This window comes from Jaculus jaculus, chromosome 14 (genome assembly GCF_020740685.1).
Source record: "Jaculus jaculus isolate mJacJac1 chromosome 14, mJacJac1.mat.Y.cur, whole genome shotgun sequence".
NCBI lineage: Eukaryota > Metazoa > Chordata > Mammalia > Rodentia > Dipodidae > Jaculus > Jaculus jaculus.
This window is the reverse complement of record NC_059115.1, coordinates 65,612,926-65,884,850: the sequence shown is the minus strand read 5'-3', so window position 1 is coordinate 65,884,850 and position 271,925 is coordinate 65,612,926. Positions and strand designations below refer to the sequence as shown.

Sequence of the window (271,925 nt, the reverse complement as noted above, 5' to 3'; positions counted from 1 at the left end):
GCCCCAGGACCCACATAAGCCAGATGCACAAAATGGCGCGTGAGTCTTGGGTTTGTTTGCAGCAGCTGGAAGCCCTGGTGAGCCTATTCTCTCCCTCTCTCTCTCTCTCTCTCTCTCTCTCTCTCTCTCTCTCTCTCTCCCTTCTTCCCTCCCTCCCTCCCTCTTTCTCTCAAATAAATAAATAAAAATAAAATATTTTTTAAAAATCTCTGACCATGTCATTCTTTTGGGCAAAATCTCTCAGTGGGCCTCTAGTCCTAGGAAGTAGAGCATAAACTTCCAGACTTGGTACTTAAAGCCAGCCCTCTTAAAGTCTAGCAACTATTTACCATGGAGATGGCATGCCTACTGGTTAGGCATACAGGCTGTGGGGCTGTTCTTAGCACTGGCTCTACCACTTGCTAGCTGTGCAGCCTTCACAGCTGATGAAATCGTGAGCCTCAGCTTCCTCATTAGTCCCCCTGTAGTAGTAATAGCCCCTGCCTTCTGTGCTCACTCTGAAGATGAAGGTAGATGTTATATGAGAAGCATCATGTGCAGGTCCTTCACACATGAAAGGAAAAGCCTGATGCAGTCTATTCTCATCCATGTTTTTCAGTGTTATCTCTTACATACCGACATAAAATTCACCATCCTTGTTTTTGTATTCTTACATTCAGTCTGCAACTTTTAAGTGGTTAAGGTGCTTGCCTGTGAAGTCTAAGGACCCCAAGTTCAATTCTCTAGTAGCCACGTAAGCCAGATTGCACAAGGTGTCACATGCATCTGGAGTTCGTTTGCAGTGGCTTAAGGCCCTGGCACGTCCATTCTCTCACTCTCTCTCCCTCTCTCTCTTAAATAATTAAATAGCCTATTTAAAAATCATACATGCTTCAAGGCTCATCTGAATTATCACCCATGATATGAAGTACTTGCTGCCTACTTTACTGGTCCTCCATGATGTTTCTCCCTCCTCTAAACTCCTCAAGCATGTTTGTTGTCTCAAGTAGTTACAAACATAGGGTTTTGAAATCACATGCAGTTTTATTAAAATGCATAAGCCTATCTTACCTCTTTGTTCTTTCATAATCTTAACCCTTATTATTAATTTTTACATTAAATTATTTCTTCAGCTTTTCTCCCTAAAGCCTTGTTTTTAGCTATGCTAGACCCCTCACTTGTCCCAAACTTTTATTGTAAAGATTTTTTAAAACACAGGATGTTTCAATAACTGAACAAAGCCAGGTGTAGTGGTACACACATTTAGTCCCAGTACTCAGGAGAGTGAGGTAGAAGGATTCCTGTGAGTGCAAGGCCAGCTTGGGGTTTGTTGCAGTCAGGTTTCGCATAACTGGCAGAAATCACCCAACCAAGAGCAGCTTGTGGGAAATAAAGGTTTATTTTGGCTTACAGACTCAAGGGGAAGCTCTATGATGGCAGGGGGAAATGATGGCATGAGCAGAGGATGGACATCACCTCCTTGCCAACATCAGGCAGACAACAGCAACAGAAGAGTGTGCCAAACACTGGCAAGGGGCAACTGGCTATATTACCCATAAGCCCACCCCCAACAATATACTGCCTCCAGGAGGTGTTAATGCCCAAATCTCCATCAGCTGGGAACCTAGCATTCAGAGCACTACCACAGTGCTACAGAGTGCATTCCAGGTCAACCTGGGCTAGAGTGAGACTCTGTCTTGAAAAAACAAAAAGAATAAGAAAAAAAAAATGTAACTGAACAATGAATAGCCTTTTCCCCACTCTATACACACGCACACACAATTGGTTTTTTGAGGTAGGGTCTCATTCTAGCCCAGGCGGACCTGGAATTCACTATGCATTCTCAGGGTGGTCTTGAACTCACAGCGATCCTCCTACCTCTCTCACCCAAGTTCTGGAATTAAAGACGTGCATCACCATGCCTGGCTACAAATAATATGTTTTATACTTGCTTTATCCCATTTGTATCCATAACACTGTGTGTCCAACAATCTGTCTTATTTTATGCATTCTGTAGCAATTGTGCATATCGGTCAACTGCACAAATCATGCATACAAGTCAGTTCTGGTCAACAAGGACTTTAAAGATGATCTAGTTCATCCTGCCAATACAGAATAAAGAACTAAGATCTGGTCTGGGGGAGATGGCTTAGCGGTTAAGGCTCTTGCCTGTAAAGCCTAAGGGCCCATGTTCAACTCTCCAGATTCCATGTAAGCCAGACACGGAAAGGTCACACATGCCCACTAGGTGGCACAAGCATCTGGAGTTCGACTGAATGGCTGAGGCCCTGGTGCACCAATTCTCTCTCTCTAAAATAAAGAAATTAAAAATTATTTTTAAGAAGAACTAAATCCTAAGCTATTAAGTCATTGGTTGATCAATGAGTATATACTGATCACTCACCATTCTGCCAGGTCTAACAGTGATGAACAAAACAAATAAAGGCTCTGCTGTCACAGAGCTGAAGCTTAGTGGGGAAGACAGATCATTATAAGGAAGTAAGTACCTGGAAGATCCAGCAACGTCTGGGTTAGAGAAGGAATTCAGAGAGGAGTCATTAGAAAATACAAGAACATCCCCAAGGGTAACCACAGAGCCTTGTTGGTGTTGATCTCCACATGCCTTCATGTGTGTCAGTCATCTGCATGTGCTGCAATAACGGATGACAAGAGTATAGGATTGTAATCAAAAGATGGGCCTCTTGCAGAGGAGACCACAAGATGAGACTTGGCCTGTGTGGGAGCACACGGGACATCGGCTCAGCAGATAAAGTAGTGAACTAGAAACACTGGCCTTTGGGGAGCTAGGGCAGAGTTACTGAGACTAGACTACTGGAGGCATAGGAACTCAGGCAGAGAGGCTCACAAGAAGTATGACTTAGGGCAGGAGCAAAGCATTGCAGATCAAAGCAATTCACTAAGAGTGGCTTCTGAGCAGGACTTCTGTTTCCTAACAGGTTGAGTACAAGTGAATGAATCGTGGCTTTCCCTGGGGATTTCTACAAGTTTCTCTCCTGGTGAATGACTTGATAGTTTCAGTTTTTCTTCTCAGTTTTTTTTTTTTTTTTTTTTTTCTGTTGTGTTCCGTTTTACCATTCTAAGGTAAGGAAATGGATCCATGACTAATTTCAAGAGGAAGTCAGAGCTGGGGAGGTAGCTCAGTGGTATAGTACTTGCCTACCATTTGTGAGACCCCAGGTTTGAGCTCCAGCACCAGGCAAGCAAGAGGAAGTCAGAGATTCACTAGAGCTCTAAAGCCAGGCGTTAGGTCTGACCTTTACACGGCTGGTGCCAGAGTCTGTTCATTAAGCTAAGCTCTTAGATTGGCAAAACACACATTCAGCAGGTTGCTGTCTCCTAAGGTGCCATTTCAAAGGGCATCGTGGCATGTAGAGAGACTAGCTTCCTGGTTCCTTTCCTTTTTTATTTACTCTGTGTTCACTTGTAGATAGCTCTCAGTGTTTGCTGAATGAATGGATGTTACCAACAGGGAAGTTTGTGAGTGGTTGGATTCCTGTTCCCAATCCTTCACTGTCCTCTCCTGTAAATTGTTGATATATTCCCACCCACTGCTAAGTGTTTTTTTTTCTTTTGTTTTTTTTGTTTTTTTTTTTTGTGGTCTCTGTGTCTCCCTGACACTGGGCTTGGCTTGAGAGCCTTCTTCAGCCAATAGCATGGATGCCAACAGAATGACTCCCCAACTGCAGCAGCTCACATGGCGCTCCTGGTACCAACAAAGATGGTCAAACACAGCCTCAAAATGGAAAGACAAGTGTAACTACACCCCAGCCAGTTTGCAGCTGCCTGCATCTGAGTGATAAATACATGTTTATGTGGTAAGAAATTGGTATTTCAGAGTTGTTTCCATACCGCAGCTGAGTGATAAATATCAACAAAAATGTATTAAGAACAGGCCTTCCCTGGAGTTTTGCCTTGAGTGGCTGAGATTTCTCAAAAAGCTAGTTTTTGAACTGGTTATTGCAACATTGCAAGCAGATGGTCTGGGAATTAAAGGAGGACAATTTGAGTGAAAGAGGGTAATGTTAGAAGGGGGTACAAGGTCTATAATGGGAAAGCAATGGTGTTTCTTTAAAATTAAAGTATTTATATTAGTTTGTTGCCTTCTCTGAACCTTGGAGCCTGGCTTCTCTCAGAAAAGCAATAGCCTTTTAGAAATGACTTAAAGAATTAATGAACAGTGAGATTTTTCTTAAATTTTGATCCTCTTCCACATACCCTACCTGAAAATAAACCCTTCTTTGAAATAGTCTACTGACACAAAGATCAATAGGCTTTCTTATTTTGTTATTTTCTTAGTTTTTTTTTTAATTATTATTTTTTCATTTATTAGAGACAGAAAGAGAGAGAGTGAGAATGGGCATGCCAGGGCCTCTAGCCACTGCAAACGAACTTCAGACGCATGTGCAACCATGTGCATCTGGCTTACACGAAAATCAAACCTGGATCCTTAGTCTTTGCAGGCATGTGCCTTAACCACTATGCCATCTCTCCAGCCCTGTTTTCTTATTTTGATGTTTGGGTTTTGGTTGGATGCTCTCTGTGAAACCCAGAGCTTTGTGCATGATAATAGGCCATATTCTCACCAAGTTATACCCCTATCTAGACTTTCTGGATTTTTATCTGAAAACATGTTTATAGATTTCCAAACCATAAAACTCCATATGGAACAGACATAGAGAAACTCTCCTACTGGAGAGGTAGTATCACCCAGCCTTGCCTCATATAACATCTGCTGAACCTCAGGCAGACAGGCATGCAGCAGGAATGGAAAATGAATACATTCTGAAGCAAAACAACCAGACTGGATTATAACTTCCTATAATTAGGCCACTATTTTGGACTCATTGATACTGCCTTTGTCCAAAATCCCAGACTATATTCTCACAATGTCCTTGCTGCTCTCAGAATCTGCTCCTCCTTTCTAAAATGTTAGGCTTGTCAGGCATGGTGGCACATGCCTTCAATCCCAGCATTCGGGAGACAGAGTTAGGAGGATTGCTGTGAGTTTGAGGCCACCCTGAGAGTACATAGTGAATTCCAGGTTAGCCTGGGATAGAGTGAGACCCTACCTTGAAAAACAAAAACAAAACAAAAAAAAATTAGGCTAGATAAAGTCTAGAGCACACTTTCAACACAGCGCACATTCCTGACTCACATACCCAGAATAATTCCCCAGTGCCTAGAGCACAACGCCAGCCTCCAGCTTATCATTAAGGCCTTCTGCAAACAAAAGCCAAGGAACATTCTGAGCTTCCTACTCCACACTAATGGTTTACTCACTGTCCCCCAATAGAACTTGCACCCCCTGCCTGTTCACCTCTACTTGTCAGGTGAGAGATGGGCTCTTGCTTTCCCTTCTGTTTGTCCAAATATCCCACCCTTCACAACCCCTCTAATGGTTTCCTGCAAAGCTATCTGCTCACACAATGGCCAAGGGTCTAGTTCATATCATTTCCATGGTGAACATGGGACAAGAGAGTCCTTTTTAAAGTGAGATTTATTTATTTGCAAACACAGAGAGAAAGAAGAGAGAGAGATAAAGAGAATGGGCATGCCAGGACCTCCAGCCACTGCAAAGGAACTCCACATGCATGTGCCACCTTGGGCACCTGGCTTATGTGGGTACTGGGGAGTTGAACCTAGGTTCCCCAGCTTTGCAGACAAGTGCCTTAACTACTAAGCCATCTCACCAGCCCATGGAAAGTCCTTTTTAAGCTCAATATTGCCTGGCTTCAAAGTAATCAAAAGAGCTTAATTTGTGATGATCATTCCTTACAGGCTAAATATCTTGAGTAGAAGGCAAAAAGACACACATTGTCTTCCAGCCTATTCCAGAAGGCTAGATTCAGCCTCCCTTTGTGCTAAGCTGGCATTCATTTATTTAAAATATGGAGCATGGAGCTGGAGAAATGGCTCAGCAGTTAAAGCACTTGCCTGTAAAGCTTAAGGACCCAGGCTTGATTCCCCAGTACCCACATAAAGCCAGATATACAAGGTGAAACATGTGCCTAGAGTTCATTTGCAGTGGCTAGAGGCTCTGGCATGCCCATTCTCTCTCTCTTCTCTCTCTCTCTCTCTCTCTCTCTCTCTCTCCTCTTAAATAATGAATAAAAGCTGGGCATGGTGGCACATGCCTTTAATCCTAGCACTTGGGAGGCAGAGGTAGGAGGATCGCTATGAGTTCGAGGCCGCACTGAGATTACATAGTATAATTCCAGGTCAGCCTGAGCTAGAGTGAAACCCTACCTCTAAAAAACCAAAATAAATAAATGAATGAATGAATACATAATAAATAAAATATAAGGATACATAGAAGCACCAAAGTCATCTCTTTAAAGCAATGGCCTTTGCCCAAGCATGTCTTGCAGAGCCTGGCATCCCATTCAGAGTTCTGAGTCTTCGGGACATGTGGATGGTCCGTCTTGAAAGAGAGGGAAGTGTGTGCATTCTTTAGGGACTCCATAAACCATGAACAGTAGTTGGCAAGCTTCATCTCTTTGCTTATTGAATAGCATTTTTAAAAGCCTTTCTCTAATGTGGAACTTAAATATGCAGGACAGATTGTAATACGTTGATTATGATTAATCAGGGACACAGGTGAGGCACACCGCTAGTTTGGTTTCTGTTGTCGCTATACCCTAAGGTGAGCCTTGTTCCCTTCCATGGAAAGCTGAATGTCTAAGAGCAGTTGGTTACTGATCTAGTCCCTACTCCCCAGGATACACAGTAGATGATTGCTCTCCAGCCTGTCTTTAAACAAGCAGCTCCACACTTCGAGAGCTAAGGTGGCCTGCTCTGTACTATGAAGAGGAAAAGGCAGACACTGGGATGCTCAGAGCGGGACCCTTCAACAGATAGTATCGTGCTCCTTACGTGGGTGCCAAAGTACTACATGTGCAATGTGGAGAGAGGCTGGGAGTCCACCCTGGATTAGAGCCCACAGCCTCCAGACTGGCAGAGCCAGGCAGGTAGGCGGGAGGGGCTCCACAGAGAGCACCTTGGAAAATAGGATTGGGCTCTCTGACGGTATCTTTATCCTTACCACCGCTTCAAGCCTGCGGCTGCTGGCTGCTTGAACCACCGTTTTAATTTTTATTTACCCGAAGTGATGGGAGTAATCTAATGAAAGATTACAGGGGCTAACCATAGAGAATATTTTAAAATGTGTCTTCTGCATAGCCATTTTGTCACTAACTCCTCCCCAGTCTCTCTTTTACATGGTGGTCCAAGGCTTTGACAGATTAGACCAGCCAGGGTCAGAAAACACATGCATTGCTCCTTGCTGGGAAAGCGGGACTTAGAATGGATGAGCATATGAAGGGCACCATAGGAATAGTCTTTATGCAAAGTTCCATATCCAGATTGAGGGCATGCACAGTGGGACAAGCAATCCTGGGTGAACGGGGAAACTGGGCTTCCTACCAGCGCTCTTCCAGAGCCTCTTGGTGTAACCCTAAGCTAAGCCAGAGCCCCACTTTCAGCCCTGACCTAGGTGTTACTGCCTTCCAACCAGCCTTGGGCCTTCAGTGGCCCCAAGGCTTGGAGACAGAAGGGAAGAGAGGAAGGTACAGCTTTACTTGAGGAAGTGACTCATTCAAAAATACAGTTGGCTCTCCTTATCCTCCTTCCCTGCGGGTTCCACATCCACGGACTGAAGCCACTGTGGGCCTTGGCTGACAGGTACTGTTGATTGCATCTGCACTGGACATAACAGACCTTTTCTTTGTCATCCTTTCCTAAACCACACAGGAGAGCAGCTATCCCTATAGCACTTGCATGATGTTACACAGGAGGGTAAGCTAGAGATTGAAAGTACACAGGAGGGTGTGCACAGGTTCTACACCATTTATATAAAGGGATGAAGCATTTGTGGATTTGGGAATCCACGGAGGAGCCCAGGATCCAATCCCCCTTGGATACTAGATACTGTGTTTCAATGCAATATGAAGGTAAAAGATGCTGCATTGTATTGTGAGTAAAGGTAGATGTTGTAGCCAAATTAAGGAAAAACAAAACTACCAAGGTTGGATTTTTGTCTTCCATGGGTCAAATGCCACAAGGTGCTAGATGGGAACATGTATTATCAGAAAGCATGAAAGAGAACATCTTTGAGAATTCGTGCAATCAGTGTGAACTGGAAAACACATCCTCAACATCAAATAGCTTTTTTTTTTTATTTTGGGGGGGTTGGAGGGACTTCTGCTGGAAATGCTAGTATTGTTCCAGCTTCAGTGGTTGGTTATGGAACACCCAGTGAGCATGCGCTGGACTGGGCAGTTGCTTGTCCACCACTGAGGAGGAGTGATTTGGGCTCCGGTAGCTAGGTGTCTACCAGTAGCTAAGAGTGTGACATGCTTGTGGTGGGATAAAGTAATGCATGTGGTCCTGAAAGGGGACTCTGCTTGGTAGTCAGACTCCCCCATGTCTGCCACCTCCCCTTTGTCCTAACCTCATTAATTTGAAGAAGTTTTCTCCCAGTTGAAATCACTCCAATCTTCCCTGAAGCCAGGCTAGGTGTGAGTCACTGAGTGAAGACATTGGCTTTCTCAAAGAGCGTAAAATCTTTCTGAAGAGAGAAGCAATCATTTAAAACAGTTTTTTTTTTTTTCCAGACTTGCATGCACATTTAGGATACTAGAATCTCAGAACTGGAAGGAATTTTGGAGGACATCAAGCCCGTGTACCTACCACAAACTTGGCATGAAGCTGTGATGTGAGGTTGGCATATACCCACAGAGAAGCAATGGAACTTCATGCTTTCAAATCCTATTACTTCAAATTTTGCAATATTATAAAAGGAACAGAGAGAGAGATAAAAGAAAAGTTAAAAGCCTATATTATTGGAAATATATAATCAAAGAGATCTAGGATCAAAGGAGAAATACAAAGTGATTTTGCTGAATTTCTAGAAAACCGATGTCAGAACTTCAACAGTATAATTAAGCTGTACTGAGAGGAAATTAATATATTACATACCTGTGTCAATAAATATTCAAATAAATGAACTACCCATGCAACTAAAAAGTAGGAAAATAACAAATGAAACCAAAAGGCAAAAACAAAGTGGAAATTAATAAGATTTTAAAAATTAATACTAATAAATTAAAATATTAACAGACCTAAACTAATCTAATAGCCAACCTATATATTTTTTTTTTAATTAGGGAAACCTCAAAGGCACCAAATAAGAAAGAAGATACAGTTTTTTTTAAATCAATTGTGACTTTACTATATGAACATATTGCATATTGGTCAGTTTAATAAACTACAGTTTAATAAACCTACATGGAATAGATTATTTGATAGGACAGTGATTCACAAACTTTTAGGGGTTTCTAAAATATTACTGATGGGCTGAGAGTATAAACAGTGCTAGGGTGAGGGATGAATATGCATGAAGCTCTAGGTTCCATTACCAGCACACACAAAAAATTACTGAAAATTCAAAGGAGCTTTTTATATCTGTGAGTATTTACTGTTAAATATAAAATTAAAGAATTAAAATCATCCATTTAAAAATAATATGTTCATTACATGTCTACATTACTAACAATTTATGAATATAATATTTTACTTAAAAATTAAGATAAAAGTGGATTCTTACCCATTTGCAGATCTCCTTAGTATCTGGCAAAAGACAGAAAGTTGAGTTCCCACCTGCTTCTGCAATCTTTCCTGGTAAAAGAAGGAATTAATGTCTTGATGTTATTATGAAGCTAACTTTAAGTCCTTGAAAAGATCTGAGAGAGAGTGAGAGAGACCTCAGACCTATACTTGAGGACATGATGCTCTAGGGAAACATAATTTACAAAACCTCTTGCTTACCAACAATTACAGAGAAAACTCCACTACAAACCAATCTCATGAATATCTATGCAAAAACTTAAAAGTACTAGGAAGTAGAGCCCTACAGCATACTAAACACACATTATCATCAAGCGACACTCACTAGAGGATGCTTCCATCTCAGGAAACCTAAGGGTAGCAGAGCTCAGTGGTAGAGCACTTACCTAGTGTGTGTGGCTCTGATTCTATCCCCAGAACCACCAAAAAAAGGAACTCTATTAATGTATTTCATTATATTATTCATAGATATAAGCAGCTGAGTTCATTCTAGTGTATAGGAATACACTAGCTGTCTGTGTGTGCTGATCTGATACCCACAATCTTACTAAGCTCATGTATCATCAATTTCTTGTCGTAGATTCTTTTGGATTCCATTTAGGCCATAACGTCTCCAGAGGATGATGATGGTGACAGCTTCATTTCTTCTTTTTCCATCCATATGCTTTTATTCTCATAGTACAATGTTGACTGAAGTGTTAATATTAGTTTATTTCCAATTTCAGGGGAAAAGCTTTCACTATTTCACTATTACATATACTATCTGCTGCATTTTTTTTCTCTGTGTTTGGCTCAGTTTTTTTTTTTCCCCAACATACACTTTAGCATATTAAGGAAATTCCCCTATAGTCTTGGTTTATTAAATTTTTTTTAATAAAAATGGATTTTATCAAATAATCTTTTCCCATTCATTAGGAAATCACATGGGATTTCTTCCTTATACTGTTAGTCTGTGAGTTCAACTACTTGGTTTCAAACTGTAAATCAACTCTTGTTACTGGAATAAAGCACACTTGGCTACAATGTATTATCCTTTTTACAGCACACTGGATTTGGTTTGCTAGAATTTTGCTTAAGTTCTAAATGAATCATGACATCCTTGCCAAGTTTTGGTGTCATTATTATATTGGCCTCATGAAATCAGCTGGGAAATAATCCCTCTTTTTCTTTTCTCAGGAAAGGACGTTTGTTAAAGTAATATTTTCCCTAAGTATTTGTAAAAGTTACTAGGGAAACAATCTAAGCCTGGAAATTTCTTTATGGGAAATTCTTTCATTTCAATTCAATTTTCAAGTCAATATAATGTAATAATTCATTTTTTCTATTTCTTATGACAGTATTTGTAGGATATGTTTTATAAGAAATTTTTTGATTTTATTTAATATTTCAAATTTATTAAAATAAAGTTTTTTAGTGTCTTACCTGTAATATTTTGTGTCTTTTTTCAAATTGTTGGTAATTCTACATTTTGTGTCATTATTTAAGCTACAACAGTTCATTTGAGATAGATATTAACATGATGTATCTTTTCTGTCCTTCTAGTTGCAACTTTTCTGTGATTTTATAGTGGTCAGTATCTTATAAGCAAAATATAATTGCAGCATTTTTAATTTTCTTTGATAATTCCTCTTTTACTTTTACCTTTAACTTTTTTTTTATTTCTACTTTGAGGGGGGGTTAGGAGAAAAAAATATCCAGGGTCTCCTGTTGCTACAAACTCCAGACTCATGCTCCACTTTGTGCATTTGGCTTCATGTAGGCAGTGGATAATAGAATCCAGGCTGTCAGGACTTGCAAGCAAACACCTTTAATTGCTAAGCCATCTCTCCAGCCCAATAATTCCTCTTTTAAATATAATTATTAATCTATTTACAGTTAAGTTAATTCCAATAAAATTGGTTTCTAATCTGTCATTTTATTTTTTTCTATTTGTTCTATAAGTCACTTGTCTTTTTTTAATTTCATGTTTTCTTTTGGATCAATCAAAATGTTCATTATTTCATCTTGTTCTTTCTGTGAGATTGTATTTATTTGATTCTTGATTTTTGTTTCATATTAGTGTAACAGTTACAGTATATATTTGTAAATGGCTTTATTGTGATATAATTCTGATTCCATATAATTCACTTTGTTGGAGTCTCCAACTCTAAATTTTAGTATGTTCATGTGGTGGCACAACTAACATTACAACCTAAATAGAACATTTTCTTTACCACCCTAGAAAGAAATCATGTATTAGCAATAACTCCCTACTCCTCCTACATTTCAAGTGATCACTCAACTTACCTTTTGTCTTTATAGGTTTGCTTATATTGTGTAGCCCATATGTAAGTGAAGTCAGACGAGATAATGGCTTTGCTTTTTTGGGTGGCAGTGCCAGGTTTGTTTTATATTGTTTTGGTGTTTTTTGATACAGTGTGTTGCCCTGTAACCCAGGCTGGCCTGGAATTTACAGCCCTCCTCCCTCTACCTCGCAAGTGTTGGGATTGTGAGTACCACTTGCCCGGCACCAAGATGTGTGTTCTTTCACTTATCATAATTTTTTCAAGATTCACCCATAGTATAGCATACATCAATACTTCATTTCTTTTTATTGCTGAATAACATCCAGTGGAATAGATGTGCATGTTGTATTCATCCACTCATTAGCTAATGACTGTCCGGGTTATTTCCCCTTGGAGCTGTTATAAATAAAGTTATCATGGAAGTTTTGAGTGAAAGTTTTTTGTGTAGACATGTTTTCATTTCATTTCTTGGATGTGTACACAGGAATGTAATCACATGGTAACCTTATTTAGCAGTTTTAAGAACTCCAGATTCTTTGTGCTTTCCAGCCCAACAGCAGTACATGGGGGTCTCATTTCATCCATCCACATCTTTGCCAACATTTACTATTGGATATCTCTAAGCACAGTCATTATAAAAAGTGTGAAGTGGCATTTCATGATGTTCATTGCATTTTCATGTACTTATTGGCCACTTGTTCATCTTCATTGCAGAAATTTATAGTCAGATCCTTTCCCCATTTTGAAATTGAGTTGCTTTTATTATAATTAGAAAAGTTCTTTATATATTCTGTATATTAAACCCTTATTACTTATGTTACATGCAAATATTTTTTTCTCATCACATAGGATGTCATTGTTATTAGTAGTGTCCTCTGAAACAAACCTTTTAAATTATTATTGGATCTGATTTGTCTGGTTTTTTTTCCTATATTGCTTGTTCTTCAGTTGTCACAAAGATTTATGCCTCTGTTTTGTTTTGGGGTTTTTTTCCCAAGAATTTTTGTTAGTTCTTATAGTTAGATTTTTGGTCTATTTTGAGTGAAGTTTTGTGTATGGTATGAGAGAAGCATCAAATTTCATTCTTTTGTATGTGGCTATCCATTTGCCCAAATGTCATTTGTTGAAAGGACTATTCTTTCTTTCATTAAATTGTTTTACCACTTTTGTCAAAACTCCATTGATCATAGCAGTGAGGTTCTTTTGGGGTTTTGCTTTTTATATTTACAACCATTTTTACATGCTTACATCATCAGAGAAGGCACAAGAAAATGTAAATTTATGTTGGCATCTTAATGGACAGCCATTATATTATTCATACTCCTCCCTTGTCGGTTAAAAGATTAATGTCAATTTCAAAGGGGAAAGTGGGGGGGGGGGTATTACCGTGGGATATTTTTTATAATCATGGAAAATGTTAATAAAAATTGTGAAAATAATAAAAATGAAAAGAATAATAAAAAAATTAATGTCAATGCTAGTTTGATGCTGCTGTACCACCTTGTTGATTTTCCTGAAATACTCTTCATTCTTTCTTGTGTGCTTATGTGTGTCTGGGATTCCTTATTTGGAATTTTTATGCTCAGTATTATCTAGTTAGTATGCCATGCATGCGTGCACACACACACACACTCACACACACTCTCACACTCAGTTGTTCCTTGGAATCCAGGAGGAATGAAACCTCCACAGATACCAATATCTGCAAATGCTCAATTTCCTTATATAAAATTAATTGCATGCACCCCATACACATCCTCCTTTATCCTTTTCATCATCTCTAAATTAATCATATTACCCAACCCAATATGATTGCTATATAAATAGTCATTGTACTGTATTATTTAGGGAATACTGGCAAGAAAAAGTCATGTACATGTTTAACACTGATGTAATTTGTTATTTCAAAATACTTTTTTGATCCATTGTTGGTTGAATCTAAGGATGCTAAATCTATGACTACAGAGGGCCTACTATATCCTGTTGGTTCTGTCTCTAGTAATAAACAAGAGTTTTTTCAGGAAATGGTTGATATTTATCAAGAAAGGGCTTTATGAAAAAATGGAGAATGCCATTATATACTTCAAAGACCCATTATGAATAATTGATATCTCTGCAAACCATTTATTGCAGGACCCCACAGAGTGCTTTGACTAAGCTGAAATACACCAAATCTTTGCTGAATGACTGATAAACGTGGAGAAGTCTCCACCAGGAAGCCATCCTGAGACCTGGTGGCATGTTGGAATCATTTGGATCTCTTGGACACACCATCAGAGATTTTAGATTCAGTAAAATCTGTCTGGATGGAATGTTACCCAGAACCCTGTTTTCATAATCATGTCCCAGTGATTCTATTGAGTAGCGGTGTGTGAAAAGAAACAGTTTTAGAGCAGTCCCTGTATCTTCAAGGCTAAGATCAAACCCAGTGCCTTGTACATGCTTTTAATTTGACATGCTGAATTTTTTTAAAGCCAAAGCTAACTTCTTTCTGCACGTCCATCAGAATTTATTTAATGTTTTATTGCTTGGAAAAGATTTCAATGTAATTCTCTCATTTGATCCTCACAAAGTCCTATATTACACATTATTAGCTAAGTCAGAGTAAGAAGGAAAGAAAAACTAGTGTTTGCTGTATTTTTCCAAATGCTGTGCTAAGGGACTTATCTCATTTGATCTTTATAACAGCCTTCCTCAAATTATTCTGGCCCTCAAGTCTTTTGCCCCAAGCTCCAATGCCTTGTTACTTGCCTAAGGACATGCAGCTGAAAATGACAAAACTGGAATTTGAGGCAGTAAAATAGTTTAAAAGTAGGTCTTCAGGAGCAGTAAACTTGGGTTTAATTCCTCGTTTTTAATTAAAATCTATATACACATGATCAGAGTTAACGCTTTCCAGTCTTTAGTCTCCCCATCTATAAATGGATGAGGATGATACCTTTTTCACTGATGTGAAGATTTGATTATGTAAGAAAAATAAAGAACTTAGTGCTCTCCTGTCTGGAACTTGATAAGCACTCCTAAGTGCTAGTTGTTACTAGGTTTAACTCCAAAGCTCACATTTGTTCCATCATATCCATTTATCTCTGAGAAAGAATGTGAAAAGGGAAAAAGTGTACAATGCCATTGGTATTTCATTATTAATGAGTTAACTCTGAAGTCCTAATACATAACTTCCTTCAACAAGAATTTCATAAGTGTGCTTTATCCTTTATTACACATTTATAATTAATATTTCCTAGCCAACACATGTTTAAATGCTTTGTTTTTACTCTGTTTCCTTTTAATTTCTTTGAGTGTCTATGTGGTGTGTGTGGATGTGTGGGTGTGTGCACATGCATGTGTGTACATGTGTGGAGACCAGAGGACAACTTTGGGTGTTAATCTCAGATGTGCTATCTATCTCTCTTTGAGGCAGGGGCTCTGATTGGCCTAGAGCTCACCTCCAACTCCCCAGTGCTTAGAATACACTTGGGGTGTACCACCACACCCAGTATTTACATGGGTTCTGTGGATCAAACTCAGATCCTCATACTTGGGAGGCAAGCATGTTACCAACTGAGATAGTCTCCAGCCTCCTGTTTCCAGATAATTTTAGATTCAGCCAATCAAGTTCCTTTTCTTCTTAAGATTGATGAAATTTTGATTTGGATTGTGTGAGGTCATTTGTGGATCACTGTCTTTTAATCCATGAACAGGATTTTGCTTTTCATTTAATTTGATATTCTTTAGCTTCTTGTAGCCATGCTTCTATTTTCCTCTTAAAGGTATGTCTTGTATATATTTTGCAACATATTTTATAAATAGTTCATGTTTTTGAGTGATATTGTGAATATACTTAATTTTTTAAATTTTCCAGTGATCCTCTGAAAGGTATCTACATAGATTGTTTTCTGTATATTGATCTTTTAACTTGCCTACTTTTAACTGGGTTATATTCTTTTATTTATTATTAGTATTAAGTGACATACTTCTATGGCCCTTTCATATTTAAGATGTGCTTTTTATAAATACTATACAGATGGGATATTTTTGGTTATAATTATTGGCACATACTAATTGTATAAATCAGTGGAATTTACTGCAGTATTTCCCTACATGCATATATCATCAATCTACCTTTCTTCTTCCCTTAGAACACCCCCAACTCCCCTTCCCCCAGTACCATTTCTAGTCCCTAGATGTTCATTCTTTTTATTTAAGATGTTTTTTGCTTATGTATGTACGTATGTGTGTGTGTATGTATGTCCTCTTGTGGTGAACTATATGCTCACTTGTGGTGGGAGTTGCTCATCTATGGTAACCCAGTTGGATCATCAGGTGTCCAGCTCAGTTGCTCTTTCACCTGGTCTTGTTTTAGCACTGGGAGTCTTTCTTTGTACTGCAAGGCTCCATTGATTCTTGGGACTCTGCTGTGCCCAAGACTGGGGTTACAGACATGTGTGGTCATGCCCAGCTGTATTTAATTATTTTGTTAATTGAGAACTGTACTATATAAACATTTTGCATATTGGTCATACTCACACCAGGTTATACTCTTTTATACCTTCTTCTCCACTCCCATTCCACTGAGGCTTTCTTCAGTGAGGTTATCAATAATTCACTGTGAGGTTATGAATGCCTTGCAATACATCTTCCCACACTGTGGCTCTTACAATCTTTCCACCTTCTCTTCCATGATATTCTCTGAACCTTGGAGTGTGTGTTTTAAGCTTCCTTTAGTGTTGAGTGCTCAGCAACCTCTAATTTTCTACTTTGATGAGTTTTGAGTCCCCTCAGTGTCTACTGACATCTCTCTGGAGAATGTCTTCAGGCTAGCAGTGGGAGCAGCACTCATATTTAATCTGCCACTTCCTCTGTAATGTTTCCTGGGCCCTGGCAGATGTGATCAGCATGACTGCTCTCATACTAGGCAGTCAGCATTCTTTTCTTGTATTAACACATCATTAGTCTCCATTGTATTTTTTTGTTTGTTTGTTTTTTTGAGGTAGGGTCTCACTGTAGCTCAGGCTGACCTGGAATTCACTATGTAGTCTCAGCGTGGCCTCTAACTCATGGTGATCCTCCTACCTCTGCCTCCCGAGTGGTGGGATTAAAGGCATGTGCCACCATGCCAGGCTTCTCCATGGTATTTGCTGCCATCTGTAAAAAAAGATATTCTCTAATCAAGAGTAAGAGCAGCATATATCAAAGGGGATAAACAAAGACATAGAATATAGAAGTCTTTGGGGAGGGAATACTGTCTTCTTTTAGCCAAAGAACAGTGGGAGCTTCCATCTAGGGTCTGTAACTTTCCAAGCCATAGGCTTCTTATTTGGTTCTCAGTACCAGGTGTTAATTCCCTCCCACTTAGTGGGCCTCGTATACAATCAGATAGCAACTGATTACTCCCATAACCTGTGTGCCGCTATTGCACTATGTGTGTACATCTTGCTTGGCTGGTTGATTTTGTAGTTTGCAGGATGCACTGCTTATTCATGCTGTTTGTGGCTTTTATCCCCCTGCAGTTTGAACAACATCGTCCATCACTATGAGAGCTAGCCAGCAGTGAGCTGGCTTTCTTCTCTGTTCCAGAATTATCTCCAAATGTCCAGCAACTCGCAGCCTGTGGTATCTTCACCAGTAGGTCCTTATCATTTATATCTGGCAGGTAACCCAGTGCTTTGACAATGTCCTGCATTATTTTTGGTGCCTCATGGGTCTCCTTGGCCAATAGCTCACTGTGGGGGATAACCCAGTTCTGACACTAGGATTTACCAGCCACAGCCTGTGGGTTTAGAGTAAAGCTTTCTCCACCCCTACAGTGTGCTGTCCAAACTATCTTCAACACTCTTATTAAGAGTCATATCCTGGGCTGGAGAGATGGCATAGCAGTTAAGCGCTTGCCTGTGAAGTCTAAGGACCCTGGTTCGAGGCTCGATTCCCCAGGACCCACGTTAGCCAGATGCTCAAGGGGGCGCATGCATCTGGAGTTCATTTGCAGTGGCTGAAAGCCCTGGCATGCCCATTCTCTCTCTCACTCTCTATGTGCCTCTTTCTCTCTCTGTCACTCTCAAATAAATAAATAATCTTTAAAAAAAGAGTTATACCTTTTAAGTAGCTAACCAAGAGGAAGATTTCTATGGTACTGATTCATGCCATCATTAGTTTTGTGCATCTCTTCCTCTGACCCTCCCTTACCTCAGTCACCCCCCAGGCCCTTCAACCCTCTGTATTCTGCCCCTCTACTTGTCTGTTAGATAGCCCTTCCTCTTATCACTCTTTGCTTCTCTTCTCTCCAAGCTTCATTTTAGCTTCCTTGCCAAAACTACTGATGCTTAATACAACTTATAAACAAATTAAACTCTTCCATGTTTGGAACTACATATGACAGTCCTAGATAATCCCTCTTAATTTGTTTCTATCCCTCCTCCCTCTATTTGGATTTTTAGAATTCTAGATTACAATATTTTATATGTACTTAGGCCATGTACATTTAATATAATAGGTATGGTGAGGTTCAAAACTATTGTCTTACTACTTGTTTCTTTGTTGCTATTTTTATTGGTTTATTTATGAGATGGGGGTCCCACTAGGCTGCCTAGGCTGGCCTTGAACTCTCAATCCTTCTGCCTCTGGTTTCTGAATAAGTGGGATTACAGCAAAATATCAGGGTACATAGTTATTGTTTTTTTTTCATTTACCTCCTATGTTCTCTGATCATTTTTTTGCTCCTTCCCTTCTTTAATCAGATTGCTTCAGCATGTGTAGCATACTGTTCTGGACCCTCCACAGACATATGGTCCATGACACTCTGTATTACCTTTTGTATTTGCTCTGACATTATAACGTGCATCTTAGTATCATCACCGCCAATAATTCCTTTCACACATGATATAGTGTATTTTCTGGTAAGAGAAAGTGATGAATTATAAAGCTCCAGGCCTCCACAGAATCAAATACTAAGCTGGAAAAAATGACCAGAAAAACTATTTCAGAACTCTGGAACCTGATCAGACATTTGCAATAGCCAGAAGAGCACTTGGTGATGGAGGAGGCTACTGAACCATGGTAGAAGATAATGGCATGTGGACTAAGTCACTATCTCCCATTACTAAGCCCATTCACTGCTGTGGGGGTGGCTTCTGCACCTCTAGGGTGCCTGGCTAGAGCCATATGGGTGGTAAGGCTGCTTTCTTCCTAAATATGGGGTGGTACAATTTGTTTAACTTGCTGATTCTCTAAAGGACTGGGCACAAGCACTTGTCTCTGTTTCAGCCTTCCTAGACTATATTGGCTTCATGGCATTTATCAGAAAGTTCAAAGAAATAAGCCTCCTCCATTCCTCTTATGCAGGTCAAAGGCTGACCTCCGAGATGAGAGAACAGAAACTTCTGCTAACTGTAGCTTTCAATACCAATCCCTGGAGACAGTGAGAATTGGATATTCAATGTACCATATTATAATATTCAAACTGCCTCAACCTAAACAAAAACCAAAGTAAGCTCAGATATTGGACTCTATAAACACATTAAATAAAGTGCATTGGGGGCTGGAGAGATGGCTTAGTGAATAAGGCACTTGCCTGCAAAGCCAAAGAACCCAGGTATGATTCTCCAGGATCCATGTAAACCAGATACACAAAGTGGTGCATGCATCTGAAGTTTGTTGGCAATGGCTGAAAGCCCTGGCATGCCCATTCTATCTGCTTGCTTCTCTCTCTCTCAAATAAATAAATAAATATTAAAAATATATTTAAATAAAGTGTGTTAAATATACTTGATCTGTTAGGAAACCATGGACAAAGAACTAAAGGAAATCTGGGGAAGAACTGCTAGAAAATGAGAAATATGAATAATAGAACAAGGATAAAAATGAAGCAAGTAGATATTCTGGAACTAAGCCTAATGGCTAAAAAGAATTTAATGCAACAAGAGTTGAACAGCAGATTTGAGCAAGCAAAAGATGAAATCAGAAAACATAAAGATAAGGCCATTGGATTAATTCAGTTTACAGAGTAGATGTAAAACAATGATGAGAAATGAGAAGAGTCAGTGTAACATGGGAATAGCATCAAATGTACCAATACATATATCATGGGAATGCTGAAGAGGAGGTTGAGGAAGGAAAATACCAAACAATGATCAAAATTTCTCAAATTTGGTGAAAGACATGAATTTAATTATAAAACTCAAAGTAGGGCTGGAGAGATGGCTTAGTGGTTAAGGCCTGCAAAGCCTCAGGACTAGGGTTTGATTCCCCTGATCCCACAAAAGCCACATGCACAAGGTGATACATGTGCCTGGAGTTTGTTTGCAGTGGCTAGAGGCCCTGGCCTGCCTGTCCTCTCTCTCTCTCTGTTTCTCTGTAATAAATAAATTAAAAAAAAAAATTAAGCTCCAAACAAAAGGCATACAAAGGTTGCAAGAAATAACTTGTTCACATACAGAGTCTTCAATAAAACCAATAATTGAATTCCCATCAGACGAGATTGGGCACGTTCAGGGTGATATGGCCATAGACTGAATTCTCATCAGAAACTCTGGAGCAGAAGTCAGTAGGATGGCTTATTGAAAGTTTTAAAAGCAAATAAATCAACCAAGAATTCTATTTCTAGAAAATTATCCTCCAAGAATAAGAAAAAATGACCTGGGGAGATGCTCAGTGAATAAAACACTTGCCACACAAGTATGGGGATCTGAGTACAGGTCCCAGCATCCATGTAAATGCTGTCCACCAGTAATCTTTGTACTTGGAGGCAGAGATGGAGGACCCTAGGACAAGCTGGCTAGCTACTCCAGCCAAATTAGGGAACCCTGAGCTTAATAACAGACCCTGCCTCAGGAAGGTGGAGCATGATTGAAGAAGACACCCAATGTTATTCTCTGTCCAACACACACACACACACACACACACACACGTGCACACATGCACTTCCATATATGCAAGTACACACATGCACACAACATGCACACACACACACACACACACACACACACACACACACAGAGTATTTTAAAAGAATAAAAGAAAGTAAAACATCCCCCCAAAAATAAAAGCTAAGGATTACTAACAGACTACTAGTAGACCTTTTTTTTTAACAAGAAAAGCTTAAGGGAGTCCTTCAAGGTGAGAGAAAGATACAACAGCTCTCAAAGCCATATAGAAAATAGAATAAAGATAATTTCCTAAGCAAAGATAAACTCCAAGATAATTCTACTGGAAGAGTTTTAGAAATCTTCCTTTTAAAATATGGCTTAGAAGACAAGGTGTGACTATTTAAATCCACTCACAGGCACAAATAAAGACTAAATCCATGGCAGTAACTATTACAAAGGGTGAGGAATGGAAATACATAGGAGTCTAGTGTTTGTATGTTCTTAAAACTAAGTTGGGCCAGGTGTGTTGGCTCACACCTTTAATCCAAGCCCTCATGAAAGATGTAGGAGGATCACCTTGAATTTGAGGCAAGCTTGGGGCTACAGGGTGAGTTCCAGATCAGCCTGGGATGGAGTGAGACCCTGCCTCAAAAACAAAACAAAAAACTATGCTGGTAATATTCAAATTATGTTGTTAGAGGCTTCAAATGTTAATAGTACTCTCCAAAGTAGCCACTGGGGAAAAAAACTTAAAAGTATACAGAAAAGGAAAGGAGAGGGAATCAAAATGCTATAAAAAAAAAAAAGAAAATTTTTGAGTCTGTAATTGAGGTATTTAGGAACAGAAAACACACAGAGAGAAAGCAATCAAAAAAGTCTTTCCTTATCAATAAATACATTGAGTAAATACTCAAACTATTAAAAGACAGAGGTTGACAGAATGACTTTAAAATGTAATCCATCTATGCATCATCTACAGAATACATACATACATATATATATTGCATGTAAGTGGTAACCAAAAGAGGCTTGGGTGGCTATATTATTACCAGATCATATAGATTTTACATGAACAAAATCTTACAGAACATATAGGCCACTGTACACATAAAAGTTTGATCTAATGAGAAGATATAGCAACTATGACATATATATGTCTACAATGAAGATCCAACACATAGAAAGCAAAAATGGACAAAATTAAAGGCAAAAAATAGACTTCTACAATAGTAGTTAGAGACTTCATCAACCTACTTTAAATAACAGATAGAAAACCAATAAGGAAATAAGACTTGAACAGCATTATAAACCAATTAGGTCTAACAGACATACATACATAAACCACCCCACCCAACAACTGCAGGGTACACATTCTTCAAAGAGTATAAGAAATATTCTCCAGGATAGACCATATGCTAGACCAGAAAAAAGTCTCAGTACATCTACAAGGAAAACACACAGAAGCACACGTGTGCTTACACACACATGTGAGGAAATTAACTTTTCCAAGAGGCAAAAAAATTATCATACTTTATTGAATGTAGTAGGAGAGTACTAAGATGTAAATTTATACATAAAACACCTACTTTTAACTGGCAGAAAAATCTCAATCAGTAACCTAACTATATAACCCAAAAAATTAAAAAATGAATACCAAACAGAACCCAAGTTATCAAAACAAAGGAAATGATAAATATTGGACTTAAGAGATACAGAATATGGCTGGGGAGATGCCTCAGTCAGGTAAGTGTTTGCCATGCAAACATGAGGACTCTAGTTCAATTCTCAGTACCCACGTAAAACCTGGGCTGGTGGTGCACACCTGTACTCCCAGCACTGGGAATACAAGAAACAGGAGGAAGGAAATCTAGGACTAGCTAATCTAGCTGAATTATAAGCTCTAAATTCAGTAAGAGACCCTGTCAACAAGTAAGAGTGACTGAGTACATGTAATGTCAAAACACATACACACTAGAATGGATCTTTCTCAATATGATACAGTCCATAGGTGAAAATCTCAGCTAACATCATACTAATGGTAAAAGCTTTTCTTCTAAGATCAGAAATAAACAAATGGATTTCTATTCAACATAGTACAAGGAGTTCTAGTCTTAGCAATTAGGTACAAGGGCTGGAGAGATACTTAGCATTTAAGGCACTTGCTTGCTGAGTCTAAAGACCCAGCTTTGATTCCCTGGTGCCCAGGTAAAGCCAGATGCACAAGGTGGTGTATGTGTCTGGAGTTTTATTTGCAGTGGCTAGGGACCCTGGAAACCTATCCTTTCTATCTCCCCACCTCTCTCAAATACATAAAATATAAAGTTGACTGAAACTAAGTGGTGAAAAATTAGTTTAAAAAAAAATTAAAGCATGAAAATGAAAGGAAGAAATAAAATATCTTTATTTACAGAAGACATGATCATATATAAAGAATTTCTCTTTAAAATATGTTAGTGGGGCCAGAGAGATGAGTTAGTGGTTAAGACACTTGCCTATGAAGCCTAAGGACCCAGGTTCAATTCCCCAGTACCCACATAAGCCAGATGCACAAGGTGGCACATGCATCTGGACTTTGCAGTGGCTAGAGGCCCTAGTATGACCATCTTCTCTCTCCCTCTCTAAAAAATAAATAAGTAAAAGTTTAAAAAAATTTTAATATGTTAGTGCTGATAAATTTAAGTAAGTTGCAAGATTCAAAAACAATTGGCAAAGCCCAGCTGTAACCAAGTACAATGTCACATTTTTATAATCCCAGTACTCAAGGAGGCCAAGGCAGAAAGATTGTGAGTTGAGGGCACCCTTGACTACTTAATGAAATCTCAAAAAAAGCTCTATTCTTTTTTTTGTTTGTTTTTTGGTTTTTCAAGGTAGGGTCTCACTCTAGCACAGGCTGACCTGAAATTCACTATGTAGTCTCAGGGTGGCCTCAAACTCATGGCGATCCTCCTACCTCTGCTAGTACTGGGATTAAAGGCATGTGCCAACACGCCCAGCTTCTTCTTTTTTTAACCTGAAGTTTAGAGAGACTTTATTAGATTAAGAGAAGGAAATGCAGAGAGCTCCCACCATATGGAAAGCAACAGGGGTGGAGAGCATGTGGGAGTAAGGGTCCACTTCTGCCATCATCCCAGCCCAACTGGGCTGAGCCAAGGGGGGCTTACCAGACCAGGGACCTGGAAATTTCAGGCATAAGAAAATATGAACAGCCAGAAAAGAGTCTGTGCCCACCTGGTACGCATCTGCTTATAAGCTATTCCTGTGGACTTCAATCTTTGGTTCAGGTGAATTCAGAGATTTCTTTTCTTTTTGTTTAATTTTTTTTAAATTTATTTATTTGAGAGCGACAGACACAGAGAGAAAGACAGATAGAGGGAGAGAGAGAATGGGCATGCCAGGGCTTCCAGCCTCTGCAAACGAACTCCAGACGCGTGCGCCCCCTTGTGCATCTGGCTAACGTGGGACCTGGGGAACCGAGCCTCGAACCGGGGTCCTTAGGCTTCATAGGCAAGCACTTAACCACTAAGCCATCTCTCCAGCCCTCTTTTTGTTTAATTTTTGAGACAAGAGTTTCACTGTACATCCCATAATAGCCTCAAACTTGCATTCCTCCTGCCTCAGCCTTCTGATTACTGGGATAAATTAGGCATGTGTGCCACAGTTAGCTGTATTTCTACACAATAGCAACTAATAACCCACAAAGAAAATTAAAACAAGTCTGAGCCTGGGTTTGATTCCTGAGTACCCATGTAAAAAGCTAGATGTGTAAAGTGGCACATTCATTTGGAGTTCATTGGTAGCAAGTGACAGGATTCCCTGGCACACCCATGCCCATTCTCTCTCCTTCTCTCTCTTAAATAAATAATTTTCTTTTTAAAAGAAAATGACATTGGGGGCTGGAGAGATGGCTTAGCAGTTAAGGTATATGCCTGCAAAGCCAAAGGATCCCCATTCTATTCTCCAGCATCCACGTAAGCCAGAAGCACAAGGGGGTTCACACATCTGGAATTTGTTTGCAGTGGCTGGAGGCCTTGGTGTGCCTATTCTCTCTCTCTCTTTTTCTCTCTCTGTCTCTCCCTCACTCCCTTCCTCCCTCTTTCTCTTTCTCAAATAAATAAATAAAATTTATTTTAAAAAAGAGAAAATGACATTGGGAAATAGTTATGAGTGAGGCATGGTGGCTCGTGCCTTCAATCCTAGAACTCAGGAGACTGAGATAGAAGGATTGCCATGAGTTCAAGACCAGCCTAAAGCTACAGAGTGAGTTCTAGGTCAGCCTGGACTAGAGTGAAACTCTGCCTTGAAAAAAAAAGGAAGAAAGAAACAATTAAAGAAAGAAAGAAACTTATTCCGCTTTAATAATACCAAAGAATAAAACAATTAGGAATAAATTAAACAAAGATTTCCATACTGAAAACTACAAAACATTGCCTAAAGAAGACATAAATATATGGAAAAGTATCCTATCTGCATAGATTGGAACATTTCAATTAGGTTAAGGTGACAATACTGACCCAAATTATATAAACACTCAAAATTATCTCTATCCAAATCCCAATTGTTTTATTTTTTCCAGTAATAGAAAAACATTCCATATGAAAATTCATGTAGAATATCAAAGAACCTCAAAAGGCCAAAACAATCTTGAAATAAGGAATAAATCTGGAGAACTTGAACTTTCTAATTTTAAAATCTAGAACAAGTCTACAAAATCAAAACTGTGTGTCACTTGTATATGGAAAGACATGGTGATTAATGGGTTAGAATTGAGAGAACCCCGATATAAAGTCTTCTAAGGCTAATTGTGCTCAGTTTTGGTGCTGAGAATCAAACCCAGGGCCTTGGTGTTGCAGTTACTTTCTCATTGCTGGGAAAAAAACATCCAACCAGAAACAGTTTGTGGGAGGAAAGGATTTACTTCATCTCACAGTTCTGAGGGGAAGCTGCATTGTGGTAGGGAAAGCACAGCAGAAGCATCATGTCTTATTGCCTCAGAAGAGAGGAAGAAGCCAGCATGAGCTAGCTAGCACTGGCAAGTGGGGATAGCTTATATGATCCTAAGGCCATCCTCCAACAACACACATCCTCCTGCAAGACCTCACTTCCCAAAGGTTCCACCAGCTAGGGATCAAGCACGAGGCTGAATCACATACATGTGAGGCTATGGGGGACATTTTACATTCAAACCACTGTACTTGCCATATGAGATAAGGTGCTCTACCACTCTCTAATGCATCCCCAGCCCTATGGTCAACTGACTTTTTACAAGTGTGCTAAGACTACTGAGTAGAAAAGATGGTCTTTCCAACAAATGACCTTAGAAGAACTGGATATCTATCTGCATAAATGAAGTTGGATACTTACCTAAATTTAAGAGCTAAAACTATTTTTAAAAAGTCTTCAAAGATTGTATATGATGAATCTTCTTTCTTAGACTTGGTAATGGTTTCTTAAATATGGTGGCAAAAGCACAGACAATAGCAACATCAAAAAGATAAAACTTGGGGCTGGAGAGATGGCTTAGCGGTTAAGCGCTTGCCTGTGAAGCTTAAGGACCCCGGTTTGAGGCTCGTTTCCCCAGGTCCCACGTTAGCCAGATGCACAAGGGGGCGCACACGTCTGGAGTTCGTTTGCAGAGGCTGGAAGCCCTGGTGCGCCCATTCTCTCTCGCCCCCTCTATCTGTCTTTCTCTCTGTGTCTGTTGCTCTCAAATAAATTAATAAAAAATTTTTAAAAAAAGATAAAACTTGGCTTAATCAAAATTAAAAGCTTGGGCTGGAGAAATGGCTCAGTGATTAAAGATGCATGCTTGCAAAGCTATTGATCTGAGTTCAGTTCTCCAGTATCCGTGTAAAACTTGATGCACAAAGTGGCACATGCATCTAGAGCTTGTATGCAGTGACAAGAAGCCCTGATGCACCCATACTCCCTCCCTTCTTATCACTCTCTTTCTCTCTTTCATTTTTTAATTTTGTTTATGTTTATTTATTTGAGAGTGACAGAGAGAGAAAGAGGCAGATAGAGAGAGAGAAAGAGAGGGAATGGGCATGCCAGGAAATCCAGCCATTGAAAACGAACTCCAGATGTATGCGCCACCTTGTGCATCTGGCTTACGTGGGTCTAGGGAAATCAAGCCTCCAACCAGGGTCCTTAGGCTTCACAGGCAAGGGCTTAACCACTAAGCCATCTCTCCAGGCCTGCCTCTCTCTCTCTCTCTCTCAAAAAAAATAAATAAAATAAAATATTTTTGAAGATGAAAATGGGACTGGAGCGATGGTTCAGTGGTTAAGGCACCTGCCTGCAGAGCCTAATGACCTAGTTTCAATTCCAGTACCCAGGTAAGCCAGATGCACATGGTGACACATACACCTGGAGTTCTTTTGCAGTGGCTAGAGGCCCTGGTGTGCTCATTTTCTTTCTCTTGGTCTCTCTCTCTCTGTTTCTCTCCTTGCAAATAAATAAAAAAAAAATTTAATGAAAAACTTGCTGTACAAAGGTTACTATCAAGGAAAGGCAACCCACAAAACAGGGAGAAATATTTGTAAGTCACATAAGTGATGAGTTTAGTATTTAAACTATGTAAATAACCTCTACAGCTCAACATCAAAAAGATAATGTGGGGCTGGAGAGATGGTTTAGTGGTCAAGGCACTTGTCTGTAAAGCCAAAGGACCTAGGTTCAATTCCCTCAGACCCATGTAAGCCAGATGTATGAGGTGGTTCACAAATCTAGAGTTCTTCTGCAGCAGCTAGAAATCCTGGTGTGCCCATTCTCTCTTTCTTTCTCTCTAACTCCCTCTATCTCTGTCTCTCTCAAATAAATAAATAAAATAATAAAATAATCTTATCAAAAACTGAACAAAGGACTTGAATAGACATTTCCCCACAGAAGCTATACAAATAAAAAGCTTGATATTTTTAATTATTAGGGAAATGGACATCAAAGTCACAATGAAATTCTACTTTGATGGGATAGAGGGAGGAAGGGGTAGGCAGGGAAAAGGGGGAGATACATAACAAGTGTTGGTGAGAATATGGAGACAGTGGAACTCAGATCTGTACTGTAGGAATATAAAGTGGTACAAGCACTATAAAATGGCCTTGCAGTTCCTTGCAAAACAAAACCAAGAATTAACCTATGAGCCAGAAATGTCACTCCAAAGTGTTATCCAAACTAATTAAAAGCACACTCAAACAGATATTTCTATTCCAGTGTTCATAGCAGCATTATTCACAGTGGTCAGAAGACAAAGCAACCCAGATATTCTTCAACAGATGAATGAATAAACAAAATGCGGTGTGTACATGCAACACATTGACAAAGTAATGGAATTCTGATTCATGGCATGACGTGGGCTGTTGAAGAACACGGTCCTCTGGGAGCAACATAGCCATTTGCCCTCTTGGACTGTCACCAGGGCGGATTACCAAGAGACTCCCACAAGATTGGACCCATTAGCATTCTGTCACAGAGGGAGGAAGGCTCAAGAGGCCACACCCTTTCTCAAGGATTCATACAGTTAAGCGTCACTAAAGGAGGAGCCCACAAAGCCCTGTCCCTTCCCAAGGAAATACAGATAGTTAACCAGAGAGAGAGGGCCAGAGAAATTTATTTTCTTCAACAGAGTAGCTACCCATAAACTGCTTGTGCTCCTATAATTATCTTGCTGGCTCACCAAGGTGCAGTACTGTATGGAATTGTTTGTGTCATTGTTGCTCTGAGATGAGTAGATGCGTGTTCCCATCTCCTTAGAGAAAGTTCACACAAGGTGGATGACTCCTGACAACGCTGCCAAGTTGATTAGGCTGAACACAAAAGAACAAAAGTCTGTATGCTCCCTCTTCTATGAGATGAGTGGAATAGGCAAATTCATAGAGACAGAAAGTAGAATAGAGGTATCCATGGGTAGGGGACTAGACAAAGAGTTTTAATTGTCACAGTTTGTTCTTATGATTTTGAAAATGAGGTGATGGGTATACAGCAGTGTGAATAGCTTAATGTCACTGAGCTCCATGCTTAAAATCGAAGTCGTTACATTATACACATTTTCTTTTGAGGTAAGCCCAACAGACTGCGTTTTTTTATGTGTGTTTGAGAGAGAGAAAGAGAGAGAGAGAGAGAATTGGCATGTCAGGGCCTCCAACCACTGCAATGGAATTCCAGAAGTGTGTACCCCCTTGTGCTCATGTGTGACCTTGTGCACTTGCATCACTACATATCTGGCTTATGTGGGACCTGGAGAGTCAAACGTAAGTCCTTAGGCTTTGCAGGCAAGAACCTTAACAGCTAAGCCATCTCTCCAGCCCACATTTGCCATATTTTAATTATGAAATTAAATTGTAAAATGTATCTGTTCTGCTGGGTGTGGTGACTCATGCCTGCCTTTAAGCTCAGCCCTCAGGAGGCTGAGGTTGAAATATTGCTGTGAGGCCAGAATGAATTCAGGTTAGCCTAGGGCTAAAGTGAGACCCTGCCTTTAAAAAAAACCTATTCCTTCCTCTTGTTTTTGTGTTATTGCTGTATACTGTTTAATTGCATACAGGTAACAAGCTATTCAATATCTGACTGTTTTTGCTTGTAACAGTAAGATACTTTTAAAGATTCACTACAGTATTATCATTACGATTGTTATTTGGGGATTTGTTTGTTGAGACAGAGATTCATGTAGCCCAGGGTAGCTTCAAATTCCCTATGTAGCTGAAGATGACCTTGAACTCCTGATCATCCTAACTTCAGCTCTCAAAAGCCAGGATTTCAGGTTGTAAACCACTGTGCCTTTTTATTTATTGTATAGCATGTGCATTGTGGGTGGTATATTCACTTGTGTGTGCACATGTGTATGCAATGACATGCACACATGGAGAGGACAGAAGATATAAGGCATCCTCTTCAATTGTTCTTCTGTCTTATTTCCTTGAGACAAAATATCTCACTGAAATTTGGAGCTCACTGGTTTGTGGTCAGACAGGCTGACCCTGCAAACTCCAGTGATTCTCATGTCTCTGCCCCCACCCCTCTCAGCATAGGGGTTACAAGCATATGCAGTCACATCCTGCTCTTTATGGGTGCTGGGGATCAAACTAAGATCCTCATGCTTGCACAGCAAGTGCTCTCATCTGCTGAGACATCTCCCCAGCCCTTACTTTTTATTTATTTATTTATTTATTTTTATTATTATTTTTGAGGTAGGGTCTCACTCTAGCCCAGGCTGACCTAGAATTAACTCTGTAGTCTCAGACTGGCCTCAATCTCACGATGATCCTCCTACTTCTGCCTCCCAAGTGCGGGTATTAAAGGTGTGCACTACCACGCCTGGCTTTTTCCTTTTTATTTTTGTTTTGTTTTATGTTTTCCAGGTAGAACAGGTTAGTCTCAAATTTATGATCCTCTGACCTCTTTCCTGATAGAGGTACAGGGGTGTACCAACAAACCAAGTGGCCTTTATTTCTTCATTTCCTTTTCTATCCTTTCATTTTCTTGGACATTAAACACCATTTAATATACACCATTTAATACACTACTGTAAAAAATATTTATGTATTTATTTATTTATTTGCAAGGAGAGTGAGCGAGAGAGAGAGAACTGAGAGAAAAAGAATGGTCATGCCCAGGCCTCTAGCCACTTCAAATGTTTATCAAGCAAATGATACATGAGCACTCTGTGAGATGGTGAGAAACCTGTTGCCAGGACATTAATAAAGGAGACAAATCATTTTTACTATTTCACCCTGGTTCAAATGAACTCCTGATACATGAGCATCTGGATTTATGTTGGTATTAGGGAATCAAACCTAGGTCTTTTGGTGTTGGAGAGAAATGCCTCAACTGCTGAGCTATCTCTCCAGCCCAATACACAATTATATTTTATAAGAAAGAGAGAGAGAGAGGAAGAAAATTGGTACATCAGGACCTCCAGCCACTGTAATAGAACTCCAGATGCATGTGCCCCCTGTGCACATGTGTGTGCCCTTGTATGCTTGCATCACCTTGTGTGTCTGGCTTATGTGGTATCTGTAGAGTCAAATATGAGTCCTTAGATTTCACAGACAAATGCCTCAATCACCAAACCATCTCTCTAGCCCTACACCACTTCTTAATACTCATGTTATATCGCTTGCTATTGTCACATAAGCCAAAAAGGCTATGTCCATTTTTTCAAGCCTTTCTCTCTGTTTCTATTACTTATTATTTGCTTCAGGCTTGATAAAGCAAGCACTGTACTACTGAGCTGCATTCCAGCCATCTTCTGTGTTGTACCTAACTTCTACAAGCTTTAAGTTTCCTGTTATTGTTTCAAATTATCTAAAATACTATTAACTTCATCCAGGGAATTTTTTTACATCATGTCCTATTTTTCAGCACTGAGAGGCCCACCAAACTTCTGTGCATCTTCAATTTTACTTTAATTATACTGATATTTTTATGTAAAACCTTGCATATGTTTATAACCAAGTTCTTGTCTGATAATTCCATCATCTCTGCTATTGTTAGCATTTTCTCCATTGGCTATTTTTTATTATAGTTTTGGGTCACATTTCATGCTTCTTCATAAGTGTAGTAAGGTTATATCAGACACTGGCATTGTGATGTTTTGTGCTATCTTCCTTTAAAGAGTGTTATGAGGGGCTGGAGAGATGGCTTAGTGGTTAAGCGCTTGCCTGTGAAGCCTAAGGACCCTGGTTCGAGGCTCAGTTCCTCAGGTCCCACGTTAGCCAGATGCACAAGGGGGCGCATGCGTCTGGAGTTCGTTTGCAGAGGCTGGAAGCCCTGGTGTGCCCATTCTCTCTCTCCCTCTATCTGTCTTTCTCTCTGTGTCTGTCGCTCTCAAATAAATAAATAAAAAATTTTAAAAAGAGTGTTATGAGGTTCAAGGGGAGGCTATTTTTATTTTATTATCAGTTTTATCCTTTTAATGACCTTTAAATTTTTATGTATGCATAGAACAATCTTAATTTGTAGTAAGTGTAGCTCTAGCTTTAAGGGTTTTGCCTTCTGTTAAAAAAAGAAAGAAAAAAAAGGAAAGAAGGAAAAAGAAAGAGAGAGAAAAAGAGAGAAAGAAAGTGAAGTTGTATTTGAACATCTCTTCCATCCGTGGAGCTCTATGGATTGCTTAATTCAAAGCACCAGAGAGATGCTCTCCCTGGTGGAATTTTCCCTTTCTATTGCTTCTTTGTCACCAGAAATCCTACTTCCTCATCCTCCTGAACACCAGGCTCTGTCTTCTCATCCAAAAAGATTCACACATTCTGCTTGAGCTCCCTATCCCCGGTCAGTAGTTCTGAAAGCTGAGGAGACTACAGGGCTCACCTTGTTTGCTTCTTCTCTTCAAGGTTACAGTCCTTTTTTGTAAGTGTCTCATGTTTGTCAACTGTTGTTTCTTACATTTAACCCAATAGGAGGTCAAATCCCACCATGTCTGAAAGCACAAGAATTAGACTCTACTCTCCAGTCTCATGGAACCATGACAGTTTGACTATCCTCACTGTAGATTTAGTAGGAGTGAGTGAGTGAGTGAGTGAATGAATGAAAGAATGACATGTGGAAAGAGAAATTGCCATTAGATCTCCCTCAGCACAGAAAAGCTACAACATGTATACTTAAACAAGTCACATTGGCATTTTAATTTAATATCCATTCTTTCTGCAAAGCTAAGCATATTCCAAAAGTTATCCCTTCACAGTGGCCTGCTAATAAGTCATTAATCCCACCAGAATGTTGCCATCAGTGGCATTAACTGTGTTTCTCCCAACATTTCAGGTTAGGAACATGAAGTATTTTTCAAATCAGCCTATTCCACTAACTAACAATAATATTCCAGCTTGCTCTAGTAACATCAGGACTAACTCATCCCACTATGCTTTCTAGGTCAGGCATACTCGTTTTCATTATAAAAGTGTAAAATTCTGCTTTGGAGGTTATGGCTAGTTTCCTCACGAATTTATGTTCAATATTTGAATCTTATTACTCATAGAAACATGGTTTGAGTGGGTCTCCATATTTTCATGTACATTTTCTGAGAGCTGGCTTGCTCTCTGAGGATTTTATAACATGCTATACACATTTTATAAGAAGGAAAAAAAACATGAAACTGTTTTCTATATAAGAATCTGTGATTTGACTTAGCTTGCATTGTCTCTACTTACTGAGCACTCTGTGAGATGGTGAGAAACCTGTTGCCAGGACATTAATAAAGGAGACAAATCATTTTTACTATTTCACCCTGGTTCAAGTGTCCATATTATTCCCAATGCTGCATTGAAGACTAGAAGAGATTGAGTTAGCAGAAGTTGTCCAGGCATGACATGTGTTATGCTTACACACTGAAAACCAGCACTCCATGTGCACAGATGTCAGGAATGTCCTATAAGCTAGGAGGCTTAACCAAGGTCAAGGAATATTTACTGAGGGAGGGCAGGAAAGAGGTAGGTAGATTTTTATGCATTTAACATTAGAGGATCCCTGAATATTTTTATAGCATAAGAATCCTATAGGAAGGTTAAAAAGATGTTAAGGTTATTTTTTTTTTTTTATAAGTCCAGTCCTTGAATTTCAGTACAACCTAGTTCTTTGACTTTATGAATGGAAAAGGTGGCATGTATCCACTGGCTTAATCTAAGGTGTCAACAATCCCTCTCTGGAGCTATTGAAATAAGGGGAGTGCCCACAGTTACTAAAGATCTTCCGGTGATAAAAGAGCAATTGCATAAACTTCTGGCTGCGTGAATCAGAATGATTCAGCGTTTCACAAAAAGCTTAATTCTATTGGCTTTCCAGTGAGATAAATTTTCAGGAATACTTTCTCCTCACATGCAGGTGAGTCACTTGAAAGGCACTGATGCTCACTCCGGCAGCAATCATGGCCTCTGAAGGCGTTCCAGAGATCTGCTGTACCAGCCCTCACCACATCCACTTTCTCCAGGATTTGCACTATTGACTGGTTGGATGACTTGGCCAGAGCAGAATTCTCCCTCCTGGCAGTAAGTTCTCCATCTAAGCAAGCTTGCAAGGGTGAGATGAGATGGCTGAAGAGGCAAAAGTCTGCCTTGTATGCCTTGTAATCAAACTAAGTCAGCTGGAAGATTTTGTGCCTGGTCTCTTGTTTATCAAGCATGCTCCCTAGGGGACCTGTTTAAGGAAGGAAAGAAATAGGATATAGGGATATAGAGGCACTGCTACAGACCTCCTAAAGCCTTTGCTGAAGCCATGCCCATTAACCTCTATCTTGCATGGTTACACACAGAGCAAATGATTGGCTCTTTAGGACCTCCAAGACTAGGGGTGTAGCCTGAATAGCCAGGATTTCTGGATAATTATGAAGCAACAGCCAAGCTTTTTAAAAGAATTATCCTGCAGCAGCTGGGGAGATGGATCAGTTGGTAAGACATTTGCTGTGCAAGTTTTAACGATCCAAGTTAAGGTCCCCAGAACCCATGTAAATGCTGGGTGTGGTGCTGTGTGCCTGTAAGCCTATTGCTGAGAAAACAGAGATGGAGGGATCCCTGAGGCTTGATGGCTAGGTAGTCTAGCTGAACTAGTGAGCTCTGGAGTCAGTGAAGAGCCCTGCCTCAGCAAATAAGGTGGACAGAGATTAAGACAACAACAGCCTCTGGTTTCCAAATGTATGTGCACCTGTACATAAAAGAACACACTTGCATTCATGTACACACACACACACACACACACACACACACACACACACACACACGTCACTTGTCCTGGGCTCACAGTGTAGCTTAGTGGTAAAGTGTGTGCTTAGCATGCTTGAGGCCTGGAGTATCCCTAGAAATGTAAAACAAATTAGCTATCCTGAAAGGAAATCATTTTGAAATTTGTTTTTTTTTCCCCCAGAAGCAGATTGGAGTACCATTTTCTTGAAGGCATACTATAAATATCAATCACAGTAATGAGCCACAATATAACAATGCCCTCGGCATCCTGAGACACAGGGATGTGTTTTTGCTGCACTAAATGGTTCCAGACTTCTGTGCCCTTTAAGTTATGAATTTTTTTCCTCCTTTGTTTCACTTTCTTTGGCTTCTCCCTCACAGATACACTCTTATTGATCACATCTTCCTGTTACCAAGAGAATTTTTTGAATACTTTTCTTACCTTGTTACTTTAAACAAACAAAACAAATATAAATCGAATGTGGCACACAAACCACTGTTGCCAGGTTTCTTGTCCAGGGCCTTTCTTATGAATGAAGTTCATTAGATTTAGAGCATAGGCTTGGTGAAGTTTATTGTCTGCTCAAGGACTTTTTTTTTTCCACTTGCTTTCTTAGAGGCAGAGTATGTATTCCAAATAGATGGAGTTTCAGGGGAGCTGAAGTAGTTGAGGTTTTAATACTGTACCACATGCACACACACACATATATCTCAATGTTAATTACTATACTGTTCAGCAGAAGAGCAAATGCTGTCAAACAGAGCCCTAAGGTCTCCACTTAAAGGCTGAGACATTCTTGGCCCCAGTAGCTGGGAGCACTGGCCTCTTGCAGCTCAAAGCTGAGTGTCTCTGTGGGATTTGCCCTCAGCCACAGGGAGCTGCTTCCCCAAAGTTATCTGCCTTCCCAAAGTGGAGCTCATACCCAGTGAACAGTTGATGTGGTGTGCAGAGGCCTAGCCTCTTCCTTGATTTGAGATAATATGGAAAGGCAATCCCAGTTTCAGAACTTCCTCTGATGCAACTGTATGGCTGTCCTCATTCCTCCAAGATGCTGCTCCTGGGAGCATTCTATCAAACCTCCTCTAGACAGACCTTTATGTCAGAGTCTGCTTTGCATGGACCCACCCTAAGAGAGGTAGGAGTAAGCTCAACCTGGCCACCTCCAGCCTATCTGTAGTCCTTCAGTTCCATGATGTGGGTATTGATGCCTGATGACAGTACCTCAGCCTTGACTCCTCTGCTCAGCTTATTGAGTCTTGTATTTTCCACAGCATTTCTTCCTTAAATGAAGATTTTGTTTAGTAGATGAGGTCATAAAAATTGGGTTTCTAAAGATAGATTATAGTATTTCCCTAGTATCTAAGAACCCTAATTGATGTCTGAAACACTGAATAGTACTAAATCCTATAGATGTTATGTTACTTCCTATACATATCTATGATAAAGTTTATAAGTTAGGCTCAGGAAGAGATTAACAATAACTAACAATAAAATAGAAAGTTATATACAATGATAAAAGTTGCATATTAATTGTCTCTTTGTGATTTGGGGCTTCTGAGATAAGGCTTCATGTCTCAAACTTACCTTTATCTGAGGATAACCTTGACTCCATGTCCTCCTGTCTCACCTTCTCAAGTGCTAGAATGACAAGCGTGCATGTGTCACCCACCACCCATAGCCTTTATAACATTTGGTCGCTTTCCTATGGCACATTTAAACATTCATTATCAGGGTTTTGGGGTCATTCATTCATCAGTAAAATAAGGATGACTTGAACAAGCACTGTGATATTGTAATAGCCTGATAGCTAAGACAACTGATAAATAACTGTGGGTGGGTAGCATATACAGCATGGATATGCTGTACAAAGGGATGATTCATATCCCATGTGGGACAGGGTGGGACTGGGAGAGACTTCATCATGATATTCACAACAGTGCATGAATTAAAAAGTTGGAATTATTTATTTATGGAAAGTTTCATTAATTGTTTTCAGACATGGTCTTCCTATGTACACATGGTCTTGAACTTAATATTCTCCTGCCTCAGCCTCCTGAGTGCTAGTATTACAGGAATCACCACCATACTTGGCCCAATCTAATATTTGGGGGCCATAGTTGTCCCACAAGTATCTGAAACTGGAAAGAAAAGCCATGGATAAACCAATCACTGCATAGGCTAATACTTATCCAAATAACTACTTCAGTGAAGAGGCGTTATGGATGCTTATCACACATGAAGTATCAGAAATATTTTATGTTATATAACATAAATATATATGAAAATGTTTGTCTTAGTATCCTCAGTGTTTTCTTTATTCTTTTAGACCAAAGATTTATGAAGAGAATATTTATGAATATATGGTTTCCCCTGTCTTGGCTTTCAACTTCCCTAGTTTTGATGTTCTTGCTGTTAAAGCTTAGGCTAGTGTTATGTATTTATTCTTTTCTTTGATTCAAGGTCTCCTTCCAACTACTGTGACAGTTGGCTCTGGTAACCTCCATATGGCATTAGTTCCAAGTAGAGGCTTTTAGTTTAAACTATTTAAATAGCTTGGTTAACCAAGTTGAATACAGGGATTAGAAAAGCCACTAAAAAATCTCAAGCATTCTAATGTTGTACAAATTTTAATTTAATTAAATCACTTATAAACAAAGAACGCACACTGCTCAAAACTAGCATATCATACACCAATATCAGTTATTTCACAGATTAACAGTCATGGAAGGGAACTTGGAGATTATCTGATCTAAGATCCTTGTTGTGCGAACAGAACCTACAAGTGGATCACTGAGTCATACACTTCAGGTAGGTACTGTAGTAACAAAAGCTAGAACCTGAAGCTGGAGCTCTCTTGACTCATGATTCAGAACTCTTTCTGTTCCACCACATAACCATGGAATTCCTCTTACTTTCTCTCCCAATCACTCCATGAACCCAGAGAATTTTCTCAACTCAATTCTTGGTGACCACAGTTATTTTAACTTCATTACTCGTTCAACCTCAAGTGGGTTTCTGGCATTCTCAGTTCCTAATTCAGTTATGCAAACCATCAGCAGAACTTAACCAACATGAGTGAGCCTGAGTGAGAAAGTATGTAGGCATTTTCATATCAATATCAGCTTATTTAAAGGAATAGCCTGATAAGGATTGGCGAGGTGGCTTAGCAGTTAAGGTACTTGCCTGCAAAGCCTAAGGACCCAGGTTTGATTCTCCAGGTCCCATGTAAGCCAGATGCACAAAGTAGTACATGCATCTGGAGTTTGTTTGCAGTGGCTAGAGGCCCTGGCATGCCTATTCTCTCTCTCTCTCTCTCTCTCTCTCTCTCTCTCTCTCTCTCTGTCTCAAATAAAAATAAATTTAAAAAGCCAGGCATGGTGGTGCACACCTTTAATCCCCGCACCTGGGAGGCAGAGGTAGGAGGATCACCATGCATTCGAGGCCAGCCTGAAACTACATTGTGAATTCCAGGTCAGCCTGGGCTAGAGCAAGACTCTACCTTGAATAAAAAACTACAAAAGAAAATTTTTTTTAAAAATAAAGGTTTTTTAAAAAAGGAATATCCTGATAAGACCTTTTATGAGCTCTAGTTGAACCCAATATATGAGGATAATTATCAGAAGACATGTGGGTTCCTTTTACAAAGTACTCATGTAACATGCAACTTGGTGTGAATCATAGTGTCACCAATAATACGTTGAAAAAGTATATGCACATTGGTTTTCTTCCCATATACTCAGACTCCATCTAAAATGGATTGGCTAACAACATGAGAAACAACCAAGTACCTGATTGTACACATATTCATCATGGAAATGCATTGAGGTGATTTTTTTGACTGGAATAAGAGTCTTAGAATTTCTCAAGAAAAATAAGTGTGGTGCCATGTAGAGGAAGCAGAAACTGACTTGGTTGCACAAATATTTTCCTTTCATATCTCTAGTCTTTGTCAATCTCTTTGGAGTCACCAAGGCAGACAAGCAATTGACAGTTTCTTATAGCAAATCATTTTGCCTAGAAATCCTGTATGGCAGGTATGCCTGCCTTAGCTGAAAATGATAATCTAGCAATGTGGTTGTGCCAGTTAGGAGGACCTGAAGGAGCATAAAGCTACCTGCTGTATTGTCATGCTATCTCCTAGAGAAAGTGATAAAGAAAATGAAAAAAAAAAGAGATAAAGCACTTTGGCATAACTGAGGGGTGAGGAAGATGATGTTTCCGTGGGCCTCTATTACAACACAAAGGACTAGACGTCCCCAGAGCTAGCCACATGGGGTAAACTACCCAGAGAAAACCCAAACCCACCTTGACTTCACTTAATAGCTCCATTCTCTAGCCATATCTCAAAGATACCACAGATCTACAAGGATGTAATGTAGAACTATTTTCCTGACTTTTTATGAAATCTCTTCAACTGGCTTCTTCAGAACTGTTCTTATTCCTGAAGTCGGCAAATCCCACCTTGCTTCTTGTGTCTGCCTAAAGAAGATAGCCTACACCACAATGACCAAGTCCCCATCATGGGCTTGGCAGGTGCTGACAGCTGCCACTCAGACTTCTCATCATTGGGGCGCTTCTCTGGAACCAGGCAGTCTCATTGAGAAATCCTTGAGCCTTTATCTATGCTACCTCCCACCCCCCGCCCCAGCATCACCATTACCAACACTAATCTCCTGCCACTTTCTCCTCCGGCACTGACATTCAGGCTGGGACCTGCTTCCTGACAAAGGTGTTTCCTTCCTATCTGGCATATCCCAGGCAGAACTCACGTTTCATAATGTTTTTCTCCTTTTGTTCTCAGATGTTCTAAGTCGGCTCCCTGCAGCTCACGTCTCCGTTAGAACACCTGGGGCAGAGCTGGCTCCCAGAACAACAGCAGAAACTTGCCAGCAAACTTGCCTACAACGTCCCTGCAGTGGAAATCTTGGGACTGGGGCCTGTTTAGAAATAACAGAGATAACATGGGAAAAGAAATGCCAATACTTCCTAGCAGAACAAGCCAGAAGACCACATTGATATTGGCTGACAAGAGGGAGCAGGTCACTAAGCCCTTTTTTTTTTTTAAAAAAAGGAAGAAGTGTTTTTACTTTATTTAATTTATTTTTTTTTTGTTCATTTTTATTTATTTATTTGAGAGCAACAGACAGAGAGACAAAGAGGCAGGTAGAGAGAGAAAGAGAGAATGGGAATGCCAGGGCTTTCAGCCACTGCAAACGAACTCCAGATGCATGCGCCTCCTTGTGTATCTGGCTAACATGGGTCCTGGGGAACCGAGCCTTGAACTGGGGTCTTTAGGCTTCACAGGCAAGCACTTACCCGCTAAGCCATCTCTCCAGCCCTACTAAGCCTTTCTTGTGGAGTGTTCACTGCTTTTGCATCTTTGGTCCCTGTTGAAGGAGGCTCTGTTACTAACCTTCTGTGATGATGCTCACTGCTTTCAGGAGCCTAAAGCCTCCCGAGAGAAGTGAAAAGACCACTGGGTGCTTGTAGAATGAGAAGCCCCTCCCTCAGCTCTATCTTTTCAATCGCTAAGAATGTTGATTCATTAAAGTCCAAACTTTTACTGGCACCATCTTGCTCTCCCATGCCCTACCTTGTCCTCTCATGGTCACCTCCTTAAAATCTACAGGTGAGTCAGCTGAAACAAGAAGAAGGAGAGAGGTGTGTCTCAGGCTCCTGCACACATGACTCTGAGCAAGGAAGGACTGCAAACAAAGCCCTCACGCTGAAACTCTAAAGGGCAGGGTGTGGGAAGGTTTGCAGCACAGGGCAAGCAAGGTTGAAGCAGCATGTTCAGCAGGTCAGACGTGTGTACTTTCCTTCCATTTAATAATTAGAAAGGAATTAAGTCTCCCCGCTGAACCGCAGTACAGCTACTGGTGTTTCTTGTGGAAAATGCCACTGAGACAATACCAAGCTTCAAAACGCTTGTGTGTCCTGGCTCAGGATCAAGCGCTCCCTCTTTCCCTGCAGTAACTTTCTTTTTGTTACCTAGTTACTCATGTTCTAGAACACTGGTCCATCACACGTGGCTTCTCTGGTTGGTTTTGTAGAGTTTTTATCCCATATTTTAAGCTCATGCATACGAACACCTGTTGTTTGACTTTCTATTACAGCCAAGGACACAGACAGGGAAGCCCTTTGATCCCATAGTTTGTGATGGCCTCAGAGCACCCTCTTCAACAGAATTCCTCAAGTTCTGCATAGCTAGCAGTTATCTGTATTGTTAGAAGAAGGCACTCTCAATCTTCTCATACCTCTGCGGAATGCTGCTAGGTAAGAAATGAGACCTGTCTACCCAAAGCCCACAGGTTCCAGTGTTCCCTCATGAAGGGCCAGCAGATATTTTATAGGAATTCTGGATTGTCATCCTTGATGTGAGGCTTAAACATCTAGCAAAACATTATGAAATCTGATTTCTATCTTGCCTGGCAGTAAAGGGGACAGTGTGGTATTCAGTTTTAAAAGCAGACATACATACATCGTGGAGACAAGTTTTAACCTGTGTCTGTATCTTGAAACATCTGCTTAAATCCTGGGAGACAAAGAGAGAAGTGTGAGCAGCTCTACCATGGTTCAAATCCTAGATCCTTCATTTACTAAGAATGAGATGATGGGCAAGTTACTTAATCTCTCTGTGCTTTAGTTTCCCTGTCTGCAAAATGTGAATAATAGTAGTTTCTGCCTTACAAAGTTATTATAAGATTAAATTATATCTTTAAAGTGTTTAGAAGTTTGCCTGTCATATAAAAGTTTTTTGTTGTTGTTGAGTAAATGTATCCATTTGAAACTATATTAGTTTGTGAGAGCTGCTGTAACAAAATACCACAGACTAGGTGACTGAAATGATCTGGAGGCTAGGAGTCTCAGGTTAAGGTACAGGCAGGGTGGGGTCTACCTGTGGATTAAGTCCTAGGCTTTTCACTGGTTACCTTCTCTCTGTGTCCTCACATTGCCTTCCTTCCTTATCTTAGCCAATTTCTCTCTTTATATAAAGACACCAGAATATTAGATTAAGGTTGACCCCAGTGATCTCTTTATCATTTAATCACCTTTTTAAAGACCCTAGCAAAATGCAATCATATTTTGAAGTATTGGAGGTCATAACTTCAACATGTGAATTTGGCGGATCTTCAATTTAGCCCATACCTACAATCTTTTATTTTTTACTGACAGCTTCCATAATTGTAAACAATAGTCCATGGTAATTCCCTCCCAACCCCTACTTGCCCCATTGAAACTCCACTCTCCATCATATCCCCTTCCCCTCTCAATCAGTCTCTTATTTTGATGTCATGATCTTTTCCTCCAATTATGATGGTCTTGTGTACATACCTACAATCTTAACTTGAGATTTTATGGTTCCAAAGGAACTTCATGGAGCTGAAGTAGCCACATGTCACAGCAGCTGCCCAACTACACTCAAAAGAGCCCTTTCATTTGTACGTATCCCCCATCCAAGTTCTATACACCTAAAAACTCATTTAAAATTGCACTTAGTAGCCATAAATTTCCCCCAAGGAATATCATTAGCCCATTTCTTTGATCTTTTAATAGATAGATAGATAGATAGATAGATAGATAGATAGATAGATAGATGGAGATATGGTATAATGTAGCACAAAATTCATCATTGTAATCATTAAATGTGCAAGTCAATACCAAGCAATTTCATTCACAGTGTTGTATCAATGCCATCGTCACCCATAGTTAAAACTTCTAACCATCTCCAACTGAGACTCCACATTCAGTAAACACTATCCATAAAAGAAATGCAATTCCTACATGTGATGAACCTGGAGAAGATTGTCTGAGTCTGTTGTAGAGCAATTTTCTTCCCAAAGGAAATATTCCATGCCAGAGGGAGGTTCCTCAGGAAGTTTGAAACTGAAACATAGGCACCTTTGGGCTCAGGATGTAAACACTTCACAGGTCTCAGGAAGCTTCTGAAACTTGCAAGATTTAGAAGTGCCATCCTCCAAGGGTAATATAAGGGGTGAGAACTACTGGGAGAAGAGACTCTGACAAGCCAAGTTGCCTAAAAGTCACTGGCATTTGGATGTACCTCTCATGAGCCATCACCTCTGCTGAGGTGGGCTTTCTGGTGATGCAGTTGCCTTTGAGTTATCCATGCTCCTATAGATAACCTCAATAAACCTACTGGTTCACTAAACTACACTTAGGTGGAATTATTTCTTTGGTCTGTTCTCAGTGCCCATTCTGGGGTGAATAGATATTTCCCTAGGAAAAGTTAATACAATCACAAGAGGGCAGACATTAGATGAGGTTCCTAAAGTTGTCAAGTCAAATTAAGAGGCACAAAGTAGAATGGTGCCTGCTGAGAACTAGGGGTAAGGGAAAATAGGGAGTTAGTATTTAATAGGGACACAGAATTTCCATTTTGTAAAATGAAAAGAGTTTTGGAGTTAGCTGTAAACAGTGTGAATAAGCTTAACACTACTGAGCTGTATACTCAGAATTTGGTAAGACAGCAAAATTTATGGTATGTGTTTGTTGACACAATTTAAACAAACAAATAAGAGGTAAATCACAGACAAAGAGACAAAGACAAAATATTGAAAGGGGATAAGACAGTGTATAATATTGAGAGAAAGATCTCACAATTTTTGCCAACTAAGCAGCACTCGCCACTGTCCCCTCCATTTGCACACTTCTCTTGAGTTGCACCTACTGTACTTACCCATCTGCTCACCTAAATCAGTACTGTTTATACCAGAAATCCTCATGGACACTAGTTTTTACACACATGCATACACGTGCACACATATACACACAGTGGCAGACCAATACCCTCCCCCAGTTTTATGTTCTCTTCTGCCCCAAAGTTCCACCATCCTTTCCTGTGTCTAGGTGACAAAGGACCCAAACAAATAAAAATGTAAAGAGAAAACTTATTTCAGCCTTCTTCCCCTTGCTTGGCTGCCAACACCCTTATGCTACTTCCAGTAGACCAGAGGACCTCAACGTGTCTAACACAAACATTGTCTTCCCAGGTCACTACCCTCACATTCCTAACTCAGTTCCTGTATCATCTCCTTCTTTTCACCATCTCTGTGTCACACAACCTTCCCTACTTGTGTCATTGTCACTCCTACACACTGTTCAAATTTGCTCTTAGGCAACTCATGCTAAAAATAGAACCAGACAGCAGAAATCTTACTGTAAGTACTTTGGGAAGATAACAGTTAATTAACAATATGTGTTCATCTCTCAAAGGATATTTGCATTTTAGCAGCTACATACATCTAGGGAAACCTTAGCCACCAGAGTCAAGCCTTTGGAAAAGCAACTTTAGTGTAGTGAGGACTTGGAGATCCCCCACCACCAAAAAAAACCCTCTGCCTTGTCTTCCTTCTTTCCTGCTCCCAGGTTTGGTGTAAATAGTTGACCTGGCAGCCACTTGAACTTCTGAGACAGCTGTTCCTATCTCAGTGATAGTGTTACCTTAGAGGGAAAAACCACTTGAGATGTTCGGATGCTTGGCCTGAGGTCAGAGTTTCACATGACACTGTCTCTGCTTTTATAGGTTGCTATACCATTTACATACTTGCCTGACTCAAAATTGTTAGAACTTCTTCATGTTTTGACTGAGAAATTCTCATTGAAAAACTTCAAAATAATGAGTTGAAACACATTTCTTAAATTCCTGGCAAATAAGTTTGGTAGCCTCTACCTTTTAGTGACCTTTCACAAATTTGCTGCCTTTGCTTAGGACAAAATCTTCAAGTTTCATTTCCTAAAATTTCTTCTGCATTTGGGCTGATATCATAGCACAGTGACACAAAGCTTACAAGGCCCTGGGTTCCATTCCTAGCATCTCTTCTGTTACACTGGAGAAGCTGAATAGCTATTTTATACTGAAACTAACTCAGTAGGACTGATCTTAAATCTCTGTGTTTCTAATATAACATGACTTGGAGAGGTGAGCCCTTGAAAAGAAATTCTCCACTGAAAAGTATTTCAATAAATGGCACACATATCCTCCTACCCAAAGTTTAAGCCCTGCGGTCAATTCATGGCTGGTATTACAGTTGATGAGGAGATTCGTAAGTCAGTCTGAAGCCTGGAACATAAACATGTCAGCTCCCTGTAAGTCTTTTTAATGAGAGCTCACCCATTGTTCTCAAGCAGCACACTCATAGATTTGAGTGACAGTCTTCACTGTAATGAATGAGCTTTCTGTTCTCCTGCACCTTGAATTATGAGAATAAAAGATCAGATCACAGTAATACGCTGTTTTTAATTGCACTTGGCTGGGATCTTCCCACCCTCATTGTCCTTTTTATTGCTCTTTTCTTGAAGTGTTGTGCCAACTAAAGCAAGAATCTCTCCTGTGGCATTGTTAAAGCCACCGCAGTTTTTGTAGCACCAATAGATAGCAAAAGAAAATTGAAAATGAGAATTTGTTGTCTAAGGAAGAACAGTGTAGATGAACCAGTTCTCTCACACAAACTATAATATGGTAAGGAAAAAACGCAAACCACGATAAATCAATGGAGTTATCTAGCCACACTTGCTGTATTGGTGATAGAGAGCTGGACTTCCTTCAAAAGGCAAATCTAATCCCAAAATAAGAGTGAAGATCATACCCCTGAGTGATCCAACTGTGTGCCCAGTAGTTCTGCTTTTTCTCTACTTTCAGTTATTTTATTTATTTATTGCTTATTATTTGTAATGGTGGCTGTCATTTGCTATGAGAACTTAACCATGGGCTCCTTAAACCTTTGCACACATTTTAAACACAAGACACATTGCATCCTTTAGAATAGTGTGGAGTTTCTTTTCCAGTGAACTGCTATAGCAACTTCCAAGGATCACATGGGACCATGTGCCTAACTAAGATACGTTTTTATTTTCTGAGATGGGGTGTTGCCATGGCCTGGACCTTGCTATGTAGATCAGGCAGAAGTGATCCTCCTACCACTGCCTCCAAAATGCTGGGAGCATAGACATGTGTCACCTCCCTTAGCTTCAACCTAAGTAAGTTTTTTTTTTTTTTTTTTTCATTTCGAGGTAGGGTCTCACTCTAGCCCAGGCTGACCTGGAATTCACTATGGAGTCTCAGGGTGGCCTTGAACTCACGGCGATCCTCCCACCTCTGCCGCCCAAGTGCTGGGATTAAAGGCGTGCGCCACCATGCCCAGCAACCTAAGTAAGTTTTTACGTATAAACAGGTGTTCTTCTTTTGCTTCTTACTATTTTTTTTCCCTTTTAAACACACTGGGAGGGCTGGAGAGATGGCTTAGCTGTTAAGGTGCTTGCCAGCAAAGCCAAAGGACCGAGGTTCAATTCTCTAGGACCCACATAAGCCAGATGCACAAGGTGGCACATGTGTTCTAGAGTTCATTTGCAGTGGCAAGAGGCCCTGGCACACCCATTCTCTATCTTCCTCTTTCTCACTCTCAAATAAATAAATAAAAATAAATCTACTAGGAAACAAAATCAGTTTTCTTTAGGCCTAAAACTTAGCCTCTATTTCAACTATTTCTTTATCTACTTGAATTTCAGTGTGTTTTGAATGAACTCCTAATTAACTTCAACAACACAATGACTACATATTGAATCCTATGAGGTTTGAATTATTTTCTTCTACCAACACTGGTGTCTTAATGTTCATGTTTGAGAGAAGAAACATAGATAGGTTTCTACAAAGGTTTGTGACTTTCAAAGCATTAGGGTGTCTACGTCTACACTATATCCTGTAATCATTGCCATCATCATCACACTGAAAAGTACTTATTAAGCCATGTGTCTTGATGGTGCTGTGGTAAGCAGGGTGTAAAGAGAACTACCCAGAAACAATTCCCATTTTTATGGGAGAGAAGGGGAAGCTGCCACGGAGGCATAATGTGAAGAACGCAGATTTATTGCAGTGGTTAGGGAATTATAAAGACTAAAGACATGTAGGCTGGGGGTGTCACTCAGTGGTAGTATAGAGGCTTAGCTGTGCAAGACCCTAGGCCCAATCTCTAGCACCAAAAAAAAAAAAAAAAAGAAAGGATGGGGTTTCTTGTTTATGTTCAGACTTAAATTCATTTAAGGGAAAGATAATCATACAACTATAGAAAGGGAATTTAAGGATCACTGGTACTGACCCTTTTATTTTATAGGTTAGGGAAACAATGCTTGGAGGGACAGAGACTTCCCCAAAGGTATTGAAAATAGAAGAGACTCAGAGTTACACAGGCTTTCCACATCTAAATTGATTGTGCTTCCCACCACACCATTTTTGTCTAGTGCTGGGAATACTGCTCAGTGGTGAAAGGCACTTGCTTGCAATGCCTACTAGCTCCAGCTAGATTTCCCAGTACCCATGTAAATAAGCAGATGCACAAAGTGATGCATGTGTCTGGGGTTTGTTTGCAGCAGTAAGAGGCCCTGATGTGCCCATTCTCTTTCTCTCTCCCCCTTCTTCTTCTCTCATAAATAGATACAAATATATTTAAAAACATACTGTTTTTTCTCCTTATCTTCAAACACACATTTATGCATTGTATATAGGTGTCAACTCAGCCAAGATTCAAACTTTATTAAGGTGCTTCATTTTAGGAGGAGAAATGACAAAGATGAGAGACCAGGAAGAGCATGTCCGTGGGAAACGAGACAAGTGGGAATGAGGGAGAAGCTGTTTGTTAAGCCCTAGTCAGTCCTTCTGTGAGAAGTAGTGCGACATATGGAAAGAGCATGGAAAACAGCACTGGAGACAGCCAGCCTGGACTGTGTCTCTCATTGGCTGTGGGACCATGGCAGGTTACTTAGCATCTCTGCAGTTTATCTCCTCTGTGGGTCACACTAAAGAGTTGGGTTGAATTCCCCAATTCTGTTTCAACATGGATGGGCACAAAACATTGGGTACTTCCAGAAAGAGAATTCTATGTTGCCATGGAAGAATAAGTAAGCTTCCCACAGGGTCACATGTGAAAATACAGTCATGCAGTAGTCATGTGCCAAGAAGCCTTCTTCGCCAAATGCCTCAGCAACTCAGAAATCAGGAAGTGTCTCAGTTACTTCTTGACTATACAGGATGAGTTGAATTTGGTCTTGATTCACTTGTGTTAGAACTATGAGAATCAGGGCTGGAGAGATGGCTCATCAGTTAAAAGCACTTGCTTGCAAAGCCTGACAGCCCAGGTTCAAATCCCCAGTACCCATGTAAAGCCAGATGCACAAAGTGACACATGCATCCGGAGTTCATTGGCAGTGGCAGGAAGCCCCATTGCACACATTTCCTCTCTCTCTCTCTATCATCCTTTCTCTTTCTTCTTGAAAATGAATTAATTAATCGGAACGTTTTTTAAAAAGAACTATGAGAACCAGAGTTTTTTTGTTATTGGGCTGTAGGCATACATACACGTAAATAAACATATACATTATTAATGTTGGACTATTGGAAAGGGAAGCTTGCCTTCCTTCCTTTGTCCCTTTCTTCTTCCCTCCCTTCCTCCTTTCCTTCATTTCTTCACCCATTTGATTAAATTCTTTCCCCTCTCCTAAGTTCCAGCTTTGGGATGACAGGTGAGTTCAGAGAACTGTTCCTTTCATGTGGAATAGATAAAATGCACTTTGCTGTTCCCTTCCATGTCTTTTTAGGAGCATGGCAAAGTTACCAGATGTGCTCATTCTTATATTAGATACTCATTCTTGCATGACCTCCAACTTTTTTTAAATGGCAACGATGTTACCCTGATTGCCTGTGTTGTGTTTTATAAAATGTTTACTAGAGACAGAGTTGTTCACTAAAATAAATTGTGCAAAGTCCTAATAAAGTTTGGAAATCCCAGGGTACAAATCTTTTTGTTGTTTGTTTTCTTATTGTCTAAACAAAATTGCAATTATGCCTATGATCATGAAGGATAGGAGCCCCAGTTTTAACATTTATCAGTACAAAGCCAGCTCAGTTCAAGCCAAGTTTAAGAAAAGCCCTGCACTTACACAGCCCATGTTCTCCAGGCCCGAGATAAGTACCACAAGCAACCAGCCAGACCGCCCCAAATGAGTGCAAGCAATCTGCAAGCTTCCACGGGGTGTCTGTGTGTTATGGGTTATGCTGTTTGGATGTTTTGTCTACCTGGCACCGAATATCTAGATATTTTGGAAAGTTCCAGATGATGGGCTTAGAACTTTTTGTTTTGTTTTGTTTTGTTTTGATGGGATATCTGTCATTACAGTCAAGAAGCCTTTCCAATCAACACGTCAACACCAGCAGCCTTCAAACAAGCATCTGGTTCATTTTATTTCAGATGGACATAAGGAAGTAAAAGACCATCTTACTACAAAGTGATCTGTGTGTTCACATTTCATGTGGAAGAATTATAGTGCAACATGCATGAACTTGAAAGAAATCGAAATGCCCCTGAAGTTTTGTTTTGGAATATCTTTGTTCATTGCCTGATTGTTGGTCTTTTTATTTTTACATTAAAATTTGATCTTTGCCTTATTGAAACTATGAAGAAATCTAAAATTGAATAGCTCTTTTTATAATACTCAGTCCTTGTTTGTGCTTGCAAAATTGGATTAAGAAATCACTGGTATTCTTACACATTATTATTATTTTTTTTGGCCAAAGAAAATTCAGCATAGTTTTGCTTAGCCTTGAAATTTCCACCAACCAGACGGGAAGATTGTGTGACACCCACACTCTCCTGCTTGGCGTTCCCCAACTCTCCAGGGGGATCTCAGCCTGAAGCCTGTGTGACATGTATGAACTCCTCTTGGGCCTTGCACTGTTACACCTGTCCTGCAGGTGAAATTAATTCCCCAGCTGTGCCACATTATGAGGCCGAGCACTTAATCCATTAAAATTAACCACCTTTTCCCATGCATGTCCCATCCAAAATCACAGATAACAGCCTGTTTTTTTTGACAGAGCACCTGTCTTTGTGACTCCCCCTCAACTTCTTACTTTCAGGCACAACACTAGGCTGTGGTCATGACATTCTCATACATGAGCCTATTCCAAAGCATGTCATGAATAAAAGTTCCTTTTTAAATTCTATAAATGTCTGAATTGTTCAACACACTGCCTTCTTTTACCTTTCCCTCTCAAATCCTAGCTTTCAATGTTTGTATATAAGTAAATAAGGGATTTAAGAGCGAGTATAAGCCAGGTGTGGTGGTGCTTGCCTTTAATCCCAGCACTTGGGAGACAGAAGTAGGAGGATCGCCATAAATTTGAGGCCACTCTGAGACTACATAGTGAATTTCAGGTCAGCCTGGACCACAGAGAAACCCTACATCAGAAAACTTAAAAAACAAAACAACAACAACAAAAAATGAATCGATGTCGATAAGAAACCATGAAAAGGGAAGAAGTGATGAGAAAGCAGGGAAGGAGAAAACAAACGTGTAATATGAAAGAGGAAAGGAGGCTACAGTGGGGGGAGGGCGGGAAACAAAAAACAAAATTTGAGGCTGTGTTGGCTCATGTCTTTAATCCCAGCATTTAGGAGGTAGAGGTAGGAGGACTGCAGTGAGTTTGAGGCCAGCCTGAGACTACACAGTGAATTCCAGGTCAGTTTGGGCTTGAGCAAGACCCTATCTCAAAAAAACCAAAGAAAGAAAAAAAATTGTTTGAAATACAGCATAATGAAACCTAATTATTGATATGGTAATAAATAAATGACTTAGAAAAAACATCTCTTACACACACCATCTTTACGGCACATACTTTTTTAAAAAAAGTGTAATAGTAGTTTGTTTTGTGCATTATTACAGAATACCTGAGATTGGGCAATTTGTAAAGAATAGATATTTAGGTGGTGCATACCTATAGTACTGGCCCTAAGTCAGGAGACCGAGGATTGAGTTCAAGGTCATCTTGGTCTACAAAGTGAGACTTTGTCTCAAAAGCAAAGCAAACAAAAGATGAGTAGAGACTTATTTCTCATAGTTACCAAGGTTCATCTGGTAAGGATCTTCTAGCTGCATCATCCTATTGTGCAAAGTGGAAGGGCCTGACTCAGCAAGAAGGTGGGGCTCACTTTTACAGCCAATAGATTGTAATGCTAATAGCATCACTTTATTCATGGACAGAGCACTCAGAACCTCAACACCTCTTAAAGGTCCTGAGAGTCACCTGCAAACCACAAAACACACACACACACATACACCAAAAAAAAAAAAAAAAGCCTCAATATAATCAAACTTAGCTAGGTGCCAGTCATCTTTGCTTTATCTGTATCTTAGCAACATTAAAAAATTGTTATGAAGGTATAGTTCAGAGGTAGATTGCTTGCCCAGAATTAGTGAAGCCATGGGTTCTATTCTCAGTACCATAAACTTACTAGTTCTGAAGAAGAATAATAAAGGAAATAGTTTAGTTATGTCACTAATAATCATAGTATGCAGGACTTTGAAGTTTTCATGATTATTTTTTTACCCAAATAATACACATATAGAAATTAAACAACAAACTCTCAACAAATACAATTCCCTTCTCCCATCCAAGTACTAACCAGGCCCCACTCCTTAGCCTCTGAGATCAGACAAGAATGGGCACATTCAGGGTGGTATGGCTGTAGACACAATTCCCTTCTCTATGCTACCACCCCAGAGTTCTGCTTCTCAATCACTTCTCCCTCACTCTCACTCTCTTCTGCTAAGTCTTCCTTTCCTCCTAATATCCCCCTTCATATTTCTAAATGATATGCTGTGCTACCTTTTTTTTAATCAATCAACTGAGGCATTGTCTAACTTGAAACCATAGAATGTATGAATTTACTACTCTTATCCCTCCCTCCACTCTGCTTTCCTTTCTCTCATTCTCTCAATACAGTTTATCATATGTTTTGCATAAATGAGCATTCTTTGTCTGTTATCATTGCCATACAACTATTGATCACAATTAAGCCAACTTAGTCCATTATAAGTATGCCCCCCAACTTTTATAAAAGTTTACTTCTCATTAGGGTTAATAATTGCCTCCTTAAAGCCGGGCATGGTGGCAAATGTCTTTAATCCCAGCACTCTGGGAGGCAGAAGTAAGAGGATCACTGTGAGTTTGAGGCCACCCTGAGACTACATAGTGAATTTGGACTAGAGCAAGACTCTACCTCTAAACATCAAAAATAGTACTAATAATTCCTCCTTTGTGTGTGCATATGTATATGCAGGCATGTGTGTACAAGGGTACAGGCACAACCTCAGGTCTTATTCCTTCAGATGGTGTCCCTGTTTTGGAGACAAGGTCTCTCATTTGCCTGGAGTTCATCACTTAGGCTAGTGTGGCTGGCCCCTGAGCCCAGGGGTCCTCCTGCTCTGCCTCTGCAGTTCTGGGATTACAGGCCTGTGTCAGCATGCTCAACTTGTGTTACATGAATTCTAAGGACTGAATTCAGGTAGTCATGCTTGCAAAGCAAACACTTGCCAATTGAGCATCTCCTCAGCCCTTTGCCTCCTCCTTTCACGTGTCTTTACTACCACCAGCCCTTCCCTATCTTCTACAGGAGAGGCGCAGAACTTGCTTCAATCCAGATGCATCAGGTAAACTACAAGTATCATTTTGAAGGGTTTACAGAGACATCTCTCTGGAAGTACTCCACCACCACCCACCTCCCCGCAGCAGGATTCCTTGTTCTTGTTGGCCTTCGGCTCAGTGTCAACCTTGCCTTTATTGTCACCATGAGAATGGCCCTTCCTTTCTCCAGGGCTGATTTCCTTGCTTCCTGGATTCTTGTTCTCTGTGTAATTAGTTATTCTACTCTTTTGTTTGAATGCATCCTCTAGTAGCTTCCTTAGAACAGATGAGTGGGAGGCAATTGAAGAAAATCGTTTTGAATATATATACCTTCAAAATAACAGAAATATTGTATGGAACATTCATATACTCTCATCTCTTCTTAACATTTGTGCCTTCTCGTTACTATTCACTTTTATATATATAAACAGAAGAAAAAGGGCTGGGGAAACAGCTCAGTGGTCAAAAGTGCTTGCTTACTGCTTACACAGCCTACAGCAAGTCTGAGTTCAATTCCTCAACAGCCACATAAAGCCAGATGCACAAAGTGGTTCATGTGTCTGGAGTTTGTTTAGAGTGACAAGAGGGTCTGGTGTGTTCATACTCTCTCATCAATAAAACAAAAAAATTTTGAATAAAATACAAGATGGAGAGGAGAGAAAGAGAGTAAAAAAATTCTGAATCATTTGGATCTCAGTTCCACACATACATATTCCATAGGATAAAGGTAACATCTTACATAATATTTCCTTTGTCCACATTGATAAATTTAGCATTAATGTAGTACTTTTTTTTTTTAGAATTTTCCTTTTTTTTAAAGTTTATTTATTTATTTGAGAGCGACAGACACAGAGAGAAAGACAGATAGAGGAAGAGAGAGAGAATGGGCGTGCCAGGGCTTACAGCCTCTGCAAATGAACTCCAGACACGTGCGCCCCCTTGTGCATCTGGCTAACGTGGGACCTGGGGAACCGAGCCTCGAACCGGGGTCCTTATGCTTCACAGGCAAGCACTTAACCTCTAAGCCATCTCTCCAGCCCTGTAGTACTTTTTTTTTTTTAAATCAAATCTCTCTTCCATAATCCTACTTTATCAATTGATCAAAAAATGTTTGCCATGTATTTCTTCCTCCTGCACAGGAGTCAGTTGAGGCTCAGGTATTTGCTCCAGCTCTCATGCTTCTTCAGTCTCCTGTCATCTGAAGCACATCCACAGACAACTTTGTCTTTTACAGCATTTCTTATAGTATAATGCCTCTTCCCTTTTATTTCATAGACGTCTCATTCTGATTCCTTTATATTTTCTCATGATTAAATTCAAATAATGCATTTCTAGTGAAACTACCACATCAACAATGGCATGTCTTTTATAGGGTATCAAATATGAGACACCTAATGCCCATCTGTAGTTCATTCATGATGTTATGTTTGGTCACTTGGTTGTACATATAGTCCTTTTTTCTTCCTCTTGCAATAAGCAATACAGGCAGTCTCTTTACAAACATGCTAAAATACTCTTAGCCAATAAAATTTCTGCTGGCTTAGTATCCATTAATGATTCTTGCCTGAGCCAATATTTATAATATGGTAAATGATTTATTCCTACACTCCTTCCACATTTACCAGTAAGACCTTAGCACTCTGCCAAAAGTGAAAGCCTTGCTGCATAGTTTGGGTTTTAGATGTTACCAAAGGCTGATGTGTTAAATGCCTAGTGCCTAACACAATGCACTAAGAGATAGCAGAAACCTTTAAGTGGGAGCCTAGAGGAAATTCAAGGACATTGGGATTGTACCCTCCAAGGGGATTGTGGGACCTTGCCTTCTCCCTCTGTCTTTCACTTTGCAACCATGACATATACAGGTTTTCCCAATTACCTACTCCTATCATGATATTGTATCCCTACACCAGAGGCCAGAAAGCAGTTGATCCATCAACCATGGACTGAAACCTCAAAAACTATGACCCAACATAAACCTTTACACTTTCCTTTACAGATGTTCCTTCCTCCTAACTCTAAAGGTGTAGACTCTTTGCCACTCTTGGTTGTCTCTTCTCCATTTGAACTTGTCCTAGTGTATTTGTGCCATTATAAAGTCTGTTGTATTGATGCTGTTTCAGTAGGGAACAAAAGGGAAGATATTTGATCCACTTTGTTTCACTAGAATGTGAGTGAAAATCTAGACCTAGATGAGAGAATTTAAGTCCAAGGTTAAAATTGGCTTTCTGGAGGGCTGCATGTGTTCCTTTCCAAAACACCTGTGAACAGTTATGAATTTGAGTGCTGTATACCTAGGTTTATTTTGTGATCAGAAAGAGTGTAAGGAGGCATTTATATCCTATTCTTTCCTAGAACATGTGATATTATATCTCATCCATGCCAGCCCACATGCCTTTGCAAGACAGACATGGGAAAACAGAGCAATTTCAAGAAAACCCAGCAAAGGAGATTGACACTTGAATATGATTCAAATGATCAGCATCTTACCATTTTAAATGATGACTCAAATATAATATAATAGGAATGGATCTAGTAGGAAATTTAACCAGAACACAGCTGTTAATCTTCACATTTCAATACCTGTTATTTTTCTGAACCTTGCTAAGGTCCTGTTTCCTGGGGTATCATTCTCATCCTCAGAAGAACACTGTTTTTCATTAAAAACACAAACAAATCCCAGTCCTGCTGTGGACCTGAGGAACCGTGATTGACTCCACAGCCTTGATATTATAAAGCAGTTGCAGAGTATAGTCTCCCATGGGCTTTGTGTTGGTTTGCCTCATTGGATTTTTGTTTTATCATGTTTGCACAACAAAATATGACTTAGGTATCTAAGGGAAGTACATTTTGTGATTCCATAACTAGCTAGAAAGCAATTTTACTGAATTAATAGCTCATTTGTAAATGTTCACTATGGTGTGTGAGACTACAGTGAGTGTACAGGCAGTCTTTGATTTCTCTGTTCACTGACATAGCACAGGGAAGGGCATATACTTTCCATGACTCATAACATAAAGGGAAAGAGAATCCAGATACCGCCCATTACTCCATTAAAACTTAACTAAATCTTAGTTAAAGGAATAATATACAACTCCTTCCCAGGGTTTATTGGCGGTGTTATAATATATGGCTCCTGAGGAAAAGAGTAACTGTAATAATAATGACGCACCTAAGGTAGACAATTCTACTTAGGTTTGTGTGTAGCATTATCATAAAAAATATCTGTCCATGTTAAGATTAACTTACATAACAGTGAACAGAACATAAAGCAAGGCAGCATAGATATAACAATCCTTAAGAAAATATTAGAAAATAAATTCAATAACACTGGGAATGTAGTTCAGTGGGAGAGTGTTTGCCTAGTATATGAAAAGGCCAGGATTTCATTCCTAGCACTGAAACAAATATATAGAAACAGCATATTAAAAGATCATTCACCTCTGCCTGAGATGCTGACATAGCTATTAAGCATCTCGAGGACTGGACAAGACAAAGGGTAGAGTAGGAGGGAAAGGTGAGGATGGTGAGGGGGAAAACAAAACTGGACCCAAATGGCAATGATACCATAAATTTCTATATCTTAAAGACAAAATAAATTGTTGAGCCTTCATCAGGTCCTTAGTGGGAACACCTGAATCATAGGACCCTGGAGAGGGTATGATGAAGACTAACCTTATTCTTCTGGGTTTTTTTGTTTGTTTGTTTGTTTGTTTTCTTTCTCTCTCTCTCTCCCTCTTCTTTCTTTCTCTTTATATTACCCATCTTTTTCTTCCTTCTTTTCCTTTGGTGCTGGCCTGTAACTCCCAGTACCAGCATGCACATCCACAATGAGCTGTTGATCAGAGAGAGCTATAAAGTTTCCCAAAAGAAGATAGATTTCTGTCAGAGTACTTAATAACCCACCAAAGGCTAACAGTAAGACCCTACTGCCGAAGACACCATGTGCAATTGGACTGAAGATGGAGTGACCTGGCTGGAATCTGGAAGATAGTCAGTCCCCACATAGTTAGCTCATCTCGTGGCAGAAGGCGCTACATGAGCAACTGGGGGGAAATGACCAACATCTGTCCAAGCAACTTGTGGTCTAAGCTACTCAGCAGCAAACAACCTGATGTGATGCTCACACAAGTACAATAGTGGCACACAGCCATGGTAGGTAACCAGCTGCTCTTGATTTGGCTAATGGATCCACACAGTGGAATGGAACCCATAACTGGATCTGGGAAACAAGTCAGAACCATATCCAAAAATAAGCCCACTCTCCATTAGCAAGCTCCTACCAATCGTGGGCTACAAGAGGGCCTATACCTATTAAATTCTCTCTAAAATAACAATGGTTATCCCATTTATCTGGTGCTAACTTCACTCCCCATTGGAGAATTTGCTTCTCTTTTTCAGATGGACACAGAACCTGAGGAGAGAATCTATCCATTGCACCTCACCAGGACCCCAGCTTAAACCATAGAGTAATTGGGGAAATGAGCAAGAGTGCTGCTTTCTTGGTGAACCCAGTACCAGCACAAGAGTGAAGGAGATAGACACAGAGAACACTCAACTCCTACCAAACCAGATATCCAGAGAGAGACACAGAGGCTCCCAAGACCTCATCACTGAAGTAGACCTAAAATGAACCCAACATGGCTCAGGGAAATTCACAGAGGAGGGGATAGAAAGATTGTTGGGTCACATGTTGGAACATTATGCACAGATGCATTGCCTCCTCCCCATAACTGATGGCTACCCCTACAATGCACGAACCACATTCCCCAATGAGGAGGATCCCTTTGGAGGAGTGAGGATAGGGAGGAGACTAATGATGATACCAATATGGCTGTATACACACTGTGTACATAACTAATAAAAAAAAGATCATTCCCCATGATCAATCAAGATTTATTCCTGGGATACATACCAATAAATGTGATGGACTCAGTAAATACAGAAGATGCATTTGACAAAACTCAACATCTTTTCTTGGTGAAGATGCTCAAAAACATACTTCAAGACAACAAAGGCTATATAGGACATACCTACAGCTAGGATTATACTCAACAGTGAAGAGATGGCCCTAGATAACATTATGTTGAGAAATAAACTGGACAAAATAAAAGGACAAATACTGTATGATCTCACTGTGTGTGGAATCTAAAATAGTCAAGCTCATAAACATAAAATGTTGAATGGTGACTATCAGAGATACAGGGAGTTGAGAGAAGGGTACATACTGTTCAAAGGACTTCAGTCAGACAAAAGCAATATATTTTAGCAATCTATTGTCTAGCATGGTGAACACAGATAATGGTGTATGTGTATTTAGTTTTGTTTGTATGTATTTGTGTGGTGTCTCTGTGTACATATGTTCATATGCATGTGGAGACCAGAAGTTTACATCAGGTATCTTCCTTGGCCATTTTCCACCATATTCTTTTTTTTTTTTTTTTTTTTTTTTTTGGTTTTTCGAGGTAGGGTCTCACTCTGGTCCAGGCTGACCTGGAATCGACTGTAGTCTCAGGGTGGCCTTGAACTCATGGCGATCCTCCTACCTCTGCCTCCCGAGTGCTGGGATTAAAGGCGTGTGCCACCACGCCCGGCTCACCATATTCTTTAAAAAAATTTTTTTTTTTTTTAGAGAGAGAGCGAGAAAGAGGCAGATAACCCAGACAATGGATATGTCTGGGTTTTCTGCAGACACATGGACCACCTTGTGCTTATGTGGGTCCTGGGGGATCAAACCTGGGTCCTTTGGCTTTGCAGGCAAGCACCTTAACCACTAAGAAATCTCTCCAGCTCTCCACCTTATTCTTTAAGACAAGATCTCTCATGGAACCTAGTTCACTGATTCAGCTAGACTATTGGCTAGTAAATCCAGGATTCCCTACCTCTGCCTTCTCAGCACTGGGATTACAGGCACATACCACCAAGACTGATATTTTATGTGGATACAGGGGATTTGAACTAGTGTCCTCATGCATGTGCTACAAGCGCATTACCCACTGAGCCATCTTCCCAGGTTCTGTATTATAAATTTTAAAATTACTATAAGAGAAAAATTTAAGTACTCTTTCTACAAAAATTAAGTTGTTGAGGTAATGTGTATGTTAATTACTATGACTTTTATCTATAAAATATTCACAGAGCAAAATATGTTTACTCTGTAAATACACAATTATTTTTGATGAAAGTTAAATAAAAAGATATTTGCTTTCTTAATTAATTGGCAGTGGTAAAGAAAGCAATTCTAAATGTTGAAGAGAGCAATGAATGAGTCTGATATGAATGAGACAGATACAACCGCGATGGATTATAACTTGGGAATTCTTAGGTAAGTCAAAATTTTTGCTTTTTTTCCTAATATTTTATTTTTATTTATTTATTTCAGACAGAAAGAGATAGAGAGACAGAGAGAGAATGGGTACGCCAGGGCTTCCACCACTGCAAACAAGCTCCAGATGCATGTACCACCTTAGGCATCTGGCTTACATGGGTCCTGGGGAATCAAACAGAGGTCCTTTGGTTTTTCAGGCAAGTGCCTTAACAGCTAAGCCATTGCTCCAGCCCAAATTTTTGCTTTTTGAGCTAGTAATTCTGTATTCGTGAAACTGCCCCCCCCCAAATAGAGACTATAAATATTACATACAAGGACATTTGTTGCAATTTACTTCTAGGAATTAAAAGTTTAAAATACCCATTATCCAGTATTAAAGGAAGCTTAAACTGTACTACCTAAAACTAAATGCTATGTAGTCACTAATATTGTGTTTTGAGAGCCAGGCATGGTAGCGCATATCTTTAATCCCAGCACTTGGGAAACAGAGGTAGTAGAGTTGCTATGAGTTCAAGGTCACCCTGATACTACATAGTGAATTCCAGTTCAGCCTGGGCTAGAGCAAAAACCCTACCTCGAAAAACAACAATAAAGCTGGGTGTGGTGGCACACGCCTTTAATCCCAACACTCAGGAGGCAGAGGTAGGAGGATTGCCATGAGTTCAAGGCCACCCTGAGATGACAGAGTTAATTCCAGGTCAGCCTGGACCAGAGTGAGACCCTACTTCGAAAAAACTAAAAAAAGAAAAAAAGAAAAACAACAATAAAAAATTGTGTTTTGAAAGAATCTTAGGGTCATGAGAAGGATATAAGATGTAAAACACAATGATATGATCATATCTCTTTACTTATGCTAAATAATGATCCATCAGATACATAAATTAATCTGAAGGCTGGGGGTATGTCTCAGTAGTAGAGTGCTTGTCTAGTATATGGGAGTTCCTAGGTCCATCCCTAGAACCAAAACAGCAACAATAATAATAAACAAATAAGTAAATTTCTTAGCATTCTCCAAGTATTCTATAATAAGAATGCATTATAGTTTATAAAGTGCATATGACATGAGCATGTTATGCACCCTTCATGTGAGGGTCTCTGTGATGTATCTCCTGAATTCTTTTCTATTTTTATCATTTACTATCTTTAGGATTTTCTATTTCATTTCAGAAATGTTCAACTCTTTGCAATCTCCTCAAATATTCCATGTTTTTTTTCCCTTGTCTCAGCATCTCTCACATGTTGGTTTTCTTTGTGTTTCTTCTCCTCTTCTTCTTCATCCTCCTTCATCATCATCTTCTTCTCCTCCTCCTCCTTTTCTTTTTTCTTGTTCTTCCTGAAATGCCCTGGGCTTAATTTTGAGAGGAAAGTAGCTCATTCCTTCAGAAGAAAGATTCCTAAGAACAAAAACAAGGCCTCAGCCCTAGGGGCCTAGGGTCAGCACCAAGATAGGAATCAGGCAGAGGGGAATAAGAGGGTGTTCCACTTAGAAGACCCACATCCCAAGAAACACATTAAATGAGTAGCCAGAACTTCTTGATGCTGAGACTTCTAATGCTGAGATAACACCCTTCCTTTCTCACTCCCTAAAGATTTTGGAGAACCCCATATGTTCATATAAAGCTGAATTTTAAAATGAAAGACTTGCAATGATTCGTACTGTCATCTGTCTTCATGAAAAGAAACGAGGGAGAATGTCTTACGTGCTTAGTCCTTACTGACTGACTCATCTATCCTCTAGGCCACCTTCTACCAAGTTTGATACAAATGTGAGCTTTTCAACCTTCCTTGCATTATACAGAACCCAAGAAATGTTCTCGGGGCATGCCGGGGTTAACCTACCAGGCCTGTGCAGACAAAGATGATCAGCCTTGGGTCTATGTGGGCCCCAGCCCTGTCCACTTCCCTTGAGGCTGAAGTGATCGCTATCACAACCTACCTGAGACACATTCCCTGCACATCAGCTCTGGTCTGCATGGTTCAAGGCAGAGGAAATCTAGTCTACCTGTAAATGTCCCCAGGAAAAGAAAGCTTTCCTCCCTTCCTTAGCTAAAATTTTCCTTTAACTTTTTCCTACTCACCATTAAAAATAGCAGCCAGAGTCTTTATTTTAAGCCTCATATTAGTCTAGGTCAGCACTGTCTTTTTTTGTTGTTGTGGTGGTGGTGGTGCTGTGGATGGAACCCACGGGCTTCACACATGTTATGTAAGTGCTCTGCCACTGAGGTGCAGCCCCAGCCCCATTGTTGCATTGTTTTTAAACACAATCTCATGGGGCTGGAGAGATGGCTTAGCAGTTAAGGCCATGCCTGCAAAACCTAAGGACCCAGGTTCAATTCTGCAAGTCCCACATAAGCCAGATAAACATGGTGCATGCGTCTGGAATTCGTTTACAGTGGTTAGAGGCCCTGGTACACCCATTCTCACTCTCTCTCTCTCCCTCTTGGTCTCTAATAAATAAACAAAAATAAATCTTAAAATCAAAAACTGGGCATGGTGGCACATGTCTAATATAAAAAAAAGAAATCTCCTTACCCATTTTTCCTTGTATATTTCTATGACACCCTAATGTAACAAGACCTTACAGTGACTAAACTGTGACTTCCATCTAAACAGATTTCATGGTAAGCATCTTTTCAATGGGGAGTCAGCAAAATTCTAGTAGGTACAGATGTAAATCATGCAAATCAGCCAAGAGGTATCTGACTACTCTTGTGTGGGGCCCTGTAATAGATCCTTCAAGAGGAAAATGTGGGCAGCAGAGATGGCTTAGTGGTTAAGCACTTGCCTGTGAAGCCTAAGGACCCTGGTTTGAGGCTCTATTCCCCAGAACCCACATTAGCCAGGGGGCACATGCATCTGGAGTTTGTATGCAGTGACTGGAGGCCCTGGCATGCCCATTCTCTCTTTCTTCCTCTCTCTCACTCTCTCTCTTTGCCTCTTTCTCTGTCACTTTCAAATAAATAAATAATTTTTTTAAAAAAAAGAGGAAAATGTGAACAAAAGAAAGAGAAGACATGGTGAGTATGTGTTCACCAGTCTCCTAGTATTTCATTGTTAATTTAAAACAGGCTCATGCCCACATTGCTTATGATCTGCTAAAAGACCTGTCCTAAAATTGTCCTTAATTTTGTTGATCATATTTGAAAGGGATAATGGATATGGGGGAAAGTATTTTTATAAAACCACAATTGAATACCTACTTAAAGATATCTTTACCGGGCTGGAGAGATGTCTTAGCGGTTAAGCGCTTGCCTATGAAGTCTAAGGACCCTGGTTCGAGGCTCGACTCCCCAGAACCCACGTTAGCCAGATGCACAAGGGGGTGCATGCATCTGGAGTTCGTTTGCAGTGGCTAGAGGCCCGGGCATGTGCCCATTCTCTCTCTCTCTCTCCCTCTTTCTCTCTCTCTGTTGCTCTCAGATAAATAAATAATAATAAACAAAAAAGTAAAAAAAAAAAAAATTTACCTAGAAGAGAGAGAGAAAAAGAGGGAGGGAGAGAGACAGAATGGATGATCCAGGGCCTTTTGCCACTGCAAACAAACTCCAGACTCCAGTGCTACTTTGTGCATCTGGCTTTGTGTGGATACTGGGGAACTGAACTCTGGCCAGCAAGTATTGCAAGCCAGTGTCTTTAACCACTGAGCAATCTCCGAAGCTCTCAACACTTACTTTTAAGAGAACAATTTAAATGCTATGTATTAGCAAACTGTATGGGTTTAATTTCTTTGCACTAAAGGCAGGGATAAACATCAAATATTTTTTACTCTTCTGGGTGGGCATAATGACTCATAACTATAACTCCAGCCACTTGGGAGGCTAAGGCATGTGAATCACAAATTTCAAGTCAGCCTGAAAAACAAATATTACGAGACCCCCATCTCCAAAATAAACAAATAAATAATGAAGGATTTTGGGGTCTTGTTAAATTTTCCGATTCCCTAAATTATCATGAGTGGCTAATGGGAAGGGACAGCATTCTAGAATTTAGAATTATTTTTTTCTTCCCCTTACCTCCTTTCCAGTGTAGACATCTTGGAGCTAAAAGTTATATAACCACTTGCCACCCAGTGCTTCCTAACATGGGATATGCATCCCCCCTTGCACTAAAAAGTGAGAGCTGTTTCCCTTGTAGGAACACTCAGTCCTCACAGTGACAGCATCAGCTTAGAAGAGCTTCAAAAAGAGGATTTAGGCAAACAACTTACTCTTTTTTTAAGAAAAAGAAATTAATTATCAAATGAAGATTTTATATATTCATAGTACATAGTATGAGGCTTTGATATGTTTATAAATCATCCAATGATTATCACAATCAAAATATTAACAGGCCAGCCATGGTCATACCTACAAATGCCAGCTAGTCTGGAGACCGAGACAGGAGGCCAGCCTAGCTATCATGTTGAGACTGCATTACAAAAAAGGTTAGTTGACATATTCACTACTACTCTTGCTGTACATTAGCTCTCAAAAACATGTTCATTTTATAACCAAAATTCTTTAAGTAACACGTCTCTATGTCTCCTACCCACGACTCTGACAACCTTCTGCTCCTTGGGTCTGTGACTTCTACTTTTTGTTAGATCATGTATAAGTAAAATCCTATAGTATTTTTCTTCATTTGCTTGACTTATTTCATTTAGCATAATGTTCCTTCAGATTCATCTATGTTGTCCAGAATGGGTTTCTATTTTATGAATATGAATAATTGTTGTATATATGTATGTATATGTTATGTATACACAACAGACACATATATAATATGTGATATATATACATATATGTTTCATTAGCTATTATCAAAAAGACAAGATATAATAAATGTTGGCAAGGGAATGGAGAAAGGGGAACTCTCACTCACTGTTGGTATATTGGGAAATTGTATGGAAGTTGCTCAAAAGATTAAACATGATCCAGCAATAGCATGACAGAGACTGTATCCAAAATAATTGAAATCAATCTGTTGAAGAGATTTCTGCACTCTCACATCCACTGGCACACCATCCATAGCAGCCCAAATATGGGTTGAATCTATGGACTCAGCAAACAATGGAGGGTCTAGAGATGTAGCCCTGTGATAAAGCACTTGCCTAGCATGCACAAAGCCCTAGGTTCAAACCCTAGCACTCAAAAACAAGTTGGATAAATAAATTGTGGTAAAAATGACTTATGCTTGTCTTGAAGAACATCTAGATTTAGGAGATACTACCTTTTATCACAGCTTTTTAACCACAAAACAAGAAATATATAGTAGCTATTCTTTTTCCGTGCATGTAAATAGTTATTTGCCTGAAGTTTATAGGATGGGATATGTATGTAGGTTTTTATATTCTTTCCTTATTGTAGTCGACATGCTTGCAATTTGGGTACCTGCCAACAGATTAGAGGTGGGGCCTGTGTTATGGCTTTATAGGGCAATCACTAGGTTTGCTTAGGCATTGTGGATAACTGAAAGTAGGGACTGCCCACAACCTAGTCAGACATGGTTTTCTTATTGTAAAATAGCTCAATTATGCCCAAGAACTGTACACCTACATATTTAGCTAAGAGAAATGAAAACATATCTTCATATAAAAATGTATACATCAAAGTTCATTATTCATAGCAGTCAAACATGGAAAGAACCCAAATGTCCATGAATTGAGTTATGGTGTCTTATTCAACTTTCTATTACTGTTTTAAAAGAGTGAAAAACTTATAAGACATTTATTTCGGCTCAGAGTTTTGGAGATTTCAGTCCATGACTGGTTGGCCCCAGTGTTTTGAAGACTGAGAAAGGCAGTATATCATATGGGGGAGTGCATGTTGGAACTTCATGGCCAGGAAATGAGAGGAAAAGGAAGGTACTGTGGTTCCACTATACTTCAAAGGCACACACTCAACAACAGGAATATCTGCCATGAGACCCTACTTCTTAAAGTTTCCAAGACTTCCCAATAGTGCTAAGATGGGGATAAAGTCCTTTTCACATGGGGCCTTGAGGGATATTTTAAAAAATACTTTATTTGTGGAGAGAAATAGAGAGAGAATAGGTGTGTCAGGGCCTCTTGCTGCTGTAAGTAAATTCCAGACACATGCACAACTTTGTGCATCTGGCTTTATGTAGGTACTGGGGAATTAAATCTGGGCCAGCAGGCTTTGCAAGCCAGTGCCTCTAAACACTGCTAAATCTTCCTAGCCTGAGTATTGAGTATTCAACATATAACAGTTGGGTAAACAAAATGTGGTGTCTATATACAATGTGGTATTAATAAACCACCACAAGGAATGAAATACTAATACATGCTACACCATGGCTGAGCCTTTAAAACATTAGGGTAAGTGAGGGAGGCCAGCTATACATTACATATTGTATAATTCCATTTTATGAAATACCCAGAATAGTCAAATCTATAGAGAATGAACATAGACTGCTAGTAGCCATGGCAGAAAGGAGGAAAAGAGAAATGAATATTTGTAGGTATTGGGACTTCCCTTGGGGGTGATCAAAATGTTTTAAAACAGATCATGGTATAGCTTGTATAAAGTGGTGCTCTGAGGCACCAGGGAAAGGGCAAGTGATTAAGTGTATTTACTTGTAAAGCCTGACATCATGGGTTCAATTCCCAGGCACCCATGTAACGCCATATGCAAAAAGTGGTACAAACATCTGATGCTCATTTGTAATGTCAAGAGACCCTGGCCTGAGCACATACACACATGCACACATGCAAGCATGCATGTGTGTGTGCCCAAATCAAGAGTCAAATCACATACTTTAAACAGGTGAATTATATGGTATTGGAATTTTATATCTTAATAAAACTATTAAATAATATGGCTGAGTCATATTTTCCCACTCCTTCAGTGTATACTAAGAACAATGGCTTCCTTTTAGAGTACAGAAGAAATGAAATTAGCAGGTGATCAAGGTTGACATGATGTAGATGTGAAGGGTGCTTACCTCTGTGGTCTTCCTCTCCCAAACCCACTACTTCCAGGACAATCATGAGGGAGAAATGTGAAAAGGACCCACTGATGAGCATTCTGCACAAAACTGTCAAGATTATCAACTAGGAAAGACCAAGAAACTGTCACAGCTAGTAGGAGCCCAAGGAGACATGATATCTCAGTATAATGTGGTATCCTATGGGATTCTGGAACAAAAGGAGGGATACAAGAAGGAACAGAAAAAAAATGAGTAAGATATGGATTCTAATAACAACATATACCAATATCAGCCCATTAATTGTGACCAATGCCTCATACTAATATAAAATGTTACTAACAAAGGAAGTATGAGGTTAACTAGCTTCTCTAGGCCTTATTTTCTTCATGTCTCAAGTGGAGGTAATGCCTACCTAATCAAATGGGGGAGGTTAAATGATTTAAGACATTAAATAATGCGTGAATAGTGCTTCAAAATGGTATTATTATTTCTGTTTTTAGAAAAATATTTTTGCAAGCTGGAGAGATGGCTTAGCAAGTAAGATGCTTGCTTGTAAAGCCAAAGGACCCAGGTTCAATTTCCTAGGACCCATGCATGTCTCTCTGTCTCAAATAAATAAATAAAAATATTTTGTTTATTCTCAAGCTGAGAGAATGAGAGAGAATGTGTGTATGGGCATGCCAAGGTCTCTTGCTGCTGCAAAAAAATTCCAGATGCATGCACCACCTTGTGTATCTGGCCAACAGGCTTCGCAAGCGTCTTTAACTGCTGAGCCATCTCCCCAGCCCATTAATATTATTTCTCTAGTTGATTCATACTTTTACATATTTTGTTTTAAACTGCAGGAAAGATTAAGAAATAAATTACATCACTGTTTCACAAGAGGTTCAGAAATGCTTACTTTTACAATGTTTATTAAATTAACAAATACTTGTTTGATGGGGGAGGTGATAGAGAATTGAGTATGTTGGAACATTTTTCTCCTTAAGCAATCAACACTTAAGATGGAAGCAGAAGGAAGTGGAACAAAGTACATACCCAAAGGGGGCATGTGAAGTTAATGCCTTATTTTGAATTCAGAACTGGTAAGGAACAAGCAAATGAGAAGTTTACCATTCCTTCCCATAGAACTTCATGCCAGAACTAGTAAACAGCAAAACCAACTAATCTGAGTTAGACTTTTTGTGCTTTTACTCCGTTTTGTCTTATAGTCATCCTCAGGGATATAAAATGTCAACAGGAAACTGCTCCAGGGGAGAAAGGCAACAAGGAAACTGTAAATAGAGTTCATTCCCAAATTTAAAAACACCCAGTTCACAAATCTTACATGCATGTACACAAACATCATATGAAGTCAATCAGAAAACATAGAGTGCCCAGTCAAATCTGAATTTCAGATAAACAGCAAATACTTTTTAGTATACATATGTCTTAAATATTTCATGAAAAGTATGCTAAATAATTATTCAAATTTAAATTTAACTATATATTTTGATTTAGTAGGCATGCATAAGGATAATTACAAATTCAATATTTATGATATTTTCTTTTGAAAATAATAAGAAACTTTGAAAAAAAGTCAAAACTCCCTTTAAATAACAGATTCATTTTCTAAATGGTAATTCTGTAATCTACAGTAAGAGTGCTTCCTTTCTATCAAAAGTCACCAATGCATAGAAAAAATAATTAGAAATCTGTCAGATCACCAGCTTTTCTATTAAAGAATGGAAATATTTTGCATAACGATTTAGAGAGATTTTTGACAAGAAAAAAATGAAGAAAATGCAAGAAATGAAAAAAAAAAGAGAGAAGGAGGACATGGAAATGGAGGATGGCCTTCAGCCAAAGAAGGGCAGACACAGCCTGGGGACATGGGCTGAGGGTGTAGTCCAGAGGTAGAACATGTGTTCAGCATGTGTGAGACTCTGGGTTCATTCCCCACTGAGGGAGAGAGGGAAAGAGACAGAGGTAGAGGGAAACAGAACAAGAGGTTGGGAATGTTATTCAGGAAGTGAGGTACAGTAGGCTCAGAGGTAAACTGTTAAAGTGGTTGTCATGAGAAAACAGAGATTCACAAGATGGGATGGGTTTGCTGGACATGAGCCAGATCAACATCTCCCTAAGCACAGGATGAAATTAAATTTGAGGGTTGAATGTGAGGTGGCCTACTTACCTTACTGCAAAAGAACCCTTTGCTAAGATGAGAGTATTCAAAAGGAAAGGAGGGAAGGGGTGAGAGAGGAAGGAAGGGAGGGATGAACTATGTAATTGTTTACCAACTCAAGAGACTTTTCAAAATGGACAGTCTTGAATTTGGATTGGAAATTTTTTCTTTTTTTATTTTTGGTATATAAGATATTAACAGAGAAGGCCTACAGACTCATTTCTTCTTGAATGTACTCACAGGATAGCTACAGTGGCCAATGGCCTTGGTGTGCTAGCCAGCCTCCAACCAGAAGGCTCCAGAATTTGTGCTGCTCTCTGTGGCCATTGATCTTCTGTCTCTCCAGGTCTTTGTGGAGCTTTCTGTCCAGAGCATTAGCCAGAACTTGACTGTATTTTCCATCTTTCCATTATTCGGTCTGTTTAAGACCCTGTCTGGGATCTTATGCTGGTGTAGATTCTATATAGTGGTTCACATGTCCTCCTTGTCCTGGGTGAGTTCTTCAACCCACGGTGAGGTCAGTGTCTACTTTCCTCCACACCACAGGAACATATTTTAGTCTCATACCCTTTATGGCAGTGATAGCAAAGGCAGCTATCTTTTGTAGCAGCAGCATATAGGTCTCCTACAGAAGAGAGAGTGGTTGTGACCTTGGCTCAGAACTTTAACTCTTTCTCTCTCTCTCTTACTTGCCATGACTAGTCTTTACATGTTTGACCCTAGTGAGTTCAAGCTTTGTTTCTAGCACCCTTGAACCTGGCTAAGTAGCAAAGGTGAGCAAAAGCTGAGTCACCAAAGATAAAGTGTAATTCAGGCAATCCATCTATAAATCATAAAGATTTCATCATACATTAAATTTTTACCAGATCTAAATAGGCAAGGTTTAAGAAAAAAAATTGAGCTATAGCTCAGTGTTAGAGCACATACTTAGTACACAAAGGGCCCTTAATTCAACTCAAAGCACATATTTCCCCAAAAGTAAAGAGAGAAAATGTAGTATTTCACTATTGAGGATGAAGAAATTTATTTCTATTCATGTATCTATTTTTAAACACATGATTATGTTCATTTTAGAGGGGGAAAAACTCCTTATGTAGTAATTGAAAAAAAAAACATGTGTGGTCCTGGTCAATGCGTGCTGGTATCAAAAGTCTGTCTTCCCTATGCCTAATTCTCCAAATAGAAAGTGCTTAATATTACGAAGCAACATGGTGAGAATAGTTTTTGGGGTTGTTTAATTTAGAAAGAAGGCTGGAAAATGGCCAACAAGTTTCTTGGCTCTAAATAAGGCCCTGGTGACATGTTTCATTTTGATTTCTGAGATTAATTAATTATGGGAAAATCTTAGAATTTAGTTAAAGGGTCACATGGGAAAAGTCACAACAGTAGAAGTGCGGTCTGAGATTGAGGAGGAGTTCCAAGATGGAATGATTGGCGTGTGGAAAATTACTAGGAAGCAAATAATGGCTAATGTTCATGGTTTACAAATTAGAAAGGAAAGATTATTTTTTAAATCTGAGTTGTATGAGTTTATTGCTCTCTATTTTTTCTTTTTTTGTTTATTTTTATTTATTAATTTGAGATCAACAGAGAGAGAGAAAGAGGCAGATAGAGAAAGAATGGGCGCGCCAGGACCTCCAGCCATTGCAAACGAACTCCAGATGTGTGCGCCCCTTTGTGCATCTGGCTTCCCTGGGTCCTGGGGAATCAAGCCTCTAACCAGGGTCCTTAGGATTCACAGGCAAGCACTTAACCACTAAGCCATCTCTCCAGCCCAGAAAGATTATTTTTGATACCACTATAGAAATTGTTAGAACTAGGCTGGAGAGATGGCTTAGCACTTAAGGTGCTTGCCTGTAAAGTCAAAGAACCCAGGTTCAATACTCCAGGACTTACATAAGCCAGATACACAATGTGGCACATGCATCTGGAGTTTGTTTGCAGCAGCTGGAGGCCTTGGTGCACCCATTTTCTCCTTCTCACTATCTGCTTCTCTCTCTCTCTCTTTCAAATTTTTGGTTATTTTTATTTATTTATTTGAGAGTGGCAAAGGGAGGAAGAGGCAATAAAAAGAGAAAGCAAGAATGGGCATGCCAGGGCTTCCAGACACTGCAAACAAACTCCAGATGCATGCACCCCCTTGTGCATCTGGCTAACATGGGTCCTGGGGAATCGAGCCTTGAACCGGGGTTCTTAGGCTTCACAGGCAAGCACTTAACAGCTAAGCCATCTCTCCAGCCCTCTCTCTCTCTTGCGTGTGCATGCTCACATAAATAAATAAAAATAATAAAAACATATTTGAAAAAGAAATTATTAGAACTTTTATAAATTTTGCAGGGAGTAGAACATGATGTGCACTGACAATGGAAAGCTTTTCTGACTTGTTCAGGGTTGTGGATCTAGCATCATGCTTGACATGTATGTATACCTGTACCTATTATAAAATACATATGGTCAGGTAGTAGGTTATATTATCAAACATTTAAACAGAAGAGAGAAGATTCAGATTCTGGTAAATGTACAAGCTGGAAGGTTTGAAATAAGGTTCAATGAAGAGAGAAGTACAGACTACTGACCAGACTCACAGTGGCTGTGCAGGATAAGTCTAGAAGATTTGCTATAACTCCTACCAGCACAAGGCCCTCAAGGATTTGCTATGACTCCTGCAGAACATGAGTATTACTGAAACATCAGTTTACTTGTTTTTATTGTTGTTGTTTGTGTTTTTTTGTGGGGGTGGAGGTGAGACAATGTCTCACTATGTAGCCTGAAATGGACTCAAACTCACTATCCTCCTGTCTTAGCTCCTGGAATGCTGCATCTGATTTTAAAGAAATCTACAATTCTTCCATTGAAATTTTAGATGCACATATACAATAATTATATGTCAATCAAAAGATTTCAGGAGATTGAAATGTTAACTCCCTTCATCTTTACACATTGTTAGACATATATCAAATTATCACACAATATCCCACACATGTGTGATTAATAATGAAATAATTATTTTAAAGAAGTTTAAAACACAAGGTCAATTTATTTTTTCTCTCTTTTCTATCTATATATCTAAGAATATACTTAATTTGCTTTTCTTTCTATCTTTTTTTGTAGCCCATAGAATAGTTGGGGGATTTTCTACTGTGAAATATCCTGAACAATGAACACAGTAGGAAACAAGGAAATGTGTTAGCAAAAGACTTCATGTAGGGAGCTAAAGTTTAGCTTGTCTTCACTTCTATTCTCTCTCCTTGCTAGTTTTTCTGCAAAAATAATAAGAATAATGGCAAAGTTACATATCTGATCACATATTCATTCTTTTCCAACTTCCTTTTTTTTTTTTTTTTTAATCTCTTGCCCCTTTGTCTCCCGGTCAGAATCCTTTTACAACACTCGATTGGTTTTTAAAACATGATATTAATGCTGACATATAAACTATTTTTGTGGAAAAATAATTTAGCCATAATTTGATTCTTTTTAATACTAAATGTCCCTTGTCTAATCTGTCTGCAACTAGCAGCTCACTTCGCATATTGCCTCACACTGTACTACAAAAAAAAAAAAAAATCATGACTTTTATGACTGGCCATTATGTAAATATTAACTCTTCTTACAGAAGATTCTGCTAAAGCCAAATTCATCCCCACCAGGAGCATCAGTGTAGACAGATATTTAAATACACAATTCATGCAAGAACCAGTTTTAAGGAATGTAATCAGTCAATTTCCAAATCTCACAAAGTAGCTTCAGTTTAATTCCAAATCAAATTTCCAGACATGGGTTATATACCACAGCACTTTCTTTTCCACTTGAAACTGTCCTTTGTAATTAAACTATGAAAAACACCTTCAAAAAATAGTCCCACAAATTCTGAGATTTGTGCCAAGAATAAAACTTTCACTTTTGTGCACAGGAATAAGTGGAAAAGTGGTCTTTAATTCCTCTCCCTAATTTAGGATGAGTATTTATTCAGTAGCTATGTTTTGTTGGCACTGTGTGGGGATACAGGTGCAGTTCACATTGTCTGGAATGTTCCATGTTTTTATCCAAAATATACTTTATGTCCTACAAATTAAAAGAAGAGTTTAGAGGCCTGAATTATCTTTCAAAAATGTGTGTTAAAAACTATCTTAAACAATTCAGTGTTTTATGCATGTTTTATTTACACTCTCGTGGCTTGTAAGATTTTCTTCCCCATCTAACCATAGAAGCAAAACCTGAATTTCCAAAAAGTTCAGAGAATATCAAGAAAAGAAAAATCACTAGCATTCTGTTCCCTTGTGCTAAGATTGTTTTTAACAACTTGATATGTTTGCTTTTGAGTTTTCAGTCAATTCTAAGTTTCATAAAAGTTGTATGTCCTGCTTTTAAATAATATTCTGTGTAACCTCCATTTTTAACCACCTCGGGTGGTAAAGCAATTTTGTTATTTATTATAGTTCCTTACACAAAATCTGGGATTTGGTTATATAAAACTAAATGGGTAGGAGACATTTCAAAATTTTTTTAATCTGATAGGTTAATTATTGATTGGTCGTGTTTAAAAAAAAAGATTAGGGCATAAGATATGCTCATTGATAAGTTTAAATAAATAATCATTCTTATTTTCCAACAACTTTTTTGGTTTTAAGAAAATCATGACAAATAAGTCTTTTCTCTTAAAATGTAGTAATGAAATGATAGTGACAAGGCCTGGCATTATAAGATTGTTGCCTTCCATCATATAATGCACTCAGGCTTCCTAATCTATTACATTGTACTATCAGTTATCAACTGTGAAGACAACATGTACCTCCTCTCACAATTGCATAAGCAAATTTGAATTCTCATTTAGGATTTAAATTAGAGAAGGTATTACAGGATAGCAAGTCTGTTCATATTTCTTAAGACAAATTACTTATTTTGGAGGAATATTTAACTAAGTGTGTTTAAGACTTCCATTAGAATGCAAAATTATATGTCTTTGGCCATCAATCTTCTGCACAGATGCATTAGCTTGAAAAATTACTCCAATTTTCAATCAAATTTATCAAAATGACACTATATATATTTTTTATTCTTTTTTTTTTTCCATTACACACTAGCTAATTTTTTAAGTTGGGAAATTTTAGCAAAGATCTAGAAAAAGAGAAAAAGGAATAGTTGTTACCAAATATAGTAAAATAATTTGTGATCATATTCTGCAAGTAGCTTATAGATGTGTATTGCAATTTCTTAATAAATATTGCTTAATTTCCCAGGCAGTTCACTGCTGAAATTAACACTCTATCCCACAATTCAAAAAAGTAATGTCACAAAGGTGAATTCTAAGATACATATTGACAATAAAGAGCTGTAAGCACATAGTGGGCAAAAGTCCTAGCAAACTTGAAAAATATTTAACTGAACAATGATGGAGCAATGCCAGAAACTAAAAGTCACCAAAGATAATTTTAATTGTTGTAGATATAATGGTGTTCAGTGACAGCTGTTTTGGAACAAAAAGGTTATTTCCTGAAAATTTCAGTAAATTTTCTCCTAAAATAAACTCTCATTGATTGTTAAAATTACCAATTGTCCTTAATGGCAAATGAACACCAAAGTTGGCTAATAGCTTTAAATATGGAGTCACTTTTACATGTTGATTTGTAAACACTATCTGGAGGAAAAATTAAAACATAATGTAGCCTGCTGTTATTTCTCCCTATGGAGAAATTACAGAGCTCTTATGTAAGAGAAGTCGTTGAAAAAAATATCTAAAGCAAACCCACTTACAAACTGCATGTTGCAATTTTCCCACTAAGTAGAGCTTCCTCTCTCCTTTCCCTTCTCTTTTTTTGGAAATGACAATAAGCTTTCCTAAACACTAAATTTTGGTAAATTTATAATTTTTAAAGTATCAGTTATTTGACAATAAAAGTTCTACAAATCAGTAAATGTGTTTTCCTGACCCAATACTATTAGAGTAAACTGCTTTTAGATGTAACAATTTATATGTTTAAAGTCAATTTTTCAGTTAAAATTTTTTTTTATTAAAAGCTTCCATAATTATAGATAATAACCATGGTAACTTCCCCTCCTTTGCAACTAAACTTTGCAACTCTCCATCATATCTCCTTATTTTTAAGTTTTTTGACTCAAGACTATAATTTTATACTTTTAATGATCAAAATAATTTTATTTATTTATTTATTTATTTTCATTCACCACTGGACAAAGCACTGACCATGGAACTATATACCCCATCCACTTTTGTTGTTGTTGTTCTTATAAACTTAAAACACGTGCTTTGGTAGTTTCCTCTTCCTTTGCTTTTTTGAAGTAGGGTCTCATTCTAGCCCAGGCTAACCTGGAATTCACTCTGTAGTCCAAGACTGGCATTGAACATACCCAGCTTGGTGGTTTGTTAAGTAAAAGTCATGAGGGGAAATGTAAAGATAAAGAGGCATAGGTGTTTTTTTGTTTTGTTTTGTTTTGTTTTTTTTTTGGTTTTTGGTTTTTGGTTTTTGGTTTTTTTGAGACATGTTCACATGTTTCCCCAGCAGGCCTCTAACTCACTAGGTGGCTGAGGTTTCTAGGCGTACACCACTGCACTCAGTTCTTTGCTGAGAATTGAACCCAGTTGCTTCATGATACAGCTCCCTAAAAGGTAAAAATTTTATTCTCAGGTCAAGAGAAATAGTCATTTCCTCCACTTGCTATTAATTCATTTTATTACTTTGTTTTTTTTCTAATTAGGAAAACTAATGTGTATCCATTATCTTAAAAACTAGAAAGTTCAGAGAAAGATAAAGAACAAAAATCATTTGAATACATACTGCCACCAAAATAGCCACTGTTAATGAATGAACTTACTTTATTTTTTCCAAGCATGTTCACGTATATGTATGTGCAAATCTATTTTATGTGGGAGTAGGCAAGATTTTATTTTTGAAAAATATTTTAGTTTCGGTTTAACAATAAGAATGAATTTTTTTTTGTTTGTTTTTTTGAGGTAGGTTTTCATTCTAGCTCAGGCTGACCTGGAATTCACTATGTGGTCTCAGGCTGCCCTTGAACTCATGGTGACCTTCCTACCTCTGCCTCCCGAGTGCTGAGATTAAAGGCGCGCACCACCACGCCTGGCAAGAATGAAATTTTTAAAAAGAATTCCCACTGTCCTTGAATATCATTGGCATTCCCACTACCCCTAGATACTTAAGATTTTTTTCTTTAATTTCATTTTATTTCTGGCTTATGGTATCCATAGCATTCAATTATATATACTCATTAGGTAAATTCAAGTATATTCTATTTAAGTCTAACTTATGTGATTGGTTTTTAAGAAAAAAACATTTACGTGGGGGCTTTTTATATCAAAATAATGCATCAAATCTATCTTAAAAAAACTAAAATACAAGAAAAAAAATTATGAGGGTTAGTCTTCTCAACAAGTAATTAAGCAAGGAAGCATTTTAATAGAATTGCCAGTGTAGGCTAATCAAGAGGAATAAAGTCATTTTTGTCTAGTTCTCTTGTTTAGAATACATTCTAAAATTTACGCTGAGGAAATCTTGCACTGGGCACTGGAAAACAAACACCACATGTTCTCACTCATATGTAGAAGCCACAAACATGGGTCTCAGAAGAAAGTAGAAGAGTAGAGGCTATGAATGTGAGGTAAGGACAGAGAGAGATTGGATAATGGTGCCAAATCACAGTTAAAGAGAAGGAATAAATTTTAGTATTTTATAGCACATTAGGGTGACTATAATTTATAACTATTCTATATTTTATTTTAATTTAATCTGGGGATTGAACCTAGGTACTTAAGCCTATTAAGCACATATATTCTACTACTTAGCCAACACCCTTGCCCCTATGAAATATTTTGTAAAGAACTAAAAGAGAGGCTGGGAAGATGGTTCACTGGGTAAAGTATGAGGGCCTGAGTTTAATCCTGAGCACCCATGTAAGAATGCTGGATGTGACCATATGCACCTGTAATCCCAGCTCTGGGGAGGTAGAGACAGGAGGATCTTTGGTGTTTCCTGGCTATCTAGTCTAGTTGAATTGGTGAGCAGTAGGTTCAATAAGATGGAGAGTGACTGAGAACACCCAGTGTCAACCTCTGGCCTCCATATGCAAGTATACACAGTGCATCAGCATCTGCACACATGTGTGTACACACATGAGTATAAACATGAGAGATATTAGCAATCTGGGAAGGGAGATGGAAGTGGAGATTGGCAAGAGAGAACAGGAACAATTTGTCCTATAGTTTTCTGTGTTCCTTCCAACAAGAATATATTCATGTAGTGGTGATATAATTATGTTTAAGTAGAATAAATTCAGGTGACCCAGCACTGTATTACTATTTAAACTGGCCCTTTAGTACTCTCTCCTAGATTTTTTTTTTTTTTTTTTTTTTTTTTTTTTTTGCTACACTAAGAACTCATCTGAGGGCCTCATGCATACATGGCAATGGTTTTACTACTGAGCGACATCTCTAGCCCATCTCATCATATCTGTAACCTTTGAATCTTCCTCTAAGAAAATCAGAACTCCTGGAGAAAATGTATGTGCTGTCCTTTACATTTTCCCCTAGCCGTAGTGCCCTTCCATAGCAGGTTCCAAGAGTGTTGTGAATGTGTGAAGTAATGACCACAAATGTGATTTACAAACTATTAATCCACCAGAGCAGCAAAGCCATTATCTTCTGGGGAGGAACTTAGAGCTCTGGATACAGATTTCATTATATGTTCTTATGGTGAAATTATAAACAAAAAAATCATTGAAGTTAATTCCCTTTTCTAGTATAATGAAAGTTCAGTTTAAATAATGTTTAACTATGCTTGGCATATAGTTTTTAAATATTTTATTAATTTATTTATTTATGAGAGAGAATAAGTGTGCTAGGACCTCCAGCCACTGCAAACAAATTGCACACACATGCACCACCATGTGCACCTGGCTTATGTGGGTTTGGGGGACTTGAAGCTGGGTTCTTAGGCTTTGCAGACAAGTGCCTTAACCACTAAGCCATCTCTCTAATCTTCTAAAAATAATTTACTACTTATGTATTTATTTATTTATTAGAGAGAAAGACAGAGAGAAAATATATGCTTTAAGACTAAGACCTTGAAGAACTGAAACTAATAATTTCCAGTGCCACACCAGGCTCAGCAGAGAGCTCTGCAGTGGGCGCCACTTTATTTTCTCCCATTGTCAAAGAAAGATCTCTAGACAACTAACTGCTCTGTGAGAACAGCCACGGATAGAAGGAAAGACAACTGGCTTTTATAGTGTGAGCTCTGGGAAGAAAAGCATAGAGCTGAGCCCCTGACATTCACCTTGAATCCAGATGAATACAACCTAGTCTGACATAGCAAGTGCAGTCCTGAGCTGCAGTTAAATGAGCAATTCAGTCTAATTTACCTTAACCTATGCTCATTATGTTAATGAATTCCAAGGTGAGAAAAGACAGAGTGGGGATTTATTGCTAGTGATTGCTCTTATTTAAAACACACTCATGTGTCACAAATAGACAAACCATTGCTGCTTTGTTTTGGTCTCTGGAATCTATTCTGGTCCATCCATATATAGAAGTTGGCTAGATAGGAACTGATTTTTTTTCTTTGTTTTGGTGCTTGGGATGAAACCCAGAGCCTTTGTACATGCTGAACAGGTGCTCTACCACTGAGCTCACCCCACTCCCATGCAATTCCCTTCATGCGTGGGAGTTTTCACTCTCTCCCTTGACTCTTTCTTTTTAGCTTATGACCATGTGCTCTTTCATATTAAAGACAAAGATAAAAGCAAAAAGATGCCTAGTTGAGAATTAGTATCCCCTTGGCAAAATCTACCTATTGGCTTCACTGACACAATGTCTCTAAAAAGAGCCTCATTGTTTGGTTATCTTCGCTCCCTCGCCCCTGTGGGTGATCAGCAGACTGAGAAAAGACAAGGGTTAGCTAGAGCTGGGCATGGTGGATCATGCCTATAGCCCTAGCACTCTGGAGGCTGAGGTGAGATGGTTGCCACAAGTTTGAGGCCAGACTGGGCTACACAGTAAGTCCCAGACCAACTTTAGCTACAAAGTAAAACCCTAGCCCACAAACGAAAACAAACTCCACACCTCCCAAAAAAAGTTACATGGAGCTGAGTTATAATCTGTGGTCTATTCCAAATGAGTTGTACAGCTCAGCCTAATGGATTTATGCACCTCAGTTTCCCAGCTGTAATTTGAGGATGACTATTTTAATAATGATTTTGCCTGACCTCAGAAGTCTGTAGGCAAATAGCACACCTTTTAATATACGTGTAGCAAGAGTTTGATAAACATTTCTGTCTGCTTCTGTCTTGGTTCCATCTTATTTGACCTGTGTTTCATATGACAGCACTGTCTTCTCCCCCAACCCCATCCCACCCTGTCATCTCATTATGTATCCCAGGGTGGCCTTGAGCTCAAAATTTTCTTCCAGTAGCCTCTTAAGTGCTGGGATTACAGGCATTTACCATTCATCACCAACATACCCATCACGTATTTTTTTAATTTTTTCTTTAACTTGTCTTCCTCTTCCACAAAGTTGGATTTTTTTAAATGTTTTTTGTTTATATTTTTATTTATTTATTTGTGAGCAACAGACAGAGAGAGAAAGAGGCAGATAGAGAGAGAGAGAATGGGCGCAACAGGGCCTCCAGCCACTGCAAATGAACTCCCAATTCATGCACCACCTTTTGCATCTGGGTCATGTGGGTCCTGGGGAATCGAGCCTTGAACCGGCGTCCTTAGGCTTCACAGGCAAGCGCTTAACCGCTAAGCCATCTCTCCAGCCCCCAAAGTTGGATTTTTTAAATCTTTCATCCTAATGCAGTACAAGGTAAAGAGGAAATGGCCCATGAGGAATTGAAAGTGAACCCCATTTAGCCGCCCCATTCAGCCCCACTAGCTGCCCTGATATCTCCGTCATACTCTTGTGAGCATAGAATTTAGCCAGAGGATGGCAAGATGGCTCAATAACATTCCAAACAATTTACCAAATAGTAAATCTGTTCTGAGGTAATTAAGAGTTAACTATATACCAGAGTCCAAGGGATCCTTGCCAAATCAATAAATTACTTGCTGTTTACTGAATACCAACTGTTTCCTCCACATACTGAATGTGTTTACTATTTCCATTGCTTGCATTTCTTACTGAGAGTAATTGGAATTAAACTTCTTTTTCCGTGAGAAGGAAAAGATTCTTTCAGTAAGATAGTATCTTATGATGGCTCTCAGATACTTTAAAAGACAATTCTTGATTGTAGCTCATGTTTTGAGCTTTATAAAGCACTTCATATATTTTTAATGGTTTACTATTTTTGACCTTTCCATCATAGAGATGATTCCCAAACTTTAAGATACAGAAGAAATACCTAAGTCACAAAAGGAGATTAAACTTCCAATTTTTATAAGAGAATGTGCTTATGAATAACCTGTGTAGTTAAAACTCACAGTATCACCTAAGATATTTCTTAAACTTCACATTCCTGGGCTTAACCAGGTGGTTCTTATTATTCCAGGAATCCTGTACTCCACCTTTCTAGGATTGGAAACAAACACACAACCAAAACAAAATACTACAAATGTGATGTGCAGCCAGGCCTCAGAACTGCTGACTATAGTTGTGTAAGTAGAAATATTTCTTAGTGATCTTAAAAGCTAATAGTTCAAAAGCAAATACTTCATAAACAAATAGGAGAAGTAGCAAAAAAGAAAGAAAAATGAAAAAAAAAACTGTTAAAGAAAACAATCAGTACAAACCCTACAAATAGTTAACACTAAACCAGAATTCTTGGATTTATTTTAGTGGTTCAAATCATACTACTTTTTTCCTAACTTCAGAAAGTTTCCCTGAGGACTATTAAGTTTTACAGTTATTAATCATCGTCTAAGTCTTAGATAGCATGAGTAAATAAGGTTGATATCCATTCACTGATTCACTTACAAATGTTGAGTACCTAAGATGTTCCAGGCCCATGAGCATTTGAATGTAAAGTATGAGTATTTGAGGCATTCATCCTGTTTGGAAAAGAGTATTATTTTTGAGCATAATAGTAATTCAATAAATGTGTGCTGAGTCACTGATTAAATTTAGTGTAGAAAATACTATTATTTCAGCTCTTTTGTAATTTACACAATAATACTGTCAAAAAAGTTGCATTGTTAGAACAAGTAACTCTCAGGAAATCCCCTTGGTCGTTGTGGTACTTCAGTGATAGCAAACATAAAAATTGTCTTAGGCGATCATACCATAAAGCCAAACACCATACTGAATCCTTTTCAAGTGAACAAAAAGAGGAACTATACAACACACAAACTAGAATGCGCTAAGAGAAGACCTGTGTTCCCTTATGGAAAGTGATATATTATAGTAAATGTTGATAGCTTACAGTAAAATGAAGCACTGGGCTTCTAATTCAAGAGGGTAGGTGTATACATTTACCAAGCCTGTCTGCCCCAAACACCCATGAAGATGATCAAGGCCACTGCGAGGAGCCACCTTTTTTCATGAAGAATGAACACATAGCTTGGCTTTCTGCCTCTCTGTTCACTTGACTGACTGCCTTCGTATAGAGTTACAAACTGTACAACTCAGGGTAACAACACATGGTAAGTGGGGTGGAAAAGGCAAAAGTAGAAACACGTGAGTTCCTGGGTAGTAAGGGGAGAATAGAAATAGTAATTTTTTATCAACTTAATTCCTAAATAGATTATTACTGAGATATAGTTAATATGCCATAAAATAACTTCTTTATTTATTTAATTAATATGTTTATTTTAATTCACCATGTATCACAGACTGACCTTGCCTTCACAATCCTCCTGCTTCAGCTACCTGACTGCTGGGGGCCACCATGCCTTGCTAAAATGTACAATTTAAGTGGGTTTTCATATATTTAACAAAATCACTCAATTGTCATAACCGTCTAATTCAAGAACATTTTATCACACCAAAACTCTGTACGTGTTATCAGTTATCCACCATCTACTTTCTAGCTCTATAGGTTTGCCAATTCTGGTCACTGCATGTGAAAACAGCATGCTTGGCAAGGACTCTTTCACTGAACCATCCACTTCCTTGTTTCTTCCTATGCCTGAATAATATTCCATGGTATAAATCAGACTATATTTTATTTATCCATCCACCAGCTTATGGATTTTTGGATTTCTACTTCTTGGCTATTATGACTATTGCTACTACAAACATTCATATATAGTAGTCTGAACTTTGATGAAAAGTATACATTACTTCTATAATTTTTTAAATACTTTTTTATTTTTTATTTTTATTTATTTTATTTTATTTTTTTTTGTTTTTCGAGGTAGGGTCTCACTCTAGTCCAGGCTGACCTGGAATTCACTGTGGAGTCTCAGGGTGGCCTCAAACTCACAGCAATCCTTCTACCTCTGCCTCCCAAGTGCTGGGATTAAAGGTGTGCACCACCACGCCCGGCTTTAAATACCTTTTAAAAGGGAAAATGTCATTGGCATAAAAGACTAGTACTATGATTTATCTTCCTTCCCCTTATATTCAAGTATCCTTCCATCCATTGTTTCATTAAATTGCTTCGAATTACCCATATATTAAATTGCTATTTTTTTGTGGCTTGTACCTGTTTTATATAGAGTTGCCTCCTTAAACATCTTATATTATGGATAGGTGGATTATCTTTTACCAGTTTTTAGAAATGTCTATAGCTATTCTAGGATTGTATTACTCAAACATCATAGTGAGAAGTAGCTATATTTTATAGACTCAGACTAAACAGTGCTCTACAAGCTATAATTTGCTTTCATATTAATAAATTATGCATTCATCTAGGCCATTGCAGTTTGTTTGGTAAAACAATTTTAAAGTAGTTATTTAAAGTTATCTTTTTTAAGACCTATGCTGAGCTGGGGATAGAGCTTACTGGTAGATCACGAGGCCCTGGATTCAATGTCCAACACTGAAAAAAAGTAAGCCTATGCTAGTGTCATCTTCATACAGCTGTAGAAATCTTTTTAATTCTGAATACTATGGACTGAAGAGATTACTAAGTGATTAAGGCACTTGCCTGCAAAGCCAAAGGACTCAGGTTCAATTCCCTAGTACCCACATAAAGCACTAGGTGGTGCATGCATCTGGAATTCATTTGGTAGAGGGACTGGTGTGCCCATTCTCTTTCTCTCTTTACCTCTTAAATAAATAAATAAACAAAATAGTTAAAAATTCTGAATACTAGTTGGGTGTAGTGACACACATCCATAATCCCAGCATTCAGAAGGTGAAAGCAGGAAGATTAGGAATTCATAGTTACCTTCAGCCTCAAAGTGAATTTGGAACTAGCCTGCACTAAGGCTACACGATACCTTCTCTCTCTCAAAGACAAAAACAATATCACACTACAACTAACCAAATAAATAAAATTTTGCATACTAAAAGACTTTGTAAAAGCATATTTGAAGAACATTGACTTACTAAGATTTTCAAGAGAATCAATCTATTTTCTAGAAGACTAAGATCAGAAAAACACTTTGGGGAGAGAAAAATATATCCATGTAAGAAGAGATGCAGCCAAAATGTTCTGTCAATAAACAAAGTATTAACCTTTAGTACAACATTCCCATCTCCCTCCCCACCTTCTACCATGCTACGAAATTTTCTAAATATATAAATTCAATGTATGACTACCATACCAGTTACCCAAACACTTAAAATCCAGCAAAAAAAAAAAAAAAAGCAAAACAGAGCTCTGGTCTGTGCCAAACATTATTCCTCAGAAAGGAGTTAAAGTGTATGAAACAATGCCACTATAAGTGACTGTACCAGGAGTGGCACCTATCTCTAAAAGGTGGAGGAGCACAGGCACCTCAAGGTTGGCTGCTGGCCTCCACATACCCTGTGGTGGATGTGTACATGAGCACATGCACGCGTACTCACACACACACACACACACACACACACACACACACACACATTCACATTCACATATAAAAAATAAATTAAATTTTAAAACTTTCCTTTGGGTATGGGGTCTCATGCCTGTAATTCCAGCACTTGAGAGACTGAAGCAGGAGGATTGTCTCAGGATTGAGGTCAGCCTGGGTTAAAGAGTAAGACCCAGTTTCAAAATATCCAATACATGCATACTTACACACACACACACATATAAGTTCAGGACTAGGGTAGTGGTGAAACATTTCTCTAGCATACTTGAGGCCCCACATTTCATCCTTGTACTGCAAATAATAATAATTGGTGGGAGGAAGAGGAGGAAAGGGAGTAGAAGGGAAGGAAGAGGAATAGCTGAATGACAACGATGAAAGATTCTTGATGCGGTCATATTTAATTAGTTCCTTGGTAGAAGGCTTGGGTTTACAAATTAAACATTAAGAATCCATCATGGATTGTCCATTTACTTGGTTGCAGGCATGGTAAGTACAGTAAGTCTGGCATAAAAAGATTAATAAAAATGTAACTTTTAGTAAGTTTTAGTAAGGAAGACTGCTCTGCAGCAAACTATGTTAACATAGAGCAAGTGTTAGACCAGAGGACCAGTACATGAGGAACATGATTACTTCTCAATGTTGTCTACTAAAACATTTCCCAAAGAAACACATCAAAGTTAGGAAGAAAAGGGTCATGCTACCCTTTTCAAACTTATATATGTATAGGCACACAATCCTACCTTGTCTGGCACAAATAAGGGGTAAAAGACAGTGACTGCCCATAAAGGATCCAGCAAAAGGGGTTGCACCCAGCTATCCTAAATGTTATGGCACCAAGTTTTTCTGTGATCTCTTGATACAAGTACACATTTTTAAAATAATTTTATTTTAGCAACTGAAACTTACCTGACTATCCTTCCTCAGGTCCAAGTTCCTTGTTCATGTCTCAGTACAAACATGCTCGTGTCCTTAGGTGCTCTGAAGCACTGTAAGATGCAAACTATTGTCCTAGCAGCAAGGAACATGGATTTCAACTCACAGATGATAGACATTAAGTCCTGAAAAAAAAAGTCAGTCAATAAACTTTTCTGATAAATCTTAAATTCCCCAGAGCAAATCATTTGTCTCAACTATTAAGTCAAAGAACCCTATTTTATACTAATTTGAAATCATATAATGAGATGCCTTATCTGGTTACAAGAGAAAGGGATGTGAGTGAGGGTTGTGATTTAGAACATGAACTAAACTTGGTTATGAGAACACGGGGTTAATTAATATTCTACTTATTTTTAAAACTTTTTTTTTATTTATTCAAGAGGGAAAGAGAAAGATAGAGAGAGTGAACGCGAGAGAATGGGCGAACCAGGGCTTCCAGCCACTACAGAAAGGCAGACACATGTGCCACCTTGTGCATCTGGCTTACATGGGTCCTGAGGAATTGAACCTTTGGCTTTGCAGGCAAGCACCTAAACTGCTAAGCCATCTCTCCAGCCCTCTGCCTATCTTTATGTATGTCTATTGTTTTCCATATATTTTTTACTTTATAGGAAAAGGCCCAGGTTTTGTAAAATCATACACATGTCCAAAGAAAATGATCCTTACTAAAATCTGGTGTTTGTAGCTATTTCAATACTTATTCATTAGACTAGTAGTTTTACATATATGACAAAAAGCGATACAGCAATAGAAAGTCCATGCACATGGACAACAAAATAGAAATGTACATGTCAGAGCCACTCAGTTTAGCAACCAAACTGTGTGTGGTGGTTTGAATGCAAAATGTCTCCCAGAGCCTCCTGTGATTCAATACTTGCTATGCAGCTGATGGCAAATTGGTAAAGTTGTGGGGCTTTTGGGAAGTAGAGTCTTGCTGGAGAAGTCATGTCACTAAGGTGGGCCTTGGGGTGGTATAATCCAGTGCTAGCTAGCTCACTCTTGCTGCATCCTTCCATCTGATGTGATGCCCCGGCTCTCCGCTGTGCCATGCATTTCCAACCATGATGAAGCTTTCCCTTGAAACTAAATGGGAATAAACTCTTTTCTTCTGTAAACTTCTCCTGGTCAGGATTTTAGTCCCAGCAATGAGAAGCTATCTGCTACACTGTGTATTAATATTAATAAGAGACTATTAGAAAACTATTCTCAATGCTTTCATACACATCTTCTTTTTTTATATTTTATTTTTATTTATTTGAGAGAGGGAAAGAGGCAGAGAGAGAAACAGAGAGGGAGAGAGAGATAATGGGTGCACCAAGGCTTCAGCCACTGCAAACAAACTCCAGATGTATGCACCACCTTGTGCTTCTGGTTTATGTGAGTCCTGGGGAATCAAAGCTGGGTCCTTAGGCTTTGCAGGCAAGCGCCTTAACCTCTAAGCCATCTCTCCAGCCCCATACACATCTTTTTATGCCATCTCATTGATGAAGTTTTGAGAATACATTATAGTTTCATCATACAAGTGAGGAAACTAAGCTTCAGAGAGGATGATTCTCTGGCTCAACTTCACAATAAACATAAGTAAAGGTCAAGGTCTCTCTCTGCATGATGCCAGTACTTAACTAAAACAAAATTTTTGCACTAACTTCAGTAGCACAATTTATTTGTTTGAGACAGGGTCTCCCTATGTAGCCCAGGCTGGCCTAGAATTTGTAGCCCCCTGAGTGCTGAGATTTCAGACATGAGCTACTATGTCCATGGTGCGGGGGTGGGGGAATTTAAGAGGAAATGACAGAAAGTAGGATGACTTGTCATTCCAAGGTAACCTTGATTATTATTCTTAAACTTTATTCTACTCCCTACTTCTCAGGGCTTAGAAGTCAATCTGATATACAAAATAGGTCCATATTTAGGAATAAAGTAGAGAAAAATGAGAGAACTGAGCACCAAAAGTACTTTTGAACCTTTAAAATAGTTCCAAATCATTAAAACCTTAAAGTTTAAATAATCTAACTAATAATTTTTGAAATTACAAAATAAAGTTTCCTTAAAATTAATGATTGCTACTATCATAGGTGTTTACAAAGTCAAATAAAAAATGTTTCTAAAAATGAATAAAAGAAAAATAAGGTATTATTTTATTAAGTATTAGAAAAAGTATTGTTGAAGAAGTGGTCTTAAAAATATGTTTCTTTTATCAGAGCCCAAAAGGATCTAAATTTTGCACTATTCAAGGAAAAAAATGTCAATTTGGCTATATTCTCTATGTTTTATTTTGTTTTATGACAGGATATCATTGCATAAACCAGACTGACCTTAAATTTGAGAACTTCTTGCCTCAGCCTCAAAGGGTTGTATTACAGATATTTGCCAGTTTAACCAATATATAAATATATTAGACTCTTACCTAATGATTCTTTTTGCTTTTTCTTCTTTAGCTTTTGATTAAACCCAGGCTTAGTGCATGCCATCCAAATGTCTTAGCACTGTTGCCAACTCCATTTAATGAGTTAATTAAACTGTACTAGTTGTTTTACTTATAGGCAACCACTCAAAATAGAAATATAATATTGAGTTAAGCAGGTATACTGAAAATCATCAGGCAATTTGAATTTAGAAGAAAGGGCCACAAGTTTTACTTTGATATGAAGAGTTTATAAAAAATAGACAAGTTGGCCAGGTATGGTGGCACACACTTTTTATCCCAGCATTCAAGAGGCAGAGGTGGGAGGATCATCTTGAGTTCAAGGTCACCCTGAGACTACATAGTGAATTCCAGGTCAGCCTGGGCTAGAGGGAGACCCTACTTTGGGGGGAAAAAAGTCATGGGGCTGGAGTAGTTAAGGTGTTTGCCTGCAAAGCAAAAGACCCAGATTCGATTTCCCAGGACCCACATAAACCAGATGGAGTTCATTTGCAGTGGCTACAGTCCCTGGTGTGCCCATTCTCTCTCACTCTCTCTCTGTCTCTCTTTTCTCTCTCTCTCTTTCTCTCTCTCTCCTTGCAAATAAATAATAATAATAAACAGACAAGTCATTGGATGCAGGATGCAAAGGACCCTAATAAAATTCAAAGTACAAGGCCTGAGAGATAGCTTAGTAGCTAAGGCATTTGCCTGCAAAGCCAAAAGACCCTGGTTTGATTCCTCAGGACCCACGTAAGCCAGATGCATAAGGGGGCGCATGCATCTGGAGTTTGTTTGCAATGGCTGGAGGCCCTGACATTTCCATTCTCTCTCTCTCAAATAAATAGATAAAAATAAAATTCAAAGTACAGGTGAGAGGTTGCTGACAAAATTCATGACTGAATTTAAAAATTACATGTGGGAGCATGTTGAGTTATTCAACTGGTAGACACATTTGTGGAAGTGTGTATTTAACCTGTTAAGCATGTTAAACTGGTTATGATTTTTTAAATTTTAAATTAAGATCTTCTAAATCACCTGGGAATGTATAATGTCCCAAAAATCTGTCAGTGGTGTCATCGATAAAGAGGAGAAACAAATGTCATGACTGTGCACAGCTGTTCTGAGTGGCTCCATTGGCTGAATGGAAATATAGCACATTAAATTTTACTAAATTCAACCCACAAAATGGCTAGACATCATTAGTAATGCCAATGTCCTGGTTTGTGGAACCCTGTGACCAAAAAAACAAACAAACAAAAAAAACTGGCATCATTTTAAATTTTATCCTTTAAAAAATAATGCTAGTTTTAAATACTTAAGAAATATCCAGTGAGGCTAGTATAAACTAAGTTGAAGGAAGATGGAAATCAGTTCACTTATGGTCACCTCCCATTATTAGACCTGTGCTTCCTTCCCAACATAATAAACATAAACATACTATGCAAATATGAACCTGGGGAAAAGTTCCATTTTTGGAAGTTAATTCATCTGTACATTTCAAATGAAAACTGAGCATTAGTGAAAAAAATTAAGTGTCATGGAACTCAACAGCAATATTTGGAAGGAATCTTTGTGGTTGGGGAAAACTGAATCAGACACAATCTTTTGTCTCTAGCAACTCCATATGGATCATACTCCATATGTGCTCTGCTGCAGGGTGGAGAGCATGTGCTGTTTATCATTTTTATCCCCAGTACTTAGCAGAGGGCCTGGCACAAAATAAGCACTCAATAAATGTTTGTGGAATGCAAGAATTCTACGCTCAGTTTATGTGGTGTTTTTCCAACTTTTAAAACTGTCATCCATGGTTAAGAAATCCATTTTACACTAACTTCTGGTACACATAAACATAGACATACAAGACAAAAGTTATAAAGCAACACTTTCTTTTAACACATGAGCCACATTTGAATTGTTTATGTTTGCCATTCAGATTTTTTATTTTACTTTAAAAGTATAGTTTATAACCCACCAAATTGATTTTATAACCCATTAGTGGGTGAAGACCAGCAGTTTGAAAGTCTATACTATCTCATTTTATATTGGTTACTCTCATGTAAGTTTCACTAATTTTAGATGCCTTAAAAATAACAAGTTTTGATACAGGAGAGTTTAGAACTATTCAGATCAACTCTCAAGTTTTGCATCATTTATGAACTCACTGAGTTGTAGAATTGTCCTTAGCCACTGTTGTCAAATTATGGAAAATTTCCCTACAAAAATAGATTGTCTCCTACCTCACATCATATGTGAAATTTAACTCAAAATGGATTGCAGACCTAAATTTATGAGCAAAGTCAATGTAATGCTCAGAAAATATATCATGCTTTGAATTTGTCTCTCATAAGGCATCCAAATTAAAAATAAATAAATGGAACTGGAGAAATGGCCTAGCAGTTAAGGTGCTGGCCTGCAAAGCCAAAGGACCCAAATTCGACTCCCCAGGACCTACATAAGCCAGATGCACAAGGGAGTGCACACATCTGGGGTTTGTTTGCAGTGGCTAGAGGTCTGGACACACCCATTCTCTCTCTCTCTCTCTACCTGCCTATTTCTGTATCTTTCTCTCCAGTTAATAAATAAAAATATAGAGAGAACTTCTAAAAAGCTACTTTATAAAAATAAACAAATAAATAAATTGCACTTCATTAAAGATGAAAACATATGCTTCAAATGACATTATTAAGAAAATAAAAGGTGGGCTGGAGAGATGGCTTAGCGGTTAAGCGCTTGCCTGTGAAGCCTAAGGACCCCGGTTTGAGGCTGGGCTCCCCAGGTCCCACATTAGCCAGATGCACAAGGGGGCGCATGCGTCTGGAGTTCGTTTGCAGAGGCTGGAAGCCCTGGCGCGCCCATTCTCTCTCTCTCCCTCTATCTGTCTTTCTCTCTGTGTCTGTCGCTCTCAAATAAATACATAAATAAAAATAAAAAAAGAAAAAAGAAAATAAAAGGACAAGTCAGGCATGGTGGCATACATTTGTAAATCAAAGACTTAGGAAGCTGAGGCTGGAGGACCAGATGAAGACTAGCCTGGGTTACATAGCAGTTGAGATTTGTTGAGGCTACATCTTTTGTCTTAGAAAAATGAAAACAATAAAAAGTTGCCCTTAATTTGAAGGAAGGGGTAAAATATTTGCAAATTATATATCTAATAAGGGACTTATAAGCATTATATGTAACTGTTACAATTTAAAAATAAAGATAGCTGGGTGTGGTGCTGCATGCCTTTAATCCCAGCAGTAGGGAGGCAGAGTTAGGAGGATCACCATGAGTTCAAGGCCACCCTGAGACTTTATAGTGAATTTCAAGTGGGCCTGGGCTACAGTAAAATCCTACCTTGAAAAGCCAAAATAAATAAATTTAAAAAGGGCTGAGAGATGGCTTAGCAGTTAAGTGCTTGCCTATGAAGCCTAAGGACCCTGGTTCGAGGCTCGATTCCCAGGACCCACATTAGCCAGATGCACAAGGGGGCACACGCGTCTGGAGTTTGTTAGCAGTGGCTGGAAGCCCTGGCGCGCCCATTCTCTCTCTCTCTCTCTCTCTCTCTCTCTCTCTCTCTCTCTCTCTCTCTCTGTCACACTCAAATAAATAAATAAAAATGAAACAATTTTTTTTTAAAAATTAAAAAATTAAATTAAATTAAAAAGACAACCAAATTTTTTAAATGGGGAAAAGATTGGGATAGACTTTTCCTCAAGGAACTACAAGAATGGCCAAAACTGCATGAAAAGATGTTCAAAATGATTAGTCATTGAGGAGATATAAAACAAAGCAATAAGATATTACTTCATACCCATTAGGTTGGCTAAAATAATAAAGGCAATAAACAGGCCAACAATAGGCCTGAGGAGATAGTTAAGCAGTTAAAGGCACTTGCTTGCAAAGTCTGTCATCCACAGATCAATTCCTCAGTACCCACATAAAGCCAGATGCACAAAGTGACACATGCATCTGGAGTTCATTTGTAGTGGCAAGATGTCCTGGAGTGCTCAGCTCATATCCTCTCCCTCCCTCCCTCCCTCCCTCCCTCCCTCCCTCCCTCCCTCTCTCTCTCTCTCTCTTTCTCTCTCATAAAAAAGTGCTACTTTTGGTTAGTGAAGCTCCTCTTTTCAGATGGCAGTGATCACTAGGGTGACTAAAAACTGGCCCAAGTGCTGAGAAGTGACAGTGCAGTGTTCAGCACTAAGTGAGACATCTCTATCACAACCTCCAAGGCTCAGGAACCATTGCGGAAGAGGGGGTGGAAAGAATCTAAGAGCCAAAGAAGGAGAAGACTGCTTACAACATTGTCATCCAGATACAAAGTGGCCTTGATTGATATTCATGACCTCATCTTACGTGGGTAGCATCAGCTACCCACATAAGACCTGCATAATAGGAGAGAAAAAAATAATGACATCAAAATAGAAGAAAGACTATTTGAAAAGAGAATGAATGCAGTGGAGGCGAGATTTGGGAGGGGGAAAGGGGATATTAGGAGTGGAATATGATCATGGTACCTTGTCTATATTTATGGAAATTGTCAATAAAAAATTTTAAAATGTACTAACAACCATTTAATGTTGTTGGAAACATAAAATGGTGCTATTTTAGGGCCAGAGGGATGGCTTAATGGTTAAGGAGTTTTCCTGCAAAGCCAAAGGACCCAGGTTTGATTCCCCAAGGTCCACATAAGCCAGATGCACAAGGTGGCACATGTGTCTGGAGTTCATTTACAGTGGCTGGAGGCCCTGGTGCACCTATTCTTTCTGTCTCTCTCTCTCTTACTCTCTCAATAAATAAATAAATAAAACTTTTTAAAAATGGTGCTGCTTTACATTCTCATTAGCAATGTCTGAATTCTTCAAAAACATAATGTGACCATATGACCCAGCAAGTCTGTCTATAGACCCAAGAGAAATGATAAACAAATAACCTTGCACATGACTGTTTATAGCTGCTCCCACATGGGCTCTCTACCCACTCCTGCCCTCCACATGGCAGGAGCTCTCTGCACTTTCTTTTCTTTCCTCTCTAAATCCCTTTATATATGTCAGGCCCAGTTCACTTCCCACATAGGCTTTCAGGCCACATGGTGTATCCATTTTCCCTTCCTTGGTTCTTGGACCCTCCATCTCCCTCATGTATTCATGAATAAAGTTGTAATGGTTCGGGCTAGAGCGATGGCTTAGAAGTTAAGGTGCTGGGGAAATGAATTCAGGTGGTTTTAGGCCCTCCTCATACTTTGTGGCAAGTGCTCTTACTTGTTAAGCCTTTTCCTCAACCCCTAGACCTCATATTATATGATTCTTTTTGTATGAAATTTCTGGAACAGGACAATCTATCCAGACAGACAGTAGATTGGTGGTTAACCTAGGGTTAGAGAGCATGACTGTTAATGAGGAGGAAGTTTCTCTATGGAGTGATGAAAATGAAAATGTTCTAAAATTAGATTATGGTGATGATGACACAACATTATCAATAAGTCAACACTCAGTGAATCTGCATTTTAAATTTATTTATTTATTTATTTGAGAGCGACAGACACAGAGAGAAAGACAGATAGAGGGAGAGAGAGAGAATGGGCGTGCCAGGGCTTCCAGCCTCTGCAAACGAACTCCAGACGCGTGCGCCCCCTTGTGCATCTGGCTAACGTGGGACCTGGGGAACCGAGCCTTGAACCGGGGTCCTTAGGCTTCACAGGCAAGCGCTTAACCGCTAAGCCATCTCTCCAGCCCGAATGTGCATTTTAAATGTATAGTGTTTGAATTCTGCATTATGTAAAATGTGTCTCAATAAAGATGTAATTTTTAAAATTTGATGTGGTGGTGCAAGCCCATAATCCAACTACTCAAGAGGCTGAGTCAGGAGGATTACCATGAATTTAAGGCCATCCAGGTGAACATAGTGAATTTCAGGACTTCAGTAAGACCCTGTCACAGAAAAGAAGGAAGGAAGGAAGGAAGGAAGGAAGGGAGGGAGGGAGGGAGGGAGGGAGGGAGGGAGGGAGGGAGGGAGGAAAGAAAGAAAGAAAGAAAGAAAGAAAGAAAGAAAGAAAGAAAGAAAGAAAGAAAGAAAGAAAGAAAGAAAGAGGAAGAAAAGAAATATAGTTATTGGAACTCAAGGATGAACAGGAAGTTGGACTCATGCAGCGCTCCTCTCTGGGGTAGGATGCTGAACCAAGTCAGCATGGCCACGTAATAACAGCCATAGAAATGGGGTCTTTCAGTGGTTAGTAACATGGGCTTCGAAGTCCCTGTGCATCTGACCTGTGACTTTTCTTATTTTAGGGCATGGGGAAGGGAAGACTTGATTTGTTGATTCAAGTTCTGAACTTTTTTCCTAGTGACATCCTCAAAAAAACTTGCTTCAGAGCACAAATAAGGACTTTCTGTACCAGAAGGAAAAGTACATATTCTTGACAAATTAAGATGCTGAAGACAGAGAAGCATCCTGAGCAAGGATACCTTCATAAGGTTTTGAAAGTATGAGGCTTTATGTATGTCTTTGTCAAGGACAGCCAGTCCTTGAATGACATTGGAAAAAGAGAAAGTCCTGATGTCCAGGACACCAGAGGCTTTCTGAATGCGCGCCCCATGAATCCTTTTGGGGGATCGGTTATGACTGAGACAGGTCGGGAAAGGAACCACTTCATCATGGGCCCAGCACGCTCCTGGGACTGAACAGTCCCCAAAACTCTTAACTTGAAAACATGAGATTCCCAAGCCCTGCAACCTCCTCACTCCTGTCAGGTCCCCCTGTGTAAAAACAAACAAACAAACAAACAAACAAACAAAAAAACAACTCTTAAATTCTGTTTATGGGTTGAAGAAAAACTTGCAATTCCAACTAAAGCTTAAGGATGGAAGCCGCCAGGCGCAAAAAGGGAACTGTGAAGGTGTGCAGCTTCACGTAGTTACAAGACTTAAAATAATAATAATAATAATAATAATAATAATAATAATAATAATAAAATAAAAATAAAAACAGATGACCCCAGAGATGGTGTTTTATATCGTCCCTTAAAAGCTCATCTCGAGAAAGTCAGACCACAAGACAGAGGAGGGGGTGGAGGCCCCCCATCACTCCCCGCAGCTCTGTAACTCAAGATGCCCCCCCCACACACACACACACACAAGTGGGACCTGACCTTGGGCATATTTCTGCTCTTCAGGTAGGTCTGTGGGGACACGGGGACCCTTTCTGGGCCTCCTCCCGGCGGGCCGGGCTGACGCGAGCGGAGGAGCCCAGGTAACCTGGCGCGGGGGCGCCAGGACGGCGGCGGCGGCGGCGGCGGCGGTGGCCTCCAGCGAGCCCGGGGCCGGCCCCCGCCGCTCCCTCCGCGCCTCCGTCCCCACCCCCGACACACTCACACACACACACACACACACACGCGCGCACGCACACGCCCTCCCCGGTCCCGGTCCGGGTCCCGGCCACGGCCACGGCCATGGCCACGGGCAGGCAGCGCCCACGGTAAGTCACTGGGAGTCGGAACCCGGAGCCGCCGCCGCCGCCGCCGCCGCCTGGGTGGGGGGAACCACGGAGCGGCAGGCCCCGGCCGGTGGCCTCAGGTCAGAGGAGGACGATGGCGGAGGGAGCGGGGAGTGAGGTGTCGCTGGAGGGGACGGAACGCGGGCTGAGGGGAGCCGCGCCGAGGGGAGCGGGGCTGAGGGGAGCCGCGCCGAGGGGAGCGGGGCTGAGGGGAGCGGGGCTGAGGGGAGCGGGGCTGAGGGGAGCGGGGCTGAGGGGAGCGGGGCTGACGGGAGCGGGGCTGAGGGGAGCCGCGCCGAGGGGAGCGGGGCTGAGGGGAGCCGCGCCGAGGGGAGCGGGGCTGAGGGGAGCGGGGCTGAGGGGAGCCGCGCCGAGGGGAGCGGGGCTGAGGGGAGCGGGGCTGAGGGGAGCGGGGCTGAGGGGAGCGGGGCTGAGGGGAGCGGGGCTGAGGGGAGCCGCGCCGAGGGGAGACGCGCTGAGAACCGACGGGCTGAGGCGCGCTCAGAGGACCGAGGGTGGCCGGCTCGCCGAGCCGGGGTGGGGTGTGGGGGGGTGACGCTCGGAGCCGGGGACGGGGGACGCCCTCACCCCTCGGGGTGATCCCGCCCGCCGGGGCCCCGGGGCGCGGGGAGCGCGTGTGGGGAAAGACCCTGTGGGCTGTGGAGCGCGCCGACTCCCCGGACCGGCAGAGGTGCGCAGGCGTCGGGGAACTTGGGTGGGGAGCGTGGGGTGGGGTTGGGGGGGAAGGAACTTGGGGGGGGTGTCCCTGACGGGCGTGGAGTCCTGACCAGAAGGTACCCAGAGCTCGGGCGGGTGCACCGTCCCCCTTCCCACCCCCCTCTCCACCGCCACCAACTCTGGGTGTGCGCCGACCCTGGAGACAAACTGAAGGGCGCGAGCGAGCGGGGATGGGGTGGGGGGACCCTGCAGCGCCTGGGCTGGTGTGTCCCCCACCCCCCGCCACCCCGCCGAGCTCTGTGCCAAGGTACCGGGATGGGGACGGTGCGGACGGTGATGGAGCCACACACTCCCGTTTCCTCACACTCTTCCCAGCCCACTCCACAGCACCGCAGGGCAGATGTTGGGAAAGTCGGGCCACTGTCGCGAGGGGTTCCCCCCCCCCCCACACACACACCCGACACACGCACACGCGGGACAGCGAAAACTGTCTCGCGTGAGGAAGGGAGGGAGGGTCACTGAAGGTCAGCGTCACTGAAAATGCCAGGCCCCCTTGCGCTCTGTGCGGGGGGGACCGGGGAAGTGGGTGTGTGGTGGCCGGGCTTTAAGGCTTGGGTGTCGGGGAGGAGCCTAAGGTGAGGAGGCCGAACCTGGGAGTCACCAACTGCTGCTTTTATATAAGGCAGCTGGTAGGTAAAGAAGGGGCCTCTCTACCTCTGCTGGGGATCAGAAGGCTGCAATTCTAAATTCTTCTTGTTATCTCCCATTGCTTAGGTGAGTCGGCCCACTGTAATTGCATATAATTTTTTGGGTTGTTTTTTTTTTTTTTTTTTTGGTCGGAATGTGTTGGTGAGATGTCCAAAATGGGCAAAATTATAATATCATCATTATTTTGTTGTATTCTTGCACAATGAGATTCTGATTCACTTGAGTCTGGGGGGGAGAACAATTGGAAAAGTAGTATGTTTTTTTTAATTTTTATGTTAGGAGAAAAAAAATGTTAAAGAATAGTTCTAGTCCTTTTGTCATGAAGAAACTAAAAGTTTTCTTCTTGTCAAGATGAAGGATAAAAATGTAAAATTGTGTAAATTATCATTTGAAAACAAAAACCAGACCAAGTGATGAACCATGTGTATGATAGCCAAGTGTTGGGGGGAAGAAAAAACTCTTGGTTTTGAAGTACATTGTTGTAATTTCAACTCTTTTTTTTTTATTATCATTCATGAAACAAGTTGTTAACTGGAGTTATTAAGAGAGCAATGAGTAACTTACTCTTGGACCTGGGCAAGTCCTCTGTAGCTATCAGGTGTTCTGTGCCAGTCTTTCTGTCTATAGCTAAGTGATAATTACTGATTAAAAACAACTAACTCACCATGCTACATGATTTAGAAATCCTTTCTAGTGTATTGACAGTCATTCACTCTGACTTCTCAAATATCTTCCACTCCTGAAAATTTGACAGAAACCCATAGATGCTAACAATTACTGTTTGGAAGGTTATTTTTCAAACATTCTTCTTCAGCTTTAAAGGTAATTTTTTTGGTGTGATCTTCCATCAGACGTGCTCTGGAGTTAGAAACACTAGCATAATATTTATTTTTATGAAACTTTGAAACTAGTACCACGCATCAGGCAAAGGGTAAAACATATTACAAATCCTTCCATTTTTCTTTCTTATTCTGTGCTTCATGTAAATTTTATCCTTCATTTAAATTAGGTGATATTTGATATTTAATTTGCTGATAACTTAGAATCAACTGGTGGCCATCTCAGTATTTTGCAGTTCATTAGAAGGAAAACAAATATTTATGGTACATTATTTTTTAATCAAAAACTCTTTTTCACATATAAAAGTTTGTTTCCAGCTCTTAGAACTTCTATAAAACCATGGCACTAGTGAAGTTGAAAGTTCTGGAGAACTCTAGGCCAAAGATTTTTTTTTTTAGACGTTGGTTCCTCATTCATTTATATTTAAAAGAATGCGTTATCTAAAAATTAAAACAAAAACATCCACCAATATCATATTCTTTATTGAATTTAAGAGTACTTAGAAAAATTTTTTTCCACTGCAGTTTTTAAAACTTACATACAATATTTTCTTTAAAACGATTAGTTTCCTTAATGCTAATTTCTTCACATATTTCAGAACCAATTTTTAAAACTCTAGATTGTGTATTTTTTTTATTACAGTATTGCAATCCCTTATGACATTTAAAATTCACATAAGGGGAAAAGTGTGACTTTAGAAGTGTGACGGCAAAATAGATTACAGAATATGTGACTGATTTTTTAAAAAATACTTATTTTCTCTCCTATAATTTTCTGAGAATAAGGATATTTGCCATCAACCTGAATTGTCAAGACACTTACATATAGGGAAGCTATATAAAAAGCTGTACTCTGAAAGCAAATACAAGTATTGGTAATGCATTTCATTTAGTTTTTAAATTATAAAATGGTTGTTAATAACAGGAGACTTGCATGAAAATGTGTTAAAATATTTTTTTGCAAATATCTTATGCATCCTAGCCCATATTTTCTCATCTTTTATAGTACTTACATGTGCCTTGTGTATATGACAGAAAATGTTGATCATTCTTGATTTAAGTGTCTTACTTCTGAATATATCGTCATCAGCGCTTGGAAATATCATATGTATTACAGGGTGTGGAAATATAGTAAAAGAAGTTTTTGCTTTCATAGGATTTCTCTAAGTAAATATTTGGTATAGAGGCTTAAAAAAAATCACTAGTCAGGAAAACTTGATTTAAGTCATTACTATGTAATCATAAACATATGCTCAGCCCACAAATTGTCAAACTGAATTTCTAACTTGCTTTTCTTATTTTTTAATAGTAAATGTCATCAATATCTATTATTTAATCCTTTTTCTCAATACCTAAAAGCAACAGAAAGAGCAATAGTTTTGATTGTTTACAAAGGTCCTTTGAAACTAATCTAATTTGACTCCATCCAAAACCAGTAAGACCTTTCATCAGCATAGATAGGCCTAGAATATCATGCTACAGTTAGTTTCATGGCATATAAGGTAAAAAATTCAATTTAAGACATGAAGTCTTCCTGGAGTTTTAATGTGCTATTTGTAGTTTTTCACAATACAAAAGTACATTTTGGAGAGCTATACAATATATATTTCTAAACCATTTTTTACTAAAAATGACATGCTTTAAATTTTATTTGCCTAGCGTACTTAACTAGTTTCTTAGAGGGAAATCGACTCAAATACAATAAGCCATATTTTGTGAAAGTTTATGATACGTGTTAAGATAACATCCACCACTGGTAGTATATATACTTTAAATAATTATCTTAAGGAACAGGTTTATATGTTCTTACTTTTTTCCTTTGACTGTAAATGCACATTGGTATTTTAATACTAAATATTCTGTTCAGAGTATAAATTTTTATATTGTTTATCTGTTTCAAGTAGCCAAGGCAAGTCACTTTTTTAAACTTTTAATTTCATATTTGTGAAATATGAATAGTATTGAAGTTATTATTTTCTACTTTTTGTATAATTTTTAAGACTTCATCAGTAAACCTGGATATCTTAAATGATAAGAGCTTGGCCCCGAGTTAAATTATGTTGATATTCTGAATACAACCTACATGGATTGAGATTATGGTTAAAAATGAGGATAATGCCTGTAATGTGTTGGCCAATTAATAAAATGTTTCTGGGAATATTTTGTTTTCAGTTTACAATTGTATTTTACGTTCCATGATGGCTCTAGACAAAAAACTAGTCTAAAACTAGTCCTATCCATACTCTCATGTTACTATTATGGTATAGCACAGATTGTGCTTTCATTTAATAAACTTCTATTCTTTACATACTTTTAAAGGCACAAGTTGAGAGATTGAATATATGTTATCCAAGTAAGCGGCTTAGAATCCTTCAGCTCCAAACATAGTTTAGTGCTGGCCCATTAAAGACCAAATATCATTCATTTGTCATTAAAATGGGATCCCTTGCAACAAGCAGTAGCCGAAATTATTACCTTCTAATGGCCTGAAAAGTTAATATCCTTGGTAATAACCCTCTTATTATTAGGGAGTAATTGAGCAAGCATATAACTGACCATGCATCACTCCAAATAATACATTTTAAATTCTCCTTAATGAATTAAATAATATTTATTATCCTGAAGTGTTTCCTACATAAGAAAGAGACTTGGACTGGATGTAGCAAACAGGGGACTCTATCCTAAGTAGAATTTTTGTGATCTGAAAGAGTTTTTCAAGTGGGGTGAAAGAGGCTTGTGTGCAGAACTGGAATTGCTGGGAAGGATTGCTCCTACCCTTTCCGGACCTATATTGCAGTGTTGTGGGAAAAGCCCTCTGCATGTTGGAAGGTGGATCCACCAGGCCAAAGTAACACCTAACTTGAAAGGATGAAATAACAGAAGGCAAAGCATGTGTGAAGCTGGTGTTTGACAGTAGCGATGAGTGGCTGCTTCATGTTCTTGTGGCGTTACATCCCTTTAGCGGTGGGGAGCGGGAACTTAACTTCTACTCTCTTAATAGTAGGCACGGTTTAGGCTTCTAAGAGTCCTCGTATTTTTGGCTATTCCAATAATCAGGCCATTTTCAACTGAGAAATCTTTTTCTAAGAGTACAGTGATTTTTTTCCCCCCTAGTTCACTTTTTAAGCAATAAAGGAAAGATGCCATTAATCCATGCAATTTAAACCAATTGAAACAGATTTTACCCCCTACAGTTGGGATGATAGGATAGTTTAGTTTATTTAATTCAGTTTAATCCCAGAACTCAAGAGGCTGAGGTAGGAGGATTGCTGTGAGTTCGAGGCCAACCTGAGACTACATAGTGAATTCCAGGTCAGCCTGGGCTAGAGTGAGACCCTGCCTCATAAAACAAACAGAGAGGGGGGTGGGGAGGGAGGGAGAGAACATTTATATTTGACTTTGTTATTTTTTTGATTTTCGTTATTTATTTAGATACTAGGAAATCAAACCTAGGCTACATGCTAAGCACCTGGCTTTATTACTGTTGTACCTTCAGGCCCCACTTTATTATTTTTGTTTTGTGTTGTGTTTTATTTTATTGTATTGTAAATTGAACCTCCAGCCTTGTGTGTTCTAGTCAAGTGCTCTCTTACTGATTTATATACTTTACTTGGTTTTAATAAAAGAAGTATACCACTAAGTTCAATTACCTCACTTTAAAAAAAAAAAGAACCTTTATTTGTGTATTCATCTGGAATTAAAAAATGGAGATAAGACACATAGAAACAAATTATCTGACCTTCTGGGAAGAGTTTAGATTGGCAAAGGCCAGGAATGAAAAAGTCCTTCACAGTTTGCCACAGATAAGAGTATGGTAGATATGAGGGAAGCAGAGAAATAGGGAAATACCCTGAGTAGGAGTGAGTAGGTGCATAACATACAAATCCCTGTATTCTCTGCTTCCACAGTTGGCAGGTAATGTGGTTATAGTGTCCTGGTATACCAGGTTGGTTTGAAAGAATTTATCCTGTTCCTCCATGACATCACAAGATTCTAAACTTTCTTAAATTCTAAAGTTGCTGCTTAGTACTGTTATTCTTTCCAGTTCTTAAGTAGCTTGAAGAGAGAATCCAGCAAAGAGAATGAAAAAATGTTAGTTACTGTTTCATCCTATACATTTAAGCAATGAAATTTGCTTATGATGAGAACAGTGGAGATACATAACTGTCTGAGTAGAGGGATGAAGTTCTGGAAACAACTTCTTAACCTTCGCCTTCCTCCTGTGGCTATCATTCTGCCACTAAAGTTGTCCTTGTCTTTTGAAGGTTTAAAGTCTATTTTTAAAGTCAATGTTCCTAGCAGTGCTAATTGAGCACATCACTATTAGCAAAACCCTGGGAAGTTAATTCCTTGATTCCCGAATACCTGAAAACAACAGGTAACACATTTGGAGGGGGCTGGAAAGAGAGAACAGAAATCTCATGTGGAGGGCTAGTCTTGGTGGCTCAAACTAGTAATCCCAGCTCTTGGGAGGTGGAAGCTGAAAGATCAAGAAATCCAAGGCCAGCCTAGGGTATAGGAGACACTGTTTCAAAAAAAAAAAAAAACAAGAAAGAAAAGAAAAGAAAAAGAAAACTCAGAAAGAAGGAAAGAAGCAAGTCATATGTAGAGTTGAAAAGGGGATTAGGAGAGAAAAAAATAATTAAGGTAATATTTGTCTAAATTTTCTCATAAGCCAGTCCCTAGCAACAAAATATGAGGTTAACCATGTAGAATAGCAGTGATAAGAAGAGATATGTTTATGGGCTGGAGAGATGGTTTAGCAGTTAAAGCATTTACCTGCAAAGCCAAAGGACCTCAGTTCAATTCCCCAGGACCCATGTAAACCAGACCCACAAGGTAGCACATGTATCTGGAGTTTGTTTGCAATGACTGGAAGCCCTGGTGTGCCCATTCTCTCTCTCTCTTCCTCTCTAGCTCTGCCTCTTTTCTATCAGTAAAAATGCAAAGAAATATAAAAAAAAAGAAAAGATATATTTGCTTTTTACATCTTTGTTGTCTTTTTCTTTTAAAAATCAAGACAAATTGCAAATGTTCCTTGAACTACTTTAGATCTGAAAGAAACAAGCAGTTATTGTGAAATACCATTTTACCTAAGAAATGTTACCAGAGTTAAGTTGTGAGTTGGTAGTTTGGTAATGTAATAAAATACCTGACTATTACCTCTTCACTATATCCTTTATTTCCTCTGTGATATCTGCTCTCTTCAAGAGTTATTCCTGCCAGATTTTTTAAGTACCTTCCTAACAGATTGAGGTAAAAGGATCTCTTCAGTCATTTTGGAACAAAAGATGCCAAACAAGTATAAATTATGCTTACTTTTTGACAGATATACAGATCCTAAAATTTCATACGTGTTCTATTTTTTTTCTTTTAGATGAAAATGGTTATGTAGAGTAAATGTACCTCTGTTAGAAACCAAAGCTTAGTAGTCACTTCAAAAGCAAGTTCATTATTTCTATGAATCAGTTAATAGGTGTTATTTAACAATTAAGAATGGCCACTCTCTTGCTCCATGACTAAGCACACTGCTTACTTGTTGTTCATGTTTTACACAATCTTTTTAGCTTATGAACCTAAAACTGAGAATGCCAACATCTTACCTTACTAAACACTGTTCCTTTCTTGCAGTGGATAATTACCTGTGTAAACAAGTTTTTGATTGTGTGGAAAGTATACCCATGTAAAATATTATCTTCTTTTATATACTGTATGAGGTTTTTAAATGACAAAACAAACATATGAATGATATAAATAAAAGTGAAGCAAAAACTTTAAAAAATCATCTGCATATGTCAATGAAATCCAGAAGGGTAAAGAAAATGCCCAGGCAGGCATGTTTTCTTAAAGCATTTGGAAGTACTTAGAAACATCCTGATTTTATTTAAAGGCAATATAATATTTTTAAATTTTGTGTTCAACAAGGTTCAAATTTGTTGACTTTTAGTACTGACGAAGTTCAGTGTCTACAAAGATACAGATGATCAGTTTCTTAAAGTACCAACTAAGTGGTCTATTCATCCCTCTGTCTCCAGCATATAGTATATTGCTTAGTAGGTGCTCATCAATAAATATTTCTAAAATATATGTGTGCTTGCATACTTGTTCATACATGTTTGGGTGTGTGTATGTTTGGGTGTGTGCATGCATGCATGTGGAGGTGAAAAGACAACTTGTGTGTCATCTCAGGAATGTCATCCACCTCTGTTTAAGATAAGATTTCTGATTGGCATGGAGCTCACCAATTTAGGCTAGACTAGCTGACCAGTGAGCCCTAGGGATCCTCCTTTCTCTACCTCTCCAACACTGCAACACTAGAGGTCCACCATGCCTGTCATTTTACAAGAGTACTAGGAATTGAACTCAGGTCCTCATGCAAGGCAAGCACTATTATAACCCCTTAACAACTATTTTCTAAGATTAAAGAACTAGTCTACTGCAGTAGTTCCTAGAATGTGGTCCTAAGACCAGAATCAATGTCTTTTAGGAACTTGTTAGACATAATTCTGGAACCCCCCTCCCCGAGACCTATTAAATCAGAAACTCAGAGGATGAGGCCTCATAAGCTCTGCTGTGGGGATTCTGCTGTAATACACTGTTTGGGAACCTCTGATTCAAGAAGATTCCTCATAGATTGAAAACCCATTTGTCAGTCTGCTTAGTCTGGATTGTATTTAGTAGGCTTTACCCTTGTCTATAGTTAAGTTCTTTGACATAGTTCTCCCCCATTCTTAGAATCCCTTGAAACCATCCTGTAAGAAACCACCCCCATTGGCTGTTTTGCTTAGAAAAACTCAATGCTATTGTCTATAACCTCTTGTCAAGCAAGGTAGGCTAGCTGGCAGTCTATAAGCTTCTGTCAGGATAGTGAGCTCCTGTCAGGGTAGATTAATTGGCTCATTTAGAATGAGTCTCACTGGCTCTTTTTGTCTTTGAATGGTAGCTAAGAAACCTGCAGTTCCAAATACAACTAGATTTTATACTATCACATAGAAAGATCTAGCCCTGGGGCAGTGGTTTATGTTAAGTCAAATTATATGATACAAATTTGTAAACCTCAATTTCAGTTTAATAAAGGAAAAAATGTACCCCTCCTAGTAATTGTTAATAATAGTTTTGTTTCTTACTCTAAACGTCTATGGGTTGGGGACTGCAGTTAGGGTTGTGGCTCAATGGTAGAGTGCTTGCCTAGCATGCATAAGGTCCTGGCTGAAGAAATTTGTATTTACGTATCTCTGATGTCACTGTGATTTAGTTCAGGCTGCTTAGAAAGTAGTTGGGCAATAAGTTGCACACTCTAGTGTTAATTCCCATTTCTGAGGTTTTTGCCAGAGGGCTAGATAGAGAATGTAGGAAAAGCCAGCTACATAAAGACTTTATAAAAGCATTGCTACAAAATCCCGTATTTGAACCAGGTGTGGTGGTGTCCACCTGTGATCTCAGCACTTGGGAGGCTGGTAGGAGAATCCTATGTTTCAGGCCAGGCTGGGTCACATAGTGAAATCCTGTCTTAAAAAGTGGTGGTGGGAGGGGAGCCGGGCATGGTAGTGCATGCTTTTAATGCCAGCACTTGGGAGGCAGAGGTAGGAGGATCACCATGAGTTTGAGGCCACCCTGAGACTACATAGTTAATTCCAGGCTAGCCTGAGCCAGAGTGAGAGTCTACCTCGAAAAACCAAAAAAAAAAAAGAAAAAAAAAGAAAAAGAGGGGGAAAAAGCCAGGCGTGGTGGCGCATGGCTTTAATCCCAGCACTCGGGAGGCAGAGGTAGGAGGATTACTATGAGTTCGAGGCCACCCTGAGACAACAGAGTGAATTCCAGGTCAGCCTGAGCTACAGCGAGACCCTACCTCAAAAAAACAAAAAAAAAAGGAGGGGAAAAAAGTCATATTTGGAAAGAACTATTCAATAGTAAGGGGAATGGTGAAGGATATTATGATGTAATAATGTAGAATATCAGTAACAATTTGGAAAACTACTAGCAGCTCTGAAAAGAATTCATCAAAAATAATAGAATAAAAATGTGTGGGCTGGAGAGATGCCTTAGCGGTTAAGGCACTTGCCTTTAAAGCCAAAGGACTCAAGCTTGATTTCTCAGGACCCACATAAGCCAGATGCAAAAGGTGAAGCATTTGTCTGGAGTTTGTTTGCAGTGGCTGGAGACCTTTTTGCACCCAATCTCTCTTTGTCCCTCTTTCTCTTTTTGTATCTCTTAAATAAATAAATAAAAATTAAAAAATTAAATGTGTGCACTATTGATTACAACCTTATATGTATACATGAAAAAGTCTGGAAGAAAGGGCATAAATATGATGCTATATTTTAGTACTGAGGGTTTTTTTTTGCAGTTTAGCTAGTAGTATGAAATTACTTTCATAATTAAAATTACACATTTTTAGTTTATGAAATTGATCAGTAAATATCAAGGTAGAGAATAAATTAAACATTAAGAATTCTCTAGCTAGTGCTGGAGAAATAGCTCGATGGTTTCAAAGCCTGATTGATTGGGCTTGACTCCCCAGTACCCATATGAAGCCAGATACACAAAGAGGAGCATGCATCTAGAGGCCATTTACAGTGGCTGGAGGCACTGGCATGCTCACAGTCACTCTCTTTGCCTGTCTCTCACATAAATTATATATATACATATATATTCGTTGTTGTTGTTGTTTGTTTGTTTGTTTGTTTTGAGGTAGGGTTTCACTCTAGTTCAGGCTGACCTGAAATTCACTGTGTAGTCTCAGGGTAGCCTTGAACTCGTGGTAATCCTCCTACCTCTGCCTCATGAGTGCTGGGATTTAAGGCATGCACCACCATACCCAGCAATAAAAATATATTTTAAAAAGAATCCTCTAGCTATTATATTCCTTTAAGGCCACTGAAGATAATTGCAAAAGCACTACCTAGTTTTTTTGTTATATCCAAATTTTATTTAAAACCTTTTTCACATAATGTATTTGCATGTACTTTTTTATTTTCATGATTTATTCATTTGTGTGAGAGAAAAGTCCTTTAAAATTCATTTCCTTTTATAGCCTTATAATGTTTACAAACTTATGTCTATAAAGTTCAATTTTCTGATTTTTTAGGGCCTATGATCTATTTGATCTTTAATGTATGCTGACAAATAAAGCTTTCCAAATGGTTTCCAGAGTTACTTCCTTTTAAAGCCCTCCTCTTACATTTTTCCTTAAAAAAATGTGTGTGTGTGTGTGTGTGTGTGTGTGTATGTATGTATGTATGTGTACGTATATATATATATTTTAATGAAGTTGAATGACCTCATGACAGTTTGGTTTTCCAATTCCTGATGATGTTGAACCTGAATCCATAAGTAACAATTGATGCAGAAATATATCAAGGTAAACTTCTATAACAAATGTCATTATGATCCCTCAGTGCAAAATGTGGTAATTTTGAAAATAACAGCTTCTAAATAGCAAGTGAATTGGAGCTTCCCCAAATCTGTGTGAACAGTATAAGATTATATATATTTACATATATATACATGCATATACGTATTTATAATATATCTATTAATGTTTTGTATTAGTACACATGTACACATAGTTCAGTAACAGCCCTTGAATTCTTCCATCATTTTTTAACATTGTTCTAGAAATCCCAGAGAAGAAAGTTAACTGTGTTTGGATTTGATCCAGGTTGTAGATTGTATTTTTCTTGTCACTTTCTTTAGGAGTATATACTAAACTTGTATCTATCAATTTTATATCTCAGGATACCCTTCTCATCCTAAAGTTTAAAAGTCTTTCAAAAGTTTTATAGCCATGATACTAAGTATTTATTTTCTCTCTGCTGCCCATGTTCCTGATGACTTTGTCGTTAATATAGGCCAGTGAAAACTATAGCTAACAAAATACAGTTGCTAGAGCCTAGAATTTGTAGGTAGAACACATTCAATATGATAGTCCCTCAAAAAACAAAGCTACTGGGCTGGAGAGATGGCGTAGCGGTTAAGCACTTGCCTGTGAAGCCTAGGGACCCTGGTTCGAGGCTCAATTCCTCAGGACCCAAGTTAGCCAGATGCACAAGGGGGCACACGCATCTGGAGTTCATTTGCAGTGGCTGGAAGCCCTGGCGCGCCCATTCATTCTCTTTCTCTCTCTCTCTCTCTCTCTCTCTCTCTCTCTCTCTCTCTCTCTCTGCCTCTTTCTTTCTCTGTCTGTAGCTCTCAAATAAATAAATAAAATACCCCCCCAAAAAAATTTTTAAGAAAGCTACTATAACCAATGCTTTTCTGTGGGAGAGGCAATGCTGGGGACTTGAACATACTAGGCAAGCTCTTCACCACTGAGCCATATCCCTAATCCCCACCTATTTAGATTCACCATTCTGTAATCAAGTTATTATAACCAGTCCCAGTTTCTCGATTAACACATTGTCTCATTACCATTTCTTTCTTTCTTTCTTGTTTTTTGAGGTACAGTCTCACTTTAGCCCAGGCTGATCTGGACTTCACTATGTAGTCTCAGGGTAGCCTCAAATTATGGTGATTCTCCTACTTCTGCCTCCCAAGTGCTGGGATTAAAGGCATGTGCCACCACACCCTGCCCCTCATTTTGGTTTTTAAGTTGTCATAAAATATCTTACTGACCACTTAAAGAAAATTCTGAGCACGAATTGGGGGTGAGGGAGAAAATAAGGAAGGTAAATTTTGGAGAGATTTATATGAAATTAAATAGATTTGGTTCTTTCATATAATGCTATGGGATGTTGAGTACCATAGCTCAATGTACATGTAACCAAAAATTTCAGATTTTGGTAATTTCTCCAATATGCTTATTGTATCCCATAAACTTTACCTTTATTGAATGATCACTTTACATGGTGATCAAACTGATTTACTGAAAACATAGCCATGTAAATGGTAAGACTGGAGGTTTTAAGTCTAAAGATTATAATGTGCTGATTACATAAACCTGCATCTAGCACTGGACAGACAAATAACCATAGTTCAGTCAAAGCTAAAAAAAATGAGTGACTGAACATAGCACATTGGTATGGTAGAGCCTTTAGGCCACCCACACAACTCACACCATGCATTTGATTCTGGCTTTTAGAATCTGTGATCCTAACAAGTAAATACACACAACTAATTTGTTTTTGGTATGGATATTAAGTTTTTAAATGTCATATTGATTTTCTTTGTCAAACAACACATGTAGGAAATATGTACCCTGGCCACCAGCTTTTGAATTCAAAATACGTAAGCTAGTTTTAATCTTAGTCTAAGTAAATCATGATTAGAAGGCAGATCTACCCTGAAGTGTAATTGAGTATATTCTCTGTTCTACATTACATATATTTGCTGATTATTTGGTATATTTAATTTGCTTATTTATTTAAAAAATTTTTTAAATTTATATGTGAAAGGAGAGAGAGACAGAAAAAAATAAAGATGCAGAGAATGAGTATTTAAGGATGCACTAGGGCCTCTTGCTGCTTGCTGCACACAAACTCCATGAGCCACTTGGTGCAGCTGATTTTATATGGGTACTACAGAAGTGAACTCAGGCCAGCAGGCTTTGCAAGCAAGTGCCTTTAGCTGCTGAGCAATTTCCCCAGTCCTTGTCTTTCATTTTTATATTTATGTGTACAAGCAAAGTTGTTCTTTCCTTGGGATTAGGCATGGCTAATGTAGGTCTTGTTATTCCTCATACCTATCTGTGCACTGCATACCTTCTCTCATTATGACCTGTAGCAGGGGACAGGTGCATTGTAAATACCTTTTAAGTTCTTTTCAAGTTAATTTTCACTATCACTTATATGCAATTCTCAGAGCTACTATTCTGTACACTCTTAGGTAATTTCCTAAGTTGTTGTTCTTTAAAAGGTTACTTTACATTTCATATAACATTTCTGTGATTCATAAAGATACAGAATTAATGTCAGAAAAAAATTTCATTATGTTACTCTAAAGCAGGCAAAATGGGATATGAAAGGGAAAAATGTTAATTATAGACATTCTATGTTATGTTAATTATAGACAGTCTATTATCAACATTCTATGTTGGACCTCTTAGTTGTTCTGGTCAGACCAACAGGTTTTATAATGGCCTAAGGGCTAGAGAACTGTCTTGCATTCTTGTTCTCAGGCTTCTAATAGCAACTGTAACATATTCTTAGTACTACAGCTGGAGTAAAGTTTATAACCATACACAATGCAGAAGGTCAGAAGGTCACTCAAATTTGCTATTCATACTTTTGTCATGTTAGAGAATATAATATCAAGTTTTGACCTATTTATTGGTTTATAATATACAAAATAATTTAATTGGTCAGGTATTTAATATATGTCACAAATACTATCCTAATTATTGGAGTTAATCTCCTCTTACAAGTAAAATCTGTATTTGTTAATTTCAAATCAAAATATTAGACTAAGAAACCGATTTGCATATAAAAAGCAAAGCCAAAGGATGAGCCTTTTTTTAAATGCCCTGTGATAACTCTGGGCACCCACTCTTCCTGGTAGGCCTTCATCTGTGGATGTGAAATGAAGGTTGGAGTCTGATTGCTAATGATGAACTCAGGGAACTTGCACCCTCTCCACCCTTGGGCAGCCTGCCATTTTCCTACAGCTCCCACACCTGTTCAGCTTCTAGGGCAAAGAAACCCCCAACTAGACATGAGTAGACATTTCTCTTTCTGAGAGAAGGCAATAGAAGGATGAAGAGCAGAAACAAGTTTGAGACTTTCCCTCCTTTGAGTAGCCAAACTTCAGTTTTCTTATTTTATTACTCCTTCATGTACAGCTGGGCAAAAAGAACTAGACAGTTGTTTAGGTAAGTTCCACACTCAAAGGAGAACAGCAGAGTACTTTAGATAGGAGGCCTATAATTAATTTGAGCCTGAAGAGGATAAAGTTGACATGATTAACCAATAATCTACAGAAGTATTATGATTCAGGGCTGAAATTAGTCAGAAAATAAATGTGACCAGATCGCTGTGAGGCCATCCTTAGACTACATAGTGAATTCCAGGTTCAGCCTGGACTAGAGTGAGACCCTACTTCAAAAAAAGAAAAAAAAAAAAAAAAAAGCCAGGCGTGGTGGCGCACACCTTTAATCCCAGCAGTTGGGAGGCAAAGGTAGAAGGATTGCCATGAGTTCGAGGCCACCTTGAGACTACCTAGTGAATTCCAGGTCAGCCTGAGCTAGAGTGAGACCTTACCTTGAAAAACCAAAAATAAATAAATAAATAATAAAAATCTAAGAAGGCAAGAGATAACCAGGAAATTGTAGATTGACCGGGTAGCACTATGAAAAATGTAGGAACCAAAGTGATTTTATCTGTGTGAACTATCGATAGAGAAACCTAGACAAGACTAGTGGTTGTTACTAGTGGAGAAAATGTAAGGGGCGTGCCTCCTTAATGAGTGCAGGACTTCCTTTGGTGATTGAGATGTTTTGGAACTCATACAGGGGATGCTGCCTTACTTTTTTTTTTAAGTAGTGCTGAGAATTAGACCCAGGACCCTATTCATGCTAAGCAAGTACTCTACCACTGAGCTACATGACAGTTCCTGCTGCACAGCTTTAAGATTGTACTAGCTAATTACCCTGATCTGATTGTTACACATTGTGTACATGTATTGAAATCTCACACTGCACCCCATAATGTGTACAGTTATTATATTTACTAGCGTGTATGTGGTGGCACACACTTTTAATCCCAGCACTTGGGAGGCAGAGGTAGAAGGATTACTGTGAGTTTGAGGCCAGCCTGGGACTACAGAGTGAATGCCAGATTAGCCTGGGCTAGAATGAGACCCTATCTCAAAAAAAAAAAAACTGAAAAAAGTAATAAAATAAAATGGTTAACTTTATATTACATCAAAGATTAATGTTCCTCTGGGCTGAAGAGATGGCTTAGAGGATAAGTGCTTGTCTGTGAAGCCTAAGAACCCTTGTTTGAGGCTAAATTCCCCAGGACCCACGTTAGCCAGATGCACAAGGGGGCACACACGTCTGGAGTTCTTTTTCAGTGGCAGGAGGCCCTGAAGCACCCATATTCTCTTCTCTCTCTTTTGTTCTTTCTCTCTATCTGCCTCTTTCTTTCTTTTTTTTTTTTTAATTTACTTATTTGAGAGCGACAGACACAGAGAGAAAGACAGATAGAGGGAGAGAGAGAGAATGGGCGTGCCAGGGCTTCCAGCCTCTGCAAACGAACTCCAGATGCGTGCGCCCCCTTGTGCATCTGGCTAACGTGGGACCTGGGGAACCGAGCCTCGAACCGGGGTCCTTAGGCTTCACAGGCAAGCGCTTAACCGCTAAGCCATCTCTCCAGCCCTGCCTCTTTCTTTTGCTGTCCTTAGCTTTCAAATAAATAAATAAAAATAAACTAAAAAAATTAATGTTCCTCACTTGAGACAGTCAAAGAGAAAAGGAAAAGAAATTCCAATATAAGAAAACAAGGCCTGGAATAGTGAATAAGCACAACATTAGGGAGAAACTCCAAAGCCACCAGTTAGAGGAGAATGTAGGGGAGTAATACAGAGAAGTAAGAAATGTGGTTGGATTTTTTTTTTTTTTTTTCAGTGTGATGTAAAAGGGTCTGGAATGCAAATGGAGGAATACTGGCTTTATTTTATAAAAAATGGGGAGATGTCAAACTGTGGAAGCCATGCAGAGGCGTTAAATCCCAGTACTCAAGAAGCAGATAGGATTATCACCATGAGTTCCAGGCCAGCCTGAGACTACATAGTGAATTCCAGGTCAGCCTGGGCTAAAGTGAGACCCTACCTTGAAGAAAAAAAGAAGAAGATGGCGATGATTTAATTAGAAGATTAACCTGGCAGTTGTGTGTAGAGGAAACAACCAGGAAGTTGTTGCAAAACCTGGATATAACATGGAAGGACTGTAAGACTAGAAAGGGCCACATGAGCCATGCTCTAAAGTAAAAGGATACTGAGTGCTACTCCACACACTGTTAGGTACTGACCTGACACAATGGTAATACAAATTTGAATGCATTATCATGACATTCAAGCACATCACATTATTTGGCATTTTATAAAATTACCCATTGTAGATTGAAAAGAATTTCCTGAACTCCAGAGTTAAAGAAATACTGCATAAATACTGCATAAATTTGATGGCTGAGTTCTGGGGAATGTCCTGTTTTTAGGGCACTCTCACTATGTACAATTTCATGTGTTGGACACAGAGTCTATAACAGAAAGCAAAACTTCCTTGACAGGAAAAATGAACTAGGTGGCTTATAAGTTCCCATCTAACCTGATGGTGCTGATTCTCCTCTATTCTGAGATATTAGAATATATCCTTTGTAATGTATACTAAGTTTCTGGCTATTTTCATCAGTGTTTGCAATTAAGTTTATGTGAATATATGTAAAAATTAGGACTTTTTTGAGGCAGGATCTTACTCTACCCCAGGCTGACATGGAACTCTGTACACCAAGGCTAGCCTTGAACTCATGGTGATCCTCCTACCTCAGATCCCAAGTACTAGGGCATGTGCCACCATGCCTTATGCAAATTAGATTTTTAAATGTATCTTGTAGTCAGTTCATCAATGTGACTTTTTTATATGTGTGTGCTAGAGATTGAATCCAGGGCCTCCTACACACTAAGCATGTACTATAACAAGTTATATCCCAGTTCCATACTTCCTCAATTCTTTTTAAAGAAACTATTATTCTCCAGTGCTTTCTCAGGCATTCATTTATTTTCAATTTTAATATTTATAGTAAGTTCCTCTTTCACGTGATGTTTTTCACAAGTAATGCAAATTTCTGCAGAAGTGAGTTACATAAATCATAGTCAAGCTGCTGACCTTCAAATCATTTGTTTTTGCTCTTGTGATATAATGTCATGATTGAACAAGGTTTGGCATTAACTACCGATTTGGGGATTTTTTGGGATGCCAAGTTGATGTGGGTAAAGATAGATAACTTTTATTATTTAGTCTGTTTACTTGTTCATTGCAAACAGCACATTCTGTCAACATTTAGTAACCAAGCTTACTGCTAATTAATTGCACTTCATCGGAGCTGGAACATTTAGACTTTGGTAGGATTGATATCCTCAGTATGTTTTGGGAAAAATTCTAGAATGTTTTCCAGCCTCATGCGAAGCAGCCTCTTCACGGGGATTATTTTAGTGCTTATGGTATCAGGTGTATGAAAATATCATTTCACTTAAATCTACTAGAATATTTGTTGAAAATGATTTTGGAATCAGTAAGAGACTCCAGATCAAGTAAGAATGTGTGGGAAAACAATGGAGCATGACACTTCAGGCAAGCACAGCCAGAAACAGGCAAGTTCACAGGTCATGACATGGACACATATATGTGCAGACACTTACCCCCCACACACACACACATGCACGCACACACGCATGCATGCATGTGCACACACACAACACATTACACATGCAACCACACACAAACAGAAAAAAAAGCAAAGGCAGTTTTTTAAAAGTAGCAATTATATGTAATTACCAATATGAAAACTTTTGATCAAGCAATGTTAGTGGCTTCTTAATTTCTGCACAGTATTTCAAATGCCAGTGATGGTGAATTCTAATGGCTAATGTAAATTGCTGAGCCTGAAAATTGAAGTTATTACCTCTGATTAAACTGAGTTCCTGAGACTCTCTTTCCTTTTCTTCCTTCTACTTCATTTCCCTTCATTTTACCTCAGTTCCAGCACTATCTCCCGTCATTATTCCCTTTTCCCTGCTCTTTTTTCTTTCTGATGCTTCCCTTATTTTCTTGTTTCTCTTCTGTTGGCTTTTTCTGTTGCCTCTCTGTTTCTCAATGCATATTTTCCCCTTGGTTAAGACTTCAACTATAAGGTGAAAATGACATGTATTTTCATCTACTAATCAAAATATCAAATACAGGGCTGGAGGGATGCTTAGTGGTTAAAGTGTTTGCCTGCAAAGCCAAAGGACCCAGGTTTGATTCCCCAGGGCCCACATTAGCTAGATAGATGCACAAGGGGGCGCAAACATCTGGATGTCATTTGCAATGGTTGGAAGCCCTGGCACACACATTCTCTCTCTCTCCCTCTTTTCTGTCAAATAAATAAGTAAAAATAAAATATTTTTTAAAATACTACCAAATATAGGGATGCATTTATTCTGAAGTTTTTGTTGCTTTCTGACACAAGATACAGTTGGATGACTGTCACTTATGAGTGGGTTTCCATTAGTTGTCTTCACACTGGCCCAAAAGACTCAATTGGCCTTGACTGATAAAACTTACAAAGTACGATAGCTTGCTGAAGTAACTCCTGGTTATCTGTAACAACCTTGATTTTTATCCTATTTTTTCCAAACCATGCATTTAGCAGGTGATCCTTGAGCATGTGACTTTTTTATGTATTCATATGTGCAGTTACATATGAGCTGGAAGATTTGTGCATTTTGTTTATCCCATATCCTTGTCTAGAACACTGCTAACAAGTAGCAGATGCTCAGCAAAGAATTGTTGCTTTCGTAGTTCTCATCTATAGTCTCGATCTATTTCCCCTTTCTCAATAGCTCTTGTAACTTTCTGGAGTAATATTACTGATTAGAGTTAATTAGTTTATAAGTGTAAATGAAAATATATGATTCCATGTTTGTGAAATGCTTTCTTTCCATTCACTATGCCCTTTAGTCTACAATCTAAATTCTTAGCTAAAGTATAACTTAACTATCTTGCTAAAGAACTCCCTCTCTCTCTCTTTCTTTGTTTCTTTCTGTCTTTCTTTGTTTCTTTGTTTCTTCCTTCCTTCCTTCCTTCCTTCCTTCCTTCCTTCCTTCCTTCCTTCCTTCCTTTCTTTCTTTCTTTCTTTCTTTCTTTCTTTCTTTTTTTCCTGAGGTAGGGTCTCACTTTAGCCCAGGCTGACCTGGAATTCACTATGTAGTCTCAGGGTAGCCTTGAACTCACAGCAATCCTTCTGCCTCCCAAATGCTGGGATTAAAGGCATGTGCCACCACGCCTGGCCAGAAATGTTTCTTAATTAACTTCAAGTACAAAAAAAGGTCAAAAAGTACTGCTTAACATTTATTGAGTAGTTACTATTCTTTATTAGACTCTACTTAAAACACATTTGCACATTATCTCATTTTTTTCTTCCAATAACCATGGCATAGACTATTAAGGTTAAATACTGTCTTGTACAAGAGCCTAATTTTTAGTATCTGACTTTCTAAAGGAATGAGATTTTTACACACACACACACCCACTACCATTCCACATGTAACGTAAGTGTAGCTATATTCAGATATGTAAGTGGATTTAATTTTTTAAATTCTAGTTCACTGCAGATCAGTTTTGTGTATGGTAAATAGCAGTAACTTTATTTTTTGTTTTGTTTTGTTTTGTTTTTCGAGGTAGGGTCTCACTCTGTCTCAAGCTGACCTGGAATTCACTATGTAGTCTCAGGGTGGCCTCGAACTCTCAGTGATCCTCCTACCTCTGCCTCCCGTGTGCTGGGATTAAAGGTGTGCTCCACCACGCCCAGCTAGCAGTAACTTTAAAGTATAGCACTTATTCTTTATTCTTGTTATTTGTGACAAGACAAATGAGATCACCAGATCTTTATTTTCAGGAACTCCACAAACCACTGTTAGAAAATTCATTCTCTCTCTTTTTCTCTCTCATTGTTTTTAGTACAAATAAAGTTATTTTATTTTATCTGTGCTTATGGAGGTTAATTGAATAGTAACTTAAAATTACTGCTGTAAAAATCTGGGGAAGGACCCAGGTTGAGCTCTCCCTCTAATGGAATGAATCTACTATGATGACAAGGGTTATCAGGTCACAAACCTATGTATCCTGGGATGCATGAGAGTTGGCTCCAGGACTACTTCCCCCTGGTACACCCAAATCTTCAGATGCTCAAGTCCCTTATATAAAAATCACTTAGTATTTGTATATAACCTACCCACATGTTCCCATATACTTTAAATCCCCTCCAGATGACCTATAATATCCAATACCATGTGAATGCTATGCAAATACTTGTTATACTATTGTTTAGAGGCAATTATAAGAAATTGTAAGTACATATTTAGTACTTACTAAAAGTCTATATAAGAATTGGCTCAATAAAATCCTGAACATTTACATTGATTTCTACAAGCATCAAACCAGCAAATCATTGTCTCATCCTACCTTGTAATTACTTCCTACTCCCTTTTCCTGGCCCTTCTTTCTGAGATTTCTATTAGATGCATTCTGAAAGCTTTTAGCTGGCTTTCTCCACATCTTTCTATTCATATAAACTTAAAATTCACAAAGGTCATGTTGAAAAAACAAAAGAAACAAATACACAGACTACATCAATGCATAACCCTTTTATACTGTTGATATCAGTCATATCAGTTGTATCTGGTTGGTACCTTCTATACAGTGTTACACTGTTTCTCTCTAACTGTGCTCAGAGATATCACGTTGATTACAGGGTAACTATTCACATACAGAAATTCTCAAGTCCATAAATCAGAGCATTTTCCTATGACAGGAGACCAGTTATTCCAGAAATCTAATGGAATTAACGAAGAAACAACTTATGATATGACAGTAGAGAGATGGGAGACAATAACCACAGTAAAGTAGATGGAGAGGAGGAAAAACAGAAAGTGATGAAATAAGTATTTATATATGCTTGAGAATAATCAAATTGAGCAGATTATTGTTGGTGATTTTTAAATTTAATTATAAGGTTTACAGAATATATATAATATTAATGTATTTTCATGAATATAAAAATGTACAGCATATGCAAATATATTTTCTGGTGAAACCTTTGCTGTTGGAAAGGGAACTAGTTATTTATAGAATATACCTCAGGAAATGCCAGTGTAGTATTTCGCAAAACCAAATTAGTATTAAGGCAGATATTTTTGCTACTAAAATTTCTTAGTTTATATTGAATTAATATTATTTGATCCTGGATATTGGAACCTAGGGCCTTGAGTGAACTAGCTGAGTACTCTTCCAATCAGCTACATCCACAACTTAAGTTTTGAATATTTTTTGCATCTTTTTGAGATAATCATATTGTTTCTTTTAAAATTTGGCCTCATCCTGTTACATGTATTGGTAAATTTCTAATAATAAATCTCTTTTCACTTCCTAGGATAAATCCAATTTGATTATAGTTGTATTGCCTTTTGGTATATTGTTGCATTTTTAAATTGACATTTTACTTATAATTTTAAATCATTATTTGTAAGTAGAAGTTTTTCTTTGATTTTTGGCCAGATTTTCATATCAGTATTATATGTTTAAAAAATTAATTTAGGGGCTAGAGAGGTGACTCAGTGGTTAAAGACACTTCCGTGCAAAGTCTGACAGCCTGCATTTTATTCCTCATTACCCATGTAAAAGCCAGATGCACAAAGTGGCACATGCATCTGGAGTTCGTTTGCAATGGTAAAAAGTCCTGGCACACCCATTCCCATTCTTTCTCTCTCTCTCTCTCTCTCTCTCTCCTTCTTTGCTTGTGAATAAATAAATATTTTTTAAAAATTAATTTAGTCATTGCAATTTTTACTTATAAGCAATTTGTATAATAAGAAAATTATCTCTTCCTTCAGAATTTGGAAAAAAATCACTTATAAAATTATTGAAGACCAGGGGCTTGGAGGGATGGCTTAGTGGTTAAGGCATTTGCCTGCAAAGCCAAAGGACCCAGGTGCTGTTCCCCAGGGCCCACGTTAGCCAGATGCACAGGATGGCACTTGCGTCTGGAGTTCATTTGCAGTGGCTGAAGGCCGTGGCACGCCCATTCTATCTTTCTCTCCCTTTCTCTCTGTCAAATAAATAAAAAATTATTGAAAGTCAGGCGTGGTGGTGCACACCTTTAATCCCAGCACTTGAGAGGCAGAGGTAGAAGGATCGCCATGAGTTCAAGGCCACCTTAAGACTGTATAGTTAATTCCAGGTCAGCCTGGGCCAGAGTGAGATCCTACCTCAAAAAAAAAAAAAAAAAAAAAAAAAAAAAAAAATTATTGAAGATCAGAGGTTTTGGAAGAAGCAATTTGTTTCGCTTTTTTTTTTTTTTTTTTTTAGGGCAATGATAGGGATTGAACACCGGACCTTGTGGATTATAGACAAATGCTCACCCACTGAGGTACACTCCCATAGTCCCAGCCTCTTTGGGAACTAATTGTTGAATCAGTTTTCAAGCATTTTCCTAGTCACTTTTTTCTATTTCCCAGGTCACTTTCTACTGTATATTCTATTTCAGACAGATTAGTGTGAGTAAATTGCTCTTGCCCTACTGAAATTCTGATAAAAAGTTCTATCTCAAATATAAAGTAGTTGAATGAGTTGGTATGAATGGTCTTTAATGTGAGCTTTTGAGTGTAAAGTAATTACTTCTTACTTCTTATCTTCACAGAGGTTGCAAGGGGGTTGTCATCTAATGTGTGTGCATGTTTACATGTGTGTGGATGCACATATATGGAGGCCAGAGGAGGACCTCAGGTATTGTTCCTTTAGGTGCCATCTCCTTTTGAGAGGCATAGTCTCTTATTGGTCTGGGGACTAGATGGCTAGCCAGTAAGACCCAAGGGTCCTCTTGTCTCCTTCTCCCCCGTGCTGGGATTGTAGGTACACACTGCCATACCTAGTGTTCTAAAGTGGGTTCTGGCAATGGGACTCAGTCAGGTCTTCATGCTTTCAAGACACTTTACTGACTGAACTATCTCCCTGGTCCCAAATGCTTTGTTTTATTTATGTATTTTTAATTCAAAGTAGCTTGGAGATGTAACTCAGTTGGTAGAGTGCTTGCTTATCATGCACAAATCCCTAGGTTCAATTCATAGCATTTGCAGAAACTAAGTGTGGTAGTACATGTGGTAATCCAGCATTTGGAAAATAGAGATAGGAGGATCAGAAGTTCAAGGTTGTCCTTGGCTGCATAGCAAGTTTGAGGCCAGCCTGGGATACCAGAGACCCTGTCTCAAAAAAAAAAAAAAAATAATCTCTTACTGATGAAACTATTTCTCATGTGTTGCATGTAAAGAACAATTTTGATGTAGGTCCTCATCTCACTGCTATCTAACAAATCAGAGTGTTTATATAAATTACGTAAGATATGTCAATAAACATGGGGTAGGAGGGGGGACATACAGACAGAAAGCACTTTTATTTTGCTTTCTATAAAAGACAATGTCCGGGGCGCTCGGGTTCTTACGGCGCGCAGGCAGCGACGCCCCCCTTCCTCCTCCTCCCCGGTTCCCAGCGATCCCGCCGCCGCTCCCGCCCCCTCCGCTCCCGCTCCCGCTCCCGCTCGGCCGCGCCATGGGCACCCGCGACGACGAGTACGACTACCTCTTCAAAGTTGTCCTGATTGGTGATTCTGGCGTCGGAAAGAGTAATCTTCTGTCTCGATTCACTCGGAACGAGTTTAATCTGGAGAGCAAGAGCACCATTGGAGTGGAGTTCGCCACCAGAAGCATCCAGGTGGATGGGAAGACAATCAAGGCCCAGATATGGGACACGGCAGGGCAGGAGCGGTACCGGGCCATCACATCAGCATACTATCATGGAGCTGTAGGTGCCTTATTGGTTTATGACATTGCCAAACATCTCACATATGAAAATGTGGAGCGATGGCTGAAAGAACTGAGAGATCACGCTGATAGTAACATTGTTATCATGCTTGTGGGCAATAAGAGTGACTTATGCCACCTCAGGGCAGTTCCTACAGACGAAGCAAGAGCTTTTGCAGAAAAGAATGGCTTGTCGTTCATTGAGACTTCCGCTCTGGACTCTACAAATGTAGAAGCTGCTTTTCAGACAATTCTGACAGAGATCTACCGCATTGTTTCTCAGAAGCAGATGTCAGACAGACGTGAAAATGACATGTCTCCAAGCAACAACGTGGTTCCTATTCATGTCCCGCCAACCACTGAAAACAAGCCAAAGGTGCAGTGCTGTCAGAACATCTAAGGTGTTGCTCTGTCCCCTAGAAGCCTGTGTATAGTCCATTTCCCAGGTCTGAGATTTAAATATATTTGTAATTCTTGTGGTCACTTTTGTGTTTTATTACTTCCTCATACTTATTATGACTTTCCCCATGTCTTCAGTCTTGATTTTAGCTTTATCAAATCATCTCCTTTGTCCCGAATGACTGCAGCTCCTCCTCATGCTACGGCTTCACTGGCCTTAGTTTAATAAACTGAATGTTTGAATTCCTCAATTATTGTTTACTTTTCATCATGGAAGCCTATCACTGTAGAATATAACAGAACTTGATCACTTGAAGCTCAGACCTATTGGTCTTGATCAAATCAAACTAAGAAGACCTTAGAAGTAAAGCTATTATTTTGCCACAGAGCAGCTTATAAGTCATACACTGTCCTCAGTGCAGTATGTACTCTGACAGATCTAAGAATTGCCCTATAAACACAACAGGATTTTGAGAGCTTGAAAAAATTTCCATTCCGAAAGTCAATTTCTAAAATGCCTTAATAGGTTTATGTAATAATAAATTTTGATTTTTAATTTTTGTAAGCATCAAAGTTGACTAGAAGGGGTGGGGCACTTTTCTTCTGGACAAGAATTAACTTAATAAATGCAAAAGACTTGTTCTGGTTTTGGTAGGGGGCACAGTTACGGGACCATAAGTTAAGACAGTGGTGCCTGCAGACGGGGACTTTGTCTGAGGTGCCTCTGTTGCAGTGACCAGGCAGCCCAAGTTGCGTAGCCAGTCTAGCTTCCTAGCAGTAGATGCGGTGGCATTCTTATTGCTCATTGCTGGCGTGACAACTGGCTTAATGCTGGTAATATCAGATTTTGAAGTGTTAATTTTTTTTTAAACTTTCCACTAAGTGAAATACAACCTCATTTCATCACCATATCTACCAGCAGGCATGGGTAATTATCTTAACAATGCTTATACTTGAGTTTTGCAGTGTAAAATGGAATATAGTCCAGTTAAATCTTTGGTTTTAGTGTGTCTAAAGAATACAGTGAAAGGTTAATTTATGCTCAAGTGGTACCACTTAAAGGCATGTATTCTTTTAGTGAGTGAAATGAAATAGTATCTTGCATTTAAATAGAATGCGCTTAGGCATTGTAGGGTCCTGAACTAATTTTTTCACTACATACATAAGTCAATGGAGCAACTTGCTTCTCATTCAGAAATGTGTACACTAATACTGAGTTTTACTTCCTTGTGGGTAATATTAAGCACTTACTCTGCAGTTTTCTCAAAGTCAACTGCAAAAATACTATTCAGGATGGTGGGATAGCTGAAAACAAATGTGTGTGGGCTTGCATAGATTACTATGTTTCATAGTTAATCTTCTGTCTTTTGCGGTGCTTATGATGTGTGGGGCGCACAGAAGGCATTGCTGTAGTCAGTCACTTTGGTTTTCTTTTGTAGCTATTTTGTTATTTTAGTGTATTGATTATACGATACTGTCTATTTGTAAATGGCTACTTTGTATTTTATGCATGCTCTGTAACTGAATTTTTTTTTAGTTACTGATTTTGAATATATTCTCATCCTAATAAACAGTTATAGGGGAAAAAAAAAAAAAGACAATGTCCCATTCTGAGAACCAGATTGTTTCTTTATTATTGATACTAAGATTACATTAAGAAGTTTCCCATTTCTAAGCAGGACTATACCACATGCTAGGGACAACAAACAAAGTGCATTGGCTATAGTTCATGTTGTTTCATTTCAGAAATCAGGTAAGGAAAACCAGTTATCTGCATAATGTACTGCTTTTATGCCATACATATATCAGGTAGCAGAATAATTCTGTAAATTCTAAACTGAAGGCCCAAAAGTAAAAATGAATAAGGTTTAGAGTTTTTGTGTAGGTTAGAGTGGACCGTATGGAATGTTGGGTCTGCTTGCTGGGGCTCTCCAGGCCCTCCTGATAAAGCTTTTGGCACTAGATGCTGTTTTGTCTTTATGGAGTGTCCTATTCTAAGCTCCCTGAACCCTTTGTAAGAGACAAGGATATGAATCATTTATTTAGACAATCTCTGGGTCTTCCTCTGAAAAATTTGCTCTGCAAGGAGTTTCTTACATCTACCATGCCTAAATGGTTATGGCTTTGGACTGTTACCTCAGGCTTTCCCACCATGTAGCTTCCCAAGTGAAATTATATTGCAATAAATATTTTCTTTATGATGTATAACTTTTATCAAGCATATATCTTTTGTGTGTGTGACAGGGGATAGAACCCAGGGCCTCCTGCTTAGTCTACCACTGAGCCACACCCATAACCCTCAAAACTCTATCTTTTGAGGTTACTAATCCCTTTAAGATCTAGTTTTTCCTAACTTCTGTATGGTAATGTAGGTATCATTATTAATTTGATGCATGAGATGGAGGAGATAAAAGGCTTTGCCTCATGTCAGTGACCCAGCTGGGAGAGCAGGAGAAATGAATAGAATATGTGTCTCTTTTGTGAAACAATTTTGAGATGATTCTCTGACCTGGGTAATTTCCTGTGAGTCATTGGTTAGTTTGTTGGTTATTTCTAAAGAATATCAAGCAATATAAGCTCAGTGAAAGCAAATATGCAGGAAATTTATTTATCTATGTACATTTTGGCAACCTAAGTTGTCTGAGGATTTTGAATACATGTATATATTGAAAATACTATTTCTTTTTAATTGTTCAGATTTGAAAGAAGCCAACTGTGAACCACAGATATACAAGAAGATCATCCTTTACAAGTAGGTAAATAAGAATTTGTTATACTAAATTTTTATGTTAAAGTATCCTTTTTAAAAAGTAGTAATAATCTTTGTTGTCTCTTACTGTAAGATTTCTTAGAAAACTTTTATTTTTAACTGTACAATACTTTCTGAATATATCTTGCCAGTCAGGGGGAGTTCACAGTAACATATTTTTCTAAGACAAAACAAAGATAAGGAAACGACCTAGAAGTTGAGAAATAGCACAAATCTTTAAAAATAAATCTCTAATAAATCTTACATTCCTCTTTTTTAATACCCATGGAATAATTGCAAGTATATTATTTTAGGTTCATTATGATGATAGGTTCCTTAATCCTGTCTCCTGAGAGGGTCTAGAGGCAGTGTCTCCCCACTAACAAACCAGATTGTGGTTTCCAAATTCTGTTTCCTCTCACAAGAAACCAGAGCTCTTTGGAAAGGAGGTTGATTCTAAAGCTAGGGCAAGGACAGCACAGCACGACTCTGGAGGGTCTTGTGGTGCCAGAAGTATGGTGTGCTCAAAGAACAGTAAGTTGGAGACTGAAAGAGCTCCAGGTGAACAAAGTTGGAACAATCTGAACAATAAAATAACTAACTATGGGACTGGATTAGAACTACCCAATTATTTATATATATCTATTTGTATCACTCAATGTAAAAAGAATGAACACACTAAAAATTTTTGTCAGAACCATAGCAATGGCTACAGGTAGGATCCACCAATGGTGACTAACATTAGCGGGTAGGTGAAAATGTAAGGAGAAACGGAATGTTTTCACAACTGTCAAGTAGTTTCCCCCAATATGGATTAATTACAAATTGGTGGAAAACAACCTTATAGCAAAGAATCCTGGTAAACAACACCATAACCAAGTGGCCAAGCTCATTGTCAAAGGTACTTAGACACACTGAGCCTGTCTGTCCCTATGATATATCCTTAGAACACATAATGAGGAACCTATAGACAAACCTGAGTAGAGACACTTTATAAAATACCTGGCCAACACACTTCAAGGGTGTTGGGGACATAAAAGACAAGCAGTTGCTAGTGAACTTACCACAGTGTGGAGAACAAGGATACATGGCAACTAAATGCAATGGGGTTCTGAGTGGGTGTTGGAACTGAAGAGCAACATTAGAAGAAAATCTGATGAAATGTAAATAAAATGGTAAATATTTTGTGCCAGTGTCAGTTTTTTTTTTCATTTTGATAACTGTGCTGTGGATGGAATATATTGACTGAGAAAAGGCCTATGGAAATGCTGTCTACTGTGTATCTTTTCTGTAAGTATTAAATCACTTCAGAGTAATAATGGGTCTTTTCATTGCTGCCTTTTAGAAACTTATTTATTCATTTATTGTCATGCTGGGAATCTAACCCAAGACCTTACACACACCCTGGCACTGAGCTATACTCCTTACTCCTAAATATGAAGTTTTTAAAAAGTCACATTGAAATCACTAAATGATCATTCTCCTTGGCTTTCACTAATTTACAAAGGTACAGTTTCTGTTGGTGAATCTTAGAACAGAGTCTGGCAGATATGAGGTAGGTGTGTGCTTCACCCCAGAGCTATTTTTGTTGTTTTTTGTGTGCTTGAGGCACTCTCCCACTTCCATATCTACAAATTTGGTTCTTGCTTGATTTACACTAGGTAACTGCTAGTTACTTGCTGCAGCCCGCTAGAAGATGGTGAATGGGAAAAACTCCATAGGATGTGGGGTGCAGTCCTTGAGGCCTGGGTTTACTATCCAGCACCAGCAGAGGGAAAATTCCAACACCTGCACCTCCTTGGGAACTACATCTTAGCAATTTTTAATTGGGTTGGGAGACAGTCAGGATAGGATGTGAATGTCCAAACCCTGGAAATTTTGGACTACATTAATAATCTCTTAGAATACCAATCTTTATTACCCAAAATAAAGTTTGACAAAGAACTAACAATCAGTAGTCATATTGTAATGATCAGATGAGAGAAGATTGTTGTTTTTAGTCAAGATGTCAGGGAGCATAGTGCATACAAGTGTTAAGTACTGAAAGAACTAAGATGCATGAAGGGAATCAGACAGTGTTGTATGCTTTAACTTAAGGAAAGCTGAAGAGCCATTTGAAATAGAAAGACTGCCAGGTGTGGTGACACAAGCCTTTAATCCCAGCACTAGGGATGCAGAGGTAGGCAATATCTGCGATATCTAGTTATGAGACATTATCTGCTTATAGACATTTATCCTTAGGAAGTTTTTAAAAAATAATCTAGAGGGGGCTGAAGAGATGGCTTAGCAGTTAAGGTGCTTGCCTACAAATCCAAAGAACCCAGGTTCAATTCACCAGGACCCACATAAGCACAAGGGGGCACATACATTTGGAATTCGTTTGCAGTGGCTGAAGGCCCTGGCACCGATTCTCTCTCTCTCTCTTCCTCTTGCTCTGTCTCCAATAAGTGAATAATGTTAAAAATAATCTAGAGATGATTTCTGAACATTATTTACCAGCTGGCAGTGCAAATGGTCCCCTATACCATAAGTTGTGAAGTTCAAAGAAAAACCCAGGTACATATGAAACTGCAGGGCTAGGGTGGCCAAGTGAGTTGTTTGTGGAGTTAATTTGTAACTAAGACAAATGAACCTATAAAAAGAAGAAAAGCCCCATAGGAAATATGTTAACTGATGGTAAAGGAGAAAAGGGGGTTAGATAAAAGATATCTGAATTTGTTTGGTTCCAGTGATTTTATGACTGAGGAATTCAATTATAAGTGTACTGAGTGGAGCAAATCACAATTCTGTAGATTACTAGTAGGACACAATGATCTTTATCATCATTGTTTGTATGTGCTCACAGACAGGATTGAGGTCTGCCTTCAGTACATAGCTCTGCTCTCCCACCCTGCTCTGTCTGAATTCCGGGCCTTAGGGTTGAAACACAGATCATGAATGCTATTAAAACCTTAAAGATGGACAGATGGTATGTTTAAAGAAAGATTATGGTTAGCATGAATTACTTTTGAATTCTCACTATTGGGTTTGTTTCCTTTTACATTATTTTTTTCTAATTTTCTTGGAATTGGAACCAGGGTCTTCCATATGCTAAGTATGTACTTCAGCCTGAGTTATAGCAAAGGCTTACATTAGCTTTTAAAACAATTGTTTATTTATTTATTTATTTGAGAGAGGTAGAAAGAAGCAAGGAGAGAGAGAGTGTATAGGCATGTTAGGGCCTCCTGTCACTGAAACTAAATTTCAAACTTATGCTCCACTTTGTGCATCTGGCTTTATGTGGGTACTGGGGAATCAAACTCAGGCCATCAGGCTTTGCAGGCAAGTGCCTTTGACTGCTGAGCCATCTTTCTAGCTCTTATATTAGCTTTCTTTCCTCCCTTCTTTCCTCACTCCCTTCCTTTTCTCCTTCTTCCTTCCTTTCTTATTGCTGTTTTGGTTTTTTATTTTATTTGTTTGCTTGCTTGCTTGCTTATTGTATTTTTACTTAAAAATTTAAAAATTCATTTATTCCTGTATGTGTGAGCATGTGCATATGTGTATGGGTGGACCAGAGCCTCTTGCTACTGTAAATGCACACCAGACACTTGCACCACCTTTGTGTCCCCTTATGTAGGTGGTTTGAAAATTGAACTCTGGGCCTGCAGACTTTGCAATCTGGAGCCTTTAACCATTAAAGCATCTTTCCAACCCCTGCTTATTGTTTTTTGAGATAGATTCTCACAGTGTAACCTAGACCTATCCTGGAACTCCGTGTGTAACTCAGGCTGGCCTCAAATTCACAGCAATCAGCTTGCTTCAGCCTCCCAAGTGCTGGGATTACAGGTACTTGGGACCACTCTTAGCTTTTTAAACTATATATATGTATATTTGTGTGTGTGTATGTGTGTACATGGGTGCACCAAAGTTTCTTGCCACTGTAAACAAATGCCCATTTATGCTTTATGTGGATGGCTGGGGAATTGTAGCTCAGCTGACAGACTTTGAAAGCCAGCACCTTTAACCACTGAGCCTCTCCCCAGCCCCCATGCCTCTCCCCAGACCCCATTGCTTTTTAACAGTGTGTCTTGTCATAACATTTTCACACATGCATACAGTATGCTTCTGCTGTATTCAGCCTTCACCTTTGTACCCCTCCTAATTTCTTTTAAAACAGTTTAATTCCTGAAAAGCTGTGAAAATGTGTGTAAAATGAAAAGATCACAATCACACAAAAACTTCCTTTCATCATTTTTTCCAGTTCCTGTTAACATGTGTACATTTTTTTCAGTTACAGGCAGTATAGTATCTAGCATTTTGGTTCAGCTTCTTGTCCTATTAGATCATACACATTTCCACATTTCCCCTTCTGTCTGGCTTTCAGATGTGTTGTCATGGTAACGTGACCCTCCATTTTAATGACATATTTTAGGTGTATGTGTATGTATTTTTATAGTGTTTGTTTTGTTTTGATTTTTAAATGAAGTTACTCTATTATATATAACTAATATTTCCAGTTACCTGTTTCATTTCATTTTAAAAATTGTCTTCTGATAAATTGTTGGAGAGGAGTTTGTTGGTGAAAATGCTTGGGCAGTGACTGTTGCTATATTAATAGTCATGACACTGCACATTGGCCTTAGGCTCATGAACAGCAAATGAACAAAACATGCAAAGCATGAACATGTTGTAATGACTCATTCATTCGTTCTTTCTTTCTTTTTTGTTCTTTGAGACAGAGTCTCATGTAGCCCAAACTGGTCTCTAACTTGCTGTATAGCTGTATAGGTGAGACTGACCTTGAACTCTTATGAGCCTCCTCTACTTCCTCCAGTGCTGGGATTACAATCCTGTGTGTCACCATACTTTTACTTGTGATTGTATGATACTGAGGGTGGAGGGTACAGAACCTCACCAGTTGTCTAGGATCAAATAAAATGGGAGGATTTTTGCCATTTAAACACAACAACCACATAGGGCTAGGATGTTGCTCAAGTTGTGGAATGCTTCCTAGCATGCACAAGTGTCTAGGTTGTTCCATCCCCAGCACTGGTCCCCTCAAAAAATATCCCAACATACTAACAAAGCCAACAACCTACATGCTTTACAGGAAGATTCAGATTATTTGCTAAGGTTATGCAAATTTAGTAAAATGTAAAAACTGCAACATCTTGTTTTTTAATTAATGTATTTGAGAGAGAGAGAGAGATAAAATGGGCACACTGGGACCTCCAGCCACTGCAAATGAACTCGGTGCATGCATCACCTTGTGCATCTGGCTTTACGTGGGTACTGGGGAATTGAACCTGTGTCCTTAGTCTTTGTAGGTAAGTGCCTTAACCACTGAGCAATCTCTCCAGTCCACCATCTTGCTTTGACTTCAAGTCCTTGGGTTGCTAGCTAAGAGGAAGGAATAATACCTATTGAAAATGCAGCTTTAAGAAAATAGAACACCCATAAATCAACTTTAATATTTACTCATTTAGCATGATATGACAATACAGACCAGTAATTCCAGCACTCAGAAGGCTGAGGAAAGAAGATCTCAAGTCCAAGGCCAGCCTGGGCTACATAGTAAGATCTTATCTCAAAAAATTATTTTGTCAATTAAAAAATATTATCAATTTTCATAGGGAGATAGGGGTAGAGCTAAGGAGAAGTACATTTACCTAACATGCATGTGTTTGAGCCTAGCACCTTGAAAAGATCAACTATTTAAAATTGGTGGTTTGAAGATTTGAGAAAATAATAGTTTTAGGATAAAGACAGCATAAGAGGAAATTTTAAGATGCAAATATATACATATGATTAAAATTATTGAAGTGAATAGTAAAGATTATGGGTGAAATTCTTTCCTTTTAATTGTCACCTCTCTATTTAGGGCCTTCATTATCTTTCTGTCCTCAATTTTATTTGTATTTGTATATGGTTATATGTGTATGTTCTGGAATTATGTGGTTAAAGTTCTTCCAAAGTCCAACTAGAGATCAGTATTAGTAAGTTGATAAGGTTCTTTAGTTACTTCCAGTAACTTGTATGTCACAAATAATGTGTATAAATTATACCACAGTTATATAGTAAGAGCTCAAAAATCAGATGTTCCTATTATTCCACAGGGCAAACAGGAAGCAACCATGTCTCCATTTTATTTTAATTATTTTCCCTTTTAAACTTATGAGTGCCTTGTTTTCTAGAGCCTATGATCTGGAATAACTTAAATTATTTTATATTTTTAACCTTTTATACTCTCAGTAGGCAGGGCATAGGAAATTAAGTGACGCAAACATCTTTAATAATCTTTAAAAGTCATAAGACTTATTATCCAGGTCAAGAAACAATTAGGAATAAATTTCAGGGAAATACCATAATGGCGTAACTTTTGTTTTCTTTTATTGGCAAGCCACATGGCTTTCCTTTCAAACACAAGAACACATAGTGTGATCTCCTTTTAAGATTTTAGTTTCATCTGAATCAGAAATATATATTTCCCTAAGTTTATTCACTATAATTTGTGATTGCTATTTTTCTTATCTGCGAAGGAAGTATGACAGCTCCCACTGGGGAAATACCATGTTAACTGGATCCTAAAATAAGAAATCTAAGGGAAAGGTCACATCCTAATAACTTGTGCAAATCTAAATTCCCATGGAGCTTTGAAATAATTTTGTAGGAGCAGAGTATTAACAATGTGCCATTGAACTTCTTCCAGATAGTCTTGTAAAACTGAAGTACTTTGTATAAAGAGGTGACCACTGAAGTATAAATACAATTGACAAGACCAATGTTTTTCAGTTTTCTACATTATGGATATCTAGAGAAATATATCATGATTAATAAACCACAAAATTTTCATTACTTTCACTGGAACTATAAGGTTTATTACTTAGAAAGTGTTATATAATTACATACAATGAAAATTATTTTTCCTATCACTATAGAGATGTTTAATATGCAACTTTTTACTAACACTGACCTCTAGTTGGACTTTGAAAGAACTTTAACCATATAATTCCAGAAAAATCACTAGAGAGTCAGGCCACTAATATGGTTGTCTCTTCTCTTAACTGGCCACTTCTCAAAAACTTTAGATATCAGTTTCCTTACCTGTTAAATAGGAAGGTGTTTATTGTGAGGATCAAGGAAAACCAAATATATAAAAGGCTTAGAAAATGTTTACAAGAGTGTATCTTTATGGCATTATTATGATTATTGCCTTTACTTTTCAATTTTTTTCAAAATGAATACATCATAACCAAGTGAGATCAATAGCTCATTTCATCCTACTTATATTCATAATCACATGTATGCTCCAGTCATACCCCACTTACCAGCTAAGAGGATGGAATTTTCATGGAAGTTGCCCCATCACACTAAGAATAAAAATACCACATTTCACAATGAATCTACATTGTTTCTTAGCACAGACTTTTTCTGAGGCTGTGTTGTTATGTACCTTAGACATTTCTGTCTTAACTATTTGGAAAATGCACAGCTATTCCTGAGTCTGTTTACATATTACAAACTCAAGAGAAGCATACTGTGTGAGTTTTGTCTCTTTTGACATACTGATAAGTAGTTCCTTTATGGTGATAATGGGTTGTAAGTAATTTAAGATTTATAGCAGCATATCTGGATGCTTTACCTCATGGGACTTAGTCTGTAGTAGCAAGCACAGTTCATTGAGACTATTTAGCTATATCTGCATTTATTTTTTCTCAATTTCAGACATCACATTAAAATAGTACCATATAATAAGAAGTAAATGTAGTTCATTTAGGGAATGGGTTAGTGTATCTAGCACCAAAAAAGGGCAGTTTATTTGCTTAACTATTTATCTGTGATATGAGTTAAAAGAATCCCTTCAACTACTTAGTAATAAGTACTAAGCTCCTTCCTAGGTTCCCTATCATTATGTTAAGCACCAATGTGAAAAGCATGGGGATGTAAAAGGCTGGAATTGGTGCCCTACTACATATTCACCACCTCCAGTGGTTCAGACACACCAGACTGAATGGTGCTATTCTCACAGCATTAAGTTCTTACTGGAATGGACCTATGATATTGTTGATGTAAGAAAAGATTGTTTTTGTTTTTTTAGTGCACTTGAGAATGCAGACTTGCTAGTCAGTTTCTAGCAAATATACATGTTATAAAATCATAATGCAATTGAAATTAAATTATTGAAATACACTTTTATTTCCCTTATTGAGCATGGTTTTGTTATGTCTTCAATGAGCATTATTTTTTTTATAAGATCGAGTCTTGCTCTAGCCCAGGCCACCCTGAAGTTTACTGTGTAGTCTTGGGCTGGCCTTGAACTCACAGTTATACTCCTACTTCAGCCTCCCAAGTGCTGGGATTAAAGGCATGCACTACCATGCCCAGCAAGAATTTACTTTTAAATTTATCAACTTAAGGTGTAAGACATGCTACAGAACTGAGTTTTAAGAATTGCAGGGGGTTGGGGACATAACATAGCTGGCCTGGCATTTAATTTCCTAGTACCCACATAAAGCCAGATGCACAAAATGATGCATGCATTTGGAATTTGTTTGCCATAGCAAGAGGCCCTGGTATTCCCACTCAATCCTCTCTCTCTCTCTTTCTCATTTGCAAATAAATAAACTGAAATATTTTTAAAATTTCTGGGCTGGGGAGATGGCTCAGTAGTTAAAGGCACTTGCTTATAAAGCCTGCCAACCTGGGTTCAGTTCCCCAGTACCAACAAAAAGTAAGATGTACAAGGTGGCACATGTGTCTAGAGTTCTTTTGCAGTACAACAGGCCCTGTTATGCCAATTTATATTCTCTCTCTCTTTCCTTGAAAATAAAAATTTAAAACTGTTTTTAAAAGAATTTCTGTGTGGGCTGGAGGGATAGCTTAGCAGTTAAGGAGTTTACCTGGAAAGTCAAAGGACCCAGGTTCAATTCCTCAGGACCCATGTTAGCTAGAAGCACAAGGGGGCACACACACTGAAGGTCATCCGCAGTGGCTAGAGGCCCTAGCATGCCCATTCTCTCTCTTTCTCTGTCAAATAAATAAATACATAAAAATAAATTTTTTAAGAAAAAGAATTTCTGTGATTGATCATCTCTAATTTCAAAAATTGGAAGCCTGAAATGCTACAAAATACAAATTTCATTAAAGCTAACATGACAGCACAAGTGAAAATTTTCATACATAAACTCATGTGACAGGTATACTAAAAACATTGTGTAGAATTACCTTCAGACCATCTGAGGGTATATGAAACACAAGAGAATTTTGTGCTTAGATTCTCTTCTTCCCAAGATATTTCAGCATGTTATGCACAAATCTGAAATCTGTAATAATCCTGATCCCAAAGCATTTCAGATAAAGAATGCTTAAGCTAGATCTACAATTTTATAGTTTTAAGTTTGTGTAATTTTTGTTGCAAATACTGAAAATAAATCCATAAAAATCACATTGGCACCTTACCAAGACTTTTTGTCTATCTAATTCAATGGCGAGGTAGTCAATTCACAGACCAGTTAAAGCCTGTTAGCTTTATATAACATTTGAAGAGGGCTTCTAAGTCAGGGCTAGAAAAATTGACAGTAAGATTTTTTGGTTCCTATTTACAATATTCTAAAATAATAAGTCATCATGAACTTCTTTTATACATGTAGCACTATACTAGACAAAATAGAATTTTGACATAGTCTTTGCTCATTTTTGTTTCAAAGACAATACATATAAATGAGACAATTTAATAACAGAGTTACTCAATGTATGGTTAAGGAAACCATGTGTTAAAGTTCAATAAGAGAGCACACATTTAGAGCAAGGATGCTCAATGGCTTCTTCAAAGGCTAGTTATATCTATCCTTCCGGGATGGACCTGGACACATGAGAAACATGAAATCAGATGTTTTAAAGATAGGGAAGGAATTCCAAGGTATCAATAGACACAGCAAACAGTGAGGATTTTGGACTTAGTCCAGGAATGCAGCGGGGAGCTTTGAGACTGCATAGGGAAGAGTTCAGACAAAAGTTGTGTTTGGGGGCTGGAGAGAATGCTTAGTGGTCAAGGTGCTTGCCTGCAAAGCCAAAGAATCCAGGTTCAATTTGCCAGGACCCATGTAAGCCAGATGCACAAGGTGGCACATGCATCTGAAGTACATTTGCAGTGGCAGAAGGCCCTAATGCACCCATTCTCATTCTGTCTCTCTCTCTCCCCCCCCCCCTTTTTCTCTCTCATAAATAAATGAATAAATAAATAAATAAAGTTGTGTTTGGAAGGAATAGGTCAGGGATATTTCAATAAGTTATACAAGTTGTTGACTGAATATAAAAAAGATGATTTTGAAAACAAAAATGGGGGCCTGTAGAAACGCCTTAGTAGTTAAGGTATTTGCTTGCAAAGCCAAAGGACCTCAGTTCAATTCCCCAGGGCCCATGTAAACCAGATGTACAAGGTGGCACATGTGTCTGGAGTTTGTTTGCAGTGACTGGAGGCCCTGGCTCTCTCTCTCTCTCTCTCTCTCTCTCTCTCATTCTCTCTCTGTCTACCTCTTACTCTCTTTCTCTCTCAAATAAATAAATAAATAAATATTTTTTTAAAAAAATTTTTTAAAAAGGGCTGGAGCTATGGCTTAGTGGTTGAGGCATTTACCTGCAAAGCCAAAGAGCCTCGGTTTGATTCTCCAACACCCACATAAGCCAGATCACAAGGTGGCACATGAGTCTGGAGTTCATTTGCAGTGGCTAGAGGCCCTGGCATGCCCTTTCTTTCTTCCTTCCTTCCTTCCTTCCTTCCTTCCTTCCTTCCTTCCTTCTTTCCTCCCTCCCTCCCTTCCTTCCTCTCTCTCTCTCTCTCTCTCTCTCTCTCTCTCTCTCTCTCTCTCTCTCCCTCTCTCTCTTGGTGTGTGTGTGTGTGTTTGCCTCTTTCTCTCTTGTGCTCTGTCAAATAAATAAATAAAATAAGATTTTTAAAAATGTGTGTATGTATTTTGAGACGGGGTCTTAAGCCAGCCCAGGCTAGCTTTAAACTCACAGTGATTCTCCTACTTCAGCCTCCAAAGTGCTGGGGTTAAAGACATGAGCTACCATCTCCAGCTTGAAAAAAAGATTTTTTGACTGATGCATATAGAGAAGAAGTATGAAAAGAAATATTAAAGAGGTGGTTTGTTTAAAGAGGAAGAAAGATGAACTTGGTTTTAGACTTGTTTAAATCAAAATGAATGTGAAATACCTAACAGAAAATCTCTGAGCAATGTGAAGATACATGATCGAACCTCATCTTAAGAATCAGAATTAGACATTTGATGTGCATATTGTGAGAACTGATTGAAAGTGGAGCCTTTATAAATAATACAAAATTGGTATGGTGGTACATACCTGTGATCCCAGCACTGGGAGTCTGAGGCATAAGAATTGCTATAAATTTAAGGCCAGCCTAATTTACATAGTGAGTTTCAGGCCAGCTAGGAACACATAGCGAGATCCTGTTGAGAGATAGAAAGAGAAAGAAAGAAAGAAAGAAAGAGAGAGAGAGAGAGGGAGGGAGGGAGGGAGGGAGGGAGGGAGGGAGGGAGGGAGGGAGGGAGGGAGGGAGGGAGGGAAGGAGGAAGGGAGGAAGGAAGGAGGAAAGAAAGAATGAAAGAAAGGAAGGAAAGAAGAAAGGAGAAGGAGGAGGAAGAAGAGGAGAGAGGGAAAGAAAAATAACACAAGGGTGGAGCTTAAAAGAAGTAAGAATGGGGTAGGAGTGGTGGTATATACCTATAATCTCAGCACTTCAGAGTCTGAGGCAAGAGAATAGCAAGGTCAAGGTCAAGGCCTTCCTGGTCTTCATTAGGAATTTGAGGTCACTGAAACATTGTCTCAAAGTGGGGGAGGGAAAATATTACTCGGTAATTGTCTAAATGTATCACTAATTGTAAACTGTTTTGCCAACAAAACAATATCTTCTTCATTATACTTAGCATTCAGTATAACACATGATACATAATAGCTGCTCAACAAGTTAAATAATAAATGAACGAAAGTTGAATTACAAAGAAAAATGGTACCGTAAAGAGTCTTTGTGTAGTCTTTGTGTTACTTTTCTCCTCTTTGATCTCGCTCTCTCTCATTCCCTTCCTTAATAATTCATGGATTTATTAATCATGTTAGCTAGTCACTTTTTTCATGTACTTCCTAGTTTTGTATAATTTTAATTGTTTTTTTTTAATTTGGTTGTTATATAACTTTTGTTAAAAGGGAGCCATGCTTAGGAATTGATTGAATTTAATGCAAATCAATATTTTTAAGAATGTGTGTAGTCATTTAAAATTAATTTGATTTCTAGTTTTTTTATTCTTTGTTTAATTAAAAAGTTGCCAGGAGTATTTTGATAATTAGGAACCATGTTTTATACTGTGGTGGAAAAATTATCTAGGAATACAGAAAATCTATTATTGAACAATTCTGGTGATGTTAATGTAATTAAAAAAGTCCAAAATCATAAGAAGCCATCTCAAATTTGGTAATGTTTCCCATTAAACATGATTTTAATTGTACTCCAATTTAATAAAAGTTACAAATATTACCATACCTTTTGCTTGCATAAACATTCTTGCTACTGTAACATACCCCCAAATATGGTGGGTGGTGTTGTAAAAACTCTGAACTATGAAAATATAATATATTGTACTTTTTAGTTAGAAATATTTTGCCAAGAGCTGGGTGTGGTGGCACACACCTTTAATCCCAGCACTTGGGAGGCAGAGGCAGGAGGATCGCTGTGAGTTCTAGGCTACCCTGAGAATATAGAGTGAATTCCAGGTCCACCTGGGCTAGAGTGAGACCCTACCTTGAAAAACTAAAAATAAAGAAAAGAAAAGAAAGATTGAGCTGAGAACTAGAGGAAATGGCTTTAAATTTATAACAGTACAGTGATACAAAATATACTTTTCCCAGACCATTCAAACAAGCCAATTTCTAACTTTAATATTTTATACAGGAAAAGCTACAGCTGTAACTAAAACAGATACAACTGTGGTTAATGTTTTGAAATAAGAATAGAGTGTAGGAATATTTGTCCAAATACAAAGTTTGGTATACTTACACAGTTTTCCAAAATATTATCACTTAGTGCTGTCTTGCAAGCTGCTGAAGCCTTTCAACTTTCTGATTGGCAGTTGGCTGGAGTTGCACATTTCACACTTAACAGATCACTTAGTTCCAGCCATCTGAAGATTTGAAGATGTCTTCATCTTTTCTTTTATTATTTATCTTTAAGCTTGCAGATTATCTTGAAACTTCCTTTTTCCTCAGGTAGAAATTCATGTCAGGTACAGAAAAATGAAGATCTCACAAATGGTGCTTTGATTCTTGGGTAGAAACTAAAATACTAGGCAGAACAGACATCTAGGCATCCACAACAGAATGTTAATTGAAACCACTTAGACATCCGGAGTTTCCACTTTCTGGAGACAGCTATCCTGTGAAAGTACTGGAAGAGGGTGTTTAAAGGGTTGCTTAACTATTTATTTTTTTTCCAAACTAAAACTATTACATTATTTTAAAAGAATAACCAATTCACTTTCAATCAATTCTCACAATATGCATATTTACAAGTATGCATAAACATTTTCATGAAAGAGATTATCTTGCAATTTAAAATAGAAGGGGTGGGTTGAAAAGAACCCAGGGGCAAAAGAGCAAGAGAGTGGCTATTCTAATGTACATGGGCTGCTGCTGACTGGATTCAGCACTCATCTGCCTCCTGGTAGGCAGCATCAGGTATGACTTTTTGTATGGAGAGTTTACACCATCTGAGTCAGTGATCTGAGAGGAATCTTGGCAGATGGGACCCAACTCAGGAAACCAGCATTTTGCTTATATTTAGATAATTTTAGCACATGGCTTCTGGACACATGGTAAGAAGTCTAAAGAACAGAATATTTGTTATTGAAGTAGTCACCTTCACCTTTTTCCTCTCAGGAGTTTTAATTTCAAGAAGACTGAAAAAGATCAACTAAAGACATGATCTCTCTTGACTTAGTTGACAAGTTTTTAGAAGAAAATGAGGAGCTGGAACCAAAAGAGAAGAAAGACCATAGCAAACAGTGTGGGAGGGCAACTGGCATGAATGCTTTTCTGGCACCTCTGAGTGGGGTTTCCAACCCAAGTCCAAAACCAGATTCAGTTCCCCAGTACCTATGTAAAGCCAGATGCACAAAGTGGTAGGTGCATCAGGAGTTCATTTGCACTGGCTAGAGACCCTGGTGTGCCCGTTCTCTCTCTGTCTCTCTCTCTCATCTCTCTACTTTCAACTAAACAAAAATTTTTAAAAGAAGAAAACAAGCTGAATGAAGAGTGATTCTTTAGTACCTAAAACAGTATATATATATATATTCTCCCTCTCTCTCTCTCTCTCTCTCTCTCTCTCTCTCTCTCTCTCTCTCTCTCTCCTTCTCTTTCTCTGTATCTGCCTCTTTCTTTTTCTGTCTGTAGCTCTCAAATAAATAAAAATAAACTAAAAAAATTAATGTTCCTCACTTGAGACAGTCAAAGAGAAAAGGAAAAGAAATTCCAATATAAGAAAGCAAGGCCTGGAATAGTGAATAAGCACATCATTAGGGAGAAACTCCATAGCCACCAGTTAGAGGAGAATGTAGGGGAGTAATACAGAGAAGTAAGAAATGTGGTTGGATTTTTTTTTTTTTCAGTGTGATGTAAAAGGGTCTGGAATGCAAATGGAGGAATACTGGTTTTATTTTATAAAGAATGGGGAGATGTCAAACTGTGGAAGCCATGCAGAGGCATTTAATCCCAGTACTCAAGAAGCAGATAGGAGGATCACCATGAGTTCCAGGCCAGCCTGGGACTACATAGTGAATTCCAGGTCAGCCTAGGCTAAAGTGAGACCCTACCTTGAAGAAAAAAAGAAGAAGATGGCGATGATTTAATTAGAAGATTAACCTGGCAGTTGTGTGTAGAGAAAACAACCAGGAAGTTGTTGAAAAACCTGGACATAACATGGAAGGACTGTAAGACTAGAAAGGGCCACATGAGCCATGCTCTAAAGTAGAAGGATACTGAGTGCTACTCCACACACTGTTAGGTACTGACCTGACACAATGGTAATACAAATTTGAATACATTATCATGACATTCAAGCACATCACATTATTTGACATTTTATAAAATTACCCATTGTAGATTGAAAAGAATTTCCTGAACTCCAGAGTTAAAGAAATACGGCATAAATACTGCATAAATTTTTATTATTTTATTTTTGAAAGAGAGAAAATGGGCACACCATGGCTTTCAACCACTGCAAACAAACTCTAGACACGCGCACCCCTCGTGTGCATGCATGACGTTGCACGCTTGTGTCACCGTGGTGGCACAGACCATTAATCCCAGCACTTAGGACACAGAGGTGAGAGGACTACTGTGAGTTCAAGGCCAGCTTGAGACTACATTCCAGGTCGGTCTGGGCTAGAGTGAAACCCTACCTTACAAAAAAGCGACAGGGGGATTACTATGGGATATTGTTTACAATTATGGAAGTTGTCAATAAAACAATTAAAAATAATTTAAAAAATAAGAAATTAATTATTTTTTTTTTAAGCCAGGCATGGTGGCACACACCTTTAATCCCAGCACTTGGGAGGCAGAGGTGGGAGGATAGCCATGAGTTCAAAGCCATTCTGAGACTCCATAGTGAATTCCAGGTCAGCCTGAGCTAGAACGAGACCTTCCTTGAAAAAATAAAAAACAAGGAAGAAAAAAGAAGACATAGCATGAAAGTAGGAGAGGCATTTGGGAAGGGAAAGGAGATCAGTGAGAGGATAAAAAAGAAGACAGCAAGGGGGTGGGTGGATATGATGAAAATACATGATGTACTTGTAAAAATGTTATCATTAAGTCAAGTATTGTGTCTAATTAAAATAAAATAAAGAGTGACATTGGATACCTACTATTAAGGTCTACTTCTGGCCTGTGCTGAAGGAAGCACTCACACTCACTTTTCCCTCCTTGATTCTGATTTGCTGTTATCACCTCCACTAGAGAGGGTTAAAAAAGATAATGGGAAATACGATATTTAAATTTGTAGTTCAGCTGTTTTTTTCAGTTATCCTTGGAAGCTTTAAAGTTGATAAGTAAGGATGATTAATATTTAACCTGAGCCAGAGAAAGGTTTGTAATGCCTGTTAGGATTAAACCCGATCTGGGACCTTTCTAACTTCAAAATATGCTTAACATAAAAATTACCAGTTAAGCAAACTTAGTGGCATTCATTATATTCACAGTTATACAACCATTCCCTTCCTATTTCTAGAACTTTTCATCACTCCAAACTGTAACTCTGCATCCACCAAACAATAAGTCATGATTGTGCATCTCTAGCCTGTGTTAACTTTCTTATATTTTTCAGTCTCTCTGAATTTGCCTATTCCAAATATTTCACATAAGTCAGAGGGGTCATACAATATTTGTGTTTTTATGTGTGGCTTATTTCACTTAGCACAATATTTTCAAGGTTCATTCATGTGTCATAGCTTGTATCAAAATGACATTTTAATCGCTGAATAATATTCCATTACATGTGTATAACATATTTTGTCTAGCCTTTCATCTGTTGATGAACACTTGGGTTTTGCCATTTTTTATTAAAATTATGTTTTAATTTTTTTTTAAAAAATTGAATTTTTTTTTATTTATTTGAGAGAGAGAGAGACAGAGACTAAGACAGAGAGAATGGGCATGCCAGGGCCTCCAGCCACTGCAGACAAACTCCAGACACATGTACCACCTTGTGCATCTGGCTTATGTGGATCATGGGGAATTGAACCTGAGTCCTTTGACTTTGTAGCCAAGCACCTTAACTGCTAAGCTATACCCCCAGCCCAATATATTTTTACTTTTATTGAAATTATATGGTGTTTATATATGAGTTTGAGTTTCTGTTTTCAGTTCTTCTAGGTGTATACTTAGGAGTAGAATTCTGTTATTTGCAAATAAATCCATTTTCCATTTTTATAACAAAAATTAAGGTTGAATAATTTATAGAGAAGAGAGATTTATGTTAGTTATCTCCAAGTTTAACTGCTCAAAGGTATGATGCTAGCATTGCTTGGACTCTGATGAAGTCTTCATAAGTGGCCTTACAGTAGCAGGAGAAATGCCAAGCACTATCCACACCACCTGCCAACATTCCAACTAGCCACATATTTAGGTTCTAGAGTCTCCGCATCCTCGTTAATATCTTACTTTACCCATGTATTTATATTCAGTGACCATCCTCTCAGATATGAGTGGTATCACCCTGTGATTTTGATGTGCTTTTCTTTAAATACAGTGATATGAACATCTTTTCATGTGTCATGAGCTGTTAGACAAATATCTGTTGAAGCCATTTGCCCATGCTGTAATTGGGCTATTTGTCTATTGTCTTTCTCTTGACTTCTCTCACTTTTCTTTATCTTTTTTTTTTTTTTTTTTTTTTTTTTTTTTTGAGATAGGGTCTCACTCCAGCTCAGGCTGACCTGGAATTAATTCACTATGTAGTCTCAGGGTGACCTTGAAATTACAGCACTCCTCCTACCTCTGCCTCCCAAGTGCTGGGATTAAAAGTGTGTGCCACCACACCTGGCTTCTCTCACTTTTCAATTGAATTTCTCCCATCCTTCCCCATATAGTAAAATACAAAACAAACAAAACTTCATTCCATTGAGCACAGGTAGGTGTTTAACCATGGCCACATACATTGAATTCAGGCTGAATATTTTTCAGGCTGCTACTAAAAGTCATTACCTAAGAATCTATCTCTGCTCCAATGAAGTTTTATTTTTCTGGATGATTTAGTGCATTGGAATTCCCTGTCTCATCTCCTACATCTTAGCTTCACATGCCTATGTGTGGGTATGACTCACTAAGAAGTGCTCTGGAAGATAAACATCTATTTTTCTCAGAATGATGAAACGTTAGACCTTGAAGAGAACATCTGTGTCTCAAGCTGAGATCCACAGATTCCTAGAGATCTACACATGAATTTTTAAAATTTGTTGTCTTGTAACAGTAATAATCTACCAATTCGTTGTGAAGCCCGAATTTCCCAATTTAAGAACACATGTATGGAATAAGATATTTGGGGTTTTGTACCTCAGTTTTTGAGGCCTAGGTTAACAGAACTGCAAGATTTGTTGTTGTTTTATGTGTTTTGTTTTTTTCATTTGCAAATGCCCCATTTAGTAACTAAGAAAATACTAACTAGCCAAGTGTGGTAATGCATGCTTATTATTCCAGCTCTTACCAGGCAGAGATAGGAGGATACCAAGTACAGAGCATGCTGGGCTACATAGTAAGACCTTGTCTGAAAAAGCAACAGAAACCAACAAAAAGCCTGGCCAAATCCAACTCTTCTCCTTTTGTAGAGATGATCTAGAGAAGCAAAGCAACTTGCCCAGATGGCACAGTGAATTAATAAATCCAACCATAAAATTCCAATCTTTAGGGTTTCATTCACTGTTCTTTACGCTACCAATGAGCTACTACACTGATTCAATGAATTTATAACCTAGTGTAGAAAGCAGAAGAGTTATCCTTGGAATAATGAGTGCCATGAGGGAGGAAAAGGAGTACGGTGAGTTGTGCAAAATAACAAGTGATTTAACCTAGTCTGAGGGTTTGGAGGAATGATTTTTATATATCAATAATTGAGATGGAGAGTTACCTTCATGGAGTTGTGAGAACAATGTAGCAAGAAGGGAATGTAAGGTGTGGAGGCTCTGAGTTACAAAAAGTAGTTCACTAATTGTTTTAAAAGGAGTCCATTGAGGCTTTAGGGATAAGCAAGGGCTAGGTCATTCAGGGAAGCTTGGGTTTAAGACATGTAAAACTCAGTATAGACTTTAAGCGGGGGAGGAGTGATACAGTTGGATTTGCATCTTTGGAGGATGACCCTAGCTGGAGGAGGTAAGCACAGATGGGATACCTGATAGGAAGCCATGAGGAAGGTGTGTATGAGAGTTGAGAGTGCCTGTATGAGGGTAGGCAAGGAGACAAGTGACTGAACATAAATACTTTACAGGTAGAGTCAGAGGGGTGTGATGATTGAGTGTGGACATTAGTGCAGACATATATGACCTCTGTGGCTGGGAGAGTGATAGAGCCGTTTATAAAGATAGGAGTGCCATATTGGGGGAATACATGTAAATGCAGGTTTTTGGTCATTGATCTTGAGGAATCTGTAAGATATCAAATAGATATTTGCATATAAGACAAAATTACAGAAGAAAGGACTAGAACAGAAATAAAAATTGGTCCCAGTACATCCCAACTATTTTTAAAACCTTATATACTGGGATAGATAGCTTTATGTCAATGGTTGTCAAATCAAACAATTATCTAATTCTTTTGACAGAATCTAGTCATAAGAAGTAGTAATAAACCAAAAGGTACAAGGAACACACTATTATTACAAAAATTACTACTTTTTGGTAGGAAGAAATGGTGAGAATAATTGAACCTAGGGCTTCAAGTATGCTAATAATCGTACATTCTGCCACCAAATTGTACACCAGCCCTTCTTCTTGGTCAAATTATGTTTCTGGCTAACTCAGTGAAGCAGAAAGCTCCTTTCATTTCCTGTGGCATAAAAAATCTCTCTTCAATGTACTAAGTCATTTTTGTCTTGGTTAACATTTCAGGGTGAAGTAAAAAATATATTGGATTTAGATAGCTCCATACTGATGAGTTAGGAGCCTGTAATGTCATAGTTTCATTTTGAGTAGCAGACAACATTTTACTATAGGTATAGAAAGCATTGAGGTTTATCTCAGGAAACACTCTAGAAGCTGGTTTATAAAAAATAATATCACCCTTTGACTGCCTTTTTCCCCTTCAGCATTTGTTCAATTCTTATAAAGGTCTAGAAACAACCATTACTAAATGAATACCTCTGTGCCAGCTGTGTGGTATACCAGTCACTGAGATGAGGAGTTTTGCCAAAGAGAAAGTGTTCATGCAAAAGGCAGCCAGATATGAGACAGGAGAATGAGGTCCAAATCTCTCTCCCTGTGGTCAGTGTTTAGGGGGCATTAGGGACAAATAAGCGGGGTGATTGAGGGCAAGGAAAAGTGAGGTAATCAGCGGTTTGCACATGTGTGATTGAACTCATGGTACTTCTTAGGATGTGTGTTCAGAAAATGGCAGTGGTAGCATGTTCTGGTGGTCTGCTGGTCTTTTGCTTTCTTTTGTCTAAAGGTCACTCACTGGACAGTTACACAGACCCTAGTGAAGGGACTGTGGTTTCAAACCATTTGAGCTACATAAAATCAGTCTCCAATTTCTTATGCAGTTACCATCCAGATACATGTGTCCTAAGATGTTGCCTATAACAAAGCTAATGGGAGTATGCTTGGCTTCCTAACCTCTAGACTCAGAGATAAAAGCAAATGAAGCTAAAGAATGTATTCAATTCTTCCTCAGTTGCACAACTTTCAGCACAGTTAAGAGTTTTAACAGTTAATCAAAGTTATATTGCATTTTTAAATTCACTATATGGATTTTTATATAATTCCAGTCAGTAGAACTAGGTTTATTTGTACATTCCTCAGCATTATTGATTTCATTAAAATTCACAATTTTTTATCACTTACCCAATATATGGATGCCAGTTTTTGGAAACTAATTCTAACATTACAAATATACATATATGTAAAGAGTCATCTCAAAGCTATGCCTATATTAGGTTGGAGTAAATTAAGTCATGAGGCAACTATACCACAGATATTTCAAATGGTAGTAATATCAAAGCATATCTTTATTTTTGATACAGCTCTGTGTGCATGTGTGTACATATTTCATGTGAGTGTAATTGCTTATGTGTGGGGGTGTGCATAGACATGTATGCCTATTTATTTGGAAGCCAGAAGACAACCTTAAGTGTCATCCTCAGGAACACCTTTTTCAAAATTTTATTTTGAGAGAGAGAAAGAGAATGGGCATGCCAGGGCCTTTAGCCACTACAAACAAACTCCAGATATCTGCACCCCCTTGTGCACATGTGCAACATTGCATGCTTGCATCAGTGTGTATCTGGATTACATGGGACCTGGAGATTCAAGCAGGTTCTTAGTCTTCCCAGGTAAGCACCTTAACCACTAAGCCATCTCTCCAGCCCAAAACTACCCTTTTTTTTTTTTTTTTTTTTTTGATATAGGGTCTCTCATTGGCATGAAGCACACCAACTAGGCTAAACTAGCTAGCAAGCCCCAAAGATCTGCCCATCTCTATCTCCCCAGCACTGCTATTATAGACACAAAACCATCATGCCCAGCATTGTTACATGGATACTGAGTATCAAATTCAAGTCCTTATGCTTGTGAGGCAAATACTTTTACAAACTGAGCCAGCCTCAGATCTTTTTTGTTTTGTTTTGTTTTTCGAGGCAGGGTCTCACTCTGGCCCAGGCTGGCCTGGGATTCACTATGTAGTCTCAGGGTGGCCTCAACTCATGGCAATTCTCCTACCTCTGCCTCCTAAGTGCTGGGACTAAAGGCATGCACTACCACACCCGGCTTCTTATCTTTTAGGTGAAGTAAAATTCCCTTTCAAATGTAGTCTAGACATATGAAAACTTACAGGTACTATGTGCCAAGTACTTCTTAGTTCAGGCTTTACATGAATGATTTGTTTCCTTTTTGCCTACTTCCTTTCTTCTTTCTTTCTTCTCTCCCTCCTTCCCTCTTTCTTCTCTCCTTGCTTCCCTCCCTCCTACCCCACTTTCTTTGTTGAGCCCAGAGTATCACAGATGCTAACCCCAGAGTCATATCCAGAATCCACATTATTTCTATTAACCTTCACAATCTGTACAACAATCCTTTCTTATAAAAGAATAGACTGAGATTTATATAAAGTAATGTTGGGTTTACACTTAGGTGTATTTCATTTAAAACCATCATCCTTTGTATTTATATGTGTGTACTTCACTGGAAGTCAAAAGACCTGTATTACTAGCTCTTACTCTATCTTCTAAGTTTATACCTTGGCTAAGCCATTTATTAGACTATTTTAAAGCATTATAATTTGTTTACCTGCAGTCTGTCTCTCTACTACAAACCATACTTTTCCTTCTTCCCCTTGCCTAGAACACCCCATATTTCCTCTCCATGTTCTCATTCATTCAGTAATTGATTAGTTCATCAGTAAATCAAACAGTAGTTTTTATTCATACCATAATAATAAGATGGTACTGTTGAATGACAAACATAGGAAAATAACACAGATGTATAGCCACCATCCTTCATTGTAAAATTGTAAAATTCACTCTGTGCCATATAAGCCCTCATTGAAATCTTGTGGCTTCCATGATTCCAGAAACCATCCTGCTTGACATGTTTTCTGAATCCCTATGAAACTTTGTCATTTTTCCATTTACTTGGCAATTAACCAGGTCTACCTTTTGACATCTCTTCTGCTGTTGGCTAGTTTCTTATTCAAATCATGGCCATTGCTTAACGTTTTTCCAACAAGATTGCAAATTCCCTAAGGGCAGACTTATACTTCTGTGTATTTCCCACAGTGTCTTGTAAATAGCAAAAAAAAAATTGGTTCCATTTGGTTTAGCTTTGATACAGGTTTCTCCATATTACCTAGACTGGCCTCAAAGTTTTGAATTCGAGCAATCTTTCTGCTTCAACCTCCTGGGTAGCTGGCAGTACAGACACCCAATACTCCACTAGGATTTTGTTTGTTTTGTTTTGTTTGCCTAGGTTGGCTCAACAAGTCTTTGTTGATTTGGACTTAATTTTCTTGTGTAGATATTACTTCTTGGTCCAGTAATCAGCCAAATTGTATAGATTTTTAGCTTCAGTTTTCAGAAAGAAGAGAATAATAATTTCTACCCCTCAATATTAAATAAATAATATATGTAACATATTACCTAAACTGTAAAAGCATATTTAGTGTTATTTCTTAATTTATACTTCATGGTCTATCACCCTGTCCTGAATCACTCCAGCAAATCCTTCACGTCTCAACTTTATTTTTATTTATTTATTTATTTATTTATTTGAGAGCGACAGACACAGAGAGAAAGACAGATAGAGGGAGAGAGAGAATGGGCGCACCAGGGCTTCCAGCCTCTGCAAACGAACTCCAGACACGTGCGCCCCCTTGTGCATCTGGCTAACGTGGGACCTGGGGAACCGAGCCTCGAACCGGGGTCCTTAGGCTTCACAGGCAAGCGCTTAACCACTAAGCCATCTCTCCAGCCCACGTCTCAACTTTTATTTGAGTTGTTCACTTGATCTTTACTCCCCACCTGCCAGCTAATGAGCATCTTATTTGCTAAGTTATTTCTACTTAGTTTCTTCTTTATTTTACTTATTACCAAATCTTTGTCCTGTCATCTTCTCTTTTTTTTAAAGAATTCTTGCTATATAGCTCAGGCTGGCTTTGAACTTCTGATTCTTTTGCCTCAGCTTCTTGAGTGCTAAGATTATAGAGTATCCACCACCCACCCGGTCTCCCAAGTTTTAGCCTTCTTCATAACCTTGGATTAAAGTACTATGACCTGTCATTAGCCTAGTGTAAAATGATGGCTCCCAAGTTGCATAAAACAATGTACCTAACATACTACAAAAATAGGAGGAACAGAAATTGTTGGTTTTATTTCAAGGAAATTAAATCTATTTAATTGAAGCTTCATATTAATAGAAAAGGTTTGTTATTAGGATTTAGATAGAGATGTTTGGTTTTATTTTGTTTAGTTTTGGCTTTTTTTTTTTTTTTTTTTTAGGCCTGCCTTTGTAGCCCTGTCTGTTCTGGAACTTGCTGTATAATCCATGCTGGCCACAGTCTTGCTCCAATCCTCATGCTTATGCTGCATAAGTACTGAGATTTCAGGCATGAGCTACTTCACTTTGTATTAGCATTCTGTGCAATCTCCAGAGAATATACTAGGTCTTGTATCTTCAAAGTGTGTGTTGTTTTAGGTCATATCTGTGAGTTTTTTGGCAGACTTGGTAACAACCCCAAAACACAATCATTTCTCTAGTTGAAACTTATGATTGCGAGTGGGATTATTCTGGTGTTTGCTGGTTTTGATGTTTGGTTAATTGTAGTCATCAAACCAAATTTTACTGCCTTCATTGAAATCAGCTATTTTGGCCAGGCATGGTGGCACACGTCTAAAATCCCAGCACTTGGGAGGCAGAGGTAGGAGGATCACCATGAATTCAAGGCCACTCTGAGACTACATAGTGAAATCAGCTATTTTTCTCATCATCATCATTATTATTATTATTTTGCAAAGAAAGGTCTATTGTCTAGTGTGGTCCCTGTGTAATTAATGTGTCTCCCCTCTTAGACACCTTGAAATGTACAAGTTGACTATTGTTATTGTTATTTATGTTGAAAGATATTAAAATGAGATTTGTAATCCAAGTGGGCATTAATTGTTTCACATCTGTGGCTTGAGAAGTGGCCAGATGCAACAGCTCTTAATGCAAGAAAGCCTAGAGCAAAAACTTTGCAATTCCTACCCTCCTTTGCAAAACAACAGCCCATGTGAACCTTTAACGTCTAAAAAAAAGGAAAGGAAAAGAAATTTTACAACATCACATTCTAATTATAGATACCTTAAAAAGGTGTTACTACAATTTCTGTATCAATGAGATAAACATGAGAAGTAGAGTTAGTGTAGAAAAACAAACAACTAAGGCAACATTGACCCATTTACTAGTTGCCAAGGATCAAAGGCTTCAGGACATTTCTCCTCTCTACATCTTCTCACCTTACTTAATCTTAGGGTAATGATGACCTAGTTTGCCTGTGACAGTTCCAATTTATGCCCACTGTCCTATGAACATTGTTTTAATACTTCCCTGTTTCATTCTTAAAACATGTCTTGGTTAGGGGTAATAAAGTATATGGGAATCATTTATCTCAGAAACATTAAGCAGCAAGAGTAGGAAATGAGAATGACAGAAATAAATTAAAGGGAGAGTGGTATTTAAGTTGAGACAGTGCTAAAAACAAACAAACAAAAAATTACTGATTAGAGTTCTTGGTAAGAAAAAAGCTAAGTATGGTGATATTCCTGTAATCAGTCCTAGCCACTGAGGAGGCCAAAGAAAGAAGACCATTTAAGCCAAGGAGTTCTAAACCAGCGTGGGCAACAAAGAAAGATGCTATCTTTAAGGAAAAGAAAAATATTTCAGAAATAAGAGGAAAGTTGAGATGGAAATTAATTTATGAACATACTCTAAATGTCACAAGAGAGATCAGACTGACAACAGTTGCTCCTGGGGAGTTGCGAGTAGGCAGAGGCTAATAACCAGACTAGCAGCTTGTGGGTGTCTGTCGTACAGTACTAACATTAAGCTTCCTGTCTGAGGTTTTCCATGTGTCATACTTTGAGCACTAGTGATACTATTACTAACAGAAATGTTTCAATGAGAGATAGAGAGAGAGAAAATGGGAAATAATAATCTTTTAGAAGAATGCAAAAACAATATTCTGGATCAGTCATTCAAAAAGCTTAGGTAAACATTACTTCCATTTACCTTAGTAATCTGCTCTAAAACTCAATTTTATCAATGGGACTAGGGAAGACTTGCTATGACTGTATTGTGCTAAAGAGTCCTCAGAATGATCGCTGTTGTTATTTTTAATACTCAATTGCTGCAGAGCTTCCTTGTTTTATTTGGCTTTTGTGATTGTTAGTGCAATAACTGCTATTACAAAGTATACAAGATGTATAAAGTAAAAGAGGCACTCATAATCCCATCACCCAGAATTAACTATGTAAACATTATGGCACAACTCTCAATGTATGTCTTTTTTTATTTGTTCACTTATTTATTTTTATAGTGGTGGAACCCAGAGCCTGTGGATGCTAAGCAAAAGATCAGTCACTGAGCCACGCCCCCTACCTTTGTGTGTATTTTCATGTTCATTCAATGAAGCTCTCAAATTATAACCTTAAGGAAAATATTTTTAGTGTTCTGGTAATAATAGGAGAAAACAATATCTTACATTTGCATAGAAACGTTTTGTTGTGTATTTTTTCACTTCGTTTTGATTTGTTTTTGAAAAAAGTTCTCCCCATGTTGCCCAAATGGTCCTCAAACTCCTGGGTTACAGTGATCATTTTACCTCAGCATATATAGTAGCTGTGACCATAGGCATACACCATTACTCCCAGCTTCACAGAGCTTGAAATACCAAAATTCTTTAATAAAGTAATGTGTTTAAGTCTAATAATATCTCTAGATGATAAGACAGACATTACTTCCCATTTTACAAAGGGGTAAACAGAAGCCCGAAAGTGCTCAACAACTTTCCCAGTCCTCAAACCCTGTGCTCTGTCACTAAGGCTGTTTCTATACACAAGTCCAGGAATTATACTAGAAGTTTTAAGTACCAGAAATTGCATCATATATAAAGACCATTAGTCTATGAGCAATTGATTATTTAGCTGGGAAAAGCAGAATATTGTGAATGGTCTTTAGATTTGCATAGGGAAGTTTTTCAAAGGATGAAGACCATCTCTCTTATCACCTTTTTTGAAAGCAAAACAAAGGAATTGAGCTTCTTGTGGACATTTATGTTTGAGGTAGGGTATTTACCTGAGGCCTTTAAAGATACAGTGTTTCATCTGTGTGCAGTCTTAATAATCAAGTCTTCAACAACAATGTTATATTAAGAATTAGAAATGAAATTAAAAGGCATACTCTTTCTTGTTGTCAAAGGACTTAACAATATGTATCTGAAGAGTAAAACAAACATGTGGAGCAAATTAGGTTTAAGTTATGTGATATGGGCTTTCAACAGTGAGTTATTATAATATATAAGGGGGCATAACTAATGAATGAGCATTCAATAAGTACGTTCTGTTCTCCAACCAAGAGAAATATGTTATTAAATGTTATATAAAAACCTAAATAAATAAACAAAAGAGAAAATTAGATAAATATTATAGCATAAATAAGATATGGGGCTGGAAATAAGTCCTGAGGGATGGCAAAAGGAGGAATACAAACATTCACTTTATTTATTCATTCAGCCACCCAATATTTACTGAGCACCTTCTATATATCATAGCCAGATAAGAGTGAGCACATAAAGTCTTTTGAATGGAATTTAAGTTACATGTTAGGAAATAGTGAGAAATAAGGTGAGAGGGTAGGTGTTTTGTGTGTGTACACTTGTGCATACATGCTCACACATGTGCATTTGTATGTGCTTGCAAACTATGGCAATAATAAACCAGACATTAGACTAATTCTTTATATGAGCCAGAGACCACAGCACTTAAAATTTTTCAAATAGAAGATCTCAAAGAAAATGTTAGATGCCATCTAATCTATTCCCCTTTCCCTATCTCTACTTGAAAAATGGGGAATTGAGACAAGAGCTGTTATGACTTGCCTCAGCTCATAAACCAAGTTAGTGGCATATCTGAAGCTTGAGTCTAGCTCCCATCTGCCTCTTATTCAGTCTTTTTTCTTTCTTTCTTTCTTTTTATTTTTTTTTCCTGTGGCAGTCTCACTCTGTAACCCAGGCTATCCTGGAATTCACTTGGTAGTCCAAGCTGGACTTGAACTTGTGGGCAATCCTCTTATCTCAGCTTCCCAAGAGCTAGGATTACAGACGTGAGCCATTACACCTGAGTCTTCAGTCTTCAACATAACTAAATCATCTTCCTTTCTTCCCAGCACCAACCATGAACACGAGACTAAGATCCTGGATTAAATACTTGGGTCAGGATCACTGTTTAGTCATTAATAGAAAAACATGATTTAGGAAATGAATGTGTTTTTTTGTTTTTGTTTTTGTTGTTTTGTGTTTTGATTTTCGAGGTAGGGTCTCACTCTGGCTCAGGCTGACCAGGAATTAACTATGTAGTCTCAAGGTGGCCTCTAGCTCATGGCAATCCTCCTACCTCTGCCTCCCAAGTGCTGGAATTAAAGGCATGTGACACCACGCCCAGCTGAAAATGAATGTTTTATATCTCAGTTTTAGCAGACATTTATAAAATGACACAAGGGGGCTGGAGAGATGGCTTAGCAATTAAGCACTTGCCTGTTAAGCCTAAGGACCTCGGTTCGAGGCTCGATTCCCCAGGACCCACGTTAGCCAGATGCACAAGGGGCGCACACGTCTGGAGTTCGTTTGCAGTGGCAGGAGGCCCTGGCGCGCCCATTCTCTCTCTCCCTCTCTCTCTGCCTTTTTCTCTGTCTGTCGCTCTTAAATAAATTTAAAAAATAAACAAAATGACAAAAGGCTCAATAAGGTTAATAACATACAACTTGGAATAAATTCTTGTAGTCATGGTGGCATTTAAGAGCTATGTTTCCATGTAACCACTTTTCCATTCTTATAATTAGATCTCTTATATGTCTGTGGACTAAAAACAAATTAAATAACAAGTTATCAAGCTTTTAGCATTCATATTAAAAGTGCAGCTATGGAAATGACTGTTACACACATTCTTTTTATTACTTTCTGGTACCTACATGTACAACTAGATTTTCCTGGACTTTTCTCCTCTGGAGCTTTTCTGTGAATCATTTCTTTCCACATCTTGACTAGTTCATCTGGCCTTCAGTTTACTCAAACAAATTATTTACATATTAAAAGCCTACCTTTGCCCTTCTCATTATTCTTAAACAAGGAAAATGATAATACTGACACTAGTAAAGTTATAAACCATAGCACTGAAATCATTTGACATTATTTAGTCATCTAGATAATCTGAAATATGAATTTTTATTTTATCAACATAAAGCAAAATTAAAGTCATAGAATTTGGACTTATAAATAGCTCAGTGGTAGAATGGATGCTTAGTATGCACAAAATTGGTATTCAACCTTTCGCACCAAAACAAATAAAAGTCCAATATGCTTTTCATGAAAACATATTTTTTATCAAAAATAAGAAACACATGTGGGACATGGTGGCGCATACCTTTAATCCCAGCACTTGAGAGGCAGAGGTATGAGGATTGCTGTTTGAGGCCAGCCTGGGACTACAGAGTGAGTTTCAGGTCAGCCTTGTCTGGAATAAAGTCCTCTAAAAGCCTTGAGCTGCATGGATACACATAAATGCTATTGTCCACATGCAGCTGAATCCAGGCAATTCAGTAATAAAGGAGTACACTACTAGCAAGCTACAATACGGATGAGCCACAAAATCATGAGTAGGGGAAATAGCCAAGCATGAGACTGTATATTATGTGATTCTGTGTGTATGCAGTGTCCAGTACCCAGTAAAAACACAAATACATGAAAACAGTCAACATGAGACTGCATATTACATGATTCCATGTGTGTAAAGTTTCCAATAAAAGCAACAGATCTGTAGAGATACTGTAGTAGGTTAGTAGTTGCCTAGGATTGGCAGTAGAACTGGGACTGAACATAAATTAGCAAGATTGGGTGATGAAAATGTTGTAAAACTGATTTATTATGATGTTGCAAAACTTAGTAAATTGAAATGGCAAACAATGTGAGATGTTAAGTACACCTCAGAACTGAGCATGGTACCACATACTTATAATCCCAGCAACTGGGAGGATGAGACAGGAGGATTACTGCCAGTTCAGAGATAGTCTGGGCTATGTATTAAGTTCAAGGCCAGTCTGGGATACAGCAAAATCTTGTCTCAACAATTAAAAATAATAGTTGGACATGGTGGTGCACACCTTTAATCCCAGCACTCAGGAGGGGAGGCAGAGATAGGAGGATCACTGTGAGTTCAAGGCCACCCTGAGACTACATAGTGAATTCCAGGTCAGCCTAGGCTAGAGTAAGACTCTACCTAGAGAAACCAAACATAAATAAATAAATAAAAATAATATAGTAAAAAAAAAACTAATAAAGCTGTTTAAATCTTTTTGTAAGAGCTATAGAACTACATAATAATATTTTTGTTAGATACCCTCCCCCATAGTAAGCAGGCTCAATTGGAAAAAAATTATGATTTTAGTGAAATCAGAAAATGGATACAATAATTAGGATATCACAGAATCTAACTTAATAACTCTATATTTATATCAAATAAGGCAATGTACAAGTTACTTAACTTCTGTGTGCTGTGATTTCTCTGTCTGTAAATGCAGACCTTCTTTGTTACATAGTTTCCCCAACTAAAAACAAAGAGGTTAGAGTAAATATTCTCTAGGATTTCTTGCACATATGAAAATCTAGTAGTTCTATTATCTATGAATTCCAATTCCTCATTTATTCCCCCCCCCCCCGCCAAAGAAACTACTCAAAAGCCCCTTTATTCAGTGGGGCATATTGCTTTTCTAATTAACTCTGAATTATCAGAGCTTCCTGATCTTAATGTACAGGTCTTTTTAAAAAGTACTGAGTTCCCAAAATGTTTATCTGAAAGTTCCTTACTGAACTGAATGCCACATCATTCATAAAATCTCCCAGAGGCTATGTTCTCATCCTATGTAACTCTCTTATGGAAGGTCTCTCATAGATAACAATACACTTCCCCTTAAGGCAGTACATGGAAGAAACAATGGACTATACAATGGAATCATCCTCTATGATTACACAGAATGAGAATCTTGGCCCATTGTTTTCTCCAGATGCCTAAGGAAGGAGTTGTGCTCTTTGGATCTCCATAAAGATTTTGGCTTGTCCACCTCTTCAGATTCCCAAGTAACAAACAATTAAGCAATCTGGCCTCCTTCCCACTTCTCATTTCAATGTGTAGGATATTTGTCAACTTGCCCAGAGTGACTGTAGGCATTTTTGAGCTGTTCATCTGACTGTGTGCAATAGATAACAAATAAAACATAATTAGAAAAGGGACTAAATTAAGGATTGAATTTCTTTTTACTTTTCAGGGAGATACCTGTTTTAGACTTTAAAAACTTATTTCTTGCCCTCCTGTTTTGGGTCCCCTCCTTCCCTTTGTATTTTTTTAAAATAGTTTTTAAATTTATTTGAGAAAGAGACAGAGAGTATGAGTATGGGTGCAACAGAGCCTCCTACCACTGTAAATGATTTCCAGATACATGTACCACTTTGTGCTTCTGGCTTTACGGAGTACTGGGTAATCAAGCCTGGGCCGTTGGGGTTTACAAGCAAGCAAATACCCCCATCGGCTGAGCCAACTCTCCAGCTCCTCCTTTGTGTTTTAATGATATGGTTTCTAAATGCTTCAAATGAAGCTTATTAAGGTGTAACTTATGTTTGTAAATATAATCAGAACATCCTACTTCCTAGTCGATGATCTATGCAGAAAACTAGCCATGGAGTATGAAGAACAAAGTAGATGATTGAAATGTGATAGTTTAATTAGTCCACAGACTTATCAGGATTCTGGGACCCCACATGCCAAAGCTATACTGATGTACAAGATAAAGTTGGAAGAACCAGTTGAGTTTGTATTCTAACTCTCCTCTATCATTTAGGAATAAATCCTTGCTAAAAACGGAACTCTCACTTGATGAAAACTTTAGGTAAAACTGAAGCATTAGTTATATTATTTAGGGGTTGGTAAGTGGTTTTATGTGTACAATTAAAAAAAGAATTAGCTACCTGAAGGCATACATGTCTTGCATATAATTGCCATAGTAGAAAAATAAAGTTGAAAGCTGGGCGTGGTGGCGCACGCCTTTAATCCCAGCACTTGGGAGGCAGAGGTAGGAGGATCGCTGTGAGTTCGAGGCCACCCTGAGACACCATAGTGAATTCCAGGTCAGCCTGGGCTAGAGTGAGACCCTACCTCGAAAAACCAAAAAAAAAAAAAAAAAAAAAAAAAGAAAGAAAGTTGAAATAAAATTCTCTAAAAATAACTGAAAAAATCTTACGTATGTGTTTTATCATATGAATATTCAATAAACAGAGGAAACTGATATTCCTGACAGTTTAGTATTGAAGCTATCTACCTTTTTAATAAAAGAGAACAAATTGAACTCTTAGTTTTTCTTCCCTGTAGGAACTGTAGTTCAGTTCAGAGTGATCATATAGTTCTAGTTCTGAAGTAAAGTTCTCTCATATAGAAAAATGCCAACAGTAGTGCCTAGTCTCTCTCTCTCTCTCTCTCTCTCTCTCTCTCTGTCTCTCATAAATAAATATTTTTTGAGGCAAGCCCGACAGACTGGCCTTTTTTTGTTTGTTTATGAGAGAGAATTGGTGCACCAGGGCCTCCAACCACTGTAATCTAACTCCAGACACGTGTGCCACCTTGTGCACATGTGCCACCTTGTGCATCTGGCTGACATGGGACCTGGAGAGTCAAATATGGGTCCTTAGGCTTCTCAGGCAAGCACCTTAACTGCTAAGCAATCTCTCCAGTCCAAATAACAATTTTTGTTTTTGTTGTTTTTCCAGATAAAGTTTCACTCTTGCCCAGGCTAACCTGGAATTTTCTAAGTAGCCTCAGGGTAGCCTTGAATTCATGGTGATCCTCCTACCTCTGCCACCCCAGTGCTGGGATTAAAGGTGTGCACCACCATACCCAGCTCCAAGTAATAATAATTTTTAAAGGAGAACATGCCAACAAATAAGTGTAGGAATGATAGAATTAGAAATACGTCATTTTGTAAACTCAAACTATTAATTCAGGGGAAAAAAGATCAAGTGTATTAAAACCTTTAGCTAAATCATCATTGAAACAGGGAACAGATTGCTTTTATTTGCAAGGACAGAAAAAAAAAGTTGCCATACAACAGAGGTCTGACTACTATCATTCTAAATTAATGAGTAATCTTAGCATCATTGATGTTAGTCATACATTGGAGGGATTTTTTGTTGTTATTGTATGTTTTGCTTTTGGTTTTTTTTTTGTTTTTGTTTTTGTTTTTTGGTATGGGAGATTCAATCTCAACAGAGCCTTGCTCATGTTAGGCAAGCTCTCTATCATTAAACTATATCCCCAGCTCTTATTTTACTTTTTATTTTGAGACAGTCTGTTACTCAGTTGCCCAGACTGGCCTCAAACTCACTCTGTAGCCTGTGTTAGACTTGAATTTGTAATCCTTCACCCCCAGACTCATGAATAGGGGGGTTGACATTCCTATACCACCAGGCCTGGAGCCACATGTCTTCTTATGTGTGTGTAATGTGAAGTGATTGTGTGTGTATGTAGGGCTTAGTGGCCACAGCTGAACATCTGGTGTCAGACTATATCACTCTTCTGCCTATTATTTTTTAAATATGTATTCTTATTTATTTGCAAGGAGGGAGAGAGAGACAGAGAGTGAACAAAAGAATGGGCATGCCAGGGCCTCTTGCTATTGCAAATGAACTCCAAATGCATGTGCCACTTTAGGCATCTGGCTTTATATGGGTACTGGGGAATTGCACCCAAGCCATGCAAGCAAGCACCTTCAACCAAATGAGCTATTTCTCTAGTCTGCCTGTTCTTATTTGAGTCAAAGTTTCCTACTGATACCTGAGCTTCTTTTCATAAACTGGCAGATTTCCAATTACCTAGTCTCTGTTCTTAAGATTTTATGGCACATGTGGCCATGCCCAGATGTTTACATGGGATCTGGATAGTCAAATCCAGGTAGTTTTCAGTCCTCTCAGGCTCTCCTGCTTGTGCAGGAAGTCCACTTAGCTGCTGAGCCATCTCTTCAGCCTGATTTTATTTTTATTAGTTTGCATTTTCCAATTTCCAGCAATTAATATGAATAATAATAAGACGGTTGTTTTTATTTTTTGCTTTTTTGAGACAAGGTCTCTATAGCTCAGACTGGCCTGGACCTCACTATTAAAGAACTATTGGCAACAGAAGAACTCTAGAATTAATTCTAAAATAAGTCATTTAGAATCTATGAATGAAGCAAGAAAACATTTGTCAGCAAATGAATTCATGGATTACTTTTCTAATATTATCACATTTGAATTACTAAGATTTTGTTGAGTACTTTATTTGTAGAGAACACTGGACCTGAACTCTGTTATGATCTCTGATTTTCATGGGTAATTCATCCATATTAAGTAAGTCATATAGCAAAATGCTTTCATGCTGATAGACTTCTAACATAATTGGCAGCATTAGGGATAATTGATTGGAACATTTGAGCTGAAGCACACTTTGGAGCTTTAAGCTGGAAATCAAGAAACCTGATTTATAGCTCAAACCATTACTATCTGGGAAATGGCTTGGTAAATCATATCTATGAGGTCATTTTTTCATACATGAAAAATTAAGAGTTTAAGTATATTAATTTTTCTTGTACAAAGTTTTATCACTCTGTGATTTTATTTTATTGATTGACTTATTTGGGTTTTTATAAGATAAGGTCTCACTCTAGCTCAGGCTGACCTGGAACTCACTGTGTAGTTCCAGACTAGCCTTGAACCCTTTTACCTCTGCCTCTGAGTACTGGGATTAAAGGCATGTGCTACCATACCTGGCCAGTCTGTTATTTTAGTAGTCAATATATTTCCACTGGTATAATCATAATACTGGTAAATTACTTATTTTACATTAACTAAACTTACTTATAGTTCCACAGATTAAGTTTTCTGTCGTATCTGTGGACTCCCAATATAGTTCACTCATGACAGGATATTACCAAAGAAACCTCCATGCAACTGATCTTCAAAAGGTACTTGATTAAATCAAAGCTGATGAAGATACATGCTTTAGAGGTTTAGGATTTCCCACAACATTAATGTACATTGACAACATAATTCATGGTATATTATCATGCAAGAAACCCAATTACTGTAGAATTTCAGATGTTAGCTATTACATGCAAAGACAAGTTAGCATAGTTTAGGTAGGACATCTTTGGTTCAAAGGTGCAGTAATTTCAAAAGTGTATAGTTGATCCCTACAAAGTGGTTAAACAGGTTAGGCTATTTTTCAAGAATTACAAAAGTTAACTTTTGAAAGAAAGAAAAAAAGAGAAAGGTTTCAAGTTTTTTAGACTTTTTTTAAATTTTTTTTTAAACTTTTTTTAAAAATTTTTATTTATTTATTTATTTGAGAGCGACAGACACAGAGAGAAAGACAGATAGAGGGAGAGAGAGAGAATGGGCGCCCCAGGGCTTCCACCCTCTGCAAACGAACTCCAGACGCGTGCGCCCCCTTGTGCATCTGGCTAACGTGGGACCTGGGGAACCGAGCCTCGAACCGGGGTCCTTGGGCTTCACAGGCAAGCGCTTAACCGCTAAGCCATCCCTCCAGCCCTAGACTTTTAATTGACTATTGGGCATTAGTTTTCCAAATGAAAGTGCCTTTATACTGTCACCTTGTTATAAGTAAGGTACAAAAGAACATAGAAATTCAGAGTTAGAATGTGAGTAAGAAGACAATACAGAAAAATTCTACTAAATTTTATACAATTATAGGCATAGTATAACATATCTTAACAATAGAACCCAAAAGGACCTTCAGAATTACTCTTCTGAGGCATGAATATTGCATGAACGCAGGAGATTGAGACCAACCTGAACAACATAGTAAGCTTTGAGACTCTGTGCCCAAAACAAAAATATATAAATAAAATCAAGCACACAACTTTAACAATATCCTAGGTGTGAATTTTATTTTATGGAAAAGTATTAGAACTATCTATCATAAAATATTATTATTCATTAGCTCAAGATGAAGGTAGGTAATTTCAAATGAATAATTATTAATTTGTGATGTATTTTGTCACTTCCCTAGAAGTTGTGATTTTGTTTTAAAGAGGAAAAATAAATTTAAGTAAAACTTTTAAAAATGTAGTCATTCTGTTTTGGGGGGGTTTGAGGTAGGGTCTCACTCTAGCCTCAGGTGACCTGGAATTCACTATGGAGTCTCAGGGTGGCCTTGAACTCACAGTGATCCTCCTACCTCTGCCTCCCGAGTGCTGGGATAAAGGCATGTGCCACCACGCCCAGCTGCAGTCATTCTTTTTTGAAGAGAGGATTTTTTCTCATTCTGGAGATTAATGTATCCCCAAAAAGTTGATACAAAACAAGAACCTGAAAGCTAGGCTTTCTGGCTCAATGTCTGAGTTATTTTCTGTTGCTTCAGAGCCAAGACCTTCTGAAAATGCCAAATATACATCTAATAAAGCTCAAGTTAACATCATTTTATTGAATTACTTTTCTTTAAATCAAAATAATATAGTTCCTTAACATCTTTTAACATTTAACATATGAAAAATCTGAACAAAATTAGTTTTTGATAAAGAAGAATGTGTCAATCAAAAATAACATAAATGGGGCTGGAGAGATGGCTTAGTGGTTAAGCGCTTGCCTGTGAAGCCTAAGGACCCCGGTTCGAGGCTCGGTTCCCCAGGTCCCATGTTAGCCAGATGCACAAGGGGGCGCACGCATCTGGAGTTCGTTTGCAGAGGCTGGAAGCCCTGGCGCGCCCATTCTCTCTCTCTCCCTCTATCTGTCTTTCTCTCTGTGTCTGTCGCTCTCAAATAAATAAATTAAAAAATAATAATAACATAAATGTACTGAACAATGGCCTTCCTTGGTGTCTTTCTGTGGGAGTGTCAGGCTTGCAGGGATGGCATCTAGGATCAAGCTTATTTCTTCTCATAGATATGTGTCCCATTGGCACATCATTCCTCCCAAGCTTTCTCCCCTGTGATTGTGAAGAAACCCTGAGCTGATGCAACAAACCTCTTGAAGATAAGATTCCAAGCCAGCTTTAGTTGTGGTAAAAAAAAAAAAAAAAAAAAAGACAGTCATTCTAGGTAAGGGTAGAAGGGAGCTTAGTCTGTCTGTCTATACCTTGGAAGCATTATCGGGAAATTGAAGTCTTGTTGGAACAAGAAGATAATTGATGCTGTTCAGTTTATTAGGCCTCTAAACTCCTTGAATGACACATGTGACAGAAATGTGGCAATCAGGTATTCTTTCATCATTCTCGTCATCAACAAAAACAATCAATATGTATGTCAATGCCAGCCAGAAGCACTGGGCTAGGAGTAGAAATGTGTCAGCTTTCAGGTTGCTCCTGAACTTTTAGGAACCAGTATAGGTGCTATCAGTACTGATAACAGTAAATGAAGCAACTTTTTCAATAAGATTATGCAAACTTTACATTCTACAACACAACTAACATAACTCATTTTGTTTATTTTAGTTTTTCATGAGAGAGAGAGCAACAGCAAAAGATAGAGAGAATTGGCCAGGGCCTCTAGCCACTGTAATTGAACTCCAGACACCTGTGCCACCTTGTGCTGATAAGTCACCTTATGTCTGGCTTACATGGGTTCTAGGAGGTCGAACCTGGGTCCTTAGGCTTTGCAAGCAAGCACCTTAATTGCTAAGCTAGCCCTCCAGCCCAACATAACTTATTTTATACAAAAGAAATCAATCAAGGCAATATTTTAAAAAAGCCAAACTCAATCTATGGGATAAATTCCAAATTGATACCAGAAAAGGAAGTTTTGGGCTGAAGAGATGGCTTAGCAGTTAAAGCATTTGCCTGTGAAGCCTAAGGACCCAGGTTCAATTCTCCAGTACCCATATGAGCCAGATGCACAAGGTGGCACATGCATCTGGAGTTTGTTTGCAGTGGCTAGAGGCCCTGGTGTGCCCATTCTCTTTCTATCTGCCTCTTTCTCTCTCTCACTTTCTCAAATAAAATAAATAAATCATAAAAATTAAAAAGAATAAAAGGCAAATGTTTTATTAGTCCTTGAGAATAATATATCACAAAAATAGTCAATATTCAGTATTATGGAAAAATTATATAAATAAATAAATATGTGTGTGTGTGTGTGTGTGTGTGTGTGTGTGTGTGTGTGTGTAGTATTTTAACTAAGTAATGCTTAAAAAACACTAAGCAGATTTAATACTGTGATTTTGCTAATTATGATTTTTTTTAGGTCTTTTGTTATTGAATTATTTGCAACTCTTATGGTCTAACTGCCTTCCAAATATACAAAAATTGAGAGAACTGGGTGCGGTGGCAGTCATCTTTAATGCTAGTGCTTAGGAGTCAGAGGTCGGAGGATTGCTTCAAGGCCAGCCTGAGGCTACATAGTGAATTCCAGGTCAGCCTGAGCCAGAGTGAGACCCTGCCTCAAAAAAACAAAAGAGAAAGAGAAATAGAGGAGAATAATGAATTTTAAGGAGTAAATATTAAAGAGTAGCTTTTAACCAGGCATAGTGAATACCTATAATCACATTACTTTGGAGGTAGAGGTAGGAGGACTGAGTTCAAAGATAATCATTGGCTACATAGTAAGTTCTAAGCCAGTCTGGGCTACATGAGACCCTGTATACCCTGTATCAAAAACAAACAGGGCCTGGAGGGATTGCTTAGTAGTTAGAGCACTTGCCTGCAAAGCCAAAGGACCCAGGTTTGATTCCCCAGGACCCATGTAAGCCAGATGCACAAGGTGGCACATGCATCTGGAATTCATTTGCAGTGGCTGGAGGTCCTGGAACACCCATTCTCTCTGTCTCTCTCTGGCATACACACCCTTTCTCAAATAAATAAATAAATATTTAAAATTTAAAAAAACAACAGAAAAAAGTAGCCTTCTCAAATACTACCAATTGTTTTCCAAGTGTCGTGAATTGGCAAGGAATTAAAATGGACTTTCTATCTTCTTTGTTATATAATCATTCATTTATTCTTTCTCCTGATAAGGTTGTGGTATTGTAGCCACAACCCCATTCATACCCCTTATTCCCATCTTACCCTCTGCGTTGCACAAAGCCCTACATTCCTCAACCAAAGTTAAATTTTCTCTGTTGACAAGAGGTCTTTCACCCTTCTCCTCTCTGTAAAATAAACAAAGACTACCCTTCTAAGCAGCACTCCACAAGACAGGTAACATTCAATTTCAGCATTAAGATATAAAGTGGGGGCTGGAGAGATGGCTTACCAGTTAAGGCGCTTGCCTGCAAAGCCTAAGGACCCATGTTTGATTCTCCAGTACCCATGTAAGCCAGATGCACATGCGTCTGGAGTTCATTCACAGCAGCTGAAAGGCCCTAGCACACCCATTCTTTCTCTCTTTCTTCTCTCACAAAAATAAAATTTTTTTAAATGATATAAAGTGGGGGCTAGAGGGATCTGCCCCCCTCCCTGGCATAATAAATAAATAAATAAAATATTAAAAAATAAAGATGTAAAGTGGCAATAACTCATTGGCTATGTTACAACATGCTCTGTGGATCTCAGATAACTCTCTTGATTTTGATATTACAAAGAGTAGGGCATTGAAAAATCTCTCTGTCTCTTTCTTTTGTTTGGCATTAGGAATTTTATAGCTTTGAAGACAGAGACATTGACCTGCATGTCAAAAACCCTATGAATTTTCTGGTGACTTGTACCATCCCTTGGTAGTAACAATTTTATTAATGCAAATATATTATATATGGTATCCATGCATGCTAATGAAACATCAAAGTTAAATAAACTAAAAGATTACTTTTTAATGTCTATTTGGATAATTTTGGTAAATATAGTTAAATTAGAACTCATTGAAGTTAGATACCTTGGTTTGTTGATGCATTGAGGCTGGTGCCTGGAATACATAGTATTTAACAGGTATTGGATGAATATTTTATGAATGGGTAGATGGATGCTGGAAGGATATAAAGAAAAACTAAAGAGTCTTTTAAATATTTAAGGACAAAACAATGCATAATTATATGAAATGAGATTGGCTTAGTTTTTTAAAATATGTTTTACTTATTTATTTGACAGAGAGAGAGAGAGAGAGAGAGAGAGAGAGGAAGAGAGAGAATGGGCTTGTCAGGGCCTCCAGCCACTGCAAATGAACTCTAGACACATGCATCCCTTGTGCTTAATTGGTTCCAGGGGAAATGAACTGGGTCCTTTGGCTTTGCAGGCAAACACCTTAATCACTAATCCATCTCTCCAGCCATTTCATTTTCACCCATTTTAATGTCCATGTGAGAAAATTATTTCTTAAGTGACCTAGCACTAAAGTGTCATAGAAGAAAACTTATAATCAACATTAGATATGATTAAACAATCCACACTGTGTAACTATTTTGTTGGCAACTTGGGGTGTCGGTGTCGCCATAGTTTATATGTGTTGTCAAGTGTGTAAGCAACATTTACTGAACCTGTTCTGTGTAAAGACTGTGTGTCAAAATTGTAACATTTATTTTTTGGCTATTTTTTCAAGTCCATAAGATAAGAATGCATACATTTTGTTAATTATTGCATACCTAGAGTCTGGCTTAATGCTTGCCTCTTATTAAATTGTCAATAAATATTTGTCAGACAAATCCATGAAATACAATAAATAAAAGATTGATTTTTGCTTTCAAGTGAAGAGCAGTCTAGCCTAGGGTAAGAAGGGATGATAAAACATGATCCCAAGAGTAGATGTCATCAGATTTTTGTACTGTGGAATAAGGAACTATTAAAAACAATTCAGGGACTGAAGGAATGACTTAATGGTTAAGGTGCTTGCCTATAAAACCAAAGGACCCAGGTTTGATTCCGCAAGACCCACGTAAACCAGATGCACAAGGTAGCACATGCATCTGGAGCTCCTTAGCAGTGACTGGAGGCCCTAGTACACCCATTCTCTCTCTCTCTCTCTCCCTCTCTCTCTCTCTCTCTCTCTCTCTCTCTCTCTCTCTCTCTCCTTCCCTCCCTCCCTCACTCACTCACTCTTCTATCTCAAATAAATAAGTTTTAAAAAAACAGATCCAGATGTGATGGCACATACTTTTAATCCTCCCAGCACTCAGAAGGCAGAAGTAAGAGGATCACTATGAGTTCAAGGCCATACTGAGACTACCTAGTGAGTTTCAAGTCACCCTGGGCTAGGGAGAGACCCTATCTCAAAAACAATAAAAATTTGGCTGGGTATGGTGGCACATGACTAATTCCAGATCTCAGGAGGCAGAAATAGGAAGATTGTTATGGGTTTGAAGCCACCCTGAGTCTACATAGTGAATTCCAGGTCAGCCTGAACTTGAGTGAGACTCTACATCCAAACAGTGGGGTGGGGGAGCTGGAGAGATGGCTTATCAGATAAGGCACTTGCCTGCAAAGCCTAAGGACCTAGGTTCAATTCCCTAGTACCCATGTCCACCAGATACACAAGGTGCCTCATGCATCTAGTTTATTTGCAGCGGCTAGAGACACTGGGGTGCCCATTCATTTTTTTCTCTCTAATAAATATATAAAAAATCTGAAAAACAAAAAAATTGATTCATAACATTTTAGCTAAGATCAAGTGTAAAAATAATATTATGGTTGAATAACTAAAGCACAGTATAAAAACTAGTGGAGATTTAGTACCTAGTTGTCCAGTAGATACACAAGTTGAGTGGTGTCTGAAAAAGAAAGGGAGGAAGGAGGGAAGAGTATAAAGGAAGGAAGGGAGGGAAGAAGGAAGGGAAAAAGAGAATAGAAGTAATAGTAAGTAGAGAGTTCAGAAGTTAGCCCCTTGGAGAAGAATTGAAAAGACTGAATCTGTGTATTTCTCAAATAGTAACAGAGGGCTGGGAAGATGGCTTAGTGGTTAGGCACTTGCCTGTGAAGTCCAACTCTGGTTCGAGGCTCAATTCCCCAGGACCCACTCAAACCAGATACACAAGGTGGCACATGCATCTGGAGTTCATTTCACTGCTGGAGGCCCTGGCATGCCTATTCTCTATCTATCTGCCTCTTTCTCTCTCTATCACTCTCAAATAAATAAATAAAAAAGAAATATATTGTAATGTACCAAGTCTTGCCAAAAAAAAATAGTAACAGAAACTAGGATAGAATGGAGACCCAGGTAAGATCATTGGCCTCAGAAACAAAACTGAGAAGATCCATGAAATCACATGACATGAATGGGAGGATATGTGAAAAGGGGAAGAAGGTGTTGAGAGACTGTCCCCCACTTTTCATCCTAGTCATTGGTATTAAGAAAGGAATAGTAGGTGCTCATTAAAACTCCTCATAAGTGTCATTCTTCCTCTATCCCTATGGTACCTGAATACTACTGGTCTACCTCTACTGCTGTTACTGCTTTGCTTTTTTAAAAAAATATTTTATTTATTTATTTGCAAGGGTAGAAGAAAGAATAAGAATATGGGCATGCCAGATCCTCTAGCCACTGCAAGTAGACTCCAGACATATGTGCCACTTTGTGCATCTGGCTTAACATGGGTACTGGGGAATCAAACCCTGGTTCTTAGGCTTTGTAGGAAACTGTCTTAACCTCTAAGCCATCTCTCCAGCCCCCACCCTCCACCTGATTTTTTGACCTAGAGAACTTGTCATTTAGGAGAGCCTTATTTTCTTATACTACTTAAACTCACTTTAAAATAGTATCTTTTGCCACTGTTAGGAATTTCAAACTTAAGGTTTTAATCAACTCCCCTGCCCCTTTTTTATCCTGGAGATAAAACCCGGACCTTTTTATATCATTTTTTTGTTTATTTTTATTTATTTATTATTTGAGAGCGACAGAAAGAGGCAAAAAGAGAGAAAGAGAGCATTTTCCCACCAAGCTATTACTCCTTGATTGACAGAGAAACTTTTACTAGTCCCCTTGAAGAATAAATACTTACTCAACATAGATTAGCCAGATACATGATTATTCCAGTTGTGGCATATCAGGATGAATGTAATTCAAAGAATTGTTGCCCTCTGATATGCCACCCTATGTAGAGGCATCATTTAAAATCCACAAATCACTGCAATTCTTTTAGGCCACTTATGTGACAAGGCCTGCTCCCACATTAGCAGTTTGGCACAGCTAGTGTTTCTCCTTGCCAAAAAGGGCAAAGGCCTTGAGCAAGAAGCCAGCTTTTTCCTGATTACAAAACTGACCACAATTCCTTGCCAACCTAGCAGGGTAAATCTTTTCTTTTTCTGTTAATGCATTATTCTTCTCAGAAGAAAAACCTCTATTTTTTCATTGTGATATGGCACTTATCACTCAGACATCAACTGTGAGAGCATTACTGTAGTTGCTATTGATGTATAAATAATTTTAAAACAAAACAAACCTTGATATATAAACCTGAAACCTTTTCAGGCCTTTATTCTCTCAGCTGTTGAATTTTATAGGATTTGGATCAAAATATCATTGTAGACATGGTAAACTAGTTGAATAAATTACCTTAGACATGTAATGTTTTGGTAGCATGTAGATGGCAAAATGTAAAATATGAATATGCATTTAAGTTCCAGTTTTCTTCTGGTAATATGAATAGAGATTCAACTAAGAATAGATACTTAAGAAAAACTTGCCAGGCATGGTGGCGCATGCCTTTAATCCCAGCATTTGGGAGGCAGAGGGAGGAAGATTGCCGTGAGTTCGAGGCCACCCTGAGACTCCATAGTGAATTCCAGGTCAGCCTGGGCTAGAGTGAGACCCTGCCTTGAAAACCCTCCCCCCCAAAAAAAGAAAAAGAAAAACTTGACCAAATAAGTTTAAATGATATATATTTCATAACTTAAGAGATTTAAAATTTTACATTTAGAAAGCAATTGCTGTATGTTTTACTGCAATTTAAAAAAAAGCAATAGAATACTGAACAATCACTCTCTGCTAATCCCAAATACTGTACAGTTCATGCCCCTCACAAGACACTGAACGTGTGGGTCACTGGCGAGACAGTGTGGCAATGTTTTCCTTGTAATGTACCAAGTCTTGCCAAAGCAGCGGACCGTGTTATGACACACCATTTTGTCATAGCTGGCTCTTTCACAGGACAGTGCCAGCCAATTCAGGCCTGGTCTTTTCTGTGTTTATTCCCACCTCTCCCAAATATTTGAAAACTGATGTCTTGACTCATTGACAGATTCACAAGCCCTATGACTGCAAGACTTTGCTTTAAGAGATTGATCTTTTGTAAGAAATAGATAAAATATCAGTGTGAATTACAGCAAATCCTTATTCCATTGTTATGGGTGAAACTCTGGGAGATTCTGCTGTTGACCCAGAGAGCAATTCCTTCACTGATACACTGCCTGCAAGCACTTCACAAGGTAAACTCTGCTCCAGTTATAGCTGCCGGGGATGCTCTGGGTGCTTATGTATAGGTGAGATTGTTCTTGTAGTCTGTTTTCCACATTGTATTTGCTCTAATACGTCATGTGCATTCTACAGTGTATGTGTGTGTTGGAGGGGGGGGTTCAAGGTAGGGTCTCACTCTAACCCAGGCTGACCTGGAATTCAGTGTGTAGTCTCAGGGTGGCCTCGAACTCATGGCAATCCTCCTACCTCTTCCTCCCAAGTGCTGGGATTAAAGGCGTGTACCACCACGCCCAGCCAGCATTTTAGATTTTATTTAAACCTTCAGCATAGAAACATAACTTAATAGTTTATCTCTGTGCATGGCTTCTATTTCCTGAATTGTAAACAATAAGAATATACTGATATCCGAAACCAGTCCTATTCATTTTATATCCTGCATTTGCATGCATCTCACAAAAATATGTATGAGCATTTCAGAATATAGGAAAGATCACTTTCCCTCCTTTTATCTTATATGTTAGATATGTTTTGTAGCAGTTCTTATTCCCTTTTAAAATAGAAAAATAGATTGTGGAGGTCTTGAAGAATATCTATTCTAAGCATTTAATTTTACACATGAAGAAAATGAGGATCCCATATCATTAAATGCATGCAAAATAAATGATCAGCTATGACTTCTACTCAGATTTGTCACACTTGAATAGGAATCTGTTTTTTTTTTTCAGTATTTCTTTCTTGATCATTGCAAAAATATTAAGTTATTCATTTCTACAGCTCCTTCTACTGGAGTTTCTTAGCACAGCTTCTTCTATTTTCTATCATTTTATTGTTATTATGGTATTTCTCTTTGTTTTATTTTATTTTCTCATAGATTACAAATGAAAACAGACTGTGTTAAGTAGGGTGATTTGTGTTTTAAAATTTGTGTTTTAATCTTTAAAATTAAGTCATTTAATGGTTGAAATGAATAGCACTTTAAAAATTTTCCAGAAACCTGAAACTTGAATACATTAGAATACACTTTTTTAAATAAAAATATTTTTAAAAGGTAAGAAAAATGTTTCTTAAAATATTATTTTATTATTCTATTATGCTTTTGTATATATACGTGATGTTATTCACTAAATCCAAAATTTTGTGTATAGTAGACTAGCATTCTACTCTGAGTTGACCCTCAGCTCAGACATTGGCTCAGTGTATACTTCTGTCATGTGAGCCTTCTAAAATGGAGTTTAGTTTCATTATATTTTATTAAAATATTCTATTTTCTGGAAGCTATGAAAATGATTGCTATCTTTCTCTATTACTTTTAGCCTGCCTTGGGACAGAATGTCCTGGCTATCTTGTGAAATAATCCTTGAATGAACATTTGATAGTTTTTCTCTTTGCAAAAAGAAATATGTAAAATGCAGCTAATAAATATTTAGGTTGACTGGAGGAGGGGAAAGTGCTACCCATGATAAGGAATGGTTATGTGACTCAAGTTAATTTTCACTCTGTACCAATCTTCTATTTTCATGCCTGAGTTTGCCATACGTATAATTTCTTTGAGTTTTGCCTTTCTTCAAGAGAATAACTCAGGACTTTCCTTGTAAAATAACATGGTACAAAGTAAAATTAGTTGTGAGGTGTGGTAGTCCACACCTGTATTCCTAGGTACTCGGAATACTAGGGTGGGAGAATTAATTGAACCAAGGAGTTAGGGCTATTCTGGGTGGCATAGCAAGACCTTGCCACTTAAAAAAAATTATGAGCAACTAAAACATTATAATTTGGACCAATAGTTTAACCCTTGGCTTATGAGGTCTATGGTTATTTCTTAATCCATAAATGTTTTTCTATTAAAAATTTAAGCCCTTAAAGGCTAAAAAGCTACTTATTTCTATTGTATTTTTGTGGTTGGCCAGTAAATACTTTCTCTACCCCTGCCAAAAGAAACAGTTACACCTGGAATTTATCAGGCATATGATGATCATTGGCTATCTGAGGCCAGCATTAATGAAGTGCTATAGAGATGATATTCTTGGCCTAGGTAGTTAGTTTCTGTGTTCCTTCTTCCATCTGAGGCAAAATAGAATTGATGGGTGGTACAAGGAAGTGGGTGCTGCTATTGAAGAAAAGGTGGCATGTTTACTGTGAGTGACCCAGCAGTCCAGATACATTGGTCATATTCATGAAATTTAAGTCTCAATTTTACTTAGCCACTGTGCCAAAGAGGACACCAACACTTTTCCTAGACCTCAGTGTTACTATGTCCCCTTCATGTTACCCCTCTTTTTTTCATCAAGAGCTCTGCAGGCAACCCCAAGTAACCCCATGCTGGCTCTGAAACCATTTCCACTAGTAAAAATTGGCAAGATTGAAGAGAAGCTTCCTCAAGCTCATGCTGAATATGCCTCCCACTTTGAGTGCCAGACTTAGTCCTGTGTGGATTCTATAATTTTCAGTTGTTGCACCAGAGCTTAAAAGATGATGACACACTTGTCCTCTGGAGCTGATTGAGCAATGGAAATGTGCCTTAGAGACATGACAAATGCTGCAATAGACAGCCCTTAGAAACGAGAGTCTCTCCTGAGATGGGAGCAGTGATTGATTGCACACCACTTTATTGAGGGGTATTTAAACTTTCTACATAACTCTAGGTGATAATGTACTAAGAAACATTTAGATGATTAATAATAATTTCACCCTTTCTGAAGTTTAAAGGGACCCAAGTAGAACCTGTTAATGTAAAAACCAAACCTTTTTGACCATATACATACTGTGAAATGTGAGTGAGTCATTTTTCCATTTTCTTGTTGGCCTTCTGTGTCCGCACATATTAACAGACAACTTCATGTTATTGTGAGGATGACATGGTGCAATATTTATGAATGCAAGTCTAAAGCCTTCTATGGAGCTCATCACTTGATGACTGGATAGGGGACTCTGATAAAATACCCAAAATATGAAACCCTTTATAGAATACAGAGAACAAAAACTTAAGCCATCTTCATTGCACTAAAACAAGTGGTAGTTACTTGAACAATGTAGGGTTGCTATGGGAACCCCATCAGTGTTTTGAAAAGGAAATAAACTCACATAAAGCAACTTTATGTCTGGTTTTGTTTTAATTTTTTTTTTCTTTTTTTGCAGTACTAGGAATGGAAACCAACTTCATGCATGCCAGGGATGGAACTCAGGACCTTGTGTATGCTAGGCAAATGCTCTACTACTGACCTTCATCTCTAGCTCTGAGGGTTTTTTGTTTTGTTTTTTAATGGGAAATTACTTCCCAATTTCAATAACAATTGTCTCTGAAGAAATTGAATTGCCAAAAATTGAAATCATTCTTTGGGCTTAAGTGAAAGCAGTGATTACTAGGTTTTTTGTTTTCCCAGAGACATTAGGACCTATCTCAGACTATAATGATCTCTATATGCTGAAGTAGAAATACAGAAAAGGCTTGAGTTACTTATACAGCTTTGAATTTCATCACCACCCATGTAACAACAATTCAGAGTGCCATGATATGGCTCAGTGGTAGAGCACGTGCCTAGTATGCTCAAAACTCTTGGTTCTATCTACAGCAGTGTGAAAGAAAAAATATTCAAGGCATTTATTAATTGTCCATATGAATCTTTTCCATGGCTCTAGTTTCATCATTTATTAATGATTTAACTGTTGGGACTTCCTTCTTGAACTCTAGGACTTAGTTGGTAGATTTCTAGATTTTATGAATCATCTTACTATTTTTTTCAAAAATTGTTCACTTCTTTTTTAATCTGTCCCAAAATTATGAATTATAGTATATGAAACCTAAAAGAAATGTCATTTACATTAGATGCTTATAAAAAAAAACACAAGATTTTTTATGCCTTTAACTTTCTTTTTCTTTTTGAGATCTTGCTATCTAGCCTAGACTCTTCTCAAACTTGTTATCTTTCTGACTCTGTCCCTTGGTGCTGGAATCACAGCCTTGCCCACCACACGTAACTTATTTTTGTTAATCATTACAACTGTTCTTCAAGGCTGCTAATCTCAATACAACAATAATAACTGACAGCAGTTATTATTCAAAAATGAAATTTGCAGCATAAAATATGAATTTTTTTTCTTTTTGTTTTTCAAGGTAAGGTCTTGCTCTGTAACCCTGGCTCACCTGTAATTCACTATGTAGTCTCAGGATGGCCTCAAACTTATGGGGAGCCATCTACCTCTGCCTCCTAAATGCTGGGATTAAAGGCATGCACCACCATGCCCAGCTTAAAATATGAATCATTAAATGAACACACATTAGTAGCACTGATAAAGGTTGGCAGATAAAGGTCTCTGTGAGCATTCCCACTTACTTATACCTTTAACCGGAAGAAATTCTAAAATTATCATAGCACTTTGTTGGGCACATATTCCTTGATTCAAAGGAAATCTGAGCATTGTAAATTTCTTCATTGTTTTAAGTGCTAACAGAGTTGACACAAAGTTTCTTTTATTTTAAGCTCCTTAGACAATATTAAAACAGGTACTAGAGGCTGTTCAATAAATGTGTTGTGTCTGTCAACTAGTGTGTATTTCTGAACATGTGTGTGATAAAGTACTGGACTCATTTGAATGGACCTATATCTCTACAAACTTTTACTGGGTTACTTTTTATTGTTATAATCATCATCATTATTTGCAAATTCAGTTTTGCACTTGTAGCTAATTTAGACACAGACATTGCACATGTTACCAATGACAATGGCAGTTCAACTCTCAGAGCCTCAGTATGAAGATCACATGGCTTTGAGTACATTGTATTTAAAGCCCGTGTAATTTTTATTTGAACAAGAGATTGCCAACACAAGATTGGGGTTCCCACAAGTGGTGAGTAGCACTTAGGGCTAACATTATGCAGTGCTAGGTATTACCTACATGTGAAATATCCCTCCTTACTCCATGCCAAGTTATCTGTGTGGTGTTTAATCTGACCTTCTAAATGAGAAATTCTCTGTCATTAAGTCTATATCAACAGAAAAACAGGATGCCTGTCTTTATCAGCCTTCTAATATTTATTGAGTACCTACTATTTATAAGACATCATAGTGAAGTCCAGTCATCTTTACCTGGCTCCTCTTCATGTATTTTACCTTCCTTCCCTCCAGAGCTCAAGAACTGGCCCTCCTTGCTCTCTTCATACTAATCAGATTGTCCCCAAAAATAAGGCCTTACTCACTCTTACCTCCAAGCTGAATATGTCCTGAAATGTCTTTCCTAATTCCTCCACCTTTTCAGATCTTCCCTGTATACTATAGAACATTCTCTGGATATATACTGCTATTGCTTTTGTCCACTCTAATCTGAAAATTTGTTTAGAATATATAGTCTTCTTTACTTCCCAGGCTTCCAGAAGCCTGATTCTCCTGGATATAAGTCTCTTGTCAGGATTTTCTGTGTCTGCCCTTCTAACACTGCTCTCCATCTATCATCCAGAGGGCTAGAATTAAAGAGTCAAGTGTGTCCCTAGCTAAACACCCTGCCAGTGCTCCCAAATTTCATGTGTAACAAAAGCCCAAATCTCCTCTGCACCACTGGCTCCATCCCAGGCAACTCCTGTGACTCCTTTTCTCTTATCTATTCCCCTCACTCTGCTGGAACCTTGCTAGCATCTTTTCTAGTCCTCCAGCACTCCAGATGCTATCCTGCCTGGCATATTTTCTCCAGCTCTTGTTCCTCCCAGAATAGTCCTCCTATGACATCTTCTTTTGTTCACATCAGACCTTCCAGTGAGAATGATCTTGATCACAATGTTGACCACCTTGTCCTCCCCCTGCCCTTCTCCTGTCTGCTGTCTGATTTCTAAAGAATTTATCACTGTCTACTGTACCATATAGCTTGTTACTTCATTATATTTATTGCTATGGTCTGCTTCATCCCTTTAAAGCACAACAACATGGAGGCAGATATCTTGGTCGAAGTTGTCTGTCCACTGGTCTCTCCTGAGGCTTGGAGCTGTGGTGCTCATACTTGTCAAATGAGAGAGTAAAATCCTCCAACATTGATAGTCTCCACCTTAGAACTTTTCTGTTAATTAGAGATAGTCTATGCTTTCTGTTTTGTGTATTTCCTAGTCAGAATTATGTCATCACTGAGGAAAAGAACCATATTTTAGTCTCTTTTTCTAACACAAATCATAAAATATCTAACATGTAGTAGACATTAACTAAGTTCTTGTCAACTTAAAAAAACCAAGCTGATGTCTTATACCATGCCAAGCTTCTGAAGCCAGGGATTGAAGCAAATAAAAAGCCAAAAGTTTGGTATATATTGAATATTATCCTAAAGACAATGCTAATAAAAACAAATCAATACACTATGAACTATGTACAACTAGTTTGTATTATCAGTTACTGAGAAATAATGGGCATTTGCTCTTCCATTAGCTTGACTATCAGCAATTGGATATCAGTCACGTATTAATTGTAATGTTAGTTCTTTGTGAATTTTCTTAACCCCTGGATTCTTCTAAAAGTCTGCTCCTCTTTTATTACTTATTCATTTGAGTCTCCAAAAGATTTATTGGCTAGCAGAGCAACAAGTGTCTTTTTTGTTTAAGTAACTAATATCCAACCTATAAACTACTCAGCACACTGCCTGCTGGCAATGTGCCTATCAGGTATAGTTCTGACTTCCTTCACCCTTGACCAAAAACTAGCAATCTAGAACACTCTAGGCTTTCATTATCTTTGCTATCCAAACTTTTCTATCCTCCTGGTTAAGTGAGCTGGCCTTACTGTCTGCTGTCTCTCAGTCTTATCATTAGCATCTTTTTCAGAATATTTAGATATTATCTGTGAGATACATATTGTTAATTATAGTTCCAGAAGAAAGAAACCAAATTTCAGTTATTTGTTTTGGCAAATAGCCAATGAAAAGACTAAGCAACAAAGCAGGAATTATAATATCCTGTTGCAAACATGAGAACACCTTCTAATTAACCCACTCCTTAAGGAAAAAGTAAAATATTCTTATTATACTACTCTTATTATTTTGCTTTATATTAAGCAATTAAATGATGTAAGATTATTGATAGTTTTTTTACTGTTGTCATATAGTTCGCCTGCCTGTAGTATTATAATTAAAATCACAGGGCTATTATGTACGTTGTGCAATTTTTGTTTGTTCTTTGGTTCAAGACTTGTATCAAACTCACAGCAGTTCTCCTGTCTTAGCCCCCAACATACTAGGATTACAAGGATGAGATAACTGACTAATTTAATGTTTCCTCATGGTACCGGAGACTGAACTTGGGCCTTATGCATGCTGAGAAAAAGTTGTAACACTAAGCTATGTCTCCACTGCCACCCCAACATACACTCTTTTTAAAAAAAAAATATATTTTTAGGGCTGGAGAGATGGCTTAGCGGTTAAGTGCTTGCCTATGAAGCCTAAGGACCCCGATTCAAGGCTCAGTTCCCCAGGTCCCACGTTAGCCAGATGCACAAGGGGGCGCATTCGTCTGGAGTTCATTTGCAGAGGCTGGAAGCCCTGGCGCGTCCATTCTCTCTCTCTCCCTCTATCTGTCTTTCTCTCTGTGTCTGTCGTTCTCAAATAAATAAATAAAATTTAAAAAAAAATTTTAGTTATTTATTTGAGAGAGAGATAGAGATAGATAGATAAATAGAGAGAGAGGGAGAGAGAAAGGAAGGAAGGAAGGAAGGAAGGAAGGAAGGAAGGAAGGAAGGAAGGAAGGAAGAAAGGAAGGAAGGAGGAATGAAGGAAGGAAGGAAGGAAGGAAGGAAGGAAGGAAGGAAGGAAGGAAGGAAGGAAGGAAGGAAGGAAGGAAGGAAGGAAGGAAAGAAGCAGAGAGAGAGAGATAAAGAGAGAATAGGTATACCAGGGCCTCCAGCCATTGCAAATGAACTCCAGATGCATGTGCCACCTGTGTATCTGGCTTACATGGGTTCTGGGGAATCAAACCTAGGTCCTTTGGCTTTGCAGGCAAGTGCCTTAACCACTAAGCCATTTATCCAATTCCCTGCCTTTTTTTTTTTTTTTGAGACCTAATCTTGCCATGTAGCTGAGGCTGGCCTTGAATTCAGACCTTCTTATCTCAGTCAGTCTCCCAAATGCTAATATTACAGAAATGGGTCACCATGTCCAACTTGAGAAAATTCTGTTAATGAATTAAAATACGATGCAAATAAAAGCTAAAAGTGAAAGTTTGGAATACGAATGGCTAGAATGATAGAAATATTTGCCATTTATAAAGAAATCTCATTTCCATGGCTAGAACCACATGTCTAGCCACAGTTGCCCAAGATAAAAAGCAATTGAGTCACTCTCCAGTACAGACCCATGACAAGACCGCCAATGTAGGACACCCAGTGTCTGGATGGCAGAAAATATGGGGGAGACTCAAGACCCATCAGAATGACAAAAAAGAAAACTGACTACCTAGTATGAGAGTCATTATTATATCCATCTGGGCCCTCAAAATTCATCAAGTAAAATATTAGAGGATGAGGAGAGCTCAACACTAAAGGACATTTATAGCACAACTTTCAAGGCTCAGGAAACATTGTGTGTAAGGGGCTGTATAAAGAGCCACAGGACAGGAAGTTATACTCTGAATCATTGGACGCAGCCCCAGGACTGACTGGTGAATTCATAACCCCATAGTGATTACCATTTACCCCAATGAAGAGGATCCCCAGTGGAATAGGGGCAGAGGAGAGGGGACATAAGAGTATAACCCTATAGGAATATGACCAATATGCAATGTGTTCATATGTTAAAATTCTCAATAGAATTTTTTAAATTAATTGACCTAAAGCACACCAATGTAATATGTAATTCAATGTCCTATACAAAATTTGTTCATTTCTGATATTAAATACATTTTTTACTATTTCTTAAGCAATGTCAGGTAATAGATACAAGGGCAAGCCAGGTGATAGATTCAATATTAGTATCAATATCAATCCAAATCCAAATCATAATTCTAGTTGTATATACTTCAACCCCATCTCTACCTAAAAAGTTATCTCTATTTCAGAAACCATTTGTCTCTTCTCCACATTTCTAAAATGTCTCTAGTTGTATATGCCACCTTGAGCATTTATCTTATATGGGTACTGGAAAATCAAACCTGGGTCCTTAGGCTTTGCAGGCCAGTCTCTAGCCCCTAAATGTCTTTCATCTTTGCAAGCTTCTCAAGATTGGAGACTATATTCTTATGTATTTCTTCTGAGGCCTGGAATATACCTTACACATAGTGTTAGATAACTGGTTGTCTTGATTTGAGCTGATTTTAGTTTTATATTACTAACTTAACACTTATTGAATTAATATACTAAGATAAAGACTGCTCTCATGGCTAGCCTGAAAAACCAGTTCCAGGAAAATGGTGACAGACACTGTGATTATTCAAACTTCAAAAAACCAGACATCCAGAGTCTACAGAGAAAGCAACACTAAATCAGGTCTCTATCTTGCCAGCCAAGACTCAGGGAGCATCTTGGAAGAGAGGGCAAAAAGACTGTAAGAGCCTCGGGATGGGTGGGAATAGCCTAAGACACCCAGTTTCCCCATTCCTGTGGAGACTGATCTGAGGCCTCTTGGTCCCCACAATGAATATCAATAACCCCACCAAAGACCCTCAGCAGAATTGGAGCAGAGGAGAGAGGGTCTATATGGACAACCTTTTATTTTAAAAAAATCAATCAAATTTTAAAAACTAAAAATGTCAAAGAAAACTAAAACAAAAAGGGTTTTGATCTGGGTATGGTGGTGAACACCCTTAATTCCAGCACTCAGGAGGCAGAGGTAGGAGGATTGCCGTGAGTTCGAGGCCACCCTGAGAATAGAGAGTGAATTCCAGGTCAGCCTATGCTAGAGTGAGACCCTACCTCAAAAATCAAAAACAAAAAAGGGGGTGGGGGTTGAGAAGAGGAACACTAGTGAATATAATGGTAACTCTTCTAAGACATAAAGTTCACTAAATAGATCAAAGATATAAAGGAAAGATAAATAACTGGAATAGGATTGGTGGTTTGAATAGTTTTAATCCATTGACTCATTTCTTTTAAGCAGAATGTCTCAAAAGGCAACTTATTTAGTATATGCATATTAACTTCCAAAACATGGGATTCCTGGTATAGGCACTAGTATTTGGGGAAAAAATATCCTGCATTATTTTTAAAATATGGAATCCTTATAAAGACAGAATTTAGGGTTGCTAGAGAGATGTCTTAGCAATTAAAGGAACTTGCTTGCAAAGCCTGCAAGCTCATGTTCAAGTCCCACATACCAATACAAAGCTAAGTGCAAAAAGTGGTACATGTATCTGGCGTTCATTTATAGTGGCAAGAGGGCATGGGGTGCACATGTGCGCGCACACACACGTACAAATAAATTTTAAAAAAATATTTTGAAAACCAGAATTTTGGACTGGAGAGATGGCTTAGCAGTTAAGGTGTCTGCCTGCAAAGCCAAAGGACCTCAGTTTGATTCCCCAGGACCCACGTAACCCAGATGTACAAGGTAGTGCATGCGTCTGAAATTTGTTTGCAGTGGCTGGAGACCTTGGAACACCCATATTCTCCCTCTCCCTCTCCCTCTCCCTCTCCCTCTCCCTCTCCCTCTCCCTCTCCCTCTCCCTCTCCCTCTCCCTCTCCCTCTCCCTCTCCCTCTCTTTCTCTCTCTCTCTGTCTCTCTCTTTTTCTGTGCCTCTTTCTCACTCTCAAATAAATAAATAAATTTTAAAAATTAAAAAACAAAATTTCTTTCCATATAAACCAAGTATATCAGTTCCAATTAAAAAATGAACTTTTACTACTTATTCATTCTTTAGAATAAAATGCATACTCTCTGAATTTTTTTTCTCTGCCTTGTATCTTCTGGTTGGATGACCCTGATTGGGTGTATGTTTGACCTTTATTTTGCCTGAAAGACAGTTTTGTTGTTTGTTTGTTTGTTTGTTTGTTTGTTTGTTTGTTTGTTTTTTGTGTTTTCAAGGTAGGGTCTCACTCTAGCCCAGGCTGACCTGGAATTCACTATGGAGTCTCAGGGTGGCCTCAAACTCATGGCGATCCGCCTACCTCTGCCTCCCGAGTGCTGGGATTTAAGGCGTGCGCCACCATGCCCGGCTTTGAAAGACAGTTTTGAAAGACATAATATGTTAAGACTAATCTTAGTACTATTTTATAATTTCTAAATTGAGCAATTCTTAAACAAATGCCCTCAAATTCTGAAACTGGCAATCCTTTAACACAGTTGAAAGACTGGTGGCTTGTTTGCTTGGTCTGTATGTTTCAATCTATCATTTCTGCTCCCTGCCCCTCCACCTTACCCCTACTATCAGGACCCTTATGCGTCCTTTTTATTGATTATAACATACATAAAGAAAAGTACCTGAAATGTTTTTACAAGTATACCTGTGTTGTTGGTACCCAGCTAAATGGGACAATACCAATACCCCACAATCCTTTTGGCTATTCTTATTTCTAACCCATAGATTCATTTTGCTCATTCTTGAGTTTGCTATGAAAATAGAATCATACATAGTTTACTCTCTTACATCTGGATTCTGTTGTTAAGCATGTGTTTGTAGATTAATACATAATTGTACTTCATTCTCATTGCTATATGGTGCTTGACTGTGGCTGTTATCACAGTATATTATCTGTCCTACTATTGATGAGTATCTGGGTGTTTACAATACCACAAATAGTACTCTGTGAACCTTCTTGTACACTCGTTTTAGTAAATAGATGTGTAGATTTTTTTTTTTTTTTTGTAGAAGTTTAGCTGGGCCATAGCATTGGCTCAGTTCTAGGAAATACTGCCAAACAGTTTTGAACACAATTATACCACAATGCCTGGTGCTCTTTTAATTTTTTTTAATTTTATGGACACACACACACATTATACTCTTTTATCTCTCCTTGATCCTGCTTCTATTACCCTGGGGGGTCCTCCTCAGTGGGGTTATGGTGTTCATTGTGGGGTCATGAAGGCCACAATCAGTTGCTGTGGGGTTAGGGGATGCACCTACCCACTCTGTGGCTCTCATAATGTTTCTACCACCTCTTTGACAATATTTCCTGAGCCATGGCAGACCTGTTGGCAGTCTGATTTAATGCTGAGTTCTCGGTAGCTTCTGGATTTCTGCTTCCAGGAAGAGCAGTGTTCATATCACAGCTTCCTCTACAATTTCTCTTGGGTTCTGGCACATGTGGAGAAGTGGCATATCTCATTATGGGCAGTCAGCTATCTTCTTACCAGTCTATCTTGGTTCTCCATTTTCTCTGCCATCTTCCCCTGGTTTTTTGCTCCCATGCAACCTCTGTAGAATGGGGTCTAGCCCTGACACTGAAACACTGGTGCTCAGCCCCATCTAACCAATTCCATTTGTATATTGAGTACTTTAGGAGTTCTCAAGCAAACATGGTCATTTTTTTTAAGGTAGAGTCTCACTCTAGCTCAGGCTGACCTGGAATTCACTATGTAGTCTCAGGGTGGCCTTGAACTCATAGCAACCCTACTACCTCTGCATCCCAAGTGCTGGGATTAAAAGCATGTGCCACCATGCCTGACATGGCCCATTTTTAGAACGAGTTGTTTATTTTCTTAAATTTTATGAATTATTTATATATTTTGGAAAAATCTTGTCTAATATGTGGGGGTTTTTTGGTAAACATTTTCTCCTAGCCTGTAGCTTGTCTTTTAGTTCTCTTGACATTGTTGGTGTATGTGATGTGTGTGCGTGCACACGAGTGGGTGTGTGTATGTGTAGTATGTGTGGTATGTATGCATGCATGTGGTATATGCATGTGTGTGTGCAAGCCCTGCGTGCATGCATGCAGAAGCCAGAGGAGAATGTCAAGGGTCCTCTTCTCTATTGATCTACCTTATTTCCCTAAGATGGAGTCTCACAGAACATGGAGGTCACAAGTTTTTCAGGTTAGATGGCTAAGTAGGGAGTCTCAATGATCTTTTTGACTCTATGTGCACCCCCCCCAAGCATGTATATATATATGTGTGTATGTAGTATGTGTATATATATATATATGGCTTATGGGTATCCATTTGCCAATTGACTTGGTATCACTTGTTGAAGGACTACCATGTATTCATGATTTACCCTTGCTTCTTTGCCAAGTTGGCTGACTATATTTGCATGTGTCTAGGCTTTCTCTTCTGTTCCTCTGAGCATTTGTCTTTTTGGTAACATACTCTCTTAGTTACTATGGCTTTACAGTAAATCTTGAAGGTGGTGTAGATCTCCTAACTTCGTATTTCTCCTTCAATATTAAGTTGGCTATTCTAGATCTTCTGCTTCTCTATCAGTTTTTTTTTTTTTTTTCTACAGAAAACTTCCTGGGAGTTTTATTAGGAATGTGGTAATCTGTGGTTCAAGTTCAGAAGAGCTGACATCTTATAAAATATTGAGCCTTTCTATTCGTGAACATGGAATATTTCTCAATTTATTTAGTTCTTTGGCCTCCTGCCATTGCAAACAAAGTCCAGACACAGGTGCCTCTTTGTATATCTGGCTTTGTATGGGTACTAGGGAATCAAACCCAGTCATTAGGCTTCACAGACAAATGCCTTTAACCATTGAGCAATCTCTCCAGCCCCTAAGTGTGTTTTTGTGTGTGTAGGGAGGGGAGGTTTGTGGTTTTTCAAAGTACGGTCTTACTTTAACTCAGGCTGATTTTTTAACTGTACTGACTTGAGTTCATTGTCTTTTGAATGTCAGATAAGCCTTGTATACCTAGGATGGTATATAATTTTTAATATATATTTTTTAGTTTATTTTGAGAGAAAGAGGTAGAGAGAGAGAATGGGTGTGCCAAGGCCTTCAGCTAATACAAATGAACTTGATACATGTGCCCCCTTATGCGCATGTGTGATATTGCACACTTGCATCACTGCATCTGGTTAAGTGGGACCTGGAGATTCTAACATGAGTTCTTAGTCTTCTCAGGCAAGCTCCTTAACTGCTAAGCCATCTCTCCAGCCCCAAAGAATCTTTTTTAAAGCCAGGTGTGGTGTTACATACCTTTAATCCCAGCACTTGGAAGGCAGAGGTAGGAGGATCACCAAGAGGTCGAGGCCACCCTGAGACTACATAGTGAATTACAGGTCAGCCTGGGCTAGAGCAAGACACTATCTCAGGAAGAAAGAAAGAAAGAGAGAGAGAGGGAGGGAGGAAGGGAGGGAGGGAGGAGGGAAAAAAAAACTCTTTAAGAAAAAGAATTATAGCACTGGAGAGATGGCTTAATGGTTAAGGTGCTTGCCAGCAAAGCCAAAAGATCAAAAGATCAAGGTCCAATTCCCCAGGTCCCATGTAAGCCAGATACGCATGAGGGTGCATGTGTCTGGAGTTCAATTACAGTGGCTGGAGGCCCTGGCATACCCATTTGCTTTCTCTCCCACTTTCTCTTGCTGTCTCTCAAATAAATAAATAAATAGCACTTAAATTTGTTTGTTTGTTTGTTTGTTTGTTTTGTTTTTCAAGGTAGGGTCTCACTCTGGTCCAGGTTGACCTGGAATTAACTCTGTAGTCTCAGGGTGGCCTCGAACTCATGGCAATCCTCCTACCTCTGCCTCCCGAGGGCTGGGATTAAAGGCATGGGCCACCATGCCCGGCAAAAAATATTTTTTTATTTGTAAAGAGAGACAGAAGGAGGTACAAAAAATATTTTTTATTTGCATTCCTAGGATAAATGGTATATAATTCTCTCTCTCTTTTATTTTATTTTATTTTATTTATTTATTTATTTATTTTTTGAGGTAGGGTCTCTCTCTAGCCCAGACTGACCTGGAATTCACTCTGTAGTCTCAGGGTGACCTTGAACTCACTGCAGTCCTCCTACCTCAGCTTCCTGAGTGCTGGGATTGAAAGCATGCACCACCATGCCTGGCTATAATTCTCTTTTTAAAGAGTTTTTTTTTTTTAATTTGCAAGCAGAGAGAGCCAGAGGGAAAGGTGGGTGCTAGGGCCTCTTGCCACTACAAACAAATTCCAGATGCATTTGCCACTCTGCATCTGGCTTTACATGGGTACTAGGGAATCAAACCCAGGCCTTTAGGCTTTTCAAGCAAGTGCCTTAACCTCTGAGCCATTTCATAATGGCCTCATTAAGTGAGTTAAATATTATTCTGTCTGCTTCTATCTTCTGAAAGAAATTATGAAAAATTAGTGTAATTTATTCCTTAGATGTTTGATAGAATTGACTAAGTAATATATCTTGGCCTAATGCTATCTGTTTTGGACAGTTTTTAATTACTGATCCAATTTCTTTCTTTTTGTTTTGTTTTGTTTTTCAAGGTAGGGTCTTGCTCTAGCCCAGGCTGGCCTGGAATTCACTATATAGTCTCAGGCTGGCCTCAAATTCATGGCGATCCTCCTATTTCTGCCTCCTGAGTGCTGGGATTAAAGGCGTGCATCACCATGCCCGGACGATTTCTTTAATAGATGTATGCCTAATCAGATTGCCTATTTATTCATATATGAATTTTAGGAAGGACCATTTTATCTAGGTTATTAAATCTGTGGGCATAGAATTTTTCCTAATAATAATTTATTGCGTGTGTGCATATTCATGCATGCATGCATATGTGCCAAAGATTGAACCCAGGGTCTAATGCATAGCAAGCACATGCTCTACTACTGAGCCATGCCCCCCCAGCCAATTGTCCTTTTAATATTGTTTTTGTTTATTTGTATTTATTTGAGAGTGACAGGCATAGAGAGAAAGAGGCAGACAGAGAGAGAGAGAGCAAAAAAAAAATGGGCACACCAGGGCCTCCAGCCACTGCAAACGAACTCCAGATGTGTGCGCCCCCTTGTGCATCTGGCTAACATGGGTCCCGGGGAATTGAGCCTCGAACCGGGGTCCTTAGGCTTCATAGGCAAGCTATCCACTAAGCTATCTCTCCAGCCCCAATTGTCCTTTTAATGTCAATGTGATTTGTAGGCGTGTACCCTCATTACCTTCTGAATGGATACCAATCTTCACTTGATGTTAGTCTGTATTAGGCAAAGTAGGAATTTCAACTCAACCATCATAATTATTCAACAGTGAGCCTTAGTTCTGGTTAGATTCTTAATAACATCTCTTTTTTGAAACTCAAGAACATAACTTATCAGAAGAACCACTCTTAAGCCACTTTGACCATAAGGGAAAAGGTTATGAATCTCTAGCTAACAAAGCAGAAGATATGGTTAATATGAATAAGACCATGGTCCATGATCTTATCTTTCCTTTCTCCTAGAACCTTGGGACTGGCTTGAACAAGCTGCCTAAACAAGATACGGGCCATTCAAGAAAAAAAAAATGACCTTCTAGAGCTCATAAACGAACATGGTCTTCCATCTGGAAGGCTAATAATGATAAGGCTAAAGCTTTTCTGAATTTTGATCTGAATTCAGAAATTCCTGTGAGAACTTCTAGCCTGTTGTAAAGAAGTATACATAGAGAGGTACATATTAGTATGCTTCAACTTGTGCTAAATTACCACTGGGAAGTCAAGCCAGAGAAATACTGGGTTTATTTTTAATATAGTCTAAGTAGACAGCAGAATGAAAACATGTTTCTTTTATTGAATAAACAAATGGTACACAAAATTTTTTATTTCTAAACTTTTCCTTAATGTATGATGCCCATATTCTGTATTCAGAGGAACCACAACTAAATCCAAATCTAACACTGATTATGTAACACTGAGAAATTCATGGGACTCTAGGTATTCTTATGAGCACTGTTAGGTGGCAGTACTAACTGTATGGAACTGCTAGGACACTATCGGTAATATGCACAAAATTACATGTATAATGGGTACATAACTGCTTGAAAGCTGTTAGCTATTATTAAGTTATACTTCGAATGAAATCAGGAGTCATTTTCCTCTTTTATTTATTTTACTTATTTATTTTTTTTTTTGTAAAACTGAGATGAGTTTATTTCACTAAGTTACAGAGCCCAGGTAATACGAGGTAGTTCCTGGAGGTTTAGAATCATCTTCATGACCCTCCCCATCCCCAAGCAAATAAGCAAACAGCAGCCAGCCACCTAAGTCAGAAAGGTTCATCTGGCAGCAGTTGATAGTGGCATGTGTCTCCATTTTCCTCTTTTAATAAACATAAGCTGGGCTGAAGAGATGGCTCAGTGGTTTGCCTACAATGCCTAATGTCCTGAATTCAGTTCCCCAGTACCCACATAAAGCCAGATGCACAAAGTGGCACATGTGTCTGCAGTTTGTTTGCAGTGGCTGGAGGTCCCAATATGCTCATTCTCTCTGTTTCTCCTCTACCTCTCTCTTCTTGGAAATAAATAAATAAATAAGTGAATAAATAAAAACCTATGATAATCAAAGATAAGAAGATAAAATTTATTTTTAAATGTTTAAGTCAAAAGGAAAACAGCCATACTTTGAAAGCTAAGTATAAAATTTGTTTTTCTGTATTCTACTTGAAGCTACAATGAATTTTTCTCAACTTTTCCAGATTATTTTAAAAGTCTATACAACACATTCAAGGAATAGATTTACTCCCACTTATTAAGTGAAATCATGAGAAAATGAAAGCTTTTTATGAGCTGGGGGTATTGTTCACTGGTAGAGTTAAAAATAAAGGATATATAACTTAATCTTTAATTGATCAGTCATACTTAAAGTTTTCTAAATCAGACCATATAATGACTTTCACCGAGAATAGGAATCCCCAGTGTCACAGTCAATCCCCATTTCTTAAAGGTGATGATGTTGAACTCCAAACCTTCTGGCACTTACCTTCACATTGTTAGAATAACATACCTATGAGACTCAGCTCAGTGGATAAAGTGCTTGATTCAAAAGCCTGAGGGCCAGGATTCAGATTCCCAACACGCATGTAAATGCCAGGCCTGTAATCCCAGCGCTGGCCAAGTCAACAAGTTCTGGGTTCAAGTGATTAACCTTACCTTAGTAAATAAAGTAGAGAACAATCAAAGAAGACACCTAACATCAACCACTGGCTTTCCACATGCCCATGTACATGTGCGCCCCCCCCCACACATGTAAACAAAAGGAATTACATGCATGTGCTGTTACTTTTTATACTGTATCCACTACTCACTGAAGATAAGCATTCAATTTGTTGAGTACTATATTCCTTTTTCCCAAATACATACTCTTTCTCTTCTCACCTTCACTTCTAATTTGAGGATAAATCAGCTGTCCATACTTGCATTGTAATAACTGTGAAAGAAATAGTTATAAACTCCAACATCAGATCCTTGTTTCAAAACTATCATCCTTCAAGCCAGGCGTGGTAGCGCACACCTTTAATCCCAGCACTTGGGAGGCAGAGGTAGGAGGATTCCCATGAGTTCAAGGCCACCCTGAGACTTCATAGTGAATTCCAGGTCATCCTGAGCCAAAGTGAGACCCTACCTCGAAAAACCAAAAAAAGAAAGAAAGAAAGGAAGGAAGGAAGGAAGGAAGGAAGGAAGGAAGGAAGGAAGGAAGGAAGGAAGGAAGGAAGGAAGGAAGGAAGGGAAAAGAAAAGAAAAGAAAAGAAAAGAAAAGAAAAGAAAAGAAAAGAAAAGAAAAGAAAAGAAAAGAAAAGAAAAGAAAAGAAAAGAATCATCCTTCAAATAGTAAACTCCTCAAATAGTGCATGCATGCTTTCCCTTCTCTTTTGAGTTTAGGTCTTGTGCTCAACCACCTTAACCTTGCTTTACCTAACATTTCCTAACTTTACTTGACTACCTGACACTTTTCATTTCAATGGTTTTTTTTTTTTAAGGAACATCATTAGCATATGTATAACACAGTTGGGGAGATGCCAGATATGACCAATTTTCCTGGCCACAAAAGAGCAATTAAACACTAGAATGGACTCTCCTGTTCCAGAGGTCTTTAAAACAGGACATCTGTTTTAGGCATAGTCTTCTTTGAACAATAGGACTATGCTGGTGTTTCTTCCTCTTCCTGTCCCCTAGTGGTAATGTAGGAGGCTTTTAGCCCACCTTTTACATGACTACTAGTACTCTAGCTATTAATATGTGCAAAAATTACTGCTAATGTTTAATGAGAAATTATTAAGTATCTGAACCTATGTTAGGTATTTATACATATTATCTCATTTACTGTTCATAATAACTGTGAATAGGCAATATCATTATATTTGAGATGGGGAAAGTCAAGTATGAAGACATCATGAACTTGACAATAGGGTAGGATTTGAACCCAGGACATCAAGCTTCATACTGGCTCCATCCTTCTTCACTGTTAGTGTTCAAATAGTAACTTGCAAAAATAACATAAAATAGGCATATATGTATTTATTATGTACCTTATATTAACTTGAAGTTGATTTTTGCTGTTGGTGTGTTTGTTTTCTTTTTTTGTTTATTTTTATTTATTTATTTGAGAGCAACAGACAGAGAGAGAGAGAATGGGTGCCCCAGGGCTTCCAGCCACTGCAAACAAACTCCAGATGCGTGTGTACCCTTGTGCATCTGGCTAATGTGGGTCCTGGGGAATTGAGCCTCGAACTGGGATCCTTAGGCTTCATAGGCAACACTTGACCACCAAGCCATCTCTCCAGCCCTGTTTGTTTGTTTGTTTTAGAAAATGGGGTTTACTATTGCCCAGGCTGACCTGGAATTCAGTACATAGTCTCAGGCTTGCCTCAAACTCATGATCCTCCTGCCTCTGCCTCCCGAGTGCTGGTATTAAAGGCATGTGCCACCATGCCCACCCTGTTACTTTTCTTGTCACTGTGACCAAACACTGGGGGAAAAAAAATCCAATTTAAAGGAGGAAGAATTTAGTGGCTCTTGGTTTGAGAGAGAAATAGGCCGTTATGACTGGGAAGTCACGGCAGTAGGAGCATGCCGCTGGAATGCGTCACCTCCTTGCTTCTGTCCCCAAGTAGGAAGCAAAGAAGCTAGGGTGAGAAGTGGGGGTTGGGCTAAAACCTTCAAGTGACCCACTGCCTCCAGGAAAGGCCTTCCCCTTACTTTTTAAATTTATTTATTTTATTTTATTTTTGCAAAGAGAGAGAAGGAGGAGGAAGAATATGGGCACACCAGGGCCTCTAGACACTGCAAATGAACTCCAGACGCATGTGCCACCTTGTGTATCTGCCTTCTGTCAGTCCTGGAGAATTGAACTTGGGTCCTTTGGCATTGCAGGCATGTGCCTTAACTGCTAAGCCATCCCTTCAGCCCTCTGCAATTTATTTTTTTTTTTAATTTGCCATCTGGTAAATCATCTCTTGCATGAGACTTTAAAATTTGATGTTATTCATATATACATTGATTAAGATTAAATAAATCTAGATCTATAAAATTGTCATAGGTTAAAAGTCCCTTTTCTAGCATGCTCACTCGCTCACTCATGCTTTCTCTCTCTCTCACCAGATAGATAGATAGATAGATAGATAGACAGACAGACAGACAGACAGATGGATAGATGGATGCTGAGCCAGGAGACATAAAAGATGTATTTTCACTCACTTAGCCCCTATATTCATGAGCTCATCTTGTTTCATTTTATTTCCTCTTTCAAATAGTTAACTTAAACTATCTCAAAATGGTCTTTTCCTCCATAATATTTCAGAATTTTTGTCACGGGATATTGGTTCATGATGAGAAAGGAATTATATAATTCCCAGGTCAGTTTATTCCGTAAAATGCTTTCCACAGATCAGTAAGGAAGGGCTGGCTGGATAAGCAAGTGGAAGCATCATTACACTGAACTGAAACAAGAAGAAACTGAAAAAAAAAAAATCAGTGGTTAAGTGCCTATTGACAGTGATTTTCAAGAAGACTGCCAAGTAGAGAATCTATGAGAGAACCAATGACTGTGACCCAGATTAACATATTTTCTTGAGTTTTTCTTCAGAGTTCATCACCAGCTCTCTTTTTCCATGTCTGACCCAGCACAGGTACATAGTAAAAGGTTGTTAAAATTTATTGTTGTTTCATGAAAAGATAAAAGGTCAGGAAGAAGTATTTCTTCCTAGCCAGAACTGTTTAGTTCAGAGAGTTAATTCCCAACATCCATCTGGTTTCAACACCAAGCTCTTCTTAATAACCATATGTTCTACCACAAGTTACTCTCTAGATCTGTGCCTCAGTTCCCCACCTCCACCTTTCTCTTTCAGTGCTGGGGATGAAACCCAGGACTCCACACCATCTATACAAGTGCTCTGCCACTGAGCTACATTCCCAGCCCGGTTTACTTATAGTCTTTAAGAATTTCAAGTATACCTACTTCTTAGAACTGTTGTGAAAATTAGGTAAGATTATGCAAGTGTCATATAGTATAATCCTTACCAAGAATTTAGGGTTCTGTTATTAACTACTATCAGTGTTAAAGAGATGCAGTGTTTCCCCAGGTATTCTCTCTCCCCCGCCCCCTTGGTTACTGGGAATTGAACCAGGAGCTTGTATATACTAGGCAAGTATTCTTCCATTAAGCTACACCCCCAACTTCTACTGTCATTCGTATATCACTTTACATATGGCTTAAAAAAAAAATCACAGGGCTGGGGAGATGGCTCAGCGGTTAAAGGCACTTGCTAATAAAGCTTGCTGGCCTGGATTCAATTCCCCAGTACCCATGTAAAGCCAGATGCACAAAGTGGTATATTAATCTGGAGGGGTTTTATTTTTTTTCCAGTGGCAAGAGGCACCAATGTGCCCATATTCATTCTGTCTGTCTCTTTCTCTCTCCCCCCACCCCACAAATTATATATATATATATATATATGGCCCAGGAGAGATTGCAGAAGAAGCAGTGACAAGAGAATTACTGCTCTCACTGCTAGCCTGACATCCAGCTCCAGGAAGATGGTGACAGACACTGTGGTCACTCAGGACTCATAAAAGCAGAAATCCAGAGACTACACTAAATCAGACTTCTAACATGCTCACCAAGATTCAGGGAACATTGAAGAAGAAGAAGGGGTGGAAAGATTGTAAGAGCCATGAAGTGGGCAAGTATATCCCAAGGCAAGGTTCACCCCCTACCACCACAGAGACTGACTGGGGCCTTTAGGACACCACAGTGAATGCCAATAACCACAGTGAGGAAGGCCTTCAGTGGAATATCAGTAGGGGAATATAACCTTTAAATAATTAAATTCAAGTTTTAAAAATTCACAATATAGATTTAATTATTGTTTTTTAACTTCTGTTGTTACCCACTTTCTTTTGGCTGTTCTGGGAATTGAACTGGGACTTCAGGCATGCCAGGAAAATGCTCTAGCACTAAACCATATCATAGTCCACCCTAGTGACTCTAATAGAAGCTTTTCTTTTTAGTCTGTTCATAAGGGACAACATATCCCAAAGGCAAACCATATACTTCTGGCGCTTGATTTCATAATTAATATCTTTCTGACCCACTTTCACACTCCCAAAGAGAGCCTATCAAATTAGAGAAATTACTCTTTCACTTATACTTTTGTTTGAAAAAATTATACTTCAGAGTATTGTGAAAAGCCTGCTCATTAACTATAACGGCATTTAAAGGCAAGTTTGAAGGTCAAAGAGAAATGGCACAGACTTGTGTCCTTTCCCACAAGGACTGCCCAAAGACTTTAGTGAAAGGTTGTAAAATGATGGATATGCCCTGAGGCACCAAGACTCAGTGTTACCCAGCTGGAAAGTTAAGACACTTACTTATTCCTGAGAAGCACTGTTGTTTGTGCAAATATTTTGTCCATTTGTTCTTTCATGGGTAATTGCACGGAGTAACAAAAAACACCTACTCGACTTACATCTTGGCAGCAACGGGAGCTTATGTTTTCAAGAGACAAAATGAGAAGCAGGCTTCCAGGACCCATCTCTAAGTCAAAATAAAATAAAGCAGCTAGGGACCCACTGTGCCTCCAGTAACCATCAGTAAACATGATCTGTAGAGTAATGTTGTTTGGGTCAAGGTGTCCCAGAATAAAAGAAATGGAGAAGGGGAAGGTGCAAACATGTATTTGAGCAGTATGTTTTGATAGAAGTGAACATAAAAGCTGTTTTTTAGCTTGTTTTATTTCCTTCTATAAGGAAACCTAGGTGCGGGATATACCTCAATGGCGTAGCATTTGCATAGCATGAGTACAACTCCGAGTTTAAATCCCAGCACACAAAAGAAGGGAAAAACACAACAACCTTATAGTAACCTAATCTTCCTCGGATGAAGGATAGTAGAAAGGCTTCAGCAGACTGAAAAATGCAGGACATGTTTAACTGAGCAGGCCACATGGAATGCCTGTAAAGAGGATATTCCAATCATGGAAATAAAGTCTGGGGTAAGTAAAGAGGCCCTCAGAAGCCACACTAAGACATGATAATTTGTTATAGAAGTCACTGTTTCTTCTGCTTTCCCACCATGTGCCCTTATTAGTAAAGCATGGTAAAAACACAGTATTCCTTGAGGGAAGGACTGATGAGATGAATACATGGAACCAGGAGTTGGTTTGGGCAAGGAATCAATTCTCTGTGATACTATAATGGTGGATGAATGACATTATACATTTATTAAAAATCCATAAAATTGAACAGTGCAGAGTGAACCTAAATGTGGATCACCGACTTTAGTTCATAGTATTATATTAATCACAGACTTTAGTTCATAGTATTGTATTAATCAGACTTTAGTTCATAGTATTGTATTAATACTGGCTCATCAGTTGTACGAAGTGTACTATACTAGTGTAAAATGTTAATAATAGGAGACTTTCCTATATTACAAGAAGGGGAAAAGATATATAATAAACTTTATTTTTTACTCAATTTTATATAAACCTAAAACTATTCTCAAAAAAAAAAAAAAAAAAGAGGTAGGAGGATCGCCATGAGTTCAAGGTCACCATGAGACTACATAGTGAATTCCAGGTCAGCTTGGGCCAGAGAGTGAGAGACCCTACCTCAGAAAAAAAAAAAAAAAAAAAAGCACCTAACCTGCAGTTCCAGACCTGGTGGTACTTACTCATAAATTTAAGCTCAGAAGGCTAAGGCAGGAGGATTGTGAGTTCAAAGCTAACATGGACTATTTTCAGAAACCATGGGCTAAGTTATAGCTCAGTGGAAAAGCACCTTCTTAGCATGTGCAAGGCCCTGGTTTCTAAAAAAAAAAAAAAAAAATCAGCCAATAAAACGATGAATAACCAATTTTTCCTGCAACCCAGCTATTTATGCATCTTAATTTGAATTTCTCAGTTCATACAGAAGCATATCCACTACCTTTAACTCACATAGTCAAACAGTATATTGATGTCATGAGAAATTATAAATAGCCCACCTTTGAGGATATTACAATCACGACAAAAAAGCTCTCTTTTTATATTTTAAAAAATATTTAGCTGGGCATAGTGGTGCATGCCTTTAAATCCAGCGCTCAGGAGGCAGAGGTAGGAGGATTGCTGTGAGTTCAAGGCCACCCTGAAATCACATAGTGAATTCCAGTTCAGCATGGGCTAGAGTGAAAGTCTACCTTGAAAAACCAAAAAAAAAAAAAAAAACATTTTATATACATATATGTGTGTGTGTGTGTGTGTGTGTGTGTGTGTGTGTGTGTGTGTGTATGAGCAGAGACAGACAATGAGTGAGAGAGAGAGAGTATGGGCACACCAGGGCCTCCTGCTATTACAGACATACTGCAAATGCACGTGCCACTTTATGAACCTGGATTTATGTGAGTGCTGGGGAATCAAATCTGGCCCATAGGCTTTGCAAGAAAGCAGCTTTAACAACGGAGCAATTTCTTCAGCCCCAAGAGCTATCTTTTGAAATGAAAATAGCTAATATACTAAGGGAAAACATGGAGAAATGAAAATTAAGCATTCTAGGGAAATGAATGATGTTTATGGAGTCAGTATAGTTGGGTTCATGTGATGAATATTGAAATTAGGAGCTCCAACTTTTTTCTAGGTGTCATTGAGACCCAGGATGACCTCTAAGCTATCACCAATGCACATTCTTCTTTTCGGTATAAGTATTTACGCTGTAATACAGATAATTTAAGATTGTTTGGGTACTTATTATGTAGATATTCAGACATGGGAACCCAAATGTTTCAATACGTCCTTGTGGAGCCACTGAAACACACTTACAGAATAGTCTCCTTATTTGTATTTTCAAGGCAATATGTTTTTCTTAAGATGACCACAACTGAACTCTTTAATCACATGCAAGAGTTATCCTTTGAGGGCAAATTCCTTAGCTCTCTGCATGCTGGGAAAAAGCAAGAGACCCATTCCCAGATGCCCTTAGGAACCTTTTTCATCAATGAGATAATATTTACAGAATAGGATTTCTGGGTCATACTTGAGTTTGAATTTCCCATACCTAGTTTATGGACCTTGTGCAATTTGCTTGACTTCACTAGTCATCACTTATTGATCTATAAAGTGGGAATGTATTAATACCTTAGCTTATGTTAAGTAAAGGTAAATGTGTCTGGTACATGGAAGGTACTCAATAGATTTGTTTGTTTCTCTCCTTCCCTGCACTCTCTACCAAAAGTTCATAGTCTTCTCCTTGAGTCATCCATTCTCTTAGTGCTTAATGAATAGATACTTAGTACCTATTCTAAGTCAGACCTTTGTCAGGCAGTGCCAATATGACTGCAATCAAGACAGAACAGTTCATTTCTGTCTCCAGTGTTAACAATCTTGAACTTACACAGCTTCACACTAGTGTCGTTCACCAAAGATGCTTTAAGTAGTGTTTGTTTTCTGTAGGTACCACTTTGAATAGCAAACTCATTTCAAGGAAGCTAAGTCAAACAGGTAGTAATTGCATGAGGGTTGAAAATCAGTACTCACCAGTGGCTTACAAGTTCACATTAAGTACCTAGTGCCCAAACTGGTAGAGTTTTATTTTACTTACTGTGATAACAAATCATATTTGTAAAGCTACATATGGTCTATGTCATCCTGGCAGATGGTTTGTGAAACTAGTTATCCTGAGACCTTAGAATACATAAAAGTATTTTTCTTTTTGTCTTTTATATTGCTTCTTGTTTTCACTTCTGGTTTGTTTGGGTTTTTATGAAGAGGATGGTTTAGATTAATTCTGGGCTAAATTCTGATGTTGACATTATCTCGGTTATAATCATGTGTTTCCATGTGTCTCTCACCTGCCTGTTCTTATACGTGGAGGAAAGACTTTCTCCCCATCAAGAAAAGCTGTATCAACAGAAAAGATAAATATTTGAAAGATTCATTTAGTATGATTACCCTAAAGGGAAATTATTTTAGAATGTAGTTAAAGAATAAATTCATTTACCTAAATTTAATTTACCAATTTTTCTATTACACAAAAGCATCTTAAACACAAATGTAATAGCAAAAATTCATCCTGAAGAGAAAAATACTTAGGATTTCTAGTTTTCAAAGAATAAAGTTGCCTGAAAATCTTAGACTATTTAAAAATCACCATTGATAGCAAAACCAGAGGAGATAAACTACCCCTCACACTTCAGCCAAGCCACAGTTGAATCCACAGAAGAATTGAGATGAGCAAGAGTGCTGCTTCTAGGGTGAATCTGATAATCAGCACCAAGGTATAGGAAACAGACCCTGAGGATTTTTAACACCTACCAAAGCAGAGATCCAGAGGCTCCTAAGAGCTCATCATCACTGAAGTAGACTTAAAACTCACCCACCACAGCTCAATTTTGTGGAAGTGGAGATGGAAAGATTGTGAGAGCCACAGGTTGAGACATCATGCCCAGAGGCATTCTCTCCCCAAAAAAATAACTGACTGTTGCTCCCCCAACACATAAACTACAATCCCATAGGGAATACCTGCACCCCACTGGGGAGTGTCCCCAGTGGAATGGGAGCAGGAATGAGGGAAAATATGGTACCAACCCATGATGTATCCATATGAAATATGTTGTTAACAATAATAGTAAATTTTTTAAAATAAAATTTAGAAGAATCACCATTGACAGACTACATCAAGCTAAAGGGCTCTGCAGAGTGAAAGGAAGTAGTCAACAAAACAGGCCACCTGCACAGTATCATCTGATAATGGACTCATGTCTAAAATATCTAAGAAACTCCAATCCGTAACAAAACATCAAATAGTAATCCAGTCCATAAAACGTCCAAAGGACTTGAATCGCCATTTCTCAAAACAAGACATACAAATGTCCAACAAGTATATGAAAAGGCATTCAGCATCACTAATCATCAGGAAATGCAAATCACAAGTACAGGAAAAGCTATCATTACCCTATACCTGTTAGAACAGCTATTTGAAATGAAGATGAGGGAACTTTTTGGTGATAATCTGGAGAAACAGACATCTTTACACACTGTTGGTAGGAATGTATACTGGTACAGCCCTTATGGAAAAAAGAATGGAGATTCCTCAAGAACTGTAAAGTAGAATTACCACATGATTCTGAATATGTAGCCAAAGGGACTGAAATCAGTGAGTTAAGGAGATATGCTCATTGTGGTACTATTCACAGTAGCTAAGAACTGAAAGCAACGTTAGTGTCTGTAGACAAACAAAAAGTAGAAAACAATGATTTGCAATGTATTCACATGCACATGAACACATATACACAATGGAATACTACACAGTCTTTAAAAAAGAAAATCTTGTCATTTGTAGCAACATAGATGAATATAAAAGACATCATGCTAAGGAAAAAAATCAAGGTGCATAAAAACAAATACCACCTGATCTCACTCGTATAGGAAATCCAGATAAACCAAACTCAGGAAAGCAGAGAGTAAAATGCTGGCTGCCAGAGGGCTGGGAGTGGAGGAAATGGGAAAATATTAGCCAGAGTTTCTGTTGCACAGGATGAATAGACTTTGGAAACCTGATGTACAGCAAGATGACTGTAGTTAAGAATACTGTATTATATAATTGAAATTTGCTAAAGGAGCATTTCTTTGTTTTTATTAAGTAGAAACTTTGTAAGGACATATCATGTGTCGGTACCATAACTTCCCTCCTTCCTGCCCCCATTCCACTGAGGGTTCTCCTCTTGTGGAATTGCTGGCATTCACCATGGAGTTGTGGGTTATGTGTTGTAAGAGCAGCAGTCAGTCATTGTGGGAGGAGGCAATGCCTCTGGATATTCCCTCCCACCCTGTGGCTCTTATACTCTTTGTGCCCCCTCTTCTGCAAAATGGTGAGTATGTTTTAAGTCTGCTTCAATGTTGAGCTCCCAGCAGCTTCTGGGTTTCTGCTTTGATGCACCTTGAGTGTCCTCAGTGTCTGCCTCCATCACCCTGGCGCAGGTTGTCAGGCTTGATATGGAATCAGCACTCGGGAGTACACCTTAAGTATTCTCACCACACATATTTACATACACCCAAATAACTGAGATGATAAATATTTTAAATATATGTCAGAACATCACTGTGGTGATCATTTTACAATGCATATATCACACTGTATATCTTAAATATACAACATCTATGTCGATTATACCTTAACAAAAATGAGATGAAATGAAATTTTAAGTAAGAAAAACAATAATTAGCAGACTCGGTTGATGATCTTCTGTAAAGACAGTGAGGAAGAAGCTATTGGCAGGACATTTGTTTCGATATACTCTATATACCTATATCATCATAGAATTTCTATTGGGGTACTCAGGTTAGGGCTAACCTCACCACAAAACTATCTGGAAGATGCCAGCAAGATGAGGAGGCTTTCATCTGTGACTGTGATAGACTTGATGAGGCTCCTTCAGTTTCCTCTCATATGTCTTGAGAAGACTTCTCTGTCTTCCAACACTTAGCTCCATATACTTTTTTCTTCATTTTAGAAATTACCATGGTTGACACAGAGATGCCATTCTGGCCCACCAACTTCGGAATCAGCTCCGTGGACCTCTCTGTGATGGATGACCACTCCCACTCCTTTGACATCAAACCCTTCACCACTGTTGATTTTTCCAGCATTTCTGCTCCACACTATGAAGACATTCCATTCACAAGAGCTGACCCAATGGTTGCTGATTATAAATACGACCTGAAGCTCCAAGAATATCAAAGTATGATGTTTAATTTATGTTCACTTTTCAAACTGTAGGAGTACAATTGGGCCAATTTCTGAATAACCCTAGAATAAATGCCCCACAGATTAGAACTCTGTAGAAAAGGCCTATTCTATTCACTTATTAATATATTTATCCTTGAACTATTAGGTACTTGTGATATGCCAACAAGGAAGGTGGCATATGAATGTCCCAGATCATTTTTTTCCCTTTTTCCTTTTCTCCTTTCTCTCCTTTCTTTCATGTCTCCTGTTTCCTCCTTAGGAGAATTTTCTAGCATGATTGTATTGCTAGTTGTATCTCAGGAAGAGTTCATCGTGTAGGCTTCAAATTCTTTTGGACTCATAATTTAATTAGTAACCATTGCAAAGTAATTTACGTGACCAATTATCATTAAATTACTAATATAGTTTTTTTTCTAATCTGTAGTTTGTGAAATTTATACTGAAATCTACTTGGCACAAATTTATATATTTTTAATATATATTTACATTTTATTTATTTATTTATTTGAGAGAGAGAGAAAGGAAGAGGCAGAGGGAGAAAGAGAGAGAGAATGGGTACACCAGGGCCTCCAGCCACTGCAAATGAACTCCAGACACATGCACACCCTTGTGCATCTGGCTTACGTGGGACCTGGGGAATCGAACTGGGGTACTTAGGTTTTGTAGGCAAATGCCTTACCCGCTAAGCCATTTCCCCAGCCCACAAATTTATATTTTAACTTTATAGCCTATTGATAAATCTTTATGCCATAAACATCAAAACATTACACTCGAGAAAAACTAGAGCTGAATTTTTTTGAGATAAACTATAATTTTTGTATTGCTATTTCCTTGATTTTTATCTTGAGGGCTGATGAGCTGGTTTTCCAGAGCCACCATGGTGTCACTGGCAACTATTACTTGATAGTAAGTAAGAACTTCCTGCATTTCTAGTTTTTTTCATAGATAAGTAATGCATGTGGTTATATTTATCTGTGTGGTTTCTCAGAGCCTAATATGGAAAGTTCATAGGCCTGAGCCACCAGTAATTGTAACGCTTGCTTTCAATAGACTTCTCCTGCTCTCTTTCAAAGGTCATCTTACCCATTACCTCTTTTGACTCAACACAGATGAGAACCTGGAGTCTGTGTCTATCAAGTGCCTTCAGATTGGGCTTGCCATGACCTTTTTATAGCACCTTCTGTGTTTCTTTTACAAGAATCATTTTCAAGCTTCTAAAACACAACATTTCAATAAAACATAATAGGATGAATGCCTAATACAGTTCATCCCCCAGATAAATAAGTTGTACTGTTTCAAATACTACATGATGTTTATGGAAAGCTTAGGTTTTAAGGGGTGCTCATGGGGTTGTACACATAATTCTCTCACACTTAATTTCCTTTCCCTTTTATTTTTACAGGTGAGGCTCTAAAGTGTTGGGACTTGCCTCAGATGACAAAGCCTTACTTTTTGCTATTTTAATACCAGTATTTTCACGTTCCACAGCATCTCTACTCTGAAATAGTAAAATTTATGGCATGAAAGTGTACCATGGCAACTTGACCCAGTGCCCTTGTAGGATTGTTTGCCATATGATAATAATCTTCTCATGTTTTCCAACATACAGGTGCAATCAAAGTAGAACCTGCATCTCCACCTTATTATTCTGAAAAGACCCAGCTCTACAACAGGCCCCATGAAGAGCCTTCCAACTCCCTCATGGCCATTGAGTGCCGTGTCTGTGGAGATAAAGCTTCAGGCTTTCACTATGGGGTTCATGCTTGTGAAGGATGCAAGGTAAAAAATAAATAAATAAATAAACTTACTGAAAATTTACCTATCCCATTTGCTGTTGCTAACTCACCCCCAAAAATGGGGTTATCTCAGGTGCAAAACTGCTTGATTAGATTAGCTATCCAAGGTCTTACACATCTCTGAGCTCTAAATTTCAAAATCTGGTCTTCAAAATTCTCCTGGCAAGAGATGCTTTCACTTAAAACACTAAAACCCATTCATGAGCTAAGCACAATAACACATGCTTGTGATCTCAGCTCACAGAAGGTAAAGAAATTTTTGTTTTTTTTTAAAAAAAAAAAAAGGCTAGAGAGATGTTTTGGTCAGTAAAGCAATTACCACACAAACATGAGGACTTGAGTTTGGATCCCCAGCACTCATGTGAGTGTTGAAAGTAGTGAGTAGTGTTGTACACCGTAATTCCAGTACTTGGGAAGCAGAGACAAGTGAACCCTTAGGGGAAGCTGGTTAGCTGGATTAGTCAAATTGGTGAGCTCTGGATGCAATGAGAGGCCCTGCCTTGATAAATAAAGTGAAGAATAAGAGAGAGAAACACCTAGCTTGATCTCTGGCCTCCATATGCATGCAGACATGAGCACATACAAAGTTTCTACTTAATAAAAAAAATTAAAAGAAAATTGTTGCTAAATTCTATGCTATGCTTTTCTGAAGAAACCATTCAATTTGGGTTATTTTGATAATACACTAATAAGTAAAAACAGTATGATTGATTAGATTTCTATAGTAATTTAATGTTTTCTACATGCTAGTTAAAACACCTAGAAAATTAGAACCTATAAGCAAAATACAATAAAGAAGAAAATTAAGAGTATTCAAGTTGGGCTGGGCATGGTGGCACACTACTTTTAATCCCAGCACTCTAGAGGCAAAGGTTGGGGGGTTGCCATGAATTTAAGGCCACTCCAAAACTATATAGTGAATTCCAGGTCAGCCTGGGCTAGAGTGAGACCCTACCTCAAAGAAAAATAAAAAAGAGTATTCCAGTTGGGATTGGGAAAGGGTAGAAGGGTCTAGGAGTGTAGCATAGTTGTAGGGCATGTGCCTAGCTAGCATGTTTGAGGCTGTGAGTTCCATCCCCTGCACTGCCAGACAAATATAGAAGCAAGAAAAAACAGGGTAAAATGCTTGCTCTTAGTGATTCTATACTATAACATCACTGACTATAGTACCTATGACTAGCAAATAACAGGTACTCTAAAAACTAACAAATTTCTCCGCTCCAAATCTAAAGTAATGAATCAGCAGAAGTAAATCATGCATACTTTAGGTCTTCCCATTGTTAAAAGCTTCAGCTCAGATCCCCCAACTTGAGATCCCTGTATCTATTTTTTTGTTGTTGAATGTTTTCACTTGGATGACCTTTAGTAGCCTCATGGTCAATGTGTAATAATCTTATTATTTTACATCCCAGTATTAATACATATTTTCCATCACAAGAGTCTTGAAGCACTTTTTTGGTAATTAATAATTCATTTATTTATAGGTATCACCTATGTTTGATATATATAAAAATGATAAAATACAGCATCTAAACTATGTTTAAAACATTATGAATCAATAGTAATATTGAAAAACCAAGTGGGAACTCAGTCCTTGGGTGCAGTAGAAACAGCTAACAGAGAGAGCATCGAGGCACTTGCTCCCTGGTGATCCTTTGTAACTTTGCCAGGGTGACCCTGAAGGCTGAGCTAAGCTAGTCTTCACAAGCATGCTCACAAAACTTGTCCAAGTTAAAGTATCCTTTCAAAAATATCAAAAATCTGACCTTGTCAAAAATTTTGAACATATTTTGTTTGGATCCATCATGTGTTGGTACTATTTTCTCCCTCCTTCCTGCTCCCATTCCACTGGGGGCCTTGAGGCACTTTTTTTTGCATGATTATCCTATTTAAAAAAAAAAAAGAAAAAGAAAGAAGAACAGAATAGAAGGTTAAGATGGATAGTAAACAAACCTGCAAAATTACAGTTCTTAATTTGCTATTGGGAAAAAAATTCATGAAAATTAAGAGTATTATATACTAAACTAATAATTTACAGAATCCTTAGGCTAAAATACCTAGAAAGTTATACCTCCTGAGAAGGAAAAATAGAAAACCTATAAATTTTAATTTATTATTTATTTATCTAAGTTTTTTCAAAACATGCCTCAGTCTCACAATCTTCCAGTCTTAGCCTCCCCTGTAATGAAAGATTGCATGCCTGTACCACCACACCTATATTTAAGATAAGCATACGAAGAATGTTAATGGGGTCAAATTGGAAAATGTGAATGAAATTACATGTGTATGAAAATGCCATAATAAAACACATTATTATATATGCTAACTTTAAAAATTAATAATTAAGGGGCCGGGCGTGGTGGTGCACTCATTTAATTCCAGCACTCGTACTTGGGAGGCAGTGGTAGGATTGCCCAGAGTGCAAGGCCACCCTGATACTGCATAGTGAATTCCAGGTCAGCCTGAACTAGAGCAAGACCCTACCTAAAAAACAACAAAAAAAATAATAATTAAAAAGGAAAAATGTTAATGAAAGAATATGATTTGACTTCTCTAAGACAACAATTTTTCAAGTGTGGTGCAGGGCCCCTACAGCCATGAGTTCCACTTTCATTCTCTCAAAAGGCTGTAGAGGGTTATAAAAACTACATGATTTGGGGTGATGACAACAGCTCTGATAGCTAGTAGGTTATTTACTTATATGCCCTTGTATTACTTCTCAATTTGGGGCTGGTGTTGTTGACATATGATGTATGTAGTCCCAGAAACTTAAAAGGCTAAGGCAGGAGCATAAATTGAGCCCAAAAATTTAGGCCAGCTTGGGCAATATCCAGACCCTGTCTTGAAATTTTTCTCTCTGTTTTAATTTTTAGTCTAATAAATATTAGTAGGTATAGCCTACATGAATAAAGGTCTTTAAACTCTTCAAAAATTTTAAGAGTAAAGGAGGCTGAGACCACATAGTTTGACATCCCAGTTACTACAGAGAAAGGAAGGAAGAGAATCACATGAACGTTCTTGTTGCTCTTTAGGACCTACACCAAACTGCTGCCTCATTCTGAGTCCATTAGACCAGAGGCTGTCAGTAACCAAAGATGTCTCCTTAGGTTATCACAAGTGCTCAGTGGAATCCAAGGAAAATGGAATTAGTAAGTGTGTTTGTCTCTCCTATATGTAGTTAAAAAGTTTCTTTGGCAGTTAAATATTTGCCATTTCCATTAGGATGTATGATACTCATAATTAAAATTCAGTTGGCCAGAAAGCTGAAGAGTACTTTATGAATCAAAAGGAATGTTATATTCCATAAGATAGCTATTAGCAGAACTTCTTACACTGCTGTAATGCCAGTGAAGCAGTTCATCTTAGTGATCCTTTTCAAAATCCCAACAGAAAGGAATGAATACTGAATACATTGGGTTTGGGTTAAAGTGAATTTGTGACAGATTATTGGGTATGTTAATATTACACTTATAGGAAATTAAGCCTCTTAGCTACTGAGAGCTATGTATGCCACAGAACTGTCATTTATTGCTTATAAATTGGATGTTCTTTTCATTGGTAGGTTTCATCACTGTATAATTCTTTTTTCATTAGTAAAATGAAATACCTGAGGCTTCATACATATAAAGAAAGAGGTGTCTTTTGGCTCATGATTTTGGTCCAAGACCTCACATGATGAGAGGCAGGGGTGCATTTGTGTGTGTATGAATGTGTCTTCTAGTCTCTCTTCCTCTTATAAAGCCACTGAGTTTCATTCATGAGGGCTCCACCCTAATAGCCTTATCTAATCTCAGTCTTGCTGCACCTCCAACCTCCATAGTCAGATTAAGTTTCTACCCTCTTATATTTCACAATGGAGATTAAAATTTAACACGTGAATCCTTGGGAGACACACTCAAACTGTAGCAATCATATTTTTTAATCTTTAGTGCACAATCATTAGAGCCACAAATTTATCCAAAATTATAAGTAAATATTATCTACCATACAGTACAATGTAATCTGCTTTTGTACTTCTATTTTTTTATATTTTTTATACTTCTATTTTTGTACTTTCTCCTTTTGGACACTTGCTGAGGTAAATAGTTTGAATATACTCTTACTCACCAGGGGTAGCTCATTAATTCAGTTTCTATGGGCCACACTACTTCATGGGAAGGCTGGATGCAGGCTCAACAGGGAGCTTTTAATCCCATGGTAAAAGTAATAATAATGTTCTGAGGCCTCATTGTACACAGAGTTTTGTTAGAAGCAAAGGAATTAAAGAAACATTAGGAAAAAATTAAAAACAAGATAAAAAGAAATAGAACCATGCCAGGCATGGTGGTGCACACCTTCAATCCCAGCATTCGGGAGGCAGAAGTAGGAGGATTGCCATGAGTTTGAGGCCACCCTGAGAATATAGAGTGAATTCCAGACCCTACCTCAAAAAAACAAAAAGCGGGCTGGAGACATGGCTTAGCAGTTAAGCGCTTGACTGTGAAGCCTAAGGACTCTGGTTCGAGGCTCAATTCCCCAGGACCCATGTAAGCCACATGCACAAGGTAGAGCATGCATCTGGAGTTTGTTTGCAATGGCTGGAGGCTCTGTTGCACCCATTCTCTCTCTCCCTCTCCCTCCCTCTCTCTCTCTCTCTGTCACTCTCAAATAAATTTAAAAAAAAAATTTTTAAGCAAAAAACAAAAAAAAAGAAATAGAACCAAGGATCATGTATAAACAAAAACATTTTATTTATTTTTAATATTTTATTTATTTATTTATTTGAAGGAGAGGGAAAGAATAGGTGCACCATGGCTTCCAGCCATGCAAATGAACTCCAAACATATTTGCCACCTTGTGTATCTGGCTTATGTAGGTACTGGGGAATTGAACCTGAATCCTCAGGCTTTTCTGGCAAGTGCCTTAACCACTAAGCAATCTCTCCATCCCCAAAAGCATTTTCTGAAACAGTAACTGATACAGCATTGTCATACTGCAGAAGTCAGCTCTATTCTTCAAGTCAGTCAACAATTTCAAAGGAAAACACTTACATGCTTCTCTCATTTTTTGAAAGTCAAAAGGTGACAAAACATAAATTATCATGAATTTAGTGGGAGAAAAACAGTACAAGCATGTTCCCAGGTACATACTAGAGTTCATATATATCTAATTCAGGAACTTGGGCTTATTTACAATACATAAATGATAATCAGGATGGTTATTCTGTAGCGTTAAAGAACTCTAGATCATTACAAAACATGATTTATTGTTGAAATATATCATAAAAGTCAAGCTAAAAACGTATGGTAAACTTAAATAATATAATTCTTCTTTTAATATTTTATTTGTAATTTTTTTAACTTTCCTTATTTATTTATTTATTTATTTGCAAGCAGAGAGAGATAGAGAGAGACAGACAGAGAGAGAATGGGCATGCCAGGACCTTTAGCCACTGCAAACGAACTCCAGATGCATATGCCCCTGTGCATCTGACTGATGTGGGTCCTGAGGAATCGAAACTGGGTCCTTTGGCTTCACAGGCAAACGCCTTAACTGCTAAGCCATCTCTCCAGCCTATTATTTATTTATTTGAGAGAGAAAAAGAGACACAGAGAGAAAATGGTCGCACCAGGGCCTCCAGCGGCTGGAAACAAACTCCAGACACATGCACCACCTTGTACATCTGGCTTACGTGGGTCCTGGGGAATCGAACATGAGTCCTTAGGTTTCATGGGCAAGTGCCTTAACCACTAAGCAATCTGTCTACCCTAGAGTCCTTTTTTTCAACCTTCCTCTCTCATTATACCAAATAACTGAGTTCTCTGTGGCCCATTCCTTTATCAGCTCCTCAAGCAGATGAAAGAAAAGAAACTTCATAAAGTATGTATGTATGTTCATTTGCAGTGGCTAGATGCCCTGGCATCATGCCCATTCTGTCTGTTTCAGTCTCTCTTCTCTCTCTCTCTCTCTCTCTCTCTCTCTCTCTCTCTCTCTCTCTCTCTTTCTCTCTCTCTCTGTCTCTCTGATTGAAAATAAATAAATAAAAATTTTAAAAAACCATACAAACTGGCCATGAACCAGGCAGGGTGGTACAGGCCTTTAATCCCAGCACTTGGGAGGCAGAGGTAGGAGGATCGCAGTGAGTTCAAGGCCACTCTGAGACTACATAGTGAATTCCAGGTCAGCCTGGGCTACAGTGAGACCCTACCTTGAAAAACAAAAAACCAAAAACAAACAAAAATGCCAACATTTAGCTATAAGAACAGTTCTGTACATTATGCCACTACTAATCAGTAAAGGGAGAACAAAAATTAGTTTTGGGATACCACAGTCCTTAGAACCCTTTGAGAACTAAAATCTTCTATTAAAATCAAATCGTTCACAGGACATATTCTTTGAAATACTGCTAATCTAATAAGAAAAAGATAACTCTCCAAAATGGAATCAAGGGCAAAATGAAGCCCTTACTTCTATGGTAGGAGCTGCAGGCCTATTTTGAGGAGCATGGTTTTCCTTGGGCCAGATGCCCATAGAGATGATGCAGTGACTGACTACCCCAATGCTAATCTTAGTGTTCTGAAACATCAGGGAGGATGAGTTGAGTTTGGAACTTTCCAGTTGAGCCAGGATTCTCAAGGGTATCTGAAAGTCTTAAGTCAGTGGCACCTGAACTTCTGAAAGAAGCATTTTTAAATTCTCTTTGGAGGAAAAAATTCCAGTTTTAGAGCCTATGGAATTTCCATAGTTTAGGATCAAGAGATAATTTCAAAATAAGACATCAGGGACCACATAAGAAGACAATAATTTTGAATGGTAATTTATGGAAAACAAACAAAACCCGTGTATAAAGTACCCCTCCAAAAATTCAGACATTGGGATACAGAGTATGGGACAGCAAAGTAAGAATTATTTAAAGAAAGAGGATGGGGTCACAACAAGAAATCAGGTACATCAGGTCTATGCAGAATGACCGGACAGATGAAAAATCAAATCAAGTGAAACCTCTAACAGTTAAACATACAGTTATCACAACAAAAATTCAATGCAAAGGTTAAAAGTATACTGGGTCACAGTAGGAAAAAGTGACAAAAATGAAAAGTAGATTCAAAGAAATGACTAGGAATGAGAATACTAGCATTTTAAGACATATATCCTTCTTAGGATCTACTAGAATTTAAAGGGCCCTCAGTTCTTGAAGGGGTGCTAGGATCGTTGAATATTAAAAAGGTATGTTTTCTTCACAAATCAAAGGTCAAAGAATGTGCAGAACTATTCTCACTAATGAACTTTGGTGATGAATATTTGCTTTTACTTTTGCGAGTATAATTATGTTTTTATTTGGTTTCATCCGATTGCTGTTCTGATTTTTATATGTGCAATCAATAGTAGCAAATAGTGACAAGACTATGGAAAATACAAGAGACTTTAGAAACACAAAAACATACATACAAAAAATTCAGAAACACAAAAAGATGGCATAACAGTTAAAGGTAATTCATGTACCCATTAATCATAAAATATTTACAATACAGTGGTGCAATGCCTATAATCCTAACTTTAGGGTAGCTGAGGCAGAAGGATTGCCACAAGTTTTGGCCACCTTGGGCAATATAGTAAGAATCTTCCTCAAAAAAATTATAATATTTATAGAAGTACACTCATAATATCAAAAAGTTGGTTATTGAAACAGCTGCCACCATATGAGTAGATTGTCAACTGTAACATATATATAACAAAATGGTATATACTGAAATTAATAAATCATAGCTTTCGCACTATGAAAACAAGTTCAGAGAAAGACTCTATCCTCAAGGAAGGACATGGATGAGTGATAGAGGAGGACACATCAACAGTCTTGTCTGACCTCCAGCCATGCACATCTGCACACACACACATGCAGATAGCACACATTAAAAAAAAAAAAAAAAAAAAAAACAGGCCAAGGGTTAGTGCTACAGCTTAGAGTTAGAGCATTTGTCTAGCTTGTACAAGGCCCTAGATTTGAGCCCCAGTACCAACTTTACCTATGTGTATAAAATGTATATCATGCTGATCGTGGTGCAGGCACCTTATAATTTCAACACGTGGGAGTCTGAGTCAGGATTACAAGTTTAAAGCCAAAATGGGGTAAATAGCTAGACCTTTATCGCAAAGAAAAGTAGGAGCCGGGCGTGGTGGTGCATGCCTTTAATCCCAGCACTTGGGAGGCAGAGGTAGGAGGATCACCATGATTTCAAGGCCACCCTGAGACTACAAAGTGAATTCCTGGTCAGCCTGAGCTAGAGTGAGACCCTACCTCAAAAAAAAAAAAAAAAAAAAAAAAAAAGCAGAGTTGGTAGCAAGGCTGAGAATGTAGCTCAAAGTGCTTGCCTGGGATTCACAAAGTACTGGGTTGAAACCCCAGCAATTTTTTTTAAAGTATATGAAATACAAATTCATGTTTAGATTTGGGTCTATCCACTTCTTAAGAGATCTCCTTATGTGTATTTAACTATTCCAACAACAATTTTTAATCTGACATCCAAATGCTTCCAGGAAGCTCAGATATGCCATATTCAGCCTGTATTTAGAGAAAAAAAAAAAATAGCCACTAGAGAGAAAGAAAGAAATCAAGAATGACTTCAAGAAAGAAATCAAGGAACTAGTGATATAGCTCAGGTGTAAAAGTGCTTTCCTAACAAGTACAAAACTCTGAGTTCCATCCCCAAAATGTGGAGTGTATACCATAATTCCAGGCAGGAGGCAAGAGGTTCAACGTATCTTTGGCTACATAGTGAGTTCCATGCCAACCTAGACTACATGGGACCTTGTCTCTAAGTTTTTTTAATATAGAATGACTTCAATGATTTTGGCTTGAGATACAGAGGGTGTAGTTGCCTCAGCTGAGTTGGAAGAAGCCACAAGTAATGGGAGTTTTCAGAGGAAAGTTGGGACTTCAGTTTTGGACACTCCAGGTTGGAAATGTCTGTTTAATTTTCCACTTTGGATATCAAGTAAGCAATAAAACATACTTGTTTGTTTAGCATTCAGAATAAAATTCTTCTAAGGTTGGACGTGTAGTTCAGTGGCAGGCACTTACATAATATGTATAAGCCCGTAAATTTAATCCCCAGCACACACAAAAATTCTGGAAAAATCAAAATATATACCAACAACAGAACCAATACTAATTAGGTACTATTTGTACCCAACAAGACCAGATAAATTTGGTTTTAAGGATTTGAGGGTTGAGGTTCATGAAGATAAATGGAATAAAAATCTTGTGGACTCAAAATGGTGCTAGGATACATTTCTAAGTTTTTTTCATTTCTATGTAAAATATGTAGTATAGTCAGATGAATATTTCTTAATTCATTTTGAGATTTACGGAGGATTTCCAGTTTCCTTCTCATGTTCATTCCTATCATCTCTCTCTACTTGTAAGCTATAATGATGGGGGACTCTTTCAACCACATAAATAAATGAAACAAATTCTGCAGGAAATTATGCAACATTGAGAATTCCAAAAAATTATCCACATGTGGAATTTTATTGGCCCTGATCATGTTTTAGAATGAAATGACTGTAACTTTGCCAAACTGCTTAGCACAATTATAAAGGCTGGGGCACGCTGCTGGAATGATTTGCAGAGAGACTGAACTGATTACATGGTGTTTTATTTGCATTACATTAAATCCAGAGCACTTCTTAGAACATGCTGAAAACCGAATGTAGAGCCAAGGTAGATTGCATGACATCAGCTGTATGTTGTCAGTGTCTAAGAGCCTGAAAGGACATCCTCCTGTTCTTTAGTTTATAGCAAAGAAAGGTGAGCTGCAGGGAGGTAAAAATACCTGTGCAAGATTCCTGTGGTAGAAAACACCTTTCTAACCCCCAGGGCAGTATGCCTTTAGCCATAGGTACCTGCTTCCACGGATCATAAAAATTTAAAATTGCTTCTTCTTTTCTATATCCCTTTGTAGGGGTTTTTCCGAAGAACCATTCGATTGAAGCTTATTTATGATAGATGTGATCTTAACTGTCGGATCCACAAAAAAAGTAGAAATAAATGTCAGTACTGTCGGTTTCAGAAATGCCTGGCTGTGGGAATGTCTCATAATGGTAAGTGGGCACTTATCACCACATATATAATATATATATATATATATATATATATATATATATATATATAGAGAGAGAGAGAGAGAGAGAGAGAGAGAGAGAGGTGTGTGTGTGTGTGTGTGTGTGTGTGTGTGTAACGATAGTAAACTATGGTGCTTCAAAAGAAAATGTAATAATTATGTATTTATGTTGCTTTAAGAGTCTTGAAAGCAGAATTATACTTATGTGTATTTTAAGTAGCATATTATAGAGTTATGTACTTTTGTTCATTGCCAGGCAAAAATGAGTAAAGCACTGTCCTTGTCTTGAGAGAACATATGGATTTATAAAAATGAAATAGCAAATATTCTGAATTTCTAACAAAGCATCAATGTCATAGAAACACTAGAATAAAACTTCATACTTTTTAAATATGGATCTAAATTTAAACTTACAGGACTGGGGTGTAACTCAGTGTAGAATACTTGTATAGTATGTGTGAGGTCCATGGGTTACACCCCCAACATTAAAAAAAAAAAAAATCTCATGGCTTTGGATGTCTACTTGAGAGAAATAATGAAGAAGACCTGAGAAGACCCATGTTGTCATGAACTCTAGCACTAACTCATCAAAATCATGGACAAAAAAACAAAAAAGAAAAAAAAATCATGGACAATGTGCCTGCTCAAAATAACAATTTTTCATCACCATTTGCTTCTCATTGCTTGATTGGCCTACAAAACAAATTGTAGCTGTAACTTGATAGTATTATATTTGTCAAGTCTTAGTCAGTTCTTTTAAAAATCCTATGGGTTCAAGAAATTTAAATAAGGAAATACTAAAGTGCCAGTTGTGGTGGCACACATCTTTAATCCCAGCACTTGGGAGGCAGAAGTAGGAGGATCACTGTGAGTTCTAGACTAGCCTGGGACTACAGAGTAAGTTCTAGGTCATTCTGGGCTAGAGTGAGACCTTACCTCAAAAAAACAAACAAGGGCTGGAGACATGCTTAGTGTTAGGGCATATTTGCCTGCAAAGCTAAAGGATCCCGGTTCAATTCTCCAAGACCCACATAAACCAGATGCACAAGAGGGGCAATGCATCTGGAGTTCATTTGCTGTGGCTAGAGGCCCTGGAGTACCCATTCTCTCTCTGTGTCTCTCATAAACAAATAAAATATATTTAAAAAACAACAAACAAAAAATACTAAAGTAATCAAATTAAATCCAATTTTATTTCATTTAATAGCCACTTTTACCCCTTTCCTTTGTTTTCTTTTCTTTTTCTTTCCTTCTCTTCTTTCTTTCCCTTCTTTCATACAGCAGATCAACCCTATGGCCTTGTGTTTGCCCAGCATGACTTTACTACTGAGCTGTACTCCCAACTTGACTTTTATTGTCTTTCACTTTCATCTCTCTCAAAACTGACCTATTCAGACAATAATCTTTCTTATTTTATTTTATTTATTTATTTAAGAGAGAGAATGAGAATAGGTATGTCAGGGCCTCCAGCCACTGCAAATGTACTCCAGACACCTGCACCACCTTGTGCATCTGGCTTTTACATGGGCACTAGGGAATCAAACCAAGAACCTTAGGCTTTGCAGGCAAGTGTCTTAACCACTGAGCCATCTCTCCAGCCCCACAATAATTTTTTAGCTCAATCTTCATCTAAATGGACTACAAGGCATCTTAGAAAATTAAATTTTTGTTCCATCATGCAAATGTTTGGTTCCAACAATGGAAACCATCAAGATATTTGGCAATCACTAATTGGTTGATATTCTACACTTTTAAAATAGTTTACAAAATTATAGTTGTTAATATGGGTCAGTTCCTCTAAAAGCAAGAACGTATTATGAATAGAGCTATCAACAGTATTGGACAGGAAGAGGATTTAATCCAACTTTCCTCAACATTTGACCACATCTGCTTTGTAGCAATGTACAACTGCAGGCATTGATTGCAAAATAATTTGCTGGTTTAATTCCATCAGTTTCCGTTTTATTTCAAACCTCATAAAACATAAGGGCAAGTTTTCAAGCCAAGTGCTATATTTTAGTTGATGCAATCAAGTTGCAATAGTTATTTCATCTTTATGAAGAAATCATTGACTTTGAGGTCATTATCATTGAGATAGCCTAGGAAAGCATGCCAGTTCTACTTTTAACACTATGTGAGTTTTGCTTATTTTAAAAAAATTAACTGTCACTCACACATTCATGTGAAATACAATTCCTCATATTTACAGGCACTGCACACATTGATGTAAAATATATTTCCTATTATTCATAAGTAAGCATACACTCATAAAATACATCCTCCATTGCTTATTGTTGATAGGAAATATTATTTAAAACCCAACCTGCTGGCTAGGAATGCAGCTCAGTACCAGAGCATATGTTAGCTACATGTGATCCTGAGCCCCATCCTCAGCACTCTCCCCCAAAATCAACCCAACCTATGGAATATGGATGATAATTTTATCCTCTCAGAAAAGTCAAGGAAAGCTATCATCAACTTGACATAACATACTTCACATAACAATTAATATTCTAGTTAGAGAGAGTCTTAACAGAGCATTCTATTAGTCCTTGCAAAGGCAAGGGAAAAAAGAATTAAATGTCATGACATCAGAGACATAATGCAGTTCAATTCTAAAAGGACTGCAACAGTGACTAAGAAGATTCCTTCTTGGAATTTTTGTGGGAATGTGTCTGCTGCACAGAAAATATCCATATGTTCTGTACACAGGAAGAGAAACTTAGCAACTGGGCTTTGACTAAATCTTCCTGAGATCCTGATGAGGAAAATATTACTTTAAAAAAATGTATTTATTCATTTATTTATTTGCAAAGAGAAAGAGAGAGAATGGGCATGCCAGGCCCTCTAGCCACTGCAAATGGACTCCAGACACAAGTGCCACTTTGTGCCTCTGGCTTTACATGGGTACTGGGGAATCAAACCCAGGTTGTTAGGCTTTGCAAGCAAGTGCCTTAATGGCTAAGCTGTCTCTCCAGCCCAGGAAAACATTTCTATTTACAAAAGTTGTCTAGGTGGTTGTAGTATTGTTTAAGATTCATTCCTTTGACCAATGGGAGGTAATAGCAAAGAGGTTTCCATTCATATTGAATGCATTTTTTAAGTCACACAAAGAGGCATACAGTGCTATATGTAACAAAATCAACCCTCACTGTTTTCAAGTGTAAAGGAAGAAATGAACACACACACAAACACATACACACACACACACACACGGAGAAAATTTGCCACAACCTGCCAGGAGAGTTTTGGGTTTTATAATGTTGTGAGACATTATAATATATAATTATATATATATAATTATATACATATAATGTTTTTGAGACAGAATCTTACTACATAGCCTGGGTTTGCCCAGAACTCAAAATCTTCCTGGCCTCAGCCTCCCAAATGCTGTGGCTACAGGCATGTGTACCACCACACTTAGCTTCTCTGTCTGCTACTGACTTTCTATTCTTTTTCCTCTGTTTAAGCAATTTCATGTATTTAGGTTCTCCATTAGCCATGCACTTGCAGCTTTATTGGATGATTCTGAAGTAACATTCTAGGAACTCTATGAGGCCCTGGGGAATAGTGTCAGAAACCACTGAAATCAGTTAATCACTAAGTCATTTCAAAGCTTAAAGTTCTGTGATTCTTTTTTAAAATATATTTTATTTATTTACTTGTCTATTTATTTATGAGAGAGAGAGAGAGAGACAGACAGACAGACAGACAGAGAACAAACTCCAGATGCATGTGCCATCTTGTGCATCTGGCCTTATGTGGGTATTGGGGAATTTAATCTGGGTCCTTAGGCTTTGCAGACAAGCACTTGAACCACAAAGTCATCTTTCCAGCCCCAAGTTCCATGATTCTTTGCAATCAAACAATGACTCATTGAATTTTTTTTTTTTTACTTGTCAACCATATCTTTAAGACAATGTTACAGTCTCCCCAAATATATAGGCATCTGGTATGTAAGCTACCTGAATTTAAAACTTTCCACCTGTGTGTTTTGGTGCCATAAATATATGCTTCAAGGGATGAGAAGATGGCTCAGTGAATAAAGAGCTTGCCTTTTAAGCCTGAGTACCCAAGTTTGGGTCTCCAGACCCCATGCAAAAGCTAGAAGCTTTTGGCATGCTTCTGTAATCTCAGCACACTGACCATGAGATAGGAGGAAACAACAAAAGACCTTCCAAGAAGCTTGCAGACCAGCTAGCCTTGTAAGCACAGCAGTGAGCAACAACAGGAAGAATGAGAGACAGAGACCCTGCCTCAAATAAAGTGGAAAATGGGGACCAACACTCAGAAGTTTTCCTCTAACCTCTACATGCACACCACAGTAGACACACACACACACACACATCAAAGTCTTTATGTTTTTTATTTATTTATTTGAGAGAGAGAAATAGGCAGAGAGAGAGAGAGAGAATGGGCATGCCAGGGCCTTCAGCCACTGCAAATGAACTCCAGACACATGTGCCACCTTGTGCATCTGGCTTATGTGGGTCCTAGGGAATTGAACCTCGGCCCTTTGACTTTGCAGGCAAGTGCCTTAACCACTAAGCCATCTCTCCAGCCCCAACATCTTTAAAATATATATAACTTACAAGGGCTGGGGAGGTGGCTCAGTAGGTAAGAGCACTTGCTGTGCAACCATGAGGACCTGAGTTCAATCCCCAGAAACTACATAAAAAGCTGGACATGTCCAGGTGTGGTGGCGCATGCCTTTAATCCCAGTACTTGGGAGGCAGAGATAGAAGAATCACCTTGACTTCAAAGCCATCCTGAGACTATATAGTGAATTCCAGGTCAGTATGAGCTAGAGTGAAACCCTACCTCAAAAAGCCAAAAGCAAACAAACAAATAAAAGCTGGACATGGCCACACATGCCTATAACCTCAGTGCTGGAGTGTGCAGAGGATCACTGGTCAGCCAGTGTTACTGAAAAATAATGAGCTCCAAGTTTGTTTGTGTCAAGGAAATAAGGTGGAAGAGCAGTTAAGGGAGGACATCTGAAATCCTCCTCTGGCTTGTGCACAGGACACTCATCTGCACACATAGTGTCACACTCTACGCGCACATGCACACACACACACTCACCAAAAATTATATATATATAATTTACAATGTGGCTCAGTTGGTGGAGTGCTTGCCTGATATGTGTGAGGCCCTGGGTTTGACCCCCAGCACCACATAAACCAGGTGTGGTGTCTCATGCCAGTATTTTCAGCACTCCAGAGGTAGAGGCAGGTGGATCAAGATTGTAGGGTCATCCTCAAACACAAAATGAGTTTGAGGCCAGTTTGAGATACACGAAATCTTGTCTCAATATATGTGAGTGTGTGTGTGCCTGTGTATGTATGTGTGTATTTATACATATGTGTGTGTGCCTGTGTGTATATGAATGTAAATATATGTGTATACACACACATACACATATATACATATATGTATGTATATGCTAGAATCCTGAGTCTGGTCAATGTGTTCTAATCAATTGCTCTTCAATTTAGGGTGATTGCATCATGATGTAGGACTACATATAAATCTAAAGTAGGCCGGGCATGGTGGCACACATGTTTAATACCAGTACTGGAGAGGTAGAGGTAGGAGGATCACTGTGAGTTCAAGGCCACCCTGACACTACATAGTGAAATCCAGGTCAGCCTGGGCTAGAGTGAGACCCTACCTCGAAAAAACAAAATAAATAAATAAATCTAAAGTAGTCCAGCTACAGAACATATAAATAGTATACTAGATGGTATATTAGGTTATGCATGACAGGTTAGTCAGCTTTCTATCACTATAAGGAATATCTGAAATAATCAAATTATAAGCAGAAAGGGTTGATACAAGTGTGGTAGTGCATGCTTAGAACCCTAGCACTTAGGAGGCTGAATTAGGAAGATTGTCACACAGGCTTCAGTTCATACCAACCTGGACCACAGTGTGAAACTCTGTAAAAAAAAAAAAAATAGCAACAGCCGGGCATGGTGGCACACGCCTTTAATCCCAGCACTTGGGAGGCAGAGGTAAGTGGATTGCCATGATTTCGAGGACACCCTGAGACTACATAGGTGAGTTCCATGTTAGCCTGGACTAGAGTGAGACCCTACCTCAAAAAACCAAAATAATAATAATAATAACAGAAAGAAATGAGAGACTTGGTTTATTTTAGCTCATAGCTGAGGGGGTTCTAGTTTATGATCATTTGGCCCTGTTGCCTATGATGGAATAGCTCACCATTGCACGGACTGAAAGGAAAAGGTTGAGGTTTCACAGCTGTTTCCTTTAAGAGCACGTCCTCAGGCTGGAGGGATGGCTTAGCAGTTAAGGCATTTGCCTACAAAGCCAAAGGACCCAGGTTTGATTCCCCAGGACCCACATAAGCCAGATGCACAAGGGGATACACACATGTGGAGTTCGTTTGCAGTGGCTGGAGGCCCTGGCTTGCTTGCGCTCGCGCTCTCCCTCTCTCTCTCTCTCTCTCTCTCTTTCTCTCTCCCTCCCCCTCTTTCTCTGTCAAATAAGTAAATAAATAAAAAATAAAATGTTTTAAAAAGAGCATGTCCTCTATGATCTGAAGGCATCCCACTAGACTCCACTTTGTGAAAGTTCTACTGCATCCTGCTAACACCAACTGAGGACAACTCTTTAGTATATAGGCTTTTGGGAAACAGTCCAGATCCAAATGACATCATACAGCTAAAACTCTTCAGGTAGAGCTTTCAGCTTGGTTGTGTCACGTTGCCTAAATTTGTAGAAGGATGTGATTTTAGAATCCTTTCAGTGGGGAACAAGGCACTCAGATGTTAGAATGATGTGCTTGAATACATTTTTGTTTTTCTGTAAGTAATCAAAAGAAACACGTGTTCCCATTATTTTTATCATTCAACAAGTCATTTCTAGACCATTTCTAGTCCCACTGATTGCTCAGAAGTCAACTGTATCATTCCAAACACAACCAACTCAGTATCATCGCATCTAAACCACCTTAACAAGAAAGCATAAAATGCCAATGAAGCAGAACTAAAAGCCCAGCTCCTAGGCCACACAGAGGAGCCTGTAATATATTAAAAGATCTCTGCATCTGATCGTGCATCAACTACCATTTGTCAGAGAAACTGGCACTTGTAGAATGGATTATGTTGCTTTTTCAAATGGATATTTCCATGTATTTTTAATTTTATTTTGAAGTTCTCTACTTTTTATTGAAAAGGCTTTCTATTAGGTCCTAGATATTAACCATTTTTAAACACATTTTTTATTTTTAAGAAAATAGTTATAAAGAATTTTAATAAATGAATATTTAATATTCAGGACTTTTAATGTATGAACTACATAGTAGATTTAGTGTGAATACATTATTTTAACTGAGAATCTCACTCTAGCCTAGGCTGACCTAGAACTCACTCTGTAGCCCAGGCTGGCCCAGCCTCAGCTTCCCAAGTGTTGGGGAATAAAGGCATGTGCCACTATACTCAGCTTCATTTGTTTTAATCTAAAGTGGAGGAAAATTAGCTTGTGCAACTGATTCAGTCATGTTTTCCCTATAATGTTGAAATTTTATCTTAAAAACTGCTTTTGGATCCAGGTGTGGTGGCACATGCCTTTAATCCCAGCACTCGGGAGGCAGATGTAGGAGGATCACCGTGAGTTTGAGACTACATAGTGAATTCCAGGTCAGCCTGGGCTACAGAGTAAGACCCCACCTCGAAAAAAAATATTGTGCTGTTGGGGACCAGGGAAATGACTGAGTAACTAACCGTGTTTCCTTACAAAACCTAACAACCCAGGTTAGACTCCCCAGAACCCAGGTAAAAGGCAGATTCAAAGTGACATGGTACATGGGTCTTTGAATCAATGTTCCATGACACTGGGAGGTGGAACTAGCGAAGGTCATGGGCCAGACTTCTTTGTAGCAGTGGCCAGAGACCCTGCCTCAAAGGAGGTGGAGCACAGACAACTCCTCGGACCTCCTACCATGCACCACAGCATGTGTGCCCATAAACACATATAAATAAATAAATATTCATTAAATTATGCTTTTCATAAGTTTAAAAATTAGTGAAACCTTAGCTTTGCTGATCAGGCTGTCCTAAGATACAAATTGATGTTTGTTTGTTTGTTTTTTCCCTTTTATTTGAGATAAAATGCTGACAACCTTAAAAATAGTTGCAGTGGTTTCGTAAAAATCTTTTAACACGTGTTTTCACAAGTTTCTGTGACACTCAGCATGTTTAAGGTAGTTGTCTTAGTACTCTGGAAATAGTAGCTCTACTATGCAGGGAAGCCTGAATGATAACTAGGATTAAGCTTTATTGCTTTTTATTTTTTTCATCTTTGACATAGTTTGGATCTGAAATGTCCCCCAAAGGCCCACATGTTACGTGCTTTTTTCCAGTTCCTGATGCTATTGGAAAGTGGTAGGGTTTACTTAGGCCATGGGTCGTTGCCCTTGAAGAGGAGAAGGAGACCCTGGTCCCTTTCTGTCTCTGCTTCCTGGCCACTGTAGGCTAAATAGGCGTCTTCTGCCCATCATGATGTACTTCACCACCACATGCAAAAAATAACACTATTCACAATCACCTTTGTGTTGTGAAGAAAAATTACCCAGTAAATGTCACCTTACAGAAAAGGTGACAAGAGTCCTACTGCACAAGGGCTGTGACATCAGACATCTGCTTAGGTGAGAAGGATAGAGGCAATAAAGAAAGAAACAGGTGTGTGCTTCTGGTCTCCCCTTCAAGAGTATCTTTTTCATCTTGGCATCTTGCAGCGTAGTCTGTATAGCATAGTGTCTTGTATCAAACAGGTATTCAGTAAGTGAATTACATGCTGTTGTTTTAGACTTCAGATTATTGTAGATTAAATTAGAGGATGAGGTAGTGGTGGTTTGCTTGTTTCTGCTTTGGAAAGAAACTTAAGTAAATGTTTAATGTCCTCTATAGGTAATTTTTAAAAATGTTACTCCTACATAAAAAACGGCTTAATGTTGATGCTAGTTGATTCTTCATGTCCTTCATGCAAACTGAAAAATGTTAAGTCCAATTCCTAAAATACCTCAAAATGCATAAACTGGTTCTTGATTTTTGTATCTTGTTTTTATTAATGAGGGGTGACGAGCTAGAAGAGTGGCTCAGTGGTAGAATGCTTGCCTAGTACACTTGAGGCCCTAGGTTCCATCTCAGCATTGCAGAAGAGAGAGAGAAGCAGAGAAGTGGAAAAACATTGCTTATTGGCAATAGTTATACAAATAGCAAACAAGTTTTATATACTTCACATATAGAAAACATGTAAGAGATGAAAAACCTGACCATGACACATGGTCTTACTAATTGTCAAAAGCCTGCCATGAATACAAATTCACTCCTAAATGTTGGAAGACAAAAATATTTTTAAGATTATTCTTATTTATTTATTTGAGAGAGGAAAATAGGCAGAATGAGAGAGAGAGAGAGAGAGAGAGAGAGAGAGAGAATGGGCACTCCCAGACCTCCACCCACTGCAAATGAACTCCAGATGCATGCACCACCTTGTGCATCTGGCTTACATGGGTACTGAGGAGTCAAACTGAAGTGCTTGGCTTTGCAGGCAAATGCCTTAACCACTAAGCAATCTCTCCAGACCCAAGATATTATTTATTTATTTACTTATTTGCAAGCAGAGAGAGAGAGAGAATGGGCCTGCTAGGGCCTCCAGCCACTGCAAATGAACTATAGACATCTGTGCTACTTTGTGCATTTAGCAGATACTGGGGAATTGAACTCAAGTTGTTAGGCTTTGCAGGCAAGCTCCTTAACTGTTAAAACATCTCTCTAGCCTGACAAAAATATTTTCAATAAGCACCACTTATTTCATTCTCTTTTTATCTTGATTTATCATTTTCAAAATATGCTTTAATCTGATAGGTAGGTACTTTGAATATATATCAATTAATTGTTTCTTAGCACTATATAACAAGATACTTAATTATCCTATTGCTTAAAGGTTGTTCAGTAATATCTGTATTAAGTATCCAGTGTTAAATTGATCATATGCTAATAGAAGACTATTGCATCATGTGTATGCTAATATATTTTTATCATAAATTAATGAGCCTCTATCAAGTCTGTCTTCCTGAAAGGAGCCTACCAATTCTGATATTGACAATTTTTTAAACCAAAGTACATTGCTTTGTAAGTAAATTTGTCTTTTATTTGTATGTGCAGTGACAGGGACTAAACTTGCTAGGTACATGCTATACTACAGTATCACATACCCTGCCCTCTGTAGGTGATTAATTATCTCAAATATAAAACTGAATCCCAGTGCTCCTTAAAGTTGCTATATGACATCTGTACAACAGACAGAATGTGCCTTTTTTATTTTGTTGGGCCACAAAAACTAAACAAATACTGCTTTAGAAAAAGATAAGAACACACTGGTCATACCTCTAGAGATCTTCTTTTCCAAGTCCCCCATCCTGTAGATAAAGAAATTAACTTTCTGAAAACCATATAACTTGTTTTTCACAGAGCAGAAACTACTAAGTAGACTTCCTGACTACATTGAATGCAGTGTCAATTCCACTGCCTTCCAGAGGCCAAAAGTTCTAACCCAGTGACTCACAGTATCAGAGCATTTTCTTGTGTCTTTTGATATTAATCATTATGGTAGAAGACTGGAAAAAACATACTTATATGTGTACCACGCTTTCTATTTTTGGTTCCTAATCTATAATGTTCATCTTTCATTTCTAAGCCTTAACTTCAGTCTTCTAGGGAACCATCCAACCTCCATAACTTCCTTCATCTTGGTTCCCAGATTCTTTGCTCAAAGGATGGAAACTGGGCTAGATATTTAGTGGCATGACTGGTGAGATGGCTTAGAGGTTAAGGCACTTGTCTGTGAAGCCTAAGGACCCAGGTACAATTCCTCAGTACCCATATAAGCCAGATGCACAAGGTGGCACATGTGTCTGGCTGGAGGCCCTGGTATGCTCTCTCTCCAAACTCACACACTCTTTCTCTTTCTCTTTCTCTTTCTCTTTCTCTTTCTCTCTCTCTCTCTCTCTCTCTCTCTCTCTCTCTCTCTCTCTCTCTTTCTCTCTCTCTCTCTCTCTCTCCAAGTAAGTAAATAAGTAAAATAAGTATTTAAAATAATAAAAATGGATTTAGTGGCATGGTAAAGCACTTGCCTAGCATGTACCACACAGGCAAGAGAGAGAGAGAGAAACAGAAAGAATTACTCAACCAAAAATACCAGTCCTAGCAACTTCAAAAAGATAAGAGATAGGCTGATAAACTGGGTTTTGGGGTTGGTTCTTTATCTGTTAGGGAGAACAGTGTGCTATGGCTGCTGTTCTGATCTATGCCCCACAGAAAGCATAGTTTCCACAGATTACTTGGTCCACAAGAATAGAAGCTATGATTAGGAAGCATGACCATGTGCCAGGTACCTTGCTAAACACTTCCTGTGCTCCCTCATTACTCACCTGAGGTGTGAAGGTATGATTATATGGGACTCCAAAGCAATAAATGCAATCAATTTTTTTCCTTTAAAAAAATAAAAAGGGTGGCTGGGCAAGGTGGCCCATGCCATTAATCCCAGCACTCAGGAGGCAGACATAAGAGGATCACTGTGAGTTCAAGACCAGCCTGAGATTACATAGTGAATTCCAGGTCAACCTGAGCTAGCACAAGACCCTACCTCAAAAATAACAACCAAGGAAGCCAGGCATGGTGGCACATGCCTTTCATCCCAGCACTCAGGAGACAGAGGTAAGAGGACCGTCGCGAGTTAGAGGGCACCTGAGACTACATAGTGAATTCCAGGTCAGCCTGGACCAGAGTGAGACCCTACCTCAAAAAAAAAAAAAGGGCTGGAGGGATGGCTTAGTGGGTAAGGCATTGGCCTGCAAAGCCAAAGGACCCAGGTTCTATTCCTCAGGACCCACGTTAGCTAGATGCACAAGGGTGCACATGTGTCTGGAGTTCGTTTGCAGTGGCTGAAGGCCCTGGAGTGCCCATTCTCTCTCTCTCTCCCCCTCACTTTCCTCTTTCTCTCTGTCAAATAGTAAATAAAAATAAGGGCTGGAGAGATGGCTTAGCGGTTAAGTGCTTGCCTGTGAAGCCTAAGGACCCGGTTCAAGGCTCAATTCCCCAGGACCCACGTTATCCAGATGCACAAGGGGGCGCACGTGTCTGGAGTTCGTTTGCAGTGGCTAGAGGCCCTGGTGCACCCATTCTCTCTATATATCTCTACCCCTTTCTCTCTCTGTCACTTTCAAATAAATAAATAAAAATAACCAAAAATATTTTTAAAAATAAATAAATAAAATATTTTTTATAATTTAAAAAATAGCAACCAAAAAAACAAAATAATAAGGTACACAGTAGTAATCAGAGAACCTAGGATTTGAAGACAGGAGAATCAGGAGTTCAAGGTTATCCTGACATACATAGCAAGTTTGAAACTAGCTTGGCCTATATGAGACTCAATCTCAAACAAATAAATATAAATAAAATGTCTACTTCTACTTCAGATTTGTGTTTGTTAATGCAGATTCAGTTCCACCAACAGGAGGTATCATTCATCCCTTTTCTGACCCTCTGATACATAAAAATGCTAAAATCACTTGTGTCATTTGTACCTAATCTGTAGCATAGTCACTTAGCAATGCCAACACTTTGTTTATAAGATTTAGCCCTTTGCAGTTACTTCAAATTAAGAGCATTTACACTTTTTTATATCCTAGCACATGGACTTTGATTTAATATAGTCTAATCAAAATGATTTGAAAAGCTTTCCTTTGGCTATTTTTGTTAGGTATAAGAAAGCAAGACTATCAATGTAAGAAGTGTTTATCTTTGGCTATTCAAATTAGCTATTATGGGACTGAAGAGATGGTTTGCAAATCCTGACAGCCTGGGTTCAATTGTCCAGTACCCATGTAAAGTTAGATGCAAAAAGTGGTGCATGCACTTTGTTTGTAGTGGCAAGAGGCCCTGGTATACCACTTCTCTTTCTCTCCCATGCTTTCTCTTCCTCTCTCTCTCACTCTCTCTCTCTCCCCTTACAAATAAATAAATAAAACTACTTATAAATAAATTAGCTATTTTGTTTACCCACTAAGGAAAAAAATGCTTTCTTAGACATGTAAACTCCTATGAATGCTTATAGTTTCTTGACTGTGAAAATTTGACCAGAGCTTAGAACATTCAGTAGTCAGGCAATGTTCATTCATCAATGAAGACATAGTATTGAGTGGTCTGTGAAATAGTGGGTGATTTTAGCACTGCTGTCTAAATACATGACAACTGATTTTGTAAAGCTTTATACCACAATTTCTGTGGGTGTCTTTATTTTGGTTTTGGTTTTCCTTCTTTCAGTGCTAAAAACCAAACCCAGGGCTTCTTCATGAATGCAAGTACTCTACCACTGAGCCATATGCCCACCCCACAATTTCTTCTTCTTTTAATATGTCATAATTCATCACTTCTCAGCCTTTTGGCTAAGATCAAGTGTAATATATCACAATTCTTATTTTCCCTTTGTAAACTTCCCAATGTACATATTGACTCATTTTTCTCTTTTTAAATTGATATTTTGGAGTTTAATTCATCACACATTTATTGTATAGTGTGTGTATTTTGTTACACCCAGGAGTGAAGATAAAGTCTGCTGCCTATTGTTTCTATGCTAATAGAATAGCCAATATAAGCCTACTAAAAGCATTGTAATAGCTTGAAACACAAATTAATTTGTGCATAAGAGAGAGTCTAGTATTTAGGAAAGTTTTTCACCGCCCAATTTTTTATATGTTCCTATGAGGGCATAGGGATGGCTTATTCAAAGGTTCCATTAGAGACATGTAATTTTAGAATGACACTAAGTGATTCTAACATGTTCTAACTCCTCATTCTTCTTGTGATTAATAGAGAAGGAAGCACTACTACATAAACAGAGGACAAGTAAGCAAATGATTGGTTCTGTGAGAAGAAGGTGCTGGTTAAGAATGGCTTCACAGATAATTTTAAAAGAATTTTCTGTCTGGGGTTATGTTGTTTTGGTGTGTATGTGTATGTTCATCTATGTGAGCACAGGCACATGTGCATGCCACAGTTATAAAGGTCAGGAGACAACTTCGACTGTCAGTCCTTGCCTTCCACTTTGTTTGCAGCAAGGTCTCTTCCTGTTCACTGTGCTGGCTTTGCCAGGCTACCTGGCCCACAAGCTTCCAGGTGATTTTCTCCTCTCTGTCTCCCCTCCTGCCCAAGGCATGCTGGGATTACAGATGCTAGTATGCAGTACCTAGCTGTTACATGGATCCTGGGGATGTGAACTCAGGTACTCACACTTGTATGACAAGAGTTTATCCTTTGAGCTATCTCCCAAGACCCTTGTTTTTGTTTTTGTTATTTTTTTAATTTTATTTAAAAATGTGTTATACAAGGACCTGTACCCGCCTTCATTATGACTAGAAAATAGAGCAGAAAAGAAAACATTACAGATGACTAGCATGAGCAGAGCTGTGAAAGAGTGAGTGATGAGCCTCATATCCTGAGCACAGCAAATCTGAGAGGGAGGGCTTCTCAGTGCACCAGGATGCAAGCAGCCATCCCCCATCCCTGTGCAACTAAAAAAAGAGAACAGGACATGTAAGGAGGGAAACAAGATTTATTTTATATTCATTTTATTTATTTATTTGACAGAGAAAGAGAGAAGGAGAGAGAGAGAGAATAGGCATGTGAGGGCCTCCAGCCATGGCAAATGAACTCCAGGCGAGTGCACCCCCTTGTACATCTGGCTAATGTGGGTGCTGGGGAATCGAGGTCCTTTGGCTTTGAGTCAAATGCCTTAACAACTAAGCCATCCGTCCAGCCCAAAACAAGATCTTTTTAATGGCAATTTTTTCAAAGATTTCTATTTGAAGGGCTCAAATAGTATATATTTATCAAAAGTATTTAAGTATAATATAATTTAATTAAACTGAGAGGTAAGTCTTTTCCTTTCTAATTCCAAGCAAGGTCTAAGAAGGCCCTTGTAGCAAGTAGTTTTATTAATTGGTGATAAAGTTTAGAGTCAACTGAGACGAATTTACAAATTTGAGACTAAAGAGTACAAATCATTCTCTTCTTTGGCAAACTTAAAATAAAATTCAGCTAGGCATGATGGTGCACACTTGTAATTCCTGCATGAAGGAGGCTGGGGCAGGAGCAGGAGTTCTAGGCCAGCCTGGGCTAAAGACCCAATCTCAAAATAATAATAATAATATAAAATAAGATCTGCTAACTGTAGAACCTGTACTTAGCATGCACAAGACCCTATACTTAATCCCCAGCACAAAAATAAAATTAATAAGGAATGAAATTCACTAAGAATGTAGATATAAATGTTTGTAGGCAATTTGTCTTATGGTAGACATACTACCTTTGGTATAACATAGCAAAAAACCTATTATCTGCTGTTTCCTATAATAAGCAATTATTGACTGAGTACCACTGAATACTAGAAACATAAGTGAATGTGATATAATCTTTGCATACACATTTATTGTCTAATGAGGGGGACAATTAAGAAACCTCGTCACCTTGGTAAGTGTCAAATAGAGCAGCACAGAGTATTGGGTAGGATACCAACATGTCCCATTGTATGAAATCAGAGTCCAAAGAACACGTCCAAAGTAACATTACTCAACATGATATTTTACAGATAGTATTGGTAGAGAAGCAGGATAAAGAGATGATTAATAATTTTCTGTATTTAGGGTCTTGTACTTGCTAGGTAAGTACTTTATCCCCAAGCTATGTCCCAGCTCCAACAAAATAGTTTCTACAACTTGGGCCTCAAATCTTGCCTTTGCTTTTTTTTTTCTTTTACTTTTATACTTCCTCTCCTCTCAAGAGACCAAATGTTAAGATATTGTCTTTCTAACAAACATCACCAAGTGGTAATTCTCAAGTCAGGGGAATAAATCTGGCTTCTCTCCATTAAACGTAAAAGTTCTCCATCCTAAAAAATGAAATAAAGCACTGTCAGATTTCTTTTAAGAGGGACAAGACAGCCCATACAAACAGAATAAATCCTGTTTGCACGACTTTTAATTCTGTGTAGTTCCTTACTTTAATTCATGAAACACAGAGATCCTCCTGCTTGACCTTTTATAAAGTGTGAAGACTATCAAGATAAATAAGACCGTGTCCCTAGCCTTGAGGATATTATTCTATAGTGGAATAAGTAATCATCTAGAGCAAATAATTACAGTACAGTGTGAACATTGCTGTCATTGAAGTATTAAGTGTTGGTGGTATAAAGAGGAAGAAAAAAATAACTGTACTCAAAAACCTCATAAAGAAAGTGACATTTGAATTGGATCTTAAGGGATTAACAGGTGTTGGCTCTTAATTAGTTCATATTTAAATAAACAGATGCTCCTCAGTGGGCCAAACAAACTTTCCCATCCTCCTAACAGGATCATTTGTTATTTTTTTAATTAAAGGAGCAAAGACTTTAATTTTTACTTATTTGTGCTACTATTGTGAAATAAAAACATGAGCAAAGTGGTAGATAGAAAGCAGAACTTGAGCTGGGTGGAGAGAGGAAGAGCTCTTACTCTGTGGGAACTAGGGCTGTAGAGAACACAGTGCACATTAGAGCAGTAGTAATGATTCAGTGATTCATCCTGTCATTCCTCTTCCTCTATAGCCATCAGGTTTGGGCGGATGCCACAGGCCGAGAAGGAGAAGCTGTTGGCGGAGATCTCCAGTGATATCGACCAGCTGAACCCAGAGTCTGCTGATCTCCGGGCCCTGGCAAAGCATTTGTATGACTCATACATAAAGTCCTTCCCGCTGACCAAAGCCAAGGCGAGGGCGATCTTGACAGGAAAGACAACAGACAAATCAGTTAGTTCTCTTCTGCTGTCTTCATTGGGGCTGGCTGGGGATGAGGGTTGTTTCCTTTGAGCAAATGATTTGCCATGTTGCACATGCATGTGCAGAATATTGTTCAGCTGTGGGCTGTTAACATTTCATAGACTGTCTAAAACATAGGAAGTGTCTTCAGATGGGATAAGTAAACATTATTCTGAAAACGGACTAAGCCCTTTGTAATAAGAATATTTGAGAATAACATAAGAATGTATAGGTGACCTTAACTCTACTGAATGGACTCAAAGCCCCCTAATTCGAACCCCCTCTTTTAGGACCAACCTCTTTCTTTAGCATCAAAATAACTGGCCACAACCACAGTCAATTCAAGCAGCTGGGAGAAGCTTGACCAGGTTTGGAAAGATGTTGGGCCCTAATACTTTTACCTTTCAGAACTTCCAGAGGAACCACTTGTATAAAGTTCAACATGGGCATAAAAGTACATCCAGATATTGTGCAACTCTTCTTTCCTTATAGTGCCCGTTGTTTGTTTATTCCTGGGGAACTGGAAGATCTACCTTTTATCACCTACATGGGTTTTAACCTTCTGTAAGGATCTAGGCTACCTAAATTCTTTGGGTGATTTTTTTTTTGTAAGTGTGTGTGGTGTTAGAGACTAAACCCAAGGAGGCTTCAAGCATGCTACACATGTGTGCTAGAGTTGAGATGCATCCCCAACCCTCAAAAGTTTTTTAAGAAGCAGAACTCTTCCTAAACAAGAAGCTGAGGAAAGCAACATGGAATTATATTAAAACAAAACAAAACTATACCTGGATCCCGTTTCCAGTTCTGCCACAGTTGGGAGTGTGACCTGAATGATGTTTCCATACCTTTAGTTTTTACAGATTATAAGGTCTACAAAATGTCCCTAGGCATAATAGCTGCAGAACCATGCAGCAGACACGAGCCCAGGTCTTGAAAGTCCTGGGTGTAGTCATTTGTTTTCAAGTGAACACCTTCAGGATGGTAAGGGAACTACCAGATAGATACGTGTAACTTTGTACGCAGATTTTAGAGGAAATCTTACCTTTTTAATATAGCTTGATGACTATCTCAGGATGTTATTCTTTTCTTTTAGCTAAATGACTTAGTAAGAGTAAAATCAGCTAACAGAGAGACAAGGAGGTAGCTGAGTTGCTTCTTGTAAAAGAAGTCGTTGATAGTTCATGATAATGCACCTGCATCCAGTAGTTACAATTTCAAGATTTTACACATGACTTGCTCTCAGGTCACAGGGCTATCTTATGGCTGCTAGGACTTATTATCCTCTTTTTAGAGACAAAGAAACTGGATTGGAGAGATAGCTTAGCAGTTAAGGTATTTGCCTGCAAAGCCAAAGGATCCCCGTTCAATTCTCCAGGACCTACGTAAGCCAAATGCACAAGGGAGTGCATGTGTCTGGAATTCATTTGCAGTGGCTGAAGGCCCTTACATGCCCATTCTCATTCTCTCTCTCTCTCTGTCTCTCTCTCTGTCTCTCTTTCTCTTTCTCAAATAAATAAATAATCCCAGCACCCAGGAGGCAGAGGTAGGAGGATCGCTGTGAATTCGAGGCCACCATGAGACTACATAATGAATTCCAGGTCAGCCTGGGCCAGAGTGAGACCCTACCTTGGGAAAAAAAAAAAGAAAGAAAGAAACTGAGGCCCACAGAGGCCAAACATTCTGCCCTAACCATCAAGAATTTATATTTACACCACTAGTGGCCCACTAACCCATCTTTGTTCTGAAGGACAAAGACCAAACCACTGGAAATTACTCAGAAATCCCATCCCAGTTGACTTGTTGGCTCTCTAAATCTTTGAGGGAAAAATAAGATAATTGGAGGTCCTTCATGTAATAAATATCTAGTAAGCTATTTTAAGGGAAAGGACTACCATTTCTTGATTATAGACATCCATCTCAGAGGCCAGGCATTGTCATTTTCTTTTCTCTAGTGCTCTGCCCATAAGAGTTACTCAGGCTTTATTTGTTTAATTGAATTAAAAAACATTGTTGATGCCCTTTGAAATTCTGGACTTTCAACAGAGGGTTTCTCACTAGCCCAATATTTGTTCACCAAACTAGACATTAGTGATTGGATAGTAACAAAATTGCCTCTAGTTAAAGTCTGGAAAAAGAAAAGCTGGGCCAAATTAAAATAATCCATTTGCTGATTACTAAAAACTGAAATCAAATTGTTTGGTGCTCTATCTTCCACCTTATCTACCAAATCAAATTAAGCACCAGTGGAAAGAAATAGATCAGGAGGAACATGGAAGAGAAACCCAAAATGTTATTTGCAGTGAGACTTGTTCTTTATCAGTGTGGTCATATTATTCATTTGATAGCATCTATCTCAGGGGTGTTACACTATCTCTTGGCCAGGACTGTGAAAGCTAAGATTTGCATTGATAGGGAAAGTTCTGCTGAAGTATGGCCTCTCGAGAGGGTGGGGGATGTGAGAAAGTGGCTGAGGCTGTGAAGAGAGCAGCTTAGGTCTCATTATACGCCTGCCTGGCTTGCAGCTGATGTCATCAGCATTGGTTAGGCCAAGCCTGGGGGAGGCTGCTCAGTGTAGTGGTTGACCAATTATACAAAACCTTTGGAAAAGGAAATGACTGGCCTGAACAGACCATTCTTTAAATTTATCTCACTGATCTATTTAACTATAACCTCTATGTACCCACCAACTGCCCTCTTAGCCTTCTCCTCCAGGCCAACAGGGGCCTCTCCCCCTTCCCCAGATAAAACCTCCTTCTTCCATATCTTATTCCCTGGGCCACTTGCACCTTTCAAAACAGATAAATGTTCCTGTGCTCCTCCTATCAACTTCAACATCATACCCTACGTTTCATCAACTTGCCTAAAAGAATATGGGCTGGGAGTTTTAGACTTGCCACTAGGGAAAAATTAGCTATAGAACTACCGAAGAAGACATTTTAGAAGCAACCAAGCCTTTTTTTTACCACCCTCAAATAAGATGAAACTGATTTTTCTCACCACCTACTTCCCTTTTGGTGGTTTGTCCAGCCACTTTCTTCTTGAAGAGATCCTGCTGATCTCTGAAACTCTGGAGTGTGCTGGAGGTAGGGCCCATTATTTCTTGAAGGCAGTTTGATAACTGAAAGGACTTTGAAAGTCCCCAGTATTTAACTATCGCCCTGGTGCAATGGTCACACTGGGTGTATCACTGTCACACAATCCCATATTTGTTGATGAAAATAAACAGAGTGGTTTTCAAAAAACCATTCTCAATGCCATGGTTTGTCATAAAACAATAAATAGAAAAACCCTTGGTGTGCCTGCCAACTTTTCACTTCATATCTGAGAGATGGTGAAGCCCAGGCTGTGCTCTATCTTCAAGTAAGAAATAAAGCTTTTTATTTGTACTGTGTTGTACTTTGGATTCCAGAGCATCACACTGTTCATGATGGACATTTGTAGAGTCATTATTCTTATAATAACAGAAGCAAGCTGGTACCATCTGAAAAATGGTCATTTTTAATAGTATATGAAATATGAAACTACCAAATAATAAAACCAATGAGGAATTATAAACAATTGTGAAAACATTTCTGTAACCAGATACATTTGTACAGAGGGCATCAAATCTTCTTACTGACTAGTAATTGGAAAACTATCTGTCTTTGTATCCTACACTTATAGCTAAACAAAGCATGTTTTCTTTTCCCTTCACTTTGGAAGAACCTAAGTGAGAATATCCTCTGCTGAGATGAGAAGCATTGGAGGAGCCCTCAGAGTAAGACAGGCTTGGGAACCCTGGTATGAATAAAGAGTAGAAAACAGTGCCAAGTATTTCCATAGCTGCTGGAGAAGTTAGACTCCTAATATCATTAATCCATCTGTCAATAGTAATTAAACAAATTATTTGTTGCCAGAGTCATCAAGAATACCTAAAGACATGACAGATTTAAACAAATAGTGTTCTTTTTCCATATTTTTATTTATTATTTATTATTTATTTATTTGAAAGAAAGAGGCAACCAGAGACAGAGTAAGTATGGATGCACCAACATGTCCTGTCACTGCAAATGACCTCAACACATACACTACTTTGTGCATCTATCTTTACATGGGTACTGGGGAATTGAAACCAGGCCAACATTCTTTGTAAGCAAATACCTTTAACCACTAAGCAATCTCTCCAACCCCCAAAAGTGTTTTCAGAGAATAAGCAAACCAACAATATTATGGGGTTAGGGGTATAGCTTAGTAACAGAGAACTTTCCTAGTATGTGCAAGGCTCTGGGTTCCATTCCCAGTACGAAATGATGATGATCATGATGACGAGCATGATCACAATATAGCTAAGAAGGAAAACACTTGGATTTTCATTTCAATGGTTGAATTTCATTTGGCCAGCACCCTTGTTTATCCACTGAGTAACTGTTTAGATGTCATTAGATGACTTTTTCAAAGAGCTGTGGCTATGTATTAGTTCATTTGAGTATGAAGAATTCTTATTAAGCTTTCATTTGTTTATCTTAATCCTCAAAACCATGTGGGGAGTCAAAATTATATGTGACCATCTTTCAAACTTCTATCACAAACTGCTACCTCTAGGAACTAGTCATTCAAAAGGTACTGCTTGAGCATCCCAGTGCAGAAGAGCTTCATTTTAAAGCCCTAGTTCATTCCAGAAGAATGATTTTATTGAAAAGTGGAGAAGTCATATAGAAAGCATTGGAAAGGAGACAGGTGAGAGGGAATGCTGGTTCTAGGTCAGGGTTTGCTGTACTAACTGTTTGACTTTGGAAAGTCTCTTGGTTTCAGTTTCTTATATTCAGAGAGTGATGCATGATTTCTGAGGACCCATTTGGTTCTATAAATCCCACAGCTTTCAACAACAGCAAAACTGGAACCACAGGGGCAGAAACAAAAAGGAACTTGGTGAAACCAAACCAGGGTGTTTGGACTTAACATACATTAACTGTCACCCATAGAGAAGAACATGTGAGTCCAAACAGATAGGAACAAGATGAAAAGGATAGGTCCTAAGAATTCAGAGTTCTTTCTTTCACTCCTTCCTTCCTTTCTTCCTTCTTTCCTTCCTTCCATTCTGCCTTCCTTCCTTCTCTCTCTATCTTTCTTTTTTCCATGTGTGTAGGTAGGTAGGTAGGTCAGGATCTCTTGAAGCTCCAAATGAATGCCAGACACATGTACCACTTGGAGTTTAGCTTTAAGTGGGTGGTGGGCAATCAAACCTGGGCTGACAAACTTTGGTAGACAAGTGGCTTTAATTGCTGACCCATTTCCCAGCCCCAGAATTTAGAGTTCTACCTTGAGAACTTTAAACATCAGAGAGGCCCACAAAATGAGGCTCAAATTTTTCTAAGCCAGTTTGTTGTTCTTGTTTTGTTTTGTTTTGTTTTGTTTTGTTTTGTTTTGTTTTGTTTTGTTTTGTTTTTATAAGGTAGGGTCTCTTGTAACCCAGGCTGGCCTCAAACTCCTCATGTAGCTAACGATCACCTTGAACTAATGATGCTGGAGCCTATACCTCCAAAGTGCTAGAACTACAGGCATGTGCCATCTTAGTTAGCTTTACTCTGTCAAGGTTAGCACATGATTAGCTATGAAAGAGTTGGCTACTACACTAATACATATTTGGCAAACTAGAGAAGTCACCCAGAATAGTCTGTGCTGTGTTGGTTGATCTTTTCCATTTATCTCCTTAACTTGTATCTTATTAGTCAAAAGGAGCTATAAACTCAGTGCCTTTCTGTATAATCTCTTCCCTTTGATAACTTGGATATTAAAATGCTAATGTCAGTGGATTACTAAGAGTACTGTTCTATTTCTTAATCAAAAAAGTAAACTTGGCCTAGAATGCCACTTAATGCTAAAGAACGTGGTCATGTTTATGAAGCTAAAGTCCAGTCTCCAGCATGAAAGAGAGGAAGGAAAAGGAAGTAAGTAAAGAATGAAGGAAAATTATCTTATTCTAAATTATTTTTACTACTGAACCCATTTTTCCTATCATGTTATATTTCATGCAGGAGGAATGCCATAGATCTTAACTAAGTTTAATAAAGTATATGAAACTGTCCCCTTATTCCCATGTTGTCTTTAATATGTGGAGCCATTATATTCAAAATAAAATATAAAATATAGTTGATATATCTCTCCAAAAAGAATTGATTTTCCATTAAAATGCCACATTTTGTTTCCCTAGAATAAAAAATATTGTGTCCAAATGCACCTTTCCTCATTCCATTCTCATCTTTGTCTAGTTTGCCCCACACCTGAAAATTACAAACATCATAATGGCCACAGGCAAGTTCCTTCTGAGGCCGGAAAGGCTTGAGCATCAGAGACTCCCATGCACAGAGCCAATTCCACTGCTCTGAGAGCAATTTTGTTTGTCATTTGCATTCTGAGAGATCCTAACAATGTATATATTTCATGCCCCACAAAACTTGATCAGCCCCTGAGCATGTCCTACTTGTAATTTTCTTTCCTGATAAGCAAGGATGTTTATACAGCCATTTGATGCACTATCTGAAGAGAAACATCATACACTAAAAGTAGAAAGTCGTTGAGTCTAATTTTGAAGATAATGTGACTCCTGCTACAATGGCAAGTCATCAAATGATGTACATGTTAACCCAAAGGGCTAGCTTTGTACAAGGTACAAATATGTGACCATGGAAGTACTGTGTTTTATATAGCATACAGTACCAGACAGTGCTGTTAATGACTCAGCTCCTGTAAAGCTGGCAAGCCATGAGCTTCTTACTAAGTTTAAGGACCAGTAGGTCCCAGTAAAATGTGAAAGTGGTGTGCAACTAGATTGCTTGCAATGTTAAATCTGGTAAATTCCTCTTGAAATTTGACAGATGCTCATAGAGAGGCAGAGAGTATCTATGCAGACTTCGAACTGGAAGACAAACCCCATAGACTGAGATAGCTAGGGACTAAAACCACAGACTCATGGTGTTCATCTGCATGTCGATACCCAGATTCTCTAGAAATGCTGAAGGAATTTTTTAAAAAGCCAAACTGTAATAGTTTGGCATGATGGTAGGGTGCTGATTCCTTTCTCTGTCCTTGAGTGTTTACTGCCAGGATATCCTGCCCAACACTGATTGCCAAGGGGTTAAAGTCACATTGTTGTTAAATTGGGAGAAAAAATTAGCAGGATTTGGTGCCCTATGTTCAGCTATCCTGAAGTTTCAAAAACAGGAACCTGGAGCTTTATATGAGGGGCAAGGGAAGTCAAGGGGAAGAGTCACAAGGGTGATGTACCAGGGCAGAGTTCCAAATAAACCACTTATACAGAGGTGAAAAAATTTGATGCATATGCTCTGTGCCAAGAACCCACATGATTGAGCAGAAGCTCATCCGAAAGCTGAAGTGGGCAGTTCTGGGTATAGTCTTCCCATGTGTGAAAGGCAGTCTGTTGTTTTTGTGCCATGTAGGGTCTCAGGCATTCTAGGCAAGCACTGTACTGGGGAGTCACACCCCAGAGTGATGGTGATTATATGTTTATGGTGTCTGAAGTCCTGTATGTTTGGTTGGACTTCTCATGTTCATTCTATCATGTTCTCATGACAGTAAAGAAAATCAAGAAGCTGAGATATAGCTCAGCTGTAGAATGTTTGTCTGGCATTGCATAAACCAGGCACAGATTTCATGCCTGAAATCTCAGCACTCAGGAGTGGAGTTGAGAGGATCAGACGTTTAAGGTCATCCTCAGCTACATAGTGAGTTTAAGGACAGCCTGGTATGCATAGGCCCCTATCTCAAAAAAGGTAAAGAAAGAGAAGAGGGGGAGAGAGAGAAGGAGAAAAGAAAAGTCAATGTTTTATTAATATAAACTACAATACACTCTCAAGTGCCTGGAAAATGAAGGAAGAAGAGGATGAAATGGTGGAAGGAGGAGGAAGAGAAAAAATTTCTCTAGATCCTATAAAAGCATCATTGTCTGTTTACGTGTTTTCTCATGATTTGAGTCTGACCTTCTGGGAGAACACAGTAAATTTTAATTGATGTGATTGACTCTGCCCTTCTCTTTTCTTCTCCCATTAATAATATTAATCCTGAAAGCAGAGGGTGAACAAAAACGAAATGTCTGAGAAATAAAGTAAGCACAATTTGTTCCTAATTGTCTTAAAGGATTAAAGCCAACAGGCAATCCTGCTTTTGGGTCTTTGGTTCTGTTTTCTTTGGGAGTTTGCTGAGCAGTAAGGTTGAAGTGAATTTAGGACTAACAAAAGTATGTCTAGACTAACTCAAGTGGGTGGTGTTAAAGTTACACGTGAGCTTGGAAAACTGTTCAATATCTGTGTCTCTTCAGTGTGTTATTCCCTCCAGGGGAACAGACAGTAGCAATAGAAGTCCATAATGGAATTTCTGGCCAGTAGATCTTGAAGCTGGCTACCACAGCTACTCATGTACTTACCCAGTAGCCTGCCTTCAAAAAAGAATTCTCAAACTCCTGCTCAAAAGAAATTAGTTTTAATTTCCATTACATATACCTTCCACAGACACTGCTCATGAGAAGTGAATCTATCTTCCCCAGAGAAGATAAAGCAGTCCATGATTTTTAAAAATACTTTATTTATATATTTATTTGAGAAAGATGCAAATAGAGAGAATGTGCATACCAGGTCTCCAGCCACTGCAAATGAACTCCAGACGCATGTGCCGCCTTGTGCATCTGGCTTTATATAGGTCGTGGAGAATCAAACCTGCATCCTTTGGTTTTGCCAGCAAACACCTTAACCACTAAGCCATCTCTCCAGCCTGAGAAGCCCATGATTTTATCTTCCCCTCTCACCTGAGAAACTTGAGGACTCAGAAGAGTAAATGGCTTTCCCTAAGTCCCATAGTTAAACCACAGAACCAAAGCCAGAACCCAGATATCACAAGTTCTTATTCCAATGTGGTAAAGTATATAATTATTTGAATTAAGATTAAGATTATCTCTTTATAGAGTTCAATATATGCAATGAATGTAAAATGTTACCTCTTCCTGGTCAAAGTAACCTTGATAATTTCATAATGTCCACAAAAGGGATGTGAATTTCATGAGATATAACATAATTTTAAAAAAAATACTTTTTAATTTATTTAAGAGAGGGCGGGAAAGAGAGAGAGAGCAAGAGAGAATGGGTGCTCCAGGCCATCCCGCCACTGCAAATGAACTCCAGACACATGTGCCACTTTGTGCAGCTGGCTTACATGGGTCCTGGGGAATTGAACCTGGGTCCTTTGGCTTTGTGGGCAAGTGTCTTAACCACTAAGCCATCTCTCCAACCCTGCAACATCCTTTTTTTTTTTAAATTTTAGAGAGAGAGAGAAAGACAATTGGTACACCAGGGCCTCAGCCACTGCAATTGAGCACCAGATGCTTGTGCCATCTAGTGGGCATGTGCAACCTTGTGCTTGCCTCACCATTGTGAGTCTGACTTACATTGGATCTAGAAAGTTGAATGTGGGTCCTTAGGCTTCACAGGCAAGCACCTTAACTGCTAAGCCATCTTTCCAGCCTGTACAACATACTTTTGAAAGCAGTATGTTGCAAAGCTGAAGTTGTCATGTGTTTTATTGATTACTTGACCCAAAAGGACAAATACATTTAAAATTAAGCTCAGGGCTGGGGGGTCACACCAGTCATAGAGTGCTTGCTTAGTATGCATAAGGCCCCGGGTTCAATCTGTATGCACTACAAACAAAGAAAAAGTTCAAAATCATTTTTATTTTACAATTTTTTGCAGTGTTCACCCATGGGCTTTTTACATCTGCTTTTTTAAAAACAAATGGTTTCCAGAGCATTAAAAAAAGAAACAGACATTTTCTTGGCTAAATATTCCTAATATGCTTTCAGAGTGATTTTTTATAGTGAAGTATGTTTTATGTGCACACTGTACTTCCTTTGCAATCTGAACAGATTTAATCTAAAACGGCAAGAATATTTTATGTTCAAGTGAATATTTTCAATTCTGAGTTGCTGAAATTATTTTCTATTAGAAAACTACACATTCCTATGAAACCCAAGATACACAAGAGATTTTATATCATTTTAAAAATCAAATTAGAACTAGTAGCTAGTCACAGGTAAAGTGTTAACAGTATGAGTTGAAGGAAAAGAACAAAATTGGTAAAGGATGTCTGGTCCCAGCAGATAATAAAGATTAATAAATAGAGACTTTTCTTATAATTAACTATCTTCAACTTTAAGTACTTTACTTAGCAAAGCAAATGCATATTTTTAAAAACAAACAATTTTTAGAGCTGGAGAGTTCAGAGTGAATGAGAAATCTCCAACTCAGCTACTTCCTTTTCCATTTTCAGCCATTTGTCATATATGATATGAATTCCTTAATGATGGGAGAAGATAAAATCAAGTTCAAACACATCACCCCTCTGCAAGAGCAGAGCAAAGAGGTCGCCATCCGCATCTTCCAGGGGTGCCAGTTTCGCTCTGTGGAAGCCGTGCAAGAGATCACAGAGTATGCCAAAAGTATCCCTGGTTTTGTAAACCTTGACTTGAATGACCAAGTAACTCTGCTCAAATATGGTGTCCATGAGATCATCTACACCATGTTGGCCTCCCTGATGAATAAAGATGGAGTTCTCATATCAGAGGGCCAAGGATTCATGACCAGGGAGTTCCTCAAGAGTCTGCGGAAGCCCTTTGGTGACTTTATGGAGCCCAAATTTGAATTTGCTGTGAAGTTCAATGCACTGGAATTAGATGACAGTGACTTGGCCATATTTATAGCTGTCATTATTCTCAGTGGAGGTAAGATTCATCTTTTGATTTCCTTGGTGTTTGTCTGTGTTCCTGTCTACTCTATACTAACTGTACTTTTTATACAGAAAATGCCAATGGCACAGTGCCGTAAACATGTCACTACCCGTCAAATACCAAAAAAGAATGCTACCGGCTTGCTGAGTGAAGGCTGTGGGGAACTCGGGATCACTTCTTTTATCCCTCACAGTACTTTTTCCATCCAAATTCAATCATGAAAGACAAACAACCTCTTTTCTCTTTTACTTATGTCCTGCTCCCTTCCTTCCCAGAAGGCCACTCCAATCTTTAATCCATTTGAGTAATGACGCATAAAATGTAGCTCTAGGTGATGCCTACGTGGCACAGAGAATGTATTAGGTAACGGTTTGGGTCCAGTTATGCCCCCACCCCTACTCTGTAAGTAAGGTATGGTGAGTTGTCTTCCTAGTGTCAGGAGTTAGGAAACATGCATATGCTGACCTCCACCCTCTTTTTAAAGGGTTGTCTCCCCTTGGTTTTCCTTAAGTACCTTTGTGAGGTGGTGGCCGTGATCAAGAAGGCAATCAACCAATGAATGAACACACCACAGAGAAATAAGTTGAACCATTGAACCATTTAGCAGTTTATTAAAATTTGGCCTTGCAAGTGCATGATCTAACCAATTTCTGAAGCCAGGTTTTATACCAAATGTTACTTTCATTAGTCTCTCCCATGTTTCCAAGTAGAGTAAAAGAAATTTTTACTTTCATTTTTGTCTATAAAAATTGCTTTTGTCAAGGAGATATAAAGGGAAGAGAAAGGAAGGGAGGAGGGTACTTAATAGGTTGGAATTGTATATATGTAACTACAATGATTGAGATGGGGAGGTAATATGATGGAGAATGGAATTTCAAAGGAGAAAGTGTGGGGAGGGGGAGGGAGGGTATTGCCATGGGATATTTTTTATAATCATGGAAAATGTTAATAAAAATTGTGAAAAGAAAAAAATTGCTTTTTTCGGGTATGGTGGCACACACCTTTAATCCCAGCAACTGGGAGGTAGAAGTGGGAGGATCAGTGTGAATTTGAGGCCAACCTGGGACTACATAGTGAGTTCCAGGTCAGCCTGAACTAGAGTGAGACCCTACCTTGAAAACAAACTTTTTAAAAAGAATTGCTTTTAGCCAAGCATGGTAGCACAGTTGGGTGGGTGGCTGGGCAAGACAACAGGATCTCAAGTCAGAAGCCTGCCTGGGGTACATGTTGAGACCCTGTCTCAAAACAAACAAAATTTAGCTTTTATATAATGGGTTGTTATGTTGGAAGGGGCTTCGTTTGAGGTTTTTATGTGGTCTCTGTAGCAAATCCTGTGTTTGTGAAAACTTCCCTATAGGGAATGAGGGACCTGATGATAAAGGTGTTATTACTGCATCAAATGAGAGCAGCCTCCAGTGGGTGGTCTTTGCTGTGTTTTGAAGTCAGACGCATGGTTGATTAATAAAGACAATAAAAGCCAACACTGAGGAAGTACTTATTATTGCCAGACAATGCTCTGAGCACTTGGTACCTATTTATTGAATTCTCATAACAGTCCAGTGATGGGTGTGCCATGTTACTGATGAGGATACCAAGGCACTGGAAGGTGACATGACTGGCAAAAAATACAGCCAGGACTGGAATCTGCTTTTAGAGCCTGTTCTCCTTCTATACCATGCAAAGCGAAGGTACCTCAAATGACTGGGGTGCAAATCGATAATAATCTGAAGCTATGAGATCAGGGTCAAGTTGTAACTCTTTAAAACACTTTAAAATAGGTGGTTTTTGCAATCCACCACTGATAAGCATTTACTACTGAGGCACACCCCCAGCCCCTTTAGCAACTTTTGTTTGGTTAGTCTTTAATGGGGTATATTCTTATTTTGCTGGATTTTGTTTTTGTTTTTGTTTTGTTTTATTTTGGTTTTGGTGCTAGAGATTGAACTCAGCACCTCAGACGTGCTAAGCTTGTACTCTACCACTGAACTACATACACCCTCAGCCCTGAAAGCACTAGTTTTAATGACTATAAAGCATTCCATTTTATAGAGTGCCTTAAGCACCAAATTATCTCCTTACGTCTTTTCATTGTTTATAATTTCTTCTTTTGAAATGATAGTGAATATAAAAAAACTACTAGGAATGTCTTATTTATTGTTTATTGGTGTTTTGATAAAAAGTCTCAGGCTAGCCTCCAAGTCACTATGTAGCAAATGCTGGCCTTAAACTCCTGATTTTCCTGCCTCTACCTCCTAAGTGCTGAAATAGAGAAAGGAAAGAAGGAAGAGAGGGAAGAAAAAAGGGAAGAGGCTATTCAAAAAGACAGGTTTTTTATTTTTATTTATTTATTTGAGACAGAGAGAGAGAGAGAGAGGCAGATAGAGATAATTGACACACCAGGGCCTGTAACCACTGTAAACAAATTCACCACCACCAGACGTATTGACCAATTGACCACCTTGTGCATCTGGCTTACATGGGTACTGGGAAATCAAACCTGGATCCTTAGGCTTACAGGCAAGCCCCTTAACCTCTAAGCCATCTCTCCAGCCCAAAAGAGTTTAGTTTTTAAGTAGAAAAAGTCAAGACAAGAGACAACCATGATGCTAGGAGTGTAGCTTATTAATAGTGTTTACTTGAAAATATTTCATTCACCACAAATAGATGATTGATGATAGGTTAGATTAGATTAGATAGGTAATAGATGATAGATAAAGATATAGATTTTTTAAAAATTAATTAGTGGAAATTGCTCATAAATAATGTGATTGGAGCCAGGCATGGTGGTGCACATCTTTAATCCCAGCACTTCAGAGGCAGAGGTAGAAGGATCGCCTTGAGTTTGAGGCCATATTGACTACAGAGTGAATTCTAGGTCAGCCTGGGCTAGAGCAAGACCCTACCTCGAAAAAACAAAAAATAAATAATGTGGTTGGATTTGATATTGCAGTTACTGGATTTTACTCATATTGGCTTATAAAAATTAAAATGGAATCACTGAAATGTAGATGTCATATAAAGAAGTTTTTCTAGCCTTTTACAGATTGTCTGTACAGTAGCCAATGTTCACATCTCATTTGATCCTTACAACAATGCAAGATATCCAGAGGTAGCAGCCTGCCACAGATTATTAAAATCTTCTATCTGTAGTTGTAGGGAAAAGAATCCCCTATACATGATTTTTACACTTCCTGAAGATGATATTATTGACAACAACAACAACAAAAAGTTCTTCCCTGACCAAATTTTGCTTTTGAAGATGAAGTCTCAACAGAGGCAATAGATAAGAATGAAACTAGCCCCATGTGTGTCCAGCTCACATGAATGTGATTCTCTTCTCTTTACTCAGAAAAGCTGATTGGGTGCAGGCCAGGCAAAGAGCTGTCCAACAGCTGTTGCCAGTCCAAGGACTGGCTTCCAGTAAGATCTCATCATCTGAAGATAGTGAGATCAATATCCCAGAGTGTGCTTTATTAGAGGAAGACATAGTTTCCAGATTTGTTTTATTTGTCCTCATCCTAGAGCTCTAGAAAGGACACACATTCCTGTAAGCAAGAGCTTTGATCCAAAAAACAAAGCTCTGGGCCTCCCAATATTAACAAGGGCAATTATCTTCTCTTCTTTAGTTCAGAAGTCTACTGTTTGCTTTCATGATCTCAGAAAGTAGTATTTTTGGCAGGCACCTGGGCAAACATGCTGAGCTAGTTCCAGAATCACAGTAGAATTTCACTCTGGTAAGGCACTTGGGAGCCCAAACAGGAAAGTGGCACTGTTTAAGAGCAGGTGCTAAGGGGCTGGGGAGGTTGAGGGAAACCCTTAGAGGGAAATGGTGTTGTTACCCTAAGATCAGTATTGTTCAACCTCACCCCCTAAAAAGTGCTGATCCTGTTGATCTGGTACTTAGATTTGCCCTGTGCCATTCACACAGCTGTCAAAGTCAACGTGTTGAGGAAGGTGGCCAAATTCTCAGTGTTCCCCTCTTTCTTTCTCCTCTGAACTCGGACTGTGAGAGGCAGGAATTAGACTAAATATAAAAAGAACACTCCATAACACAGTTAGCTTATTCTTTTTGTTTGGTTGTTTGTTTGTTTGTTTTTTGAGGTAGGGTCTCTAGCCTAGACTGACCTGGAATTCACTATGGAGTCTCAGGGTGGCCTTGAACTCATGGCAATCCTCCTATCTCTGCCTCCCAAGTGCTGGGATTAAAGGCGTGCACCACCATGCCCGGCCAGCTTGTTCTTTTTTAAGAGCATTTCACTCACATTCTCTCATTGGATCTTTATCCTTATTTCATAGGGGAAAAGTGAAAGTTATAGACCCCAGAGTTTGTCTAATATCTAATAACTAGCAAAGAGTGGGACTAGGACTAAAAGCCAAGTGTCCTAACTGCCCCCCCCCAACACCCAGTCACCATGTTATGCCTCCTGGTAGTGAATCATACTCAACTCACTACTGGTGCTGGTGATTGCAACCAGCGCTCCTATCCCCACCTCCCCTAAGGCCACAGCCTGGAAGCCAGAGAAGGCAATCACAGTAAATAATAGCTTCCCTAGCACGCTGTAGTCTTACTGCTGGTATAGGTGGCGTCAAGAGTAATAAAACTGCCTCCAACAAGGGGATGTTTGCCACTGGCGCCATAGCCCCATGCCAACCTTGCCAGCAAATGTCCAAGCCCTGCCCAGTGGCCAAAGCCAAGTGTAAAGCACAGGAAAGCTGACAAGCCCCAGGATACTCCACTGGACACATTGCCCCCTTGATCATGTGTTGGTGTATAATGTGGTAAAGAAAAGCCTAGGAAAGTCCAGCTGAAATTCTGCAACAGGAAAAATAGCTCTTTTTGTTAATTCAGAACAGCTTGGAATCCATTTCAGTTCTTCCTAAACCTCCAAGATAGGAAGGAGGAAATGCACTGGATTTTATAATGTGTTTTTTGAGGCAAGTTGCCATTGCTGTCTGAATGACAGAGAAGCTGCAATATCACTACAGCAGCCACAGATGGCAAGTCATACACCCTGCTTACTTACCCTGCAGAGTCTGGCTGGGTTGTGCAAACCACCTATAGAGTGCCCCATTCGTTTTTCAACAAGTCCCAGCAGCACTCTATCTCTGAAGCAGCTCTGGACAGCTGTTCTTGGTATGATCAGCTGTTGAGTAGACACAGAGAATGAGGCAGAAGGAGGAGGAAGTGTTCTCCCATCTCTAGATTGGCATATCAAAGAAGAATTGACATTGGATGTCATTTTGACCTTGTTCTGTCAGGTCACTAACTTGGGGCCCCTATGGCTTAGCCATGGGCTGTGACCAGATGGATAGGTGGGTGGATGGATATACTTTTTAATTTATTGGAATTGAGACAGAATCAAGGCACAGCACCTGGGAAAAGTTGATAAATGTTTTTGATGATCTAAAATAATAATAATAGCTTCCATTTGTTTAATATTTCAATATGCTCCAGAACATAAGCTCGGCACTTAGATACATTAATAATCTTTGTTTTATCTTCCCTACAGCTCTACGTGGCCTATCATTATTCCCAGTTTACAGAGGGATAAAATGGAATTTTAGAGACATAAGTAATTTGCCCAAGGTCCACAGAGCTACTAATTGATGAGGCCAAGGATCAGACCCAGGTGTCTGGAATTTTAACTACATTTATTCATTCATTTGTTTATTTATTTGTAAGCAGAGAGAGAAAAAAAGTGGAAGAGAGGGAATGGGTACACCAGGGCCTCTTGCCACTGCTAACAAACTCCAGATGACATGCCACTTTGTGCTTCTGGCTTTATGTGGGTACTGGGGACTCAAACTCAGACCATCATGTTTTGCAGACAAATTCCCTGTACCATTAAACCATTTCTCCAGCCCCTGGGACTTTTAAATTAGTATACCTGTGCCTGGGGCTGGCATTTACTTTAGTGACAGAGTACATGCTTATTATGTACAAGGCCCTGGCCTCGATCTCCAGCATAGCACTGAAGGAGAGAGAAGGAGAAAAGACTGGGACTTATCTCTGTAGCTGCAGAAGAATCTCAATTGATTGGTCCTTTTAATCTTAGATCTTAGAGTCCTTTTAAAGTTATCAAAAAATAATTAGCTACTTCATATAAATTATTCCTCAATTTCCAAAGCCCTTCATATGAAACTACTGAGCTGGTTAAAGGCACTTGCCTACAAAGCCTACTGGGCTGGTTTCGATGCACCAGCTACCCATGAAAAGCCAGGCAGGCATTTTCTGGCAGCAGCAAGAGATCCTGGTGTATATGCCCTCCCCCTCACACACACAAGTAATAAGTAAATAAATAAATAATTTTAAGGAAACTTTTTTTTTTAAGGTAGAGTCTTGTCCTAGCCCAGGCTGACCTGCAATTCACTATGTAATCTCAGGGTGGTCTCACACTCACAGCAATCCTACCTCTGCCTTCTGAGTTCTAGGATTAAAGGCATTCATCACCATGCCCAGCAAGAAACTATGTTTTATATTTGTTTATTTGAAAGCAAGAGAAGCAGAGAGAAATAGGGAAACAGAGAGTGTCGGGGGGGGGCACACCAGAGCCTCTTGTCACTGCAAACTCTAGGCACATGTTCCACTTTGTGCATCTGGCTTTACATGAGTGCTAGAGAATTGAACCCCAGGCCATCAGGCTTTGTTAGCAAGTGCCTTTAACCACAGAGCTATCTCTCCAGCCCCCCCCCCAAAACAATTTTTTTTTTTTTTTTGGTGTTTTGAGGTAGGGTCTCACTCTAGCTCAGGCTAACCTGATATTCACTCAGTAGTCTCAAGGTGGCCTCGAACTCACAGTGATCCTCCTACCTCTGCCTCCTGAATGCTGGGATTAAAGGCCACCACACCTGGTTCCAAAAACCTATTTTAACCTAATTATCTAAACAGACTTACTCCTTAGGCTTAGAAAAGTGTTAGGTGCTAAGGCTGAAGTCTGATGTTCTGGTTCTTAAATCTATTAGCTGGGCAGCTGTACATAATGGTATTGTTTGCAGAGCCACAAAAGTAAACAGTAAACTTCAAATTACTAACTAAATATATTTATATTTAACAAGATATTATCTTTTAATATTTGTATATGTGTGTGATATATGCATGTATCAAGCACATGTGGCATGGTACATGTGTGTAGGTCATAGGATAACCTCAGGGTATTTCTCCTCTCCTCTACCTTACTTAGAGACAGGATCTCTCCTGCTATTGCTTGCAAACTTCTGGACTCTCCTGGCTCTTCCTCACATTGCCATATGCACATTGGATTACAGCCCAGCTTTCAAGCTGGTGCTGAGTAGAATCAAACTCAGATCAGCAGAGTAGAATCAAAACTCAGATCAGCAGGCTTGCAAACAAGTACCTTTAACTATTGAACCATCTCCCTAACCCTTTAATAAGATGCTGTCTTATACCAGGTCCTTAGATAGATAATGTTTACAAACTCCTGAAAGAAATTTAAAACTTAATAATCCATGTTGTGCCTTCATTTCTTTCTGCCCTAGAGAAACAAACTAGCAGACAGACATCTTACTCAGTCGAAGTTGCAGGATACCTCATTTCCCCTCACAGAACCTTATAGGCTTGGATTCCGAGGGACTTGAAGAGCACCAGGTTCAAGAGTGTCCAATTCCTATGCCCCTGTCCTTCAATTACCCTTCAAACCTTAAGTATATTCCCAACTCTAAAAATGGGACATCATCCTTCCATTTTATTACAGAATTCCTATACATTACAGTGGACAATGTAGGATGTTCTCTGGAAATGCTGGATCCTGCTTCAGTGGGCCTCTGCTACTCTGGAGGAAGACCCAGATTGCATACGTTGTGACTCTATTCAGCCCAATAGTCTCATGCTGGCCTAGTCTGTGGGTATCATCTTTACTAGTTAAGCTAGAAGGAGACAAGATACAAACTATTTTAAAACTCCGATGTGAAAAGTAAGCGTAAGCAACACTAGGTTGACACTTTGGTGTTTGTGGTGGTCCTGGACTCATGCGTGCAAACCACGTTCTCTGCCATGAGGTACAGCCCAGTCTTATGCCAGCTTTCTGTATCTCCCATGCCAGCTAAGTATTTAACTTCCCTCTCCATAGAGTGTTTCTGGACAAAACAGCCTGGTACCTTATTGTTTCTGACTCGAGATATTTAAAATAAATGACAGCAATTTCTCGTGAGTAGGACAGCTAGTGTGATTGCATGGCTCCTACCTCCCATCTGAGTGATGACTGTTTCAGAGGAATAACTTGTTCACTAACGAATGGCATAGCTATGGACTCTTGCCTACACTGGGTGCTGGACTGCCCACAGCCAACTGACAGAATGGCTTTGAACGACTCATTAGAGTTATCTAGAAGTGTCCTATTAGTTCTCTAGTTTTGTAACCTTATGCACTTAGTATGGCATGGTGTGGTAAATTTATGAGTTCACAACTGGCACTCAAATACTAAAAAACAGAGTGCTAGGGGTAGAAATGAGGTGGTGGGGAAATGATGAGATATCCTAGAATCTGCCTCCAACAAACAGATATATCTATGTGGAAAAAAAAAAATATGCTGGCTTTTGTTGTTTATAGAATACAAAAAAAATTCCTTATCTGTAACTGCTCCAGAAATAAAACTTCCTCCTCCGCCTGGCTGGGTAGGCCGCCATCATCACGAGGAGTGAGCAATGGCATTTGAGTTCAGACAGACACGAGATTGAAAGTCAAACTGCTGAGTCATTCCTGTCCACACCAGCGGTCTTGGAAGAGGCTCCTCAGTTGCTGGGTTACTTTTTGGAGTACCTTATCATTTTGGACTCTCATAATGTGTGCTTAAACTCTGGGTGACCCCAGGCAGCCTTCCAGATGGGCACCATTCATCTGCAAGGGGAGAAGAATGAACCCAGGATCTCATAATGAGGCTAGCAGCACAGAGGGTTAAAGTGCTGTGCCACCCTAGAGAAGCCTCTGAGTGTCAGAAGAAAAGACTGGCAGAGGGCAAGGCTCCAGAAGCACACTGACATGAGTTCCAGGAGTTCAAAAGCCCTACTCCTCCACTTCCTAGATGTGTTGTTGCAGGCAATTATTCGCCTCCTTGGGCCTCAATTCCTTTATCAGTTCCCCAAGCAGATGAAATAGCATTATGTGAAGCCTCTGGCACCATGCCTGGGACACATTAAGCATACAGTAAATGCTAATTTCACCCTTTCTCCTGCATGATATCATTGAAGTAGCTCCACTCCATACTGCTAGTCAAATGAATTGAAATTCCACCAACAGTCCTTAAAAATCCCTTCATACAATATAAATAACCCTAGGGAGCTCTCAGCTAATCCCTTTATCAGCTATCACTTTAAGGGGATTAGTTATGGATTGAGAACAAAACCCAAAGGGAGAGATATACTGCAGAGGAGGAAGGGCCTGAGAAGCAAAGGTGGATCAAAAGCCCCATGGAGGCCTGGGCTGTGGTGTCCCTCGAGCAGAATCCCCTTGACTTTGAGTCAACTTGTGTTTGACATTCTAGTTTCTTCTTTAGACTTCTTGAAGACACTGGAAAGGTGATGTAGGTGAGGAAGGAGAGTGCAGAGAAGCAGCATTTGGCAGCAGCTACATGGTTACCTGCAGGTTGCCTGCGGTTTGCTGCTACAGGTGCTGAAGGTCAAGATAAGATGCTCTAAGCCCACCTTCTCTTAACCTTTCCTTTTCTGCTGCCTTTCCTTCCCAGACCATGGCAGGGCAGAACCACCTAGAGCCATTAAGGGCAGCAGGGTGTCATGTTGGAGAAAGTTTCCTAAGAGTTCATTCTCCTCCATTTCCTTCTGCTCCACCTTCTTCCTTTGTCCCCATCAGTCCTGATGGAAACACTGCCTCCTTCAGTATGAGAGACAGCTGCAGACTGCCACCTGGCCCTAACAAAAAGGGGAGCAGAGCTCCTGGATGGGACCTTGACTGATTGGCACAGTAAGGAGCCCTAAGCTCACATGCAAGGGGGTTGGACACAAAGACTTTCTAAGGCAAGGACAGACCCATTTTTTCATGGGCCTTTGAAGAGAAAGACCTAGAGATAAAACAAATATCAGGCACAATTCCCCAGATGCCCTGTGGAAAGACAGGAGAGCTTTGACCACAGAGAGGAGAGTGTCTGTCACCTGCCTTGCCCTGCCCCTTACACATTTTGAGTTCTGTTTTGTAGTTCAGGAGTTGGTTCTGTGGAGGAAGGAGCTTAGGCAAGTTGATGTGGAGTTGTTACTTGATGGACAGATACTAGAAACTACTGGCTGGGTTTGGTTTCATTGCGGTTTTCCCCTTCCACCATCCCTGATAAATCATACATATTGTTATCCAACAGACAGAGCAAGCATTGATTAATGTGAAACCATTGCTTAAACCGGGAAGTGTCAGAGGGACAGCTCCACCAGCAACATGTGCACGCACAGCAGTGCGGCTGCAGGTGATCCGTATCTGTGAGCATTTGCAAGATCTCCATTTTATAGCGTTCTCCTTTTTCCTGATAGCAGCAGTAAACCACCTCGCACCTAAGATCACCCATTGCTCAGACTTCTCATTAATTAAGGCTGACCCTGCTATCATCCCTAATAAATCCTCAGCAAGGTACAGTCCTAGGATTGGAGAGGAGAAAACATCTGGAAGAGAGAAGGAGGTGGCGGGGAAGTTGGGGGTTGGAGACTGAGAAGAAGTAAGCAATTAAGGTAGGAAGGAGAGAACCAAGGAAAATCAGCAAAATGACGGAAGGGTAGAGAAGTTAAAGAACACTAATAAAAATGGCAACAGCAAAGTTACTACACTCTGCTCTAAACCTAATCCACATATTAACTCATTTAATCCTCTGAGCAGCCACTCCATTTGAAATTTATTTTAAATATTGTGTGGTGCAATGAGTTGAACTTGTGTGTGCTAGACAAGCAATGTAGGACTGGGATACACCCCAATCTCATATGCATCTATTTTTGAAACAGGGTATATCAATATTGCCCAAGCTGGCCTTAAACTCCTAAGCTCAAGCCATCTTCCTGCCTCACCCTACAGGTACCTGGAACTGCAGGTGTATAGTACTTGCAGCTGGCTAAGACCCATTTTTTTCTTTTTTCTTTTTTTTTTTTTTTTTTTGTATGTGTACGTGGTATGCGGGCATGGTTGTTTGTATTGTGTGGGTGAACATGTGCACATGAGCCTTTGGAGGACACAGGTCAACAGTGGGTACCTTCCTCTAGAGTTCTTCACATTATTATTTGAGACAGTGTCTCACTGAACCTGGAATTCACCAATTCAGCTAGATAAGCTAGCCAGCGAACACCTGGGACCCCTGTCTGCTTCCCTAGTTCTGGGACTACAGATCTTTACCACCAGGCCCAGGATACATATGGATGCTGACCATCCACACTCGGGTTCTCATGCTTGTGCAGCAAGTGCTTTCCTCACTGAGCCATGTCGCCAGACCCTAAGCTCCATTTTTTTTTAAATGAGAAAACTAAAGTATGAAGAACTTAAGGAACTTCCCCAAAGTCACCATATGAGTAAGTTGCAACATTGGAATTCCATATGTTTCACAGTAAACCAGTACTGCTCACTTGCGGCTACACAAATTAGTGGGAGCTTTTAGAAACCCAGAATGTCACACAGGCACACGTGCGTTAGTTCTTTTAAAAGTGTAATGAAGCCAGGCATGGTAGCTCATGCCTTTAATTCCAGCACTCGGGAGGCAGAGGTCGGAGGATCGCTGTGAGTTCGAGGCCGCCCTGAGACTACATAGTGAATTCCAGGTCAGTCTGGGCTAGTGAGACCCTACCACGAAGAAAAAAAAAAAAAAAAGTGTAGTGAAAACTGAGGATCCTTGCACTAGATCAAGTTCTCATGCAAATTCCACTATGATGGAACACACAGGCAAACTTTCTTATAAAGTGTTTTTTATTTTTCCTAAACGAAGGATGAGCACATCATAGCTTACTTTGCTGTACTCATAGTCCAGCACCCACCATGACTCTGACAGTGATCCGAAAAGTACCCCAGAGTGCCGTGTGTCATTGCTCCAAGGAAGAAGTAGAGAAGTTGGCCACTGTGGATTTGTAGTTTGGTGCCTACTCTTGAGCTGCCCTACACATGTGCATTTGACCAAATGCACCCAGAAACTTAAGTGGGAGACAAGACTCAAGTCTTCAAATTCCAAGTCCACTGTTCCTTAGAACTCATCTGTGAACTCAAGGCACAATGCAAGAAAGGAAATGAGGAAGGAAGTTGGAAAGAGCTTAAATTGTAGAGTGCTGAGTAACAGGTAGCCTTCCCTCCCCTTCAATGTTCACTTCACACTTGAACGGAGTTCCTTCACGTACCATACTCTTGAGGTGCCATTTCAAATCAAAGGCCAGAATTTATAGCTAACCTGCCAGCCAACTTATCCCCATAAAGGGTCTAGGTAGGGCTGGAGAGATGGCTTAGCGGTTAAGCGCTTGCCTGTGAAGCCTAAGGACCCCGGTTCGAGGCTCGGTTCCCCAGGTCCCAGGTTAGCTGGATGCACGAGGGGGCGCACGCGTCTGGAGTTTGTTTGCAGTGGCTGGAAGCCCTGGTGCGCCCATTCTCTCTCTCCCTGTATCTGTCTTTCTCTCTGTGTCTGTCACTCTCCAATAAATAAAATTTAAAAAAAAAAAAGGGGTCTAGGTACATTCCATAAAGGTCAGCCTGTCAGAGCCAAGAGGAGGTAGGAAAGGCTAAAATAGCTCCCAGAGATGAGACAAACAGATCCACTTCAGTTTTCCAGTGTCTCCTTCAGGAGGCTTACCTGTGGCCTGCTGGTGGCCTAAGTGAACTTCCTGAGAAACCTGTGCTAAGGAAGTGCAGCCAAGTGGGCAGATCCCAGCAGGGTCAGAGAATTGAGTCTGCTTCAGATAAGCGAGGCACCTTAACACAGAACCAGATCTGGATAAGATGGAAGCTCTGTAGACCTGCCCATAATCAACTGCTCTCTAATCAATCCCAGAACTGTGTGAATGAAGACCGGAAAAGGTTTCTTTCCCAATTCTTAGCAGCCTGGGGAGTAAGGAACCAGTAATTGACTCCAGCCTCCCTGAGAGTGTGAGTCAACAGGGCTTCCCCAAAGGACCTTCTGGGCAGCCTTAGCCAACAGAGAGCCCTTGACCCCGAGCCTACTCCTGACCTGACTCTCACCTCAACAAGGTGCAGGAGAGGACCTCAGACAGCCCTTCTGGGAGTGTCCTCGCAGGCCCTGGGCTCCTACAAAGGGAAGAAGGAAGGAAAATACCTGGGGCAGCTTTGGGTGCTCAGGCAGCCCCTGTGGCTCATCAGTAACAGTGCAGGTCTGTGGGAGCGTGGAGAGGAAGGTGGGAAGAGAAAGGAAGGACAAGGAGTAGGGCATGTCTTCTAGCTGGTGGTGGGCAGAGGGTTAGAAATGATCAGTAGATTCCTTTTGCCCTTGACCTAAGACCAAAAGAGAGTAACTTTTGTTTCGGTCTTGTTTTTTAAAAAGCCAGTTCTAAGTTTATATAAAAGCCTGTTAATGTACTTTTCCAATGTGATTTTTGAGTTTATTTCCCCAGTTGAATTATGTGAATTACATACTAGAGGGAATTACAAAATGAGAATACATCTTAGAACTTTTGGATTAGGGATTTGGAGAGATCATTGATACAGTCTGATATATTTAGCGAACAGAGAAGGGAAATGAGCCCAGTGAACTTAATCAGTTTGCCCTAAGGTCAGGGAGCTGGTGAAGGACCAAAAAGGAGAATACACAGCTCTCTCTGCTGTGCACCCTCCTTCCCCAAAGCTTATTTCCTTGACAGACACTCCAGCAGGGGACAGGGGGGCTGATCCGTAAATGATCTAACTTGTCACTGGAGAAAATATATTTAATCTGTGGCCACAGAATCTCAGCCCTTCAGCCAAACATCATCCATCACATCATAAAGAGCAATTGCCAAAGAGGAGTTTGAAAATCCAAACCAGATCCTTCCCTGCTGCTAGAGGGGCAGGTCGCATTTGACTGCACTGGAGCCCAGTGTTCTAGCCAGCCCCATCCCCTGAACATTAGAGTTTGTTTGTGTGATAAGGAGACCCCTAGGTTCATTCATGTGATCACTTAAGCAGTTATGCCTCCACTCGTAACTGCTCAAAAGGAGAGAGAATTTTAAAAGGGCTCTGGAGCCTGTGCCCAGTAAGCAGAGACTCTCACAATCCCAGGAGCCTCACTCAGTCCAACCTTTACCCAGGTTACTGCCGCTCAGATGCACACATGTTCACAAGGTCACCAGCTTTTGAAATCTTGAATATTTGTTAAGGAGGAGAATCAGTAGTCATTAAACCAGTGGCCCAAATCCAGAATTCATATTTCCTTGACACCTCAGATTGGTTTTCATTATGGTTTCGCAGATGAGAAAGGAACAGTCTTCCAGGGGTATGTTTCCCTAGGCCAGGATCAAATTATTGGTTTCATTCTCAGAATTGGAGAGTTTTTTTTTTTTTGTTTTTTTTTTTGGCTGATGATTTCAAATTAAATGCTGAAATTTTTTAGAAAAAGAAATTATATCTAATCCAATCAATGGAATATATTAGAGAAGGTAGAGGGGAAAACGTCAAACCAAAGACAGAGTTTCTTTCTGTAATGAAAACTAAAGTTAATTTAAGAGACTCTTGAGAGCTCTGGAAATCCCACCCTGAGACCACGTTGTTCCTCTGAGCCTTGCCTCCTTGGATAAAGGTTCTGAGAGTTTATTAGATATGGCAAAAGAAAACTTCTCTGTGTGGTGATTCTGCCTTCAGGCTTGTTCACCAACTAGAATTATACTTTTCCATCCAGGACTCTTGGCCAGAACAGCCTTCCCTCTGATTAACTCAGCCAGCCCAAGGCTTCCTGTGCATCCACTGGTGGCTCAGAGACATCAGGACACAACTCTACCCTCTGCTACCTCCTGGCATGGAGGGAGAGAGAACATAAGAAATTAGTACTAACAGTGTAAGGGGAAAAGTTTTAAGAGTAAAGTGTTTGGATCAGATGGACTTAGATCCAAAGTTCATCTTTGCCTTGTGCTAGCAAGTGGCAGATTTAACTCTTTGCTCTAAGTCCTTATTTCCCTCCCATAAACTATGGCCTCAGAGGATTATTGTGAAAAGTTAGTGATATATTGTATATAAGGGCTTTGGCACAATCTTGGGAAAATATAACTGTTCAATAAATGTAACCTAGAACTTAGTGATTAAGGTATTCATCAGGGTGCTTATAGGGCACAGAGAAAAGAGGTGGAGAAGACAGGGGAGAAGTGGCCGAGAGAGTCCTCCCACTGGGGCTCCATTTGAAGAAGCAGTTGAATCTGCTGTGATGAACAGAGGGAGCAGCTCCTGGTGGATCAAGATGGCTGACAAACTTGACCTGGAAGGACCTGAGTGTGGCTGGAACGAATGGATCAGTAGAGAAGCTAAGGCTGGGTAGTGAGAGTAGAAGCAGTTGCTGAAGGACGTGAAGCTGTGAAGAAACAGTGAACAGGCTGCAGGAGCTAGCATGTGAATTCAGTACAGGAGACTTGAGTATGCTTCCTTGATGCTCTCTGTGAACACTGCCTTCTGCTAGGCCTTAAGAAGAAACCCTTATATTCTAACTAAGGCAGAAAACATAGACAAAAAGAACTCAAAGTCAAACTCTTATTCAGATATTTAAAGACACATTTCTGTATAGGTCTTGGGCTAAAAATGAAGTCAAGATTCTAAGAGAGGATATTTTAAAAAAGAACAATGAAAGTACTGTTAACCAAAGCCTATGGGATGAGACCAAAGTGACACTTGGAGAAACATCTACAGCATTAACATATTTATTAGAAAACAACTCCAAGTAAAAGAATGAAGCATTCAACCCAAGAAATTACTAAAGGAGAGAAAAGTGAACCTAAAGAAAGTTTGCTTTAAAAAATAATTCAAAATTAAGGGCCTAGAGAGCTGATTCAGTGTTTAAAGCCAGTTGCTTGCAAGCCTGCCTGCTCACATTCTATTCCCCAAGGCCTGAGTTCAATTCCCCAACACCCAAATAAAATTGGACACAAAGTGGCACATGTGTCCCAACATGCCTTCAACAATGGGAGGCAGAGGCAGGAGCATCCCAAAGCTCCTGGGCCATCTAGACTGAACCAGCACACAAAGCAGCAAAAAACAAGGGAGACCCTGTCTTAAGCAAAGTGGAAGGAAAGAACAAACACTCCAAGGTTATCCTCAGACCTCCACACATGTGCCATGGCATGTGTGTGCAAGCACACACACACACACATACACATAAAACATATTCACACATCCATATACATAGATACCAATAATAATTTTTAAAAATTGAGTGGCTGAAGAGATGACTCAGCAGTGAAAAGTGTGTTCCGTGAAGGTATGAGGGCCCATGGTGGCCTGAGACTACTTGAGTTCAATTCTCCAGCACCCATGTAAAACAACTGGGTGTGGCCACACGTGCCTATAACCCTGTAGGTTATAAGTCTCATAGGTTGCAGAGACCAGAGAATCCCTGGAGTTTGTGAAAATGGCAAAGCTCCAGAATCAGTAAGAGACTCTGTCTCAAGGAGACAAGCAAATGAGTGATGTAGAGAGACACCTATGTTTTCCTCTGGCCTCATCATACATGCACAAAGGGTGCATGCATCTGCACATACTAGGGCATACACCACACACACTACCACCACCCATACCACACCACACATACTATACACATGCACATGCAAAAAAAATGAAATTAAAATTATTTCTTTTTTGTTTTTCAAGGTAGAGTCTCACTGTAGCCCAGGCAAACTTGGAACTCACTAAATAGTCTCAGGCTGGCCTCAAACTCACAGCAATCCTCCTACCTCTGCCTTCTGAGTGCTAGGATTAAATGCATAGACCACCAAACCTGGCATTAAAATAATTTTTTAAACAAAACAAAATACAATTTTAAAGTTGATTAACAAATCAAAACCTATATTTTTAAAAGAAAAAGACAATGTAAACCTTAACAAATGAGATTTTTTAAATTGGATAACACACAATTAAAGAATATTAAACTAAGGGACTAAGAGTAATAGAGTCCATATGCCAAAAAAAATCATATATAGGGCTGGAGAGATGGCTTAGAGGTTAAGGCACTTGCCTGCAAAGCCAAAAGACAAAGGTTCAATCCCCCAGGACCCACATAGCCAGATGCACAAAGTGGCACATGTGTCTGGAGTTCACTTAGAGTGTCTGAAGGCCCTGGAATGCCTATTTTCTCTATCTGCCTGTTTCTTTCTCTCTGTCAAATAAATTAAATTTAATTTTAAAATATATCATATATAACTTTATACTAACATAAATTACTAAAAGTTTACTTTATATGTTGTAGAAAGCCAAAATAGATTAAGAGCTGTGGAATAGAAGTTAAAGGTAATAAAAGATTTATCATTAGGTGGTTCTGCTAATGAATTCTGAGAAAGCACCAAGGAACAAATCATTACTACATGGAAACGGAGGGAAAATGTCTCAATGCCATTTGTAAAGCTAATTAACATTTACTACCCAAACAGATGGCACACAGATAACACTCTGGATCATATCACCTACAAATATAAAAACCCTAAATAAAATATTAGCAAATGAGTGAAAAGGTATAAGGAAATCTACTAATGTAATTCATTACACTAGGTTAAGATAAAATCATATCTTTTCAGATATCATATCTCTTTAGATATAAAAATTTAAAAGCACTTAATAAAATTCAACCAACATGACTGACTAAAACAAATTAAATGCTTTAAATTTCTTGGAAAGTCACAAGTAAAACATATTCACCATAATCTATTGTAAATACCATGCTTAGTAGTGATACAAACACATTTTCTTCAAAGCTAGGAATAAAACAAAAATGTCTAGGCAAGTACTGTGATAGAGACCTTTAGTCTCAGCTACTTGAGAGGCTGAGGCAAGAGGTTTGCTTGAAACCAAGAGTTTGAGACCTTCCAGGACATTATAGTAAGACCACATAATTCTTTTTTGTTGTTTGTTTCCAGAGGTAAGGTCTCACTCTAGCTCAGGCTGACCTAGACTTCACTATGTAGTCTCAAGTTAGCCTTGAACTTATGGCAATCTGCCAACCTCTGCCTCCCAAGTTCTGGGATTAAAGGTGTGCAACATGATGCCCAGCAGCATCAGTTTTTGTTGTTATTGTTGTTATTTGTTTGTTTGTTTGTTTGTTTGTGGAAAGCCTCTTGTTACCGTTATTATGTAATCCTATGTTAGAGCTTCTAGCAATTGTTACTGTTATTATTTATTCTTGTTATTCATGTTAGAGCTGCTAGCCAACACAACATAGCACGAAAATGAAATGAACTTGGAAAATAAATGAATAAAACTTCCATTATTTCAAGATGTAATTATCCATCCAAAAAACTAAAACTCAATGACTACAAGACTGACAAGAACTCTCTCTCCTCCCTCTTACTCTGTCAAATCAATAAATAAATGAAATGAAATATTAAAAAAAAGAAAGAGGGGAAAAAAGAATTGGTGAAAATTACATACAACCTCACCACTCAGAAGAAATATATGCTAAAATGTCAGGAAGTAGGATCCTTCCAAAATGAATCAGTATTTGAAACTATATCTCATCTTATCAAAAATGTAATATAGTAGATTGAGCAAAAGATATAAAACATTATTATATTATTATTTATTGTTGTTATTGTTGTTTGCTGAGGCAGTCTCCCTCTAGCTCAGAATGACCTGGTACTTACTTATGTAGCTGAGGCTGCCCTCAAACTCAGAGCAATCCTCCCACCTCAGCCTCTCAAATGCTAGGATTGCCAAGCATGGTGGTACACGCATTTAATCCCAGCACTCAGAGGCAGAGGTAGGAGGATCACCGTGAGTTTGAGGCCACCCTGAGACTTCCAGGTCAGCTTGAACTAGAGTGAAACGCTACCTCAAAAAAAATTTAAAAATAAGCCGGGCGTGGTGGCGCATGCCTTTAATTCCAGCACTCAGGAGGTAGAGGTAAGAGTTTTGCCATGAGCTCGAGGCCACCCTGAGACTCCATAGTGAATTCCAGGTCAGCCTGGGCTAGAGTGAGACCCTACCTCGAAAAACCAAAAAAAAAAAATTAAAAAATAAAATAAATGCTGGGATTACAGGTATGAGATACCCTCCTAGATCAAAGCTTATTTTTTAAAGCTTATTTCAAGCTGTGGTACAAATTCAGGCATAAGCCATAAAACAGATTCATGCAGAAGGAAAAAAAAAGTTAGAAATAAGATTTCTAAGGAGAAACATGCTGGCAGAAGAAGCCTCCATTTGGGGACTGGATGGTTGTGATGCTCGTTATCTCAGCCACACAGTGTACTTGTGGATGGGAAGAGACTGTCTTGGAAGGCGCTCTGATGCTGGGCCCTCAATTCCATCTGCAGTTCTTGCCCTTTAGTGGCTCATCCTCCCTCTACTCAGTTTAAGAAGCAGAGCTCTTAGCTCTGTGGTAAAGCGCTAGCCTAACATGCTTGAGGCCTGGGTTTCATCCCCAGCACCAAAACCAAAAAGAAGTTTTTAAAAAGTCTCTCAAACTGAATGAGAAGCAACCCAAAGAATGTTTGAACCTCCTCTTATGTCTTCATTTCACTCCCCAGACCGCCCAGGCTTGCTGAATGTGAAGCCCATTGAGGACATCCAGGACAACCTGCTGCAGGCCCTGGAGCTCCAGCTGAAACTGAACCACCCTGAGTCCTCACAGCTGTTTGCCAAACTGCTCCAGAAAATGACAGACCTCAGACAGATTGTCACAGAGCACGTGCAGCTATTGCATGTGATCAAGAAGACGGAGACGGACATGAGCCTGCACCCCCTGCTCCAGGAGATCTACAAGGACTTATATTAGCAGAGAAGTCCACCCCACTGACAACATGTTCCTTCCTCCAATTGCACTATTATTTTGAGGGAAAATCTGACACCTAAGAAATTTACTGTGAAAAGCATTTAAAAACTAAAGGTTTTAGAATATGATCTATTTTATGCATATTGTTTATAAGGATACATTTACAATTTACTTTTAATATTAAAAATTATCATGTTATGAAATTGCTAATAGTTCTGAGACTGAGTGGTATATCTCCCATTCTATCAGGTTTGGGGGTTTTCTCCCACTTTATTTCCTTCTTCCTTCCTTCTTGGTCATTTTTTAAAATATCTTTCATTTATTTATTTGAGAGAGAAAGAGAAAGAGGTAGAGAGAGAAAGAATGGGCATGCCAGGGCCTCCAACTATTGCAAACAAACTCGAGATGAATGCGCCACCTTGTGCATCTGACTTATGTGGGTCCTTTGGTTTTTCAGGCAAGCACTTTAAGTGCTAAGCCATCTTCTCTAGCCCTGCTTGATCATTTTTTAAAATATTTATTCATTTGAGAGAGGAGAGGGAGAATAGGTGCACCAGGACCTCTAGCCACTGAAAATGAATTCCAGACACATGGGTCACTTTGTGCATCTAGATTTACATGGATGCTGGGGATCTGAATCTGGGCTATCAAGCTTTGCTAGTAAGTACTTTTAACTACTGAGCCATCTCTCCAGCCCCTCTTGGTCATTTTTTAAATGTAATAAAACTGCTAAACTTTCATTCTCAGGCAATTTTTTTTTTTTTACTCAATTAACAGCTTTTTTGAGCTTTCCATCTCCTGTAACAATGACAACTAAAAAGGACAGGGGAACATAAGGACCAAAAAGCTGCTCAAAAGCTTATATTTCTTAACCTGTGCTTGCTAACTAGCTGGCATATCACTGGGCTTGGCAAGAATGCAGCATCCTGCCTCAATTCTAATGGCAGTTTTCACTCACCACCCGCAGCTATTCAGCATAGCCATCCCTCAGTATCCATGGGATGCTGGTTCCAGGTGCCCTGAAAGCACCAAAACCCAGATATTCAAGTCCTTTACATAAGGAGGTGTATGTGCATATAACCTATATACAGCCTCCCAGATCTTTCAACCATCTGTAGATAACTTATACCTAGTACAACAGGATGCTGTGTTACCATACTTGAGTATTTAGGAAGTAATGACCAAATATATATATTCATTACAGAAATGGATTTTTTCCCAACTATTTGGTCCATGGTTGATTGAGTCCATAAGGTGTTTTACCTACAAAGCCAAAGGACCTAAGTTCAATCCCCCAGTGCCCGTGTAAGACAGATGCACAAGGTGACGCATGCATCTGGAGTTGGTTTGCAGTGGCTAAAGGCCCTGGGGTGTCCATTCTTTCTCTCATATTTTTTCTTTCTCTTCTCTCCTTTTCTCTATCTCTCCCTTTCTCTCCTTTCTCAAATAAATTTTTTTTTTAAGTAAAACACTTGTTCCTGAACCTACTCATGTAGAGCAGGATTGCTGAGGTTCACCCTCAGCCCCCTGGGGTCCATGTACCCAGAGGCGTCTTACTTTTCTGAAAGGCTAAATGATCCACATTGTGTATGAAAAGCATGCTTCCCCATCAAGCACTTGCTGTGCACTATTCCCTAACAGCAGGAGCCTTGTTGGTGAAGGAATAGGGAGCTGATTCACATTGTACATGCATGTTCACTTGTGTGTCGGGGAGTGGAGGAGAGCAAATACACTGTGTGAACATGTATGTCTTGAAAGCACACCTTATGACCAAATGATCTAGAGTCCTCTGCCTTCCAGGATCATAGTTTCCCTTTAGTTTATCTTGTCACGTGGCATTTCTGCCCAGGAGGACACTACTGTACAGTTGTAGTTTTCAAGCCAAAACATCGAGGAAGACCTTTTCATTCTTTTCTCAAATACATCTCTAAAAAGTCAGACCATGGATGTGTTTCCTGACCCCAGCCCTAAAAATATAATCCCTCACCCTCTAGGAAAAACAAATTCAGAGCCCAAACCTATAAAATGACAGATATAACTAAGCCACATTGGAAACAGACAGAGGCTGTGTTCTTTCTAAGTGACATCCAAACTTTTGGAAGGAAAGTGACAGATTTACTTGGCCACACGGGCGTTTCTTTCTGCCACGATGGGGCGCATCAGGGTATTTTGAAACGTCCAGATGACTGACTGACTGACTGACTGACTAACTGGCTAGCTGGCATCTTCACACTGTTGGCTCCATGTGGAGAATATCAAGGAGATGGAAAGAGTGAATGTACATGCAACGGGCAAAGTAGAGTTTTTGGTGGGGAGGTGGCCCTCAGAGGAGAGCCCTTGTTTACCAGGTTCTCAAACAAAAAGCCTTTCAGCTTACTGCCTGATCTCAGTTCCCACCAGTGCTCTGCAGCCTGGCCAAGCCCTTTCCACATTACTGAGCCGGGGTTGCCAATGGAGGGGGAGAGGATTGCTCTCAGCTCTTTGGCACTAATGGTCAGTTAGCATTAAATAGCTTTTAAATACTGGCAGCTCCCACATTCCCATCTCTCAGACTTTTTCCCTGTGGCTTGGATGATCATTTGCTAAATATTTTACAACACATTATATTCAGCTCTAACGCTCCTGCTCCTTCCTCTGGCCTCCCCCCATCCCCAGCATGATTCACAAGTTAATCAACACATGTATCATCAGTTATTCATAGTACTTTCTCTGGACACAAACACACTTAGGGATATGTGCTAATAAAAATAGGAAGAAAAGTAACTGGTTCAGAATAAAAAAAAAAGGGGGGGATGGTTTCCAGGCTGCCACACTAGCCCTCACCCCACACAACCACCAACAATGACCTGGCACTCTTCCCCATCTTTCTGCTGTGAACAGAACACAGGGTTAGCAGGGGACCCTATGAAGAAGCCAGAGCGGCACACCTCATTTCTCCAGCCACAGTTGACCTAGGCTGGCCGGCATTTTTAGGTGTTTTGTTGTGGTTTTTGTTTTGCTTCTTTGGGCTTCTGTTTTTTTTTTTTTAAGATATTTTTAAATTTATTTATTTACTTATAAGCAGAGGTGGGGGGGAATAGGCACCCTAGGGTCTCTAGCCACTACAAACTCCAGATGCATGCACCACTTTGTGCATCTGTGTTTACGTGGGTACTAGGGAATAAAACCCCAGTCATCGCCGGGCGTGGTGGCACACGCCTTTAATCCCAGCACTTGCGAGGCAGAGGTAGGAGGATCAGCATGAGTTCAAGGCTACCCTGAGCCTACATAGAGAATTCTAGGTCAGACTGAGCTAGAATGAAACCCTACCTCGAAAAAACAACAACAACAAAAAAAGTCATTAGGCTTTGCAGATAAATGCCTTAGCTGCTGAACCATCTCTCCAGCCTTGTTTTTGGTTTTGTTTTGTTTTTGTTGTTTTTAAATATGAAAGCAACTTTTTAAAAAGTATTTTATTTTTATTTATTTATTTGGCAGAGAGAAAAGGGCAGAGAGAGATTGTGAGAAAGAGAGTGGGTATGCCAGGGCCTCCAGCTACTGCAAACGAACTCCAGACGCATGTACCACCTTGTGCATCTGGATTATGTGGGTCCTGGGGAATCGAACCTGGGTCCTTGGACTTTGCAGGCAAGCACCTTAACTGCTAAGCCATCCCTCCAGCTCCCTGGTTTATGTTTGGCTTTTTGAGGTAGGGTTTCGCTCTAGCCCAGGCTGACCTAGAAATCACTATGCAGTCTCAGGGTAGCATCGAACTCACTGGGCAATCCTCCTACCTCTGTCTCCCGAATGCTGGGACTAAAGGCATGTGCCACCATGCCCAGCCCTGTTTTTGTTTCTTAAACTATGTATGTGGCAGGCACATGCTACAGTGCAAGTGTGGAGATCGGGAGACAACTTCAGATGTCAATTCTTGCCTTACCCCTTGTTTGCCGCAGGACATCTGGTTCTCACTGTTGCTCCTGCTGGGTTCCCCAGGCTAACTAGACCTTGAGCTTTCAGGCAATGTTCCTGTCTCCACTTCCTTCCTCACCCTGTGTGTGCTGGGATTGCAGGCACTAGCATGATGACGACATCCAGCTCTGTGTGGGCTCTGGGGAGGCAAACTGAAGTACTCATGCTTGTGCGGCAAGTGCTTAATCCACTGAGCCACTGCCCCAGCCCTGGCTGCTGTTTGTAAACCCCAGTGAGGAGCAGGGTGAATTCCAGATTAGCCTGGCCTAGATTGAGACCCTGCCTCAGGAAAAAAAAAATCCTGGACTGGAGTTATGGCTCAGCAGTTTAGGCTCTTGCCTGCAAAGCCTAACGACCTGGATTTGATTTCCCAGTACCCACATACAGCCAGATACATAAAGTTGCGCATGTGTCTGGAGTTCGTTTGCAATGGCTGAAAGCCCTAGCATGTGCGTCCTCTCTGTCTGTCTCACTTCTAGCTCTCTCAGCTTGCAAATAAATAAAAAATAATATATTTTTTAAAATTCTCAGCCAGGCATGGTGGCGCACGCCTTTAATCCCAGCACTCGGGAGGCAGAGGTAGGAGGATCACCATGAGTTCGAGGCCACCCTGAGACTACATAGTGAATTTCAGGTCAGCCTGAGCTAGAATGAGACCCTACCTCAGAAAAAAGAAAAATTCCCAATTGTAGGTTTGAGGTCAGAAACCAGAGGGATGGCCACACTGAAGGAAAAGGAAGGACTTGCTAGACTTAGCTGTCATTGGATTCCAGAGACTTTTTCTTGGCTTCCTCAAGGCCACCAAAGGCAAGTCCTTTTTGTGGGCAGTTCTAACTTGTTTGATATCTATGACACACTGTGACACTGACAAAAAGAGGCACAAAAAAAAAAAAAAAAAAAAAAGAGGCACGGATGAGAGAGGCTGGAAACTGGACCCTGGGCATCCATTCTAGGAACAGGGCAACATCTCCTAGAGAGCTGGGGTTGATATAGGGCTCTTCATTCTAAAATCCTGAGGGGGGGCTGGAGAGATGGCTTAGTGGTTAAGCGCTTGCCTGTGAAGCCTAAGGACCCCGGTTCAAGACTCAATTCCCCAGGACCCACGTTTGCCAGATGCACAAGGGGGCGCACGTGTCTGGAGTTCTTTTGCAGTGGCTGGGGGCCCTGGCACGCCCATTCTCTCTATCTACCTCTTTCTCTCTGTCTGTCGCTCTCAAATAAATAAATAAAAATGAACAAAAAAATTAAAATAAAATAAAATCCAGAGATAAGGAGTTACAGTTCATTTCCACCACGGCATGCCCATTGCTTTCTTTTGCTACTTTTTTCCCACACAGTTGCTAGAAAAGTCTGAAGTAGACATACCAAAAATACTAAAGCATCTATCCTTCACTCGGAAGACACTTCCCTATTTTTCTCTTCCTTCACCCCCTCCTCATTTTTAGCCTGGCTCCCGAATGTCTCTGCTTACATCATTATCCTACTATCTGCAGAGTCTCCATCCCTCGTCAAAGTTTCTACATGGTTTTTCCTTCACTCGGTGCTTACTGAAAAGATATTAAGAAGCAGAATAGGACCTTACCTGGTAAGGCTAAGTACCCAGAGTCGATTCTCCAGGTACCACATAAGCCAGATGCACAAGATGGAACATGCATCTGGAACTCGTTTGCAGTGGCTAAAGGCCCTGGCAGGCTCTATGTGTGACTCAAATAAAAATAAATTTTAAAAAAATTTTTTTAAAGAAGCAGAATAACTGGGTGTGGTGACAGGCACCTGTAATCCTGGCTACTCAGTAGGCTGAGGTAGGAGAACTAACTGTGCCCACACATATGTGAACATGCATACACATACACATGCAAAAATAAATAAATATTTAATATAAAGGCAAGCATGTTAGCATATATTTCAATCCAGCACTCAGTAGGTAGAGGTAGGATAGATGATCAAGAATTCAAGCTTTGGCCATATCATGAGTTCAAGGCCACCCTATGTTACATAATAACCTGTTCCAAACTAAATTTAATGACATTTTTAAGATTGATTGATTGATTGATTTTACTTATTTGAGACACACGTGGAGAGAGAGAGTGAATGGGTGCTCCAGGGCCTCTAGCCACTGCAAACAAACATGCACCACCATGTACGTCTGGCTTACATGGGACCTGGAGAATCAAACCTGGGTCCTTAGGCTTCGCAGGCATATGCCTTAACCACTAAGCCATCTCTCCAGCCCTTACTAGGATTTTATAGTTCAAAGAAAAAACAACTGTCAGACATTATTTAGTCCCTTAGGAATAAAAGTGAGGGGACAGGCCCTGCCCTCAAACAGGCATGGTCTATGGAAGGAGTCGTTACAGTTCAGCAGAACTGACAGTGGCCTAGAGATACAAGAGCAGATCCAGAGAAGGTGTGGAAGGGCAGGAGGGCCAAGCTCTTTAGAGGGTCAGAAATCAGCAAACGGCTCAGGGTGGCTGCAGTGGTTCTGAGAATGGGAAGTCCGTGTGGTCATCAGGGTCAGGTTGGGACAAGCTTTTGCCCCTTGGTAAGGAGATCTCTTGGATCATATTCAGAGATCATTGAGATCCAAAGGCTGTTGCCAAGCGGCAGACGGATATGATAAGATTTGAAGTTTGGGAGGCAAGCCTCCCAAAAGTCAAAGTACAAATCCCTTCTCCAGCACTTCCAAGGGCAGCCCTGCCCCTGGACAGCTACCTGGAGGGATGGACGTTCTCTCCCCCTACTCTGTGATTTCCAGCCCACAAAGGTCTTTTGCTTCAAGGAACTTTGTCTCCCCTGCTTCACTGGGTTTCTGAAGATCTCAATATCAACACCTCCCCTACACTGCTTTTCTAGAAAGGATCTACCTTGTTAGAAAACTAGGGGTGGAGATGTTGCTCAGTGTTCAAGAACTTGCCTAGCATGCACAAGATCCTGGGTTCCATCTCCAGCATGAGAAGGGTGAGGACAGAATTCCAGAAAATTAAGAGTTTAAACACTCCAGACAACCCACCCTAAGGTCAAAATAGTTATATAACATGCCTGAAGTCCTAGCAGTCTACTAACATCAATGTATCCAAAGGTGTGTGTTACACACACTCTCACAAACATCAGGACTGGTAGTTTGATGAGAAGGTCCTAACCACATGAAAAACTTAGGCCTAGAATGAGTACCTGCAGAAAGGAAAGAGAGAGAGAAATGACACAGCAAACTTCTAGGGAGGGCACTGCTGTGATGATCAGAGACAGTTACCAAAGACCATTCTGCATCCTGTGCCAGGGAAGTATTGTGTTCAGTGCCTGCCAGCAGCGTCCTTGTGCAGACTTTCAGAGTTACACTGACCAGAGTTAAAATTCTAACTCGTCAATTTACTCATTTAATAACCATAAGGCTTTGGCCAATTCCTTAATCTAGTTAGGCCTTAATTGCCCTCATATGTGAAATGGGAGAATAATGCCATCTTATAGGGTTATTGTGAGGATGAAATGTAATAATGGCCATAAAATACTTTTCCCAGTTTCTTGGTGCATCTCAGCTAGTCAGTAAGCATTGCCTGCAGGCGACATTGAGGTCATTGCTCAAGGCTCTTCCTGGGCTGGGGGTACAGCTCAGTCAGTGACACAGTGCCTGCCTAGCATATGGAGGGCCTTGGGTTTTAACCCACTGCAAAAAGTAATTAATTTAATTTAAGAATTAAATACCCTTCATGAAAGAAGGCACCATGGGCCCATGGAGGAAGCTCTTCCTGTCCCAGGGTCCTTGAGTTCACAATATCCCACAGGATTGAATTTCAGCATTTAGCAGTAAAGTAATACTTTACTGCTCTCAAAAATACACTCTCTCAAAAAAAGTTTGCCCCCAATCCACAAGTATTAGGAGGGGAAAAAAAAAAAGAGAGAGAGAGATATTTGAAAGACAACTGTGCTGTGTTCTGATTTAGAACAAATCCTGAGGATGAGGGTAAGAAAATATTTTCTCCAAAAGTATTGGGACTTTTCTCTTGTGACTTGTGCTCCTAATTTTAGACAAAATATTACATAGTTTGAATTTCCAGAGGGGTTATAAAGAATAAGAAAATTGCTAATTTGAGTCCATAGGGAGTAGGTTGGGATATTTCCATCCCTCTGGAGTTTTGTAAATATGTTCCAGGCCAAAAGTTCCCAGGAGAGTGTCATTTCTGGGATCCATTTAGCACCATGGGCTGGTCTCAGGGACTAGTCAAGTGGGTTTCTGCAAGAGGTAGAAAACTGATCCCCCCAACACCTTCATGAAGGATGTATGGAAGCCCTGACTGCCAGGCTGAGATTCAGCTCTGCCACTTTTTAGATTTGACACTGTGGATATATCATTTTCCCCTCTGGGAGCATAGCATCTAGCCTATAGAAGTTTCTGAGCAAATTTTATCTAGTTTATACATTGTGGGTCAAGAAATGGGTGTCAGGAGCTGGAGAGATGGTTTAGTGGTTAAGGCATTTGCCTGTAAAGCCAAAGGACCCTGTTTTGAATCTCCAGGACCCATGTGAGCCAGATGCACAAGGGGGGGGCACGCATCTGGAGTTAGTTTGCAGTGGCTGGAGGCCCTGGCATGCCCATTCTCTCACTCTCTCTTCCTCTTTCTCTGTCAAATAAATAAAAATAAAATATTCAAAACATAAAATAAAATAAATGGGTGTCAGTTTCCCTCTCTGTAAACTGGGAGGAATAATAGTGCCTAGCCTGACCTGTCTAACAGAATAAAGGAACCAGGGCCAGGCCTGATAAGAAAGTTGGGCTCAGTGAGGCGGAGAAACTAGGCAAAGTTACACAACAGAAAGGGAAAGGAAGGCTGAAGAGGTGCTTCCCGAAACCCACACCATCCAGGTCTCTGGTAGTACGTGGCATCCTGAAGAACCAAGGGCAGAGGCTGGAAGTGTGCAGGCTTTAGGGCATGAACCATTTAAATCTGAATGTTGGGTCACCTTATGATTGGCTTCAAATGCATTGATCCCCATCTCTGGGTTTCATCTGGTTGAAGCTAAAGACTCCAGGACCCACCTGTTGTGAGAATTAGAGGCCATATGTAGCTCAAACACACAGAGGTCCATAAACAACATCTCCCAAGGACAAGTTCTCCCACCTCACAGCATCTGCTCAGGAAGCACTCATTCTGACCAGGGGGCACTGATGACCAGCATTCTTGATCAAGAGACTGCCACACACACCCTAGGAAGCACAAACCTGATACTGAATTGCAGTGGGCCTCAGGAAATTGCTTTCTCTGAGCCTCAGTCTCCCCATATGCACGGATAGAAAACTGTTCTGCCTCCAGCTCTCACCTCCCCCAAGACCCTGGGGAGTACTGGCGGGAAGTCAGGACCCTGGCTGCCCATCAGAGACCCGTGTTCTCTGCTGCCTGGGCGCGTGTTCTCGGCTCAGAGCGACCCACGCCTGGGCCAGGCCACAGCCAGCACTCATTAAGGGTCTGGGGCCCGCTCCAGCCTGAGTGCTGGCTGCCTCCAAGGGCAGGGGAGGGGACACCGGATGGCTGGTTGGTTCCCACCCGAAGCCAGGCTGCTGAGAGAAGGGCGTTGTGCTGAGTCAGGAGCTGGAGGCTCGGCCAGGGGTCCCTGGCCACCCTGCTTGCCAGATGGGTGAGAGCCAGGCAGGCCTCAGAGGAGCCCGTATTATCGATGATGCTTGCTGCTGCTGCCACAGCGGTGGGCAATGTGCCCTGGAAATGCTGCTCCCGGGCCAGGCCTCCCAGGGCTCCTGGGCCGGATGGCTGTGGGTGAAGGGAGTAGGAGCTGCCCCCTACCGGGAGATGTTAGCCAGGCCGGTGTCCACGCAGTCCCCTGATGAAGGTGACTCAAACCCTACTGCACAGGCTTTGCCTACAATCTGCTTTCCAGTCAACCCCTTAATCCTAACACGAGCTCTGTGAAGTGGTTTATGGGTTTATGGCCCGGAGCAAATGGCACGGGCACAAGGGATCACTGAGAAGTGTCTAATGCGGGGACTAAAGACAAAGTTGTAGGAGGGTTCAGGAAAGCCAGGGCAGGAGGATGAGCCTGGCAGGAAGCCCGTGCCAAACAGGCACTGAAGGGCAGGGTGACAAGACTCTCAGAAACCGGCAGTCACCACAAACAGGCAGGCTGAGGCAAGGCCCAGAGGAAGTCTGAACAAAGACCCTGGGCCCTGGCTCTTCCACATCCCCATTGGTCAAATCCAACCAGAAGCCCATGGGATACAGCCCGCAGGATTCTGCCTTCTGGGGCCCCCGGCAAGGGGAGAAAGGTGGGGTCTAACTTTCAGGGCAAACTGCAGAGACCAGTTCACAAGGGATGGGCTCCAGAACCCCCTAGAGGCTCAACTCCCTACTATAAAATGGCATAGTGTTTGCATAGAACCTATGAGCATTCTCCAGTAAATCAATCATCTCTAGATTATATAACCCGGTGCAATAGGAAGTGCTGTGGAAATAGTTGTTATATTGTATATTGTGTAGAGAATAATGACAAAGGTTTGTCTGTGTTCGGTACAGGCACAATTTATCTACAATATTATATGCAAAGTTGGAACTCATAGATACGTGAGTGCTGGCTATTTTTCTAAGTTTTAAATTCATGTTTAAAATATCACTTGGAAGTTAAATTGCCTCTTAGTTCTACCTTCCCTCCATGATTTTAAGAAAAAGTTTCTCCAGGGTGCTACATTTTTCATGTGGCTTCAAGTTCCCCTAAGACAGTGCTGCATAGCCTACTTTGAGAAACACAAGATCTATTGTCCTTCAGGGAAAGACATGACTTGCCCAACATCACACAGTTAATAGTCTGACTCTGAATCCCAGGATCTCGATCCCTGCACAGTTGAGACAAAAGGTAGCCTTGGCCAAAACGGAACCCCCAGGAGAGGAGTAGAGCTCAGCCATGGTCACCAGGCGAGGGGAAAGGAGGAAAAGATAGAACCCAATGTCAGCAAGTGCTCGCTGACCTTCTCTGTCCCCAGCTCTCCTCAGGCTCTGGGGACACACAGATAAGGCTGGTGTGACTCAAGCCACCAAGGAACTCACTCTCATGGAGATAAACACAGAAGCTGGAAGCTCTAATGCAGCCTGACAAGTTCAGGAAGCCCAATGGTTGGAGGCCGGGACACCCAATTCACATGCCCAGAACTGCCCTTGCGCTGCTGTAGAAGCTTGGGCAAGCCATCTAGAACCTCCCTGGGTTTCTTCTTGTATAATTAGGAAAGCTCCCAGCTCTCCTGGAAGTCACAGTGAGGGACCACGAAGTAGGACAGCTCTTTGTGCTCTCCAGCTCCCTCAGCAAAAATGTTGGGGGTAGGCCACTGTGACCTGTGAGTGAAGACACCCTGGTGTCACACCTTGGATCTGACATCATAAGAGAATAGTTTAAATTTCCTAGGCAACCTGAGCGCTGAGCTTCCGTTGCCGTGGTCAGGGAGGGAAGGGGAAGTGACATTCACAGAGGTGATCTTTAAGAAGGACTGGGGGAAGACTTGTGACATTTGTCTAGAAAGAAAGAAAGAGAGAGAGAGAGAAAGGCAGGCAAAGGGCTCATGTGCAAAAGCACATGGTACATGGGAATGAGTCTCTGGGTTTGACTGCAGGAGCCTAGGGTGCTGGGGGAAAAGGAGAGGCCCAGCTAAAGTAGGGTGGAATCAGTCAGGCTAAGGAGCTGTACTAACTGGATTAGTGGAGTTGGACTTTGTCCTGGGAAGAGTGAAGAGCCAACTCCTCAACCCCCAGGAAATATTTTTAGCAGGTGTATTAATCAGCTTCCCACTGCCTTCACAAAATACCTGAGGAAGTCAGAAAAGGAAAGGCTTGTTCTAGATCAGTCTCAGAAGTTCTGATCCACAATTGTTTTGAGCTGAATCAGTGAGCAAAGAGATTTTACAGTTCCCTTCAGGGAACACCGTCAATGGCCGGAGACCTCCCGTGAGGCCTCACCTCTCCAAGACCGCCATCTCCTCCAAACCTTTATCACATACGCCTGGGATGAGCATCTGAAACCCAAATTACCTCAGCAGGGAAAAACCAGTCGGAATTCAGTCTAGTCATCCTTCCATCTGCCATTGAGTCAGATAGGATAACAAGGTCTGGAGACCACTATGAGGCAGGTCAGTTGTGCAAACACGAGGTGGCAGTAGCTGGTGGACTGGGTGGGGCCGGGGGGAGGCCTTGGCTATGGAGACTGAAGGATGAAAGTACCCAAGAGGAGCACATGGCATGCCTAGGTGTTGACTTGGTAACGTGAGGTGTGGAACAGGAACACATTCTTGGTGGGTTTATTTGAGGAGATGAGGGTAGGTTCTGTCTGAGTGTGAAATTCCTGCAGGATCCCCGGGAGGGCTGTCTAGTTGGCCATGAGCTACACGGACACCTGGAGCTGTGAGGTTTCGGGTTAGCTGACGATGGTGGCGCCACGGAACAGTCACAGCAAAGGGCACCAGCCACAGAGACTGTCGCGCTCCCTGCAGGGCCGTGACTGAAACATCCTGACTCTCCAAACCCCATCTCCCCACTGGGGTCATGAGGAGTCATGATTCCCGTGTTGCTCATTTTCCTTTTATTGCTGCCGTGGTTCCCTAAATGTTTATTGGGTGCCTTTTATGTGCTGGGCGGTTGGAGAAATTAGATCCCGACTGACTGCCAGTTCTTCTTCTTCTTCTTTTTTTTTTCTTGTTGTTGTTTCCTTAAAATGTTGATGGATCCAACATTGTGCAAGCCCTGTGCAGATAATGACAGTCGCTGTGAGGTCATGAAAGCAGTGGACTTGTCATGTCCAAAAGACGGCGTTCCACCGCTCTCCTCCTCATACCAGGCTCTTACATTCTTTTCGCTCCTCTTCCACAGTGTTTCCCGAGCCTTGCAAAGCCTGATATAGCTGTCTCATCTAGTGCTGAGCCACTCCACGGTGACTTATTTTCAGGATTTTGATGAGTTTTGAATCTTCCCAGTTGTCACCACTGTCTGCAGAAAGAAGCTTCACTAGGGCTGGACAGATAGCTTAGCAATTCAGGTGCTTGCCAGCAAAGTCAAAGGACCCTGGTTCAATTCCCCAGTGCCCACATAAAGCCAGATGCACAATACTTTAGCCCATGTGTCTGGAATCCACTGGCAGTGGCTAGAGGCCCCAGTGTACCTATTCTCTCTATCTGCCTCTGTCTCTTTCCCTCTCACAAATAAATAAATACAATATTTAAAAAAAAAAAAAAAGAAGCTTCTCTGAGCAAAGGTGGAAGCATCCCTAATCTATAGGCATAGACATAAATACTTAGTGGGTCATTTGATGGGCACAACATATGCATTTAGCCACAAACCAGTAGTAGCTTCCCTCCTAGGGCCCACGACCTTTTCAGCCAGAGGCTTTGACTGGGTTTTCAGTACCAGGTATTCATTCCCTCCCATGGAGCAGGCCTCAAATCCAATCAGAGAGCAGTTGGTTTCCTCCATAACAGTCATGCCACTATTGCAATAGCAGGCACATCTTGCCTGTCAACTGCCAGTTCTTAAGAGGCTTCCCTGGGGGCAAGGGCATGTAAATTCCAATTTCTCCTACGCAGTGAAATGGTATTGTTTCCATTTCACAAGTGTGTAAACTGAGGCTAATAAAAGATGGAGCCAGACTTTGGACTTGGGCCTCCGGATTTTAAGAATGATGACTATATTTCAAATTGATAGAGCCAAGGACTTCCAGAAATGGAGGGTTTAAGGCCTCTATAGAAGTCCTTGTTCTAACCCCCAAGCATTCCCATTCGGATCACATACCACTCAAGGTGTGTGCCTTGCCTCCTCCATAGGACTTTATTCTCTCTGGTCAGTGGCAAGAAAACGCCCTAGAGCTCCTATCTCACCCTCTAGAGAAAGTTTTATTATCAGGAAGTGGTGCCCAGACAGGTGGCAAGAGCCCAAGGGCAGAGTTCTTCCGTCTTAAGTTCTTTCTCCCTCTAAGCTCAAGCCTTGGTTCCCAGCCCAGGAAACTCCCCCTCCCATGACTCTGGACCTAAGCCAGGGTCCAAATGTAGGTTTGCTGTGGCTGACACATTTGACCTTCCCCCACTTCTTCTCCAGGTGTGAAACCCTGGAGGCCTCTAGTTTCTTCTCTGTGGAATGGCGGTGGGCTTTGATACCCAGCCCTGCAAGGCTGACTGGGGGCTCCCAAGGGATGCTGGGAGGAGAAAAGGCCCAGTGAGCAGGAGAACTATTACCCCATGGAGCTGTTGTCTCTACAGCCAGCCTCACCTGAGTCAAGCCTCAGAGCAGCTACTTCCAAAATGAAAACAGCACTTGGCTCTTGGCCTGGGGGCACTCCAAGTCCAACCCCAAGGGGATCAGGTGTTCTCCCTGGAGGAACTGAGATCTTGAGTTTATGGGCTCAGTGCTATGACTAATCCCCACCACTGGCTTCCTCGGTCCCTCTCCCTACCATGCAGGAAGTCAGTGGGCCTCGACCCCCCCCCCCTTAATCACTGCCACCTCCCCATGACCCGCCTCAATCACGTCTCTTTACAGTTGGGCAGAGCCGGCTGGGCCTCCTCAAACTTCCATATCTGCACTGGTAGATCGCTGATAGGCCTAATGGCGTTTGCTTGCCTCCACGCCCTGAGCCTAACATTCCGGGAGTCACGCAATCCCACAGGCCCTGGGCAGAAACTGTTCCCACAGTGACAGGGGCCCTGGGCCTGGGGAGCCTCCACACCCCATACAACATGTGAAATTAGCCCTGTTTTGTTTTGTGGCCACCTGCCCAGACAGCCCCAGCCACAAGTGGACTTCCCTCCTCCCAGTCTTGCCCAGTCCTGCCCACAACTCCCCTCCTATCCTATCTTTCCAGCTCCTCTCTTCCTCCCTCCTCTTCCTTCTCTCTCTCTCTTTCTCTCTCTCTTGCTCGCTCTCTCTCACTCTCTCTCACCTTCTGTTTCCCTTCATCTCTAGCTCTGTGCTTGGGCTTCCAGGAGTCTTAATTCATCCTCTCAGAGAGGTTTGTTGACATCTGACCTCTCCATTTAATTATTTATTCACTCATTCATTTCTTCATTCTTTTATTCATTCAGAACTTGTCAAGATTCGTCCTTAAGCCAGGGCCTGTTGCCGAATGGTGGGAACATGAAGATGAGTGACTTAGACCCCAGGTAGTGCCAAAGTCAGGATGAGGGGCTGGAGAGATGGCTCAGTAGTTAAGACTGCTTGTTGTATATGCATGAGGGCCGGAGACTGTCTGAACTTGGTTCCCCAGCACCCAAGTAAACAGCTGTGCATGGTAATGCACCTCTGTAATCCCTGACCTGTGAAGAGCAGCGATTGGAGGATTGCTGAAGTTTGCTAAAGGAAAACCTGCAAAAAAAATTAAAAAAAAAAAAATACAACAGCTCTGGGTTGAGTGAGATACTCCATCTCAAGAAAGCTAGAGAGATTGCTCAGTGGTTAAGGCATTTGCCTGCAAAGCCAAAGGACCCAGGTTCAAATCCCCAGGACCCACATAAGATGGGCTGGAGAGATTGCTTAGTGGTTAAGGCATTTGCCTGCAAAGCCAAAGGACCCAGGTTTGATTCCCCAGGATCCAGATGCACAAGGTGGTACATGCATCTGAGGTTCATTTGCAGTGGCTGGAGGCCCAGGCACAACCATTCTCTTTCTTTCTCTCTCAAATAAATAAATAAAAATAAAAATAAAAAAAGAGATCAAGTAGATGAGTCAAAGGGGGACACCCGTTGTTCTCTGTCCTCCACACACATGTGCACAGGGCACATGCCTATGCACACAGGCGCATCCACTGTGCAAAACATACACTACACCGTACTCAACACACGCACATATTCACACACAAAGTCAGGACCAAAACAGGAGCGCCAGGTGCACAGCTCATCACAGGAGTTCCAGCCACATCCTCTGCCCTATATCCTCGGGCACAGGCTGGCCTGGCTGCCAGCCCCTATCTGTCAGCCCAAGGCATCTCTCAAGCCATGGGTCTCTCTTCCACTTCCACGAGGCACACGCCGGATTTTCCAGGGGTCCCGCAACCCTCCCTGGCATCCCTCACTTGCATCACGACACATGGAGGGCTGTACCTCACTCTCTCAGCATGTGGGCATCTCAGGCTCCACTCCCAGTACTTCCCCAGTGTAACAGAGTGAGGCTCACTGGCACAACCTGCCTGCAGGCATGTTCTTCAGGGTTGCCTTCCTTCGGGTGTCTAGCCCTTGTCCCCTCACAGGCACTCTATTACCGCATTCACACCTCTGTGTGGGAGTCCAAACTCAGATACCAGATTAGCCATCGCCGCAGCCACAGGGAAGACAGTGCATACGCTCATTTATGCAGGGAGAGCCCACCCAGCACCTACTGTATACCAGATCTTGGGTGCTGGAGGCACGGGGGTAAACCTGTCATAGGCCCGGCTCAGCCAGGGTGACATGGGTGAAGCCAGAAGTAGCACCAGATTCTATGGGAACATAGGAGAGCCCCTAACTCAGCCGGGTGATAACAGGAGACAGTAGCTAAGCAGTAACGCAAAGCCACTGAGGTGTGTGTGTGCAAGTGTGCCTAAACGGTAGGTAGTCCGTTTAGGGTGGGACACGGGCCTCTCGTGACATAGCAGTGGGAAATGAATTTGAATCTACATCCTGAAAGGCCTCTCCGTCACTGGCATGTCTGCACTTTCTAAAGGGAAGTCTGAGTAGAGCAAGTGTAACCTCGAGAAATGAAACTGCAGCGGAGGAGTATCGCAGACCCTTGGAGAAGCCGTGGCCAAGGGAAGGTTCTACACGTCTAGTTCTGCTTCATGAAGGTTCCAGGTCTGGCTGTGACCAAGTGGCCAATTGCAAGGGCAGGCTCCACAGGGATGTCTGCCAAGGCTTCGGAGGAAAGATTAAATCAAAAAGATGACTGCCACGCCCGCCTTATCAGCTGAGGCAGCCATCACAGCCTTGCCTATGTGATTCAGCTGTGCTGTGGATCTGGGGAACTCAGGTGTGGGCTACAGTTTGGGTTCGGGGAGGTTGAAACATATTCAGGCACATCTCATAAGCCAGGGGAGCAAAGTCCCCACAAGCCCGTCCCATGGCCAAGGAGAGGGCCTCCTTAAGAGTGAAGGTGGCGTGGTTCCAGGAGCAGGCTGGAGAACTGATCCTGTGGTGGGAAGACCTACAGTCACACAGCAAGAGGCTGTCACGCCAACCCCCTCCCCCGCCCCTCCGCCCAGTACCAGTGACTTACACCTGGGTCCCAAGACCAGAGACAGCTCAGAAAAGCCTAGAAGAAGTACTTGTATGCAACCTCTGGAAACAGAATTCTCAAAATGAAGGGTTTTCTGAGGACCATCCAGCAAACTTCCAGAAAGGCAGGTTGCAGGGCTGCCCCGAGGCTTATCTAGCAGGTCTTACAATGCAGGGAAGCAGAGCCTAAGACAGGGCCTAAGAGCAGGCCGCGTCTGGGTGGGTGGAATGTGGGGGGAGGAGCGAAGCAGTTTGGAGTAAGAAAAGGAGACAGGAGAGGAGAAGTTGCTGCTCCAAATAGATAGGTGCTTCCCAAACTGTCCATTTGACCAAGGCTGGTCCATCCCATGTGGGGGTCAGGAATTTGGAGGCAACTTAGCTAGGGATCTTCCTTCTGAATATCTCCAAGGTGCAGTAAAAAGTCAGCTGGAAGTCGGGCGTGGTGGCTTATGACTTTAATCCCAGCACCCAGGAGGCAGAGGTAGGAGGATCACCATGAGTTCAAGGCCACCCTGAGACTACACACTGAATTCCAGGTCAGCCTGGGATAGAGTGAGACCCCCACCTCGCAAAAGAAAAGAAAAGAAAAGAAAAGAAAATCAGCTGAAGGGAGGCACAGCGAAGCATGCCTGTGGTCCCACCTACTGGGGAGTCAGAGGCTTGAGCTCAACAGCTTGCTCAAGACAAATCTGGACAAGGTGGGATCAGGGGAAGGAAAAGGGGAGAGGGAGGGAAAGAAACGAGGCTGCAGCACCTGAAGGTTTGTCGTGAGTGGCACCTGCTTCCAAGATGACTTGCTCGCTTGCTGCTGTGGACTGATTATGTCCCCCTAAAATTCCCGTGTTGCTGTCCTATCTCCCAGTGTGACTGCACTTGGCAGGAAGGCTTCAAGGAGGTAAAGTTAAGCAAAGTCACAAGGATGGGCATAATGCAGAAGGACTTGGTATCCTTATGTCAAGAGAGAGAGAGCCACGTGAGGTGGCAGCAAAACATGCCATCTGCAAGCCAAGAAGAGGACCCTCATCAGGAACCAGCCCTGATGGCACTTTGATATTGGGCTCACAGAGTCTTGAACTGTGTTAAAAAAAAAAAAAAAAAATACAGGGCTGAAGAGATGGCTTAGTAGTTAAGGTGCTTGCCTAGAAAGCTAAAGGACATCAGTTCAGTTCAATTCCCCAGGACCCACATAAGCCAGATGCACTAAGTGGTGGCGCATGCATCTGGAGTTTGTTTGCAGTAGCTGGACTCCCTGAAGCGCCCATTCTCTCTCTCAAATAAATAAATATTAAAAGATATTTTAAAAGAAAACAATGTGTGTTGTGGAAGCTGCCTGGCTGCGAGCTCTGGGATCGCCTTAGCAGATCAGACACATGGCTGGTGGCAGAAGACTATGTGACCCCCAACACGTAGACCTCCCTGCCTGAGTGGGCTCACAGCACGGCAGCTGGGCTCTCCCAGTCAGTGATCTAGGAAAGTGAGGCAGGCTGGGTTGCTGCTCAGGGGTACAGG

At 39.4% G+C, this 271,925-nt stretch overlaps 2 protein-coding genes across 7 annotated transcripts; both read left to right on the top strand.

Annotated features, from left to right (window-relative positions):
- Positions 1-92,794: 92,794 nt before the first annotated feature.
- Positions 92,795-253,400, top strand: Pparg (peroxisome proliferator activated receptor gamma). Of its 6 annotated transcripts, none has more exons than XM_045133965.1 (8): positions 92,795-92,829; positions 120,936-120,990; positions 193,602-193,829; positions 195,447-195,616; positions 205,575-205,713; positions 222,411-222,610; positions 232,934-233,384; positions 253,008-253,400. In XM_045133965.1, exons 3-8 carry the CDS (start codon positions 193,610-193,612, stop codon positions 253,253-253,255), a joined length of 1,428 nt encoding a protein of 475 aa, XP_044989900.1. In that variant the 5' UTR covers positions 92,795-92,829; positions 120,936-120,990; positions 193,602-193,609; the 3' UTR covers positions 253,256-253,400. The 6 variants fall into 6 exon arrangements, with proteins under 6 accessions (XP_044989900.1, XP_044989898.1, XP_044989901.1 ...); XM_045133963.1 differs by lacking the exon at positions 92,795-92,829 and adding an exon at positions 92,949-93,054; XM_045133966.1 differs by lacking the exon at positions 92,795-92,829 and adding an exon at positions 92,949-93,054 and having other exon boundaries at positions 120,936-120,994.
- On the top strand, positions 117,506-118,489 carry LOC101615114 (ras-related protein Rab-11A). Its single transcript, XM_004651592.2, has one exon. It carries the CDS (start codon positions 117,589-117,591, stop codon positions 118,237-118,239), a length of 651 nt encoding a protein of 216 aa, XP_004651649.2. The 5' UTR covers positions 117,506-117,588; the 3' UTR covers positions 118,240-118,489.
- Positions 253,401-271,925: the final 18,525 nt, after the last annotated feature.

What these genes read in the sequence shown, in the direction of transcription:
- LOC101615114 (XM_004651592.2), top strand. Translation starts at nt 117,589, where the DNA reads ATGGGCACCCGCGACGACGAGTACGACTACCTCTTCAAAGTTGTCCTG.
- Pparg (XM_045133965.1), top strand. Translation starts at nt 193,610, where the DNA reads ATGGTTGACACAGAGATGCCATTCTGGCCCACCAACTTCGGAATCAGC. An exon ending in ATGCTTGTGAAGGATGCAAG is followed by an intron (nt 195,617 to 205,574) that starts GTAAAAAATAAA and finishes ATCCCTTTGTAG; the next exon opens with GGGTTTTTCCGAAGAACCAT. An exon ending in TGTCATTATTCTCAGTGGAG is followed by an intron (nt 233,385 to 253,007) that starts GTAAGATTCATC and finishes TTCACTCCCCAG; the next exon opens with ACCGCCCAGGCTTGCTGAAT.